Raw genomic sequence first — 288,358 nt, 5'->3', positions numbered from 1 at the left:
GCGGACTGTGTTCTCTCTAACTCTGCACTCCCTTTTCCCTGGTGTACAATTAATCTAGTTAATGGCCACATCTCTTTGAGGAAAAATGTGGGAATATCTACTTTATATTCTTACTCTGACATTACAGGACATTTCCTCAATGGTATTTAGCATCCCCTTGAACCAAAAGGCTCTGGGTCTGAAAACTGGGTCAAGTCTGGAACCTGGGTGAGGAACTCTACTTTTCCCACTGAAGTAGTTAACATTATTCTTATGCTAACCTGCAGGTTGCTTGTCTGTTTATTATACAAGTCAGGCAATCCCCTTGTTCACTGTCCATATATTTCACTCCTAGGAATAGTATGGCATATTTGCCATTTCCAGAGATCCCTGAGGGTCAATGTCCCCTCACTGTCATCCTAGCCTTGGGGCCTGTCCATCATGGTATTTATGTCTACCTCATCTCTGACAGTTAAATGTCTATACCTGGCCTTTGCCATTCTGGAAGCCAGTCATCCTCACTAACATTAGAGTTCAGTTCCATAGCAGTATCTCTTATCATCAACCCTGGACTATAGAGGACAGTCCCACTGAGCTTCTTGATGATGCTGGTGCCCCACCTCACCCTCTACTAACACATCCCTCACCATCTTAGTGAAGGAAGTAATCACTAACCCTCAAAGAGATCAGTCAGCTGTGGGTGTCTAGTATTGCATATTAAATCTATTCTAACATGTTCAACTCTCTGGGCCTTTTGTCCCATCCTTAATTCTCTGTCAAAATATTGGACATCTTCTCCATCTTACTGGCTATAAGTCATCATTGTTTTCAATCTTCAAGGAACCATTCTAGAAAAGAATTAGAACCTGTTCCAGGTGTCCATGCCAGTATGTTAAATCCTGAGTTATAGAAGAGTTCCCCTATATCAATAAACTCCCTCCCCATTCAGCATTATATTCTGTTCTTCTTACTCTAGCACATTTGAGATTCATTTCCCATGTATGTTCTCCTGTTCCTGCAGATGCATCTAAGTTAGATCCAGCAGGGTTTTTTGTTTGTTTGTTTGTTTGTTTGTGAATAATCCCTTTTATCTCAAGGCATTTCAAGTACAGAGTTATTGCATGAGCCAGGGCATCCCCTCTCCACCTATACTCTATCCCAATCCACCACAGGTAACACTATTAATATTGTGATATTATAGGTCATCAAGAATTCTTGCTAGTACCCTCATACTCAGTAATGGTTTCCTTCCCTCAAACTGGCAGGTTAGTGATCTAATCCCAGTTCTGCTTCCTAATACCCCATTTCCATCTAATGCTAGGTTCTTCCAGAAGTTAACCCTGAGCAAATGTTCTGACTGCATCTAATTTATGTAGGAGATGATCCCTAGAAATGAAAATTTGGGGAACAAAAACTAAGACAGACATCTCTGCATGATGAATATTCTTGAGTCTAGGTGGCCTGGGCCTGATTGTCTCTGCTAAGCCAATTTTGACTTGAGGACTGGGAGTAGTGCTGTATTATTATCCAATAAAAGCAGACTACACACATGCTCAGGACACCAGCAAGGTAGGGACACACAAAAATGTTCATCTTCAATAAATCCATCCAGAAAAATCTAAAGAAAAAATCATTTCACTTCCAGTGATCACGTAACTTTTATGTTTTATGATTTGCCAGCTATTTTTAATTTTAAATAATGGAGTATATAAAGCTTTTCAGTGCTTTTCAGTGCTAAGATCTAAATACACCTTAAGAGCTACCCTCTGATGGCACACTCTGCCTACTCATTGAAGACAGTATGTCAGATCCTACCCTACTGGGTTCCTGAATAAGCTTCTTCTTAACAATTTTAACACCAACTGTGAGTCAGTTCTTCAAATGAACTTCAATAAGATCTCTTCTGAACATCATGACAGCTCCTCCTAGTCTGCTCCTGAGTGCTGATTCTAGGTTCTTGTCCAATATGCATGCCCTCCTCCTTCCAGAGACACTTTCCTCTTGCCTGACTTTATTTATTTCCCCAAAATGGAAATTCCTGTTTCCTAACTTACTTTTGGTGAGGGAAACTCATTACCAGAAAAAGAAAAAGAGAGAAAATATACATATTTCCCAAAGAAAATGTCAGTCAAAAGAATTGTCACATAATTTATTACCTTTCTTTGTCCTGCTCCCAATTTAAAAATCACTTCTAGAGGAAACCACACTTAAGACTAATAATAATAATTTCAGTTAATTACACAATTTGTTGCTAACTATCTATATTTCACCACTGAAAAAATAAATAGGTGACATAATTATTAAGCACTTTCTATATACCAGGCACCATACTGAGTGTTAGAAATATCATTGTTAGAAATACTATTTTTATCCCCATTTTAGTGATGAAGAAACTGAGGCTTAGGAGATTGGAAACGGGATCTGTCCGACGGGAATACTTGATCTTAACCACTATGCTGAATTCCATAGATTAAATAAATATTTGTTGAATGAAGTATGTGAGGAACAAGATAAAATAAGAAGCAAAAAAAAGTTGGAGGGGTTCTCTAGAGTGGCTTGCACACATTCCATTCTCCACTTTGGAAAACTGTATTGTAACTTCCAAAAGAACTGCTAAATTATTCCTTCTTGCCACCTCAACCTCAAGTACTGCTTGTGAACCTAGGGCTATAAACAAATGTGTATAAAGAACATGCACACATTTCACACTTGTAACAAATTCCAGTTGAGTAAGTAAAACTCAGATTGACTCTAAGAAATAGACCTGAAGCCATCATTGCCTTGTTTGACCAGTTTCTTTGCTCTCTCAGTTGAAGACAATGCACCTTCAGGCCTTACCTCTGAGCCCAAAGTCCCTGCCTCTTAGACTAAACATGCTGATTGCCAACCAAAACAAACATCTTCACTGACTACCAATTTCTGCCTGGGTAATTTTCATTAAAAACAAAAACAAAAACACTACAAAGCATGCTCTGTCCCCAAAGGAATTCTTTCCTACTCTGCTATTTCTTCATGTCAAAGAAAGAATCTGGTATGTGAAAATAGCTAGTTGTACTCTGACTCAAGTATTTCACAGGGATATCTGCATGGCTAAATTTAGGAAGAAGAAAAATATTGAAATTAGTACAAAAACCAAAAGTTAAAATCCTGCTTCAACTCTATACTGATCAGTCTTTCAGAAAACTACTAGAGAACAAGCATGCTGTCACTCTCCAGTCATGTGAATCTGACACTACTAACAGATACAAAACTCCACGCCTGATCTCATTTCTTGCCTGGCTTTGCTTTTAACGTCACATCCACACTGAAGATTTAAGCTGCTTCCCCAGCTCATAACAAGCTCTTTTCAAAGATAGGTCTCCCATCTTCCTGTTGCTGTATTAATGAGGAGCATGAGTTTCAAATCAAACTTCAAAAGAACAATTTTCTTGGAATATTATCTGTAGTGGGTTTCTAATACAACCTTCCTCATGGGTTTAATATCTCTATAGAAAGTAGTTAATCTAGTGAGGAGAAAATCTAGAGTCCTGGAAAAAGGAGGTCAAGGGAGCCTAAATTGGAGGTAGATTTGATATTTCCCTTGTGCTAGGTAGTGGGGGGAGGGAGAACTGAATCCTGGTCATGTTAATATACATATGGGTCTGATTCCAAAGGCAGAAGTTTAAACTCACTCACCTTTGGAAAACTAAGCTAGCGTCTTCAGACTTAGGTTCCCTGACATATGAGGATATGACCTGTTCAGTATGATCCCACATAACTCATGCAACATGAACCCAATGTAAATACTCCAAAACCACAACTGATTGGAATTCTCAGGGAAGGAGATGTTCTAGGTCATTGGATTTTTTGGTCAAGTCAAAACTGAATAGAAAAATCCTTCCTATTTCAACCCTCAGGATCAAAAATGTTTATAAACGCATTAGTCTATTTTCATTATTTATTAAATACAGAAGGGGAATGTAATTCAATCTCTATTTCATTATTCAGATATTTACGGTTCCTAAGGTCATACTTCTGGGGATCAGTTACCTTGGTACTCTATGAAGTCACAGGTTAAGAAATAGAGGGAGAGCTGCTCTGACATTAGGTTATAGTCTACAAGAGTTTAGTATAACATCATCACTAATGAACAATTATCGTCCTTTTATGTATTTCTTATAAAATTACAGGGTTAAAAACTTTTGATGATTCTGAATAGTTAACAATTTGAATGTTTACACTAGTTTCTGTATAGCTTTACCTGTGGGGAAAGATGATCATCCATCTTGATCTGAGAAAGAGCCCATTTCTAACCGGCTACATAGTTCACAGAGACTCATAAAACTTAATGAAAAATAAAGTGACACAATATAAGTTGAGAGGTGCCTGGGTGGCTCAATTGGTTAGGCCTGCCGCTCCCCATGCTTGTGCTCTTTCTCTCTATCAAATAAATAGTCTTTTTTTTTTTGAAGATTTTATTTATTTATTTGACAGAGAGAGAGACAGTGAGAGAGGGAACACAAGCAGGGGGGAGTGGGAAAGGGAGGAGGGAGAAGCAGGCTTCCCGCCGAGCAGGGAGCCCGATGCGGGGCTCGATCCCAGGACCCTGGGATCATGACCCGAGCCGAAGGCAGATGCTTATCGACTGAACCACCCAGGCACCCCTAAAAAACTAAAGTCTTTTTAAAAAGTTGAAAGCAAAGGAAACATACCTCCAGCCCTAAGTTGCTCTTGCTACTGTTGGGGTGATTGTTTTGTTGTTGTTTCGGCCACTTTTATTCAGTGAGAGTACCCTTTAAATTCAAATTCCATCAAAAGTTTTTTCTGCTTTACTTCAAGAGGAATAGTCCTTTCAGTAATCTCAGGACAAAGTTTTTGTACTCAAATCCTCCTGAGCTGTGCAGCCCTGGAGTAACGAAAAACAAATCGGGCCAAGGTCATACTCACCAAGACCAAGAATGAGCAGTAAGACTAACCACAGCAATGGTTCCTTCGAGTGCCAGCAGGCACAGAAAGGACTTACACCAGCAGTTTCTTATGCCCCTGTTCTCCAAAGGTTGTGTTTTTCCTGGCAAGAGAGGAGGAGAAGAGGTGCATTTCCTAACTTGTCCATGGCCTTAAGCTTTCTGAGTAAGAAGAGCACTGGTGAAAACACAGGATCTCTCTCCTTTCCATAAGCTTCCTATTTGCAAGAAAGCCATGTTTATGGCTTCTCATGTTTGCTAACAAATATCTTCACCATCAGCAATTCTAACTTGACCTAACCCTCATTGATCCATAGTGCCATGAAGAAGGGCTGGGGGGAAATGAAGGGGCATAAAAAAACTTCAGAAGGAAGGAAGGGAGGGAGAAAATGGGCACTAGGCAAAGAGAAGCCTGCCATACACAATCAAATAATTGATTCATGTCAACAATTTTAACTTAAGCTCATTTATCTGCCTTTCCTACCTATTTTTAGCAGGCTTTGCCAAGTATAAGACCAAAAAGAAACCGTGTTTCCATTTGATTCTTCCCATATGCTACCCATAAAGTCTCTAAAAGTAATACCTGCCTTATTGTCTGTATGATATTAACATATGCATGTAACAATCTTCCATTTAGGAGTAAGATGAACGGTAAGTAAATTTCATTTTCGACTTAAGACTCTAACCTGTTTCAATGTGGACCCACCAAGACCTAAACTTTCAGCAGGTCAACAAAACGATCCTTCCGTCTAAAAGTTGAAAGTCATTTTGATTTCTGTATCTCATCTAAGTAGTCAACTACTTAAGACTTTATAGACAGAACCTTGGAAATACAGGGAACAAAGAGATGAAGCCAAGAGAGGACTGTAGAGTTTTCGACATGCTGTGTATACTAAGAGTGATACTTAAACCACTAAGATTTCCATCCCACTGATACTAATTTACCTCAGATTGTTCCATGGTGCTACTCATCAAAGCCAGCCAATATACCCCAAGACAAGCCAAAGGGGGAAATGACCTCCACATCAGTTGTCAAGAGTGGTAAATAGAATGAATAAACACACAGTTGCTGATGTGTTAATTTCATAATTAGAAAAATATTGTTAAATATCAGACACCAGACATAAGTTTGTAGAGTATTTGTTAAATATTGTCCTAAACCTTATGTATCACAGTCCAAAAAATTATGGTCAAATCAATAAAGTTTATATGTAAATGTGACAAGGTAAAACAACTTCAGGAACAATAAGACAGAAGATGGTTAATTAGTCCAATATAAAATGCAATCATTCAAGCCAACGATTACTATGCCTATGGTTTAGGATCCTCAGAAATTTGTTGGGAAAATCAATAAGAAATGATACCATAATCTGCCCCATTTTTCTTCATTTCTTTCATTGATTTTAGTCCCAAAATGAGAGACTAAAACCAAATCTGGGCTTTGATTTCCTCTAGTGCAAGACCATTTCCGGGTATATGTGGAAAGAAGGGTAAAGATTTGAAATAGTATGAACAAGAAACTAGAAAATGATATTTACTTACTATTCATCTTACTCCTGAATGGAAGACTATTACATGCATATGTTGGTGATGAATTGGATGCTAAGGGTGAGGTTGAGGAAGACACACAGAACCTTAACTTTGGAAAGTGGTAGATAAGGAATGAAAAGAGAAACACTGGTGGAAGAGAGGGTGGTGAGGATTAAACATCTCTGTGTCCAATACAGCAGTGGTTCTTATGTGGCCATTTCTCACAGCCTCCTCCAGTGCATACCAGTGATTTAAAATCAAAGGTCAAGTGAGGTAAAGCATTTCCATAGGGACTCAAAGATTTTTCTGATGACCTGGTTTAATCCAGGGAAAAAGGAAGGATATTTTTTTATATCCTCCCTAAATATTTTTTCTCACACTGTGGTTCTGATGAGCACAGAGCAGCAGAGAATTTGAGTCCATATTATTTAACCTAATTCTGAAAATCCAGTCATCCATGTTAGACAACCATCCAAGTACCAGGAAGTTTGGCAATTGTGGCCAATTTTCCAAAAATACACCAATATGCATCCTACCCAACATTCTCTCTCACAGTGTCATGCTTATACTTCTACACCAAGAAGTGGGATCTATGCTCCCTCACTCTGAACCTGGCAGACCTATAACTGCTTCAACCAATTGATTATTTTGGAAGGGATACTGAATTCCCAGGCTTGGTCAGGCAAGATATTAAGATCTCATCTGTCTCCCTCTCCCTTCCTCCCTCCCTTCCTCCTACCCTAACCATCCGCCTCCCCCAATACATACCTTGGATGCTCAGAGCCAACATTTAAGAAGTCTGGCCATCCTGAAGGCAGCACAATCTAAAAATCACATGGAGAGACTACGTAGACAGAGAGATGTCTGAGGAGAGAGACCCCACTATTCCAGCTCCAACCTATCAGAGTACTTAATCCTCATAACCTGACATGAGTAAAGAAGCCTTCAAGAGGTCCTTGGCCCTAGTCATAATCTTACCACAATGGCTTGAAAGACTCAAGCCAAAATTACCTGGCTCCACCACTCCCAAATTACCACAGACGACATCTGAGATTTTTAAAAACAATAATTTTTATTGTTTTAGACAACCAAAGTTTGGGGTGATGTGTTATGTAGAAATAGATAACTGATATTGCAATCTTTCATTAAAAGCTGAGAACTCAACCAGGATGTACCCTTGAATGGATGGGTGCCTCACTTACCTGCACAGGTGAGAAAATCTATGATAAAGCCTCAGAACTGGATGATTAACATTTTCATTTATTTGTTTTTGTTGCTGTTATTTGCTAACATTCACTTACTATTTCCTCTGTACCAAGCATTGTTACTCCAAAAACCCACCAAAAAATTTACTATTTTATTGCCATTTTATATTTAAGGAAACTAAAGTAACTGTTAAGATTCAAAAAACTATCCATTTAGGGAGCATCTTCCAGTGGTTCAGTCTATTTCCAGGCCCATGCTTCAAACCATCATGTTCTACTGCCTTTGGTACTTTTCATGATTGAGCTCAATTATAAACTTTTGGGGATTACGACAAAGCTGAAGTAACACCATAAAAATACAAACTTGGTTAAGACTACTGAAAACTATCACCCTAATAACGTTGCTTTGTGCTTTGTGTACCCAAGGAAAGCCATCTCTAATGCTCTAATCTTATAGACCTCTCCTAACAATCTAATTAGTGAATGTAAAATGTTAATATACAATAAATCTAAGCAGATTAATATATAATCAGAACAAGTACCTGCTTCATAGCTAAGGTCATTAGGCCCATTAAGAAGCCTATGTGCAAATTGGGATCAGAAGCCATATGACAATTGTGTTAAATTTCATTCTAAAACAAGGTAACAAATACTGAGCACTCAAGAAATGCTAACATTAACATAAACAATGTTATTCTACCTAAAACAAAGGAAATGGAAGAAGAATCAACAAACAAAAATATTTGATTTTTGTCTCAATCTACAGAAAGCACTATATTTAAATCAACCACTTTAGAATAAAAGTGCTGGCAGGAATTCAACATAGCTCACTTTGTCTCCTGAGACATCATTACAGTGTGTTTTCTTGAAAATTAAAAAAAAAAATCACACTTAAACACATTCCCTCTTATAAACTGTTAAGAAGTATCCCTGTATTACTATTTCATGATGATGATTACTATTTCATGGTCTCAGCATGTGTGTGACTAGTTGTGGATGGGACTGGAGTGACTAAATACAGTAACTAGTTGTGGGTGGGACTGCAGTGACTAAATGCAATAAGAAATGCTTGAAGCATAATTTCCTTGAAGATAAATTTTAAATTACATTTCCCCAAGACTCAGTAATATTGCATGCAACACTACTAGTTGAGTCCTGGAATCATCTTTTAAAGATACAACAGTGGAATCAAATTCCTGGCTATATAACCCTAGGCAATGCCAACAGAGAAAAACAGACAGGGTCATTCCCAGCAATGGTGGGATTTGAGAAAAACCAAGCAAGAAGAAAGAACTAGACAGATATTTACTATAGTTCATGCCTACCACCTTGGAAAAATGATGAAAATTACAAACAGAACAGGATTCCTAATAATGTTACCCCTGAAATGGCTCTTTGAAATACCATGACCCTTGGGGTGTGGTCATGCATCTCTCCCAATTAAAACTAACACTTCTGTGGGAAAATTTTCCCAAATATATGCTTCTCAGTCCTTCATAGCCCTCCTTAAAGCCCTCACCCCAGTTCTACATCTCGCTCTTCTCCCTTGTCCCCACCTCACTGGCAGTTTCTGCCTGTAACTTATTTCCAAATTTCCTCTTCTATATCTTTACATGGTCACCTAAAATTCATGTGGAAATGAAGCATGGTGTAAACATTAACATAAAAATACGCCTGGAACATAGTTGAATGCACTTCAAATTCAACATATCTAAAATAAATCCTGTGTATTCTCTTTCTCATTCTCTATCCCCAAAATATACCTCTTGACTATCCTGTTACTATTAATGATACCACTCTTCTCCTAGTCTCTCAAACTAGAAAAATATAAGTAAAAATTTCCTTCCATTCCTATGAGGAACAAAAACAAAGTAAAACTTGTATCATTAACTTTTCCTTCAAACTTCCGCTTCCATCTGCCCTTTGCTTTCCATTATCAGCCCCATCGCACTGGTTCATTTATCTTCTCATACCTGAACTATCACAGGCACCACCTAAGTTGCTATCTAAGGTGGTCTCCCAACCATCAGCCTTTCCACATCCTAATCAACTCTGCAAACACTATAAGAGACTTACCTTCCTCAATCACTTTATATACCTTGTCCCTCCCCTATTCTAAAACTTTTTAATGGGTCTGTGTTGCCTCCAAATTGAAGTCCAAATTCCTGAACTTGGCATATGAGTCTCCGTCTGCCTTCCACTGAGCCTTTCATTCATCAAGTGTTGGAGAAGGTTGGGCAAACCGGAATCCTCACACACTACTGGTAGGAATGTAAAATTATATAACCAGTTAGGAAAATAGTTTGGTGGTTTTTTAAAAAGTTGAACATCCTCATAATATAATGATCTGGCCATTCCATTCCTAATTACTTATCCCCCCAAAAATGAAAGCACAGGATCAAACAAAGATTTGTAAGTCAACATTTATAGTAGCCTTACTTGTAATGGCCAAAAACTGAAAGCAATCCAAATGCCCAACAAAAGGTCAATGGAAAAACAAATGGCGCTATATCCATCCGATGAAATACTGCTCAGCAATAAAAATAATGAACTACAGATATATACTACATAGAATAAGCTCAGAATCATTAACCAGAGTGATAGAAGCCAGACAAAAACACTTCTATAAAGTTCTTAAAAATGCATAGTAATGTAAACTAACAGAAAACATATCAGTGGTTGCCTAAGAATCCAGAGGTAGGAAGTTAGGAGGACTGGAAGGAAGAAATTACAAAGGGGCTCTAAGAAACTTTGACAGAAATGGGTATGTTCATTATCTTGATTGTGGTGGTTTCACAGTTGTGTGCTTATGCTTAAAACTCATCAAATTATATATGTTAAGTATTCACTGTGTATTATGTATCAATTATAGCTCAAAAAACCTGTTTAAAAAAAAACTTTATCTCTGACAACTCACCTTCCGAAACACATCAACTGAGTCAAATTGGTCAACTAATTAATACAAGAATGCATTGTGAAGCTTCACATACCTGTATTTTACCTGCTACCATCCTTCCACCTGAAATACCCTACTATTTGTCCTTTAAAACACAGCTGACATCACATCTCCTCCATTGAGACTTCCCAGACCACTCCAGGTTGTAGATTTCTTCTTTTCCTGAATTTGCAACTTTCTAATATACTGCAGCTATCATTTGTCAAGCCTAAATATAGCAGAGTCAAACCTAAATTTGAGTCCTAATTCTCTTGTTTATACCTCTGTGATCCCAGTAATTTACTTAATCGCTCTATGCCTGTTTCTTCATCTCTTAAACATTTATAATAGTAGCACTGTTTGATAAAGTAACAGAATATAAATTGGTTGGCCTAATACCTAGCACATAGTAAGTACCCAAGCTTTGTTGTCTTAGATTTACTATATATTTCTTTATAATGTTTCTTATATGAAATGTTTATAGAAGGGATGGTAGAGTCCTCTGGTCTTCCTGATGGTGCCTGCCAGAAATAATTCCATCTAAGTCCTTTGTGCAATAGACAATAATTAATTGGTTTGATTTTCCTTTTCCTGATCATACCCTTTTCTCCAATATGGAGGGAGAGGAAGGCAGGAAAGGGGAGACCAGGAAGTTTTGGATTTAAAATACTATTACCTTGAGTATTCCAAATATTATGGTTTTTCTGCTACAGTAAGCTTAAACTGAGTCCAGACATGATCTTTAAAAAACAAAATGTACTTAGTCATACTCCTAGAATTTGACTTTACTTAACTCCAAATAACAAAATAATCACTGCCAAGCATTTAATATCTATATGATGAGGTGCAAGGAACTTTGTACTAAGCTCAGGGTCACAATTATAAAAAGTGGCTAAGACACAATTTGGAGCAATGCCTGCTGATTATGTCATGATACTTCTAACAATTTCATCATTGTTTTTGCTTACATCAGTTGTGTTTTGAATAACAAAATTCAGATTATAGCCTTCTAATAGCCAATTGTTCATTTATATTAATTGACTCAGATAATGCTACATCTTCATACAGGGTACTTTCTTCTGGTAAGTGGATCTCAAGATGCTTTGGCTTCTTAAAATATTTATTGTTCAGTAGATTTGGTAAAATTTTCCCTTCAATGGGAATTTTTCTTTGGAGAAAGTGAGAGAATACTAAGAGCTGCCATTTTATGATTTCCGTTTGAAACTCAGAGTAACTAGTTTAGTAGCACTGACAATGCCCCTCATTGTTCACCTAATTCAATATCAGAACTATCTGACTCTTGGGGCGCCTGGGTAGCTCAGTCACTTAAGCGTCTGCTTTTGGCTCTGGTTATGATCTTTACTTGGATAGATTCTCTAGTTCTCAACATGATCTCAGGATCCTGGAATCGAGCCCCACATTGGACTCCCTGCTGAGCGGGGAGTCTGCTTCTCCCTCTCCTTCTGCCCTGCTTGTGTTCTGTCTCTCTGTCTCTCTCTCAAATAAATAAAATCTTTAAAAAAAAAAAGAACTATCTGACTTTTCTTCCAATGGAGCCATTTATATTTAATTAAGAGAGATGGCCACCTCCTTTTAAGCAATAGGAAGGTAGATAAAGTAGACAATATCACTGATAGATACCTAATCAATGTTTCAGAAGGTTATGTCTCAGGCAAAGCTTCATCTTTAGAAAATCCAGTACTAGGTGAAATCCAGAATATCAAGGCCACTTTAACTACAAAATACAGTTACAAGTAGAAATGCCAATGTGCATAAACTATATATTGGTAATCTCATCATAAGTTGGACCAATCACAGATGATCTTTTCTAAACACTGTTTAAATAATCAGCATGTAATCCTCTGAAAAGCAATCATTGATGTTTTTAGCTAAGCTGCACTTTAGCAATTAATTCAGAGGCTTATCACATATTTGACCAATGCCATTTGTAACATTACTCCCATATTGTTATGATTTGTAATAATAATAACACTGATCAAGCACTAATTATGAAACAAGTACTATTCCAAACACTCTGCATGAGTTAGCTCCTTTTATATTTACAAGTCTATGAGATAGGTACCAATTATGGGAGATAAGTCATAAAAGTTAAAATAAGTAGGGGTATCAATATCATTATTAGTACTGTTAACAATATGCTCAAATATTGACTTAGATCTCACAATAAAATTTAAATTGAATTTCAAACAATTGCCTCATTTGCCACTCAAGAATCTATCCAAGTAAAAGTTCCCACCATGTCCCAAGATGTAGACGCTTAGTGTTTGGGGCAAAATAGGAAACGACTTTCATGAGTTCAAAACATAGCTTCCTTCTTAAGAATGCACATAATTCAAACTTTGCAGCAGTCAAGATGTATATATCCCTTGCACTATGTAAATATGAGTACGGTTTTACTATTAGAAAATATAATAAGAAACAAGGGCACCTAACCCTAGAAACCTTTAGAACAGCCCACAAATAAGAATAAAGTTTGGACTACTATGACTTTTTGTATGTTCTAAAGGATATTTTTACTTCAAATACTTTTAAGATCATATTAGCTTTATAAAACTCTATTTTCTCCACCCCCAAATCTTCCTTTCCCCACTCTAAACCAATCAACTCAAGGTCTTTAGGGACTGCCAATTTGGAACATACTCTGGCCTTGACAATTGGCAGCTGGGATCAATCAGTTCATAAAATCCAACTTGTCAGCTAAAACCAGTCATATTTTTTAAGCAAAACAATCTGTTAAACAGCTTAGGTCGTAAATCCATGAAAAACATTTGCAAAAACACATTTTGTGCTTGCTCTTCCTAAGTTCTGAGGCTACAGATGTTACAGAAACCGCCATTCTGGAAACTCTCCCAACCATCTATTATACTTCCCTGAAAATTTGAAGGTATCTTCTGGACTCCACAGCTAGCAGCAGACTAGCTTCTGATAGCCATGAGTGGGGAATAGATATCCTCAATGTGGAAGGACTCCTTGCTTCATCTTGGACAGTTACATAGTAGTTTCTATCTGATGTGCAATTGATCCAGTTTATCATAAGCCAATGTCATCACTGTGCAGTTAGGCTGGCTTCCAGTACTGGCTCTGTCCTAAGAGGAAAAATTTATTGTATAGATTTCAAAGCAATTGCAGAGCTTATAAAAAGCTAAGTGATCTTAGGCAAGGCACATCTTCTCAAGCTTCAATATCCCTCTCAGTAAAATAAGAGGGCTGGAGTAACCAAACTCTAAATTTCTTTCCAATTCTATAATTCCATGACTGTACTTCTTACCATCACTTTTACTTAGCAGGAAGCCAAAGATACTCCCTCGCTACTGCCAGCTCTTTCAGATCTGGGATCACAGTGGGTCGGTCCCCACAGAAAAACATGCCACAAATAATGATAGCTTAAATGATTATTTTTTCAGGCTTTATTTCTCAACAAAGTGTAGGCAGGTTTCAAAAGAGATAAAGATTATCAGTACCTCTCAATGCCCTAACATCTTAACATTTCCTACCATTACTATTTAAGTGGCCAATACACATCAGGCAAATGATTGCTCTCCTTGGCCTTACTCCAGGTAAAAATCAATCACTGATGATGCCTCTTCCCCCAGTCAAGCTAAGACCACTCTCAGAATCCTCAATTCAGTTTGCCAGAGAGCCACCACCAATTATTCAGAATTGGCATGAGTGAAGAGTACTTTTAAAATTGTGACCTACACACTAATTAGTACCAATCTAAACCCAAAGGCTGTCTATACATCTCTAACTGGATATGTCTGGAAACATACACTCATTTTCTTCCAACAAAGCATCTTTTCTCTCTACATTCCTATTTTTATAAATGGCAAAACCTGTAACCTAATCTTCCAAATGAGGTACTATTTGCCTAATCCTTACATCTAAGCAACCAAGTCCTGTAAATTTTTCTTCCTAGGTAGTAATTTTCACATTTATTCTCTCCATTCCACACTTTCCTGGCCCAAAACCTTATCATTTTTCTTCAAACATATTGTGATCAGCTATTTAAGTTACCTTGTCAATGGTCTTGCAAATACCATTATTTCCCTATCTTAAACATTTAATAAATCCTAATGCATATGAGCACAACAGCCTCAGGTTATCCAATCAACTTACATGGCAGCTCAGGCTTTCATAAGCATGTAAAATGTACATAGCCTTTTATGACCCACCGTTGGAAGTCAGATGGTATCACCTCTACTATACTCTACTGGACAAAGCAGTCACAAGCCCACCCAGATTCAAGGGACAATGGAAGGAATGTCAAAGAATTTATAACCATGTTTTAAAACCATGGTACCCACCTCTTTTTTTCTTATATTATGATCTAGAAAAACTGAACTAGAAGTTCCCCAATTATGCCATTGAACATGCTGTTTTCCAAGCATGGAATACTGTGATGGTTGATTTTATGTGTCGGTTTGATTGGGCCACAAGATGCCCAGGCAGCTGGTTAAACATTATTTGTGGATGTGTCTATGAAGGTGTTTCCAGAAAAGATTAACATTTTAATGAGTAGACTGAGTAAATCAGATGGCCCTTCCCACTGTGGGTGGGCATCGTTGACTCCACTGAGAGCCTAAATAGAACAAAAAGGTAAAGGAAGGTTGAATTAATTCTGCCTGACAACTGAGCTAGGACACTGCTTCTCCTGCCCTTGGCACTCTTGGTTCTCAGGCTTTCAGACCCAGACTGGAACCTTTACTCTCAGTTCTTCAACTCTCAGGCCTTCTAACTATACCACTGGCTTTCCTGGGTCTCCAGTTTGCAGATGGTAGATTGTAGGACTTCTCAGCCACCAAAATCATGTAAACCAATATAATAAATCTCTTCATATGCATCTCCTACTGATTCTATCTCTCTGGAGAACCACACAATCTCCCCCCACTCCCTGGAAAACCCCTAACTCATTCCCCTGGTATCACCAAAATATTACTTCCACTGTGAGAGTTGCACTGACAACAAGCATCAAGTGACGGAGAACTCCCTCCATGCCCCAGTAAGATCTCACCTTCTAGACCAGTGCTTCTCAAAGAAAGAGATGACCCAGGATCTTAATAAGATTCAGACTGACTCAGTAGGTGTAGGATGGAGCCAGAGATTCTGTATTTCTTACAAGTTCCCAGGTGATATCCATGTTGCTATACCAACCACACTTTGAATGGCCAGAGGCCCTTCAAAGAGCCTACTCAAATTGCCGGCTCAGGGTAGAGTGCTCCATCCTAGGAGATGACTGTGGTACAGGGGCAGGCTACAAAGCATGCATCCAGGAGAGATGCCAGAGTGGAATGGGAAAACTTACCATAGGCACATACAAGTAGGCAGATTGTTAAGAGGCAGGCAAGAGGAAAATTTAGGGTACAAGTCAAAGGAGGGAAGCAGAGAGCAGGTTAACCTCAGAGCTAATGAAAGGGGAATATATAAAAGGCTTTTATTGATGAGAGATGGGGGGGAGCTATTAGAGCACAAGGCTAAAATTAACATTTTCCAAAATATTTGTCTACCCCTCCATTGAGGCCACTGTCTGTACACTGGGTTTTTAAAATTTGCATATCTATATCTAACTATACTTACCATTAGTTTCCTGAAAACATGAACTATTTCTATGTATTAGAGAATGGTATTTAAGAGCATACACGCGCTTTCTGGGTCCATAACCTAATTCTACCGCCTGGAGGTTAGGAGGTTTTTGTGTTTGTTTTGTTTTTTGCTTTAGTTTCCTTAAGCATAAAATAAGGGATAATAATAAAATAATAATGATGATGTCTACATAGGAATATTGAGACGATTAAAAGAGAATATGTGTCAAAGTGTTTCTCCTAGAACACAGTCAGCCTTAGGCCAGTATTTGATATTATTACAGAGAGGAAGTATGATGTCTCAAGAGTGTGGGATGAGAATCAAACCACCAGATCAAATATCTCTCTCCTATTTACTAGCTGTGTGACCCTGGACATGCTTCTCAACTCCTCTAAGCCTCAGTTATTTCAACTATAAACTGAGATGCTAATAATGCCTCCTTTAGGATTATTAAGAGAATTAGGATTACCCATCCCTGATATGGGCAATACACTTTCAGTGAACACTAGTTAGGACTGTTAGCAGCAGCAGCTGCATAACACACAATCTGGCACATAGTGGGCTTTCCATAAATATTTGTTGAATGACTAAATAAATGTAGAAATGTTGATCTCAGCAGTTTCACTTTCCTTCAAGAGTTTAAAATATTGTCATGTACTTAAGGAAAAACTTTTCTTATGACTTATATAAGTGTAAGGGGAAATAGAGACCCCAGGTCCCCTCTATCTTCATTTTCATCTTTTGTTATATATTAAGCTTCCATGTTGTTTCACTTACAAAATTCTTTCCACCCACTAAAGAATAAAAATTATACCATATTTTCCATAACTATGTCTTCTCCTACAAAGCACAAGAGAATAGCACAGCATACAATGTCTGGTTGCACACATGCTAATGAGTGTAAATATCCAAACAACAATAAAAATTAAATGAAGGCAGCTATATCATCACACCATTCCTCATTCACCTACTGCCCAAGAATCTAAGAATGGTGTTGGCTGGGAAAAAAATGTGACTCTGACCAGCCTGTCAGAATTAGCACAGTGCTACTGGAACAGCAAAAGAATTAATAAGAATAACAGGCCTAGTTCCAATACACGCGGTGGAAAACTTGCTGACAGAAAGATACAGGATAGGATTCATCTCAGCATTCCACTGAACACTTAAAGTAAAAACCACAACTCAGCTGTACCCCAAAGAATCTGAGAATTTGGAAGACTTTTGATTACCCCATTTTACAATAAGTGTCTGGACTAGAACCTAAGAGGGGTCACATCCTCTCCAAACTAGCGAGAAATGTGTTTCAGGTGGTGTGAGGATGTCTTCCTTTATCTCATATTTATGTTGTTAGACATGGGATAAATTCAAACACATTCTGTTTCATAAGTTCAAATGATCTTTCTTCTGTCTTCTATTGAATTTGGGAGTGTTACAAAATTTCAAATTCCAAGAGGGAAATTTTCTACAATTTCATTCACATGCAATTCAATTCTCTTCCTTCAGAGAATTAGCACCAGGCAGACACTCTAGACACTCCCTCAAGAGAGGTTATGCCCATTCCCATGGGTACATATTGCAGACATTTCCATCTTAACAAAGATCCTCCCTACTGTTTTTTTTGTTTGTTTGTTTGTTTTGTTTTGTTTTTTTACCTCCACGGGTTCAGATATACAGTGTTCTTTATATAGTAATGAACTGTATGGCCTATGCAGCTAGGGATAACAGAAATCAAATGATGGGACCAGCCATATTCTGCAGATTACTGAGCAAGAGAAAATAATAATCACAAATAAATTTTAGTCTTATTTTCCCAAGTGATGACACTGAAAAAATAAAAAACCATCCACCCCACTCAGTAGTAGTTGAGGTTCACTATTTATACACACCAATAGATAGGGATATGTGGGTAACATTAAGAATTGGTAGTTGATAAGGGGCTGTGGAATATCTCACTTCTGCCTTTCACCAGCCACCCCTTACCAAAAAGCCCTCAAAGACTATGATGAAGGCCAAGAAACCTTTATTAATAACAGGCACTTTGGTCCCCAAATCCCATTATAGAATTCCGGTGAGATGGCCCACACCTCATTGGAGAACCCAACGTCCTAGGAGGATCCAAGTAACCAACCTTCAACACAAAGCACAGACCCTAATCTCAAATCTATCCATCCCGAGTAAAGGCCTTCCTTTGTGAAGAATAAAAAGCCAAGAGAAAGAAATGTCTGAGAATGTTTTCCTAATATCTAGGGTAGGCTTTTCTATATAGTACACTCTAGACCTTTCTCTGGACTGAGGAAAGGGAAAAAATGCCAAGGAAGATGCTTCCAGGCCTCTGTTACCTAGACCCATGGGATGCCATTATGTCCTCATTTTACAGATGAAAAGAGAAAGCACCCTTTCCTGACACGGGCTGCCATTTTGGTCATTCCAGAGCCACACTCCCACCTCTTCAATGTAGAATGTGGTAGGTTTGCAACTGAGGTAATCCTTGAGATGAGGACAGAAAAAGGCTTTAAGCTCCCTCAGAAGTCAGAAGGGCTGACAAAATCTATCTAATCAATTATGCCCAACTTAATATGGGGAAGAAGGAACAAGTTATTTTATATACCAATAAAAACCTAATACCAGCTGCTAAAAATCATAGAGTTTGAATGAAAGATGTTCCTGATACAAGTACGTTGTGCATTTGATATGAAAGCAAGAAGAAAAACTAGAACCACTACCAAATTAATAAATAGATGTGGGTAAAAAGTAGAAATTTATGTAGTACTCATATAGCTATTTATAAATTCTTATTCAGTGAATAGCCAGATAAGATCAATTTTCTCTCTTTTTAACTAAATTATTTTGGAGTTAAGGAATCAAAACCATAATTATTCAATTATTTTTTTTCCTTCTTGACATACAATGCTAAATTAAGATTTAATACCTGGGTTCTAAATGAGCCAAAAGATAAGTAACAAGGGCATAAACACTGTAGTAAACACCTCCTTCCTATCCCAATCTTGCCACAGATACTACTAGTTCAACCACAGCCTGGGTCTGAAGATAGACTCATTTTCCACAAATTCCTGTAGAGCTGAGAGGGCTCTTCTGAATCAGACGCATATCCCTGCAGACACAAAATGGAGCTACAGAGGAAATGTTGGGAATAGAAGAGAATATGTAACCTGGGTCCTCACCCAGTGAGTGGTGTCTTCCTCGGAATAAAATAAATGTTTCACAGGACAAAATACCCTCCAAAGTTTCTCACTTATTACTATATTCCCCGTAGCCCCAAATTATCTTTTTATGAAACTCATTCCTATTATGAGCAATTAATGGAATACTTCTCCTTATATATAATGTCTCTCTCCCTCATTGGGTAAATGGAAATGTTGCAAATGGCTTATGAAGGTGATCAGTATTACTCACCCATATAGTGTACTGGAGAGATTTTAGCTTCATGTTTTGTTGACACCATTGTCAACACTCTGTTATAATCCTCATAACAACCATCTCAGTGTATAGTGGTAGTACCACAATGAGTTTCTCCAGAAATTTTCATTAATATTCATCAATCGGAGAAAATATTTAATGATGGAAGTGCTTTATTTCCATTTTAATGTGCGTTATAGGATCCAGAAACTGGTCACTTAGGCCTCCTCCATGGCAGAGAACTCTCTAACTATAAATTCTATGAAAAACAGCAACTAATATTTATGGAGCTCTTTCTATGTGCCATTCCTGTTAGAGAGACTTTGTACACATTCTCTCACTGAATCCACACAAAAATCCAGTGAATTAGATGCCATTATGTCCTCATTTTACAGATGAAAAACCTTAGAAAGATCTGAATTTAAGCCAAAGCACAATGACTACAGCTTGAGCATTTAACCATTATTTTATCCTGCATTCATGATAACTTGAAGTCTGAAAAAAAAAAGCAAAAGACATTGATTATGTAGGCTGCTCATGTCCCTTGCAATCCAGTTCTCTTGGCTGCCTAATATGAAGTATTGTAAAATTGATTTTTTGCCCTCCTAGCTCTTTTTCAGGGGGATGAGGGACATACAACCTTAGCCGTGAGGGGCAGGTCGCACAACCTTGGAGATTCCATCCACCTGACCAGCAAAAGAAAGATATTTTGTACAGACTCATTTCTTCTCTCGGTATGACAACAATTTAAATTTCTCCTTTAAAGCCCAGTTGCATGGTTCATCTGTTCCAACTGGCTCTTCTCCTGATTCATGGTGGCTACAAGAGGGAGGTGAGAAAATCCACTTGCTGGGGAAAAACCGGCAATGTTGTATTAATTAAATTTGCATCACTGTTGTAAATATGCCCAGGGGCCAGGGTGATGAGTGCATTTTATAAATCAAATAAATGAATAATAACTTCTAGAGGTTGCTAAATGTAAAATGTTTGAAGAACAGAAACCAAATAAATCTAAACTGCGGCTGAGGGATACCCTTGATAATTAAAACATACACTGAAAACATTAACCTGATTCATAATCTGAATTAAACTCCATTTCTAAATGGCTTTCCATCTTTGTGGAATTTTTTATTACAACAGAAGGTAACCACATGAAAGTCATCCTTAATGAACTCAACATTTTTTAACTTTCTGAAATAAAAAGACAAAAAAAGAGAGAAACAAAAACTGCCATATTTATAATGATTCCCCTGCATGTACAACATCTCAAATGCTAGGCCTTCGCTCTTACCTTCAGGGACTGGCTTTAAAATTCAGAAATTCTTCTGTGAAAAGGAAAGAAAAAAAGAGAGGAAGGAAAGAAGATCAGAAGAGACAAAGGAAAGTAATGGAGTAAAGAAAGAAATGGAAAAAAAATGAAAGGGAGGATTTCAAATATCTGTGAGAACAGACACATTGGAATTAATATATTAAAATGCAAGGTTAAAGGTCACCTAGGCAAGAATGAATTGTTTATATTTATGATTCAAGATACCAAGATATCAAGATACCAATCACTTATGATTCAAGATACCAAGAAATACAGCATCAATTAAAATTGGGGCAAGTGAAACTGAAATTTTTTTTTAATTTTATTTTATTATGTTATCACCATATATTACATCATTAGTTTTTGATGTAGTGTTCCATGATTCATTGTTTGCATATAACACCCAGTGCTCCATTCAATACATGCCCTCTTTAATACCCATCACCAGGCTAACCCATCCCCCCACCCCCTTACCCTCTAGAACCTTCAGTTTGTTTCTCAGAGTCCATAGTCTCTCATGGTTCTTCTCCCCCTTCTGTTTCCCCCCTTCATTTTTCCCTTCCTACTATCTTCTTTTTTTTTCTAACATATAATGTATTATTTGTTTCAGAGGTACAGATCTGTGATTCAACAGTCTTGCACAATTCACAGCACTCACCATAGCACATAACCTACCCAATGTCTATCACCCAGCCACCCCATCCCTCCCACCCCCCACCACTCCAGCAACCCTCAGTTTGTTTCCTGAGATTAAGAATTCCTCATATCAGTGAGATAACATGAAACTTGTCTTTCTCTGACTTATTTTGCTGAGCGTAATACCCTCTAGTTCTATCCACATCATTGCAAATGGCAAGATTTCGTTCTTTTTGATGGCTGCATAATATTCTTGTGTGTGTGTGTGTGTGTGTGTGTGTGTGTGTGTGTGTGTGTGTGTAATGGCTGCATTATATTTTAATGGCTGCATTATATTTTAATGGCTGTATAATATTCCATTGTATGTGTGTATGATACAATGGAATATTGTATATTGATATACCACATCTTCTTTATCCATTCTTCTGTTGATGGACATCTTGGCTCTTTCCATAGGTGAAACTGAAATTTACTGTAAACATTTCAGCATATTATTTTCATTTCCAACTTTTAGTTTGACTTGTTTTTAACATCAGTTTCTATAGTATAAATATTAATCAGCCCAGTAGTATTCTGTTAGACACTGTGGGCTTGCCAGAGCTTAGTTATATTTGTTTTAAAGAAATAAGCTCTATTTGTTTTCAAACTAACAGAAAGCCTTTTAATTGAACAGAAGGTCTGAAATTGAGGATAATTTGCCCTGAATTTATACAGAAGGTCTGAAATTGAGGATAATTTGCCCTGAATTTATACTCCTTGAAATCCCTGGGAAATCTAAGAACAAAAAGTATATCTTCTTTTTCATACTGATCTGAAACAAATTACAATAAGGAAAAAAAAGGGAAAGGAAAAGAAGAAATGAATAATCTAAAGACACACACAGCCTTTTAGGGCAAACAAATAGCATTCCACAATCACTGTCTTTGATCTTAGTAGCTTTGCCTTTTCACTGTAGTGTGGCATAGAGATAGTATCATTCTATGTGGGTGCCATTACATGAAAAATTTAAGGAAACATTGATGCAAGGACTTACAAGTTTTGTTGGGTGTATTAGTGCCTCAAACTTAATCATACTGTGAATCCCCCTAAATTTCTTAAAAATTTACTTAGATTTTTAAAATACTTATTCTCTATTATAACTCAATTATGTGTGCATCTCCTTTTTAGTCATAGTGTGATTAAATCCTTACAGAAACGTTTGTCACTCGGCCTGATTTAATATTAGTAAAAATGCATTATTAAGCATTTGGGAAAATATAGTATTTTAGTTGATGAATGTCAATCATTCTGAAATCATTTTCCTAATTAAAAATGCCTATCTCTCTTGGCTAAAAGAGGCCTTTCTTAAATCATATGTGCTGGGATAACAGCTGGGGAATAAGGTCTCAGCCTCCTTTGCGTACCATAATATGGCCAGCTGACACAAATGTGTCCCATGAACAAAGGCTCATGACATCTGCTATTCTGGCACCAATCATGAAGGCACCACACCCACCTTCTTCCACATAATTGTCAGCATGCCATTAAACTCTAACTTCTACATTACTGTTAGAAAGGTTCCCACAGCACCTCCCTACAGCACAGAGCACTAATATTAGAGACAGGACTTCCATAGAGTATTGCAGATTTACTGGAATTCTATAAGAACATTCCATAAAAAATAAATACAACTCCAAAAACAGAATATTTTTAGTTTTCATGATGAGAACTATAAAATTCAGGAAAAAAATATTCCTTAAAAATTTTGAATTATTTTGGCACAGCCACATTATCTAAGAATTATAACAGAAAACAGAAAACAGAATCACTGATTTTTACATAAATGCAAAACACATATTTCAGTTTCTACTACTCACTATTAATAGATTTTTTTCTCTTAAGAAAATAATTTAGTAGGGTGTTGTTTAGGAATACATTTGTACATGAAAGAAGACTGTAACAATATCCAGAGTGATCAATCATTGATAAACCTTTAAAACTCATGCTGAGCCAAGTGACCACTAGAGAATTTGATGTGTGTTTACCTGTAACTAGTTTTTATTGAACATACCAAGGCCACAGATTCACAAATGATGCCCACTAAATGAGAGTAAATACAGAGACCAGAAAACCTTTCTCACTGAAAATTCACAAATTTGTTCAGACAGATCTGGGAAATTATAACATAAATAAACTAAATGCATGTGACTGATAATAGACTCTGGCTTATGTGTATGAGATTTGTGGTTTTGCCATGCAGATGACTACAATGAAATCTTTTTACTCTGTAATTTTTTATCTCATCTATTTAGTACTCAGGTTGCTCCCCTAAAACCTCTCAGCCTTAGCCTAAGGTTTGATTTTCAAATCTAGCAGTAAGTTAGTATGAGCCAAGCCCAAATGTATCTCAAATAATAGACCAACATTTCATTGGGTTTCCTTTGATGTTGTATTGCACTCTGCAGGTCTTCTGGCAGAATGGATGAGGCTATTGATAGAAGGTATCCAGTCAAAGACATGTGTTTACAATCATGGCCTTCAAAATAAAGAGAGGATACATAACCATATCCCTGGGGGTATGGAAATTACACCATTAGAGAAGCATGGCCAGAGGCCAATGGTCTGTACTGGTATACCTAATGAACAGTGTATTTCCATCTCCAAATGTGCATTCTATTTATAATAACATAAAGCTATTTTTTTAGATGAACAGAAAAATCAGACTTACCTGGCACAGCCACATAACCAAAAGCTTGAGAATATTAAACTGATAGAGCATATAGTGTCTGGCACAAGGAAAAGCATGCTTAGATGAGGGCATGCTGGGAAAAGGTGCTTGCATATACCACAAGCAAAATTACACCCTGCTGTGTAGGAGAGAGCACACAGCACAGGATTTGGAAGATGAGGTCTCTACACCACACTTTGAATTGTTACCAACTAGCAGCTTCAGAATCAATAAGCAAACTCTTCCAATGACCTGGATAATAGGCAATTTCCAAGTTTCAAGGGCAGAGTGGTAGTGTAAATTCTATGATGTCAAGGCCAGTGAAAGAAGGGTGGACTCCACTTTAGACTCTGAGCTTATAATATTTGGAAGAAACTTAAGGGCTGCCACATGTCCTGGCTCTTGCTCAAATTCCCTTGCCTGCACTGAATCAGGAGAGAGGGATATGAAAACTCTTCACCACAGGGGTTACTAGCCCAACACCTGATCAATAGGTGCCAATGTTGGTATCCACTGGTGTGTCTTTTCTACTTGTGAAACAGGATGAAGAATGTAAAAGTGACCATACAGGAGACAAACACAAAAATCTGGCAAGTCACCTCAGCTGCACTGAAACACGGATATTTGCCATATGCTACTCATTATACCAGAAAGAGAATGAGAAAATGGTATGAGGAGCAACCCTATAGTCCAGGAAGAAAAGGGGAAGAAGTAATGGGCAATGTAGGAGAAATAGCTATTTCACAGTGAAAACTGCCTGTTGTAGCTCAGTGCATATTTACAACTTTTCAAGGTATCACCTAACAAGCCCATCAAAAGTATATTGTCCTTAATTTCATGGTAAAATCGTTATTTATAATTCTTGTCAATGTAAAGCAGGCTCATACGAATCAACAGAAGAATGCCATAGGCCTTCGGTCATAATTGCTAATGAATTCCTTCTCATCTTTATTAATCTATCCATTCCTAAAAGCTGCCTTGGTTATGAACCAACATCTAACTTCACATTTTGTCAGGGACATGGGAGTTTAAATAGAGACCAAAAAAGAAAACTAAAATTTTAAGAAATGAAATAGAAGGTAAATATAGCTTCTAGCCACTTAGTAAATTAGTATAAAATGTTAAGATTCAGAGGCTTAACACCATATTTTAATGTTATGAAGCAAACTAGTATCTTAATATAGCATACACAAGAATAATAAAAACAAAATGATTTTCTATACTTTCTCAAAAGGGCTTTGGGATTTCCAAAAAGTATAGATAATGGCAATACATTCAAAGGTACTTAACCTTGGTAATAAAGATGACTTCCTTACCTTAAGATTTATAAGGCACTGGAATGTTGCCAGGAAGAGCTGTGAAGCCTCCACTGATACACAATTTCATCAATAGGGTACAACTCATGAGTCCAAGATTGTCTAGATAACAACATACCCTGGGCCAAAAGGAGATAGATACCAGGTATAAAAATGACTTCAAGCTCTAAAATTCTACCAGTGTAAAGTGATAATAGTGTCATTCGCATCACAGTTGTTTTACTTCTCTTAGTCCCTCAAAGGTTAAAGAATTATGGGATTACAGTGTCTTAAACCCAAATCTTCAAAGATCCTTCTAGTCTCCCCTCATTTTAATGATATGCAATGCTACCTTATGCAATATGTAACTGAAATAATAAGAAGTTGTGAGCAGAGAAATCTATTTACTCCCAACTCTTACATTCCAAGTTAAACTGATGGGCAGATTTTAAGCCATCTTACATTTAAATTTAGTTTGACCCTGTCCCCATACTTTCACATTTGATCTGTTCAGATATTACTGCTGCACAAGACAGGGGGACAGCATCACACAGTTGTATTCCTTACCTGAATAGGTTTATTAATGTGCTTAAAAAACATTTTGAGGGGAAAAAAGAAAAAAAAACCTTTTGCTTATTTACCATTAAAAAAACCATATTGATTCAAATTGTTGAAAAATGGAATGAAGCAGCTTCTTACTTTTGCTCAGTCATGGAAATAGGTGTTTCTACTTGAAAACAGGGTTGCTGGGCTGTTGGGGGTGGGAGGGATGGGGTGGCTGGGTGACAGACATTGGGGAGGGTATGTGCTATGGTGAGTGCTGTGAATTGTGCAAGACTTGAATCACAGACCTGTACCTCTGAAACAAATAATACATTATATGTTTAAAAAAAAAAAAAGAAGACGATAGTAGGAAGGGAAAAACAAAAGGGGGGAATTCAGAGGGGGAGACAAACCATGAGAGGCTATGGACTCTGAAAAACAAACTGAGGGTTCTAGAGGGGAGGGGGGTGGGGGGATGGGTTAGCCTGGTGATGGGCATTAAAGAGGGCATGTACTGAATGGAGCCCTGGGTGTTACACGCAAACAATGAATCGTGGATCACTACATCAAAAACTAATGATGTAATGTATGGTGATTAACATAATGTAAATAAATAAATAAATAAATAAATAAATAAATAAATAACAGGGTCTTAGTGAGTATCTGACCTGTTGTTTGGAAGGTAGGTGAGTGAGAATTACCTTCTGGTGATTAGTAGTTGACCAACCTGAGATATTAAACAGAAGATCTATGTTGCTGCCTTTTCAATCAGCAGAGGTCATCTGTTTTATAAGGGTCTGTTAAAAACAGAGTAGGATCCAATGCGAGGACTCTAATAAAGCCTGGCAGTGAAAAAACAGGGTCTTCCTGGTCACTAGTCAGTGTGAATCCATTTTATGTACACAAGCCCTCAGCAACAGCAGAGGGCTGCTCAAGCATGGACACAAATGAAATGAGTACCTATTCTTGGATCTCAAAGATGCACCCCAGCTCTCCCTGGGACAGCATCAGGAATGTTCATCTTTGCATAGTGAAGGTTTTGGAAATTATGTTCCTAAATCGCACTCTTTTTTTAAAAAAAGCAAGAGTCAACTAAAGAAAACTAAAATATGTGAGGCATTTTATTAAGGGATATTGAAATACCCTAAGTTTCCATTATATTAAAGACTATTCCAAGATTTCTCCAATATCCTGGCCCTTGGCACTTTGCAGATTCATAGGATTTGGGTGAAATGGTGAAAAATGAAAAAGAAAAGGGATAAGAGTGTGATCTCCAAGTTAGTGGACAAGAATGGAGCTTCTTTATGGTCATTTCAATCTATCAAATTTTAGGAAATTTGGGAACTTTAGAAAAAGTTAGAAGCTTTAGAGAAACTCTGGAAAATGTTATTCCAAAACTGAAAAAAAATAGAAGGATATAGAGAAAACAAACATAACAGATACCCACTTCCACCAAACCACATACATGCACATTTCACCACCCTACACTAACATGGCACCTTATCATAAAACTTACAATGCTACACTGAACTGTGCTTAAACAGATGAGCTTCTCAGGCAAGAGCCATTTCTTTTTCTTTTTGATATATCCAGAGCCCACTTCAGACTTTAGCATAATGCCTGACAAACCACCTCAGTGACACTGGTTAAAAAGAACAATCTCCCTCCATATCTTTTCATTTAGCCAAAAGACAATAGGTTTAGGCTAAGAAAAATAGCATTGAAACAACCTAAGTGTCCTCAATAGATGAATGGATAAGGAAGGTATGGCATATATCTATAGTGGAATATTACACAGCCACAAAAAAGGATGAGATCTTGCCATTTGCAACAATATGGATGGATCTAGAGGGAATTATGTTAAAAGAAATGTCAGACTAAGAAAGACAAATACCATATTATTTTACTCATATGTAGAATCTAAAAAAAAAAAAAAAGGAATGGCAGATGGGCAAAATGGGAGAAGGGGAATGGGAAATACAGGCTTCCAGTTATTGAATGACTAAGTCATAGGGAAAAAAGGCACAGCATAAGGAATACAGTCAATGATATTGTAACAGTGTTGTATAGTGACAGATGGTAGCTACACCTGTGAGCATAGTATAAGGAGCATAGCATAACCTATAGAGAAGCTGAATCACTATGTTGTACACTGGAAACTAATATAATATTGTACTCAAATTAAAAAATATATCGTTGAATGTCACAATGCATGAGAGAAATAAAACCACATCATCAAATGCATGATTAATACACATCTTCTTAGGGGAGTTCATGGTAAAACTTCTACAGAAAATTCTATTGTTTTTTGTATTTCTAATTCAGTGTCTAGATTTTGTTTCCTACAAAAGCATAAATCAGTAAGAGAAGATTAACTAGAAATTTGGTCAGTTGCACTCATAGTTAACCTATGACATATTTACTTTTCACAGGAAGAGCAGTGACCTCAGGAAAGAGTGCTTAGACCTTAGCAGAATGGAAATTGGCCTAGCCAAACTTCATAGGAATAATCAAATCTTGGTTCACAAAACCTATCCTGACTAAAACCTTCCATCTTCACTTTACAGTTTTCCTGTATGTCTTTGGAGTAACCTGACACTAAGTGCTTACCATGTGGCAGGCATTTGTTCTGAGCAGTTTACAACATTCATATATTTAGTCCTCACAAGTGAGAAAACTAAGGTACAGAGAAATAAACAGTCTTGTGCAAAGTTATATCATTAGTAAGGGGCAGATCTGGGACTTGGTCCCAGTCAAGCTGGCTCCATAACCAAGATCTTAATCATCATACTATACAAGGCAGCCCCTTCACTTTTGGTTTGGTGTGCCAGTTAATTCAGGATGTAAACTCAGCCAGGTCAAAGTTCAAACTCCCCCTCAAGGCCATGCTTCTTTGTTGTGGGTTCTCTCCTCACTTCTCCTCTTCCCTGGGATGATATCTGGGTATGAAGGGAACACTATATAACATCCTTGCAGTAAAAGAATGGATTTTAATTTTCTAGATCTGTGTTGCCCTCAACAGTATCATCTCAGCCTGCTTGGTCTTTGAGTGTTGGCTTCTTATCCCTCTGTTTTCCTCCTGATATAACTAGGTTACCCATTTCCTTAGGATGAGTGCTAGCATCATAATGTCATTCTTGCCATGGCCTCCAATTGTGATGTCTACCATACTCTGCGTCCTCCAAACTTGAATCTAGGTCTCTTTCAGTCCATCAGAACTCAAACTTTTTTGACTTCCACTAGAACATATGTGAACCTCTGAATATCCTATTTGCCATTTTGGCCACAGAAAATTGTATTTCAGTTCCTTCAGCTGCCTAAGCCCATCATACTGCCATTTCTGTTATACTTTGCCAATCCATGTGGCATCAGGCCTTCTAGAGACTTCCTCTCCCCAGCATTCCATGAAAGAAGTGTTTAACTATTCCCTCTGCTTTAGAATTCAAATACATGTTTGCTGACCCCTGTCCATCCTCTTAGGTTGTAACACCGAGAGGGGAGGGCTGACTATTAGGGTGAGGGGAGTGCCAGGGCCTACAAGTCTTTACAACCCACCTCTCTTGTTCTCCTCCCCTTTCCAGAATTCTTTTCCCCAGTTCAAGAAGGGGTCTTTCCTTATTCCTGAATAGTAGAAAAATGCCCTTGTATCATTTCCTGTGTCTTCCTCACCATGAGTTTACAGTATTCCAATCCTTGTTTTTCAGCTTTGGCTTCTCTTCTCTCAAACATTTTGGCCTTTTCAAATGAAATATTTGGTTTCTCAATGTTTTTTCACTGGAATTGGCCTCAAAAACCTATTTCAGAAGCCAAAAGCTGAAAACTGACTCCTTTGTCCTTGTATGGGTATTTCCTTCCCTCTAAAGCCCTGGATGTCTAGGTCTCAATAGGCAGAAGATGCATTAAGAAATACCAGGAATGACCCAGCCACCCCATCCCTCCCACCCCCTACCGCTCCAGCAACCCATGGGGTGGCTGGGTGATAGACATTAGGGAGGGTATGTGCTATGGTGAGTACTGTGAATTGTGTAAGACTGTTGAATCACAGACCTGTACCTCTGAAACAAATAATACATTATATGTTAAAAAAAAAAGAAAAAGAAAAAGAAGAAGATATCAGGAGGGGAAGAGTGAAAGGGGGGAAATCAGAGGGGGAGATGAACCATGAGAGACTATGGACTCTGAAAAACAAACTGAGAGTTCTAGAGGGGAGGGGGGTAGAGGGATGGGTTAGCCTGGTGATGGGTATTAAAGAAGGCACGTACTGAATGGAGCACTGGGTGTTATATGCAAACAATGAATCATGGAACACTACATCAAAAAACTAATGATGTAATGTATGGTGATTAACATAACATAATAATAATTTTAAAAAAACAAAAAAAAACCCCAACCAACCAAAAAAAAAAAAAAAACCCAAAAACCTAATGATGTAATATATGGTGATTAATATAACATAATAATAAATAAATAAATGAATGAATGAATGAATGAATGAATAAATAAATAAATAAATAAAAGAGAAATACCAGGAATGAGAAATAGTTCATGTAATCATCTTAGTCAGTGAAGGACACTTTTGTTGGACAGAGATCTTACACCAAGCCATTTAATATGCTTTGACTAACATAAAGATGAATTTTTTTTTAAATCAGAATGAAATGCTATAAATGTGAACTTGTTAGACATTTCCGACCATGAAAAACATTAGGAATTATGGAAGTCTGTCTGTTTATTTATTTATTTTTATTAATATTTTTTAGTTTTTTTATTTATTTATTTGACAGAGACAGAGAGAGACACAGCAAGAGAGGGAACACAAGCAGGGGGAGTGGGAGAGGGAGAAGCAGGGTTCTCACTGAGCAGAGAGCCCAATGGGGGGCTCTATCCCAGTACCCTGGGATCATGACCTGAGCCGAAGGCAGATGCCTAATGACTGAGCCACCCAGGCGCCCCTGTTGTGTCCATTCTTAACCCCACTTCTGTTCATTTTTTCCACTGCAGTTATGGTAAAATTCCTCAAACTCAGTCCTTATAACCTCATTCTATGGACTAACATTATCTAGGGGCTTCCCATTACTTCTAGAAGATGTGCAAAATCCTTAACATGACCCATAAGGCCATGCAGAATTTAGTCACTAATTATCTCTCCACTTTGGTCTTCTGTAGTGCTCCTCTTCCCTCTCCATGATAGAGAGGTTTCTTTCAGGGCCTTGGGGGCTTATACTCACAAACTGCCTTCCCATTTCTGGGCTTTTATTTCCTACTTGGAAAGCTAACTGCCCACTGCTCCCTGCTTCCGGTAGGGTAACTCTCATCCTCAGGGAAAAATCCTAATGATGCTGTTTATTCAGTGCCATTCCTCTGACATAGTGCACCATCCGTGATAGCAGTGTTCTTATCTATTTTATTTACTACCATATATTCAGCACTAGCACGGCCCTTGGTACACAGCAGCTATGTGATAAATATCTGTTGAATGGATAAATGAATCAGTATTAAATATTCAGATTCCTAAATCTTAGCAGATGATTCCTGTTTAAATCCAAGTTCACTAAATCCTCTCTATTCAGTGATTTTGTATCAAGAAAAAGACTTCTCCAGTTAGAGAAACACAAATACTATATGATTTAACTCATATGTGGAATTTGAGAAACAAAACAAAAGAACAAAGGGAAAAAGAGAGGGAGAGAAAGAGGCAAACCAAGAAACAGACTCTTAAGTAAAGAGAACAAATTGATAGTTGCCAGAGGTGAAATGGGTCCAGGATGCGTGAAATAGGTGATGGGGATTAAAGAGTACACTTACTGTGATGAGCACTGAGTAATATATAGAATTGTTGAATCATTATATTGTATTATTATATTGTATTATATTGTATGCTTGAAACTAGTATAACACTATGTTAACTCTACTGGAGTACTAACCCTCTCCCACTCCCCCTGCTTGTGTTCCCTCTCTCGCTGTGTCTCTCTCTGTCAAATAAATAAATAAATATTAAAAAAAAAAAAAAAGAATGGTTACAACAAGGGACCCCTGGCTGGCTCAGTTGGTAGCACACAACTCTTGATCTTTGGGGTCGTGTTTCAATCCCCAAATTGAATGTAGAGTTTACTTAAAAAAAAAAAAGAATGGGTACAACAAAAATAACTTTATGGGGATGATGTGGAAGTTACTAGATAATGGTGACTTGGACTTGGGTAGTGGTAGTAGAAATGGAGAGAAGTGGGGTTATTTGAAGTATGTCTTCTAGTAGAATGATATCATGTGGTAATAGATTAGGTATGAGGGGTAAAAGATAAGGAAAAGACTTAAAAAATCAGTGAGGGCAGCAACCAGGACCTTAGTATTCATTACTGCATTCCTGATATCTATCACAGTTCCTGACACATTGAAGACACACAGTAGAGACTTGTTGAGTGAATAGGTGTGCAAACGGATTGAGGTGCTGTACATTTACTAACCTGCGGAACACTGGAGAAGAAGCAGATTTAGAGGTTAATACCATGAATTCAGTTTTCACAGTTTGAGATGCTATCTCATTCAGGAGAAAGGACTATAGGCACTGAATATAAGGGTCTGTAACTCAAGAGAGATCTGGCCCAGAGATATTCATTTGGGCATTGGTGGCATATGAAAGGTAATGGAAGCAGGAATAGAGAAGATCACTTAGGAAAAACGTAGAATGAGAAGAGAAGAGGACCCAGAAACCCAGCCCTGAGTGTCACTAACATTTAAAACTCAGGTAGAAAAATCTCCTGTTTCCAGCAAATTTTTCTGATAGTGATTTAGTGTGTCATACTGAGCACATCAAAAACTTAAAATTGAAGAATACTTTTGCATGAATAAACATTTACTGAAAGTCTTTCTTTTCTCACATAATCTCCTAGGTGCTAGAGATACAGACCTAAGGCATATATTCACTGCCCTTGAAGAGCTTAGTGACGCAACTAGCCATGTAATTGTGTTCTGAATTGCTCTACATTCTATGATACCTAAGAGGAAGTGGCCAAGATTAAGCATTTTCTGCGTTCATCATAAAGAGTGCTCTTGGCACAGCTACGGAAAAATAAAGTGATATTTCTGTACATCTCAGTCATAGTTTATACATTTTAAATCGCTGTTCAGGTAATGACTAATTAAATCATTATATGCTCTTTTAGAGATACAGAGAAGGAGACATACTAGAGTGATACAGAAAGAGGATTGGACAAAAAATGAGAGACCAGATCTGCAAAAGCAATTTCCTGAATGAGTCGCTTAAACAATGAATTGCTTTGTGTGAAATGCCTCACAAATCTCTCCCCCTCTGAGAAAAGTTAGCATGAGTCAGACATGATGTACTCAGAGCAAGTCTCTGGGAATCATACAACTACTCCCTATTTGAGAAGAAACTAATTGAGGCTTCTGGGTCCACAAAACTGATTCCTAAAAAAGTATAGTGTTTAGGCTTAGGAAGAGAAACTTACCCCAAGCTCTTAAGTGAATTGCCCTTCTAGACTATGATTTCCAAAAAGGTAATAATAAAATATATGTGTATGTATGTATATACAGGCATTTGTAGACATATGCCTATATAGATATATACCCTTTCCCATTATATCTCATGTGATCCTGGACACACCACTGTTTGTGAGTTATCCAAAGTTCTGCATGCTGGGCTAAGTCCTAACAGTGGCTGTGGCCAGGGGTCATTTAGGAGAGATTAAGCATCCCCCATAATCTCCATCAGTCCATCCCAAACAAACATACAACTTAAGTAAAAATAAATGTGCTTGCTCTGTCAACGCAGTGCCAAGATAAGCCCCAGAAGCCCCTCCTCCAACCAAATTTTGATCCCTGGTCTCTTCGCATTTAGAAATTCTAGGGCTGCCGCTAGGCACTAAGATAACGAGATGGAGTCATGGAGAGATGAAATAATTTGCTCATATCAGGAAGATAGTAAATGATACAGCTAGTCCTCAAACCCCTATCTGTTAATTCCAAAGTCATTTCTCTATTTCCTGTTGCCATCCAAACCACTTGTTAAACAAGTCTAAACAGTAGGAATGAAAATTTGGGAGAATAAAGGTAGAGAAAACATTTTTATCTGAAACTCTTCTAACTCTAATGATTTTATGCTTTGTTTACCACTATATACTTAGCTCCTAGCACAGTACTAAATGATCAACACTCAGCATGTAGTTGGTTGAACAAAAATGAGTTAAATAACTAATCAATGAGGTGATAATCATTCTCAATGATAGGATCTACACTGTTAGTGAGTACATTTTAAAGTTGGTTCTACAGAATGTCTGGCATTTTAGGTTAAGTTTAAATTATATTACAACAATTGGTTAAGTTACACAGATTTTGTTAGAATTTGTTCTACTCAAAACACCCTTAACTGCAGTGTTCCATGGCTTTGGAGTAATCAGACATGTCACTTTCCTAGAACAGTATAACATTTGTTCCAGCTGATGTATAAAAGTGGTATCTTCTTTTAAAAAAAATAGATGAGGGAAAAACAATCACCCAGAAAAGTATAGTTATCCATTTTTTCAAAAGATATAGCAAACCACAGATAAATATCAAATAATGCTATGTGTTTTGAAACTCCATAGTCATTAAAAGTTATCTAAGTCTAGTCATGTGAAATTACCATGTATTTTATAAAAAATAAGATATATTTTTACTGTCTTACAAGATCTTTACCCTTAGAAGTTACCCAGAAGAAATTTAGCTTGATGATGCCCAATCTCCTAGAAGGCTCTAAATCCTAAAATAAAGTTGTTTTTCATATGGGGTACAAAACAACAACAGAAAAAAAGTATTTTTGATTGCTTTAAAAATGAAAAATGTGTACTTTCCACACTCACATAACTCAAAACCAAGTAAATATTTTTTTCCAAACATTTCCTCAAAAAATTGCTAAAGTGGGGCGCCTGGGTGGCTCAGTCGTTAAGCATCTGCCTTCAGCTCAGGTCATGATCCCAGGGTCCTGGGATCGGGCCCCGCATCGGGCTCCCTGCTCATCAGGAAGCCTGCTTCTCCCTCTCCCACTCCCCCTGCCTGTGTTTCCTCTCTTGCTGTGTCTCTCTGTCAAATAAATAAATAAAAAATCTTTAAAAAAAATTGTTAAAGTGAGACTATACATCAATCATGAGTTCAATCATTTTTCAATTATATCTAAATAAATATCCAGATAACAGTTTCTATAACCTTATCTTCACAATGCAGTTTTCTTCCAAGGAATGCAAGGAGATATCACAACATCATTCATTCATCCATTTATTTTCACTAAATCATATCAAAGTCCATTATATAAAACTTAAAAATAACAAAAGCAAATATTTATTTTAAAATAAATGTCCCAAACTCAGTTTCCATTTGTCAAATTCAAAGCAACAGTTGACTGATGTCAAAGCAATAAAAATCACCCATAAATCATAACTAATCACTATTATAATATTATTTTTTAAATCTGGATTCATGTCTCTTTTTTTCTACTACTATCCAAACCAGAAAAGAACCCTGTTTAGGTTTTCATTTTTTTCTTCATTTGCTGGCCATAACCTTTCTTCACTCTAATTTTCTTTTTCCTTTTTGGACATCCTGCACCTCCTAGTATGTCATTTAAACTATCCATTCCATCATCCACTACACAATAACACCAACAATCAGAAAATTCTTCTAAAATAGTAATCATTACATTTTAGATACTTTTGAATACTTTTGATTCCCCATATAAGGCAAATCCTTTCCTGCATGCTGATTTCTTTTAGGAAAAGAAAAGAAAAATTATTACCTCACACAAATTAAAGATTTCTGTGTTTCCAGAGGAAATGTTGCATGTATACTCTTAAGCTTTTCTCAGCATATGAGGACTTTTAACAATAATTTGCCATGCTATACCATCCATGATGTATCATCATGTATTACATAGTAGTCACTTTGGAGGAAGAGCTGTAAAGTGGTTGTCCCACAAAAAGAAAACAGATCTCTAGTACAGACAGACAACATATTAAAGTTTCAAGAGCTTTGCCAGATGGAGGTTAATCTGCCCTCTGGGTATGACTGCCTACTCAGTACCAACTACAGACGGCCCTTTCAATTCAACAATCAAAGACATGAAGACAGTAAACTCAAATACCTCTTTGAAGTTTCCAATCTCCAAGCCTACATGCTATATAGGAGTATTCTTAATATTTTGAGGTAGGAAACCATAAACTAAAATAACAACTTACTCTTTCCTAGGCAAATTGTTCATGTCCTCATGATACCACAAAACAGTATAGCTTAGGCCTTGTAATTGACATTTTTAGGTAATAAGAATGCAAAATGGGTAACAATTATTCTCTAACTCAAAATATTCAAAGCCTTTTTTTGGGTACTCATAACTCCAAACCACTAGAGCTATAAAGCACATTCAAAGGGCTGATATCCAAGATTGATAAAGAACTTCTCAAATTCAACACCCAAAAAACAAATAAATCAAAAAATGGGCAGAAGACATAAAAAGATACTTCTCCAAAGAAGACACAAATGACTTACAGACACATGAAAAAATATTCATCATCATTAGCCATCAGGGAAATTCAAATCAAAACCACATTGAGATACCACCTTACACCAGTTAGAATGGCAAAAATTGACAAGGCAAGAAACAACAAATGCTGGAGAGGTTGTGGAGGAAGGGGAACCCTCTTACACTGTTGGTGGGAATGCAAGGTGGTACAGCCACTTTGGAAACCAGTGTGGAGGTTCCTCAAAAAATTAAAAATAGAGCTACCTTATGACCCAGCAATTGCACTACTGGGTATTTACCCCACAGACTCAGATGTAGTGAAAAGAAGGTCCATATGCACCCCAATGTTCATAGCAGCAATGTCTTGCAATAGCCAAACTGTGGAAAAAGCCAGGATGCTCTTCAACAGATAAATGGATAAAGAAGATGTGGTCCATATATACAATGGAATATGACTCAGCCATCAGAAAGGATGAATACCCAACTTTTACATCAACATGGATGGGACTGGAGGAGATGATGCTAAGTGAAATAAGTCAAGCAGAGAAAGTCAATTATCATATGGTTTCATTTATTTGTGGAACATAAGGAATAGCGTGGAGGACATTAGGAGAAGGAAGGGAAAAATGAAGGGGGGGAAATCGGAGGGAGAGATGAACCATGAGAGACTATGGACTCTGAGAAACAAACTGAGGGTTTTAGAGGGGAGGGGGTGGGAGGATGGGTTGGCCCAGTGGTGGGTATTAAGGAGGGCACATATTGCATGGTGCACTAGGTGTTATACACATGAAAACAATGATTCATGGAACACTACATCAAAAACTAACGATGTACTGTATGGTGACTAACATGACATAATAAAATAAAATGTTTTAAAAAGCAGCACATTCTTGGAATTATCAATCTCTATCAACCCCAATTTAAGTAATATTTTTTCAAGTAAAAGTAGTTTAAAATTATGTGTCTGTGTAAGACTAGTAGGAAATGTTTCTATTTTGTTATTTTTTTAATTTATTTTAAATTTGGTTGCAGATGTTGCCATGAATGTTACCAAACATTTTATCCTCTGTGCTCTCATGTCCCTAATCACTTCTTTTGAAAATTTGTTGTAACTTCCTAATATCAGAATTTTTTATATTTCACTCAAAAGTCAAGAAAGTCAGCACTAATATAAAGAATGCACTCAGCAAATCTATTATTCTCATTAAGAAGATGTTTCTTTTGGCCATGATTTTCTCTGCACTCCACCCTAATATTCTTCTGTTCAATGTCTGTCAAATAAGAACCAACCTTAGGATTCTGTAAACTCTGGCTGCTCCATATGGCTTTTCCCATTCCTCCAGGACTCACAAGAGGGATGATTTGCCTGATGGTCTTCTGGCCCAGCCACTAAATAATAATCTCACACTTAGAGAATTTCCAAGAAAAGTATGGTATTTAGCACATAAATGGATAATGTGAGATGTTAAAAGTTTGTGTATAATTAATCACAGCTCTTGCCATAGGGCTTCTACCCAACTTGTGAGATAGACATAGAGTATGAAGGAAATAAAAGATGACTCACCCAAATATATGACTTCTGATATGCTTAGTTCTCTCATCATGTTCCCCCAGATTGTGACCTTGGAGCCATTTGCTTGCCACCTGAAGAGAGAGAGAGGCAATGTTTGTATCTTAAAAGCACCATAACCAACAGTCGATGGAGGGACCATGGACAATGGGCTTTCCCCAGAAAGATAAATGAACAGAGTGGAAGCTGGAAGATTTACACCAAAACTATTCCCTACTTGGGAATGGAATGAAAGTCCTTGTAGAGAAATATGGGGTGAGAGATATGTTCTCTCCCCTTTACAGAAGAGTAGGATAAACAGTAAGAAAATATTTTAATTTTCTCCAGTAACCTGGTTGAAATTTGATACCAACATCAAATTCATAATTAATTTTCTTCAGTGCATTTTGTTTCCCAAAAAGCCAGTCTGCTCTATGTATAAATTTTCACCCAATGTAGCTTTTACACAGTGTGAAACATAACTAGACACTGACATCTATTATATATCTTAGCATCTCCAACACAGTGGGAAAAAAAAAACACATTTTCTACCATAGGTATGCAGTTATTTTTCAAAATGGAAAAGTGACCTGGTTTCTGACATGTTGAGAAAATAATAAAGAACAAAATGAGATTGATTAGAAATCCAGTGAAAGGACCTGGTTATAGATATTAATTCTTGACCTTATTTCTAGATGCCTAACCCTTAAAGACTGGCTCCCATATAACATGGACTTGAAAGATTTGAACATCATGTCTGCTTTCAAACTATTATCTCTGCTACATCCACATCACATATAACCTCAAATGTTAAAATCTCCAAGGGGGATTAAAATCATAAAGATGAAATCATACTGTTGTACAAAGTGTTCTACACCGTAACCTTGAGAAAAATGATTTTCCTGGGTTTTAACGTCCCTGATTATTAAAAAAAAAAAAAAAATTACCTCCAAGGTCACTCCAATTTAAAATTCTGTAATTCTAAAATTGCTTCATATAGCTAAATTTTATCATAGTACCTGCCTTGAATACAGAAAATAGCAGGAATATTAATCAACTTTTTTAAAATAATTTCTTATTGTTATGTTAATCACCCTACATTACATCATTAGTTTTTGATATTACTATAGTCTTTTTTTTTCCCATCTTGATTTTTTTATTGTTATGTTAATCCCCATATATTACATAATTTGTTTTGGTGTAGTGTTCCATGATTCATTGTTTGTGCATAACACCCAGTGCTCCATGCAGAATGTGCCCTCCTCAATACCCATCACCACGCTAACCCATCCCCCCACCCTCCTCCCCTCCAGAAACCTCAGTTTGTTTTTCAGAGTCCATCATCTCTCCTGGTTCGTCTCCCCCTCTGACTTACTCCCCTTCATTCTTCCTCTCCTGCTATCTTCTTCTTTTTCTTTTTTCTTAAAATATGTTGCGTTATTTGTTTCAGAAGTATAGATCTGTGATTCAACAGTCTTACACAATTCACAGCGCTCACCGTAGCACATATCTTCCCCAATGTCCATCACCCAGCCACCCCATCCCTCCCACCCCCGACCACTCCAGCAACCCTCAGTTTGTTCCTGAGATTAAGAATTCCTCATATCAGTGAGGTTATATGATACATGTCTTTCTCTGATTGACTTATTTCACTCAGCATAACACCCTCCAGTTCCAACCACGTCATTGCAAATGGCAAGATCTCATTCCTTTTGATGGCTGCATAATATTCCATTGTGTATATATACCACTTCTTCTTTATCCATTCATCTGTCGATAGACATCTTGGCTCTTTCCACAGTTTGGCTATTGTGGACATTGCTGCTATAAACATTGGGGTGCACGTACCCCTTCGGGTCCCTACATTTGTATCTTTGGGGTAAATACCCAGTAGTGCAATTGCTGGATCGAATGGTATCTCTAATTTCAACTGTTTGAGGAACCTCCATACTGTTTTCCAGAGGGGTTGCACCACCTTGCATTCCCACCAACAGTGTAGGAGGGTTCCCCTTTCTCCACATCCCCGCCAACATCTGTCGTTCCCTGACTTGTTAATTTTAGCCATTCTGACGGGTGTGAGGTGGTATCTCATTGAGGTTTTGATTTGGATTTCCCTGATGCCGAGTGATGTTGAGCACTTTTTCACGTGCCTGTTGGCCATTTGGCTGTCTTCTTTGGAAAAATGTCTGTTCATGTCTTCTCCCCATTTCTTGATTGGATTATTTGTTCTTTGGGTGTTGAGTTTGATAAGTTCTTTATAGATTTTGGATACTAGCCCTTTATCTGATATGTCATTTGCAAATATTTTCTCCCATTCTGTCGGTTGTCTTTTGGTTTTGTGGACTGTTTCTTTTGCTGTGCAAAAGCTTTTTATCTTGATGAAATCCCAATAGTTCATTTTTGCCCTGGCTTCCTGTGCCTTTGGTGATGTTTCTAGGAAGAAGTTGCTGTGGCTGAGGTCGAAGAGGTTGCTGCCTGTGTTCTCCTTTAGGATTTGGATGGACTCCTGTCTCACGTTTAGGTCTTTCAACCATTTGGAGTCTATTTTTGTGTGTGGTGTAAGGAAATGGTCCAGTTTCATTCTTCTGCATGTGGCTGTCCAATTTTCCCAACACCATTTGTTGAAGACACTGTCTTTTTTCCATTGGACATTCTTTCCTGCTTTGTCAAAGATAAGTTGACCATAGAGTTGAGGGTCCATTTCTGGGCTCTCGATTCTGTTCCATTGATCTATGTGTCTGTTTTTGTGCCAGTACCATACTGTCTTGATGATGACAGCTTTGTAATAGAGCTGGAAGTCCGGAATTGTGATGCCGCCAGCTTTGCTTTTCTTTTTCAATATTCCTCTGGCTATTCGGGGTCTCTTCTGGTTCCATACAAATTTTAGCATTATTTGTTCCATTTCTTTGAAAAAAGTGGATGGTATTTTGATGGGGATTGTATTGAATGTGTAGATTGCTCTAGGTAGCATTGACATCTTCACAATGTTGGTTCTTCCAATCCATGAGCATGGAACGTTTTTCCATTTCTTTGTGTCTTTTTCAATTTCTTTCCTGAGTATTTTATAGTTTTCTGAGTACAGATCCTTTGCCTCTGGTTAAATTTATTCCTAGGTATCTTATGGTGTTGGGTGCAGTTGTGAATGGGATCGACTCCTTGATTTCTCTCTCTTCTGTCTTGTTGTTGGTGTATAGGAATGCCACTGATTTCTGGGCATTGATTTTATAGCCTGCTACTTGACTGAATTCCTGTATGAGTTCTAGCAGTTTTGGGGTGGAGTCTTTTAGGTTTTCCACATACAGTATCATATCATCTGCAAAGAGTGAGAGTTTGACTTCTTCTTTGCCGATTTGGATGCCTTTGATTTCTTTTTGTTGTCTGATTGCTGTGGCTAGGACTTCTAATACTATGTTGAATAGCAGTGGTGAGAGTGGACATCCCTGCCGCATTCCTGACCTTAGGGGAAAAGCTCTCAGCTTTTCCCCATTGAGAATGATATTCGCTGTAGGTTTTTCATAGATGGCTTTTATGATATTGAGGTATGTACCCTCTATCCCTATACTCTGAAGAGTTTTGATCAAGAAAGGATGCTGTACTTTGTCAAATGCTTTGAGCAGGAGACAATGTGGACCATTGTGTTTCATTTTATTCACAGAATATCATTGTTTAGTTGATAAAGGTACACACAACACACAGAGTTCTTGGACTTCTGATTCCTTAGGTGATCTCATTTAGTCCCATGCCTTTAAATGTTGGCTATATGTGAAGAGACTTCTCCCTTGAACCCAAGACTCATCCCATTTTCTACTTGACATCTCCTGTGATATCTAATAAGCATCTGAAGTATAATATGCATGTCCAAAACCAAATTTTTACTTTCCTTCCCCAGCACCACAAATATCCTAATATGGATGTTTTCTTCATCCCAATAAATCACAAGTCTGTTCTTTGAATTAGCATCTTCCCTTAAATGGTGAAATTATTCCTGACACTCCTCTTACTCTTACACGCCACATCCAAATCAATTCTTTCAGCTCTGCCTTTGAGATATATACAAAATCTGACCACTTCTTACCATCTTCACAGCTACTACCATGGGCCAGTGTAGTGTCTCTTCTCCTACATTATTAAACAGCCTCCTACTGGTTTATCTACTTCTACCCTTGATTCCCCTGAAGACTTTTCTCCACACAGCAGCCAGGGGACTCTTTTTATCCTGCAAGATGGATCACATGACTCCTGCTCAGAACTTTCCAATGGCTTCCACTCTCAGTTAATAACCAATTCTTGCCTATAAGGCTTTAATTCATTTTGTTTGGCCTCCTGCTTTTCTTTGACTTCATCATCTTCCAATCTCTTCTTACTGTACTCCAGCCAGATGGCCCATACCCAGATTAATTTTTCTTTATAACAATTATCATAATGTGACATATTATATATTACTTTTGGCTTTTGTAATCCCTGTAAGCTGGAATGTACTCTTCAGAGTCAGAGATTTTGCCCATTTTATGTATGGCTATATCCTCATAGATAAGAATATTCTCCAGAAATAGTAAATCATCAATATGTCTTGTAAAATAAATAAATAAAATTACTTCTATTTCACAAAGTATTGTGTTATGCACATCTTTTGAGAAATTTAAAAGGACAAAAAATAGGGAAAATTGTGCAGCAGCTAAGATATAAATGCTTAACATATTTGTTATATAAAGAGTTCCTAAAAACCAATAAAATAAACACAGAGACCAAAATAATACCTAAGATACTGTATTCACAAACACTTGCTCCCCATGTTTTACACACTTCTATGGACTTTTCAACTGCTGAACTTTCTGTCAGGAATATCCTTTCTCCCTTCTTACCTTGCAATATCTCAACCATCCTTCTAAATCTAGATTAAATAATATTGCTTTTGTGATATTCTGAACAAAAGAAACAAGTGATAAGTGTATATGAACATGCTTGAACTTCCTAGTAATAAAAATGTAGAATAAAATGACAAATAATTTTCACTCATTAAATTAAAACTCGATTAAAATATGATGTTGATAATATGTGCTACAGTGAGTGCTATGAATTGTATAAGATTGATGAATCACAGATCTGTACCTCTGAAACAAATAATACATTGTATGTTAAAGAAAAAAAAAGATAGTAGAAAGGGAAAAAATGAAGGGGGGAAATCGGAGGGGGAGGCGAACCATGAGAGACTATGGACTCTGAGAAACAAACTGAGGGTTCTAGAGCAGAGGGGTGGGTGGGGAGATGGGTTAGCCTGGTGATGGGTATTAAAGAGAGCACATATTTCATGGAGCACTGGGTGTTATAAGCAAACAATGAATCATGGAACGCTACATCAAAAACAAATGATGTAATGTATGGTGATTAACATAACATAATAAAAAAAGAAATAAATATGAAAATAGTATGCATCTATAAAATATTATGGTCTGTATAAAAATAGATTATTCTGATAGCTAAAATATGCTCATGAAGATAATGTAAAATGAAAACAAAATGTTAACAGTATATTAAACAGGAAACAAATCTCCTCCTGGACCCAGATTCTATCTGGAGTTTGTAAATTATGCTGTCACTATCTTTGAATCCATGGCCTTGTAAGCCCCACCCATTGTCGTTCCTACACAAAGTCTTGCTTTTACTGCAATAGGCCCCAATAGCATTATAGCCTAACAAAGCTAGGGCAGCACAGCTGTGTCCTTCTCTAAAGGTAGATGACCTCAGCAGATACATCATGATGATCATCAGTGTATGATGGTAGACATCCATCCTGAAGAAAGATGTGTCCATATTTAATACCCTGGAATCTCAAGTAATAAAAACCACTATTATTAGAGGTAGCATAGCATGTAGGGGAAAGCATGTCCCAAAAGATTACTGTAGATGATACCCAACGTTTGGTTAAAAGCCAGAAAATTTTAGACTCAGTACACCAATCAAATTCCTATTGGTCTTAAGACCTGTCAGTGGAGAATGATGAAAAAGGAATAATGAAAACCAATCTGCAGTTATTGACTCTGAAGCTCCCACAGTCAAAAGATGATCAGGAAATTGAGTAGATATGAACCATCTTTTAGTTTCACATACTTTATACAATATTTCTGAATCATGTGGTAGAAGTTGTAGGAAATCAAGCTGTTCTACAGTTCTGCTCTTTATTAAACCCTTCTGCCCTTTGCTTTGGAAAACGCACTTTGAGTTATAGTTCCTGAAATGCTGAGGGGCCAAGGGGCCAGAGGACACCACATTAATTACAGTGTATTATTATTAAATGCATTATTTCAGAACCACATCTGTAGACAGATATGTTTACACTGGGAAGACATGCCCAAACCTGTTCTGCCTGATTCCTTTATAGCCTGTGGAGTCTCTTTCTCTTAATGTAAATAAGCTGAAAAAAATCAATCATACCCTTTCTGAAAAGGAAAGTGTTAGCAGTTCTTTACTGAGGGACAAAATCATGGAGCAATATACTTTTTCAAGATGTAGAAAGATCAGTTGGAAGAGTAAATGTGAAGTGATAGCCAAGAAATTTTTGAAAAAGAATAATATTTTTTAAAAATTTGCTCTACCATAAATAAGAACTACAGTAATGTACATTAAAACAGCATGATATTGGGTACAGAAACAGAAAACTAGAGCAATAAAACAAAACTGACAGCCTACAAACAGAAATCTATGTACTTAGTGTGTATGCATATGATGTATGATAGATAGAGATATATAGATACAGATATAAATGTTCAGATAGGGTAATATTTGAAATCAGAGGCAAAAGTAGTCAATAAATGGCAGGTGGTAACTGCATATATATTTAGAAGAAATAAAGTTTTAGAGTCTCACATTACAATATGGACAACTATGATTTCCAGAAAGATTAAAGAGAAACATTTTAAACTGTGTAAGCAAAGACTTAACGAGACCTCTCTAATTTTCTTCTTATACTTTTGACAGTTTAAAAATATATATTATCTCATATCAGTGAAGCAGAATAGGGAGTCCTGAAATGCACCCACATCTCTATCTATGGTCAATTATTTTTGAGCAGTGCCAAAGCAATTCAAAGAGATGAATCTTTTCAATAAATGGTACTGGCACATCTATCTGTATACAAAAAATGCACTCAATCACAGCACACACAAAGTACAAAAATTAACTTGAAGTAGAATATAATCTAAGTGTAATGAAAATTATAAAACTTAAGATAAGAGAAATCTTAGTGACTTTGAGTTAATCAAAGATTTCTCATATAGGACCAAAAAAGCACAAATTGTGTAAGATTGATAAATTGGGCTATACCAAAATTAAGTTTTATAGACACTATTAAGATACTGTTAAGAAAATGAAAAAGCAGCCATACTCTGGGAGAAAGTATGTGCAAAGCATACATTTGACAAAAGACCTTTAAGTATAAAATATAAAAATCTTTTATAATGCAATAATATGAATACAAACAACACTATTTTTTAATAAGCAATAGATTTAAATAGGTAATGTCCCAAAGAAAATATACACATGACAAATAAACCATGAAAAGACACTCAACATCATTAGTCATTCAGGAAATGTAAATAAAACCACAATTAAATACCACTACATACACATTAGAATGGTTAAAATTCAAACTGACAGAACATATTTTGGCAAGGGCATGGAAAACCTGGAACTCAAACTGCTGGTGGAGATGCAGATTATACAACCATTTTGGAAAGCCATTTAGTAGTGTCTTGTACACTTAACATTTGACACAGAAACTCTACTTTTACATATTTATTCAAGGGACAGGAGAATATAAGTCCACATGAAGATTTGAATTTGAATCATCATCGGTGATTTGTTCATAACCAACTGGGAACAATTCAAATATCAATCTTTGGATAAACAAATTGTAGTATGCCCATATCATGGAATATTAATCAGCAATAAAAAAGGAAACATCTACTGATATACTCATTGACGTGGGAATCTCAAAACACTATATTAAGTGAAATAAGCCAGACATAAAGACCACATAGTGTATGTTCATTTATATGAAACTTTAGAAAAGTTAAAACTATAGCATTAAAAAAAAGATCAGTGGTTGCCAAGAACTAAGGGCAGAGGGAGGCAATTAATTGCAAAGAGGGATGAAAGACTTTTGGGGGTTATATAAATGTCCTATATCATGATTAGAGTGCTGATTACATAATGTACACATGTCAAAACTCATTAAAACTTTATAACTGATTATAATGTAAATCATATCTTAAAGGTGATTTTTAAAATATTGTAGAATAGAAAATTTGAAATAGTCATTATGTGCTTATTACATATTGTTTACATAGAAACCTCAAGAGAATCTATCAAGAAGGTATTTTAAAAATGTCAACTGTTGTTGACAATTCCACAAGATTATCTGACAAAAATATAAAACCTTATACTGTAACCCATATGGAAGTAAAATATAACAAGGGAATTCATGTGAAAAGCCTTTCAAAGAAAACACAGACAAATATCTTCATAAATTTAAGGCTAGAATTTATCTGACAAAAAAATTCATAAATTAAATATTGATTTCTTTCATCAAACCAAAATTTAAAATTCCTATGACAAAAGATACTAGTTATCTAATGCTCCTTAACAAATTATCCCCAAAACTTTGCAGGTTAAGCCATAAACATTTATTATCTCACATAATTTCTCAGCATTAGGAATCTAGGATGGCTTAGCTCTGCAATGCTGGCTCAGGATTTCTCATAAGTTTGCAGTCTAGGTGTCAGCCAGACTGTGGTCTCTGAAGACGACTTGGGACTACTTCCAAGTTCATTCACCTTGATGTTTGGCAAAAGGCTTCAGTTCCGGACTACTCATAACATGATTTCCACCAGGACAAGTAAAACATGCATGCATGAGATAGAGTGGAAGAACCCAAGATGGAAGTCACAGTTGTTTTTTGACCTACTCTCAGAAGTGGTCATTTTTCCCATGGTCTATTTGTAAGAAATGAACCAGTAAGTCCAGCCCACACCTAAGGAGAAGAGATTACATAAGGTTTGGAATACCAGGAGGTAGTGATCATTGGGAGTCCCCTCAGAGGCTGCCTACAAAAGACACCATTAAAAAATTAAAATAGAAAACATTGACAAGGAGAAAATACTTGCAATACATGTAGCAAACAAAGTAACTGTAGCCAGGACACATAAAGAAATCTAAGAAAACAAAAAGAAAAGGCAAAAACAAACAACAACAAAAAAAACACAAAACAACAACAAAAAACCCAAAGGCAAAATAAGCAAATTTAACTAGAAGGGCCTAAATATACTGGCAAATATTTATCTGGAAAAGTCTTTGACCTTATAATAAACAGAAATAATGTGAAATAAAACATGTATTATTTTGTACCTATTATATTAGCAAAAACTTAAAAGCCTATCAATACTTGGCAAGGATTGGGGCCATAAAGTGTCTCACATATTTAGATAGGAGTGCAAAATTACTTTGGAAAGCAATCTTGCAATTTCTAGTAGAGTTGACAACAGAAATACCCTATGGCCTTGGCAATTCTAATCAGATACATACCCTAGAGAAACTGCTACACATAAGTCCCAGATAACAGTCTTCTCCAGACAAGTAGAGAATGTTCACTGCAGCTTTGTTTGCTTTTACAAAATTCTAGGAACATCCTAAATATTCATCAAAAGAGGAATGGATAAATAAATTATAGAAATGAATACAATATAACCAATAAAATGAATGAGTGAAACCTAAGTATATTCACATAACACAAATCACAAAAACAATACTGAGTCAAAAAGAAAACTGTGGAATAATATGTGAAGCATATTCACATGCACACAAATATTTCCAATATACACAAAGCACAATTATACTACTTACAGATGCATAAAAATAGTAAAAGTATAAAAACATGAGTTATAAGGATAAATTAATAACTTAATGACAATAGTTGGGGAAAAAAACAAAAGGGCATTATTTTAATAATACAATTGGGAAAAAAAAACAATGTTAATTCCAGATGGCAATATATTGTTCTTGTAATTTTCTGTATTTATTAAATTTATCATGCAGTATGTTACTTGAGTACCTGAGCACCTGACAACCTAAATATGAGTAAGACATACTCCTTGTCCTAAAGGAACTTTCACCCTCATATCAGTGAGCTCTTATTACATAAGGAACCACATTAAAATTCAATGAATTTAGGGGTGCCTAGGTGGCTCAGTCAGTTAAGTGTCTGACTTAAGCTCAGGTCATGATCCCAGGGTCCTGGGATTGAGCCCCACGTCATTGGGCTCCCCACTCAGCAAGGAGTCTCCTTGTGCCTCTGATCCTCCCCCCGCTCATGTTCACTCTTACGCGCATGTGCTCTCTCTCAAATAAATAAAATCTTTAAAAAAAAAGATCTCAGTGACTTTAAAGAATGATCACTTACTCTCCTGCACCTGAGCTCGGCTGAAAAGCTGCAGATTAAAGCTGTACTTCTGGACACAATCTACTGTGCTCCACAGTGATCTCAGGGGTAGCCTAAGCATGTCCTGTTCATGGTGATGACAGAGATCGTAAAAAAAAAAAAAAAAAAACAGAAACCCACGAAGGTATCTTGAAGCCTAGGCTTGTAACTGCCATGTAGTAACTCTATCAGATTTTGTTGGACAAAGCAAGTCTCATGACCAAGACCAGCTTCAAAGAGTGGGAAAGATGCACCAGCACCCTGATTTCTGTATCAATTATTTCACTGCACTTCCACCTATTCCTTCTCTTTTTGGTCTTAAACTTCCTACTGGTCTTAAACTTCTTATTAACATATTTCTTCCTAAAGTAGAATTGAAAGATCTTTCCGCATTAAAGGTTAGGCTTCTAAAAGTTATAAAAAGATTCTTCAGATGGTAGTTAATAATGAATGTAGCTCAAAAATAGCCACTTTTTTCCTAATTAGATATTTCCAGAGGAAAATATATAAAAATAGCCATATCTCCTTTCATCTTATTCAGCTTTAAATGAAGCAAAATTAATTTTTTTAATTCCATTGTTTCTTTTAAAATATCATGCCAATATAAAATAAACATAGTAAGGAACAAATAAATACCACTCCACTAATTCTTGTTCTTAAAATGTTTAAGGTAAACAAACAAGAAAAAAGTCTATAACAAAGAAAATAACACTATTACCTTACATTTGTTAGTATGGCTTGTCAGGAGGGCAGTTATTAATTTATTGCCATTTTACAGATGAGGGCTTGGGACACAAAGAAATTAAAGGAAATTTTTAATGAATTAAATTTTTTTAAAAATTTATGTAGAAACACACCAGGTCGTGGGTCAGGATGATTTGGCTTCTCGCCTAGGACTCTTTCTATAATATCAAGCTATGACAATAGATGAATATGCATTTTTCCCCTGAGTTCAAGATAATAGTAAAAGATGATAGCTATCTGTCTAACAAGGCATGACTGAAGAGACCACAGTTCATTCCTCACATCTTACTAGCCCCACTTCTCAGGCTATAATTTTCCAAAAGCCTTAGCTTAAGAAGAATTATTTTAATTTTTATATACTTTTTTCTACTTTTTAATTTTTTATTTTTAAATTTATTTTTACCAAAAATTGACATTTCGCCCATGCCAATCTCTGATTTTTACTTAATCATCTTACCTCCATAGATAGAAATTCACATTATCACCTTCTGCTTTTCTCCTGAGCAATGCTTTTTCTGTTTTCTGGGAACATCCATGATTTTTTAGTATAGTCTACAGTACTATGATTTCTAATAACTCAGGAGAAAGAAAACAAAAACACCAGTTGTAGTCAACTAATGAAGTAGATCATTTTAAAGAAACTTCTTCTAATCTTTCCTTATAGTTGAAATTTTCAGTCCTGTAATGGTTAATTTTTTTTATTTTTTTATTACGTTAGTCACCATATATTACATCATTAGTTTTTGATGTAGTGTTCCATGATTCATTGTTTGTGCATAACACCCAGTGCTCCACGCAGAATGTGCCCTCTTTAATACCCATCACCAGGCTAACCCATCCCACCACCCCCCTCCCCCCTAGAACCCTCAGTTTGTTTTTCAGAGTCCATCATCTCTCATGGTTCATCTCCCCCTCCGATTTCCCCCACTTCATTCTTCCCCTCATGCTATCTTCTTCTTTTTTCTTTTTTTTTAACATATGTTGCATTGTTTCAGAAGTACAGATCTGTGATTCAACAGTCTTGCACAATTCACAGCGCTCACCATAGCACATACCCTCCCCAATGTCTATCACCCAGCCACCCCATCCCTCCCACCCCCCAACACTCCAGCAACCCCCAGTTTGTTTCCTGAGATTAAGAATTCCTCATATCAGTGAGGTCATATGATACATGTCTTTCTCTGATTGACTTATTTCATGCAGCATAACACCCTCCAGTTCCATCCACGTCGTTGCAAATGGCAAGATCTCATTCCTTTTGATGGCTGCATAATATTCCATTGTGTATATATACCACTTCTTCTTTACCCATTCATCTGTCGATGGACATCTTGGCTCTTTCCACAGTTTGGCTATTGTGGACATTGCTGCTATAAACATTGGGGTGCACGTACCCCTTTGGATCCCTACATTTGCATCTTTGTGGTAAATACCCAGTAGTGCAATTGCTGGATCGTATGGTAGCTCTATTTTCAACTGTCTGAGGAACCTCCATACTGTTTTCCAGAGTGGTTGCACCATCTTGCATTCCCACCAACAGTGTAGGAGGGTTCCCCTTTCTCCACATCCCCGCCAACATCTGTCGTTTCCTGACTTGTTAATTTTAGCCATTCTGACGGGTGTGAGGTGGGATCCCATTGAGGTTTTCATTTGGATTTCCCTGATGCCGAGCGATGTTGAGCACTTTTTCATGTGTCTGTTGGCCATTTGAATGTCTTCTTTGGAAAAATGTCTGTTCATGTCTTCTGCCCATTCCTTGATTGGATTATTTGTTCTTTGGGTGTTGAGTGTGATAAGTTCTTTATAGATTTTGGATACTAGCCCTTTATCTGATATGTCATTTGCAAATATTTTCTCCCATTCTGTTGGTTGTCTTTTGGTTTTGTGGACTGTTTCTTTTGCTGTGCAAAAGCTTTTTATCTTGATGAAGTCCCAATAGTTCATTTTTGCCCTTGCTTCTTTGCCTTTAGCGAAGTTTCTAGGAAGAAGTTGCTGTGGCTGAGGTCGAAGAGGTTGCTACCTGTGTTCTCCTTTATAATTTTGATGGACTCCTGTCTCACGTTTAGGTCTTTCAACCATTTGGAGTCTATTTTTGTGTGTGGTGTAAGGAAATGGTCCAGTTTCATTCTTCTGCATGTGACTGTCCAATTTTCCCAACACCATTTGTTGAAGACACTGTCTTTTTTCCATTGGACATTCTTTCCTACTTTGTCGAAGAGGAGTTGACCATAGAGTTGAGGGTCCATTTCTGGGCTCTCTATTCTGTTCCATTGATCTATGTGTCTGTTTTTGTGCCAGTACCGTACTGTCTTGATGATGACAGCTTTGTAATAGAGCTGGAAGTCCGGAATTGTGATGCCGCCAGCTTTGCCTTTCTTTTTCAATATTCCTCTGTCTATTCGGGGTCTCTTCTGGTTCCATACAAATTTTAGGATTATTTGTTCCATTTCTTTGAAAAAAGTGGATGGTATTTTGATGGGGATTGCATTGAATGTGTAGATGGCTCTAGGTAGCATTGACATCTTCACAATATTTGTTCTTCCAATCCATGAGCATGGAACGTTTTTCCATTTCTTTGTGTCTTCTTCAATTTCTTTCCTGAGTATTTTATAGTTTTCTGAGTACAGATCCTTTGCCTCTGGTTAAATTTATCCCTAGGTATCTTACAGTTTTGGGTGCAATTGTAAATGGGATCGACTCCTTGATTTCTCTCTCTTCTGTCTTGTTGTTGGTGTATAGGAATGCCACTGATTTCTGGGCATTGATTTTATATCCTGCCACTTTACTGAATTCCTGTATGAGTTCTAGCAGTTTTGGGTTGGAGTCTTTTGGGTTTTCCACATACAGTATCATATCATCTGCAAAGAGTGAGAGTTTGACTTCCTCTTTGCTGATTTGGATGCCTTTTATTTCTTTTTATTTTCTGATTGCTGTGGCTAGGACTTCTAATACTATGTTGAATAGCAGTCGTGATAGTGGACATCCCTGCTGCGTGCCTGACCTTAGGGGAAAAGCTCTCAGCTTTTCCCCATTGAGAATGATATTCGCTGTAGGTTTTTCATAGATGGCTTTTATGATATTGAGGTATGTACCCTCTATCCCTATACTCTGAAGAGTTTTGATCAAGAAAGGATGCTGTACTTTGTCAAATGCTTTTTCTGCATCTATTGAGAGGATCACATGACTCTTGTTTTTTCTTTGGTTAACATATTGTATCACGTTGATTGATTTGTGGATGTTGAACCAACATTGCAGCCCAGGGATAAATCCCACTTGGTCATGGTGAATAATCCTTTTCATGTACTGTTGGATCCTATTGGCTAGTATTTTGGTGAGAATTTTTGCATCCATGTTCATCAAGGATATTGGTCTGTAATTCTCCTTTTTGATGGGGTCTTTGTCTGGTTTTGGGATCAAAGTAATGGTGGCCTCATAAAATGAGTTTGGAAGTTTTCCTTCCATTTCTATTTTTTGGAACAGTTTCAGGAGAATAGGTATTCATTCTTCTTTAAATGTCTGATAGAATTCCCCTGGGAAGCCATCTGGCCCTGGGCTTTTGTTTGTTGGGAGATTTTTGATGACTGCTTCAATTTCCTTAGTGGTTATAGGTCTGTTCAGGTTTTCTATTTCTTCCTGGTTCAATTTTGGTAGTTGATACATCTCTAGGAATGCATCCATTTCTTCTAGGTTATCTAATTTGCTGGCATAGAGGTGCTCATAATATGTTTTATAATTGTTTGTATTCTTTGGTGTTGGTTGTGATCTCTCCTCTTTCATTAATGATTTTGTTGATTTGGGTTATTTTTCTTTTCTTTTTGATAAGTCGGGCCAGGGATTTATCAATCTTGTTAATTCTTTCAAAGAACCAGCTCCTAGTTTCGTTGATCTGTCCTACTGTTCTTTTGGTTTCTATTTCATTGATTTCTGCTCTGATCTTTATTATTTCTCTTCTCCTGCTGTGTTTAGGCTTTATTTGCTGTTCTTTCTCCAGCTCCTTTAGGTGTAGGGTTAGGTTGTGTATTTGAGACCTTTCTTGTTTCTTGAGAAAGGCTTGTATTGCTATATACTTTCCTCTCAGGACTGCCTTTGCTGTATCCCAAAGATTTTGAACAGTTGTGTTTTCATTTTCATTGGTTTCCATGAATTTTTTTAATTCTTCTTTAATTTCCCCGTTGACCCATCATTCTTTAGTAGGATTTTCTTTAGCCTCCATGTATTTGAGTTCTTCCCGACTTTCCTCTTGTGATTGAGTTCTAGTTTCAAAGCACTGTGGTCTGAAAATATGCAGGGAATGATCCCAATCTTTTGGTACCGGTTGAGACCTGATTTGTGACCCAGGATCAATTCTGGAGAATGTTCCATGGGCACTAGAGAAGAATGTGTACTCCGTTGCTTTGGGATGGAATGTTCTGAATATGTCTGTGAAGTCCATTTGGTCCAGTGTGTTATTTAAAGTCTTTATTTCCTTGTTAATCTTTTGCTTAGATGATCTGTCCATTTCAGTCAGGGGGGTGTTAAAGTCCCCCACTATTATTGTATTGTTGTCAATGTGTTTCTTTGCTTTTGTTATTAATTGCCTTATATAATTGGTTGCTCCCACGTTAGGGGCATAGATATTTACAATTGTTAGATCTTCTTGGTGGATAGACCCTTTAAGTAGGATATAGTGTCCTTCTTCATCTCTTATTACAGTCTTTGTTTTAAAATCTAATTTGTCTGATATAAGGATTGCCACCCCAGCTTTCTTTTGGTGTCCATTAGCATGGTAAATGGTTTTCCACCCCCTCATTTTCAATCTGGGGGTGTCTTTGGGTCTAAAATGAGTCTCTTGCAGACAGCATATTGATGGGTCTTGTTTTTTCATCCGATCGATAGCCTGTGTCTTTTGATTGGGGCATTTAGCCCACTTACATTCAGGGTAACTATTGAAAGATATGAATTTAGTGCCATTGTATTGCCTGTAAGGTGACTGTTAGTGTATATTGTCTGTGTTCCTTTCTGATCAATGCTGCTTTTAGGCTCTCTCTTTGCTTAGAGGACCCCTTTCAATATTTCTTGTAGGGCTGGTTTCGTGTTTGCAAATTCCTTTAGTTTTTGTTTGTCCTGGAAGCTTTTTATCTCTCCTTCTATTTTCAATGACAGCCTCGCTGGATTAGTATTCTTGGCTGCATATTTTTCTCGTTCAGTGCTCTGAAGATATCATGCCAGTCCTTTCTGGCCTGCCAGGTCTCTGTGGATAGGTCTGTTGCCAATCTAATATTTCTACCATTGTAGGTTACATATCTCTTCTCCTGAGCTGCTTTCAGGATTTTCTCTCTCTCTGACACTCGTAAGTTTTACTATTAGATGTCGGGGTGTCGACCTATTTTTAGTGATTTTGAGAGGGGTTCTCTGTGCCTCCTGGATTTTGATACCTGTTTCCTTCCTCACATTAGGGAAGTTCTCTGCTATAATTTGTTCCAATATACCTTCTGCCCCTCTCTCTCTTTCTTCTTCTTCTGGGATCCCAATTATTCTAAATGTTGTTTCGTCTTATCGTATCGCTTATCTCTCGAATTCTGCCCTCGTGATCCTGTAGTTGTTTCTCTTTCTTTTTCTCAGCCTCTTTATTTTCCATCATTTGGTCTTCTATATTGCTGATTCTCTCTTCTGCCTCCTTTATCCTAGCAGTTAGTGTCCCCATTTTTTATTGCACCTCATCAATAACCTTTTTGATTTCGACTTGGTTAGATTTTAGTTCTTTTATTTCTCCAGCAAGGGTTTCTCTAATAACTTCCACGCTTTTTTCAAGCCCAGCTAGTATCTTTAAAGTCATGATTCTGAACTCTAGGTCCGACATCGTACTAATGTCCGTATTGAGTAGGTCCCTGGCTGACGGTACTACCTCTTGTTCTTTTTGCTGAGGTGACTTTTTTCGTCTTGTCATTTTGTCCAGAGGAGAAAAGAAGAATGAGAGAACAAAATGCTAACAGGTTAACAACGTCCCCAGCAAATATACTCTATACAAATCAGAAAAGACCTGAAACCAGGGGAAAAGAAAGGGAAAGAAAGAAAAAAGAAAGAGAAAAAAACAAAAAAGAAAAAGATAAAAACAAAAACAGAACAATACAAAAAAAACAGAATATGATCAAATATGATCAGGCTAGTGCATAGATCAGTGCCACACACTAGATTTTGGGCGTATTTTGGTCTGTTAGAAAAAAGTGTCTTCTAAAATTTTAAAGGAAGAAAGACTTATTATACGTACAAAATAAGGGTTGATACAATGAAGGGATGGAAGATGACTGTAAAGATGAAAATTGTAAAAGATTTTATAAAAGGAATTGATAAGATAAGAAGTTGTTTGAAAAAAGAAAGAAGATTTAAAAAAAAAGGAAAAAAAAGGGAGAGAATGTGATCAGGCAGGAGACTAGAACAAAGCCATACACTAGTGATTTCGGGTATATTTTGATCTGTTAGAAGAAACTGTATCTCAAAATTTTAAAGAGAGAACAACTTATATATATATATGCCAAAAAGAAGGGTAACTACTATGAAGGGATAAAATATGACTCTAAAAATGAAAAATAAAAAATGTTTTTAAAAAAAAGGGATTGATAAGATGTTGGTTGAAAAAGGGAAAAAGAAAAATTAAAAAAAAAAAACAGTTAAAAAAATTAACTTTGAAAAACTAATGAATCATGGTAAAACAAAAGCCATGAATTCTATGTGCAGTATTCCCCTAGAGCTGGAGTTCTCCCATTCTCCTTGATCAGTAAACTTGGTCTTGGCTTGCTGGCTGTTCGTGCAGATCTTCTGGGGGAGGGGCCTGTTGCTGTGGTTTCCAAATGTCTTTGCCGGAGGCGGAATTGCCCCGCCCTTGTCAGTCAGGGCTAAGCAAGCTGCTTGGGTTTGCTCTCAGGAGCTTTTGTTCCCTGCAAGCTCTCGGTACAGCTTTAGAGGAGCAGGGTGAAAATGGTGGCCTCCCAATCTCCACCCAGAGGAGCTGAGAACTCGGGGCCCCGCTCCTCAGTGCGCCCCCAGAGAGAAGCAGTCACTCCCGTCTCCCTGGTCTCTAGCCACACTCCGTGCGCACCCGGACTATGACCAAGAGTTTCTATCTCTGGCACCCGACCCCGTGTGGAGTCTCCAAACCCATCAGATCCCTGCGGTGCGCTCCCACGCCGCTCCTCCCCAGGGAGGAAGGGGAGTATCCCCAGCTCTGCCACTTGTTGGGTCCCTCCTGGAAGAGCAGTGGCACGACTGGGCTGCGGATCACAGTTTATGGCAATCCTGAGCTGAGAGCCTGCGCCTCGGCTCCATCTCTGCAGCTGGCTTCTGCGCTCCAATACCTGGGAGCTCTCCTGCACTCAGGCACCCCCGGTTTTCTGTGACCCCGAGGGTCCTGAGACCACACTATCCCGAGAGGTTTCCACCGCCCCGCTTAGCCACTGGAGCGACGTCCCTCAGCGGAGCCAATTTCTTAAAAGTTCCGATTTTGTGATCCGCGGCTCTATCACTTGCCAGAAGCGGCCAACGGAGGCCCCCTCCCCCGCCATCTATCCTCCCGAATATCGCCTCGGATTCACTTCTCCGCAAGTCCTACCTTCCAGTAAGTGGTCGCTTCTCTGTTCAGAGAGTTGTTGCTACTCTCTTCTTCGATCTCCTGTTGAGTTCGTAGGTGTTCAGAATGGTTTGATCCCTATTCAGCTGAATTCCTGAGACCAGACCCTGTAATGGTTAATTTTATGTGTCAACTTCACAAGACCATAGGGTACCCAGATATTTGGTTAAACATTCTGCATGTGTCTATGAGGGTATTTCTAGATGAGATTAACATGTGAATTTGTAGACTGAGAAAAGCAGATTGCCCTCCCCAATGTGGGTAGGCCTCATCTAATCCACTGAAGGCCTGAATAGCACAGTTCTCAGGCCTTCAGACTTGACTGGAACTTTATCATAGGCTTTCCTGGGTCTGGACTACTCAGCCTCCATAATCATGTGAGTCAATTCTATATATAGAATAAAGAGTTAGCTCACTATACACACACACACACATATACACACACATAGATATGGATAGAGATAGATATACACATACATATGCATATACATATAGATTTCTCCTGTTGGCAGGGCGTCTGGTTGGCTCAGTTGGTTAAGTGCCTGCCTTCAGCTCAGGTCATGATCCCAGGGTCCTGGGATCGAGCCCCATATCAGGCTCCCTGCTCAGCAGGGAGTCTGCCCCTCCCTCTCCATCTACCTCTCCCCCAGCTCATGCTCTCTCTCTAAAATAAATAAATAAAATCTTAAAAAAAAAAAAGATTTCTCCTTTTGCCTCTGTTTATCTGGAGAACCCTGACTCTACAAGTACCAAAACAAAATCCTAAAAAATTCCATAGCTGACTTCTTTTGGAACCAATCAGCCAATATTCTGGGCTACTAATGTACTTACATAAGAATCTTGGTATTTAAATAAATGGCAAGATGGCATGAAGCCAATTAAATAACAGCTCGGTACCTAATATAGAATGATGGGATATTACAACTAAAAGGGAGTTTAGAGGTTATCTAAACTCAAACTTTTCCCTGCACACATAAGGAAAAAAATTGTAAGAGGTTAAATGACTTGCCTTAGCCAAAGATAGTTAAAGACAAAAGTAGAAATGAAACATAGGTCTCCAGATTGTCATTATCCAATCTTCTCTGTACTGCATTACATTGTTGTCTTTATAGTTGTGATTATAGTTTGACTTGAGGTCTCTGAACTTTCTCTGTGGTCTCTCATTATGAACATATGAACACTGGTTGGAATAAAGTTTAACCGTATATCCCACCAAACAGCAGTCAGCCAGCAGCACATACCTACTAATCACTGATACTGACTTAATTACATTCACAAGGCAAAAGCTTTCCAATATAAAATTATGGTGATTATAAGTAAAGAACAGAATATATTTTACTGCCTCTACATTTACCTAATCTTGAAACATTTTTCCAAATATCTAGTGGACAAAGTCCTTCTTGCTGAGAAAATTTCACAGTATCATAAGAGAAAATATTAAGAAATTTTATCAACTCCACAATTCATAGTAAGCAGCAAAGACCTAGGATGGGTGACTAAGAGCCATGTACACAGGACAAACTCCCTGAAAGACAAAATAAGCAGAAACTGAAAAATATCAAGGAAACTCTTCATACACTAGCCACCAAAGGAGATTTAATCAATGCTACTTATAAAGGGCGTTTGGATCTGAGGACAGAACCCAGATTATCTAACACCAACTGGATGTTGTCCACCTTAAAATCTAGGTTCAAATATGATATCATCTACCTAGAATTTCCAGGATTTAAGCTATTCAAGATGATCAGATCTCCTGAGTTTAGATATCAACAATTTTAAAAATATGATCCCTCTCCAACAACTTCTGGATGCACTGTCTTGATTTCCATTTCATTAAATGGTTTAAGAAATAAATGCACACACACATATACACATTTACACAGTTATAGTTCATTATAGTCATTGGAATTATATCATCAGCACACACTGAATTGTACTTCATTTATTACCATTATGAGTTGTCATTTAAAAATCCTTTTAGAACAATTCCTTTGTTTGCATGTTTCTGAAGTCTAGTGTCAGTCAAAAGAGAAAAGATCCCCACATAACTTCTCCAATGTCTTTATAAAGTAGTATTTTTTTTTCTCCTGTAAATTTGTATTCATCATATGGTTTTTGTATAAAAGCACTGGCAATGACAAGTGATCAAAGAGAAATGGAACTTTTTGCTGGAGAAGTAGAATTAATGTCTCTTTCTCTCTCTCTCCTAACTCTGTAATGTTCCAATCCCCTCCTAGGAATGCCAGGAATGAAACAGAGCTCGGTTAGGTTTCTATGGCTATTTCTTTTATTTTTTTTAAGATTTTATTTATTTTTTTGAGAGAGAGAATGAGATAGAGAGAGAGAACATGAGAGGGGGAGGGTCCGATGCGGGACTCAATCCCGGGACTCCAGGATCATGACCTGAGCCGAAGGCAGTCGCTTAACCAACTGAGCCGCCCAGGCGCCCCTGGATTTTTCTTTTAGTAACTGAACCCAAACCTACCTGAATCGCAGCAACCATAAATGAGTTAAACTAAAAGAATTTGCTGAAGAAGTCAATTTTCTGACAGTTCTAAATATAAGTATTACTGATCCCAGAAAAAGCCTTCATACTGCCTAGTCTTCAACCTCAACTTCATAGTCTAGAAGGGAACATGAATACAAAGTACTGGTAGAAAACAGTTGATCCAATATAGTTTACAACATATTCTGAGCAAGTGAGTGTGGCTGGGAAGCATACTAAGCTCTGGGATCAGTTACATCCAGAATTGTGTAAGACTGCTGAATCACAGACCTGTACCTCTGAAACAAATAATACATTGTATGTTAAAAAAAAGAAGAAGAAGAAGAAGAAGAAGAAGAAGAAGATGGCAGGAAGGGAAAAATAAAGGGGGTGAAATCAGAGGGGGAGATGAACCATGAGAGACTATGGACTCTGAGAAACAAACTGAGGGTTCTAGAGGGGAGCGGGGTGGGGGGATGGGTTAGCCTGGTGATGGGTATTAAAGAGGGCATGTACTGAATGGAGCACTGGGTGTTATACACAAACAATGAATCATGGAACACTACATCAAAAACTAATGATGTAATGTATGGTGATTAACATAACATAATGAAATAAAATTTTTAAAAAATTACATCCAGAAGTGAAAAAAGGTCACAAATAATATCTAAGTGGGATAACCCACTGATGAGCTATAAGAGAACTAACTGTACTGATAGTAATGTAGAGACAACTTGTTTGTTCCAGTTTAATAATCCTTGTATAGAAAACCCAGCAGCAAAGGGAAACAAACATGTTGGGTACAACAAGAACCATTCCATAAAAATGATTCCAACATTTTTTTAATCTATCTTTAGTGTCCTATACTCATGCTATTCAACATATTTCCCCCAACTTCAGATTATCATTCACCAAATGCCCTTCAGATCACATGTAACCATCCCATTTAGACTGGCTGAGTAAAGTCATCCTTTATGTGTATTAGGCAATTCCTTCTTATAAAACATGTTGATTTCTTTTTTTTTTGTCTCATATTTAAATTCTTCAGGTTAGATTTTAGTTGGGAAATATCAGTTAAACTGCTGTATTTATTTATTTTGACACTCAAAAATTATTTTACTTGCTACAGAGCAGAAGTATAATTTAAACATCTGCTGCTGAAACACCCATCTTTGATACAAGGCATACCCATTGGCAAAGAAATAAGTATTCCCAAAAATAAATACATAATGCATACTCTAAACACATTTGTACCACACATTGAAAAATGAAAGGAACAGATTTCCTTTTGGATCATAGATAAATGTTATCATTTCCCTGGAAAACAAGCCTCAACCAATTTGTCAAAATTATTGCACTCAAAGTAGGAAGTCTTTTTTTTTTCAATCTACTGAATTTAAGATATTTGGACTTCATAAAACAGAGGGGATTTAAAAGGCTTTTGTGTGCATATTGTCATTCTGAAAACAAGAACTATAAGCACCTGCTTTTAAGTTGCTCCCTATATGCTCCCAAACCAGTGAGATCTAAACCAGGAGAGCTCAATTTGTGTCTTCTATCTCATTCATAAATTTCTAGGGCTTCAACCAAAATTGAATGCAGTTTACATATGTAATATTTATAATGAGTTAAGTTTCATGTTCAACCCACACCCTCAAAAATGTTAAAGTTGTGAAGGCATTATGAAATTATAATACAGGCAAATTCTGGCAGCTCTGTAACCTCCTTCCCGGTGGAATTCTTAAGTTAACAAAGCTAAGAGTCATTGGTCTTTACCATGTTAAAGATAACCAGATCCAAGCCCTAAAGTCTACCACTTCATCTATAGTTCTGTTATTCATCTTTGAAAATCAGCAAGTGATAAAAATTCCTTTCTTAACACTTAATAAACAGCAAGCATATATTCTCTTGATTTCTCATTTTTAAAAATTGACATGAAAGCACATGTAGAATAGGAAATCTTGCATTCCATTTAAAAGGACTCTTTTCTACACATTATCCTGGAAAGTCTTTACATCGAAGTGATTTCACAGATGTGTCTGAATAAATAAAAGAAATTTTCAGTTGTCTAAAAAAAATTTCTCTCTAGTCAATGAACCAGAAACAATGATTGCTTGAAGAAACATATACTTTTTTAGTTTAGTTAACTATTCCACTGAGCTCTGATCTAGAATCAAAATCTTAGTGTCTTTTCTTCCTGTCATATATTGTAGAGACAAAAATACTCATAAAAGCACTCTGTTTTTCTCTATGAAAGTACTAGAGTCATATGGGGTCCATAGTCACATTTAAACACACACTTTTTATCTAAATATTTATTGTCATTTTAACTTTTATGTTAATCCATAGATTTATACATTTGCTTGTTATTATTGGCTTATATGTTTAGATTTCATATGGGTATCACATGACATTTTTTATTTACTATAAATTAGAAACATCCAGTACTCTCTACAACAATCAATGTGTTTTTTACATGGAATTCTCCATCTCTGCTATCAAACCAAGTCAAGTGAATAGGTATCAGCTTGAGAATCAGCCTTAGCCGTCCCATATTCCTCTCCCCTATTTTCTTGATGCTCATAGTTCTACTCTTCTTGTTTTTTTCTCCAATTATACTGTGACACCTAGTCTTTCATCCTGCTGTATGGGTCTTGGTCACTGCCAAATAACTTAAAGATATCTTTTTTGTCTATCTTCTCCTCACTCCTGAGTGATTTTAATTTCTCCTTTCACCCTTTTTGTTGGCCCACCTCATCTTTGTTCCTTCATTTCCAAATTGAAGATATCTTGTTATTTCATACGATTTTAGACAATCCTGATGTGTAATAGTTATTTTCATTCTTATAGAGATGGGCCTATTTTTAGCAAGTTGCAAAAAGATGAAACAAATTTTAGGGGCACCTGGGTGGCTCAGTCAGTTAAGTGTCTGCCTTCAGCTCAGGTCATGATCCCAGGGGCCTGGGATCAAGCCCCTCGTCAGGCTCCCTACTCAGGGGCAGTCTCCTTCTCCTTCTCCCTTTGCCCCTCGACCCCTCCCCACTTGTGTTCTCTCTCTCTCTCTCTCTAAAATAAAGAAATAAAATCTTTTTTAAAAATTAAATTTTTAGGTTCAACAAGCTCTCTATACACACATGTGGCTTTTTCCAAGCCTAAAATTAGTTGAGCTATAATTGCCTACATTTCATATATAAACATATGGAAATGGTAAATAAAAATTTTTAATTATTTTCCTAAAATAACCTTTCTTACATGATTCAGCCTAAAAGAGCTGAAAAAAAAAAAAAATCTAGGATTACTCAGGACTTCAGAAAAAAAATTTACAGGACAGATTTCTGGCTTCATGGCAGCTATTAGCAAATTTCCTCAACTCTTATTAATCATTTCCCCAAAATGCAGCTCTCAGTCTGACATTCTATGAGACAATGCCCAGTTTAAAATCTTAAACCCAAGGTTTATGTCAATCTTCACTGCTATTTTTGAACACATGGACTTATTTAACTTCAATAATGTGGTAATTACTACCTAATCATAAAACAGCTAATTTAGAACTATTTATATGATTGTTTTCATCAATTTAGAATTTAAGACCCAATGATACTAGTTTATTTAATGCTCTTCTTAAGGCTTTTATTTCCATGTTTGGTTTTTTTTATTGCTACCTAAAAGCAAACATTTTATACCACCATTTTTTGTTTTCTTGACTTTTAATCATTCTTTATTCTAAACCATACCCATGAGACACAAAGTTGCTTAAGCATTTTACATAAATTTACCCAAAAGATTCAGTTTTTTCTATTCTCTATTCTGGCACATCCTAGTATACATTCAACCTACTTTATTCGAGGGATCCAGCCATCCCTGGAAGCAGTAAGTAGTTTGCCATACATAGCAACCAGACCCGCCCACCACATAGTCTAACTATAATCTGTTCTGATGGCAGCTAGGGCCATTTCAGGGAACTTGGACACTTGTGAAGCATGGATCTCCCCCACCCCACCCCCACCCCACTGATACACACAGAAGACTCCCTTAAGGATTCTTGCCAAAATAAGCAACATGAGAATTCACTACCCTAAGGTCAGAGCAAAAATCCCAAGAAGAATCCAGACAGGAATGAACTATGGGTCTAACTGGGTCAAGATTGAAACCCACAGCAAGGTCCAGAAATGGTCCAGGTTCTGGGTTTGTGGCTACAAGAACACTTCAATAATTATCTTTTGCCATATACAAGACCTATGGCTTCCAAACATGGCTGATCATTAGAACTGCCCAGGGAGGTATTTTAAAGTGCAGAAGCCTGGGCTTTAGCTTCAGAGGTCCCAATTCTGAGGTGGGCCCAGAAATACCACCTTCTACCACTGTTTATCCTAATTAAAACAACTATCTTCATAACAGAATTAACTTAAAGAAAAAATTCAATCCCTTAGAATTGCCCTAAAACAGTAGTGTATTAGCATAGCTTCCAACAATAATAAAAATGGCAAAAGAGATCCTATACCCATATCTCCCTGTTGGTAGACTATCACACACTTGCATGTGCTAGGTGTCAACTAAGTTCTTCTAAGTGGAGGACAGTATAATATCATTTGCTATTTAAATCCTGGCATACATGTCACCTGTTACTTTATAGCTTATGCCACATTACTTAGACAAAAGCAAGACATGTGAAATTATTATTAAATTTACAGATCCTGAAGTTATTATAAAACTTTGAGACATTAAGTATGATATTACAGTTTAGTCCAGCCTTATGAACATTTGGCAAGAACAGAAAAGAACTAATAAATCATCTACATATGAAGTGAAAAATATTCTTAATACTATTCTACTGCTAATGGAGAAAAGAAAGAGTCAAACAGGTTCTTTAGCAACAGATAAATCTTAAAAAGTGAAATCCTCTTCAAAATACCTAACAAAGTTTATATTTTTTATTTTTTTTAAAGATTTTATTTATTTATTTGACAGAGACAGCGAGAGCAGGAACACAAGCAGGGGGAGTGGGAGAGGGAGAAGCAGGCTTCCCATGGAGCAGGGAGCCTGATGTGGGACTCGATCCCAGGACCCTGAGACCATGACCTGAGCCGAAGGCAGACGCTTAACGACTGAGCCACCCAGGCGCCCAAAGTTTATATTTTTAAAAAATGAGCTGTTCATTGAGCAACTATTCATTGTATTGACTTAAATTTGGCCATACTTGGATGTCAGAAGTCCTCAATATTTGGATAAGATTAAATTTTAAAAAACACATCAATACTGAAGTTCAAACAAACATTTTTATCTCCTTTGAAGTTCTCCTTCAGAAGTCCTCTCAAGAGGCATAAACTTGTTTCAGTAATACAACTTAAATGAGTTTTGTAACTCATGTGGAATGACCTTCTGAGTCAATAGAAATTTAAACATTATTACTTTAAAGTCACTCCTTGAAAATCTTACAGTCATAGAATTATAGAGATAAAATATATCTTTGTATGTTCGAGTCACATTCTCATATTACAGTTGAAAAAAGAAAGCCTGAAGAAGATAACTTCCTTAATAATGCAAAGCTAGTTATACTTACAAAATGAGGACAATTACCTAGAACTAGTTACTAGATCCAGAAATAAGCTGCAGTCTTACCTGAAACTCTTTAAGATCTCCTATTTCTGCACTGAAAATATTTATTAGAGAAAACAATCCATATATGAAATGAAATTCAATTCAGATAAAAATGCCTATCCACAAAAGGAGAGAAAGGATATTAGTTTGAGCTCCTCAATACTCATGAAGTTAAATTCCTAAAGACTTTAAGCTCCTTGTGGAATTATTCTAATTCCTCCATGAAATGTGAACATAAGGTTGTTACTAACTCTGTGATTAATACCCCAAATGTAAACACAGTGACTCAATAAAATATTGTCAAATATATCCAAGGCAAAATAGCAATTTATATAAACTCTTCATTAAAACCTACCCAAATAGTCCCTGGTGGAGGGTAGATGTTTTAAAAAGACTGAATTTAACCCCATGTCCAAAAACAACATTCTTATTTTGAGTATAATAAGTAAGTACTCTGCATGGCCTATACAGTCACAAGTTTGCTGAACCAACAGTTATACTTGATTTTGAAAAAAGAAATAATAAGATCATCTCATTATTCCACAAATCTGCAGAAGAATATTTAACAGTTCCCAATTACATAAGGCACAAAATGCTCATCCTAGCATTTAAAGCCTTTCCCAATTTGAGTCACTGGAAAGTGATATACTCCAAAATAAATTTAAAATTTATTGTAGTCGGTGCATCAACTGACATTGGTCAAAGTTTGAGCCTAAACATCTGGAGACCAGACCTGACTCTGAAGTGGTACAACCAGGATACTATTGCACTCAAACCACCAATGTCCTGCGACATTCTTTTATCCTACTTTTTCCTTATACCTCTCTACCACAGACATGCAAACACCACCACCACAACCACAGCCACCACCAGTACCACCACTGCCATCACCACCACAAGTGATACAGAATGAATAAACCCTACCTTTTGATAGGAACATCTGACATTATACCTCTGGAGTCACGGGGATATTTTTACTGCAAATGGAAAATGAACCTTAACAGCACCACCCTTCAGATTCCATGGCTGTGTCACTCCAGAAGAAAACCTTGCCATATATTTCACTATCCTGCAGCCCTTTGTGGAGATTCTACAAACCTGAGCCATCAAATTAACCTAACAAAAGCCAATTGTTCTAAACCTTGATATAAATCAAAGCAAGCTATTCCTTTCTTTTACATTTTTGTACTTTGTCTCTAACTTCTTACTAGATCTTCTTTATCTCCACAATTCCTTCCACTCTCCCCTCTAGTCAGTCACATATCTTCTCTAGGAAGGAGCTCTAATCATACATACAGAACCACATCCACACATTGTCACCAATGTTCCTGAATGTCCCAAAATAACTTACGTATAATGAAAATAGGTCAGACTTGTAAAAGGATACTACAAAATGAAAATAGCATGGTTCATCTCCCTCTCTGATTTCTCCCCCTTTGGACTTCCCTCCCCTCCTCTATGGTCCTCGGTGCTATTGTTTTATGTTCCAAATATGAGTGAAACCATATGATAATTGTCTTCCTCTGTTTGACTTACTTCACTTAACATAATCCCCTCCAGTTCCATCCATGTCGATGCAAATGGTGGGTATTCATCATTTCTAATGGCTGAATAATATTCCATTGTGTCTATGTACCACATCTTCTTTATCCATTCATCTGTTGAAGGGCATCTCGGCTCCTTCCACAGTTTATCTTTTCAAGGAACTAGCTCTTACTTTCATTTATTTTCTCTTTGGATTTTCAATAGACAGAGTAAGACACATTTCTAAAGTTCTGAATTAATATCTTCTAGATATAATAGTCCATAGTTGAAATTTCTAGAAATATTCTGGTGCTCAGAATATATATATTATATAATAACAAATTTTTGGGTCTAGGAAAGCTTACTATTTCATAGAAGGATGATTCATTTGTATTAGAAAATTATAGAGCATGAAATGATTTTTACTAATGTAAATTCAAGAATAAAACAAACTAAACTCTATCATCTAGCACCTAATTATATTTATTAGTCCACAAAAAAGTTAGTTTATGTCCCTGTCAGAAAATTATATCTTGTAGAGTAGATGGTGATGAGTAACACAAAATTTTAACAATTCTAAGAAGTAATGCACAAATTATCTTCCTGTGTTATACAAATTTTAAAAATTTTTTGGCAAGAGAATTCAGCAACAGAGTAAATATGATCACATAATGTCACAAACAGTACTTCACAAGTGGTCTCAAACTTACTTCAGAACCTGGTTCAGTGCAGGTACACCAACAATATTTGTTGAATAAATGAAATGTGGAGTCCAAAAAAAAAAAAGGAATCTTGCAAACTCAGAAAATTACCTAATCTTGCACACACAGAAATAATTCTCCAATAACCTACACCAGATCAGGAAAACCCCTAACCTAATCCCAGGAATTCCTTAAAAGAAAAAAAATCACAAAATCAAAATAAAACTAAAGGGTTATTTCTAGCATAGCCTAAATTTTCTTATAGGTCACAAGAGTTACAGATTTGGAGGAAGATAGTTTATTCTGAGTAGAGAGGATGAGATATCTCCTTCAGAGAAAAATATGAAGGAGCTGGCTGTCAGCACAGACATTTCTAAATTAACTTATTAGATAAAATATTTACTTCTCTTTATTTTCTTCTTTCACTCACAGCTACTTTACTGTCTTTTCAGTCATTAAAAGAAAACAAAATGGAGGAAAGGCAGAATTCTGGTCTTGTATCTAGAAGGAAATCCAGCTATCACATTCAATCATAGAACTAGGCTAAGCTAAGAAGCTGAATCTAAACCAAAACGTTCCCTTACCTCACTTTACAATACTCAGCATGCAAAGGTGGTTGGTTTACAACTAAGCTACCTCAGCAATACACAATTAGTATTCACAAATTCACAAATAATATTCACTATACATTGAGTTACTTTACAAATGTTTAACTATACCCACATCTATAGAGTATCTATTAAACATTACTTATTAAAATTGCCATGCCCTGCAGTGAAACCTATACCAAAGGATCAGATAAGTAACAGATAAAATAAATGAGTCCTTTTCTCAGAGTTCAGCATGAATAAAACAATATTCTGCACTTTTTGTGTGTCAATACAGACAACAGTAAGAAAATGTTTCTTCTAATAGCTTTGGGGGAGGGAAGTAGGTGTATGGTTGTGAGAGGGATAGAATGGGAAATCTGTATTTTTTTAAATCATAAAACCAAGTAGAAATGATTCCCTAAAATGGTTCAAAGTTTCGTTGGTTGATGATCTTGAACTTTTTTAAATGGAGTTTGTTTTTCAAAGCATCTCCAGGTTCACAGAAAAATTCAGTGGAAAATAGAGTTTCCATGTAACCCTTGCCTCCATATACACACAAATCCTGCCCCCACTATCAACATCCCACAACAGAGTGCATATTTGTCACAAGTCATTATCCAAAGTCCAGAGTTTACATTAGGATTAACCTAGGTTTTGTACATTCTATGGGTTTTCACAAATGTATAATGACATCTATCCACCATTATAGTATCATACAGAATAGTTTCACTTCCCTAAAAATCTCCTGTGCTCTGCCTGCTCATCTCTCCCTGTTCCCCAATATCTAGAAAGCCCTGATCCTTTCACTGTCTCCATGGTTTTGCCTTTTCCAGAATGTCATAAAGGTGGAATCATACGATGTACAGTATTTTCAAATTGGCTTCTTTCACTTAGTAATATGTATTTGAGGTTCTGCCACATCTTTTTTGGCTTGATAGCTCATTTCCTTTTAGTATTAATTAGTATTCCATTCTCTAGATGTACCATAGTTTATTTATCTATTCACCTGCAAAAGACATCTTGATTGCTTCCAAGTTTTTGGCAATAATGAATAAAGCTATGATAAACATCTGTGTGCAGGTTTTGGTGTATATACAATTTTCAAATGACTGGATAATCCCAAGGAGCATGATTGCTGGACTGTATGGTAAGAGTATGTTTACTTTTGTAAGAAACTATCAAACTGTTTCCAAAGTAGCTGTACTATTTTGCACTCTCACCAACAAAGAATGAGAACGCCTATTGCTCCACATCCTGACCAGCATTTGGTGTTATGAATGCCCTGGATTTCAGCCATTATGATTGGTATCTCATTGTTGTTTTAATTTTCATTTCCCTGATGACATATGATATGGAGCATCATTTCATATGCTTATTTGTCATCTTTATGTCTTCTTTGTTAAGGTATTTGTTCAGAACTCTTGACCATTTTTTAATAGCATTGTCTGCATAGATGTTTATGAGAGATGTTGGTCTGTTGTTTTTATGGAATTTTTTGTCTGGTTTTGGTATTAGGGTGATGCTGGAAAGCATTTTCTCAGGCTTCTAAATTTTAAACATTTTCTTCTGAACATGTCTTCTGAATATCTATCTTCTGCAACTTTTTAAGCAAAACTATGGAAGACTTCTTCCAAGAAAGAATATATATTTTTCATATTTATATATGTTATATGTTTGTATATTTTCATTATATATTATATATTTATATTATATACTATATGTTTATATATTGTGTTTTCATATATTTATATATTATATATATTTATGTATATAAAACAAACCGTAACTATATGCAGTTTATAAGAAACTCACTTCAGATTTAAAAACACACATAGACTGAGAGGAATGGGTTGGAAACAGTAAGCAAAAGAGAACAGGGGTACTCTTTTCTTCCCTGGCTGCTTGAAGCTTGGCCGCTATCAGTAACTATCCAAACCAGGAAGTTCGTGACCAACTGACTACTTCAGCAGAAACAGATGGTCATTGATGTCCTTCACCCTGGGAAGGCAACAGTACCTAAGACAGAAATTCGGGAAAAACTAGCCAAAACATACAAGACCACACCAGATATCATATTTATATTTGGATTCAGAATCCATTTTGGTGGTGGCAAGACAACTGGCTTTGGCATAATTTATGATTCCTTGGAATATGCAAAGAAAAATGAACTCAAACACAGACTCACAAGACATGGCCTATATGAGAAGAAAAAGACATCAAGAAAACAGTAAAAGGAACGCAAGAACAGAATGAAGAAAGTCAGGGGGACTGCAAAAGCCAATGTTGGTGCTGGCAAAATGTGAGCTGGAGATTGGACAAGAGAAGGAGTAAAGATGCGGCAGTGGCTTTATCTGTGGTGATTGTGCAGATTTTTCATGAGAGGATTAATAAACTAAGAATGTTGAAAAAAAGAGAGAGCAGGGGTAGCTATATTTATATCAAACAAAAGAGACTAAATCAATATGGTCACAACAGACAAAGAAGGATATTATATAACGATAAAATGGTCAATTCATTAAGATGATATAACAACTGCAGATACATCTGCACCCAATATCAAAGCACCTAAAACATTAAATGGTAAATATTTTTAATATTAAAAATAAAGCAAATATATAAATATTGTGGCAATGGCATCTTGGTGTGGCAATGGTATGGGTGTATGTGTATGTCCAACCTCATCAAATCATATACATTAAATATGTGCAGATTTTTTTGTGAATACAATGATACCTCAATAAAGCCACTTTTAAAAAAAGAAAACAAATGAGCAACAAAATGGGGACAAATCAAAAAACAGTGTTTAACTGTAGACAACAAACTGATGGTTACCAGAGGGGAGGTGAATGGGGGAGGATGGGTGAAATAAGTGAAGGGAATTAAGAGTATACCTACCATGATGAACACTGAGTATTATATAAAATTGCTGAATCACTGCACTGTACACCTGAAACTAATATAACACTGTATGTTAACTATACTGGAATTAAAATTTTTTAAATTAAAAAATAAGTTAAATGCCAATAGAAATAAAAGAAATATATCCAACACTCAATAAAGTAAAAATTCACAATGGTTGACATCCAATAAAAAATTAGTAGGCATGCCAAAATGCAGGACAATACAACCCATAATAGGAGAAAAAACAATCAACAGAAAACAAACCACTACTAATAAAGATACTGGAATTAGCAGACAATAACATTAAATAGTTACAACTTCATCCCATGTGTTCAAAAAGTTCAGTGGGGGGTGCCTGGGTAGCTCAGTTGATTAAGCATCTGCCTTAGGCTTAAGTCATGATCTCAAGGTCCTGGGATTGAGCCCCATGTCAGGTTCCCTGCTCAGTGGGAGTCTGCTTCTCCTCTGCCTCTCCCCCAGCTCACGCTCTCTCTCTCTCTCTCTCAAATAAATAAATGAAATCTTAAAAAAAAGTTCAGTGGAGACATGGAAGTTATTTTTTAAGACAATGCAAATTGAGCTTTTAGAGATGCCAACCACAGAGTCTGAGATGAAAATACACTGAATGAGGTTAATTAAATATTAGATTTTGCCAAAGGAAAAAAAATAGTGAACTTCAAGACTTAGCAACAAAACTATGCAAACAAAACACAAGGGAAAAAAATCAAGTAAATAAATAAAACACAACATCAGGGAGCTGTGGGACAGCTTCAAGTAGCTTAATAGAAGTATACCTAGAGTCTCTATAAAGGCAGAGGACAGAAGACATATTTAAAGAAAGAATGGTTGATTTTTTCTAAATTTGAAGGAAAACAAACAAGCAAACTTGGCTTTGGAGCTGCAAATACATAATAGTCTTGCTCTAAGAGCTCACAGTCTAATAAGAGAAATGCACATTTAGAATAACCTCAATAAAACTGATATCTGTAATAAGTATAAGCAAGGAGGTAAGATTTCACAAAGAAGGTTACTGCTAAGTAGGAATTTTAAAGATAAACTGAAATTTGGCAGGAAAAGAAGTCATGGAGATAAGAGAATGGCCAAAGAGAGGACACTCCAATCAAAATAGGGGTATCAGCAAAAGCACTGAAATGAAAAGCTGCAAAGTGTCCAAGGAAGGGCAAGTTCAGCACTGTTGGAACATGGATAGTAAATATGGACAGTCATATGGAGACGGGCAATGGATTGGAGTTAATCACTAGAGTAAAGATGAAGACTATGATGACTTCTGCATTCTCTGCTAAGGTGCTTATCCTGAAAGCCATGGGAAGCTATTTCCAGGTTTTAATAGGAAGGGTGGCATGGTTAATAAGATTTGCATTTTGAAAGGTTAGTATAAGCCACACATGGAGGTAGCGGGACAAGACAGAAGCTGCTACAAATGGTCAAAACTAGAGACAATGAATGTTTGGAACTAAGGCTGGACAATGGAGTGATAGAAGAAAGGTGATGTTTCAGGACAGGTCCCTGTTGATATTCAGGAGTTAAAATCAGTAAGCATGGATTATTTGTTAATTGTGGGAGATAAAGAAGGAATCAAGAGAGACTTCCAAATGCCACATATGTACTACTTAGAAACATAAACTGCAGACCTTCTGTTTGTCTTCTAGGCTGAAGTTTCGTCCATTTTTTCCCTAATTGCCACTCCATCTGCTTTCTGCCTTCCAGATATGTGTTAAAATATTTTATTTGTTCAAGAAACACCTATCCACTCTTCTCATTGTGTTTATTTCATTATCATTACCCAATTCTCATTTTAACATTTGCATGGGAGGGAGATGTGTTCAAATGAATGGACTTCATCTGCCATCTTGAACTGATACACTTCATAGCAGGTAGTCAGGGAAAGTTAAATTGTGCCTAATCCAGGACTGAGCCGTGGTGAAGCCCATTTATTTAACGATGGAAAAATTATGTCTATTGCTTGGCAGATATTTAAGGGTGTATTTTATTCTTGGTTTTAAATTTCAGTAGTATAATCATCATGAGTATTACTGGTCAGATTAAGTACGAACATCTAGAAGTGGAATATTTCGTCCACATTTATTTTCTACCATTTATTTTGGTTTTATTTCTCTTCATTTAAGCAAGAACAGCAGCCTGTTCATTTCCACTTCAGTCCAATATCAATGTCCACTTCAGAACACATCTCCCTTCCTCACAACAAAGCCTTTGCTGAGCTCAGGGATCATGGCTAGTGACCACGTGGAATGGAAAGGACAAGAGAAGCAGCCAAAGGGACAAGAAACAGCTGGAAACCATTGAAGAAATATATAGAAATAAAAGCATGCAGAATAAAAGAATATGAGTAATGCTTAATATCCAGTGTCACAAAATATTTTGGAAGTTCTAAGTTGTCTTTTCCTGAGTAACAGCCTTAAATATCTATGTCCACTGTCTACTTTAAATCTTTCCTGGAGTGAGGACGTGTCATGCCTGATATGAACTAAGTCAATACAGAATAGCAGTCACCAGCAAAGACTAAAATCTTACTGTGCGAAGGACAAATGAAGGTTTCCTTTAACAACAGAATGGCTCTGACTTGATATTTTGTTGATTTAGTGCTTTGACTTTTGACATCCAGTTTGAGAACTCTAGTGCAGACCAGTTGGAAACCATAAGATCCATGAGTTCAGGGATTCTTGAAGGTCAATTGCTCTTCAAATTCCCCACTATTTTATGAAATTGCCTCTCCAATTTCTTTGTACCTCCAACAACAACAGAACTGTATTGGCCAAGACAGAGTAACTTCCTGTCAGATACCACCAAATGAAAATAATGGCACCACTAATATTCACATAGGAAAATATGAATTTTGCCTTCACGGAGAATATTACTGTTCCAAGCACATCAGAAACCACGTCTTGTTCCTAATCCTTACTACCAACCACCCTGAGTATCCTGCTGGCATCACAAGGCTTCCATCAATATACTAGTGGAACACAACATGTCAGGTTGGCCAAGAAGATAATGTTTTTCCACCAGATTTTCAGAGCCCCCACCTTAATGAGAAAAGAAAGGATGCTTCAAGATTCTAATATAACTTTGACTTGATTCAGTGACTCCTGAAGGAGAAAAAGGACTTCTGTGGATAGGATGAGAGTTTTGTACTGTAATTATTTTGACTGAAAGGAAAATAGCACCTGCTGAATTTGTTTCCACCCTCCAGTCATTATACCAAAATGTTTTTTTATTCATCCATGAAAAAAAAATATACCTCTCACAACCAAAATAACTGTAGAGAAAACAAATCCATATGCATGTGTGTGGCCTCTGTGAAAGGAATGTTGAGATTTTAAGGCTGTTGACTAAGACCTGTCTGTTAGCCAAGCCACCACCATCCCAACAGGTATAATTAGTGATAAGGATGCTTTGTCCATGATTCTCTAACTAATCATGTCAACTCATAGTCATTATAAAGATTCCAGAGTCTTTCTCTAAAAGAAATATAGCATTTCTCTATCTCTGGTGTTTGGGCATGAATGACAGATTTTAATACTTAATGAGTATCTACTATGTTCCCAAAAACTATGCATGCTGTTTTGTATGTTATTTCATTCAAATACTATGGCAGTCCTATGAGGTAAGTGGTATTATTTCCATTTAACAAAGATGCAAAACTACACTCAGATTTGATAACTTACCAAGTCCAGCAGCTAACAAATGGCGGAGCTGGGATTTGAACTTAGGTTGATTAATTATCTATACATGATCAAAATGCCTCCTCTGGGCTATAATACACATAGTTCATTTATTTTCTAGTTGTTTTCCCCTGTTTTCACTCGCAGATCCTTGTATGTTTCTTAATAATTCTTACCTAATTTCTTATTTCATATATTTGTTGGTTCCAATGTTTATTGTCCATATCATCTGCCAGACTGTAAGCTATTCAATGGCTGAAACCATGTCTGTCTTTTTCATCTTTGTATCCAAAGCACCTGACACAGAGCAGTCAGAACTCTGTAAATACTTGCTGAAATTAAAGAATAAGTAGATATTCCCCTTGGTGAAACTACCAATCTACTCACACTAATCTACTCATACCTTCCCTGATTGTGCCATGCTCATTTTGCCTCTGCAGTTTGGCTCTCATCACTGCACAGTCTTGGAAGAAAACCTCAAGTCTTCTCTCCCGCATCCAACCTTTACTGAACTACCAACACATAGCAAAAGGCCTCTCTCATTCTAAGAATCATTCCTGTCCATGGTGAAATGCTGAGTCTCCTCTGTCTCTGGATTCACATAACTTATTTTCTATTCCATTCATCTAATGCTGCTTTGTAAACTCATTTTTGGGTGTGTAATTTATCTTATGAGTGCGTGGGGGTTCACATCTAAGTTAAAAGATACATAAGTAAAAGTACTCTGTTATAATTCTTTATCTCCTCCCCCCGCCAAAAAATAGCACTTTTTATGTAGAAAATAGGTCCTTAAATATATGTTGAATGAATAAATCAATGAACACTTACAAAGCAGGAAAAGGCCCTGATAGAAAAATTTTAAATGAGCAGTAAATATTATCTGTGGTAAAATAGGCTGTGGGTATGAAATACAGTCAGAGCACTTTAATATCAGAGAGACTGGTTATTTAACTTCAGCCTTTCCTTTTACCTAGAGAAAGTAGAAATATATGAGAAGAAAATATACTAAATGAGAACAAGTGGTACCTTTGTTCCTTTCTAATGGTGGAATTTACACTCTTCCCACAGACCCCATGCTCCTTGAAAGAGGAGAAGAATGCTGCTGATGAATAGAAGACACACCCTATGTTCTTTCTCTCTTCCTCCTTCCCCTCAAGCTTTCCATGTCTGGCTACAAAATAAAGATATAGAACAGAAGCAAAAAGAAACTACCAATGGGATTTCCAGACCACTCTAGCTGTTACTGCACAAAGGACACACAAATAAATCATTATTTCACCATTTTCATCTGCCTGCAGACAAAATTCAACATCTCTAACCTGTCTTAATTTAGGCTGCCAATAAACAAAAAATGAGCTACAAAATTGGACCTCAGAAAAAGAAACTTGTGTTATTTCAAACCAAATGAAGCTTGAAATGTTTAGTTTGGTAAGTATCTATTCATACAGTTGTCTATGGCTGAATATTCCATAAAGTAATAAACAGCCACTGAAATAGTTCTGTATTCAGAGATGTCTCCTTCAGCAGTCTGTGATTTAGCCCCTTAGGTAAGTTCAGGTTTGACATGGTTTAGAAAGATCAGGTCCTTAGGCTCTTGTCGCAGCTGAAGTCTTCCCATTGTCCCAGCAGCTAGAGAGGAACTGGTCCTCCAGCACCCACGTCCATCCATACAGCTGAGCTTGTGTTGCTGACTTCCACTAAGAAAACAGAGTGAGGGGCCCCCAAGACTCACAGACATAATATAAATTTTAAAAAATAATAATACATGCATGATTCCAACTGTCCACACATTCTCAGTTAGGTTGCACCTATGTTATATTACTTAGCATGTGGTTTCAATTGTAACAACAATGCACATTTGTTCAAGAGTATGCTGGCTGTTAACTTGACTTCTCACTGTGTTTAAATATGCCATGGCCTGTGACTCCCTTTTAGGGGTCAAGTGTCTGGCATGTGCCTGCTATGTTATGGTCAGTATAATCTTATAGATTATCCAAGCTGCAGAACCAGAATCTTTGATGTCAAAGGCCTCTGTATATGTAATAGGTACATAATGTATATATACTGAACAAAAAGAAAGGCATAAAGTAGAAAAAAAGACAACCCACGGGCATGAAACAGCCATTCCCTTGCTGTTTCTGGACTGACAACAGTCTTAAGGCTTTGCTCCCTCTTCAAAATATAGAAGCCAAGCTGACCACCTTTAACTGTTGTTCACTTGAAGACCTCTTGCCTTAACACTAAAGGATTATATTACACTTTGGAATTTCACAGCAGAATTTGATACCACTTGGTATTTATCGAAATATTTGTGTTCACAGCTTTCAGTATTTCAACGTCCATGATTTATGGTTCCCTCACCTTCACATTTTTAGCTATAGCCTCTTTAAGGATACATAAAAAGCTAAAAGGAATTCATTGAAACTACCCCAAAGGGCATCCCTTTATTTTCAGCTATTAAGGATTTTTAAGATGAGACAGAGCATTGTGATGTGATTTCCCTAAATAACAAGGCCTAGAAATCATATCAGAATTTTTGTTATTCTTCTGAAAAATAAAAAAAAAACTAATGATAGTTTCTGGCATTTCAGGAATCATTTTCTGGAACAGTGCTTCCCTTTCACTGTATCTTGTTCTCCGCATTTACTTCCACTATGTATAAAGGTAAATGCAATCAAGCCAAGGGTGCAATCTTCAAGTCAAAAGATCTGAATGCAAATTCCAGCTCTGTAACTCACTAGCCATGAGAGCTAATTCAACTCATTAAAACCTTTCATGGTTTGGCTTCCTCAAATATTAAATAACTAATAACTCCTCCTCATGGAGTAAGTCTGAAGATGAAATCAGACAGAGAATGGAATAGTAAACAAAAAAATATGTTTGTTAAATCATGGACCAAAGATTCAAAAAGACCAAAGTCAGAGAAAATTAGTTTCTTGTGGCTAACAGATGAAAGAAGAAAAGAGCAACAAGATAAAAAATGCTAAGAAAGGAGAAAACTTGAGAACACTAACCACAAGCACCACCACCATTTATATTTAGAGGTGCCCCTATTTTGCACCAGTACAAAGCATGACTTCCAGGCCAACTTCACCCCCTCACTCCAAGGCACGAGAACCATGCTACAGCCACTGAGCTGCTGCACTGTGCTGCCATTCCTCAAACTTCATGGCATCAGAAGAGGCAGTTCGCCGGCTGTTCACCATTGGCCAATGATCTCTTTTGAAATTTAATCCCAAATCAAAATCTGTCCAACGAAAGCTTCAAATAACAAAGGACACATTAAATGTTCACTCACAACACTTTCTCACTCCTCCCCAAGTGTTCTCAGTCCCCAAATGGCATTCTCTCTTGGTGATACACTTCCTCAAGTTATGCATTTGAGTATTACAACACAGCAGTACTAACCCAGAGGAATCTGAACCTAAATCCTATCTACTCTTCCTTTTTATCCCACCAAGCTAATTCATCAAGAAATCTAGATTTATTTAGGAGAGAGTTTCCTCTGAGTTTCTACCAATTAAATTGTTTGCATTTTGTAATTTAATTAGTACCTTGGATACTGAACAGATTGCCCTCTCTCAAAAGATTAAAGGATGATGGCATTTATCTTTGTGTTCTCAGGGCCTATGACCCTGACAGGGGTCACATTTTGCAGGAAAAATAAGCAATTATGACTTGTGGGACAATGGCAAAGTAAGAGAGTCCTGAGCTTAGCTCATCCTATGGACACACTGAGATAACAGACACATCAATGCAACTAACTCAGAAAATGACCTGAAGACTGGCAGAAAAAACTTTCCACAATTAATCTAGGGAGGGGGCCACCTTGTAAAGGGTAGGAAGGGCAAAGACACAGTTGGGAAACTTTAAACCACCAATGAGACTAATTACAAATAGGAGGGATACCATAAGCACAGAGAAGCAAAAGGATCAGATCCTACACCAGGTACCCAGGCACAGGGGATCTGCACTGGGAAGATGAGTCCCTACAACATCCAACTTTGAAAACCAGTAGGGCTTAACTTCACAAGTTTTTACAGTCAGTGGGGCTTAATTCTGGGTACCTTAAAAGTCAGTGGGCTTAGCTCCCTGAGAGCCAGAAAGTGATAAAGAATGAGTCCCTAACCCTTAAAGAGCCATCATAACAAATAACCCTGTGGAGATAGAGCATAGAAGCAGCATTTTGAAAAGCACCTGGGGAATAAGTAAAGGAGATTGATTTACTAATTTCAGAACTCATGCTGGAGGGGCAGGGATCTTTAAGAAACTTCTCCAAGAGCAAAGGAGTTGGTGGGTGCCATTTCTCCCCCAACCCCCACCCAAGCCTAAATAGCCAGACACTTGTAGGAACAAGTACAAACACTCTCCACTTACCATGTTAACTCTGCTCATCCATGCCATCCCCCACTCTGTTCTCCTGCAAATCCACCCCATCCAACCCATCCCACTCAGCAGGCGTATCTTCCAAAGTGGCTCCTACCATGCAAACAGCCGCAGCAAAAACCGGTGCCACTCCAAAGTGACTCTTGCCCTGGAGAGAGGTGGGGATAACCACACACACCAGTTTGACCACAGTCCCAGCAGCAAAACCTTATAGCTGGCAGCAGAGAGAGAATGCCATGCCAATCAGTGCAGCTACATCCCCAGCAGATGGACTGGGGCAGGCACCTGGTCTGACTGCTGGGCATCCACCAATGAAAGCCTCTCAGGAAATAAGGCAGAGAGAGCAACCTGCAGGTCGATGCACTTCAGCACCAACAGAAGGACTAGACACAGATATCTGGCCTAATTGTGGGCCTCACCCACCTACAAAAGCCTCTCAGAGGAAAAGGCAGGGAGAACAGAGAAAATGCCCCACCACAGCCATGGACCAATGGGCTGAGGGCACACATCTTGTCTGACTATTGATACTATCCAACTACAAGCCCACAGTGGCCCTAGATTGGCCACTTAATAGCACAGGAACCAAACCCTACTCAGTGCATACACAACAGGCAAAGTGGGCCACTGCAACTGACTAGACTGAAGGCAAACAGGGCTCAACCACAACAGTAGGGCACATGTGACCCACATAGGAGACACTCCTAAAGCTCCTGCTTCTGGTCAACAGAGAATATTATGCTACAGGGCACCACACAACCAGTTTTCAAAAGGCCACACTTTCAGGACCCAAAGACTTACCTAACTTTCCCAATACATAGAAAAAACACAGAGAGTTAGACAAAAGGAAGAGACAAAGGAGTATGTCCCAAATGAAAGAATAGGACAAAACCACAGCAAGAGAGCTAAATGAAAAAAAGATAAGCAGGGTGCCTGGATGGCTCAGTTGTTAAGCATCTGCCTTCGGCTCAGGTCATGATTCCAGGGTCCTGGGATGGAGCCCCGCATCAGGCTCCCTGCTCTGCGGAGAGCCTGCTTTTCCCTCTCCCACTCCCCCTGCTTGTGTTCCCTCTTTTGCTGTCTCTCTCTCTGTCAAATAAATAAAATCTTTAAAAAAAAAAGATAAGCAATATGCCTGATAAAGAATTCAAAGTAAGGATCATAAAGACACTCACTGAAATTGAGTAAAGAGTAGAGGATTTCAGTGAGACTTTCAACAAAGGGGGGGGATTATATATATATATATAAAAACAGGGATGAAGAACTCAATAACTAAAATTTAAAAATACACTAAAATCAACAGCAGATTAGAGGAGAAAGAAGAACAAATAAGCAACCTGGAAAACAGGAAAAGAAAAAAGAATAATAAAATGAGAATAGGTTAAGTGAACTCAGTGACATCACCAAGCATAATACAATTCACATTATAGGGATCCCAGAAGGTAAACAAAGAGAGAGGTGGCAAATAATTTATTTGAAGGAATAAGAGCAGAAAATTCCCTAATCTGGGGAAGAAAACTGAGGGTTTTAGAGGGGAGGGGGGTGGGGGGATGGGTTAGCCAGGTGATGGTACTGCATGGAGCCCTAGGTGTTATACGAAAACAATGAATTGTGGATCACTACATCAAAAACCAATGATGGGGTGCCTGGGTGGCTCAGTCGTGAAGTGTCTGCCTTCTGCTCAGGTCATGATCCCAGAGTTCTGGGATCGAGCCCCCTATTGGGCTCCCTGCTTGGTGGGAAGCTGCTTCTCCCTCTCCCACTCTCCCTGCTTGTGTTCCCTTTCTTGCTATGTCTCACTGTCAAATAAATAAAAAATCCTTAAAAAAAATTCTTAAAAAAGAATGATGTATTGTATGGTGACTAACAAAACATAATAAAATTAAATTAAGTTAAAAAAAAAGAAAGAAATTTAGAAACAAAAAAAAAAGAAAAGAAAAGAAAACAGACATCCAGATTCAGGAAGCAGAGAGAGCCCTTAGAAAAATTAACCCAAGGAGGTCCACATCAAGACACATAATAATTAAAATGGGACAAAGTAGTGATAAAGAGAGAATTTTAAAAGCAGCATGAGAAAACAGTCACATAGAGGGGAATTCCTATAAGGCTACCAGCTGATTTTTCAGCAGAAACACTGTAGGCCAGAAAGGAGTGACACGATATAGTCAAAGTACTGAAAGGAAAAATCTTACAATCAAAAATACCCAGAAAATTTATCACTCAGAATATAAGGAGAAAGAAAGAGTTTCCCAGACAAATAAAAGTTAAAGGAGATCATCACCACTAAACCAGTTTTACAAGAAACATTAAAGGAAATTCTTTGGGTAGAAAGAAAAGACCTTATAAAACCAGTATAGAGGTTAAAGCACAAAAGTAACAAAATGAATTATATCTATAAAAAATCACTCAAGGGATTCACAACATAAAAGGATGTAATGACATCATATACATAAAATGTGGGCAAAGGGGGAGTAAAAATGTAGTGCTTTTAGAGCGGGTTCAAACTCAAGTAACCATAAACTTAATATAGATTGCCATATGTATATAAGATGTTATATACGAACCTAATGGTAACCACAAACCAAAAACCTATAATGGATATACAAAAAATAAAGAGAAAGGAATACAAACATTAGCACAAGAGAAAGCCATCAAACCACAAAGAGCAAGAGAAGAAGAATGAAATAGAGAAGAATTACAAAAACAACTGCAAACCAAGTAACAAAATGGCAATAAGTACATACCTGTCATCAATTTCTTTGAATGTAAATGGACTAAATACTCCAGTCAAAAGACATCGAGTGACTGAATGGATTAAAAAAAGCAAGACCCATCTATATGATGCCTATCAGAGACTCCTTCAAACCTAAAGACCTAGGCAGATTGAAAATGAAGGGATGGAAAAACGCTTACTCTGCAAATGGAAGCAAAAAGAAAGCTGTATAGCAATACATATAACAGACAAAATAGACTTCAAAACAAAGACTGCCACAGAGACAAAAAAAGGAAACTTACATAATGATAAAGGGAACAATCCAACAAGAGGATATAACAACTATAAATATTTATGTATCCAACCTGGGAGCACCTAAATATATAAGGCAACTATTAACAAACATAAAGGAAGAAATTGAGAGTGATACAGTAATAGTATGGGACATTAGCACCCAACTTAATGTCAATGGACCGATCTTCCTCAGGGCACCCAGGTAGCTCAGTTGGTTAAGCATCTGCCTTCTGCTCAGGTCACGATCCCAGGGTCCTGGGATTGATCCCCACGTCAGGCTCCCAGCTCAGTGGGGAGCCTGCTTCTCCCTCTCCCTCTGCCTGCCGCTCTGCCTACTTGTGCTCTCTCTCTCTCTGTCAAATAAATAAAATCTTTTTTTAATTTTATTATATTATATTAGTTACCATACATCATTAGTTTTTGATGTGGTGATCCATAATCCATTGTTTTCGTATAACACCCAGTGCTCCATGCAGTACGTGCCCTCCTTAATACCCATCATCAGGCCAACCCATCCCCCCTCCCCCCTCCCCTCTAAAACCCTGTTTGTTTCTCAGAGTCCATAGTCTCTCATGGTTCATCTCTCCCTCCGATTTCCCCCCACTTCGTTTTTCCCTTCCTTCTCCTAATGTCCTCCATGCTATTCCTTATGTTCTACAAATAAGTGAAACCATATGATAATTGACTTTCTCTGCTTGACTTATTTCACGTAGCATAATCTCCTCCAGTCCCATCCATGTTGATGTAAAAGTTGGGTATTCATCCTTTCTGATGGCTGAGTAATATTCCATTGTATATATGGACCACATCTTCTTTATCCATTCATCTGTTGAAGGGCATCTCAGCTCTTTCCACAGTTTGGCTATTGCAGACATTGCTGCTATGAACATTGGGGTGCATACGGCCTTTCTTTTCACTACATCTGTGTCGTTGGGGTAAATACCCAGGAGTGCAATTGCTGGGTCACAGGGTAGCTTTATTTTTAATTTTTTGAGGAACCTCCACACTGTTTCCTAAGTGGCTGTACCAACTTGCATTCCCACCAACAGTGTAAGAGGGTTCCCCTTTCTCCACAACCTCTCCAGCATTTGTTGTTTCTTTCCCTGTCCATTTTTGCCATTCTAACTGGTGTAAGGTGGTATCTCAGTGTGGTTTTGATTTGAATTTCCCTGATGGCTAACGATGATGAATATTTTTTCATGTGTCTGTTAGCCATTTGTATGTCTTCTTCAGAGAAGTGTCTTTTCATGTCTATTTTTTGACTTGCTTATTTGTTTTTTGGGTGTTTAGTTTGAGAAGTTCTTTATATATCTTGGATACCAGCCCTTTATCTGTAGTGTCATTTGCAAATATCCTCTCCCATTCTGTGGGTTGCCTCTTTGTTTTGTTGACTGTTTCCTTTGCTGCACAGAAGGTTTTTATCTTGATGAAGTCCCAAAAGTTCATTTTTGCTTTTGTTTCACTAGCTTTTGGAGATGTATCTTGAAAGAAGTTGCTGTGGCTGATGTCAAAGAGGTTACTGCCTATATTCTCCTCTAGGATTTTGATGGATTCCTGTCTCACATTGAGGTCTTTCAGCCATTTTGAGTTTATCTTTGTGTATGGTGTTAGAGAATGGTTGAGTTTCATTCTTCTGCATGTGCCTGTCCAATTTTCCCAGTACCATTTATTGAAGAGACTGTCTTTTTTCCATTATAAATAAATAAAATCTTTTTAAAAAACAGACAGATCTTCCAGATGGAAAAGCAACAAGGAAACAGTGGTTTTGAATGACATATTGGAACAGATGTACCTAACATATATTCAGAACATTCCATCCAAAACCAGTGGAATACACATTCTTTTCAAGTGCACATGAAACATCCTCCAGAACAGATCACATGTTAGGCCACAAAACAAGTTTCAATAAATACAAAAGATTAGAATCATATCATGCATCTTTTTTGGTGACAATGGCATAAAACTAGAAATTGATCACAAAAAAGAAATCTGGAAAGAACACAAATATATAGAAGGTAAATAACATGCTACTAAATAATGAATGGGTTAACCAAGAAATCAAAGAGGAAATCAAAAAATACATGAAGACAAATGAAAATGAAAACACAATGGCCAAAAATCTTTGGGATGCAGTAACAGCTGTTCTAAGAGGAAAGATTATGCCAATACAGGCCTACTTCAAGAAATAAGAAAAAGGTCAAATAAACAACCTAACCTTATACCTAGAGCAGCTAGAAAAAGAACAAAGCCCAAAGCCAGTAGAGGGAAGGAAATACTAAACATTAAAGCAGAAATAAATTAAATAGAAACTAAACAAACAATAGAACAAATCAATGAAACCAGGATCTAGTTCTTCGAAAAGATCAGCAACATTGATAAACCTTTAAATGGACTAATCAAAAGAGAGAGAGAGGACTCAAAAATCAGAAATGAAGGAAGAGAAATAACAATTGACACCATAGAAATACAAAGGATTATAAGATTATATTATGAAAATACACGCCATCAAATTGGACAACCTAGAAAAAAATGAATACATTCTTAGAAACATATAACCTTCCAAAACTGAATCAGGAAAAAATTGAAAATTTAAACAGATTAAAAGCAATGAAATTGAATCAGCAGTAATAAAAAAAAAAAAAAGACCTCCAACAAACAAAAGTCCAGGGCCAGATGGCTTCACAGGCAAATTCTACCAAACATTCAAAGAAGAGTTAATACCTATTTTCTCAAACTATTCCAAAAAATAGAAAAGGAAGGGAAACTTCCAAACTCATTCTTTGAGGCCAGCATCATCCTGATACCCAACCAAATAAAGACACTAAAAAAAGAAAACTATAGGCCAGTATCTCTGAACATAAATGCAAAATTCCTCAACAAAATAGTAGAAACCAAACCCAACAATACATTTTAAAAAATCATTCACCATGATCAAGAGGGATTTATTCCAGGGATGCAAGGATGGTTCAATATATGCAAAAAAATCAACATGATATATCACATAACAAGAGAAAGGATAAAAATTGTATGATCATCTCAATAAATTTAAAAAAACATTTAATGAAGTACAACATCTACTTATAATAAAAACTCAACAAAGTAGGTTTAGATGGAACATACCTCAACATACTATGGGCCATATATGAAAAACCCACACCTAACATCATACTCAATGGTGAAAAACTTGAGAGCTTTCCCTCTAAGATCATGAATAAGCCAAGGATGTCCACTCTCACCACTTTTATTCAACATAGTACTAGAAGTCCTAGACACAGCAATCAGAAAAAAGAAATAAAAAGCATCCAAAATGGTAAGGAAGAAGTCAAACTTTCACTATGTGCAGATGACATGATACCATACACAGAAAATTCTAAATACTCCACCAAAAAAAAAAATATTAGAACTGACGAATGAATTCAATAAAGTCAAGGATACAGAATAAGTATACAGAAATCTGTTGCATTTATATACACTAATAATGAAGTAGCAGAAAGAAAAATTAAGAAAATCTCACAACTGCACCCCAAAAAAATACCCCAGAATTAACCATGGAGGTGAAAGACCTATACTCTGAAAACTATAAAATGCTGATGTAAGAAATTGAAGATGACACAAACAAATGGAAAGATACTCCATGCTCACAGATTGGAAGAACCAATATTGTTAAAATGTCCCTATTACCCAAAGCAATCTAGACACTTAATCTCTATCAAAATACCGTTAACATTGGTCAAAGAACTAGAATAATACTAAAATTTGTATGGAACCACAAAAGACCCCAAATTGCCAAAGTGATCTTGAGAAAGAAGAACAAAGCTGAAGGTATTACAATCCCAAATTTCAAGATATACTACAAAGCTGTAGAAGTCAAACAGTATGGTACTGGCACAAAAACAGATACATATATTGGTACAACAGAATAGAAGCCCCTGAAATAAACCCACACTTGTATGATCAGTTAATCTATAACAAAGGAGGCAAGAATACACAATGGGGAAAAGACAGTGTCTTCAATAAGTGGTTCTGGGAAAACTGGACAGTAATATGCAAAAGAATGAAACTGGACCACTTTTTTATACCATACACAAACAATAAACTCAAAATGGACTAAAGACCTAATGTGAGACCTGAAACCACAAAACTCCTAGAAAAAAAAAAATAGCAGTAATTTCTTTGACATCAACCCCAGAAACATTTTGCTAGATGCATCTCCTAAGGTAAGGGAAACAAAAGTAAAATGAAATTATTGGAGATACACCAAAATAAAAAGCTTCTACACAGCAAAGAAAAGCATCAACAAAACAAAAGGGCAACCTACTCAATGGGAGATGTTTGCAAATGACATATCTGATAAGAGGTTAATATCTGAAATTTATAAAAACTAATACTATTCAACACTAAAGAAACAAAAAATCCAATTTACAAATAGGCAGAGAATATAAAAATATAACATTTTTCCAAAGAAGACAACCAAATGGCCAGCAGACACAAGAAAAGATGCTCAACACCACTAACCATTAGGGAAATGCAAATTAAAACCAAAATGAGATATCACCTTACACATGCCAGAATGGCTAAAATCAAAACTACAAAAAATAACAAGTGTTAGTGAGGATGTGGAGAAAAAGGAAACCTTGTGCACTGTTGATAGGAATAAAAGCTGGTGTGGCCACCATGGAAAACAGTATGGAGGTTCCTCAAAAACTTAAAAATACAACTATCATATAATTCAGTAATTCCACTATTGGTATTTACCCAAAGAAAATAAAAACACTAATTCAAAAAGATACATACACCCCTCTGTTTGTTGCAGCATTATTTACAATAGCCAAGATATGGAAGCAACCAAGTGCCCATTGATACATGAATGGATAAAGAAAAAGTGATGTATATATATACAATGAAATATTACTCAGCCACAAAAAGAATGCGATCTAGCCATTTGTAACAACATGGGTGGACCTACTGGGTATAATGCTAAGTGAAATAAATCCGTCAGAGAAAGACAAATACCATATGATTTCACTCATGTGTAGACTTTAAGAATCGAAACAAATGAACAAACCAAATAAAAAAAGGACAAACTGAAAAACAGACTCTTAAATCCAGAGAACAAGCTAGTGGTTGCCAGAGGGGAGGTAAGTAGGGAATGGATGAAATAGATAAAGGGGATTAGGAATACACTTATCTTGATGAGCACTAAGAAATGTATAAAATTGTTGAATCATTATATTGTACACCTGAAATAAATATAATACTGTAGGTTAATTATACTTCAATAACAAAAAAAAAAAAATAGCAGTTAGGCTGGGGGCCTTGTTTCCAACCATGGCCTTCTCACCATAAATAGACTCAAAAGGTCTCATAAGCATGCATCGCTGCAGCTATTAAATCCAAAACCACACATCCAGTTCACACCTATCTCCTAGGCTCTAGAAAAAGGTATCCAACTCAATATTCTTATTTGGATGTCCCACAGGTATTTCAAATTCATCATGCTTAAAACCAAATTTACCATTTCTATCCCTCACTTCTTGACCCCCAAACTTTCTTTGCTTCTTCTCCTGAATTTCCAGTTTGAAGAAGAGACCTCAAATCCAGAATCATTAGATGTTATATTGTGGTTTATAATAAGAAATCTATATTTGGTCTTTGTCTAGTGTTACTGGTAAAGGGCTCCTAAAATCCTTGGAACTTCCTAAGAGATGAGAGCAACAAAGGATGTTAATGATGTGATTTTTGGACCACACCTAAGGATGGCTGGTTGCCAGGACAACCGACCATGTGATTAGAGAGGAAATTTCAGTCCCACCCCTCTAACCTTTGGGTAGGGTAGAGGGTCTAGAGTTTGAATTAAATGCCAATAGCCAATGATTTAATCAATCATACCCATGTAATGAAACCTCCATAAAAACCGAATAGGATGCAGTTTAGAGAGCTTCCAGGTTGTTGAACATGTGGAGATTTGGGGAGAGTGGTGCACTTGCAATGAACATGGAAGCTCTGTACACTTTTCCCATACCTTGCTCTATGCATCTCCTCCAACTGGCTATTTCTGAGATGTATCCTTTCATCATAAATCAGTAACCTAGTAAGTAAAATATTTCTCTGAGTTTTGGGAGCTGCTCTAGCAAATTAATCAAACCCAGGGAGAGTGTGTGGGATCCTCCAATCAAAAGCCCATCAGAAGCACAGGTATCATCCTAGACTTAAGACTGGTGTCTAAACATTTCTGCAAAGAAGACATCCAAATGGCCAACAGACACATGAAAAAGTGCTCAACATCACTCGGCATCAGGGAAATACAAATCAAAACCTCGATGAGATACCATCTCACACTAGTCAGAATGGCTAAAATTAACAAATCAGGAAATGACAGATGTTGGCAAGGATGCAGAGAAAGGAGAACCCTCTTACGCTACCAGTGGGAAGGCAAGCTGGTGCAGCCACTCTGGAAAACATTACGGAGGTTCCTCAGAAAGTTGAAAATGGTGCTACCCTATGACTCAGCAATTGCACTACTGGGTATTTACCCCAAAGATACAAATGTAGTGATCCGAAGGTGCAGGTGCACCCCAATGTTTATAGCAGCAATGTCCACAACAGCCAAACTATGGAAAGAGCCACGATGTCCATCAACAGATGAATGGATAAAGAAGATATGGTATATATACATACAATGAAATATTATGCAGCCATCAAAAAATGAAATCTTCCCATTTGCAACGATATGGATGGAACTAGAGGGTATTAGGCTAAGCAAAATAAGTCAATCGGAGAAAGACAATTATCATATGATCTCACTAATACGTGGAATTTGAAAAACAAGACAGAGGATCATGAGGGAAGGGAGGGAAAAATGAAACAAGATGAAACCAGAGAAGGAAACAAACCAAGACTCTTAATCTCAGGAAACAAACTGAGGGTTGCTAAAGTGGAGGGGGGTGGGAAGGATGGGGTGGCTGGGTGATGGACATTGGGGAGGGTATGTGCTATTGTGAGCACTGTGAATTGTGTAAAACTGATGAATCACAGACTTGTACCCCTGAAACAAATAATATATTATGTTAATTAAAAAAATAAGAAAAAAACTTAAAAAGATTGGTGTCTAAAGTAAAGTGGGGAAGGGAACAGTCTTGTAGGACTGAACACTCAATCTGTGGAATCGGATATTATCTCTGGGTTGACAGTGTCAGAACTGAGTTGAATTGTAGAAAACCCAAACATTGGAATTAGTACTGGAATTATGTAAGAATTATTTTTTTATTCTTCCCTTGCTCTCTTCTAATGAGTAACTGTTTCCTATCAAGTCTACATCTAAATTATTAAGACTATTTCTTCTTCTCCAGCAGTTTTGCCAATGCCTTGCCTCAGGATTTCATCATCACTTATTTGAACTATTACAGTTTTCCGGCCAAAGCTCTGACTTGCCACTGAAGCCAGAATATCATTCTAAAACATAAATCAGATCATTTGATCTTTCTAAGCCTAACTCCAAACATAACTGCAACCTGACGCCATGTCAGAATCTGTGGAATGGAGTTTAAGCAGGTATCAGAGAAAAAAATATAGTATTACTGGGGTGCCTGGGTGGCTCAGTTGGTTGAAGGTCTGACTTGATTTCAACACAGGTTATAATCTCAGGGTCTGGGACTCAGGCCCTGCAACAGGCCCTGTGCTCAGCACACAGAGTCTGCTTGTTGCTCTCCCTCTGCTCCTCTCCCTCTCGTATATGCACGCTCTCTCTCTCAAATAAATAAATAAAATCTTTTAAAAAAACTTATAGCATTATATACCAAATTCAATAAAAAAGGAAAAACTTAAAATTAATTAAACACCCAACTCAATATGCTTGTTTTAAAAAAAAACAATAATGGGGCGCCTGGGTGGCTCAGTCAGTTAAACAACCCATGCTTGATTTCAGCTCAGGTCATGATCTAAGGGTCATGAGATGGAGCCCAGAGTCGGATTCCCCACTGGGCGTGGAGCCTGCTTATGATTCTCTCTCCCTCTCCCCCTCCTCTACCACTCACACGAGCTCTTTCTCTCTTTCTCTCTCTCTCAAAAAATTTAAATAAAATAAATAAAATAAATAAAAAACAATTACAAAGTAAACCAAAATAAGGCAGAAGAAAGCAATTAATAATAAAAGTAGAAATTAAGGAGTTAAAAACTGAGAATGACTATAACCAAATAACAAATCCAAAATCTGATTTTTTAGAAAGTATCAACAAAATAGACAAAACACTACCTAACCTAATTAAGAAAAGAGAGAAACCATAAACACAACAAATTAGAAATACTACAGAGAAGGAAATAACAACCAAAAAGAGGAAAATTTTAAATTATAAGGGATCAGGTTGCATGACTCTGTGTAAATAAATTTAAAAACCTAAATGAAATCAATGATTTTTAAGAAAACTATAACTAAGCAAAAGTTACCCCTGTAGAGACAGATAATTTAATTATACCTAATGCCAGGAAAGAAATATACAAAGTAGTTCAGAGATTCCCCCCAAAAAAGCATTAGACCCAAATAGTTTCATTTCTACCAAATCTTTAAAAAATAGATAATTCTAATGCTATTTAATTGCTTCTAGAATATAAAAAAGGAAAATTTCAAACTTTCTCTTGTGATGAAATTATAATATTCCTCTCTAAATTTGATGATATTTAGAAAAAGACAAAAAAGAAAACCACAAACTACTTTCACTTATGAAAAGATATAAAAATCTTTTTTAATTTTATGTTATGTTAATCAGCAAACACTATATATCATTAGTTTTTGATGTAGTGTTCCATGATTCTTTGTTTGCGTATAACACTCAATGCTCCATTCAATAACTACGCTCTTTAATACCCATCACCAGATTAACCCGTCCCCCCACCCCCTTCCCCTGTAGAACCGTCAGTTTGTTTCTCAGAGTCCATAGTCTCTCATGGTTCATCTCCCCCTCCGATTTCCACCCCTTCATTTTTCCCTTCCTCCTACCATCTTTCTTTCTTTTTTTTTTTAACATTATAATGTATTATTTGTATCAGAGATACAGGTCTGTGATTCATCAGTCTTACACAATTCACAGCGCTCACCGTAGCCTATACCCTGCCCAATGTCTATCACCCAGCCACGCCATCCCTCCCACCCCCCACCAATCCACCAACCCTCAGTTTGTTTCCTGAGATTAGGAATGCTTCATATCAGTAAGATCATAGATACTTGTCTTTCTCTGATTGACTTATTTCACTTAGCATAATACCCTCCAGTTCAATCCACGCCATTGCAAATGGCAAGATTTCATTTTTTTATGGCTACATAATATTCCTTGTATATATATATGACATCTTCTTTATCCATTCATCTGTCAATGGACATCTTGGTTCTTTCCATAGTTGGGCTATTGTGGACATTGCTGATATAAACATTGGGGTGCACATACTCCTACGGATCACTACATTTGTATCTTTGGGGAAAATATGCAGCACTGCAATTCCTGGGTCATAGAGTAGCTCTATTTCCAACTTTTTGAGGAACCTCCATACTGTTTTCCAGAGTGGCTGCACCAGCTTGCATTCCAACCAACAGTATAGGAGGATTCCCCTTTCACCACATCCTCGCCAACATCTGTTATTTCCTGACTTGTTAATTTTAGCCATTTTGACTGGTGTGAGGTGGTATCTCATTGAAGTTTTAATTTGGATTTCCCTGATGCCCAGCGATTTTGAGCACTTTTTCATGTGTCTGTTGGCCATTTGGATGTCTTCTTTGGAAAAATGTCTGTTCATGTCTTCTGCCCGTTACTTGATTGGATCATTTGTTCTTTGGGTGTTGAGTTTGAAGTTCCTTATAGATTTTGGATACTAGACCTTTATCTAATATGTCATTTGAAAATATCTTCTCCCATTCTGTCAGTTGTCTTTTGCTTTTGTGGACTGTTTCTTTTGCTGGGCAAAAGCGTTTTATCTTGATGAAATCCCAATAGTTCATTTTTGCCCTTGCTTCCCTTGCCTTTGGCGTTGTTTCTAGGAAGAAGTTGCTGTGGCTGAGGTCGAAAAGGTTGCTGCCTGTGTTTTCCTTTAGGATTTTGATGGACTCCTGTCTCACATTTAGGTGGTTCATCCATTTGGAGTCTATTTTTGTATGTGGTATAAGGAAATGGTCCAGTTTCATTCTTCCGCATGTGGCTACCCAATTTGCCCAACACCAATTTGTTGAAGAGACTGTCTTTTTTCCATTGGACATTCTTTCCTCCTTCGTCGAAGATTAGTTGACCATAGAGTTGAGGGTCCATTTCTGGGCTCTCTATTCTCTTCCATTGAACTATGTGTCTGTTTTTGTGCCAGTACCACACTGTCTTGATGATGACAGCTTTGTAATAGAGCTGGAAGTCTGGAATTGTGATGCTACCAGCTTTGCTTTTCTTTTTCAACATTCCTCTGGCTATTCAGGGTCTTTTCTGGTTCCATACAAATTTTAGGATTATTTGTTCCATTTCTTTGAAAAAAGTGGATGGTATTTTGACAGGGATTGCATTAAATGTGTAGATTGCTCTAGACAGCATAGACATTTTCACAATATTTGTTCTTCCAATCCATGAGCATGGAAAGTTTTTCCATTTCTTTGTGTCCTCAATTTCTTTCATGAGTATTTTATAGTTTTCTGAGTTGAGATTCTTTGCCTCTTTGGTTAGATAAATTCCTAGATATCTTATGGTTTTGGGTGCAATTGCAAATGGGATCGACTCCTTAATTTCTCTTTCTTCTGTCTTGTTGTTGGTGTATGGGAATGCCACTGATTTCTGTGCATTGATTTTTATATCCTGCCACTTTACTGAATTCCTGTATGAGTTCTAGCAGTTTTGGGGTGGAATCTCTTGGGTTTTCCACATAAAGCATCATATCATCTGCAAAGAGAGTTTGATTTCTTCTTTGCCAATTCGGATGCCTTTTATTTCTTTTTGTTATCTGATGGCTGTGGCTAGGACTTCCAGTATTATGTTGAATAGCAGTGGTGATAGTAGATATCCCTGCCATGTTCCTGACCTTAGGAGGAAAGCTCTCAGTTTTTCCCCATTGAGAATGATATTCACTGTGGGTTTTCCATAGATGGCTTTTATGATATTGAGGTATGTACCCTCTATCCCTACACTTTGAAGAGTTTTAATCAAGAAAGGATGCTGTACTTTGTCAAAAGCTGTTTCTGCATCTATTGAGAGGATCATATGGTTCTTCATCTTTCTTTTATTAATGTATTGTATCACACTGATTGATTTGCAGAGGTTGAACCAACCTTGCAGCCCAGGAATAAATCCCACTTGGTTGTGGTGAATAATCCTTTTAATGTACTGCTGGATCCTACTGGCTAGTATTTTGGTGAGAATTTTTGCATCCATGTTCATCAGGGATATTGGTCTGTAATTCTCCTTTTTGACAGGGTCTTTGTCTGATTTGGGGTCAAGGCAATACTGGCCTCATAAATTGAGTTTGGAAGTTTCCCTTCCATTTCTAATTTTTGGAAAAGTTTCAGAAGAATGGGTATTACTTTTTCTTTAAATGTTCGACAGAATTCCCCTGGGAAGTCATCTGGCCCTGGGCTCTCATTTGTTGGGAGTTTTTTGATAACTGCTTCAATTCCCTTAGTGGTTATGTGTCTGTTCAGGTTTTCTATTTCTTCCTGGTTCAGTTTTGGTAGTTGATACATATCTAGGAATGCATCCATTTCTTCCAGATTATCTAATTTGCTGCCATATGGTTGCTCATAATATGTTCTTATAATTGTTTGTATTTCTTTGCTGTTGGTTGTGATCTCTCCTCTTTCATTCATGATTGTATTTATTTGGGTCATTTCCTTTTTTTTCCCATTTTTTTTTTTGATAATTCTGGCTAGGCGTTAATCAATCTTATTAATTCTTTCAAAGAACCAGCTCCTAGTTTCGTTGATCTGTTCTACTGTTCTTTTGGTTTCTATTTCATTGATTTCTGCTCTGATCTTTATTATTTCTCTTCTCCTGCTGTGTTTAGGCTTTATTTGCTGTTCTTTCTCCAGCTCCTTTAGGTGTAGGGTTAGGTTATGTATTTGAGACCTTTCTTGTTTCTTGAGAAAAGCTCATATTGCTATATACTTTCCTCTTAAGACCGCCTTTGCTGCATCCCAAAGATTTTGAACAGTTGTGTTTTCATTATCATTGGTTTCCATGCATTTTTAAAATTCTTCTTTAATTTCCTGATTGACTCATTCATTCTTTAGTAGGATGCTCTTTAGTCTCCATGTATTTGAGTTCTTTCTTTCCTCTTGTGATTGAGTTCAGTTTCAAAGCATTGTGGTCCAAAAATATGCAGGGAATGATCCCAATCTTTTGGTACCAGTTGAGACATGATTTGTGATCCAGGATGTGACCTATTCTGGAGAATGTTCCATGGGCACTAGAGAAGAATGTGTATTCCGTTGCTTTGGAATGGAATGTTCTGAATATAACTGTGAAGTCCATTTGGTCCAGTGTGTCATTTAAACTCTTTATTTCCTTGTTGATCTTTTGCTTAGATGATCTGTCCATTTCAGTCAGGGGGGTGTTAAAGTCCCCCACTATTACTGTATTGTTGTCAATGTGTTTCTTTGCTTTTGTTATTAAATGGCTTATATAATTGCCTGCTTCCATGTTAGGGGGATAGATATTTACAATTGTTAGGTCTTCTTGTTGGATAGACCCTTTAAGTAGGATATAGCATCCTTCCTCATCTCTTATTATAGTCTTTGGTTTAAAATCTAATTTGTCTGAGATAAGGATTGTCACCCCAGCTTTCTTTGGATGTCCATTAGCATGGTAAATTGTTTTCCACCCCCTCACTTTAAATGTGGAGGGGTCTTTGGGTCTAAAATGAGTCTTTGCAGACAGCATATTGATGGGTCTTGTTTTTTCATCCAATCGATAGCCTGTGTCTTTTGATTGGGGCATTTAGCCCACTTACATTCAGGGTAACTATTGAAAGATAGGAATTTAGTGCCATTGTATTGCCTGTAAGGTGACTGTTACTGTATATTGTCTGTGTTCCTTTCTGGCTTTGTTACTTTCAGGCTCTCTCTGCTTAAAGGACCCCTTTCAATATTTCGTGGAGGGCTGGTTTTGTGTTTGCAAATTCCTTTAGTTTTTTTTGTCCTGGAAGCTTTTTATCTCTCCTTCTATTTTCAATGACAGCCTAGCTGGATATACTATTCTTGGCTGCATATTTTTCTCATTTAGTGCCCTAAAGATATCAAGCCAGTCCTTTCTGGCCTGCCAGGTCTGTGGATAGGTCTGCTGCCAATCTAATGTTTCTACCATTGGAGGTTACAGACCTCTTGTCCCAAGCTGCTTTCAGGATTTTCTCTTTGTCTCTGATACTTGTAAGTTTTACTATTAGATGTCGGGGTGTTGACCTATTTTTATTGATTTTGAGGGGGGGTTCTCTGTGCCTCCTGGATTTTGATGCCTGTTTCCTTCCCCAAATTAGGGAAGTTCTCTGCTATAATTTGCTCCAATATACCTTCTGCCCCTCTCTCTTTCTTCTTCTGGGATCCCAATTATTCTAATATTATTTCATCTTATGGTATCACTTATCTCTCGAAATCTGCCCTTCTGCTCCTGTAGTTGCTTATCTTTTTCTCAGCTTCTTTATTCTCCATCATTTGGTGAAGTGAATATATCACTAATTCTCTCTTCTACCTCATTTATTCTAGCAGTTAGAGCCTCCATTTTTTATTGCACCTCATTAATAGCTTTTTTGATTTCGATTTGGTTAGATTTTAGTTCTTTTATTTCTCAGAAAGGGTTTCTCTAGTATCTTCCATGCTTTTTTCAAGCCCAGCTAGTATCTTCATAATCGTCATTCTGAACTCTAGTTCCGACATCATACTAATGTCCGTATTGATTAGGTCCCAGGCAGTTGGTAATGCCTCTTGTTTTGTTTTTGTTTTTGTTTTTGTTTTTTTTGAGGTTTGTTTTTCCATCTTGTCATTTTGTCCAGAGGAGAATAGATGAATGAGAGAACAAAATGTTAACAGGGTAACGACGACCCCAGAAAAATACACACTAAACAAATCAGAAGAGACCTGAAACTGGGGGGAAAGAAAGAAAAAATAATTAAAAAGGTAAAGATAAAAAAAACAGAATATGATCAAATATGATCAGGCTGGTGAATGGATCAGTGCCACACACTAGATTTTGGGTGTATTTTTGTCTGTTAGAAGAAACTGCATCCCAAAATTTTAATGAAATAAACTTATATATGTAGAAAAATAAGGGTAAATACGTTGAAGGGATGGAATATGAGTGTAAAGATGAAAATTATAAAAGATTTTATAAAAGGAATTGATAAAAAGTTGGTTGAAAAAAGAAAGAAGAGAAATTAAAAAAAAAAAAAGGGAGAGAATGTGATCAGGCAGGAGACTAGAACAAAGCCATACACTAGAGCTTTAGGGTATTTTTTGGTCTGTTAGAAGAAGCTGTATCCCAAAATTTTAAAGAGAGAATATATATATATATATATATATATATATATATATATATATATATGTATATATATATATATATATATATATACCAAAAATAAGGTTAACTACAATGAAAGGATAGAATATGACTCTAAAAATGAAAAATAAAAAAGATTTTTAAAAAGGGGATTGATAAGATGTTGGTTAAAAAAGGGAAAAAGAAAAATTAAAAAAAAATAGAAAAAGAAAAAAATTTTAAAAATTAAATTTGAAAGACTAAAGAATCATGGGGGAAAAAGCTATGAATTCAATGTGCTGTGTTCCCCTAGTGCTGGAGTTCTGCCATTCTCATTAATGGGTAAATTTGATATTGGCTGGCTGTTCTTACTGATCTTCTGGGGGAGTGGCCTGTTGCTGTGGTTCTCAAATGTCTTTGCTGGAGGCAGAATTGCCTTGCCTTTGCCGGGGGTGGGCTAAGTAATCCCCTTGGGTTTGCTCTTGGTAGCTTTTGTTCCCTGCAAGCTTTCGGTACAGCTTTGGAGGATAAGACTGAAAATGGTGGGCTCCCAATCTCTGCCCCAGAGGAGCCGAGAGCTCGGGTCCCCACTCCTCAGTGAGCCCCCAGAAAAAAGCAGTCAATCACTCCCATCTCCCTGTATCTGGCTGCACTCCATGCTCACCCAGCCTATGACCAAGCGTTTCTGTCTCTGGCACACGACCCCATTTGGATTCTCCAAACCCAGCAGATTACTGCAGTGAGCTCCTCTACTGCTCCTCCTGGGAGAGGAAGGGGAGTCTCCCCGAATCTGCCGCTATTTGGGTCCCTGCTGGAAAAGTAGTGGCCTGACTGTGCCGCGAATCATGGTTTATGGCAACCCTGAGCTGAGAGCCCACTCCTCAGCTCCATCTCTGTAGCCGGCTTCCCTGCTCCGATACCTGGGAGCTCTGCTGCACTCAGGCACCCCTGGTCTTTCTGTGACCCTGAGGATCCTGAGACCACACTTTCCCAGCGAGGGTTCCACCCCCACCTTAGCCACTGGAGCTATGTTCCTCAGTGGAGCAGACTTCTAAAAGTTCCAATTTTGTGCTCCACTGTTCTATCACTTGCCGGTAGCGAGGCTCACTCCCCCTGCAGTCTATCTTCCCGTATATCATCTTGGATTCACTTCTCCACCCATCCTACCTTCCAGAAAGTGGTCACTTTTCTGTTCAGAGAGTTGCTGCTATTCTTTTCTTCAATCTCCTGTTGAGTTCATAGGTGTTCAGAATGGTTTGATACCTACCTAGCTGAATTCCTGGGACCAGATGAAATGTAGGTCTCCCACTCCTCCACCATCTTGCTCCTTTCAAAGGTATAAAAATCTTAAACAGAATATTAACAAATATAAAAGATGGCCATGTGAGGTTTATTCTGGAATGCAAAAATAGTTCAATATTAGGAAATCATTAATATAATCTATCCCATTAATAGAGGTAAGCATAAAAGTCATTTGATTGTCTTCATAGATTTAGTAAAGGCATTGACAAAATCAAGGGCCCATTCATTTTTTTTTTTTTAACAAAAAATTCACTAGGGATGCCTGGGTGGGGCAGGCGGTTAAGCCTCTGGCTGTTGGTTTCAGCTAAGGTCGTGATCTCAGGGTCATGAGATCAAACCCTTGCATTGGGCTTCATGCTCAGCATGAAGTCCGCTTAAGATTCTCTCTCCTCTCCCTCTGCCCCTTCCCCCATGCTCGCTCTCTCTCTCTCAAATAAATAAATCTTTTTAGTAAAAAATCTATAAATTATGATTTAACAGACACTGCCTCCACACAAAATCTAGAATCTTACTTAGTAAGAAAATACTAGATGCTATTCCACTAAGATAGAGACTAATACCAATGCTAGTATCTCTGCTAATGCTTAATGTTGTGATGGAGATATTATCCATTAGCTATTAGATACCTATTAGCTATTGGATAAGAGAAAACATTTAGAAGTATTTGAATTGGAAAGAAGTAACCCAAACGAAGCAACAAAATTTACTACAAAAAATAAGAAAAAATAGTAAATTAGCTAACTCTAAAACCAAGAGCTTTCATATCTATAAACAAAAAAAAATGACTAGAAGATAGAATGTCAACAAAAGAAAAGGAAGCTCAGACTGTATCTGAGGAAAACCAGAAGATGCTGCAGAAATACTCAAAAGTTCCCTTCAACAAATAGAAAGCCATATCTGGTTTTGGATAGGATGATTCAATATCATAAAGATGTCCTCTATAAGCTAATTTATAAATTGAATACAATCCAGATTTTTATTTAAATGTCATCAGGTATTTCTCTGATGGAAAATTCATTTTTAAAAATTAGCAAGAAAAGCTAGTTAAATATTAGAAAAGAAGAGCAATGAGGAAAAGCAAGCACTAACAGACTTTTTAAAAATACTATTAAGCTTCTTGGGGTGCCTGGGTAGCTCAGTTGGTTAAGTGTCTACCTTCAGCTCAGGTCATGATCCCCAGGGTCCAGGGACTGGCCCTGTGTTGGGCTCCCTGCTCAGCGAGGAGTCTGCTTCTCCCTCCCCCTGCTCATGCTCTCTCTCTCTCTCTCAAATAAATAAATAAAATCTTTTTTAAAAGAAATACTATTAAACTTCTATAAGTAATACAGTTTGATACTGGCCCAAAGTTAGACAAGCTAATGGAATAAAATATAAAAAAACAGAAAAAGATCAAATTACATATAGACATTTAGTTTATAGTAAAGGTAGCATTTCCTATCAGTGGGTGTATCAGTCAAGATCCAATCAGGTGACAAACCACACAGTTATTGGAACAAGGAAATTTTAATATAAAGAATCATTAAATAAAGAATAAATAAGACAAGGGTATGAGAAGTTCAACATAGGAAATACAGTCAATAATACTATAATAACTCTGTAGGGTGACAAATAATAATTACATGTATCATGGTGAGCACCACAGAATGTACAGAACTATTGAATTACTATGTTGTACACCTAAAACTAATACATTATATGTCAACTATACTTCAATTAAAAAAAATGTTTATCTAGCATCATCACCATAATTTTTGAGGTAACCTATAACTTAGCAGATTGAATTAATCTTTCTTATTCATTAAGGCTTATGTAATTTAAATATGACACCCAAGAAATACTTTTATTTTTAAATTCTCTAACGTTTTATATCTTAAAAAATTAAAAGATATTTGGATTTTTCTAAGAAAAAAAATGAAAAAAAGAAGTAACATTTTAGGGGCACCTGAATGGCTCAGTCAGTTAAGCATCTGCCTTAGGCTCAGGTCATGATCCCAGGGTCCTGGGATCGAGCCACACATTGGGCTCCCCGCACAACAGGGAGCCTGCTTCTCCCTCTCCCTTTGCCCACCACCTTATGCTCTCTCTCTCTCTCTCTCAAATAAACAAAATCGTTTAAAAAAAAGAATATTTTAAAACTTATTTGAAAAATTATTAACTATAACAAGAAACTGGGAGTACAAGAGATTAACTAGTAAGAAGTAAAGAGAACTCTATGGAATACAGGAGTAGCAGAAATAAGGAGTGGTCACTACCTCTAGTGCCAAGATAAGAGTACCTAAGAAAGAGCCAACTTTCACACATCACACTCACACACACACACACACCAGGCTGAGATCCAGACCTTGATGGAAAGGACACAGCCATACAACAGTGGATGAAAGATAAATTGCTCTGCTGACACACAAGCAAGACTCACTGAAATCCTCCCTCCGGGGCACTGAGGAGAGTCATCCTCAGAAAGGTTCCATGCTGCATAACTGCTGTAAAAACTACAAAAGGGAGTTCCAGAGGAAGTTTCTAACCACTGGATACTAGTGACCCCTGGTCAGTACAGGAGCTGGCTGCTAGAGAGCTGTCTGTTCTACAGGATCCAAGCATCCAAGTCCTCTCCAAACCACTTTCTCATCCAGTGTCCTTCCAGCACCTTCTTCTAACAAAACTTAACATCACACCAGCTGGCTAAGGAGAAAATTTTACAGTGCCAATCTCAATTATTACAGAGCAGCCAGTGAAGGATGTGGACTGGGAGCTGAGCAGCAATAAACTGTCGCAGTTTATGGGAAACATAGAGTTTTTATAAATGGTGTTAGGGTAAAACTGCACCTTTTTCTTGAATCATATACCAAGTAAATGCCAAATGAATCAAGGATTTAAATGTAAAAAAAAAAATGAAGCTATGCAAATATTATAAGGAAACAAAGGTCAATACCTCTAACCTGGGAGTAGGGAAACATCCTGTGATCTAAATCCAGAGGAAATAAAAGAAAGGATTACTAAGTATAATTCCATAAAAGAATTTTAATTGCATACAAAAAAAAACAAAAGTAAAATAAGAAAATAATAAATGACAAGGAGAGAAAGTATCTGTTACATATCAAAGGCAATGAACTGCTATAACTGATCTATAAAGAGCTGTTAAAATAGAGTAGGAAAAAGTCAATAACCAAAACAAGCCAGAAATATGAAGAGACAGGGGCTCTTGAGTAGCTTAGTTGGTTTATCGGTTAATTGTAGGACTCTTGGTTTCGGCTCAGGTCATGATCACGGGGTCATGAAATCGAGCCCCAGGTTGGGCTCTATACTCAGCATGGAATTTGCTTGTCCCTATCCCTCCCCTCCGCCCCCCTACCCCTCACTCACACTCTTTCTCTCAAATAAGTAAAATCTTCAAAAAAAAAAAAAAAGTGGGGGGGCCCTGGGTGGCTCAGTCGTTAAGTGTCTGCCTTCGGCTCAGGTCATGATCCCAGGGTCCTGGGATCGAGCCCCACATAGGCTCCCTGCTCGGCGGGAAGCCTGCCTCTCCCTCTCCCACTCCCCCTGCCCGTGTTCCCTCTCTCGCTGTCTCTCTCTCTGTCAAATAAATAAGTAAAATCCTCAAAAAAAAAAAGGAAAAAAGAAATATGGAGACAGTTTATAGTAAAAAAAGTTCAAAGACTTTTAACCATTTGAAAGGATGTTCAATCCTTTGCACTGCATAATGCATTGCATAAAGGCAAATTAATTATACTAACTAAAATATCACATATGCTGTACATGTATATACATACTAAGTATATTTGGTGTGTATATATAGTATAATATATAAATAAATATATATTTATATATGTATATACTACATACAGTATTTGTATTTAAGTATTTATACAGTAAATATATACATACACATATATATATGTATATAAATACATATACTTGCCTCTATGGCCTCTAAATACCATATCCCACTAAAAGAATCAGGGCTCTTTGAAGAAATGACTGATTCCAGATCTGGCTCAGCAAATGCAGAAAATGAGCCTGGAACATCTTATCATTCCAGAAGCAAAGAAGCTATCAAAGAATACTGGGATCACGTCAAAAGTCTCAGGAACTAACCTGCATGAGCTCCAACAGTACAAACTTAAGACAATATTTTCAAATGGACAAAATATATTTCAATTAACAGGTTCAAAATACACCTCCATGGAGCTGCTCCCACCCCCGCAAAAAAAATGTTTATCTTTGCAAGATTTTAGGGAACCACCATTTTGAAAACCAGTATTTAAATGGAAAGAGTCAAAGTTTTTTTGATGCCCGTTTACAATGGCCTCTACATTAGGGGAATGATGGTCAATGAGGGAAAGTTCTTTACAGAAGTTTTCTGCAGCTAATAATGAAAAGAATATCACCATTTTGCAAACTGTAATGAAATAATGAACCTAGACAACAATCAATGGTTGGTAACTCACAGAAAGAAATGCCAAGATATTATGTACCTCCTGGGAAGTAGGAAACACCATGTAAGAAGTAATACCAACAACAACAACATAAAATTCAAACCTGAATATGACCGGTTCTCTAAATCTATCAATTTACTGAAAACACAAAGGAGAGAGAATGTGTTGAACAGCCCACGGAGATGCAAAAAAAAGCGGAAAAGAAGAGAGAATCTACTGACTGAAAGAGACTTAAGAAACATAATTAGAGGCACCTTGGGTGGTTCAGTCAGTTCAGCGTCTGCCTTTGGCTCAGGTCATATCCTGGGGTCCTGGGATCGAGCCTCCCTCTCCCTCTGTCCCTCCCCAAGCCCCCCCCACTGTTCGTGATCTGTCTCACACACTCTCTCTCTCTAAAATAAATAAAATTTAAAAAAAAACATAATTAAATGATCACAATGTATGACTTTACATATATAAAAATATATGTATACATATATTTTTTGTATATACAAATATATACATATATATAAAAAATATATAATTGAGAAAATATGAATAGTGATTGGGCATTTGATCATATTAAGGAATTTTTTCTTAAGTGTAATAATTGTGACTGTGTTCTATGAAGAATCTGCCTTTTTGAGATACATAATGAAATATTTAGATATAAATATTTACAGATATGACGTTTGCTTCAAATGTTTCTGAGGTGTGACAGGGGTGTTAGTGGTTGGACACAGATGAGACAGGAATGACCGTGTGTTGAAGATTATGGAAATCAGGAGATGTATACCTCAGCTCATTTTTTTTCTTTTCTTTCATATATGTTTTTAAATGTCCATAATAAAGTTTTCATAAAACATAATGAATGGTAATAGTCATAATCAGATGTGATCCAATAGACTAAATAAGAGATAGGTGAACACACAATTATATAGTAAGAAAGTCAGGATTGGGGCGCAGTTAGTTAAGTGTCTGCCTTCAGTTCAGGTCATGATCTCAGGGTCCTGTGATCAAACCCTGCATCAGGCTCCCTGCTAAGCAAGGAATCTGCTTCTCCCTCTCATTCCTCCTCTGTGTTCTCTCTCTCTCTCTCTCTCTCTCTCTCTCAAATAAATAAATAAAATCTTTAAAAATAAAGTCATGATTAGAACAGGTCTTAACTCCCAGTCAAATGTTATCATCACTGTAGCAGCCACTCATGCCCACCTCCAAAACCATTGATATGTAGTGGAACAAAAGCCTATATAAATTTCATTCTCTAAAACAAAACAAAACAAAAAAAACACTACCTTTCACAAAATATACAGCATGGTACCTAAACAAAAAAATTATATTCCCAAGACAGATTTTACTTGTTCGGAGGGACCTAAACCAAATCACCAAACAAATCTTGGACTACAAATTGTAACCCTTTGGGGGTAAAAAAAAAAAAATGGCGTTAGGCAACATGAAGAAAAACAAACTCTGTTCTTAAATAAACCTCACAGACAGAACCTGGATGAGGATTTGACTGTAGTCATATATCCAGAAACATAAAAGAACTTTCCACCTCCACCATACCATGCTCCAAGAAACCAAATATAAAGCGATATCATTCTTTAATGATAGAAATAAATCTAGTTACTGAAGACAATGCTTTCATGTATAAAATGTACTACTGGCAATAAAAGAGGTCTCTAAGCTCACAGTGTGACACTTCAGAGGGAGCACTTGGTGGGTGAGTCAGAGCTGTAGACTCAGGTTTTGCTTTCCAAGAGATGCCCTTCAGAGTTTCCATGCTGAGCTTTCCATCCAGAATCTAGAACATGTTGTTCTGTCCCAGACTTTCAAAGGCCCACTGCATCCTAGAGGAAAGGAAGTTCTGAAATTAGGTAACATTTCAAATCTAATAGTTCTTTTGTTCTGCTATAAATCTATTAGACTAGAGAGGTTGCAAAAGAAATGTAGATGACCAGACAGCCTCTCTCAAAGACTATGGATTCATATTTCAGTATGACATCTTCAAGTACCTTGTAAATTTAGTTCTATTATTAATAATAATAATGTTCAACACATATCTACCAAGGCAGTAGCTCTCTGAAAATACTAATAAATTTGTCTTAAATAAAGCTACCTTTAGAAATTTTGTGGAAATTTCCACCTATACTAAAAATAAATTCAGACCTTATTGTGTTGGATTGAATTAGATCAAGAATTTAGGATTTTGCTGCAGCTTACATTAGATCACTCAATGGGCTCAACTTTCCATAACCTCTCTCGTGCTCATTTTCCCTTTTGGATTTAAAACATTTCGATCATGTCTACTGGTAAAGCAGAACATATGAGAGGGGGAGGAGACTAGGGAAGAAACCTTTTCACATTTTATACTTAATTTTGTTTATTACCATACAAAGGTCTTTGTAACATTGTGGGTTTCTAATTTCCTAAAAGACTGAGAAGTCTCTGGGCATTTACTGGCATAACTCTAAATGACTCATCTTAGCTCTTTTTCACCTCCCTTTCTTTCCTGTTTCTTCTGCCCCTAATATCGCAACACCTAGAAGTGGCTGAGTAAGCTAAGCTTTAATTAATTAATGCCAAAGTTAATTATAGTTAACCATAATACATCAACTGGATAGAATATCACATAACATTAAAAGACTATTGCAAATTGCTGTACCAGGGAAAAGACGGGATAAACTAAGTAAAAAAAAAAGCAAAGTACAAAATAATATGTAAGACCTATTTTTAAACTTATTCCTAGAAAAATATAGAAAGACAGTTATCTAAATGCTAATTCTGCATGACAATGAATGAATTATTCCTTGTCTTCTAAATATAAAATGCACTTATTCATTAATAGAAAAAATATATATATTGATAGTTTGATAAAAAAAGAACACTGTCTTATTTAAGATTTATAACTAGAATCATTAAAATAAAGCATAGATCATTTTAAAGGGGTAGGGGGCTCACAGAATATTAACACAAATGCAGATGTGAAAGTATATAAGCAACTTCATAAGAGTATTGTCACAGGAATTAGCATACTATAATGAGGAACTTTTGGAATTCATAAGTAATGCCCTCCTATAGGATGTCGACTCTATCTCCAGTCTGATTATTAAAGCATAACGCTGAGCTAATCTAGAATATCTGAATTCCAAATATTTGACACTGGAATTAATCTTGAACTCACTCTGGATCAATGCCTTTTAAATGCTTGGCTGAAAGACATAATTTTTATGAAGGATCGCATGAGAGTATGCAGACTATACATTCCTCTGATATAACCTTTCCTTGGATTAAGCCAGAAAAATCAGAAAACTTCATAACTGGAGAACATTATGTGATCCATTCTTTCAACTCCATTTACTCCTACACTCAACCTCTCCCCTCTGTCCCGTTAGAATTGTGTTTACCGAATTGCTTTTGAATTAAATGTACCAAAGCCATCAGCCTAAAATGAAAGACAGTGTTTCTAATAAGTATATATGGCATCATGCACAAGGACTTACCAAAGAACTTTATCTGAGTCTTAGTATCAGAAATTATGTTTTTCCTCAACAACTAGTTCCTTTTTTCCTTGTGGGCCCTGAATCCTCCCATTTCCCCTGTCCCTGGTGAAAAGTACATGGAGATTTGTGGCCAGTAATTTGTTTCACAGCCTCACTCCCAGCTCTATATACATTCTTGACCTTGTTTTCCCATTACCTCATATTCCTTGTTTATTTTTAATTATTTTCTTGTGCCATATTATTTGATTCCTTTCAAGTTACCTTTGGAAAAAGGTAGCATATGATTGGTTCTTTAATTAATCAAAATGAAAAATAATTAAAATTTCTACTTCTAAGAATTTAATATGCAGTCACCTTTCAGCAGACAAGAGCCCCTGACATACAGAAACTGTCTAATTAATGTCAGTTGTTATCATCATTATGTAATTGCACTGTAATGTCATAGAAGTGTTCATAAGCCAAATAAATGCACACATATGTGCAAACACAAGCAAACAAATAAATATTTAATGCAATAACCTGGACTATCCTCTCATCACAGTATTTCTGATGCCTAAAACATTGCCTGGACAATGTAGGCAATCCATAAATATTTTGTTAATAACTGAGTTACTTAACAGTGAATTCCTGTTATTATATTTATGTTAGCACATATTTTTGAATATACATGCTGAGGAAAAGCTTGGTATAGTGAAAATAATATGTACTTTTTAGACAGTTTGTGTCCTACACAAATGGTGATAATTAATGGATACCAACACCAGATAAGAAAAATATTTTATTTTCTTATTTGTTGAATCATTTGCAAAAGCATATGCAAAATCATATGCAAAAGCATATGCTGTTGAATCATTTGCAAAAGCATATGCAAAAGCATATTTGCAGTATGCTTTTCTCATTAGAATTTTCTGGTTTTATGAAGATCAAATGAAACAGTCTAATAGAGCCCGGTACTTAAAAAAAAAAAAAAAGTTCAACAAATGCTAAGCTGCTTACTTTTCCTCTTCCCTCTGACAATACGCATTCCTATAGCAGTATCACAGATGTGTGTGTGTGTGAGACAGAGACAGAGAGAGGGAGGGAGGGAGGGAGGGAGAGAGTCAAAACCTTAATTCACTCAAAAGACTTTACTACCAAAGGACTGCCTGCATTTTCATCTACAACTCTCTTTACCAACCACGGATGGTCCTTCTCTTCTTCCCTTAGCTACCATCCTGACTGTCTGATTTTAAAAAGAGGTAGGGAGGGAAGAGAGGTAGGGTAGATGGAAAAGAAGAAGGAAGGAACAAATTAAGAAAGGAAGGAAGAGAAGGAAGGAGGAAGGGGGAGAGGGACAGAGGAAGGAAGGAGAGCAGAGGAAAGAATCTGGTTGTCTCACTAGAAAAGAGGATTGCACATAATAACTATTAGATATGAACAGAATATCCATTCAGAGCATTGTACAATGTTAAAATACAGGTCACCATTCTTTCTTAGAAATCATTGATTTCAAGATTGCTAAACTTGAGTAAATAGCAACTCTTTAGATATACATTGTGCTTTTAGGGACATACTAAGTGGAAAATAAGGCAGATGGACTCCCTCAGAAAAAAAGCTTTAAGAAATCACCAGCTCCATGGCTAATAAAATAGATAACCTGCCTACAGACATCTAGTGTGCAAGAAGCTAAATAATATGACTACCAATCATTCCCAGATGACTCCTGAACCCGTGCATTCATTCTTTTATGTGTGGTGCACTTCATGATGCAGACTTCACAGTGGTGAAGTCTTTTTCACATCTGACACCAAGTTTTTCAATCTGTGATGAAGTCTGCTTTTTTCTCTCCATTCATTTCTCCCCCTCCACTTTATGGGAGAATAAAAAAGGAAGTATTGACCTCTAAGACTTTTGTTCAAGGCAATCTTCCCTTGAACTTCTCTATTTGTTTCATTTTTTTGTCTTATCAAATACCACCTCAGCCAGATCCCCAGGTCTCTGTCCCTGATATAGGCAGCATGTTGTGGGAAATGCTTGCTTTAGTATTTGTAGGCACTGTGCTGGGATGAGGTATCAGATGACAGGCTTTCATCTGGATATAATTTATTTATTATATCAGTACTTTATATTAAAGAAAGTGCACCAGTGTGAAAATTGAAGGGAAAACATATTTTGGCTAAGGGGTAACCTGGAAATTATTAAAGTTAAAGCTTATGGTCAAAGGGTGCCAGCTTCATGTTATTAGAATAATATGTTAATGTTTAAGTCATGTAACCTCTATGGGTCTTTGAAACACCTGCAATGGAAATGGTTTCACACTATGATAATGACAACAAATAGACTGAAGCTCACTGCTTTACTTCTGAGTCTACTCATGTGACCGAACTTTATGAGCCAATAAAACATATCCTAACATAAATATAATAAAGATTCAGCAAAATACCACCCTAAGTCAATTTTCTTCACAACTCTGCTTTCTTTTTTCACTGCTACTCCCACCTCAAGCTCCACCCTCTCCAACTCTTCCCCTCCTTCTCTTCTCTTTTACTTAGGTTTCATTTGATGCAGCTGCTGCTGGGCAACTAGTGAATGAGGCTGCCCCTGGGATAAACTAGAAAGCATGTTAGCTGCCCTATAACATATTTTCTGTTATTAAATAAAGATGACACCATGGACTAGATTCTGCCCTTTGCCAAACAGTATTGCAAAAGATGTATATCACCCCTCATTAAACAGTAAGTATTTATGTCCACTTATTTCACTTGTATTTTTAGCATTAGTGTCTAAACATATGTGTGCACACACACATGCACACATACATATGATTCTCAAGATATGAATTTCTCCCAGGTATCCCAGAAGTCATATAATGCCAAGAAGTCCTCTCAAGACAGGCCTAAGGGCCACTTTCATTTATAATTGGTGAAACTACCTCAAATGACATTCTGAGAGGTGAGGTACATCAGATTACAGTAATTTGCATTTATTATTTCTTAAATACAAATGTCAAATCTCTGGAATTTTTTATGCATACACAAAGTAAAGCTTGTTGGAGGAAGCTTCAAACTGGAAATTCCCAAGGACCAAAGAAAGTGAAATCTATATTCAATGTATCCCTGCCCTCAATAAGTCAGCAAATTGATTATCAAAGAGCCAAGTTACAGAATGAATAGTATCTCCCAAAGTTCATATGTTAAAGCGTTAACCCCCAGTGTGACTCTATTTGAAGATAGGGCCTTTAAGGAAGTGATTAAGGCTAGTTAAATGAGGTCATAAGGGTGGAGATCTAATCTCATAGGACAGATGTCCTTACTAAAAGAGGAAGAGAGATCAGAGATCTTTCTCTCTCTCTCTACATCCACACAAAGGAAAGGCCATGTGAAAAGGCAGCTGTCTGCAAGGCAGGAAGAAAGGCCTCACTAGAAACCAACCCTCATGGCACCTTGACATTAGACTTCTATCCTCCAGAACTATGAGAAAATAAATTTCCATTGTTTAAGCCACCCAGTCTGTGATATTTTGTTATGGGAGCCCCAGCAGACTAATACAAACCAGAAGTCTCTTTTCTTCCCAAAATACAAGTGATAATTGTAGACACAGAAAGGATCTTAAGATCAGTGAGACCCGCTTGTTAAAAATAATATTCACTGGGGACATCCTAAAGGACCTCCATTAAGAACATTCTTCTAGAAAATAGTCTATATATTATCATTGAGACAAGTCAAATCAACAGAGGTGTATATTTAGACATCATCATTTTGGTCCCTTTAGACTCATGGCATTAATTTCTACCGAGGGATAGGGTTAAGAAATCACTATGAAAATTGTTTAACATATCTACTGTACACTTTTGAGAATATGGCCTTCTACACATCATTATGATATCCTAAAGGATAAGGTTCTCTCAAGTTTCAGTAACAAAATAATTTGTTTCACCTGAAACAACTATTTTCATTTTCCAGTGGCTGTGACTCCTATAATGATCGTGTTTGCCTCACCAAACTTGAGGTCTAGTTCTACAGGTTATATAGATTCTCAAAGTTTGACTTTTCGTGTGTGAACCAGTTTTCCTTATCTATTCTCCCCTTCTTGCATAGATTTCCTCAAATATTTATTTTGTGTTTTATTCATTTTGCATGCCATTTCAAATTCTTTGTAGAATGAGGAGGGAAGTAAGTGCGTGCTTAAGTATATTTCATCTCATACAACTTTTTATTTTAAGGTGGAAAACAGACCCAGAATACTTTAGTGATGTGCTCCAGGTCATACAGAGTGTGGTGCAGATAAGATTAGAATCCTCTCACTCACTCTAGGGTTCCTTCTCTTCCATCATAAAATTTCTTCTTCTAACAGTGAAGGAGGAAGAAAATTCATTCAAAAGGAAAAATATCTCCCTTGGTACATGTGGCTCTGTTTTCCCAACAGGGTTAAGACAAGCCTTAACTGTGCTATGCCAAATGTCCCCACACTGAAGAATGGTCAGCCATTTCTGGTCTCTGCCCACTAAGGCCATCAGAGCCCTCAGTCATTATATTAAAATAAAAAGTCTCCTTATATTTCCCAAAGCCCATTCCCACCACATTTTTCTCATTTGTTTTTGTTTTTGTTATTGTTTCAAAAGAGAAACAAAAGAAGCAGAAAATACTTCCCCAATCTAATGAAAAATTAAGTCTGTAGGGGCCGGGAGGATCAGAGTTTAAAATATATGCATTTTACACCTGAAACTAATATAACCTTGTATGTTAATTATACTTCAATTAAAAAAAGATTTAAACAGAGCTGCTTTGTTCTGATTATGATATAATGTATAATATACATGATTATGTATATTCACTGTAAAAATTACAAAGTGTTAAAAGTAATGAATGACAAAGTAAAAATAACTATAATCTGAAAAAATAAAATAAAATATAGGCATTTCACACCTGACACTAAAATTTCTCTCAGGAAGGCATTATAAGTAAAGTGTTGGCAAAAATGACCCTAATAATTTCCTTCACGCTCTCGGGTTGACCCTTCCCACACTCGCCTTGGCCTTGGCCATGTGAATAGTTTTGGCCAGTGAGACATTTGCAAGTGTAACACAAGCAGAGACTTGAAAAGCCACTTGCACACTGTGATTTTTGGAACTCTGAGACAATCATATGAAGCAGCTTAGGCTTGCTGCGTATAGAATGAGAGACTGAATTGAGCATATTCAAGCTGCTCCAGCTCGAATGCCATTCAACCTACAAAACCAACCAATCTACCTACTCTTGACATATGAATGAGGCCATCCCAGGCATTTGGCACCACCAACTTCCATGTGACCACAGATACATGAGAGAGTCCAGTAGAAGTCAATCAAGCCAGACCCGACTTAAAAGAGCCCAGCTGACCCACTGAATAGTGAACTGAATAAAACAGTTTTTCTTTTAAGGCACTCAATTTGGGGGTAAATTATTAAGCAGCAAAAACTAACCTTACAGAATGGAACTGACTTTGTTTAGGAAAATAAGTTGAAAACATCTAGGTTTGGGGACAACCCATAAATTAAACTACTTTGGCACAAGCAAGAGCTCAAAGTTAGAGGTTATCATGAGATTATAAACAGTTCTCTGTTCCCACAAAAACTGCAGAAATCTTGGAAAGTGGGAAATAAAAGGAAAACCAAAGTTTCAGCCAATCTTATCTAGTTCTTAAGAGGCAGTGAGTCTCTGGCTGACATCTTGGAGGAATAGAGATAGAGACAGATAAGGATATGGGTAAAGACAAAGAGATATACAGACAGCATTAGATATAAATATATAAATATATATAGAAAGGGATATCTCTAATTTGCTACAGTCAACAACATATTATTAAAAACCTCACATAGACTATCTATAAACAAGGCAACTCTTAGCAAATTCATTAGTCAGAATGAGTTCTTTATGCCAACTTGAGTGAGGCTTGTGTCCAATGTTGTTCTGCTGCTTTAAGAATACACCTTCAAACTAACACATGAGCCATGTTTATGAGACTTCTTCCAGGTGTGACTATTAACCCTATACTTATTTGGGCATATCTTTGACGTCATCTTCATTTTTTTTTGTTAGTCTCTAGGCCTTTCCTGACAAATTGCTCAGTCAGTATTCTTATCCTTCCCTTCTTTACATCTCTAACTTTGACTAGCATCTTACCCCCAGCCCACCACAAGAGCCCTCTCCCCCATTATACTCTGAACTGCTCTCCCGGGCAGCTCTACTTAGAAACAAGCCAGCTCCTGATCATCTATTCTTAAATCATCTATCTTTAAAGCATGAGACTAAATATTGGTCCCTACTACAACCTCCAACATCCAGTGTGCAATTAATATACATTAGTGAACTTCAAATACCTATCACCTCTTATTCAAAAGCAGTAATAACCACTACCATCAATCACATTTAAATATCTAAACTATTAGAATGGACAATATACACTACTACCCAAGCAAGAAGTCAAGTTTATTTTTATCCATGTTATGCTCATAAATGTTGACTGTAACTATACATACAGGCTGTGGCAGACTGTATTTTCCAGACATGTCTTATACATTTTTCTAGAAACTTACCACTCCCCATCAAAATAGAGTCTAGTTCTCCTACCCTTGAATTAGGGAAGGTTTGTGACTTACTTGCAACCAACAAAATGTTGTGGAAGTGATGCTGCATAACCTCTGAGGTGAGGTCAATAAGTGAGTGAGTGACTCACCACAGAAGCAGTCCAACTGCCCTGAGGTTATCATGCTGTGACAAAGCCCAAACCAGTCTATGCAAAGAAACTACACCTAAGAGACTCCTGAAGCTCATTATCCAGAGAATAATGACACTATTAACCCTGATAAAGCATGCTTTCAACTAGAATCTGCACTGACAAAGACAGGATCCAATCTCTATGGAGAGGGAAACATCAAAATTACCTAGATTGAAGCACTAGAGTGTGTCCTAAACTGAAGGGCAAATATGATACTGAGGCAAAAGAGCAGTGATACAGACCAGGTACCTACAGTGCCTAAGAGCTCACCCTATTCAGATAAAAATGCCAAGCTTTGGAAAGCAGAAATAATTCTAGGTTCTACCTACAGAGATGAAAGATTTCACACCACAGTTTCTGTATTTTGGTCCAGAGTGCTTCAGGCATTGAGTAGTAATGGGCTTTTAAGCTGAAGGTCTTCAGATGTTGTGACTGAGCAGCAATAATAAAGGTGTGAGTGACAGCAAAAGAGCATGGAGGAAAAAGAGAAGCAGATTAGGGTGGCAGAAGTCAAGAGCAGCTGAGCCTCTCTGGACACAGCCAAGTCAAAAGGAGTTAGTTGTACATAATTCAAATGAAGAATTCTAAGCAAGAAAAGCATGTAAATATAAAGATAGATATAAGAATGTGTGGCAAGAGCCCAAGTGGAAAAGCAGAGGCACACAAAAATAATGAGGGGTGAGGATAACCAAGTATTACATAGGAATGAGGAACGCATATTATAGGAATGAGTGACCAAGTATTATAGGAATGAGACCATGGTATCAAAAACTTTGAATATCAACTGAGGAGTTTAGATTTTATCCAACAATCAGGGAGTTGCAGAAGTTTCCTAGATCCACCATGGGCGGGGGGGCGGCAAGAGGGTGAAGAGAATCTGAGCAGGCAATATTCTAGGCCCCTTTCTTCCACTCTAACTTCAATGACTGTAATTTCAACTGTTTTACAATTACTCTTCTAAGTAATCTTTCATTTGAAAGATATCTTTTAAAATGCTGGAAGAATTACGATAATAGACAAAGCCTTTTCACTGTACACCATTGATTAGGAAAGTAATGTGATAAAAGCCTTGTTTAAGGATTGTTTCTCGGCTTTGTTCATGATATAAGTGAGAAAGTAAATATAAGAAAAAAATTAAAATGAAGAGCATGAGAAAACAAGATGGAAAGGAAAAGAGAAAACACTTTTTAAAATTAAGAATAGCTTGACTAATTCTTGACTAATAGCTTGACTAAGAGCCCAACCCCTATTTCCTTTGTTATCCCCTGCAATCTTGGACCTTCCCAGGCTTTTTTGGTCTCTATTTGGCCTTTTAATCCAGTCCTTGATTTTCCTTTGCTCTGTTTCTTTCTGGCCTTCCATGCAACCTTTTATTTCTCAGGTCCTAGGCACCCACCCATGATCACAGTGCTGCTTTTGACTGGCACTATAATTCTTTGTTATTTTCAGTTGGCTTTACATTACACATTTAAGTCTCGCCTGTCCAAAGTAATAACCTCTTCTAAAAATATTTTATTTTTGGTGCTTAGCCTTCTCAAAGTTCCTTACAGACATTATCTCATCTATTTCTCTTGAAAGTAGGTACTCTGATGACAGAGGGGCCCCAAAAGGTAATTGTGCAGATTTGGGGGTATACGTGTGCCTGGGACCTCAAAGGTGTCAATCCTGTCTATCTGGGATGAAAGATGGATGTTCTCAATTATCATTAGTGCCAAAAGCTCTTTCATTCAAAGAGAGGGAAAAAGTTCCATCACCAGCAGGGGAAAGTAAAGATCTTATGTTTAAAAAAAAAGCATTACTGTCCACCAAAGAAAAGAAGCACAATATATGTCACCATGTTTCTTTTAAATTCCAAATTTTTACTTCTTCTAGAACTTAGAGGATTTTATCTCTAGGGGTATTATTGTATTCTTATGCATTCCTAAAAAATACATACAGAGTCAGCTTGCTCTTACTCAAAAGTCTGTAAGATCCTTTTATTCACAAACACACACCAACACACACCATTTCCCCATACCACATACCAATTTGTTTAACCATCTTCTATGTAATGAGTAAAGCAGACATTCTGGAGAGGAGACTCTTTAATTTATGCAACTGGAATTGCCTCACCCAACCCAGTATGAGAAAGTGAGAATAGCAGAGATAAAAAGGAATCTTTGGGTGTCTCCCTTTCTTCCACACTCCTTACTATACTGTTAGTGATGTTTCACTGAATTTTAGCCACTGTGACTTTAGGACCCTAGAAACGTATGAATGCATAACATGGGAAAACATTAACATTTTATTAACTTAGAAGATTCCAGCCTAAATATATTTTTTCTCTCTGCTGAACATATGTTTAAAAGATTATGGGGAAAAAAATTTCTAACTTGAGCCTTCAGTTCCAATAAAGAATGACTCACTTGTGTATTTTCATAAGACATAAAGATTATTTCACTTCAACTATGCTCAGCTTCTAAACCTTTACATGCCCCTGAGTAGGTACATGCAATTAATACTGTAACCCAAAATAAAAAGGAGATACTAAAACTAAAATGAGGCAGAAAATTTTTAAGAAGAAGAAAGAAGTCCACTGAAAGTGCTGTCTTGCCTTAGACCAAAATAAAGACTAAAAGACCTTCCAAGGACAATTTATAAGAGTCAAATATCCCAAAGGACTGTGCCTCTTGCAAGGAGTAGGGTCCATTTATCACTTAGATCTAGAAGTCCATGGTAACAAGCAGTGGCTTCTGGACCTTTCTTCCAATACAAGCTTTTGCTTTCTTTGATAACAACAGTCCTTTATCCTTGACAAAACAAAAACTGTCCACTGATTAACCGTGGCTTATTAAACACTTACTTCTTAATGCATAGAAAGAAACTGCTCCTCTCTGAAGAGTAAATCTTATTGAAAAGCCCCAAGCCATGGATTTGTTTAAACTGCTGATCAGTTTCCTAATGTACTTTCAAAAGAAACTACAGTGAACACCATGATAGTAACACAACAGCAACCTTGATAAACTCCCTCTTCTCCTCCATACCCCAAAGAACACCTGCAACAGGTCCATCAGGGACATTATATATAGACCCCAGAAATTGCTCTGACTATATAATTGTATTCTTACTTAAATGTCCTGATATTCTCATGGCTAAACATATGTATAGGAGCCTTGCACAACAGATGATCATTTTGACCAAAACAATAATATTTACCTAAAATCTTTCCACCTAACCATAACAATCACAATGTTTTATTTAAATGTTAGTTCAAGGTTAAGAGCTAAGAAGCTAGTGAGGAAAATGTCCTTTTTCCTTTTTTTTAATTTTTTATTTACTTTCAATTTAGTTAACATACACTGCATTATTAGTTTCAGGGGTAGAATTTAGTGATTCATCAGTTGCATATAACACTCAGTGCTCATTACATCAAGTGCCCTTCTTAATGCCCATCACTCAATTACCCCAGGCCCCCAAACTTACGCATCTACTACTCTCCCTTTCCTGCTACAACATTCTATTTGATACCAATACCCACCAATGGTTTACCTACATATTTATAAATTAAAGGGAAAATGTAGACTGAAGTGCCACAAAGTGAAGAAAAATTGCTGGCTATGAAATCTTGGCACTGAGAATGAATTTCATCCCTGAAATCACTTCTGGGACAGATAAGGGGCATCAGACATGGTAGCTCTTATGTCTGTTGCATCAAACCTAGACTCTTACTAAGGTTTTCAGCTTAACTAATTCATTCAGAAATCTTGAATCATGTCATTAGCTACCTGCTTACCATCACTTTTCCCCTAAATATGAAAACTAGGATGATAGCTATAATTATTCCACATCGGTGGGATGTTCCAGCCAGATGTTTGTAGACATTATTCAAAGAGCCCAGATTCATGCCATCAATAAAAATTAATGAAAGAAAATCCTATTTCCATTAACCTTAAAAATATGTATAAATATGACATTCATAGGGCATGCTAAACTTTAGGGGCTCTCAAGATCTCCTCTCTTCAATGCCAGAATCAAGAGAAACAATGGAGCCTTTCAAATACATGAAGTTGAGGATGGAACTTTTAGATAGAGCAATAAAGCAATTATAAATAGAATTGATCTGGAAGAAAGGCTTTCTTCTCTTTGAACTCTTATCTCTGTTCTAAAGTTCTCTCTTGGCTTTATCTCAGGCAGTTGGTACTGTGAAACAAGCCTAGGGAAGACTGCCACTTAGAGGGCTTAGAGGGAGCCCCTTGGATAGCCAAACAGAAACAAAGTAGGTCCTAGGAGGGGCAAAGAATCTAACAGCCTGATGACTGCTATGCTAGTCCTGGCTTTATGCTAATAGGTAAAAAGGCATCCTGAGACTCTCTTAGAGCACAGCCCACTTCACCAAAGACACCAGGCAGTGATTTGGGTCCCTATCCCTCTTTAGTAATGGAATGTTTATTGTTCTGGAATGCCCTTTAACAGATAGAGTTATAATTGCAAATGTAGTTGGAGATATAGCTATAGATATATCTGTAAAAGCTCTCGTTTTATTTGCCTGATTGACACTCTCTTTCCCCTCTACAAAGGATAATGACCAGTGTTCACCACTAACTGAAGGGTTGAAGCTAATATATCCCTCTAGGAAGCCTGAATACGTCTGCTCTCACCTATTAAGTCATATACATACCAAAGTCTGTTCTCCAACCTATATATATCTTGTGCAATAACTTTTACTAAACACAATCTAAACAATAAAAATGACTGCAAAAAGAGAAGATGTTTTGATACAAATTAAGTCTAATGACTTGAAAAGTCTAAGTAAAGGTAAATCAATTTAAAACATCATTGAATTAGGGGCACCTGGGTGGCTCGCTCAGTTAAGCAGCTGCCTTCCTTCAGCTCAGGTCATGATCCCAGGGTCGTGGGATCGAGCCCCACGTTGGGCTCCCTGCTCAGCGGGAGGCCTGCTTCTTCCTCTCCCACTCCCTCTGCTTGTGTTCCCTCTCTCACTGTGTTTCTCTCTGTCAAATAAATAAATAAAATATTTATAAAAGAGTTTAAAAAACATCATTGAATTAAACTGACACAAAACAACTATGAAATACTGGTGGAAAATTCATGAAAATGCAAGGAATCTTATACTCAGATTGTATAAACTGTATAAATTTTTTCTCTGCTTTAAGAAAACAAAATTACAAATCTAGATTATGTTTTACTGGTATTCTCTATGCATGAAAGATAAAATAGATTCTTTTTTTAAGATTTTATTTATTTAATATTTTTTTAAGATTTTTTTTATTTGACAGAGAGAGACACAGCGAGAGAGGGAACACAAGCAGGAGGAGTGGGAGAGGGAGAAGCAGGCCTCCCGCGGAGCAGGGAGCCCGATGCAGGGCTCGATCCCAGGGCCCTGGGATCATGACCTGAGCTGAAGGTAGACACTTAACGACTGAGCCACCCAGGTGCCCCTAAGATTTTATTTATAACAGAGAAAGCACAAGCAGGGGAAGTGGCAGGCAGAGGGAGGAGCTGGTTCCCCACAGAACAAGGGGAGCCTGATGTGGGATTAGATCCCAGGACCCCGCGATCATGACCTGAGCCGAAGGCAGTTGCTAAACCAACTGAGCCACCCAGGTGCCCAATAAAATAGATTCTAAACAGAAGACTCACACTCAAAGAAAAGGTTTTGTCTCTATCAAAATATTGGCAAATAAAATAACATTAAGTGAACATGTTTAATATAGATATAAATTATTTTTAACATTTTATCATTTTCTACTTGACTTTTATTTTTATTAATAAACTACTGCAGAAAAGAAGGCTTTACAGTCTCCCTAAATCTACACATCTCTCTATATATATTTATAGATATATCTCTGGGACCTCCACTGAGGTAAGGATGGCACAATAAACAGCTGTAACAAGATTTGCCTTTAGCTACATGTAGCAGACATGGAGATGTGCTACGTAGATCCCTCAAGAAAAAACTCAGTGCCCAGGGGCAAAAAATGATGTTGGCCGACAGCCTTCAACAGTTAGCTCTTCAGGGTCTGCCTCAGCTTTAGAACAAAGGCCACATTCTTCTCAAGGTGGCTCCAAGCTAATAACTGATTAAGAGCGTGGTATAAGGGCCTAGACATTTCAGCTAGACGTAGAACTACTCCAGATGATGACTTTTGTGATAGGGCTCCACAAAGGGCTGGCAGAAACTTTAATAAGTCTATATCACAGTCTGATTTGCCCTTCCCAATCCCATTTCCTTGCTTTTCCTTTCATAGGTGTTAGACCCAAATAAACCTTTTGTACTCCTAACTCCATTTCAAAATATACTTCCTGGAACACCAAACAGGCACACTATATAACGGCACAACTGACATAGAACATTCCACACATATACATATTGGCTTATTTCATGCCAGGTAATTTTCACCACTTACTGAACCCATCACTGGAAGAAGGCACTAAGTGACAATGAGCACATGACAATAAAGAACAAAGTAACTGTCCACAAAAGCAGTTTGGTTCTAGCAAATATGTTTTGGATGCCTACCTCAATAGATTTCCAAGGGTCCAGAGCTAATATTCAAACTATTGAATATTGTATACCATGTTCTGCCAGAAGATTTGCAGGAAACCAGCCAGATTTTCTATCCAAGTACAAAGGATCAATTTCATATACTCCATGAAAATGACCTTCAACAATTTCTTCCAAATTGAGCTGAGACATGCTGGTAGTTATAGCTTGAACTTACTGAAGTTCTGATTAGTACTTAATACGACAAGTTTAGCCAAACTCTGCCAGCCAATCTGATACGTATTTAAGCTATTGTGTGATAATAAATGGTACATGGTAGCTGCTCCATAGTACTCTCCTCTCTTTCTCTGTCAATTCTGGATATTAATGATTCAATACAAGTTTAAATATATGCATCACGACCTCCAGAACAGAAAGAAGTAAGACTCAATAATGGGAAAGAGGGTGCTTCAGCACTGCCAATGATTAAGTCAGACATGGTTATTAAGAAGAAAAGACAGTATACACATTCTGATTTACTTTGCTCTCTCTCCTGGGCCTCTTCACACCTTGGCCAAGAAAGCACCAAAAAGCAGAGCTCAACAATTTATGTAGCACTATGGAATTGACAGAAGGCAGGTATGATATATTAGTATAGTATAGGGCCTCTAGATTGAAGAGAATCTGGCTTCTTCAGTACAAAGAACAGCTTGGACTGCCAAAGAAATTAAATTTGAAGCTTAAAGAATGTACATGTAAACTATACACCAAAGATACTAAACTCCTTAAGTGGTAAATCTCCTACTCTGTGAGAACTTGGGTGCATGGATTATGCCCAAGAGATGGCTTTTGGAAATGTCCTTTGGAACCAGATAATCAGTTATTTCCACTCAAACATTTTACTTTAAAACCTCAAGCTGAGATTAAAATTTAAAACAAAAATTGAGACAAGGACTTCCTACTGTTAGAGTAATCACTAAAAGGAAGATATTTAAGAAATTGGATAAGGGTGTTTCATGATTTATGATTTTACTTGGTAAATGTATGACATTTTTAAAGTCCTAAAACAAATGGTCCTCTGCACATAATTTGAGTCAGTCATTGTAAAATCTATTTAAAAGAAACTAAAATCAGGTAGAGCCTAATATTTACAGCAAAGCTAAAACACAAGAGCAATAATTTGGAGGAGTACCCCAGACTCTGCCAGGACAATTAATAACAAAGTCCTTCCAACTTCTGCTTACTGCCTAATTCCAAAGCCATATCCATATTTTTAGGTATTCATTATAATAGCACCCCAAATTCAGCACCAAAATCTACATTAGTTATCTATTACTGTGTACAAATTACTCCACTATGTAGCAGCTAAAACAATATACATTTATTATTTCATACTCTCTATGCAGGAGCAGCTTAGCTGGGTGGATCTGGCTCAGGGTCTCTCATGAGGTTGCACTCCAGATGTTGGCTGGGGATGCAACAATCTGAAGGTTTAACTGAGGCTGGACGGCTCATTCATGAGACACAAGAGGCTTCAGTTCCATATTGGTTCTCAGAAATAGGCCTCAGTTCCTCCCTACAAGAAACCTCTCCATCAGGTTTCTTGAGTGTCTTCACAACACAGCAATTTACTGGTCTCCCCACAGGGAGTAATCTCAGAAAAAGGGAAGCAAGAAGGAAGTCTTTTAGTCTTCAAAATTAATACACCATCAATTCCATTATATGCATTAAAAGTGGATCACTAATGCCAGTTAACCTACTCAATGGGGAGTGGGGGGAATTAAGCTTTACCTACTGAAGGGAGACATATCAAATAGTTTGTGAACATACTTTAAAACCACTCCGTGGAAGTATTAGGTTCAAAACAACAACTTACAGATCATTATTTAGTGATTTCATCCTTATCTTAACCAAGGGCCAATACCAGATATAAAGATAATTCAGCAAATAAGAGCTCTGCCAAACCAGGTGCAAGTTCATCATACTCTTACTCAAAACCACAATACACAATAAGATATTACTATACCCCAATTTAAAATGACTAATTTTTTTTTGAGAGAGAGAGGGCATGAGTGAGGGCAGGGATGGGGAGGGACAGAGAGAGAAAGAGAATCTTAAGCAGGCTCCCTGCTCAGCATGGAGCCCAATGTGGGGCTTCATCTCACAACCCTGAGATCATGACCTGAGCTGAAATCAAGAGTCAGATGCTTAACTGACTGAGCCACCCAGGCACCCCAAACGACTAAAATTTTTTAAATGAAATGTTGAGAATATCAAATGCTGGAAAGGATGAGGAGCAAAGGTAACTCTCATATATTGCCTCTTGGAATGCAAAATATTACAGCCACTTATAAAAACAGTCTATCAAGTTTCTTATAAAGTTAAACATGCATTACCATACGACCAGCAATGATACTCCTAGGTACTTACCCAAGTGAAAAGAAAAGTTATGTTCACACAAAAACTTGTATAAGGGTTGTATTAGCCAGGGTTCTCCAGAGATACAGAACCAATAGAATTTATGTATATAATAGGAAGAGATTTATTATAAGGAACTGGTTCACACAATTATAGAAGCTAGCCGGGTTGGAGAGCCGGGAGAGATGATGTTCCAGTTTGAGTCCAGAGGTCATCTAATGTAGAACTAGGACAAAATGATGTTGCAGATGAAATCCAAAGGTACACTGCTGGAGAATTTTGTCTTGGTAGGGGTAGGGAGTATGCGTAGCATGCCAGCCTTTTTGTTTTATTCAAGGCTTCAAGTGTTTAGATGAGGCCCATCTATATTATGGAGAATTACCTGCTTTACTCAAAATCTACCAATTTTAGATGTTTATCTCATCCAAAACGACCCTCACAGAAACACCCAAAATAATGTCTGACCAAATATCTGGGCACTCTGTGGCCCAGTCAAGTTACACCTAAAATTAACCACCACATTGGTATTTATAGCAACCTATTCATAATCCCCAAAATCTAAAACAATGCAAATATCCACAGAATAAATAAACTGTGGTACATCTATATAATGAAATACCATTCACCAATATAAATGGATTCACCATATGCAATATGAATGAAGCTCAAATGCATTATGCTAAGTTAAAGAAGCCAACTCAAAACTCCATATACTATGTGATTGATTTATAGGACATTCTGGAAAAGGCAAGACTATAGGGACAAAAAGAATGAAAGAGCTGCCAACAAAGGAGAACAAGAGAATTTGTGGAGGTGATGCAACAGTTCTGTACTTGATTACAGTGATGCTTACCATGACTGTTTGTCAAAACTCACATAACTGTACACTCACTAAAAGGATGAATTTTACTATATATAAACTATACCTAAAATAAATGAAAAATCTAATCAGTTACTTTCCTACTTACAAGGAATGGTGTCATGTACTTTCTAAAAACCCGTATCCAAAGCTATGGTAAATGGCAGCTATGGACATATACTAAACATCAACCAATTATTATCCATTCTTGTCTCCACATCTCACCAAAATGGCCTCTTCCCAACCACTAATGTGAGAATCCTCATTGGTTACGTGAAGTGTCAGCAAACATCTTAGGCCCCTGCTTAGCTGACATAAAGTCCTAGCCTATCATGTCTAATCAGTTCTCAATTAAGGAAATAAAAAAAGAGTATACACCACAGCAACCAAAGAGTCAAAAACTTCATTCACCTTTCAAAGAAAGGGAAAGATTTGCCTCCAAAATGGCTACTCCTGGCTTCTGAAAATTAACCACAGCTGTTGATGAAAACTAGTCCAACTCCACAGGAAAGCCACAAAATTGGCAACCTAAAAACAGCAATATGTCTCCCTGAACAACTTTTAATCATGATCCCTCAAGCACTCAAGGCCAAAACTAACATACCATCCACCCTCAGCTAAAACCTCATCATGGTTTACATACACCACTTTGGCATCTTCCAGAGGCAGTGGCCACACTTTTCCCTAATAAACCAATAAACCACTAAGCAGTTCACATTGAGGGATAGAATCTAATAATCTAAAACTCAAAAATGCCAATGGAAAGGGAAAAATATATCCACACAAATAACTTGTAAGTAATTATACATCAGCAAAGAAAAATGAAGTTGCCAGCAATTGTTTTAGCCCGAGAGAGTGTGGCTGGAAACTTGGATATAGATGGTGGTGTGAAATAAAGAAAGATGACAGTTCTCTTTGCCATGACAGCCTTCTCTCCAGCTTCCTCACTAAGATTTTTAAACTAAAGCTTGGTGTCAGATTTCCTTGTCAATCCATCTCAGGAATTACCTCCTAAGACCAGATGACCTACCCATATTGGGGTTTCAAATCTTGTAGAGACTTGATGACCCTCGTCATTCTTGTCTCTCCTAGTATTTCATTGGGGTTTGGCACAGATATTTTAAAAATATGTTTCTGATTGTTGATACAAGAGTTTTTTTTCTAGTAGTCATATCTAAATATTAACCTATTGCCTCTCATTTGAGCTGATTCATAAAATGTCTTCATTCTGTCACTAGTTTCTTCAGGTTTTCTCTGGCCTGTACCTCTGTGCTGCCTAAATAAAAGAACCTAGTTATTTAGACGTCATAGAGTCACAGTCATACAGTCCTTAGAGAAACCGTATCACTGCCTTAACACAAACAAATATGCTTCTTCAATCAGTATAACATTCCAACTTTTATACAAACAAGCATTTTAATACTCCTTAACATGTTTTCAAAAATAGTGTCTCAAAGAGACATACTATGGAAATACCTTCTACCCCATATTTTTAATCAATTTTATTGACATTAATTTACATACTATAAAATTCACCAATTTTAAGCGTACAATTCAATATTTTGACAAAAGTATATAATCATGTAATAGCCACCAAAATCAAGATACAGAACATTTCCATAACCTCAAAAATATCCTCTTATGTCTTTTTGCACTCAGACCCCCTTCCATAGGCTAGCAACCCCAATCTTCTTTATGTCACTGTAGTTTTGCCCTTTTAAAATGTCATATAAATAAAATCACACATTGCCTAGTCTTCTGTATCTCTTCTTTCACATAGCAGAATGTTTTCTGATATTAATGTTGTGTGTATCATTGATTTTGTTTCATTTTATTGTTGAGTTGTATTCCACTGTATGGATATGCCATGATTTGCATGTCCATTCACCAGTTGATATGGAGATTAATTTCAGTTTAGAGCTATTCTACATAAAGAAGCTATAAATGTTCACAAAAGAGTTTTTGCATTGACATATATTTTCACTTCTCAGTAAATATCTAGGAAAGGAATTAGGTCATGATAACTACAGCCATTTTAAATTTCTACTGGGTAGATAATGGCATTTAATTTTGTTCTCGTATTTCTTTTTTTTTAAGATTTTCTTTATTTATTTGACAGAGAGAGAGACAGCGAGAGCAGGAACACAAGCAGGGGGAGTGGGAGAGGGAGAAACAGGCTTCCTGCTGAGCAGGGAGCCCGATGCGGGGCTCGATCCCAGGACCCTGGGATCATGACCTGAGCCGAAGGCAGACACTTAACGACTAAGCCACCCAGGTGCCCTGTTCTCATATTTCTCTTATAACAAATTATGTTGAGCAAATTTCCGTTGCTTACTTGCCACTGATAATAGCTTTTTGGTAAAATGTCTGTCCAGATGTTTGACCATTCGTTCATCAAAGTTTTTGTCTTCTTGAATTGCAAAAGATTTTATGTATTATGTTTCAAGTCCTTTCTTTGATATATATTATATATATATACATATTATATATACAATATATATTGAATATTCTCTCCCAATTCTATGGCTTCCACTTTTGTCTTCTAAATAAGCAGCTTTTTGTTTTAATGAAGTATAATTTACCAGTTTTCTTTTCTTTTTTTTTAAGATTTTATTTATTTATTTGACAGGAGAGAGACAGTGAGAGAGGGAACACAAGCAGGGAGAGTATGAAAGGGAGAAGCAGGCTTCCTGCAGAGCAGAGAGCCTGATGTGGGGCTCTATCCCAGGACCCTGGGATCATGCCCCGAGCCAAAGGCAGACGCTTAATGACGGAGCCACCCAGGCGCCCCTAATTTACCAGTTTTCTTTTATGTTTCTTGTATTTTGCTCCCTCTCAAAAAAAGTCTTTGCCTAATACCAGGTCAACAAAGACTTTCTCTTGTATTTTCTTCTAGAAAGCTTATGATTTATTTCTTATATTTAGATCTGTGATCCAGTTTGAATACAAATTTTTATATAATTTGAGGTAAGGGTCATATAAAGGTCATGCCAAAGTTTGGGGTTTTTTTTACAAATACATATCAAATCATTAACTGCACCATTTGGTGGATAGAATATCCTTTCTCCCTTTAAATCACCTTGGCATTTTTGTTGGGAAACCAACTGGTCATATATATGTGGGTCTATTTCTGAACTCTATAGTCTCTTTCTGGACTCTATATTCTGTTCCATTTACCCACAGATCTGTCCTTACATCAATAACACAGTTTTAATTACTACAGCTTTATAGTCAGTCTTTAAATTAGGAAGTATAAGTCCTCTAACTTTGATCTTCTTTTCCATATTGTTTTAGTTACTCAAGATCCTTTGCATTTCCATATATATTGTAGAATCAGGTTGCCAGATTCTGTATTAAAGAAAATAACCTCCTAGAATTTTTATTGGGACTGTACCAAATAATAGATCAATTTGAGAAAAAAATGACACATTATATTATCTTCTGATACATGAGCAGAGTATATATCACTTATGTGTTCTGTAACTGGCCTCAGTAATATTTTTCAGTCTTTGGTATATAGACATTGCACATATATTTATATATTAACTCCTAATTATTTCAGGCTTTTATTGTATCATGCTATTGTGAATGGTGCTATTGTTTAATTTCTAACTGTTCATTGCTAATATAGAAATACAACTGATTTTTTATACTGACATTTTAACATGATCTTTTGGGACACATTAATTCTAGAAATTTCTTTATAAATTCCATATGTGTTCTCCATAGACAACCAAATTTTCTCCAAAGAAAGACAATTTATTCCTTTCCAACACATATGCCACTTATTTTCAGTAACAATGTGGATCTTCAGTAACAATGGGTTACCTTAGAGAAAATACACTTGCTTGTTCCTAATCTTAAAGAAATTCATTTGGCCTTTCAAAATCATGTATGAAACTAGCTATAATTTTTTGTAGATGACCTTTATCAAGTTGATGACGTTTCCTTCTATTCTTACTTTGTTTAGAGTTCTTTTTGTGAATGGATGGGTAGTTAAGTTTTGCCAAATACTTTTTCAGCAGTTATTAAGACCATATTTTTTACTCTGTTAATATGAATCGTATTTATTGATTCACCATGATAAACCACAATTGCTTTCTTGGAATAAAACCCTTTTAGTCATGATGTAGTATGTTTTTTATATTTTGTTGAATTTGCTAAAAATTGTAATGGATTTTTACATCTATCTTCATAAAGCACATTCGTCCATCATTTTATTTTCTTGTGATTTCTTGGTCTGGTATTGTTACCAGAGTAATACCGCCTTCATAAAATAAATTGGGAAGTCCCTTCATTTCTTTTGCTGGAAGACTTTCTATAGATTAGGTCTTATATGTTCCTTGGAGGCTTAATAGAATTCACCAGAGAAGCCACCTGAGTCTGGTATTTTCTTTGAAGGGAGATTTGACTACAAATTCATATATATATATATATATATATATATATATATATATATATGTTATCTATTTTTTTCTTGAGTAAATTTAGTAGTTTATTTCTTTCAAGAAATTTGCCTATTTATCTCTAAATTGTGGAATGGATGGCATAAAGTTAGTTGTTCATAGTATCACCTTATTATCTATTTAATGTCTGTAATATTAGTAAGGATTCTTCTTCTTACATTCCTGATATTGGTAATCTGTGTCTTTTTTTTTTAACTAATAATTCTGACTAGAGGATTATCAATTTTATTAACATTTCCCCAAAAAAGCATTTGGTTTTCTTCTTTTTAAGATTTTATTTATTTGAGAGAGAGAGAGAGAGAGAGCAAGAGCAGAGGGAGAAGCAGAATCCCCACTGAGCAAGGAGCCCAATGCAGTACTAGATCCCAGGACCCTGGGATCATGAGCTGAGCTGAAGACAGATGCTCAACTGACTGAGCCACCCAGATGCCCTGCATTTGGGTTTTTTTAACATTCCCTAGAGTTTGTTTCATATTTGAACTTTGTTCTTTTTATAATTATTTCACTCCTTACTTTGTGTTTAATTTGTTCTTATTTTTCCACTTTTTTTGAGATACAAGTTTAGATCATTGATTTTGAGGACCTCTTTTTTCTAATAAAAGTATTTAAAACTTAAATTTCCCTCTAAGCAATGCTTCCCACAAATTGCGGCAAGTTGTAATATTAATTCATTTCAAAACATTTGCTAATACATTGCCTTTCTTTCTGAGCTCATGAGTTATTTAGCTCTGTTAGTTGATTAATAAATACTTGGAGATATTCCAGATATCTTTCTGATATTCATTTCTAGTTTAATTGTTACAGTGAGAAAACATACTTAAAACTTACTGAGGGGTGCCTGGGTGGCTCAGTCATTAAGCGTTTGCCTTAGGCTCAGGTCATGATCCCAGGGTTCTGGGATAGAGCCCCATGTCCAGCTCCCTGCTCAGCAGGAAGCCTGCTTATCCCTCTTCCACTCCCCCCTGCTTGTGTTCCCTCTCTCACTGTGTCTCTCTCTCTCAAATAAATAAAAATCTTAAAAAAAACACTTATTGAGACTCCCTTTATAGTGTAAAATGTGATCTATTATCTCCATAATGTTTTATGTATATTGAAGAGAATTTGTATTCTGTTGTCATTTGGTGGGACTTTTATAATGTCAGTTTGGTAAAGTTGATTATTAGTATTTTTCAATTTTTCTATATACTTACTGATTTTCTGTCTACTTTTCTATACATTAATGAAAGAGAATCAACATTTAATTATAATTATGTATTTATCTATTCTCTTTTTTAATCACTTATTTATCTTTTTTTCATGTATTTCAGCCTTTATAATATGGTACATAAACATTTATTCTGAATTGTATTATCCCTTGATCAGTTTATCCTTTTGTTATTACAGAATATTCTACATTATCTCTGGTAATATTCCTTGCTCTGAGTCTATGTTAATATAAATAGGACTACTCCACTGTTTCCTTTTATTTTTAATATATCTGTGTCTTTATGTCTAAAGTGGGTTTCTTGTAGATAGCAAATAGTTGAGTATTGCTTTCTTAATCCATTTTGATCATCTCTGTCCTTTAATTGTAGTGTTTAGACCATTTACCTTTAATGTAATTATTAATATGGTTGAATTAAAACCTACCATCTTGTTACTTGTTTTCTATGTGTCTTATTGTTAGCTTTTCTTCTTTTCCTGCTTTATTTTAAATAAAATTAGTGGTTCTTTAAGATTCCTTTTTTTTTTTTTACTTATAGCTAATTAGCTCTACCTCTTCAAATTGTTATTGCTATTTTTAGTTGTTGCTCTAGGCTTTAAAATATACTTTTTGCTATCACAGTCTACACTTAAATAATATTAGAATTGTTTAAATAACAAATTCCATTTAAAAGTGTAAGAATCTTATAATAGTATGCTTCCATATTCTTTAGATCTTTTCTTTTTGCTATTTTTGTCACACATTTTATTTCTAGAGAAGTTATAAATCCCCTAATACATTGTTATCACTTTTGCTTTAAACAATAAACTATCTTTTAAAGAGATTTAAAAAGAAGAAAACATATTTTCTATAAACTTACTTTTTATCCATTTTGGAGCTCACCATTCCTTTACGTAGAGCCAAGTTTCCATCTGATGTAATTTGCTTTCTGCCTAGAAAACTCCTCTTAACACTTCTATAGTTCAGGTCTACTGAAAAAAAGAATTCTCTCAGCTTTTCTTTCTCCATAAAAGTCTTTATTGCACTTTCATATTTGAAAAATATTTTTAACTAAGTATAGAATTTTAGCTTCTAAAAGAATTTGGCTTCTTTTAGGAGAAGAAGTTGTTACTTTAACAACAACAAACTCAAAAGACAGGTATGATTAATTAGCCAAGAATGAAGATAAAATGGAATTCTTTTAAAAAGACATTTTATTCAAAGTAAAGCAGAAAAAGAGAAAAATGAATAAGATATCCATAGCAAACATATAACAAGATGGTAGATTTCAACCCAATCATACTGATAATTACATTAAATGGTCTAAACATTACTATTAAATGGCAGAGATTATCAGATTGAATTTTAAAAAGCAAAATCCAATTATATGTTATCCATAAGAAACTCATTTTGAATATAAAGATACAGATATAGCCTTAGAAATGGATGGTAAAAGATAAACCAGACAAGAACTGTTCTATTTAGTACTTTAAATCTATTGCTCCATTGTATTCTAGCTTGTATAGTTTTTATTGAGCTGTCTCCATCATTTTTATCTTTGTCCTTCTGTATATACGTGCCTTTTTCTCTGGGTGCTTTCAAGATTTTCCATTTATGACTAGCTTTTTATCAATTTAATTATAATGTGGCTTGATGTGGCTTTATGTTTCTTTTGTTTAGGATTTGTAAGTCTTCAATCTGTGAGTTTATATTTTTCATCAAATTAAGAAATTTTAGGCCATTTTTCTTAAAATGTTCTTTGTGGTTCCCATCCCTCTTCTCTTTCTGGGACTTCAATTATACACATGTGAAACTCTCAGGTGTTTTCCACAACTCACTGAAGCTCTGTACATTTTATCTCTCTGGTCTTAATTTTGGATCATTTCTATGGTTATATATGCAAACTCACTGATCTTTATTCTGAAGGGCAGATAATTGAATTTATTTAGTAAAGAAATTACTGAGTAGGAAAGTAACTCAGAGAAGGCATTTCTGTAAATGATTAACGTAACCTGAATATGCAGCATGCTTTATGAAAGAGTGACTCAAGAAAGACTCAAGAGATCAAAACAGAAATCTAGATAAAAACAGATCAAAGACTAAACTGGGATTGTGGCAGAGAAAACTGAAAGAAATCAAAGTATGAAGTAGATATTTTAAAGGGAAATGTATATAGTTTAGTAGAGTATATAAAGATACTAAAAAGAGGAATAACTCAAGATAAAGTCATTTCAAATTTAAATGACCAGGAAAATGATGGTATCAATTAGGAGATATACAGTTTAGGTAAGGAGAGTGATGAAATTAATTTTAGGTTAATTTAGATTATACAAGTGTAATAAGCATCCTGGAAGAAACCGGATATAAATAACTGAAGCTCAAGTGAAAAGTCAACCCTAGAGATATTTATATATTTAGTGACAATTAGCATAGTTGAACAAAAAAATACTGATCAATTCTCTATACAAAAAATCTACACTGAGAAAAAGCACAGTAAGCTAGGGGACTAGATCTTTATAAATAAGCTTAGGAAGAGAAGGAAAGAGAAAAGTTTAAAAAGCAACAGAAATGAAAGAATAGTTCAAGAAATAAAAGGGAATGCAGAATAGCTTAAAGTCATAAAAGCTGATAGAAACATTATTAGGGGATGAGACCCAGAGTTTCAATATTATAAACTTCTGCAGAAACTTCAAGAAAAAATAAAAACCGAAAAAATGACATCTTAATGATACTCAAGAGGGACAGTCAAATTAACAGTAGAAATGTTTACTCATCAAACAGGAAGCAATCAGGCTGGAAGAAATTTACTTACAGGACTCAAAAGTGCCCCACCATTCTCTGACAACCAAGTGTAGAAGAGTAACAATTTCTAACCAGATACAGAGAACTTCAAGTATGCGGACCTTTCCTATATTAGGAAAAGGGGTAACAGCAAAGTGCCATAAAAGGTATGCTTTAAATTTTTAGAGTGGTTTAACATTCACATTTCCACAAAACAAGTCTACCTTAAAACATCATCACTGAGTATAATAAACAAAACATCTGACCCTAATCTCAGCTTGGGTTTCCACAAAAAGTTTATAAAATAAGTTTAAAAAGACATAAAAGTAAAGTTACAATTATAACAGAACTACAAACAGTCCCTAAATTTTAAAATAAAAATAACAGGGTATCCAAAAAGTAGAATTCACATTTGTCCTTCAATCGTTTGTAAATGCATTTCAAATAAATCTAACTCCATAACTCTGTTCAGATCTCTCTATGGTCTATTAAATCAAGAATGTTGAGTAACAGGAAGTAAAGTGAGTTCTTTCATAACTAGTATCCACAATGTCACACCTCATACAGTTTTCTTCAACCATCCTCCCTTTATTATTATTGGTAAACCCACACTCTAAGAATATCTGCATTTTAAGAATCTGAAAAATGTATCCCCAAATCATTTGTTCAGGAGTTTGGGGAATATTCTCTTTTAAAACTCATGCACAATAATTGAGTTAACTCGTGCCCCAATTTTTTTAAAGGCAGATATTTTTAGTGATAAGCTGTTAATGAATGTCACAAATATCTGAAATTAATAGAACTGTTTTCACCACTGGAATCTATTGTGTGTTTACCTGGGAACAATGACAAAACTCAAAAAACTTTATAATCCTGCATGAAATTGATTCGTTAGACAAAAGCCAGACAGCCTTAATGTGGCCAATCCAAAGAAATAGAAAAACCATTTTCAGTGCCTACTCGGTTTTTTGTCCTGGCTACTCCTATAAACACCGCCATATTTCATAATATATGGTATAATTTAAATATTAAAAATTCAAGAGAATTGAAACTTATTAGAAATAATGAAGTTTAAGAAGATTGCTAGATACAAGATCAGAAAACAATAATTAATTTGCTTCCTAACAGCAACAAACAATGCAAACATTTAGTACCAAAATAGCTAATATATCAGAATTGGTTGGGTCTGAAAGAAACAGAGAACAAAATTATAGTAACTTAAACAAATTAAGGTTAATTTTTCTCACATGTCAAAAAATCTGAAGGTAAGCACTCACATGATTCAGCTACTCTACAATGTCAGCGAGTACCTGAGGGCTTTTTTCCATCCATCTGACTGCCATGTTTTTATACCTATGTTTTGTCATTTCTTATTCACAGAATAGGTGAAGTATCTCTAAGCACCATGACTTCATACTTGCACCACAAACAGGAAGAACAGGGAAAGGATATTACCAGTAACATACCTTTTTCCAGAAAAAAAATCTTCCTAATAACCACTCCATTGGACTTAAGTGCCATTGGCCAGAACTAGGTCATATGTTTACCTCAAGCTGCAGGATTAAGAATTGCTACTAGATTAGCCAATACACAAAGCCTGCCACAGACTCTTCAAAACTCATCAAAAATATATAAGTTAACTAGAAATAAAATTTAATAAAATACATGCAAAAATGTAATGGAGAAAATAATAATTTATTCAAAGACATAAAAGAAGACTTAAATACATGAAGATATATATTTAGGAATAGAAAGAATCAGTAAAGGTAGCAATTATCCCCTATTAAATTATCATAAATTTTACCAACTTTAGTTATACCTGGTCACCTGTAGAGATAGCTGTAAAGAGAAAAGGGTAGAAAATGTGTCTTTGTATCCAAAATATTTCATTTATTTAAAAAGAGATTATTAAAAAGATTTATTTTCATTCATTTATTTCATTTATTTAAAAAAAATTGTTGAATCACACTATATTGTACACCTTTTAAACATACAGCATTAAGTGAGAAATAAATTCGTATTGTGTTAAACCATGTGATTTAGGAGTACTTTGTTAATTCAGCATAACTGGTTTATCTAATATAGATAAAAAGACATAAGCAGTGTGGGTAAGTAAATTATGAACTGAAATTAAAATGTAGAAGAATGTATAGCCCAACTTTTATATGAAATAAAATAAATATGTATATTTATTCCATGTATAAAATGGAAAAAGTAATAACCACACTGTACATTAAACTTTACCCAAATATTATCATTTTATCAGTTAATCAAATCTTTATTAAAAGGAATTTTCTGCTATGCAGTTCTTAACCCTGAAAAGTTATGAATTGGTAAAAAAAAAAAAAAGCAACATGTAATCACCACATGAAGTTAGACTGCATTCATGACTAATAAGCCAAGGACATAAGATCTTATTGGAAGCAATATGGCCACAGAGAGCAGGACCCAAGGCAGAAAACTGGAGTTCAAAGTTCACCTTTGCTCAGGGTGGGATGAAGAACAGCAGCAGTAGCTGTTAGCAATAGTATGTGCACAGATTTCGAGAAACTGAGTGCTTGCTATATGCCATCAATGTTTTACCACTCCAAAAGAACTTACACTAATCATTTCTTTACCCTTCCATTTGTTTCCTCCGACCCTCCCCCATAAAAAAAAAAAATTAGGATCTTTTGGTTCTTACATTAAACAGCTTTGGCAAGACCACAGCCACATCTAAGGGAGATTGCGGAGTCAGCACCCAGAGGTCCTTGATCAGTATCTCTGCCTCTAGCTTTCTAGTAAAGTTCATTTGTCCTCAATCCACCCACTGACTCAGAACCTTAAGTGGGTGGTTTTTATGTGAGTTATGAGACTCATTTTAGACCTAAAGATACCTGCATATTGAAAGTGACAGGGTGGAAAAACATTTATGACCCAAATGGATGGCAAAAGAATGCTGGAATAACAATATTTATATTGGACAAACTAGACTTTTTTGTTCTTGTATTGTTTTTATCCCACTTTGGTATCAGGGTAATACTGGGCTCATAGAATGATTTTGAATATGTTTCCTTAATTCCATTATTTGTAAGATTTTGAAAAAGACTATCAATTTTTTTAAGGGTTGGTAGAATTTATCAATGAAACCTGTAGTCTTGGGTTTTTCTGTGCTGGGAGATTTCTGATTCCTAATTCAACTTTCATTCTTGTTATTGGTCTAAGAAGATTCCTATTTCTTGGATTTAAGATTCATGATTCAATCTTGGTAACTTGGGCATTTTTAGGAGTTATCTAGGGTTTTTTTCAAAGTTATCTCATTTGTTAGTATACAAATGTTTATAGTAATGTTATCACACTTATGTATTTCTGTGGTATCTGTTTTATTGATTTCCACTTCTCATTTTTGAGTCTTCTTAAGAAAAAAATCTTACAAATGTAGTTAAAGCATTGCTAATTTTCTTTATTTTTTTGGAAAAACTGGTCATTACTTTCAATGTTATGTTATTGTTTATTCTGCTATTTTATTTCTGATTTTTCTTTGTTATTTCCTTCCCCTACTAAATTTCAGATAAGTTTCTTCTTTTTCTAGTTCCTTATACTACAATGCTAAGTTGTTTGTTTGAACTTTTTTCTTAACATAAGCATTTATAGCATAAAAATTAAAAACAGAATTACCATATAATCTAGTAATTCCACTACTATTTACACATAAAAAAAACACTAATTCAAAAAGATATATGCACTCCTATGTTTACTGCAGCATTATTTACAATAGCCAAGATATGGAAGCAACCCAAGTGTTCATCAATAGCTGAATGGATAAAGAAGAAGTGGAGATATATATATATGGATAGATAGATAGATAGATGATAGATAGATAGATATAGATAGATATACACACAATGGAATATCACTCAGTCATAAAAAATGAAATCTTGCCTTTTGTAACAACATGGAGGGATCTAGAGGGTATACTGCTAAGTGCAATAAGTCAGTCAGAGAAAGACAAATACCATATGATTTCACTTATATGTGAAATTAAAGAAACAAAACAAATGAACAAAGGAAAAAAGAGACAAACAAAAAACCAGACTCGGATTAAGAGTACATCTACCAGGGTGCCTGGGTGGCTCAGTCATTAAGCATCTGCCTTCAGCTCAGGTCATGATCCCAGGGTCCTGGGATCAAGCCCCGCATCGGGCTCCCTGTTCAGTGGGAAGCCTGCTTCTCCCTCTCCCACTCCCCCTGCTTGTGTTCCAGCTCTCGCTATCTCTCTCTGTGAAATAAATAAAATGCTTTTTAAAAAAAAAAGTACATTTACCTTGATGAGCACTGAGCAGCATACAGAATTGTTGAATCACTATATTGCACACCTGAAATTAATATAACAATGTATGCTAATTATACTGGAATTAAAAAATAAATTAATTTTAAAAATCCATCTTGCTCACGTCTTTAAGCTTTAGGTGATATAGTTGACTAGAGAAGCTGGTAAGAAGAATAAACTTAGTTGAAAAAAACCTATGAAACAAAATAAGTAAAGCAAATGCAAAAACCAGTATAGAATCAGATCACAAGTCACCATTCCTCCCATCTAATACAATAATGAAAAAAGATGTATACATATTGTAGGTGAGGGTGCAGAGGATGGACATTCTCACATACTCTGAGAGCATTCCTGGTTTAATCACTCTGGAATCAATTTCATTTTATGTATCAAAATTGTAAATACTCATCACATTTTCACCCAGAAATTCTACTTACATTAGTTTATCTTAAGGAAATTTAAAACGCAGATTCATTGCAAAATAATTTATACCAAGGAAAAATCTATACCTAAACTAGACAACAAGATGACATATTAAGTAAATCATAAAATATCCATATACTACAATTCTTGAAACGACTAAAAATATGTAATAAGAGACTATTGAAGAATGAGAATATGTCCATGATATTTTTATTAAGAAGTCAGGTTATAAACAATATAGCTGGTATGAGCTCAGTTTTGTAAAACACACATATATACATATACATTCATACCCAAACACTTAGACACACATTCATAAAGACTAAATATACATTTTTGCAAAAGTCACCTAGCTCTGGATCACAGGCACCTTAGCAGTTTTTTTGGGCTCATCCTTGAGTAGGACATACCAAAGTTCCCAAGGAACATGCTAGAAGAGTTCTTTGTCACTAGTTTTTATTTTGCTGAGTGAAGTACTCCAGCTGAGGGGAAGAACCCCAGTACTAAGGGCAATAAAGGGATACCCCATAGGGGAGTTTACAGGTGTGGCTTGTGGAGAAAGAAAAGGGGATAAAAAGATAGCAAGAGAAACAAGGGAGACAGGAAAAAATTATTTTAGGAAGTTTTGCATTGTGGTATGCAATTGAACTGCTCTTCTATCATCTCAAGAATTTCAATAAATGCTTCAGCATTTGACAATACTTTTAGAGTTGGCTTTGTGTTAGGGCTTGAGGAAAATGTTGCTTATTTGGATTTGCTGGTTTGTTTAGATGGAAATTTTTGGAGATGCAATAAAATTCTGAGCCTGGCCTCTGGAGGAATATTTTTATTTCATATAGAAGACCAGGCCAGTCCCACATAGCAAGGAAAAGCTGTGGGCATCAACTCAAAAAGGAAAAGGAAAGGGTCAGGTATAAATATCACTAAGCAAAATACTCATCTTATTATCCAAGCCATGGTGGATCAGACAGTGAAAACTCACACAAAAGGTGACAGAAAGCAGACACTCAAACAGGAAAGGCAGTTGGCACTTGATATAGCTAACAACAGATGTCAAGAACAAAGTTACTGAGAGACTCAGGTTCAACATAAGAAATTCAACTCACTTCAGTACTAATCAGCAGCCCATCTGGAGGATACAGAATGCATGACAGAAACCAAATATCCTAGGGTGAAATTTTTAAAAGAAAACCAAATCATTTGGATGCCAGGGTGCCAAAAATAGAAGGCAACATATATTTAACCTTAGCCAATTAGTTATTTTTACAGCTCTTATTAAGATCCTCTGACTTATGTAAGTATTGTACCTAGAATGTAAACTAGTCCTAAATGTGCTTACCTCTCGGGAGGAGCAAGATGGTGGAGGAGTAAGAGACCTAAATTTCGTCTGGTCCCAGAAATTCAGCTAGATAGGGATCAAACCATTCTGAACACCTACGAACTCAACAGGAGAGCGAAGAAAAGAAGAGCAGCAACTCTCTGAACAGAAAAACGATCACTTTCTGGAAGGTCGGATGTGCAGAGAAGTGAATCCGAGGCGATATTTGGGAAGATAGACAGTGGGGGGAGGGGGACCTCCACCAGCCACTACTGGCAAGTGATAGAGCAGCAGAGCACAAAATCTGAAATTTTAGAAGTCCGCTCCACTGAGGGACATCACTACAGAGGCTAAGCCGGGGGTGGAACCCTCATTGGGACAGTGTGGTCTCAGGACCCTCAGGGTCACAGAAAGACTGGGGGGTACCTGAGTGCAGCAGAGCTCCCAGGTAACGGAGCAGAGAAGCCAGCTCCAGAGACAAAGCCGACACGCGGGCTCTCAGCTCAGGGTTGCCATAAACCGTGATTCACAGCACAGTTGGGCCACCGCTCTTCCAGAAGGGACCCAACAAGCGGCAGATCTGGGGAGACTCCCCTGCCACCCCTGGGAGGAGAAGCATGGGTGCGCAACACAGGAATCTGCTGGGTTTGGAGACTCCAAACGGGGTTGTGTGCCAGAGATAGAAACACTCGGTCACAGGCTGGGTGAGCATGGAGTGCGACCGGAGACCGGGGAGACGGGAGTAATTGACTGCTTTTCTCTGGGGGCTCACTGAGCGGGGGGGCTGAATTCTCGGCCCTTCCGGGGTGGAGATTGGGAGCCCGTCATTTTCACTCTTGTCCTCTAAACCTATACAGAAAGCTTGCAGGGAACAAAAGCTCCCGAGAGCAAACCGGAGCAGATTGCTTAGCCCAGACTGGCAAGGGCGGGGCAATTCCACCTCCGGCAAAGACATTTGAGAACCATGTCAACAGGCCCCACCCCCAGAGGATCAGCAAGAACAGCCAGCCGAGACCAAGTTTACTGATCAGTGAGAATGGAAAAATGCCAGCACTGGGGGAATACAGCACATAGAATTCATGGCTTTATTCCCATAATTCTTTAGTCTTTCAAAGTTAATTTTTTTTAACTTTTTCTTTTTTTTTTAATTTTTCTTTTTCCCTTTTCAACCAACATCTATATGTATATATATATATATGTTGTTCTCTCTTGAAATTTGGGATACATTTTCTTCTAATAGACCAAAATATACCCTAAATCTCTAGTGTATGGCTTTGTTCACATTCTTTCCTTTTTTTTTAATCCTCTTCTTTCTTTTTTCAACCAACTTCTTATCAATTCCTTTTATAAAACCTTTTATAATTTACATCTTTACATTCATATCCCATCCCTTCATCATATTTACCCTTATTTTTCTACATATATAAGTTTTTCTTTCTTTAAAATTTTGGGAGGCACTTTCTTCTGACAGACCAAAATACGCCCAAAATCTAGTGTATGGCACTGATCTATGCACCAGCCTGATCATATTTGATCATATTCTGTTTTTTTATTTGTTTGTTTTTATCTTTATCTTTTTCTTTTTTTTCCTCTTTTTTTTTGTTCTTTCCCTTTCTTTTCCCCTGGTTTCAGATTTCTTCTTGATTTGTTTAGTGTATATTTTTCTGGGGTCATTGTTACCCTCTTAGCATTTTGTTCTCTCATTCACCTATTCTCCTCTGGACAAAATGACAAGACGGGAAAAAATCACCTCAAAAAATAAAGGGGGGGCAGTACCACTGCAAGGGACCTAATCAATACGGACATTAGTAAGAACTCAGAACAAGAGTACAGAATGACGATTATAAACATACTAGCTAGGCTTGAAAAAAGCATGGAAGATATTAGAGAAACCCTTTCTGGAGAAATAAAAGAACTAAAATCTAACCAAGTCGAAATCAAAAAGGCTATTAATGAGGTGCAAAAAAAAAAAAAAATGGAGGCTCTAACTGCCAGGATAAATGAGGCAGAAGAGAGAATTAGTGATATAGAAGACCAAATGATGGAATACAAAGAAGCTAAGAAAAAGGAAGATAAACAACTACTGGATCATGAGGGCAGGTTTCAAGAGATAAGTGATACCATAAGATGAAACAATATTAGAATAACTGGAATCCCAGAAGAAGAAAAAAGAGAGAGGGGCAGAAGGTATATTGGAGCAAATAATAGCAGAGAACTTCCCTAATTTGGGGAAGGAAACAGGCATCAAAATCCAGGAGGCACAGAAAACCCCTCTCAAAATCAATAAAAATAGGTCAACACCCCAACATCGAATAGTAAAACTTATGAGTCTCGGAGATAAAGAGAAAATCCTGAAAGCAGCTCGGGAGAAGAGATATGTAACCTACAATGGTGGAAACATTAGATTGGCAACAGACCTATCCACAGATACTTGGTAGGCCAGAAAGGACTGGCATGATATATTCAGAGCATGAAATGAGAAAAATATGCAGCCAAGAATACTATATCCAGCTAGGCTGTCATGAAAATAGAAGGAGAGATAAAAAGCTTCCAGGACAGGGGTGCCTGCGTGGCTCAGTCGGGTAAGCATCTACCTTCTGCTCAGGTCAGGATCCCAGGGTCCTGGGATCGAGCCCTACATCAGGCTCCCTGCTCAGTGGGGAGCCTGCTACTCACTCTCCCTCTGCTTGCAGCTCTCTCTGCTGTGCGCTCTCTCTCTTTCTCTCTATCTGTGTCAAATAAATAAATAAATTCTAGAAAGAAAAAAAAAGTCTTCCAGGAAAAACAAAACCTAAAGAAATTTGCAAACACAAAACCAGCCCTACAAGAAATATTGAAAGGGGTCCTCTAAGCAAAGAGACAGCCTAAAAGCAACATAAACCAGAAAGGAACACAGACAATATACAGTAACAGTCACCTTACAGGCAATACAATGGCACTAAATTCATATCATTTAATAGTTACCAAGAATGTAAATGGGCTAAATGCCCCAATCAAAAGACACAGGGTATCAGACTGGATAAAAAAACAAGACCCATCAATATGCTGTCTGCAAGAGACTCATTTTAGACCCAAAGACACCCCCAGGTTGAAAGTGAGGGGGTGGAAAAATATTTACCATGCTAGTGGACACCAAAAGAAAGCTGGGGTGGCAATCCTTATATCAGACAAACTAGATTTTAAAACAAAGACTATAATAAGAGAAGAGGAAGGACACTGTATCATACTTAAAGGGTCTATCCAACAAGAAGATCTAACAATTGTAAATATCTATGCCCCTAACATGGGAGCAGTCATTTATAGAAGCCAATTAATAACAAAAGGAAAGAAACACATCGACAACAATACAATAATAGTGGGGGACTTTAACACCCCCCTGACTGAAATGGACAGATCATCTAAGCAAAAGATCAACAAGGAAATAAAGACTTTAAATGACACATTGGACCAAATGGACTTCACAGATATATTCAGAACATTCCATGTCAAAGAAACAGAATATACTTTCTTCTCTAGTGCCCATGGAACATTCTCCAGAATAGATCACATCCTAGGTCACAAATCAGGTCTCAACTGGTACCAAAAGACTGGGATCATTCCCTGCATATTTTCAGACCACAATGCTTTGAAACTAAAACTCAATCATGAGAGGAAAGTTGGAAAGAACTCAAATACATGGAGACTAAAGAGCTTCCTACTAAATAATGAATGGGTCAATCAGGAAATTAAAGATTTAAATAATTCATGGAAACAAATGAAAATGAAACACAACTGTTCAGAATCTTTGGGATGCAGCAAAGGCGGTCCTAAGAGGAAAGTATATAGCAATACGAGGCTTTCTCAAGAAACAAGAAAGTCTCAAATATACGATCTAACCCTACACCTAAAGGAGCTGGAGAAAGAACAGCAAATAAAGCCTAAACACAGCAGGAGAAGAGAAATAATAAAGATCAGAGCAGAAATCAATGAAATAGAAACCAAAAGAACAGTAGAACAGATCAACAAAACTAGGAGCTGGTTCTTTTGAAAGAATTAACAGGACTGATAAAAACCTGGCCAGACTTATCAAAAAGAAAAGAGAAAGGACCCAAATCAACAAAATCATGAATGAAAGAGGAGAGATCACAACCAACACCAAAAAAATACAAACAATTATAAGAACATATATTGAGCAAGTATATGCCAGCAAATTAGATAATCTGGAAGAAATGGATGCATTCCTAGAGATGTATAAACTACCAAAACTGAACCGGGAAGAAACAGAAAAACTGAACAGACCTATAACCACTAAGGAAATTGAAGCAGTCATCAAAAATCTCCCCACAAACAAGAGCCCAGGGCCAGATGGCTTCCCAGGGGAATTCTACCAACATTTAAAGAAGAATTAGTACCTATTCTTCTGAAACTATTCCAAAAAATACAAATGGAAGGAAAACTTCCAAACTCGTTTTATTTGGCCAGCATTACGTTGATCCCCAAACCAGACAAAGACCCCATCAAAAAGGAGAATTACAGACCAATATCCTTGAAGAACATGGATGCCAAAATTCTCACCGAAATACTAGCCAATAGGATCCAACAGTACATTAAAAGGATTATTCACCACGACCAAGTGGGATTTATCCCTGGGCTGCAAGGTTAGTTCTACATCCGCAAATCAATCAATGTGATACAATACATTAATAAAAGAAAGAACAAGAACCATATGATTCTCTCAACAGATGCAGAAACAGCTTTTGACAAAGTACAGCATCTTTTCTTGATCAAAACTCTTCAGAGCATAGGGATAGAGGGTACATACCTCAATATCATAAAAGCCATCTATGAAAAACCCACAGAGAATATCATTCTCAATGGGGAAAAACTGAGAGCTTTCCCCCTAAGGTCAGGAACGCGGCAGGGATGTCCACTTTCACCACTGCTATTCAACATAGTATTAGAAGTCCTAGCCACATCAATCAGACAACAAAAGAAATAAAAGGCATCCAAATCGGCAAAGAGGAAGTCAAACTCTAACTCTTTGCAGATGATATGATACTTTATGTGGAAAACCCAAAAGACTCCACCCCAAAACTGCTAGAACTCATACAGGAATTCAGTAAAGTGGCAGGATATAAAATCAATGCACAGAAATCAGTGGCATTCCTATACACCAGCAACAAGACAGAAGAAAGAGAAATTAAGGAGTCGATCCCATTTAAAATTGCACCCAAAACCATAAGATACCTAGGAATAAATCTAACCAAAGAGGCAAAGAATCTGTACTCAGAAAACTATAAAATACTCATGAAGGAAATCAAAGAGGACACAAAGAAATGGAAAAACTTTCCATGCTCATGGATTGGAAGAACAAATATTGTGAAGATGTCTATGCTACCTAGAGCAATCTACACATTTAATGCAATCCCTATCAAAATACCATCAACTTTTTCAAAGAAATGGAGCAAATAATCCCAAAATTTGTACAGAACCAGAAAAAACCCTGAATAGCCAGAGGAATGTTGAAAAAGAAAAGCAAAGCTGGTGGCATCACAATTCCAGACTTCCAGCTCTATTACAAAGCTGTAATCATCAAGACAGTATGGTACTGGCACAAAAACAGACACATAGATCGGTGGAACAGAATAGAGAGCCCAGAAATGGACCCTCAACTCTATGGTCAACTCATCTTCAACAAAGCAGGAAAGAATGTCCAATGGAAAAAAGACAGTCTCTTCAACAAATGGTGTTGGGAAAATTGGACAGCCACATGCAGAAGAATGAAACTGGACCATTTCCTTACATTACACACAAAAATAGACCCAAATGGTTGAAAGACCTAAACCTGAGACAGGAGTCCATCCAAATCCTAAAGGAGAACACAGGCAGCAACCTCTTCAACCTCAGCCGCAGCAACTTCCTCCTAGAAACATCACCAAAGGCAAGGGAAGCAAGGGCAAAAACGAACTATTGGGACTTCATCAAGACACAAAGCTTTTGCACAGCAAAAGAAACAGTCAACAAAACCAAAAGACAACCAACAGAATGGGAGAAGATATTTGCAAATGACATATTAGATAAAGGGCTAGTATCCAAAATCTATAAAGAACTTATCAAACTCAACACCCAAAGAACAAATGATCCAATCAAGAAATGGGCAGAAGACATGAACAGACATTTTTCCAAAGAAAACATCCAAATGGCCAACAGACACGTGAAAAAGTACTCAACATCACTCGGCATCAGGGAAATCCAAATCAAAACCTCAGTGAGATACCACCTCACACCAGTCAGAATGGCTAAAAGTAACGTCAGGAAATGACAGATGTTGGCAGGGATGCAGAGAAAGGGGAACCCTCCTACACTGTTTGTGGGAATGCAATCTGGTGTAGCCACTCTGGAAAACAGTATGGAGGTTCCACAAAAAGTTGAAAATTGAGCTACCCTATGACCCAGCAATTGCACTGCTGGGTATTTACCCCAAAGATACAAACGTAGGGATCCGAAGGGGTATGTGCACCCCGATGTTTATAGCAGCAACGTCCACAATAGCCAAACTATGGAAAGAGCCAAGATGTCCATCGACAGATGAATGAAGAAGATGTGGTATATATAAATGTATATATATATATATGTGTATATATACAAGGGAATATTATGCAGCCATCAAAAAGAATGAAATCTTGCCATTTGCAACGACATGGATGGAACTGGAGGGTATTATGCTGAGCAAAATAAATCAATAAGAGAAAGACATGTATCATATGATCTCACTGATATGAGGAATTCTTAATCTCAGGAAACAAACTGGGGGTTGCTAGAGTGGTGGGGGGTGGGAGGGATGGGGTGGCTGGGTGATAGACACGGGGGAGGGTATGTGCTATGGTGAGCACTGTGAATTGTGTAAGACTGTTGAATCATAGACCTGTACCTCTGAAACAAATAATACATTATATGTTAAAAAAAAAAAGATAGTTGGAAGGGAAAAAATGATGGGGGGGATGTCGGAGGGGGAGACGAACCATGAGAGACTATGGACTCTGAGAAACAAACTGAGGGTTCTAGAGTGGAGGGGGGTCAGGGGGTGGGTTAGCCTGGTGATGGGTATTAAAGAGGGCACGTACTGAATGGAGCACTGGGTGTTATACCCAAACAATGGATCATGGAACACTACATCAAAAACTAATGATGTAATGTATGGTGATTAACATAAGATAATAAAAATAATAAAATAAAAAAATAAAAGAAAAAAAATTAACATAACATAATAAAAATAATAAAATAAAATAATAAAATAATAAAAAATAAAATAAAATAATAAAATAATAAAATAAAAAATAAAAAAATAATAAAATAATAAAATAAAAAATAATAAAAAAAATAATGATGTATGTTGATTAACATAATAAAAAAAGTATACCAAAAAACATGGAAGAAAGAAAAACACTACCATGTTGTGTTGACATTAATTCAAAATGTATTTATGACCCCCATTCCACAACTTCAGTTTGAGCTCTTATTTCTTGGGAAACCTAGAGCTGAGAAAATGCACCTAAATCTACTATGAAGACCTTCCAATTCTATGCCATGTAACCTGTGCACCGAAAGAGAATAAAGAAGCTCAGAGGTCTCAGATTTCCCATATTTGAGTAACAGTATGTTTTTGTATGTGATACTCTAATAAAATATAAAGTTCTATATTCTGTGGCTAAAATCAGCAACACAAGAAACAACAGATGCTGGCAATGATGTGGAGAAAGGGGAACCCTCTTGCACTCTTGGTGGGAATGCAAACTGGTGCAGCAACTCTGGAAAACAGTATGAAGGCTCTTCAAAATTTAAAAATAGAACTACCCTACAATCCAGCAATTGCACTACTATGTATTTACCCAAAGAATATAAAAATACTAATTCAAGGGGATAAGTGCACCTTGATGCTTATAGCAGCATTACCTACAACAGCCAAATTATAGAAACAGCACAAGTGTCTATCGACTGATAGATGGATAAAGAAGAGGTGGTATATATACACAATGAAATATTACTCAGCCATAAAAAGAATGAAATCTTGCCATTTGCAGTGACATGGACGTAGCTGGCAGGGTATTATACAAAGCAAATAAGTCAGTCAAAGAAAGATAAATACCATGTGATTTCACTCAGATGTGGAATTTAAGAAATAAAACAAATGAGCAAAGGGGAAAAATAGAGAGAGAGAAAGAGAGAGGAAAATCAAGGAACAGACTTCTTAACTATATATATAACTGATGGTTGATTACCAGAAGGAGGTGGGGGGATGGGTGAAATAGGTGATGGGGAGTAAGGAGTGCACTTGAGATGAGCACAAGGTGGTGTATGGATGTTTTGAATCACTATATTGTACACCTGAAACTGATATTACATTATATGCTAATTTAAAATAAAGCAACACATATTTCAAACAAAAAACTCTATATTCTGCAATGGGATATTGGCTCTGTAAGAAGATGCACTGCTTACAAGTGCAAACTGTACAAGATTATGAGTCAAACCCTCTGAATTCATAGAGATTTTAACTGATAATAAAAAAATGACCATGATAAAGAGGCATGAAAAAGAAACTAAGATGCCAATGACTAATGCCTTAAGAAAGTAATTAACACTTGGCACTAGCCGAAAAGTTCACCATGTTGCTGTGTAGGTACATCTGTGATGTAATTCATTCAATGAAGTAGTACCCCCCCCCTTAGCTGTGAAAGATACATTCCAAGTGGATGCCTGAAATTTAAATAATACCAAACCCCATACATGCTATTTGTTTCATATACATACATGCCTATTATAAAGTTTAATTTATAAATTAGGCGATAGTAAGAGATTAACAACTATAATAATGAAATAGAAAAATTATAATAATATACTATAATAAAAGTTATGTGAATATGGTCTCTTTCTCTCTCAAAATATCTTAATGTACTGTATTCACCCTTCTTGTGATGATGTGTGATGATAAAATGCCTACACAATGAGATGAAATGAGATGGCTGATGTAGGTATTGTGACAAAAGTGTTAGGCTACTACTGATCTTCTGAAAATACATCAGAAGAAGGATCATCTGCTTCCAAACTGTGAATGAACTCAGGTAACTGACACAGTGGCAAGCAAAACCATGGATAAGAAGGGACTACCATATGACCTCCATATTACCCAAAAGAGAGTTTTAGCAAGCCTATGCTGCAACTCACTTGAAGGGTACCCACTCAGACACCAATATCCTCACTAACAGAAAAGCACATCCCTTCCCTCAGAAGCTTCAACAGCACACACTTTATTCAGTCCTGATTCAGATTCCAGAAGAGCAGTGCCATTTATTTGTTCTGAGCTGGACACTTGTAGGAGATGCATGAAACTAGAATCAACCCAAGAAAACAATGAGAGTAGCTATCATTTAGTGAATCTTACCAAATGCCAGGTACTGTACTAATCACTTTCCAGGCTTTAGTCATTTATTCTTCACAAAATACTTTGAGGTGTATATTACTATTCTTATAGACAAGGAAGCTGAAACCCATAGAACTGAAGCTACATATCCAACATCATATAGCTAATAAAAAAAAAAAAGAAACTAGGATTTTAATGAGGTCTGTCTAATGACAAAGACTTCTTTCTATTACAACGCTGTCTGGAATGACAGAGTTGCTCCTAGTTTCCACAGTTTCCAAGAGACTAATTACATTCAATCCCTTCAAGTTGATCCCAACCCTCAAAACCAATGTGCTATATAGTATGATGGCCACCCTGGAACAGAATCCCCTGTGAAATTTCCAGACTTCATCACCAAACACGTTTCACATGCATGGGATGATTTTTATAGCTAACTGACATCTTCTATAATCAGGAGAGAAACTGAATAGGAGAAAAGAAAAAAAGGTGTTGGGGTAGGGGAATAGGTGGGGAAGGGAACTAAGAAAAACAACAAGAGGGCAAGGATGAAAAGGGAAAGGGAGAACCAGAAGCTGAGACAGACACCAGATTATTATTTGAAAGCTGTTACTCTGCTAAATGACTCCAGAGTCTTTGAAAAGTAAGTGTGAAGAAATGAGAGACTTTTGCCAACAGACCCAGTAAAAATAAGCAGCTACAACAGTGTAGCCCATTGTTTTGAACCTTCCTCTAGCCTACTAACTAAATTTAAACATGACAGCCAGTTTAATAAATTCTTTCCACTGCTTTTTTATTTCTGTTTTTTTTTAATACAGGTTGAAATCAGAACTTTCTCTGTTCCTTTTCTCCAACTTTGAAATAAGTCCTAACAAATTTTCTTAGACCCCAGTACCACCAATACTCGAAATGCTTATACACGTCCAGCTATGTTTCTAAGGGTCTTTGGGCTACTTTTTTTTTTCTGGTGATCACTTTATGACCTTATTTTGCCTCGTCATTACTACCTTTACCTTCAGCAAGCTAGATATAAGTAGTTTATCTAGTAGTACTTATGTTTTCTCCAGTAAAATTAAACAACTATGCCATTAACTTTAAAGCCAAGCCTTCAACATCACATTAATTTGATGTAGTTTTACTTCTGATTTCCCAATCACTTTAGTAAACTGTTTCCCTATTCTACTTGGACCAAGTGGTTAGTCATGTCAATACTACTCTGGCTGGCATGCTAGATTTCCTCACCATCCATACTCTGGCATAACCACTGTGTCACATCATACAGCACTAAAGCTGTATTTACCATTCACTAAGTGCCAGGCGCTGGGAGAGCTGCCATTCCACAATCATGGACAAGCTCCATAATCTCTTTTCTCATGTAGCCAGGCTAAAGAATATTCTCTGAAAGAGCTGATACTGGGTATCTTCCACAATACATTCATACTACCTAATCTGAGCTAGGCTCTTAAATTTTTTCTGAAATTCATCCCTTCATTCATACATATCAATATCTGTGCCAAACCTAATTCTAGGTATAGAAATACAAGAATAAATGAATCAGACAAAATCCCCACCATTGTGAAGCTTAAAATTTATGAAAAAAAAAGACAAAATAAAAGTATATAATATCAAATAATGGTAAGTGTTATGAAGAAGCAGGAATCCATCTAAATTTAGTTCTCTAATATATTCCCTTTAGTGGCTCTCTGAATTCGTTTTCATTGTGCTAATATTTGCAATCCTATAAACAATAGCAAAGACTACAGTTTGTCTCACTATATAGTCACTAAATCTCTGTAGACTACCTTTCCTTCAATTTTACAGATAAGAGAGAGGCTAGTAATCATTTATACTCTGGGCTCCTCTACAGCTCAAATTATCTGTACCTTCACCCACTGTCTTAGGGAGAATGTAAAAATAAAGTCAACTGAAGTAAAGTTGCAAGTAAAAATAAACTCAACCCAAGCTGGTTTATACAATAAAGGAAATTTATTGGCTAGTATAACTGAAAACTCTAGAATAATCAGGCTTTGCGTTCATGGCAAAATTTCCAGTTCTTTTGATTTTCTCTATTCTCCCCTTTTGCATGTTTAAGCTTCATCCTCAAGCTGGCTTCCCTCGATTGAAAGACAGCTGCCAACAGCATGCTTCCTCATTCGCATCCTGAGAGCAAGAGTGAGTCACTTTTACAGCATCACAAAAAATCCTAGAAATCCTAAACTCTGGCTAAACTACCACTGAAACAATTACCAGGAAATGCCTTGGTAAGATTGGATTGAATGTGAACCTATCAGTGGAGCAAAATGGAGGTCCAATATTATAATATGGGAGCTAAATATCACTGGAGAGTACATGTAGATCTATATTAGATACAATTTACGTAAAATTTCAGTTAAGTCCAACTCCCAGAATTTGAGTTGTTTGCTCAGGTAGGTTTCCTGTACTTCCAGTAAGCTCCACAGGCAAGGACTATGGAATTTTGCTCTGTTTAATAGACATTTACCATCTATTTTCCACATGACATAATAATAATCAGGGAATTAAAACATAATAACTACTTAATTATACTTAACTCTAATACTATTATATGTACAATTCAATCATCATAGACCTCTGAGAATATTTTACTGACTGTGATCATCACTATGAATACCATCTATCAAGGTCCTTGCAAAGCACAGGAGTGACAATTAATAGTGACTTATAATGATTAAATGTTTGATGTCAGAAGTTTTCATGAACAAGCTTTTTTTTATTTCAAGAACACAGTGAGACACTGTATGCATATATTCCAAAATAAAGCTGATTCCTTCCCCAGGAACAAAGAATATCTCAAGCAAAATGGCCCACTGGGGTCCAGTGCAGAAGAAATACACAAGGTGGGGGGCATTATGTTGCCCGATTTCAAGCTATCTTACAAAGCAGTGATCACCAAGACAGCATGGTACTGGCACAAAAACACACATATAGACCGATGGAACAGAATAGAGCACCCAGATATGGAGCTTCAACTCTATGGTCAAATAATCTTCGACAAAGCAGGAAAAAATATGCAATGGGAAAAAAGACAATCTCTTCAATAAATGGTGCCAGTAAAATTGGACAGCTATATACAGAAGAATGAAACTCGACCATTCTCCTTTCTACCTTTCTTTAATGAATTTTCTTTTCAAATATAACATAGATGTATAAAATTAAAAGCATTGTTCCTATTAGAGGTATTACAAGTATCTAGAAGTAAGTTAGGGGATAATAGTGGTTATATGTTGCTTTTCCCTGCACAAAGCTCAGATTTTGCCATGCAATGCTACCTTTATCCTTGAATGAAGTTATGGTAGGTAAAACTATCTAACACAATCACTTTGGCTCCCCTATATTTGCAGTGTTCAATAGAGTATCTCAAAGGCTAATAATTTTTGGTTTCAATCCCAACACCAAGAGAAGAACCCTAAAAGGGGTGTGATTCTTTCTTGTTCTGGATCAGGGCTTCTCTGGTTCCTATGCTTTAGTGTTTTTTAAATTCTGAATCCACAGCTGTCTGACAAATTTCATTTTTTACTGTTTGCCAGAGACTCTTCCTATTGCAACTAAATAAATTAAACTTTAAAAAGGAAAAAAATTGGATGCAGAATAGTCCTTCTTACTTGGCTAAAATCCCTATATGTGGATAACTGCCTGTGCCATCTTTGCAGCAGACTGCCTATAACTTCAAATTTTGAAGAAACAAGCACAGATCTGGTATTTCATTTCCAGTTAAAATTCTCCCTTACACATAGCCCGAGTTCTCATTGGTGTTAATTTATTTCCAGCTTATGACCTTTACAAGATAGACACTGAGCTACCAGAGAATAATTAGAATTTATTTTTTCATTTTAATTGGAATGAGAATTAGTTTGTTAGGAAAATCACTGACTCTTCATGGTACTATCCCAAATGTCCAACAGCAGTATTAGTAACATATTTTAAGAAAAACAGTGACCAGAAGAAGTAAAATAGAAATCAAAACTGCCATTAAAAAATGGCTAAAAAAAAATTTGTTTCTAGCAAAAGAACATTTAAGAATGTATGATGTTTATCTTAATATAGGTAAATATATATATATATCATGTAGAAAGATTAAAACTTAGAGTAAAAGGTAAATTCAACAGGGTGCCATATTTAGTCCAATGTAAGAAATGCCTTTCAACTACAATTTCCCAAAAAGGGAACTAGTCACAAGGTTAGAAAGTTTTCCACCTCTGGAAATGTTTAAGAGCCGTAAATGACATTTGTATGGAGAACGAGAAACTTCAATTCTCAAATTCTGTATTTCTATGTACCTCAAACTAAAATTTCAGTTACTCTACTTCATACTCAAAGAATAGTGCTATCTATAATCTATCACAACTAAAATGTTTCATGCAGAGGGTAATCATATATAAAATGAAACAAAGGAATCCCTAAATGTTACACCCAAATGTTGTACAGTTTGCCTTTTGATTTCCTTTCTAGAACTGTATTCCTTGGATTCATGCCTTGTATGTTAAATATAACTAATTTTTTCACGTATTATTTACAAAGTAAGTTACCATTTTCAAACAGGAAAAAGTCATCTAGGACAAACCAGTAGCAGATGTACTTCCTTATACTTTGGGTTGGCAAATCCAAGATGGCCTTCTCTCAGAGTAATAGCAACTGTTTTATCGGCTACAGTTTTCGTATTAATCTGAACCAAATTTTTCTATGATTATTTCCATTATGGAAGCTTTTAGTTCTGCATTTACATTATTTAAGAAGAGTGGTAGGCACATGTTTTATGCAGGTTTTCGAAGAAGTGGCTTCCAGATCAGTGGTTGATGATGTAATAAGTCTCTGTATTCCCTGGGCAAGACAGGCACAGTAATAAATTGTTTTATAACAACTGCTTAACTTGTTACAGTGTCATAATATTTTTCATTCCATACCACAAAAGGCCCTGGTGATGTGATCTATGTATAGAATCGATGCTAACTCTATAGACCACATTACTATAGCAAAGGAGAAATGGACTGGCAACCGCAAGCAGTCATACTTAATAATACGTGACTCCTAAACTAACCATTCTGTTTCCTTGCCTTTTCCTACCAATTTTAACATTTTCAAAACTGAAAATATCCCTCACAATCAACTAATCATTAAGAAAGAAACTTTAGCATTGTACCTACACACATACCAAATATGTCCTTTATCACACGCATGGATGGTCAACTTTTAGAAAGAAGTAAATTGAAATAAACTCATTACAAATATGCAAGAAAAAACTGCCTCCATGTTGTCTCTTTGAGGGGTCATATCCACAACTGACTTAGGGAATTTAACTCATTAGCTTAAACAATTAGAAATTAATTGACCTGAGGAGTTGAAGGTAGCCTGAAAGCATGAATATTATGCATCCTATCTTACTTCAAGGACATTCAGATTCAATATTCAATATCCCAGCATGGGGGCAACCAGCCATTTAACAATTATTTATATAATTAAATACAGAAACCAGTATACAGATATCATTCCTTTCCTTTCTCTTTATGTAGTACTGTTACTTGTTACTTGGTCACTTGAAAATATACAAAATGTATGTTTACTAAGAAATCTTTCACTAATTTATCTTTAAGGTTCTTAAAATATGTCTCCTGTTATGTTGCCTATATACCTTAAAACAACTGCTTTCAAAGAACTTGACAAAGAAAAGAATGATAAAGTTGGAAAGTCATTTAGCCTACTAAATGCTTCACTAATTTTCAAGATTGGTAAACTGTGAATAGACTAGAAGACAATGGAATTGAGTGTTTACTGCATTAAAAATAAATGAAAGAGACTTCTTTTCCTCTTCCAGATTTCAAATCCACAACCTTGAAGGAGACAAAATATGAGGAAGAGATTGAACAGATCTTGCTAAGACTATTGGAATTCCAAGCAGCCACTTTGCAACCTGTTCTAAATTGAAAATAAACATCAAAGAACATTATGGAAGGATTCCGTCAGACTGCTTCTGAAGTGCTGTGTTGAGTTCTTAAATACTGCTTAGTATTTAACAATCATGTTCTTCTTAAATACTGAACAATATTTAAGGACATCAATAAACCAGAATATATTCAGAGGTAAGTGGTTAGGTGGAAAGTCATTTGAAACTATGTCAAGAGGAACAGTTGAAAAAAAGAACACTGTTTAGTTTGGAGTAAGAAAAATCAGCAGAACAAGAAAGAGTCATAATAAATATTTTCAATTCTGAAGGCTTTTTGTGGGTAAGAGGGTTTAGAAGTTTTGGTACATTAAGATATAAATTTGGTACAGGGATACAAATTTAGTTCAATAAGAGGAAAAGAGTGAAAATGCAGAAATGTTTGAAGATGAAACTGTGTAACACACATGACTAGGAGGCTTTCTATTGCTGGATCTCTTCTGGTATAAGCTGGATAATTACTTGGCAGAAATGTTACGGAGGGAATTCAAGTAATTGGCTGATGAATACCTGAACTATATGAGTTTCAAAGTACTTTTCCTATATTAAGGTTCTGAATTCTAAAATAGAAATGTTATACTCTCAGTGGTTTCACCATCTTCCCTAAAAGGGGATTTCCACTGCTCCTTTGGAGTAACTATTGCAAGCCTGGAGGAAAAGAGGACTTAACTTAAAGATAGTGAAAGATCATGGAAAAAGAAAAAATGAAAGAGTGAAAGTGTTCCATAAAAATCAGTGTGTGTGTGCACATGGACACATGCGCTTGCATGCACACTCACACACACACACACACACACACAAAATCACTTTCAAGCCTACATTGGAATTAACAAAAGTGTTGAAAGGAAACAAAGAATTAACATACTAAATCTCAAATATAAATATTTTCTTTATAAAACACAAATGTGTGGTTAGCTAACTCAAGACTGCCTTAAGGTAGACATGACCAGACAGATGACTAGACACAGGATAGTGTTACTAAAGCAGACTAAGGGTTTTTCCAAATTTCGTATCAAATGAGTCCTAGAAATGTTCTGTATTGTTTGACCTTTGCTATAATGAAAATAAAGATCGGGGTGCCTGGATCACCCAGCTGGTTAAGCCTTGACTCTTGGTTTCGGCTCTGGTCACGATCTCAGGGTCGTCGTGATCTCAAGGTCCTGAGATGCAGCCCTGCATCGAGTTCCATGCTGGCGTGCAGAGTCTGCTTGGGATTCCCTCTGCCCCTCTCCCAGCGCTTGCTCACTCACTCACCCTCTCTCTCTCTCAAATGAATACATCTTTTAAATAAATGAATGAGTGAATGAATGAATATCAGAAGAAAAACAAGGCTATTTTCACTGAAGAAAGACGTGGCAATTTTAAAACATTCCTTCAAATTACTTCATACTCTCCCATCCACAGGTGGAGTCAATGTTCCTCCTCCCCTCAGATCTGGACTCTGACTGATGGACCAATAGAATACATCAAAAGTAATGCAGTGCAAGTTTCCACACCCAGGCTCTAAAAAAACTGGCAGCTTCCACTTCCTGACTCTTGGGACACTCTCTCTTGGAACTGAGCCCCCATTCTGTGATGAAGTTCAAGTACCCAGTAGAGAGGCCAACATGGAGAGGAATCCAGATGCCTGGTCTTGGGACCCAGCTGAGCTCCCCACCAACTTGAGTCAAAGCCATATATATGAGTCATCTTCGAAATGATCTTCCAGTGCCCCATCATTCCACCCCAACTGACTCTGTGGAGCAAACATATGCCTCCTCAGTGGCCCCTGAAAATATGAAGGCTAAATAAGTAATAGTTGTTCTTTTTTAAGTATCTAAGTTTGGGGTCGGTTGTTATACCATAATAGATAACCCGAATCAAAACCAAAACAGGCACTGGCCACATACATCCTACTTTGAAATTTTCTTCTTTAAGCATCTATTGCTCTCTTATACCTAGAATACTGATTTCCCAACTCTTCTTGTAACTTTGTCTAGATCATCTCTTTTCTGGATTTTAAGTAGATAGAGTGTACTATTGAGCATACTTTTCAAAAGATCTAAATGAATTAATTCTAATTTTTATTTGAGAATTTTACAGTACTCTTTGAGATCATTACAGATATTGGAAAATCAATCACAAAAGTGAATATAGGAATCATCATACCTGGTAGGAGGTGGGTATGGGAGTTTGGGAGCAGAGAATATAATCATGTGCCCCCATCAAAATCATCCAGAGTTCTCCTCCCCCTATTCCAGAATATTTTGAACTAGAAGGGATTCTATATATCACTTAGTCCATTCCATGACATTATATATATAATACAATAAATGAGCAGCAGAAATAGGTCTCAAATATAGGCATCATGACTTTTCCTTATGTGTGTTTTCACAAAATCCTTGAAAATCAAACTAAATAAAAATTAATACAGAGGTAAAATTTATAAAAATTTATTTAGAGCTACAAAAACAGTTCTCAAGAATTTATACATTTCCTATAGTTATTTGCTTTTTGCTGAGCACTACAAATGATAGGAATAGAAAGTACATAGATAGTCTCTGCTTCACAGAAGTTCGTACTGTAAAGTATACATATCTTAAACAATTAGGAAACTATGATGGGCAGGGGCCAGGGGAGGGGGTGTCCAAAGTAAGCGATGAGTCAGAATAGCATTAGATTTGTCAAGAAAGTCCTCAGCCACATGTGGAATACATTAAGGAGACCTTGTCATTAAAGCTACAGGACTTTAGTATGAAACAGGCAGAATCAATAATGTATACACATTTGCTGGGGCTATTGAACAGAATATTTTTACATGCCTTATTGAAGTATTTAGATTTGCTCCAACAAACAAGGAGTCAGTGTAGCAATTTTAGATTTTTCAGCTTCTCCTACTACAATTTATTTCATGAAAACATCACCCCTTGATAAATCCAAGCTTATAAGCAAGCTATTCTCTCTGCATGAAATAATCTTTTTTTTTTTTTTTTTTTTTTGCCCTGACAAACACCTATTCGTCCTTCAATATCCAACTCAAAGACATCTTCTCTGTAAAGGCTTCCTCAACTCCCGGTCCTATCCACCTATCTAGAGACTCTTTTTTATAATACTCTTATAGGATTTGCCATTTTATGCTATAATTCATTTGCTTAATGTTCTCTTCATACTCTCTGGTATATTAACTCCTTAGGGTCATGTACTCTTTCTTACACCCACCACAATGCCTGGCATAGGTCAGACACATAGTAAAATTTATGATTAATACATGTCAAATTAAAGATCAAATCTGTCTTATTTTCGTCAATGCTCAAATTTTCTGCAACATGTAAGGGAAAATTAACCCAATAAAACTACCTTCAAAATACTCAGGATGCTTAAATAATTGTCTCCTTCCTCAAGGGAAATTTACTACTCATTATGAGACTGGCATTTGCCAAATATTCCATGAATCAAGCAATAAAATTATTATATCATTTTTTCTTCATAGGCATAAAATGCCCTGAACCCAAACACTAGAAAATAAACTGTAGTTAATCAATGAATGGAAATTAGCATCTTAAAATAAATCCTAAGTATACTTAGTGTATTCAATTACTTTTCATCCTATCTTGCCATGAAGAGTTGTTATAGTTATTACTGTCATTACCATGCCCTATCTTTACAACTCACTTCCATTTCAATGCCAAATGTACAGAAGATGACTCAAGATTTCCATGGATCCATAAGACTCATTGAGCTTCAGACATATCAGGATCATAGGGGACTCATTCAGAAATCATGCTCAGTGCTAAATCAAGAAACAAAAGTAAAGAACTGCTTTAAATGATGCTTTTAAATAGCACAAAGGGAAAAGTCATGAAACTACACACATATAATGTCTGAGGTAGAATTTCATCTTATGGTGGGCTTTTGAAAACTTAACTAAATTTTTATATAGCTCTAAAAAATTTGTCTTTGGTCAGCTTGTGTCATATTTTAAACTCTGTAAATTTCAAAAGGAAGGAAGGAAGGAAGGAAGGAAGGAAGGAAGGAAGGAAGGAAGGAAGGAAGGAAGGAAGGAAGGAAGGAAGAAAGAAAGAAAGAAAGAAAGAAAGAAAGAAAGAAAGAAAGAAAGAAAGAAAGAAAAGAAAGAAAGAAAGAAAGAAAGAAAGAAAGAAAGAAAGAAAGAAAGAAAGAAAGAAAGAAAGAAAAGAAAGAAAGAAAGAGAAAGAAAGAAAGAGGAAGGAAGGCAGGAAAAAAGAAAGAAAATCCAAACCACACGTCATTAAGAGAAAAAAATCCAGATAGACCACATTTCTCTGGATTGAAACCTGTCTATTAAATTATCATTCCCTGGAATCTGCATTTTCATTTCTCCATGAAATTTGTGAAATAAAAATAATAGTTCCCTCATAAACAATAGAAAAATGACAAAGAATTTATTATTCATTCAATAATTAAATGGATCATTATTGATCATATACTTGAATAATAGATTCTGATTCAAAACTGATTTATGCCCTACCATTTAGTAATGATCAAACAATTACTATTAAATGGGGTAAATGCCACAACAGTAGTAGGCAAATGCACAGAGAGAGCAATTAATTGCCTGGGAAAGTTGGGCAAAACATTAGAGGAAGTGATACATCATCTTGAAGGATTCAAAGCAGTTTAGATAGCAGGAATAGCATGTGCAAAAAAAAAAAAGTGGAAACACAAAAAAGAAGAATTTATTTCAAAAAAAATAATAATAGCTTAATAAAACCAGAGGCTATAGATTAGGGATGGAAGTGGCAGGAAATGGACTGGAAAGGTAAGAAGAGGCCTGATGGCTTAGCATTTTGCACACTGCAAAGAAATTTGAACTCTACCTTTTGGGCAGTAAGAACCCATGAAGGTTTGGACTGTTTGTAAGAAGAGACAATATCATAAGATTTATGTGAAGAAAAATAACTGGGCTCAGCATGAAGAATAGGTTGGAAGGAGTAAAACTAGCCCCAGGAAAAATTAGGTGTACCAGTGCAAAATGAAGATGAAAATGATCAAGTTATAACTAAGACAGAAGATGGACAATAGGGAGTAGATAGTAGAGTCCTAAGACAGAATCCACAGAACTTGGTGACTAGAGGTGAGATAGAGAGGAGCCTACAACTCTAGGATTTCCAACTAAGGAATATATACAGTGGTGACATTATTTAAACCGGGAATTCAAGAGATGGAGCAGGTTTTCGGGAGAAGAGATACAAGTTCAGTTTTATTTGTGTTGAGCTTGATTTCAACCCTTGGCATCCAGGAAATATGGGTCTGAGGCTCAGTCTGGACTGAAATTACAAATTTGGGAGCTAGCACAGATATTAGGACGTGAAATGAAATTGTGTACATAGTGAGAAAGAAGCCAAGGTACACTGAGAATGAAAGACCATAGAACCAGGAGAAAAAATGATCAGTGTACAGGAGTGATGCAGGGGGCAAGGAACAAAACCATCTTTAGCCAAGAAGTATCTGGAAGTGTTTGCTGCAAGTTAAAATAAAAATCTGAGTATTAGGAGAACTTACAGGGTAGACTGATCAGAAGTTTATTTAGAGGAGGAGCTGAGAAGCCTTTATGGTAGGAATACCCTCATCCTCATCCTTAAGAAAGAGACTACAGGTACAAAAAAAAAATTGGTTCAAGAATAATGGATTGGTAATTTTCAACAAAGATGCCAAGACATTTCAAAGGGGGACAAATAGTCTTGTCAATAAATGGTACTAGAACAATTGGATACAAATATGCAAAAGAATAAAGTTGAACTCCTTCTTCACACCATACATAAAAATTAACTCAAAATGTATCATAGACCTAAACATAACTAAAACTATGAAACTCTTAGAAGAAAATATAGAAGTAAATCTTTGTGACCTTGGGTTAGACAAAGCTTTCTTGCATGACACTAAAAACACAGGCAACAAAAGAAAAATTACTTAAGTTGGACATTATAAAAAATTTTTAAACTCTTGTGCTTCGAAAGATACCATGAAGAAAATGAAAAGGCAACCCACAGACAGGAAAAAATATCTGCAAACCATATATATGATAAGAGATTTGCATTTAGACTATATAAAGAGCACTTATTAACTCAATAATAAAAAGACAACCCAGCTAAGAATTGAAGAAAGTTTCTGAATAGATATTTCTCCAAAAAAGATACAAAAATGGCCAACAAACACACAAAAAGATGCTCAACATCATTAGCCATCAGTGAAATGCAAATCAAAACCATAGTGAGATACCACTTCATATCCACTTTAAAAAAGAGAATAGTAAGTGTTGATGAGAATGTGGAGAAAGTGAAACCTTTATACATTGCTAGTGGGATTGTAAAATCATGTAGCTACTTTGTAAAACCATCTGGCTGTTCCTCAAAATGTTAAACAGAGATCTACCATATGACCCAGCAATTCCATCCCTAGGTATATTTCCAAAGGAATTTAAAACATATGTTCCCACAAAAACTTGTACACAATTATAGCAACATTATTCATAATAAACAAAAGGTGAAAACAACCAAAATGTTCATCAACTTATGGATGGATGAATGAAATGTGGTATATCCATACAATGGAATATTATCCAGCAATAAAAAGGGGGGAAGTACTAATTCATGCTACAACATAGATAAACCTTGAGAAGATTATTCTAAATGAAAAAAAGTCACAATGGAATACATACTGTATGATTCCATTTATACGAAATGTCCAAAGCAGGCAAATTACAGATACAAAAAGTAAATTAGTAGTTGCATAGGCTGGGAATTGAGGAAAAATAGGAAGTAATGGCTAATAGGTACAGGGCTTCATTTTGGCATGCTGAAATGATTTAAAATTGATTACGGTAGTGGTTGTACAACTCTGAATATACTGAAAATCACTGAATGGCACATTTCAAATGAAAGAAATGTGTGGTATGTGAATTATATCTCAATAAAGCTGTTGTTTTTTTAAATGATTCAGGATTGTTCCCAGATTCAGTCCCCAAGGACTCACGCCCAGTTTCACAGTGGTTTTCATAAATATTTGAAAGTCTAAATAATCAAATAACACCGATGTCAGCAACTTACATAGGGACCAAAAACAATAATAAGCTGCTTTGGCAACAACAGTTACCAGCATCAAGTCACCAGAGTGTCAATGACACTGGACACTGGGAAACAGCTGGATGAAGCTGTGGTCTCTTTGACAAGCAGCAAGGGTGTTTCTACTCTCCTTCAGCACCTGTAACATAACTGCCTGCTTCTGAGCTTTAGCAGGAAAGGAGAAAAATGGCAGCTTACCACAGGTCATCAAGAATTGTTCAACAGAACATATAGGAAGCACTACTCCCACAATTATTTTGATGAAATTTTAGATGTTCTTGGGTTCCATAAGAGTAGGCAGAAATACTCATTTGTGCCTTTCACTTTGACATTCCTCTAACTCCCACACCAACACACTCTCAGGCCAAATTAGACTGCATTGCCACAGGTTACAAAGAAAGCAAGTAAGAGGAGAATGAGGAGAAACACTTCAGGTTCAGAGATTAAGAATTTACTGTTAAATACAGCAACGCACTTTTAAATGAGTGGTAAACACAAAGCCACCAATTCTGTAGAGTAAATATTGGGTAAGTATATAGAGATAATAATTACAGACAACTTTTCTCAATGAGTTTGGCAGTATCCCACTGTTCAGTCCTCCTACTTAATTCTCATTTTCTGACTGGCCTTACTATATAGGGGATGCCAAATGGGTTCATTTAGTATATGCTCATATGTGACTTGAATTTTCAACTGTCTTTAATTCCTTTAAAACTTGACTCATAGTTACAGGCCACAAAATTAATAGGCTAGATAATAAACAGGAATAAAGATAAATACATACTATTTTTAAAGATATTAGATAAATACTGCATATATAAATTTTGGTTCTCTTTTACTATATCTTCAGGCCTATACTTTATATAAGTGTGTAATACTCATCCATCAGTGTCTGAGAACTTTCCACCTTTCTTTTAATATTTAGCTCGTATTTTTCCTATTCATCATTCTTTTTGTCTATTTTCTATCCCATTTGCAAGTATGGAATATGGGTGCCTTGGTCAATCCAATTTTACAGACTATCACATTAGAACATTGACTTATTTGACATTACCAAAGCTGCTATCCTCTTGAGAAGTTCTGAAAGATCTCTCTCCAGTCAGGTTCAAATACTGTTGGTATTGATTTTAACTTTACTATTAGATACAATGTACTATGAGAGATGCTGATTTTCAAAATGGCTTAGGCAAAGTTTTACACCAAAATATACTTTTAAATTAATTTTGAGTGAAAGGTGGCAAGGAGGACTGAATTGTCATAGATAGGGAATGGAAGAGAGAAGTTAAGAAGATAAAGACATGAGCATTTCTTTGGATAGAAGAAAAGCATAAATAATAGGGTCTGCAAGAATGAATCCTGAAATTGGTCTTATATTATAAATAATCTCAAAAGAGTATGCACAAAGGAATCTCTAAGATTTCCAATGACACTGAACTACTTTGAGTAGCCAAATTTAAACTACATTTAAAAGATGGCAAAAATAAAATAAAATAAAAAATAAAAGATGGCACACTCTGAGATAAAAGTTTCAGTCCCAAGAAAGAACCTGAGAGCAAACCCAATATTTCTCTTTATAAAAAAAGACATCAAAGTTCAATATATAATCAAAGAGGAGCATATGAAATAAAACAGAACACATCATGCTCTCCTGTACAAAAACCAAAGTAAAATGTACTGTGCATGTCTGTTGATGCCATACTTCAAAAAACAGCAACATGGAGAAAGTCCAACTAAAGGTAAGTGAAAGGACTGAAGAGATGAAGAAGCTGATAAAAGACTTGAAAAACTGAATTCCAGTCAGGAAAGAAAACATCTGAAGAGAGATTTGAATTAAATGGGGGTCTCAGGATGAAGGAAATTATCTGGGCAAGAGGAAAGGGTGTAACTTTACTGACTCTTGAAAGAAGAATTACTATACCGTGCTGAGATGAAAGCATTTATTTCTGACATTGTCAGAAACACATTTTAGGCAAATCCTGGCCTGACTTTTCCATGACTCTTCCTTTTCTACCTAATCCACCATGATTTCTCTCTTCCTGAATTCATTACAGTAATTCTCTATACCCATTCATTTGTTCTCAGTATAAATACCTTGCTAGCATTTTATTACTAGATGTTATCTCCCTAATTGTAATGGTAGCCTCCTAAACTGGGGATTCCATGTTTTCTTTGCTGTCCACATATCAATAAGCATAATACTTTATCAACTTGTTAGTATTACCAACAAGTATAGTGAAGTTGAATGTAGATCCATTATAGTGAACACTAAAACCAAGAAGTGTTCCTTTGGCACAGAACTAAGTAATTTGGAAATAAATAAGATAAAATTTTACTTGGTAAGTAATAAACATCACAGAAAATGGTAAAGACCAAAAACACAGTTAATTTCAAGGAAGGTTTAAATCAATTAATGAAGGACAATTTTAAAACTGAAAATTTTATAGATGTTTACAATGTATCTCTACCCTTTAAAAAATGATATCAGAAAAACTCGGTGCCACACTGTCTGACATAGACTAATGGGACTACCCTATACAAGATATATAAAAGGGTAAAAATTAATAATTAGCCTGAGACAAACTCATGATTAAGGCAGTTTGTCATTGTTTCTTGTCTATATCCTTCATCTTTGGTGACTACAATAGCTGTCAGTGCCTTAGCCTGTCTCCAGCTATAGACATCCCACCTGCATCAGCCAACCCTCTGTCATTCTTTTTTCAAGCTTCATGTTCTTGAACTATTCCAATGAATAATTCCAAATAAATGTAGCAAATATCTATTCTTATGAAAACATTACAATAATCCAAAGTGGTTTAAGACCAAAATAACTGTTCTTAGTCTTTCCCAAGAGTATAGTCTTTCTAAGATTAGATGGAGTAATGCTAATAGTGAAAATTTTCAGTTCTATGGTAAAGTTGGAGTAGTACCTCTACTCTTTGAATGGGCAAATAGCACATTTTAATATATACCTCTGTCCATATTAACAATAAACCCAGATAGTGAAGCAAAATGATAAAACTTTAATTCTAACAAAAAACAGTTTAACTCTTTCTTTTGCTTTCCCTCCATTCTTTAATTTTCTTTCACCTCAGTCCCTAAGACACTTAGAAATGCACACATCTTCCTACAAAAACCACCATTTTACTTCTAGGGATTTTATGTGGTTTTGGTTGTTTAACATAACTGTATTCATAATAAGCTGGAGAAAATTATATTTAAATTAGGATTCAGAACATTAAGAACAAAAGAGGAATAATGGGCATCAGCACCACAAATCATTGTCTTACATGTGCATGACAAAAAAAATCCACTGAACAAAACAAAAACATGCCATCCCCATAAACACTGACTCATTACCCTAAAAAAATACAAACAGTGGTAAGTAAGAAGACTATAAATATGAATCCTTATTTTTGTCTCAAAATAATTTGCATAAAACAAAATAAACAAAAGACAATGAATCAAAACAGGCTAAAAAGATGAGGGGATTTCAAACAGTTCTATATTAGAGGACTCAATGAGAGGCATTAAAAAATTAATAATAAATTTGGACACTTCACAGATTTGAGAGTCTGGGCAAGGAAATGGGAGCTATTATAAAAGCATTTTTACTAAGAATTCAACATTTGGAACAAGCCTGGTGGCCAAGTTTGGCGACATGACATTAGTATCATAAAATTGTAGAATACTTGGAAAGCAGTATGTTACACTGGAGATCACTACGTTAGTTTGGCAAACTTGAATATTTTTGTTAGGAAATATTTCCATCGCAACAGCAAATAGGATATTAAAGAGATCAGGTCCAATTTTTAGGATGTTTATGATTAATATATTGCATGACATTTCCTGTGACAGGGAATTGTGAACCATGTCTCTGTGTGCATTGTGTATACATGGATACATGAAATAAAGTACATAAAGTATATTTCTGCTAGCCAAGTGCCCATCTGTATGCACAGCACCAGCTCTGTAGAACTGTACAACAGCGTGAGGAAGGACAAAGCCAAAAGCTCATTAAGCCTAATAGTGGTGATGATCACATCAATTCCTCATATTTACTCACTAAATTTCTTCCAGAAGGATGGTTGGAAGAGAGAGAGAGAAAAAATAGAGAGAAAGGGACAGAAGAAGAGGGGGGCAATAAAATACTGAGGATATTATGTAATCAATCTATTTTTTCAGTTCACATTTATATATACATATATACACATAAAATGTGCATCTGAACAGACCCAGAGACTGAGAGAAAATGTCCAAAAGAGACCCAGCCCAACAACTGTATAATACATTAATTTTCATGTATACATGTCTAAGGTCATGGCAAATTAGGGAGAATGAGAGACACACAGCATTTATTTGGATCACCACTAAGCATGCTAGCTGACATGTTAAGTAGAATAAAAATGACTTTATAAATCCAAATCTTAACAAGTAAAAGTCCTAATATTGTTTAATTGGTTTATTTGGTATTAGTCATTACAAGAGAAACCTTGTTTATCATAAACTAGATATTTAAAATGTCTATTTGAGGCCTCTATATCTATCATATTGGCTTTCCTACTTTTAGAGATTACCACATGGGTTTATGCTTAAACACGGGCTTACTTCCTTAGCACATACACCTTTCCTGCTTGGTAAAGAAATGGGAGTCAGAATGCCAAATCTGTGACTCTAAATTCATTTCCATGGCAACAGAAGATGTTGCCTTTAATAGAGTGTAGTAAGGTAATATGATGAGACAAAAACAGCATAGCAAGGAAGAAAATTTAACCTGGATACAAATCTTTCAACAAGACACCGAGAATAAAGAGGGGAAAAAAGGACTGAACCAGAAAATTGTTTCTCAGTCCTCATTTTCCTGAAACTATCTTTACGGCACCTTGATAGAAAAAAAAAAGAGTTCTAAATTCCACTAACAAAATAACCAAGAATGGCTCCAAAGAATATAAATGAATAAAACTACTATACGAAATGTGAAGAAAATGAAACATCTTTCAGGAAACATAAATATGCTGAATTTTTCATAATCACAATATATAATTTTACCTCTTTAAAGAGATACAAGTTATTATATGTAATAATTTGTCACTTTTGAATGTGAAGAAAGGTGTTATCGAACAAAGGCTCCTCTCTCCAGAAAAAAAAACAGAGATCTGGACAGTACGATAGGCCACTTGGAAATCTGTAAGTCACACATCCTCACAAGGGAGAGAATCCATTAGAACCAGTCAAGATTCTTTGTCCCATTACCTCAAACTTGAACTAAGTATACTAAATCAGTGCACACATTTTAGATATCTTGAGTTTGGGAAATTATGTTTCAATTACTTAAAGAGGCAAATGAATTTTTCCTACTTGGGAAATTTGCTTTGCCTGGTTTACGTCAAAGCTTATTGGCATAATTTAAATGTCACTAAATGTACTCATAGTTCTAATGCATTTTTACCAAATTTCCTCAAATAATTGTATTTATGGAATTTGGCAGGTTGGCACATTTCCCTTTCCAACCCTCTTCGACCTCTATTATGTTGAAAAGATCTGAAATATAAAAACCAAGTACTTCAAGCACACAGTTCCATTAGTTTGGTGCTTGCACTGTATATAAAGGTAGAAGAAATTTTTCCCTTCATGCAACTAAATATCTGACATTATAAGTGTCAGTCCCAGCATTGGACTAGCATACAGAGGTGTCTTTCCTTCATACTTCTTCAGTTCAGGGACATACCTTGCTGGCCAACCTTCTAAACTACAAAATTTATATCTTAGTCAATATTAGCCTCAGATGAAGCAGACCCTGCTCAATACAGAACACTTTGAAATTCCTATGAGAGGTGGGAGAGAATATGGAGGAAAGATTTGTTTTCTAACATTTACTATCACCACGTCTCTGCCAATGACCTTTTCTTTTTTGACGTAAATATTACATACAATGAAATGCTCAGGTCTCAAGTATGCAATTCAAAAATTTTTTTAAATGTATAGACCATCAACCAACACTCAATCAAAATATAGAAGTTGTCCATCAACCCCAGAAAGTTCCCAAGGAACCATTCCAGTCAATCCCCATGCTCCTATAGGCAACCACTGCTCTGATTTCTAACACTGTATATAATTCTGCCCATTAACAAACTCCATGTAAATAAAACCATACAGTTTTTAGTTTTTTGTGTGTCCAGCTTCTTCTGCTCAAAACAACGTCTTTGAGATTCATCCATACAATTTTAGGTAATCACAGTTTGTTCTACTATCTTGGTAGACATTCCACATTTGCTTGGTATTCTGCAGTTGTTGGGGAGGAAGAAAACACCCACAGAGAAGTACATTAAAGAAAGTGGGAGAGGGAGAGAAAAAAGGAAGAGAAGAGAAAAGAGCAGAGACTAACATACTAATGTTAAAGTGGTAAACAGTAAGAGAAAGTTTACAAGAATATGGCAGCATTCAGAGAAATAGAGAAGAATCTAAAATAGGAAAGAATTTTAAGGAATTATCAATGTTGTAATACGCTATAAATAGGTCAAGGAAGGTAAGAACTGAAAAGTATCCATTATATTTTAATCCAGCAGGTACTAGGAACTTGGTATGAGCAATTTCAATGGTCAGATGAAGGTAAAAGCCAATTATTGGTCCATGCAGTAGTAAATGAGACATGACAAAGTTTAGACAACCTTTTCAATAAGCTAGGATATGAAGAAAAAGGAACTGGAACAATAACTAAATGAAAAACCAGGGTAGAGAGGGAAGTTACTAATATGAAAGAATGAGTGTGTACGTGAGAGGTGGGACCTTAAGCTCTGGGATTGATGGAACAAGACCCCAGAAGAGATAGGAGTCTGAGCTAGGAAGAGATAAGGATGGAGAAATGAAGTTGACATTTGTTGATTGTCTGCTAGATTCCAAGCACTTGGGTATATAAATGTATTCCTATTTAATCATCCCCATTAAACTAGTATTATCCCCAATTCGCATATGAAGACACTTCAGACAATAAATAATTCACCCATGGTTCCTCCACTAGGAAATTGCAGGGCCATGTTTCAAATTTTTCCACATATTGCCAAAACACAATGTCTACACTGCACTGCCCCTTTCTCTGAAACAGGTAAAAAGCATCAAGACAGATACATGTAAACATATGACTATAGGTAGAAAGGAGCAGTGGTGAATATGGGGGGTGAACCTCTGATTCAATCACAATTTCCTACGAGAAAACTACTGACAAGGGGTTGACGTAGTGATGGAATGGGCCCTTTAGGGGATTTCTGAAAGCTGGGACAGTATCTCTAGCTTTCCGAGTTCAGACCAGAGGCATGGCCATTTGGAATGCAGCTAAGGAAAGAAAGGGAATTTGTAGTGATCCCAAACCTTATCATTTCAAGTTATTTTCCCCTTGCTTTAAGAAACTAAGATGTAGGGGTGAAAAAGCCAAATAGCATATACTAAAAACCTCAAAAAAATTGAAAATAAGTTGGCTATAGTAAATAGAGAGATAATGTTTGAAGGGAGATTATTGTAGGCAAAGAAAAGTCTAGTCACAATCATGAAATGTTATTTGAGCAACATTCAATAGGTAAATCAAGGACTTGGTTAGGTAACTGAAAGAATCTGAAAGAGCCCCAGGGCTACTTAAGTGTGAACAGCCCAGTGAGAAACAGAATACTCCTCGTGGTTCCCCTCTCTTCTACCAGCAGAAGGAATCTGGATATGGCCCGGGGAGTTAAGTAACTAATCTATTAGAGTTTGGCCTCCACACTTCTATGGCTAGACTGGTACAGACTGAGGGATACACACTGGCACATCCTAAGTGATGGGATGCCTACACAGATTAAGAGAGTATGAGTTATAGGAAGAAGATGAAATATATATACTCAACAATCTCTGTATCTTGGACTTTGGTGCATGAATGTAACTCTGCTTTCATCAAATGACAAACTATGGAAAATACTATAAGTGCATTAGATGCTAGCAAGCTTGGTACTGAAACTGTGGACTCCGGATGTCAGAATGGCTATGGGAAGTCTTGCTTTAAATGGGAAGTCTAATAACCAATTGGATTGCACAAATGCTCTATAGGCAGAAAATACTCTATAAACACCACTAACTCAGTGCTCATTCATAATGACAACCTGGAAGAAAAGGGCCAGATCCCACATGGATAAATGCAGATGCCAAAACCCAATAGGCAGCAAAGTCTGAGCTATGTTAATCTGAAGCTATATTAAAACCTAATACCAACAGGCAAATGATTGGACTAGAATAGTAACAGCCCTAAGATTTTATATACAAGGGGATTAAAAGACTCAATCCAGAATCTTGTAGTGGAGTTAATACAAATAAGCACATTGTACTTAAGTGATAATGTTTACGTGGGTGGCTCTGAGGTTTAATTGGAATTAAGAAGACTTATAGCCTCTTTCTAAACCATTTTTGACACAACCACAGAAATGGAAAAGTATTAGTAAAATACTATTATCTGGTAAATATAATAAGCATCAACTTTTAATCATTAACATCCACTTTCCCTACTGAACAAAGGTTTCAGACCTCAAGTCCCAAATACTTAGTGGCTTCATCACTTTTCTGAGATAGGATCTGGAGGATGCTCACATTATTGAGTACTAAATGGCCCATTGCATAATACGCTTGAAATTCACATTAGAGCTTTAGGAACAATATGGGCCAATCTATGTAAATGGCTAATTGTCAAGCCTCCAGGGAAAGAGACTGCCACTTGGAGCCCCATGAGAATGTCTCAGTGACACCATTAGAAAGAACAATTATTTTGTAATCCCCATGTTTAACAGCAAATATGTTTTTTTCTGTGATGTTGCCTGAAACCTATTAACTGTCAGTGACACCACTAGAATTAATTCATCAGTGGCACTGAATTAAGAAACATCTGTATCCAGTGTTTTGCTAACATCTTGTTACTCCACATGACTCCAGGAACAGTAACTGTTAACAGAAACCTGTATAACATGAAATTCAAAGGCCCACATAATCAATGGTAGTTTCCAGAGCCCAAGTGAGTTAATGCTCCAGGGACTAGCATCAAATCACAGATGCTAACCATGGTGTGGTAGCCAGTCCCCAAGATGACTCCAGTAATCCTCACCTCCTGGTATTCACAGGTGTAGTCTCCTCCCACACACTGTCATAGCTCACCCATGATGCCAGGAGAATACTAGAGAAGTGCATTACTGCCTAGGCTGTCATAAAAAATACTAGGTTTTCAGCCTTGGTGTCTTTTGGATCATTCTCTCTGGGGGAAGCCAACCTCTACGTCATGGAAACATTCAAGCAGTCCTATAGTAAGGCCTCCACAGGAAGGAACTGAGGTCTCCCACCAACAAACATCTTAGATTTATATGCCATGTGAGTGAACCACCTTGAAAGCTTATCCTCTAGCTCCAGTCAAGTTTTTAAATGACAGCATCCTGGGCTGGCATCTCAACTACTACCTCAAGAACTGCCCAGCTAAATGCTCCCAAATTCCTGATCCAGAGAGAAAAAATGTTCACCGTAGTTTTAAGCCACTTGTTTTATGGCAATTTGTTACACAGTAATAGCTACCTAATACAAGTGGGTTTTATCCTTCCCATCTTGATGATTCTACAAGTCTGAGTTAGTGACCCTCTTCTGTGTTCCTTCAAAATCCAGTGTTTATATATGTTGTGCCATTTATCATCCTCTATTATAAATGCTTACTTATCTGCCCCTTCTTTAGATTGCAGGGACCTTGAAGCTAGGCCCTGGGCTTCCACAGGGCAAAGCATTTCAAGTGTACAATAAATGCTTGATGAATGTCTGTTGTCTACAATAAGATGACTGTTGGATTGAGTATGAAAAAAATAATAAACAATATATGGTTCCAAATCACCTACTAGATGCCAAGGAAGATATAAATAAACCAGCAAGAACAAGTAAAAACGAATACTTCAGGCTGGTCACAGTCTTAGGAGCAGTCTCACTACAGCAAAAACCTTTTCAGAGAGCAGTTACAGATGCCAATCCCAGGACAAATTCAATGTGAACTCACTGGGAAAGTGCCTACTACTTAAAAATGGGCTCAAACTAAACTTTAATTGAATGAATACTTAATGAACAAATAAAATAAGTTGATATTTTTAGGTCCACCTCAGACTGCAATATTTGTTGAAGCTTAGCATTATAACATCAAGCCCAATATAAAGAATGTTTACATTTCACATGAACTGAGTTTATTAAAAACAGTAACAACAATTACTCAGAAGGGCAGCTGCCTACTGTAGCAGCAGTATCATTAAGCATTTGTCTTTTGGACCACCACATCCCCAAAGCAGGCATAGTGCCTGGCGCAAAGTAGGTGCACAGTAAAGAATTGTGGAATAACCCAAAGAACCTGGAAGTGTTTTCAGTTTCCTTCACTAAGCTTCTTCCACATGACTGAGATGAAATTATATCCAGGCTTCCAGAACCACCAGGCTAATTCCATGCAGTATAGTATCAGCCACAGGTCTCAGGATTATCACTTTCACATTTCTGATCACAGCCTACTCGAATGTCTAATCTAACAACAACCTGATATCATCCTATCAACACATCTTGATTTGAGAATCTAGGAGATAAATGATTTACAACAGGCAAAAAGAGATTTTTCACACCTCTCAAAAATGACTGTCTTTCCAAAGGGCTACATGAAACCCTCAGGTTCCTCTGCATCTGACTTTAGGCATCCAGAGTGGATGAGTCTGACACTGTAAAGTTCTGTGTCACCTCATTGCCATCCCCTGGCATTTATCCCAAAATCAGACACATCCAAAGCAGGATGTCCATGAAAGGAGACATTTTAAATGATACTTTCATTTTTTTTAAAGATTTTATTTATTTATTTGACAGAGAGAGAGAGAGATAGCAAGAGCAGGAACACAAGCAGGGTGAGTGGGAGAGGGAGAGCAGGCTTCCCGCTGAGCAGGGAGCCTGATGTGGGGCTCGATCCCACGACCCTGGGATCATGACCTGAGACGAAGGCAGATGCTTAACGACTGAGCCACCCAGGCACCCCTCATTTTTTTTTTACTATCTCTGAATCCCCCACTGGGGATACAAACATATAAAACCACATAAGGGATTCTTTTTTACTTTAATTGGAAGACTGCTAAGAACACTTATTCATTTCTCTCTATGGCACCTAGTCTCTCCAGCACTCAAAAAATTCTGTAGAAATATGTTTTTCCATCATTCAGAGCTGCTGTAATGTTGAGAGCCGTAAATACTGAACATGCTCACTTAGTTCCAATATCCATAATAATACTATTGTGCCAAATTCTCATTCTATGTAATGCTCTCAAAATTTCCCCTGAGTATTGTATAAAGTAAAAATCTAGTCTGATACTCTGTTTTAAACATGGGAACTTCCATCTAAGTATTTTAAGGCGCGTTATAACTGAGGCTAAAATGATTTGTTGAAGGCTACTCAACAAATCAGCAGGTCAGGTTCAAATTACCTAGGTCTAAATTCTACTTTTTTTCCATGGACAATTCTCTGGGATTTGTTATATCAGCACTAGAGGAAGTGTATGATGTATACTCACCAGTGAAACATTCACTCTTACCCATTCTTAATAAAGAATGACCACACACTATCTCACCACTTACACCAAAAATAAATCATTCTTTCTTTTTAGCAAAAAGGCAATAGAATTAGTCTACATCTACTAAAGAGCAAATACCTTGTTTCATACAAAACTGACAGGAACATGTTACAATAGAAAATTAGTCTTTTTTAACATGAAACCAGATCTAACTGGACCTGCCTCCTTCCATGCCAAAAGAGTTCCTATTTTTGAGTCCATTATACCCATTAAGTATGACTGTTCAGTCCTCTCAGTTGCCTTGATAAACAACAAAAGGATTTAATTTGAAATTACTATTAATAAAATCTGGAGCCATATTTTAAATATGTGAAATTTTATGTTTTCATATTCCTCATTTCTGAGAAAGGATTCTCTACTTTATTCACTCCATATTACTTTCCCCAATATAATGATTTTTAGCATGCATTATACTTGATCCTTGGAAATGCCAAGTTGTTACTAATCTGGATGGGTAACTCTTCCAGATTCAAATGTCAATTTCAAAACTGATTCTCTAACAAAGAGCATTATAGAGCCAGTTGGTTACAAAGATCTGGATCATCTGGTAAAAGTTGTGTCCAAAAGAACAGATTGCAGCTCTAAATATCTTGGACTAAAAAAAAAAAAAAGTCATCCTGGCCATCCCTGAAATATGAGCTTTCAAATGACCCTATTCAAAAGGAACCAAATCCATGTACTTGATCAAAATGGCAAGACAAATTTGCAACAATAGGTAAGAAAGCCATAGAATAAGATGAATAACGTATTCATAAGGTGAATAACGATATTTCTAAGCACTGTAGTTTCTTGATTTTTCCAACAGTCTCACATTCAGTCAAAAACCTATGTCAATCAATTGTAAAAATAGAGAGCATTTATTCAAATATAAATGAATTTGTCATCTGGCTATTCCCAAGTAGATGGAAGGAAGATGTACTCTATACACACACCTGAGATATAATTCTTATTGACAATAAATACAGCAAAAGTCTTTCTTGGACAGTTTTGAGGGTTTTGTACAAATTCCAACAGAATGTGAAAAATATGTTAGTGTTAATATTGCTTACATCTACAATGTGTCACATCAAATTAGCAATAGCTCATGTGTTTGGTTCCCAAAAGTTCTCAGTATACATTTTTATAATGGTATAAAAACATAATGGCAAAGTTGAAAAGACATAGAAAATGTGATGATATCTTGACAAATTATTGCAACCAATTCTTACAAAGCTATCTAAAGCACCTAGGAATTCAAGAGAAATATACAGTTTTGAACTAGAATGACTCAAGTCACTGAGTCTGTATAGAGTGGTCTATCCAAGCTACAGTGAGTTCGTGAAAGCTAAAACTAAGTTTTCCATCAAAGCACCTTTTTCAAAAATAAATTTATGTGCAACAACAACAAAATGTTTAGGATAGCTTACATCTAACAACAAATGGTCTGTTTTTATATTTGTATCAATTAGTTTTTGCTTGCATACAAAATTACCCCAAATTTAATGCCTGATATAACAAACATTTTTATTTCTTATGATACTGTGGGCTGGCTGAGTAGATCATCTGGTCTACACTAGCATGGCTGGCACTGAATAATCTATGATGGCTTACTCACATGTCTGAGGGTTGGCAGGCTTGTCGGTCTAAGGAGATCAGACCTAGGACAGCTTGTCTCTGGCTCCATGTGGTATTTCATCCTCCAGTAGGAAATTTGGGGTTTCTTTATACAGCAGTCTCAGAGTTCCAAAAGAAAACACCAAGATAAGGTAAGCTCCAACATACAACACTCCTCAAACCTCTGCTTGAATCAAATTTCCCAGTGGTCTGTTAACCAAGGTAAGTCATATTATCAAGCCTAGATTCAACGATAGAGAAATTAGATACCATCTCTGATATCTGTGACTTGTTTTTTCAACTAACTACAATATCTTCAACTTGATATCAATAGCCTTGTTTAGGATTTGATATACAGGGAAATTTTTTTTATTCCAATGTTAAGGTTGCTTCTCCACTTCTGAATTGATGCTGTAATCTTTTTTTCTTGTTCTATAGTCTTCATTTCTTTTCATTCTCTCCCAACCTTCCTCAGAGTATAGATGCACTTAAGGAAATAAAGAAAGCAGCTAACTGGGTAATGGGAAATATCAAGAATAATGAGAGAAAACACAGCACCATCATGCATCTCTCTATTTATATCTCAAATCAAAAGAAAAAATGATCTAGAAGTTTCTGATTTGCTTTACGTCCTATGGATATGACCTAAGTACAGGTCTGATATTCAGGGGAAAAAAATTCATACCAGTAGTCGCAATTAACAAAACAAATTTGGGATCCAGGGTGGGCAACTGATTTTTATCTCAAATAATGAAAAGTGGGTTTTTTATTAGTATTACAAAAAACATACATATTTAATATGGAAAACTAAGGTAATCCAATTTTTTTAAAATATACTATTTAAAGGCAGTCATTCAAGAGCTAATGCCAAACATAATGCAGATTGTTCTGCTAACGTTATTAGAGTAATGAAAACCTAGTTTTCAGAAAGAACATCTAATATAATGGCAGCCATTTTGTTTAACACAATCTGATCAAGAACACTTCATCATAGGTAAGTGACAAGAAAGCATTTCATTGCCATCTTAAATAACCACTGACATCAGTGGTAGGAAATGTCTTTCATCACCATTTCAGATTTCTTGAAATAGCAGGAAACGTGGTTTTGTTATTGTAGTGTTAATGCAGTTAGGGTGTGTAATATAAAAGTAAAACCAGAGCTTAAGATTTAATGACAATCACCATCAGTTTTTAAGACAAACTATATGCATTTGATCAAACAGACTTGTAAGGTATCTTTTTCTTGTCAGTGAAACCATTTCTATTCCATCATAGAATTAATTATTCCAACCTAATGATAAAGGCAGTCAGCAGAATTTAAAATAAAACTGCGTGTAAATAAGAATAATCCATACATTTTTCCACTGGTATCTTAAGATATCACATTTCATACATTCGCCTTTAAACCACTCCTAAACTTTTTCTTTTATTTGGTCAATACATAACAGAATCTTCATGAAAATCTTTTACCTTAAAAACTCAAAATGCAAAATAACATATAATTTTGTGATATTTCATTTAATTCAATAATTGTTTCCATATTTTTTGGCTCTTTCTGGCTAGCGTCAAACTGTTTTGATTATTAGCTGGTGAAAATGAGGAAACTTTTTTCGCCTGTACACTGCTGTTCAGCTTTCACTTAATAGCAGTTATTTCCTCTGATATCATGGCTTGCAAGCACTGCTTAACCATTTAAATCATGTGCTTCAGATTTCCGACTTTACTGCAAAGTAATCCTATGTGGAAGCCTATCTCTACTTCCAGAAATTTTACCATTGGCAGCTACAGTATCCTTCAGAACTTAAAAAGAGAGAAAAAAAAGACCACCATGATTGCAAAAAAATACTATAGTGCTCTCATTCTCTTTAAAACATGAAAATCTATGGACAAAGGAGTGAATGGTATATTGTAGTTATGCTTCTTAAATTATGGCAGGGTAAAACAATATTTGCCAGTCTTAAAAAAATCCCTTACCCAAAGAATCAAGTTGAATATGACCAGAAATATTTTATACTTTTGTTTTCTTATTAATTTATATTTGGTTTTGTTCAAAAAGTTTAGAGTACAGCACGTGGCTGGCTCAGTTAGTGGAGCCCATGACTCTTGATCTTGGGGTCATGAGTTCAAGCCCCAGGGCATAGAGACTACTTAATAAAAAAAAACTTTTTTTTAAGTTTAGAGTAATAAGCACAGAAAATTTTATGCTATCTCAGGTAGCCTTCAAACGCCTTTGGTGAGGCTAATCAGAGTTGGGAATTTTTTCAAACTTCTACAAAAGCAAGACCCAGACTATAGCTTAAAAAGGTTCTCAATGCCAAAAAAAGGAAAATGGCAAAAAAAAAAAAAAAATACCTCAAATCTCATTGGGATCTAAATTTGACTCTCAACTGTCCTGTGACAATAGTGCCTTTGAATGTACCTACTCCCAGCAATTAACCTTTCACTCCCTGTCTTCCTTCCCTTCCCGCAAAAGCTCATCACATTTAAAATCAATTTTAAATGAAGGCTCAAAGGAAATTATTCCCACAATCCTAGCTTCCTGATTAAGTCTTCCGTCTCACAAATATACACACACTTTACTGAGGGTTGAGGTCACTATAGCTCAACTCTTAGAAAACTCCATTCCTATCATCCAAAACTGATGGCAAGAAGGCATGGCTGGACAATTTGTGCCTGCTCTGGCCTTAATCTGAAGGGACAATATTCATGCTCATGGTTGCTTGCTTCCAAATTGATCTCCACTTTTTTGACAAATCATTACTCCTGTTTTTTTGTTGTTTTTTTTTTCCTCAAAGCAAATCTAGAATTCTGGAGTCCGTACTACCACCACCTGAACTGTAGAGCCTCCTTTGAATGGGAATGTCCCAAGGTTAGTGTAGTCAGCAAAGGCAAATGGAAGTAAAAAATCTGTTCACAAATCTAAACAGTTTGTGAGGAGTCACAAATATTAGCACAAATTCCATGAAGCATCCACCTTGGGGGCATATTACATCAAGAGAAACCAAGGAAAAAGGCTTTTCCTCTTCAGGAAAATTAAAGGTTCTTATTCTTACTCTAACACTAACCACCGCCTACCTGCACAGTTTCTAGGTGTCAATGTATAATGTCGGTTGGATATATGTGGCATGTTTTAATTCCATTTTGAGCAGTGTGAATGAATTCCACTGTTATCTTCTTATCACAAAGAAATATGGTAAAACGGAATCATAAAAATTTTCCTCCCTTTCCACCTATTTCCAGTACAAAGGGAAAATAAATTATCCTTATGGGGAAAGAAATAATGAGAAAGAAAAAATTTCTTGGATACGTAAAGAATAAAGAACACACTAAGGCACTGAATGACCCTTAAAAAACACTTGTCTGAAAGTAAAATCCATGAAGTCTGAGAAAAACCAAGCTCTAATTGTTATTCAAACATGGAACTGTTAAAATAATTTTTAAGTGAGGGTATCTTCATTCTTTCCTAATGTTTATGAGTACTCGAAAGGGAAGTTAAATATTGTGATTTTTCAATTTTGTTTTGCTAGTGTTTTGATCCAGAGTTCAATTTACTAAACTTCCCCTAAAAAGTATGTGTTGTCCCCACTTTCTTCAGCATAATTTGGTGTGTGTGAGGAACTGGAAGGGATTATAAGAAAACCACAAGGCATAGTTCTCTTCTGGCTATTATTATTATTTGGCACCAGAACTTGAGCCTGAAAGGTTTATTTCCGTAAAGTTCAAAACACATCTTGTGTGCACTATGTAATTATCATATTATATATTTTTTACCTCCTTGAGGGAAATTTGCTCTTCTAGTTTGGTTCCCAGATGGCATAATTCCATGGGTTGTGTGTGTGTGTGTGTGTGTGTGTGTGTGTATTTATAAATACATCTTAAAGCATACATGTGATAGATGTCACAGTCCTCCAAACCAGCCCTCAGCTGGCTCTAAAGTGCTAAGTCAAAAGTCCTATTGCTTGGCCCTCAGCAGTTTTGGTATTCATGTCCAAACTTCTGTCTTTAATATTCATATAATCTTCAGCCAGTTTCTTGCAGCTTGCCTTGCTGGGCCACATGGCAATGCTACCACCTAGTGGAGCTTGATTATCCCTTGGTGAACAGATTGCAATCTAACCCTATGAAGAAAGTCCCCACTTGTGGGTGGGTAAGTAGCCTTCTTTCAAGAACCTTCTTCCCAAAAATATGCCTTCCTATAGCAACTGCCAACCTTTGATCTGTTCAGAAATCCCAATATTAGATTCACTTTTGGGAAAGCTAGCCTTTGAAGAATGTATCATTGCTTCCAACAGAATGTGATCTTAAATGTATGTAATAGCTAGGAGGGAAAATTGTAATTCTTATTTTTTCAAATTAACAGATTTTTTAATCTAATTACCAACTAAGAAGTAATTTCAATGTCGAAGTATAGTATGCTCAGAATATAACCTGAAGAACATGTACCAAAATATTAGCAGTGATTACCTCTGAAGGATACAGATGAAAGTAAAGGGAGCAAGCTGTAATGTTTTCTTGGTTTTTCAGATTTTCTGCACTGAGCAAGTACTTTTGAAATTAAACAAATAAATGTTAACCTTTATTTGTAAACCAGCCATGCAGAATGAATGTATGTAACCAAGTTTTCAAACCGGTCAAGAGCAATATCCTTTTATTATAGACAAGGCAGCCAAGGCTCACAGAATTTAAGTGACTTACCTGAATTAACAATAATGCTTAATTTTATGTGTCAACTTGACTGAGCCATGGGATGCCCAACAGCTAGCTAAACATTATTTCTGAATGTGTCCATGAGGGTGTTTCTAGAAAAGATCAGCATTTGAATCAGTGATCTATGTAAAGCAGATGCCCGATTGCAAAGTTGGTGGTCACCATCCAACCCAGAGGGCCTCGATAGAACAAAAAGGCAGAGGAGGGTTGGTTTTGCTTTCTGCCTGACTGTTTAAGCTGGGACACGGATCTTCTCCTGCCCTCAGTGCTCCTGGTTCTCAGGCTTTCACCCCAGATTGGAACCAACACCATCAGCTCTCTAGTTCTCAGGCCTTCAAATGACACTCCCCAGCTTCCCTGAGTCTCCAGATTGCAGATAGCAGATCATGGGGCTTAGCCTTCACAATGATCTAAGCTCATGAGCAAATATCCTATAAGACATATCTTCCTAGATACAGACATACACTGCTGGTTCTGTTTCTCTGGAGAATTCTAATACAGTAACACAACTAGTCACTGGCGGAATCCCAGCTTCTCAGCTTCAGTTCCAGTACTTATGCCACTATATCATGACCCCTTTCCGCCATCTCCCCTCTGGTTGGATTTCTTATATAACCTCTTTCCAGTGCTCATCTCACACTTATTGTAATTTTTCCTATGAACAAAAATTTAGTCATGTATTCTTGCATGAAAGTGGAACAGTAAGACTAGTGGCAATGAATGTCACGTAAGTGACAGGAACAGAGTACAATCTCATTGTGCATAAAATAATGTGCAGCATCCAATTATCTGAATTGATCAAAACACTTCTGATAAGCTAATAACACTGGAATACTGACAAATGTTTTCAGACTTTCTGATTAAAATATTCGCAAGGATAACATATAAGATAAAATGTCAAAACTCTAACAAAAGCCTAAAATCTTTTTGAAATAGTGAATAAGCAATAACACCCTAACACTGACTTGGTAAAACCCATGAGATGTTCTCTTCTGTTTCTCACACCACCCCTCCCTGGCCTACTTGCAAATAAGCAGGATATAACAGAAAAATTCTACTGTCCAAGTAAATATACTAATTATTTCTAATCATTTTAAGTTTAAAAGAACAGTCTAATCCAGCTTTTATCAGTACTCCTTGTTATCATTTGTTAAGGTGCTACATTCTAGGTGCTTTGTAAATGTCAGTAATTCTTACAATAAACCCACAAGGTAGGTGGCGTTACCATTTGCTTTACTGATAAAGAAAATGAGGTTCCAAGAGCTATTTGCCCAGTAATTTCACACAGAGACTACCAGTTCTGCCCTCAAGAAGATTAAATATTTATGTCTAGAGGTGCATTTAAGTACTTTGTGTGCTAGGTGCTAACAAGTTATATCAGGATCTTGTTTACAATTATCCAGGTCACAAACCATTTCAGCAGTTGACCAAGCTGCCTGTTTGACAAGCATCTTCCTTTGCAGACAAAAGTATAGACATGAAATTAATTAACTGTTCCTTCTTAAAGAGGCCAAGTCAATTCAAGGATGAAGCAGAAAGTCTGTATGAGAGACTCCTCAGAAAAATAAAACACTATATCTAGTTCTTTCATAGAATTTCCTGAGGGGGAGGTAAACTGCCCAGTTTCCCAGAACATCAAAATTTTAGTTGAAAATGAGCTAATCTTTCAATCAGCTCCATTGGGCTCCTTGGCAAGAGCCTGGACAGTCACAGTCTGTTGTGAGACTGTGAGATTTTCTTCCTCAGTGCTATTGTTTTGGCACCTTTCACAAGTAATAAATCCTTTAAAGCCTAACAAGTAATTGTACAGATTGAAACTAAAGCTGCTATAGTTGCAAAGCTTTTAATATGTCACAGGAGTAAACCATCACGTTCACTGTTCTGAAATGTCCTTCAGTACTACAGGGTTATTTTTTTACCACCTGCTATATATCTGGCACTGTGTTAGTAACTACAAGGAATACACACACACATGCATATCCAAAACAGCAATTCCTGTCACAAGAAATTTAATGTAACAATGAAGAGGCAAAATGTTTACAAGCAACAATCTTAATTTCTTAGTGAAACTTCCCTAGCATATCAACAAGAACAGATTCATAGTTGGGACCTTCCAAAATTGTCAAATCCAAATATGAAGTTGTAGACTCTTGTATGGGTCCCATTAGAAAACAGAATTCTCCCCCAGATGGTTCAAATGAAAATGTGCTAATGAAGGGCCCAACAACAAAGGTGTGGGAAGACCTGAGCTAACAAACAAGGGATGATGAGGAATCCAGAGACCCAATCATGGGAAGGCATTACCACTCCTAAGGCTGAAGGGGCAAGAGGAGAAAATAATGTTAAAGGAGCCCAGTAAGAGCTAAACCTCTGGATGGGTCTACCCAAGGGGAGCTGAGCTGAATCGTGGAGGAGCATATCTACTATAGGAGAAACTGCTATGTGGAAGCAGGAAGAGCTGTGGCTCTTTTCCTCTACGCATCCATGTCTTCCCAAAGCCTCCTCTGGCTGAACCCAAATGGAAATCAGCTAGAAAGGGGAACCCAGGTAATGCTGTTCACAATCAGCAGTCAACTGTCAGCCATGAAGTAAGGGAGGGGAAGTAGAACAAATACAGAATATTTACATATATGCCAATGAATTTTTATCATTATAAATACTAATAAGTAGTAAACACAATGGATTTATAATACCAAACACTGGTCTCAGTGTTCTACATATATTGAATAATTTAATCTTCACAATGACCTTTTGAGTTAGAACTGGTATTAACCCATTTACAGATGAAAAAACTGAGGCACAGGGAGGTTAAGTATCTTGCCCAAGGTAACAAAACTAGCAAGTGGTAAAGCTCAGATTGGAACCTAAGTGATCTTGTTTCAAAGCTCATGGCCTTAAACATTATGTTCCACTGCCTATCCTAAGCCTAAAAACTCTCTCTCCATGACAGCACCCCAGAGCAGTGTCTTTGGATATGAAATCAACAAAGTAAAATCAAATTTGATGCCTCAGGATTTCACCAAATATTTCTGTTAATGAACATGAAGAATAAGTGTTTGGGATGTCCACTTCTTTACCATACATGGGAAAAAAATTAGGTATCATTTTAATTTTACCTTTAATTCCCATAGATGCAGGAATTCTTGGAGGAGTAGTGGGAAAATAATCAGCAAACACTCTATTGCAAAGGAGAAAACCAGTGGCGGAAAGGAAAAAGACATGATTTAAAGCCCAAAGAGAGAAGTTATTTTAACAAAGAGCAACTACTGCCATTGCTTTGCCTCTCCAGATTTGAACCTGGAGAAATGTTGATGTTCTCAAACTAGTAAAACTGTAAAGCTCCTCAGAGACATTTCTTCTTGGAGGCAGAAGAAAACTGATTAGCCATTTAACCTGAGGTAGGTACGCAACTTGAGTTTAAAAGAAAGCAGGCATAAAGAACGACTTATTCAAACAAGTCTGCAATAGTCACCAGATTGTTGCTGCAACTCATCACATCCTTCCTGAAAAATATGGAAGAAATGCTAAGCTTTCCCTGGCCCATAATAAATCACTCAGGAGCTGCCACTCCCAGGCTAAATCTTCCGGTCTGCTCCCTACCTCTCCCTTTTTTTCCTTCATATTTTTCCTCTCATATTTCTCATCTCTGTTAAAAGGAATGAGAAGAGAATGGGAGTAAAAGTAGACCATTTTCCTGCTTCTGCTTAAAATTTCTGCATCAGAAATCATAGTTGACAACTGTCCACCATGAGGGCATATCATTCTGACTTTGTACTTAAAGAGAGTAGGTGATCTGCTCACTTAAAAAGATGCAAGTTTTAAGATGGATCAAAAGATTCGTCCAGAGTTTCTCTCCCACTATCCTGTACCAAGTCATCAAATTTCTTGAAGATTTATTTTTTTGAACTATCAGTAAAAATATCAGCTTATGTGCTGAACACATTTCAAAGCACATTAGACATGTTACCTATTTGATCTTCATAACAAACCTATGGTTTATCCAACTTGCTTATCTCTATTCATGTCAACCACCATTGTTTATGGGGATTAATAAGGTAGGGCCTCTGACAATCTGAAGACTAAATGAGGCAAAGAGTACAGTATGGAAAGGAGAAAAAAAGGAGTAAATTTACAAGGGAGAAACATGACAAACACTACTTAAACCAGGTTAGAAAGGTTAACATCAAGAGTGATGAGACATGTTAATAGTGTGTACTCCTGATGTTCTGAAAATGGCACTTTATCTCTGTGATTTTCCTCCCCAAAACTCATAAACCCAGTTTAATTATGAGAGAAATATCAGACAAATCCCAAGAGAGGGATAGTCTACAAAATCCCTGACCAGTACTCCTCAAAACTGTCAAGGTCATCAAAAACAAGGAAAGTCTATCACAGCCAAGAGAAATTAAGATGTGATGACTAAATGTACTGTGGTATCCTAGAAGAGAAATAGGACATTTAGGTAAAATATAATAAAATCAGAATAATTTTAATATAGTTAATAATATATCAGTATTGCTTTATTAATTGCAACAAATTGCAGTACTGTACTAATATGTTAATAATAGGGGAAAGTAGGTATGGAATATATGGGAACTCTCTGTACTATCTTCACAATTTTTCTATAAATCTAAAACTGTTCTAAAAAATAAAGTTTATTATAAAAATGAAATGAGATAATATAAAAAATTTTTTAAACCACGGTATATTCTTAGGGTGATGATGTTAGTAATGATTAGAGCTGCATTTTGGTAATAATTTGGCAGTAACTGGAAGGTGGATTAGTGCAGTATTCACAAAGGATTTTCCTTGGCTCAAATTTGTACCACAATAGTCACAATTTCATTTTCTTGGAAAACACAAGTTTTCAGATACATAACTTCTGAAAGTAGTTCTAGTTATCATCATCTAGATCCCAGAAATTATTCAATAGTTCATGAATCATTCTGCAAGTGATTTCTTCTAGTACTCACCATGTGGTGGATACTGTCCTAAGTACTGGGAACATAAAGGCTCACATAGTTGACCTGCACTCCCAACCCCAAGGAGGGAACCCATAAAGGAGGAAAGTAAAAGAAACTAGTGTTTATTGAGGTTCTATGGTATAACAAGAACTTTACCTACACTGCCTCATGTAATCCTCATGATTTCGAAAACTTCTAGGAAATCTTTCATTATTGCCCAAGAATGCATCCAGTTCTTATCCCTTTTCTGGCACTTACCACACAGCAGAGCAATAGCCAACATACTGTCCATACCCACAACTAGACTGTCAGGTCCTTGAGGACAAAGACCTGTTCATTGTTGTGGTTCAAGCATAGTAAAGGATAATACTTGCCTATAATTGGTGAAGTGGGTGAAGGAGATTTAGTTGAGCCTCCAAAAGCTTCCACCAATAAATCTCATCACCCTTACTTATGATGCAGCTAAAGAAGCAGTAGAAACTCTTAAGAAGATTCCAGATCATATTGGTGAAAGATAATTTAATATGTCACTCTGTGCTCTACAGAAAGAATCTTTCCTGCTGAACAACTAATGGAGCAACATCTCACTGCTTTTCTAGACCAGCTCTGTTCCACTATAATGGAAGTCATCTAAGACACACTGGGTCATATTTGGAAGACTGCTTGATATGTACCTGTTCTTTGCTTTTTTTTTTTTTTTTCACCTTGACTGTTAATACTTGCTGGGAACTCTATGCAATAGGTCAGAAATAAGAAGTGTAATATTTTTCTGCAATTCAAATTACTCCCTACTTCATTTGGCAGCAGAAAAGTTAAACCCACTGATGAGGTTAAACTCAGTTAATTTGGGTACTTTCTCAGTCAAATCAGAATAAACTCAATTTCCCTTCCCTCATTTAAGTTCTAGTTGGCTTAGTGTCATGGCATCAGGGAAAGGCACCTGCTCCTCTGTCCATGTTGACCCCTGTTGATATGCACCTCATATGCACCTGACTCATGGAAGGCACCAGATCTCCATGCTAGCCTCTGCTGAGGACATGTATCTATCTGTGCTGCTTTCCAGTGGTGGTCCTTGTTACAAAAGCAAGGCCACTCCACAAATGCCTGCCATCAGGTACACATCCACACCACTCTTGGCTATACCGGAAAAGATTTGGATACTCCTCACACTACATATGAGTAGAAGGAGATTCTCTCTAAGAGCATTCTCCAAGCAACCCTGTGTTGTCTCCAGCTACTCTGCTGCTCCATGGATAAGGATTGCAACACCCCTGAAAAACCAGGAAGAGAGTAGGACACATAGCCTCTCTGAGTTCACCCAGTCCTGGGCCAAAACTGCTACTGGGTCAGGTGTAGGGAAAAGCACAGGGCCCCTTGCCAGAGACCTCCAAAAGTGTCTGATGCCTTTCTTCTCCAATTCTTTCTCCATAGCCCAAGGAATCTTTATCAAGTCTGGGAAAGAAGAAGCATTCCCTTACATTATCATGAATTCTTTCCAGCAGTCCAATCCTTTCTTTTAACTACTGTTTCTACCAGGAGTTTTAAACTCAGAAGCTGGGATCAACTAGTTTGTTTTCAATTGTTCTTCCAGGCCTTCTTTCTCTGAAACAGTGAGCTCAGGCTGCCTGAAATGGAGATAAAGGTTTTGCAGAAAAAACTTTTAAAAAGGAATTACTAAAAATGAAAGCACAGTTGTTAATGTCAAAATTTTCCCTATGATATAATTTGAACCAAGCTGAATTTCTATATTTGAGGTACTGAGACCTGGGCCACAAAAGTGTAGAATGCAGATAGAAAAATTGAGCTGTCTCAAGCTGAACAGACTATGAATACTTGCTTTCAGAGTGACTTGACAAACTTCTCCACAACCATTTCACAATAATTTTGGGGCTATCCTAAGAAATGACCAGAGCAACCACTTGAAAAGACCTATGTAGTTTTCTTTGGCTAAGCCCTTAAGTATACAATAACCAAGACAAGAAGAGAGGACAAACTTCATGTTTAGCAATGAGAGACTTTTGTAATGAACATCATAACTTTATCATGGGCTTTATAACTCCAAACCACGGCAAGTATCCAGAGGCCACTATGTGGACAGAGGTTTCCAATTCCTCCCTACCCCACCCCCTGCCACCATGAAATCGCTCTCATACTCCATCCTGAAGAAAAGCACAGAAAAGGGATACAAAACTAAAGGGCCACGAATTTAACACAAAAGACACTGAGCCATCAAAAAGACATCTGATGAAGGGTTAGTATCCAAAATATATAAAGAACTTATAAAACTCAACACTCAAAAAACAAATAATCCAATTAAAAATGGGCAGAAAACATGGACATTTTTCCAAAGAAGACATACAGATGGCCAACAGACACAGAAAAGATGCTCAATATCATTCATTATCAGGGAAATGAAAGTCAAAACCATAATGAGATATCACCTCACATCTTTCAAAATGGCTACAATCAACAACACAAGAAACAACAGGTGTTGATGAAAATGTAGAGAAGGGAACCCCCTTGCACTGTTGGTGGGAATGCAAACTGGTGCAATCATTCTGGAAAACAGTATGGAGGTTCCTCAAAAACTTAAAAATAGAACTACCTTACAATCCAGTAATTGCACTACTAGGTATTTACCCAAAGAATACAAAAACACTAGTTCAAAGGAATACATGCACCCCATTGTTTATAGCAGCATTATCTACAATAGCCAAACTACGGAAACAGCTCAAGTGTCCACCAACTGATGAATGAATAAAGAAGATGTGGGGTATATACATATCGGATATTACTCAGCCATAAAAAAGAATGAAATCTTGCCATTTGCAATCAAACTAGAGAGTATTATGCTATGCAAAGTTAGTCAGAAAAAGATAAATACCAGATAATTTCACTCACGTGGAATTTAAGAAACAAAACAAGTGAGCATAGGAAAAAGAGAGAGAAGCAAACCAAAAAACAGACTCTTAACTATAGAAAACAAATCGATGGTTACCAGAGGGGAGGTGAATGAGGGGATGGGTGAAATAGGTGATGGGGATTAAGGAGTGAACTTGTGATGAGCACCAGATGCTGTATGAAAGTGTTGAATCGCTATATTATACAGAAGAAATTAACATTACACTGTAAATTAACTGGAATTTAAATAAAAACATTTTAAAGAGACTAAACTAAAAGAGTGTAAAAGATTATAAATTGCATAGCACAATTTATTTTTTCTTAACTACCCAGTGAGACTGTCAGCATAGAAAAAAAAAAAAGATGCTCAATTTTCCTTGCACTTCCAAGTGTAATGAGAGCGACTGCTGCTCTGTTAGCCAATCCTCCAAAATCAGTCTTTCCAACAGTAGTCTACAGAAAATGGAATGAGGCAAGACAGTACTCACTGCTCCCAGGTAGCAAATTACAATATTCCAAATCAAATGTCACAAAATTTTGTACCCTGCTTACTACTTTGGCTGAGTTGTGGATACTGAGGTGATTAAAGAAAAAGGAAAACATATGGAAGGAAGAAAGGAAGGAAGGAGGAAGGAAAGAAAAGGAGAAGGGGAAGAACAACAAAAATGACGTGTTATACATAGTAACTCTATGGTAAAATCATTTCCTCAATAAGTCATGAGTGAAATGAAAGCCAATGACAGTGCCAGATTGTTCAAATAAGTAATTCTTCAAAAAGCTCTTCAGTGTATCCCCACTGAATTCAGAGCAACAACAACAACAACAACAACAACAACAACATTTAGGTTTTCTTATCTTTACCTACCCTCCTGGTTTGAGTCTCTTCTCCAAAAGAACTTGATAACTCTTCATGCACCAAGTATAAAATTATCAATTTATGAAATGTTATAAAATGCTGCTTTTTAAAAATGAATGAAATGAAGAAAGGAAGAAAAGAAGCATAAAGCAACCTAAAGGCTTTGAACATCCACACATCAATGATTTTTATTAATGTCTCCACAGAACTTACAGGTAAGTTCTAAAACCCATATCCATTTATCAACTGATTTTCTGTGCTATTGCTTACAGATGAAAAAGATACAATCCTCTCAGCAGAGTTGTAACCCATTTACCAGACTACACTGTAAATGAGCCTTCTTTCCTCCCAAGCTCCCCAGAAAGGGTGTAATAGCAACTCCAGTCACCATAATTGTTCCACAAATGCCTTCAAGGAGATCTGAGAAGACCCAAAAGCCCACAAAGCTTATTGACTTATATATAGAATGCACAAAGGAATTTTATTTTCAATTCCAGTGTCTTAATTTTTTTATTATTTTCCCCAGCACAAAGCAGTCTTTGTGCCTGTGGATCTCCCTAAATGTTTATGTCCCAAAGGACACAGGGGTGTGAAAAATGTGACTCATGTTCTTGATAAATTCGTATTATAAGACATGGCCTTGAAAAGGAAAAGCAAATGAAATCCTTCTTTCCTCTAAATTTTCTTTCATGTCAAAGGTTAGTCTTGCTTATTCAACAACTTAGACCTCAGCACTTGAAAAATAATGAGTCTATCCAAGTGGTATCAACAGCTAAGATTTTAGAAACATGAACAGAAAGTCTTTAGAAAAATAACTGAGGGTTAGCAGTTAGAGAAGAGTTCATAGTTTTAGTAGTCCAGAAATAAATTATTGCAAAATGAATAACTGATACATGTTCATCTGCTAACTTCTCCATAACCCACCAGGAAAATTAAGAATGAGAACATTTGACATTAACTGCCTGACTCACTTTTAGAACACACTAAAATCTTGAGTATTCATCCTGTAAAATAAAACTGTCAAAAATGTAACAATCAAAAAATAAACTCTCTTTTCTAGGGAAAGTATAATAATTAGACCTATATTTAAGCCAACAACAAATCTTAACCACAGATTACTCACTGAATACGACAGAAATTTTTGTAAAAAAAATTATTTGTTCTTTCTCCCCCACCATTTGCTGGTTAATGAGAGCAAACCTCTGACAGGCCACCAAAGAATTTAGCTTTAAATAGCAGATAAGATAGTTGCACAGTGGTCATACCGCACTGTGTTCTGAAAAGGACTGGGACTTCTCTTTGTGTTTAGTTTACAAATGGAACCATTATGAAGTTGTGAGTGAAAATAAGGTCACAAAATTTACCTGCCAAAATGCCCTTACTTCAGCTGTCTGTTAACATATACTGTCTTGTCTACTCTGTAAATTCTTAGTCTGTATTAAGGTAAAAATAATAGCTAACATGTACTGTGCGCTAACTATGTGCCAGATACTGTTTAAAGCATTGACAAAAATTAACTCAAACAGTATTCATAACACTTTTTGCATTCCTTAGAAGATGAACTAAAACCAATTGGGAATATAAGAAAATGAAAACAGTCTGATTTGTCTGGATGGCTAGATCATGAACTAATTTTTTCTTTCATTTTTATTACCATTAACATCGCTGCTGCTGTTATTTTCACATAGTAAATACAAATGTAAAGTCTTGGGGTTTTTTTTAAGATTTTATTTATTTATTTGAGAGAAACACAGCGAGAGAGAGAACACGAGCAGGGGGAGTGGGAGAGGGAGAAGCAGGCTTCCCGCAGAGAGCCCGATGCGGGGCTCAATTCCAGAACCCTGGGATCACAACCTGCCCTGAAGGCAAATGCTTGACGACTGAGCCACCCAGGTGCCCCAAATGTAAAGTTTTTTTTAAGCCTCTTCCAAACATTATTTCCACCCTGGAAAATGGAGATAATAATAGTGCCTTCCTCATAGGGCTGCTGTATCAGTTTTACACACCGCAAAAATCTTTCCAAAATACCACTAGTATTCATACAACATTCAACTGCTTGCTGGATCTAATCAAACTTCTTAGCTGGTCATGCAAGTCGCTCTTTATCTCACTTCTCTGTACAACCTTTCATTCCAGTCAGGCCTAGGTTCACACCTAAATCATTTTCCATCCGTGTATCTTAACTCACCTTCCCTTCCCACCTCCTTACAAATATACTCATCACCCCTCTGCTAATCATGCCTCCTCCAACCTTCATCTTCCAAGTCACATTTCCCTATTTCCTTAAAGTCTTCCCCATCCTACATGGATCTGACATGTACAGAGTACCAACAGTGTACTTCGCACTTTTTAATATGTTTTTTAATTCTTTCAACGATTCTAGAGATAGTTAATAGTATCCCTATTAGATACGTAAGGATTAGAGAACTTGTGATTTATTCAGGGTGGTGGAGTCAGGGTTTGCACTGTTATGTGGATCCATCCTGCACTTAAGAGCTTGTACCAGAGGGGTGCGTAGGTGGCTCAGTCATTAAGCGGCTGCCTTCAGCTCAAGTCTTGATCCTGGGGTCCTGGGATGGAGCCCCACATTGGGCTCCCTGCTCAGCGGGGAGCCTGCTTCTCTCTCCCTCTCCCACTCCCGCTGCTTGTATTCCCTTTCTAGCTGCCTCTGTCAAATAAATAAATAAAATCTTTAAAAAAAAAAAAAAGAGCTTGTACCACAGGGCATCTGGATGGCTCAGTTGGTTAAGCATCTGACTTGATTGCGGCTCAAGTCATGATCTCAGGGTTGTGAGATAGAGCGGTGTCTCGGGTTCTGCGATAGGCGGAGGAGGCTGCTTGGGATTCTCTCTCGCCCTCTCCCTCTGCCCCTCCAACCTCCTCTCTCTCCAAATTAAAAAAAAAGAATTTGTGCGACACAAGTCCTTAAGTTTATATTGTCTTGTAATATTCTCTAATTGCTTAATATGTCAAATTCATATGATTCCCTAAGTTCCTTAAGGTCCACGTCTCATGCAGTTCACGCTGTAAGTGCTTAGTTAATACTGCTGACTTGAATTAACAGACAAGGAAAGCCTCAAAAGTGATATGAAGGGGCCCCTAGGAGGCGAAGTTGGTTAGGTGTTGGATTCTTGGTTCCAGCTCACATCCTAATCTCAGGGTCTTGAGACATCCGGCTCCGAGCTGGGTTTTCTCCCTCCCTCTCCCTCTGCCCCTCCCTGCACTCACTCTCCCTCCCTCTCCCTAGAATAAATCAATAAATCTTTTTTTTTTAAAGTGATATGATGGGATGCCTGGGTGGCTCAGTTAGTTAAGCATCTGCCTTTCGCTCGGGTCATGATCCCAGGGTCCTGGGATCAAGCCCCGCATAGGGCTCCCTACTCGGCAGGAAGCCTGCTTCTCCCTCTCCCACACCTCCTTTCTCACTGTCTCTCTGTCAAATAAATAAATAAATAAATAAATAACAATCTTAAAAAAAAAAGTGGTATGAAATTCCCATAAAAGAGGTACTACTCTTCAAATAGTAAATCCCAAAATTCCCTAAAAGGACTACAAACTACCAGATGCTTCAAACAACCTGGTAGAAGCTTCAGGAAAGTACCATCAGAGAAACACTCAATAGGTATTTGAAGATGATGATGAGAAACTCTCGAGGAAACTGGACCTTTGACAGACTCGAGTAGAAGTGTCAGAGGAAAATCAGAGTTGCCCTGCAAAATGTTAAGCACCCAAACATTTAACTTCCAAAGATTTTATGTCTTAAGAAGTGGGAAAGATAAATAGGGTGTTTCCTTCTATCACTTTCATGTTTCAAGGCATTTCCTTTTTTTCTTTTTGACCCTAGAGGTTCATGTCAGCTGAAGCAGATTCAGAAGACAACTAAATTGGATTGTTTCACTACCACTAAGTAAATTCTGACATAATTCTTTATCCTCTATCCAGAGGCCTGGATCCAAATGGAAAGGAGGGAGAGCAATGCCTGAACATGTCTCAGCAACTACTCACCCAGCTCTTACTCTGGTATCACCAGGGAATATCCAGCCAAATAGCCTGAGTTGCTGTCTTGTATCCCTCCCACACTGTGTAACAGAACTTCAGGCCCTGAAGAGGTGCCCTGGGAGGGAGCTAATGCCGATAAACCCACAGCCAAAGAGCTATCTGGGGAAAGCAAAACTTTGATAGCTTTGGGTTTCAACCTTAGCCTATGGCTAATCGCCATACCTCTAAAAGAAAATTCCTACCCAACATCTTTTCAAGCAGTCTTCTTAGTAATTTTTAAATACTGACTATTTCCATCACTATGGTCCTTAAGTGCTTCTTAATAATTAGTCCTTTGGAAACAGTGAACAAACCAGCAGTTAAAATCCCCTAGCTCCTCATCGCAGTCCTGCTCAGTGATGTGTATGAGTCTCTTTGTGAATTTTATTCAGGGCATGTGGCAGCTGGAGCACAATCAACCCCATCCTTCAACAGCCTCATTTGCCTGGTTTTCAGGGGTCAGAGACAACACTCCAGCTGCCAGTTCCATGCCCAATGACAGGGTGAAGGATCTTTTCCACAGAAAGGCAATGTTAATAAACAGCCCAAATCACTAACTTCTTATTCTTTTTACTCTCCTTCCCTCCCCTGTGCCAAGGGACCCCCCTCAGCTTTGTAACGCCTTCTGTCACCAACACAATTAAGCCCACTACCACGCACCCCCAACCACCTGATTTGTAGAGAATACTAATGTAACAAGACTTGGGCCAGCAAAGGAAAGAAGGAAATATCTTACTGTGAAAATCTGTTCACTAAACCACTCATCCTTTTAAGAACTTATTTATATACTCCTAAAAAAATTAGAAAGCATTATTACCTCCTCAAACTTCTAGGCACATTTACATGTATCAGCCAAGAATGTATTTTCTTTGGGTTTTAAGGACTTACTAGACTATCATGTGAAACATCACCAAAATATGAATATATATGTATTTTATATTAGGTATAATATTGTATATAAATATATAAGCACAAATATTTAGAAATACATAGAGCTGTACATTATTTATATTTTGAATTTTATTATTTATATTTATATATCTATGTATGAATAAATATATATGTATTTTAATGTATAGATATTATATAAAATATGTTAACATGAATATACATTAACAAAAATATTTCAAGTAACATATAGAAAATTTACCTTATGGGTAAATATGAATATTTCCTAAAATATATATACCCTAAACAAGACCTTGTGAGAGTCATTCAGGTCCACAGTGAAATTTCTTTCACTTCTTATTTTATCTTTTTATGTTTATGTTATGAATGGGGAGGGGCTGACAACTACAGAATCACCACTTCTAATGAAGCCTGGCTATGCTATCAGGTCAAGTAAAAACATCAACAGTTCTACAACCTTGAGGTGTCCTCATTATTTAAAAAGGAAATAAATAGGGGGAAAAAAAGAACACTCTCATTTTCTAGAAGAAGATAAAGGCATTATAAATAAAAGTTTTACTCCTAAACATCAACTAAAATAACTATTTTTATGGACTTCATAGATCAATATAATGATTCCAAAGTCAAGACTAAAAGTGGAGAGAACAGAAACCTTTAAATAAAGCTACAACAATGATAATATGTATTCCCAAATACACAGATAATTTAAATAAATATAACATATATACCATAATAATATAACACAGATAACCAATAAATAATATAGTCTCAATCCTTGGAAAAAGGTTGTTCATCAGTTTCAAAAATGTGTATGTACATATCTAAGTCATAAAGAATTTATATCAAGGAAAATATAAATGTACAGTTCTTATTCACTCATTTTTTATTTATCTACTTCCCACTCAACAAATTTCTGAAAAGCATCTGAGGCAGAATTCCTTTCTAAACTACCAAAGATTTTACTAGTCAAAGGGTGTGGGCAGCAGTGGAAGTAGTGTTAATATGGCTGCTGCTTTTCCTGTCCTCCCCCAGACCAGGCTCTTTTACACCGGGTCAACACTGTCCTCCCACATTCCCTTGATTCAAAGAAAAATAAATAAATAAACATTTTACTATCTGGCAGTACATCTGACTTTTTAAAAGCCATTCAATCAAACATTAAAAGTAAATAATTGTACAGTTTATGTATACAATTTTCATTGTTTATGGCAATTACGAAGGAAGAAAGGCAAAGAAAGAGGAAATATTTTCTTCTGGCATTTCAAAGCAGCTTCTGACATAACAAGTTATTGCATTTTAAAAATATAAACTGCCTCAATAAATTCTATTCCCCTCAGGAACTGCCAAAATTGTACTCTACAAACACTAAAAAAGAAGAACAATAATATTTCTGCCAAATCCAAAAATGGTATCTAACAGTGAAAGAGTTAAGAAAATGAAAGAGCTTTGTAATAGATTTCCTTTTCATTCTAAATATGTTTAAAACATTTTAGCAGCTCAGATGGATACATTTAGCACCTTATACCTTGAAATAAATTATTAATTTCACTTTAAAAGTTTACTATCAATGCCATAACCCTTTTCCCAAACATTTTTTACCACAAAATTGTTTCATCACATACATATTAACATCTTGTCAGATACTAATATTCTCAGAGCATAGCTTAGAAATCAGTTGTACAGAACTTAATAATCTGTTATCCAATGGTATGGATACCAGAAGTACATACAAGTGCTAAAGAGGGCAAGATAGGTATTTATAGATAGAGAATGCCCCCTAAATACTACACTCAGTAGTCCTGACTCCCACTTTCCCCCTCCATCCAGTCTTATTCAGGTTCCATACCTTTTAGATAATTCCTTTCTATTTTCCTAATTTTAGTTCTCAAAATAGTTCATGATTATTTGAATCAATCTTATTCAGATTTTTATTTACAATTTTTAAAAAAGCCAAATATAACTAACCAAGCCACATTAAGCCTGTGTAATTATATAAATATAGTATTGAAATGGCAAAAATATATGAATTAAAAGATATTCCCCTTTTCAAGAACACTGCAGTTTTAACTAAAGTCAATATGATAGAGAAAGGCTATAGAGTATATATAAAATAATTCTGAAAGAATACACAAAAACTGATAATAATTGTTGCCTCTAATAATTTTTTCACTGTGTATTCTTTTGTAGTGTTAAAATTTTTCATCATTTATATATCGCTTTTGCAAAAAATAAAAATTTTAAAACAATAAAATAAATTTTAAAACAATAAAAATTTAAAATCCACATGGCAAACATAACATGCTGGGATTTGCCATCTACCTCACACATAAGAATTTCATATTTAGTGAAAAGTTAAGACTAAATATGAAAATTGTTTAAATCTTATAATTAACAAGAAATATTAGGATCTCCAGAGAAAAAACAAATAGCTATCCAAAACAAAAAATAAAGCTGATGCTGATGGGTTATATCTGACTCTTGATTCAACATTAGTATTCAAATAAATATCTAAATACTTAAAATTATTGAATCCACAGTCAGAGGCTATTAAAATAGCATTTCAGAATGTAAAAGACTTGGAAGAAGGAACACTAAACTTTCTAAGCAGTGACACCATGACACAAACAGAAAATCCTTAGGAAAAGAGAAAATGATTCAGACTTAAAAACTTTTTTTTATTTGAATACTGTTGATACACAATGTTACATTAGTTTCAGATGTACAACTCGGTGATTTGACAAGTTTATACATTACTATGTTCACCACAAGTGTAGCTATCATCTGTTCCATTACAATGGTATTACAATATCACTGACTGTATTCCGTATACTGTGCCTTTTATTCCATTGACTTATTCATTCCATAAATGGAAGGCTGTATTTCCCTCTCCCATTCACCCATTTTGCCCAACATTGTTTTCCATAGTGGCTGTACCAATTTACATTCCCACCAACAGTGCACAAGGGTTCCTTTTTCTCCACATCCTCACCAACATGCTGTTTGTCTTTTTTATTTTAACTATTCTAAAACTGGTATAAGGTGATATCTCATTGTGGCTTTTACATTTCCCTGATGATTAGCGATCTTGAGATCTTTCCATGTGTCTGCTGGCCATCTGTATGTCTGGAAAAACATCTTTACAGGTCCTCATCCCATTTTTTAATTGGATTGTTTGGCTTTTTGGTGTTCAGTTGTGTAAGTTCTTTATATATTTTGGATATTAACCCCTTATCAGATACATCATTTGCAAATATCTTCTCCCATTCAGGATGTTGTCTTTTTGTTTTGTTGCTTTCCTTTACTGTGCAAAAGCTTTTTATTTTGGTGTAGACCCAACAGTTGATATTTGCTTGTTTCTCCTGCCTTAAGACATATCTAGAAAAATGCTACGATGGTCAATGTTAGAGAAATTACTGCCTGTGTTCTCTTCTAGAATTTTTATGGTTTCAGGTCTGACATTCAAGTCTTTAACCCATTTTGAGTTTTTGTGGGGGTTAGAACATGGTCATTTTATTCTCTTACATATAGCTCTCCAGCTTTCCCAGCACCATTTATGGGGGGAAAAAATACTGTCTTTTCCCCATTGTAAATTCTTGCCTCCTTTGTCATACCATATAATTTTGTCATAACCATATGATTATGGGTTTATTTCTGAGTTTTCTATTCTGTTCCATTGATCTATGTGTCTATTTTTGTGCCAGTATTATACTGCTTTGAGTATTACAGCTTTGTAGTATATTTTGAAATCTAGTATTGTGATACCTCCAGCTTTGTTCCTTCTCAAATTGCTTTGGCTATTCAGGGTCTTCTGTGGGTCCATACAAATTTTGTATTCTTTACTCTACTTCTGTGAAAAATGCTATTGATATTTTAATAGGGATTGCATTGAATCTGTAGATTGCTTTGGATAGTATGGACATTATCAATTCTTCCAATCCATGAACACGGAATATCCTTCCATTTGTTTATGTCATTTCAATTTCTTCCATTAGTGTTTTATAACTTTCCAGAGTACAGGTCTTTCACCTTTTTGGTTAAGTTTATTCCTAGGTATTTCATTCTTTCTGGTGCAATTGTTAATGGTGCTGTTTTTAGGGAAATATGGTTATATAAGAACTGAAAAATAATACATAAGAAGAAAAACCTTATATATTAAGATATTCATTACAGTTTTATTTTAAAATAGGAAAAATAATAGAGGAATTATTCAAAGTTATAGAACATCTTCTCAATTGAATTTTCATTAATTTTCATCATAAAACCTATGGGAAAAAATGAAAATTATTTTTATCTAATGAAATTATAATGTAAAACTGCATATATTCCATCATCAAAATATGTTTCTGTGGGATATTTGTGGTAATTCATTACTGCAGCTCCAAATCATAGAGAGAAAAAAAGCTAAAGGCCAAGACTCCTAATGTTCAATCACACACACTCACACACACACACACACACACACACACACACACACACACACACACACACACCCCTCTCCCACCTCTTTAGGGTTGGCATGAGAATGGACACACGTATCTGCCACATGAAAAACACTTCCCAAAATATTATCCCCTTCCTCAACCTTGAGGAAATCCCCCCCAAATAACCCATATCTGTCCAGGATTAGAGCCCTTCTACCTATCTCAACATAAGCCAAGCTTCTACCTCCTCCCTTTTTTGAAGCATATTTCTAAGCTTTATACTCTTCACTGGACCTAAAACCCTGAGACACAAAACATTTTGACACCCTCTCTGCTAGTTAAGGAATAATGTCAGGAAGAAAAAGGAGAAGTCAGGAAAAGCTGCAAGGTTAGTTGAGGGAAATATAAGTCATTTGTTCCATCATCCAACAAAAAATTTACTTTATGCACAGTATGTACTGGCATAGAGAACACAGCAGTAAACAAAATAAACACAGTTGCCATTCTCATTTGGGTAATTAACAATGAGTTTTATTTGGACACACTGAATTTGAGTTATTGCCAGGATAACCTAATGGATAAGCTTGTAGACAGATAGAAACATAGTTTTCAAAAAAGTACAGGCAAGAGTCCACAGGGTTAGATGCTAAGCAGAAGAAACTGAATAAAGAAGATTTAAAGGGGTTGAGTAATTGAGTGTTTCACTGAGAATACAACCCACACTTGGTAGACTGGGCAATAAGCAAGATGTCAATTCCACAAATTTTGGAGACCTCAGAGATGGAAGTCTACTTGTAATGAATGATGATGTCTAGAGGACAGTCACACCAGATCAGGATTAAGGTGGAGTGAATACAGGAGTTGGAGACCTCAAGGACAGCCAGGCCCACTAAGCTGAAGAAGTGGAATAGGACTGTTTTCATTAGCCAAAGATTTTTCAACATATGAGCAATTTAAATCAACACAACAGAGCTTGAGATAAATTTCAATAATATCTCCAAAAATGATTCTGAAAGAGAAGGAAAGCTTAAAAGAGGGTGACATGCCTTAAGAGACCTGAGAAGGGAAAATTTCCATGAAAACAAATAATAAAATGGCCTGGAGATGAGCTGAAAGACAAGGTTAAATTTATAACTGTATATGTTTTTATACATACATATACATTTTTAAGTATATGACTCACAGAAAATACATTTTAGGAAAAAAAACAGTAAGAAAAATGTTTAAAAAAATATATACAGCCTCAAAGATCACTGGGAAACTTGGAAAGAAAAAAATGGAGGTGAGGAAGACAGAAAAGAGCTAATAACCATTTCCACTTTGGCTCAAATGATGTCAAAATGTTTTACTAAACTAATAAATAACATCAAGATATAAATACTTTGTAGCCACTAGTGACCTAATATTCCCTTCTCTCATTCATACTGTAACCATAAACAATAAACTACACATTTGGAGACCATGAAATAATCAAAATAAAAGTAGCCTTTGGGGAGTAACATTGGATAATACTGTTTCATCTAGAAAAAATGCAGTAATGAATGAGAATAAGCCACTCCAAAGAATAAAGAACTCCAAATTTCCTATAGTGATAGAGAAAATGTTTGGTTAATGTCACCATGGTACTTAGAGTAGCATAATTGGGCAGGGGGTGCTTTTCAATAAATCTGATGTTTTTAATAGTATTTCAACATTCCTTCCCTGGCATCAGTTTTTAAAATTAGGAAATTCCAAAGTCAGTCAGAGAGAATTTAATCATTATGTAATTTATTAACTTGGGGGGCAGGTAGTTTAGTCTTTCATTTCAAAACTTACCTTCTTTTTGTTTTAAAAGCTGCAATGGACTGAATCTAGTGAAGTTTTCCATATTTTTATGAGGACAAAAATGCTATTAAGACCTATAAACAAAATGTATTTTTATTAAAAATGACTAATGCTTAGTGAAAAGTTCAAAGGCTGGAAAAGAAGCACTAAAAAGAGTTTTTAAAAGCAATAGTTCAGCTCACTCAGTTACTGGAAAAGTCATTTTCATACATAACCTTCAGGGCTATGCAGCAGCTGGAAAAGCTGCTTATTTTATTATATAGTTAATACACGCCATGCACTTTTCTTGAAAGAGTCGAAATATGTTACCTTTAAATAATGCAAACAACTCCTTAAGAGCAAAGAAGATATACTATAGATTTAAGACACAATGCATACCATAATAAAATAATCACTGATTGGCCCCTGTATCCAAAAATATAAATAAATCAAAGGCTACAAAAAATGTTGTTAAAATTGAATAAATTTGAATATAGAATCTATATTAAACTGATATTACTGAGTTTAAGTTAAATTTTTTTTCAGTTTAACAATGTTTTAAACTTAGGTAAGAGAACGTCCTTGTTCCCTAAAGACTCATGCTGAAATATCTGGGGTTAAAATGTCTGCAACTTACTTTCATATGCATTTATTAAGTATGTGTGTATGCACAAAGAGATAAAGCACATGTTCCAAAAAATGAAAAACTGATACATCTAAATGTGGTGTTATGTACACTTACTGCACTTATTCCAATTTTTCTGTAGGTTTTTAGTTTTTATAAATAAAAAGCTGGAGGGGACAAGCTATCTCAGTACAACATTTTTAGGAAATAGAATCTCTACAGAGAGACAGGAAAATATCATTACAAAAGCAAATTTACTTAGCATCTAACTACACATGGTACACTGTACTAGGTATTCTGACAAAAAACTAACATCATGTCTGGCGAATTCTACAAATTTTTTTTTTAAGATTTTATTTTTTTAAGAAATCTCTACACCTGGGGCTCAAACTCATAACCCTGAGATCAAGAGTTGCATGCTCTACCAACTCAGCTAGCCAGGTGCCCCCAAATATTTAAAGAAGAGTTAACACCTATTCTGAAACTATTCCAAAAAATAGAAAAGGAAGGAAAACTTCCAAATTCATTCTATGAGGCCAGCATTACCCTGATACCAAAACCAGATAAAGACTCCACTAAAAAAAGAGAACTATAGGCCAATATCTCTGATGAACATGGATGTAAAAATTAACCATCAAGTACTAGCAAACCAAATCCAATAATACATTTTAAAAAATTATTCACTATGATCAAGTGGGATTTATTCTTGGGTTGCAAGGGTGGTTCAATCTTCATGAATCAATGTGATACATCACATTAATAAAAGAAAGGATAAGAACTGTATGATCATTTCAATAGATGCAGGAAAAGCATCTGGCAAAGTACAATATCCATTCATGGTAAAAAACCTTCAACAAAGTGGGTTTAGAGGGAACATACCCAAACATAATAAAGTTCATATATGAAAAACCTACAGCTAATACCATCCTTAATGGGGAAAAACTGAAAGCTTTCCAATTATCTGTAAGGAAGAAGACAGGAATGTCCACTCTCACTACTTTAAGATAGTACTGGTAGTCCTAGCCTCAGACAACAAAAAGAAATAAAAGGCATCCAAATTGACAAGGAAAAAGTCAAACTCTCACTATTTACTGATGACATGATACTCTGTATAGAAAACCCAAAAGACTCCATCAAAAAACTGCCAGAACTGATAAACGAATTCAGAAAAGTTGCAGGATACAAAAATCAATATAAAGAAATCTGTTGCATTTTTCTACACCAATAATGAAGCAGAAGAAAGAGAAATCAAGGAATAAATCTCATTTACAATTGCACCAAAAACAGTAAGATATCTAGGAATAAACCTAACCAAAGAGGTGAAAGATCTGTACTCTGCAAACTATAAAACACTAATTGAAGAAACTGAAGAAGACACAAAGAAATGGAAAGGCATTCCATGATCATAGATTCAAAGAACAAATATTGTTAAAATGTCTATACTACCCAATGCAATCTACACACTTAATACAATCCTTATCAAATTACCAACCACATTTTTCACAGAGCTAGAACAAACAATCCTAAAATTTGTATGAAACCACAAAAAAAGGGGCACCTGGGTGGCTCAGTTGGTTGGGTGACCGCCTTCAGCTCAGGTCATGATCCTGGAGTCCTGGGATCGAGTCACGCATCAGGATCCCTGCTCAGGAGGGAGTCTGCTTCTCCCTCTGACCCTCCCCCCTCTCATGTGCACTCTCTCTCTCTCTCTCATTCTCACTCTCTCAAATAAATAAATAAATAAAATCTTTAAAAAGAAAGAAAGAAAGAAAGAAAGAAAGAAAGAAAGAAAGAAAGAAAGAAAGAAAGAAACCACAAAAAAAGGCAGAATAGCCAAAGCAATCTTGAAAAAGAAAAGCAAAGTTGGAGGCATCACAATTCCAGATTTCAAGTTATATTACAAAGCTGTACTAATCAACACAGTATGGTACTGGCACAAAAATAGACACAGGGAATAGGCATAGGGAAACAGACACAGGGAAATGTAAATCAAAATCATAGCTTTTTTGAATAATTTTAAGATACCACTTCATAGCCACTAGGATGACTAAAATCAAAAAGAGACATTAACAGGTGTTAATGAAGTTATTTATACTGCCAATCCCATCTGCAGGTCAGCTTACTATTAAAGCTCTGTACTTGATTAAAATTATAAAATAGATATGAATCAGGCATTTTTAGGGAAATATATTTTGAAATTTATTGCTGTGTCATATCTACAGCAAACTCACAAGAGAGAAAAAAGTATCTACAGAGAACTGGCTGAAGAAAATGCCATGAATCCATTATTCTTGCCTATGTCAAGACCTTACCTAAAACCAACGGAATCAGAAATTTGGGGGTTGGGCTTAGTGTCTGTGTTTTTCAAAAGCATGCAAAGTGGTTCTAATTTGTCTTCAGGTTTTAGAAATACTGCATTCTAAAATTTACTCTTGAATTAAACAAGACCATCATAAAACAAAGTATCCAAATGCATTAAATTAGACTCTTCCATAGACATACACACCACAGAATTTATTCTCTTAAATAGTTATTTGAATTAATGTCAGGCTACATTGATGGATTTTATTTAAACCCTCAAAAAGTTTCTCACTCTATTTATCATAAATATGATGCTAAAGGGGCACCTGGATAGCTCAGTTGATTGAGCATCTGACTCTTGGTTTCTGCTCAGGTCATGGGTCATGCAACTGACCCCCACATCGGGCTCCACGCTCAGTGGGGAGTCAACTTGATGATTCTTTCTCCCTCTGCCCCTCCCTCTGCTCACACGTAAACTCACTCTCTCTCTCTCTCCAATAAATAAATAAATAAATAAATAAATAAATAATAAAATACAATGCTAAAGACATTTGTTTTTACCCTATCTCATAGTGCCCTCTCTGTGAAGTCTCATGAGAGATGTTTTACTCTGATCTCACTATCAAAAAATAAATAAACTCTCCTGAACTACTTTTATATCATGAATACTGTGAATTGTGTAACTGATCCTATTCTCTACTTTGGCTGGCTACTGTACAGCTTGAAACGAAAATATGGTTTGGAACCTAGTAAAAGTACAGGACCTCCCAGCATAAGCTCCATGTACTAATCTTACACTTGACCTTACCTTATTTTTCCATCAAGCATCATGGCAATGACTAAATCTGTTCCAGTACCCCCAGGTGCTATAAAATATCAGTTTTATGTTCACCATGATACAAGAAATGTTGGGAAGTCTGCTTTAGGGTGTTAATGATTCATAATGGTCTGTGGTAAATTGTGGGAAAATACTTCTCTCTTAGTTTATAAGAAAATGGGATCTTAGTTCTGCTGATATCTATGTTTCACAGAGTTTTCTACAAAACTACTCTCTTTTTATATGTCATCCCTCTCCACCTACTCTTTATTTTATGCAGATATGAAATATTGGCCCAGAAGAAAAATCAAATTGGAAGAAACCACTCAAAAATTAGGATTTCCATTTATTCAAATAATCAAAAAGATGTTTACCAAGAGCCTTCTTGGTGTCTTTGTGAATAAAGTTCTATTAATTCTTTTGAATCAGCTCAAAAGGCATGTCTAGAGCCCAGTCAGATTTGGGTTGGGATCCATGCTACCCTAGCTTCCACGTGTTATATACTCAGGCACAATGGATGGATAGATAGATAGATCAATCTCATTTACTCCTTACAACAACCCACTATTCAGAAGGCATTAACATCCCATTTCACACATGAGGAAACTATTTCAGAGAAGAAGCCAAGTCTTATTAATTTGAAAATAATTTTAAAAAAATTGAAAATAATTCAGTGGGTATGTTCTGACTTTAAATCACATACTCTTTGAATCTGAGATGCTCTGAGGTTTTTCAGTCATGACTTTAACCCCACTGCACACCACTGGCACTCTAACATGTCCAGCACACAATTCCCAAATTTTATGCACCAACAAGGACTGTCACTTTGATTCATTTCTAAGATTTTTCAGTGCACTGAAAATATAGAATTTACGGTTTCATTATCTTAAGACTATAAATTCCCAACACCACACCACCAACACAAAATCAAAAAGTCAAATTCCGGACCATCAAGTAAACTCTTTCAGAAAGGACTTTATTCCCTTTGTATGTTCTGTTTCCCTGGAGAATCCCAAAATAGCATCCAACAAGATGAGCAATTAATCTGTGAAAGACTTGATATTTAGTTATTTTAATAGTGTTCAGGTTCTTAGAGAAGGGTGGATACCATTACTACTGTTCAAACCTTAAGAGTCCTCACATAAACACATTACCTCGGTAGAAAGTTAGTAAAGACTTCTAGTGCTACAACAACACTAGATTTATATACAATGATCACCCAGTACTAACATGAACAAGAAGACCATATCCTGTAGCAGTGGGGAAGGTGGGTAGATTAAGTATTTAGTTTTTACCTAATAAAGAAGCAGATTCATTCTGGATCATGTTTAAAATATATAAAATTAATGGTATACCACCAAAATAGGATATCTACTTTCTTGTGTTAAGTAGAATACCCTTGAGAAAAAACTAGTAGGTGAAATTTACTGACTAAAGTAACAGTTGTTCAAGAATCTAATCTGAAAAGGCTACATGCTCTATGATTACAACTATATGACACTCTGAAAAAAGGCAAAACTATGGAGACAGTAAAAAGATGAGAAGCTGCCAAGGGTTCTGGGGAAGGGAGAAAAGGATGAACAGGTAGAGCATGGGATTTTTAGGGCAGTGCAACTACTCTGTATCATATTGTAACGGTGGATCCATGTCATTAACATTTGTTAAAACCTACACAATGTACTACACAAAGAATGAACCCTAGTGTAAATTGAAGTTAAAAATAATGTATCGAGGGGTGCCTGGGTGGCTCAGTCGGTTAAGCGTCTGCCTTCGGCTCGGGTCATGATCCCAAGGTCCTGGGATAGAGCCCCGCGTCGGGGTCCCTGCTCGGCAGGAAGCCTGCTTCTCCCTTTCCCACTGCCCCTGCTTGTGTTCCCTCTCTCACTGTGTTTCTCTCTAACAAATAAATAAAATCTTTAAAAAAATAAATAAATAAAATAATGTATCGATATTGGTCCATCAGTTGTTACAAATATACCACACTAAAGCAAGCTGCTAATAATAGAGGAAATTGGACAGGGATGGGGATGGTGAGGGGGTATATAGGAAATCTCTGTACTTTCTACTCACCTAAAACTGTTCTAAATAAATAAAGTCTAGTAATTAAAAAAATAAAAATAAAAATAAATAACAGTTGGAGAAGATTTTGGTAGGACCGGGGTTTTTAGTAAGTGGCAGAACATTTTCATCTTGGTAGCATATAACAGCATATATTTGGCTACTGACTTGGGTTTCCTTATTTTTATCAGCTATACAGTTGGCTTTTAACTATTGTGACTATTGTGGCAGAAGCAGGTCCCTGGAGGCCTCAGGTGCTGCCACATGGATTCCCACTGCGGCCCATGGTGCCTTGTCCATACTGAATGGCTGTTCAGCAAGCCAGTACTGTAGGGATGAGAGACTTCAGTCAAAGAGGCCATAGACCAGTGGTGGAGACTCAGAGAATGGGATGTTGCAGCTTGATTATGAACTACACAAGCATGGCTTGAATATGTTAGAGTGAGATAAAAACTTCTTAGAAATTTCCATATCCCCTTTGGGCGTATATTTGCTGCTTTTAACTGCAAGAGTTCCAATTCAAAACAGTAGTGAGTTCCAGCTTTACACTGTTAGAAACTTGTTATAAAAGCAAGTATCTGGGGGCACCTGGATGGCTCAGTCAACTAAGCGTCTGCCTTCAACTCAGATCATGATCTCAGAGTCCTGGGATTGGCCCTGCATTGGGTAACCTGCTCAGCAGAGAGTCCACTTCTCCCTCTCCTCTGCTCCCAGCTCCCCACACGTGCTCACTCTCTATCTCTCTCAAATAAACAATCTTTAAAAAAAATAAAAAAATAAAAGCAAGTCTCTGTCCCAGATATCCAACCAACACCAACATGGGCCTGACCAGTAGACCCTCCCTAAAAAACAGTTCACAGCCCTAAACAATTCCACAAGACTGAAAATACCTCCTTTCGGGCACCTTAGAAGCTCTGTCACTAGACAGAGACTACCCAAGATTTCACCACAGAATATCAGGAACATGGGGCTCAAAGGGGATATGGAAATAAAAAGGTTTTGAGAGTATATTAACAGGTTTGCACTGAGGTGGGGAAAAAATACCTCAGGTGAGACTTGGTAATTAAAATTAGGGCTGCAACATTGCAATTTTTAAACTTAGCAAGAAAACAAAAAAAAAAAGTCTCTACAGCCACTTCCTGAGGGTGAGAAATTATGCATAGGTATTTCCTTCCTACAGACATAGTTAATTCATGTTGCCAAAATTAATCTCTTGATAAAGGTTTCTTTCAATCAAGTTTAAACTCATTGGTCACAGATGCTGGATGTCTGGCTCCTCTGGCAACCAGATGAAAGTGAAACAAGATTTTCTCTTTCTTCCTTTCACTCTTCCGTTTTTCAGTTACTATGCCAGATATCTTCACTTTGCACCCCAATTAATGGGCTCCTGTGGCCTCTGGCTTCTGGCTAGTTCAGTCATCTGGAAGCAACAGCAGGAGACTGGAGAAAGGAAAGAGAGTGACACTGGACTATATACTCCCCAGGTTCTCTCACTGCTGTGGTTTGAAGATCCTCTCACACAACTCTCTTCCTTTCAGGGTTCCAATTAATCTCTCATTTCCCCCTTCAGGTCTAGGGGTGGTAAAAGCCTTCCAATTACCAGCCCCAGGGGTGTACACTATTTCCTGTGTCTTCTCAGCACCCACAACCTTATTAAATTCCCCTCAAATTATCTAAAGTAGAAGTGTGCCATCTATTTCCTACAGGGCCCCTGGCTAATGAAGATACCATTGAGTTTCTGGCATGGACCTTCAGAAACACTAATACAAGGTTTTAGGAAAAATAAGTTGGCCTGGGACAGCTGTTTTCAGGACGTAAGATCCACTTCAGTGAGGAATCAGTGGTGTGATTCTGTTAGATGGTCTGTAGGCCCTTTAGAATCTTTTTTAAAAACCAGGTTTATCAGAGATTTGATTCAGAATCAATAAAACCTCTGAGACTTTGAAGAAACTTCATCAATATCAGTTCAAAAACAGTATAGGCTATAACTGGACAGAAAAACAACGCTACTCAAGATATCAAGAACCTTCTAGCTGAAACTGAGAATAAAAATTGTGAGGTCAAACAAAACTTCAGTTTCTTTGAATTTTAGTTCAAAACTCCAAAAGAATTTCATATTTAACCTTAATTCCCTTGGACTCTTCACTTGAAAAGAGGTGAATCTTTGAACATCCATTTTTCCCCCAAGAGATTTATAATGGGAAAATATTCATCTTCAAATTTAGGGCATTTATTTTTACATTTCATTTTAGGCACAATCTAATATAGTTTCATTTTTTTATAATTTGATTTCATTTTATAATTTCTAAGCTATGTTGGCAATATGGGCATCATAGTTTTTATGGGAAATGGGTGGCAAATTTCTGTCTTGTATACAGAGGAATTTTAGAGTCCACTTAAATAATGTGCAGTTTTGACCCATTTCAGAGCCTGCAAGGAACAAAATCTATGTTGCCACCAATAGCTCAAAGAGGATCCAAAAGAAGCAATGAGTTGCACTGAGGGACCCGTCTCAGGAAAGTGTAGCAGGAAATGCTCTTGATACAGTACTCATCACGGCTCCCATGGAGCAGACATAACCCAATAAGGTCAGTTTGGGGTGTCTCTAGGGGACTTTTGGGGGAAAATTCCTCATTATAAGGGACTGTTCAGTGCACTGCAGGATATTTAGCATCCTTGCCCCCCACCCCCAACTACCCCACTACACACCATCAGTATTCCATAATCATTGTTACAACAAAAACTTCACTAGGGGAAGATTATCCTGGTTAGAACCACTGGGGTAAAAGAAGAAGAATTTCTAAAAGTAACTCCTTTCCTACTCTTGAGGTTTCCTTCCACTGTGAAGGGAGCCCCATTAAAGTAACATTCTTGGGCTCTTGCCAAAACTCTACTCCCTCCTCCCCAAGAGAGGCACACAGACTTACTGATTGCAAATTTAAGAAAAATATAATGGCATGTTCAACCCTTTCCCCTTCCCTTTCTCTTTGAAACAATCTGACTGCAGCAAGCAAACATTCCGTGTTACCTCCACAGGCTGAAGGTTGTATAGGGCAGGTCTGACCCTGTGGGGCAGTGCCTGCCTAGTTCTGTGCTGTTTGGGACTGGGTAGGGAAGACTGCCTAGCTCTGGAGCCTGTTTTGAGGAAGTTCACTGTCCCTACAGCTAAACCACAACCACCAACATCAGCTTTATGAAAAATAAAGGTGGTGCTTTGATCTCCCATCCTTCCTATATCATTTCTCAGTTCATTCAAAACATTAGAAGAAATGAGGATTATTTACCTAATCTTCTCAAACCCAAATACCTACCATACTTCTGCCTGTCTACTAAAATTTTCCACTACTCTAAATTTCTTTCCCCATCACACACATCCTTCTTCAACAAAACTTTTCACCATCTAAATCAAGCCCACATTTTTGAAAAATCTAGTCTCACCCTCTCCTCGTCATATGCAAAATCTATGGTAGCTAAGAAAATGCAGACGCTTAGAAAAAGTTTGGTATTAAAAGCTTAGGAAAGCATAACAACAGCAAGTGCCATCTAGGAAGACCTTAATTCACAACCATTTTTCCCTAAATATCTAATTTTTTTTCTGTCCCTGAAATTCCTGAATAAGGCTGACCTTCTTCTAAAGAATCTTCAATAAAATAGTTTTATCACTAATATTGATCTTTAGAAACCATACAGATTAAAAACTCACTGTTAAAGTTTACTATCTCTCATTCTTTTATTAGCAGTACTTTCATTACCAAAAATATTTTCCACAAAGATATCCCAATTCAAGTCTTTTGAGCTACTCAATTGTTCAGCTATTTGGGGTTTTGAAGAAAAATAACAGACAGCGTTTTCTCAGCCACTTTTTCCTCTTAATCGCTAAGCATGTATACTTTAATAGAAATTTAATCCAGCTTCTTCTGGTTGTTTCCATTTAAATCATTAAAATGTTATTTTTTAAAAGTCATTTGTTGTCCAAAAGACTTTTTAAATTAGTTTCTTTGCTTAAAAATCCAAATTGGCCATAAGAACATGAGCTCTGATGCCAAAAAGATCAGGTTTGGAACAAAAGTGTGAGCCCCAAGTTGGAAATCAGTTTTAAATGCAGGCTATGACATAAAGGGACCATGTGGACTCCTCCCCCAACTCACTGAGACTTCTGTGGAAGCAAACATTACAGCTGAGGTTACCAAAAGGTCTTCAAAATAAATCCTACGATCAGTAATCAGTCAGAGCTTCTGAAAATTCTAATTTATAGCCTTAATTGTCTCATGTTTGTGCTACTCTCATGTGACTTCTCCTTTACATTATTCAAGGGGGAAATGCTTTCGACTAACATTTAACTCAAAAATAATGAAATGCATTCTCCTTTTTTTTTTTTTAATGTTTAACTCTTTTCATCTTCCTTCGAAATTAAGGAAATCCCTTCAATTAGAGGAGAAAGTAACGTCATTATTGGAGCTCATTTTACCTCTTGCTATCCACTAGAAAACTCTTTATACTCCCCAGAAGTACCATTACCACTGGTGGTAGATTTTTGTACACTTCTGTTGCTGCATCATAAACACAGAGAAAGCAAATACTTCCAAATATAGTGAGGTACCAAATTGCCATGTTAACAGTGAGGGAGGTAAAAGAAACTGGAAAGAGTTGTCTGCTTTGTTTATTGATTAAAAGAAAAATTAAAGTTTAACTTCCTTTCTGCACAAGTTTTTCAGTCTTCCTGATAAGAATGGACTTAAACTTTACTAACTTCATTACTGACTTTGTGCACTAGAAAGATACATCATTTGCACTTGCCTACTTCTCCTTCAAAACAAGCAATCTGAAAATATATTTCTATGAGCTATAAAGATTAACAAAACAAAAGCAACAATTTTCAAAGACATTAAAGGGTATTTTCTTGTTCATGTCTTAACATACAGGCAATTGGAAGAGATGGCTCAAAGAAATAATAGATGGAGAAGGAAGTACACAAGTTGAGACTAAAGATACAGTTTATCTAAGGGACATATTGCCAGTTTTCAGGATGCTGGTTTTTGGGGAAGGCATCCAAGAATAAATCTAATTTTACACTCTGATTAGCACTTAACAAATCTAGTTCTGGCTTCACAATTTAAACTATGATGTCAAAATGTCTTTGAGTATGTTTAAATGACTTTTATGCATACCTATCTACCTACTTCCTGAGGTACTAATATCCCAAATGTCATCAAACAATTCTGTATCACTTTGTATCAGTCCATGAAATCAATGCATTAAACTGCCAACCTTATAAACCATTATTTATCAAATGATAATTTATGTATCAATTATTCACTAGAGGTTAATTTGTAATGATATCTTAATGAATTATGGTCAGTGGTGGCACCAAATATGAAAGATGAATGACTTGCCTAATTAAAAATTGAATAGTAGCTTCACTTTGAAATTTTCATAATTCATTATTCTTAAGTTTTTAAGCAGGACAAAGTTACCCTTATTTATTGCTGTAATTTAAATTATCTTTTGTTACTTCCCTTTAATTCTCTAAGATTCTATAATAATAAATGACACAAGATATAGGAAGGAAATTATTAATAATAACAAAAAGTAATAATTTTCAGGGATTCTCAAGTATTCATTAAGTTGTTTGCATAGCCCAATGCTGACATTATTCAATAAAAAAACAGTAAGCTTTTTCTTCTTTTACATGAGCCACTTTTAAAGGTAGGCAGAGTACATTAAGGAGCTTACTTCGTAAATCTGCTATAAAGCGAATAATCTGACAACTCCAAACAAGGATCATTGTATATTCTAAAAAATAAGTCACATAAAAAAGAATTAAACTACAAATCACTCATGCAAAGGTTAATAAATTTTCAAAGTTTATATTTTAATATGATGGCCTATAATTTGAAAGGTATCATTTTAACCTGAGAAGTTCTGGAATGTTTTAAACATTGGAATTTTAGAGAGGGTGAATATAACTACATTTATAACACATCCTCACAAACTAAGTAAAAGGAAACAAAACCACTAGTAAAGAGTCTGACACATCATAGGAAGTCTCAGCTATTCAATTTACTATAAAGCATAAATAACATTACTTACTTGCCTCACTTAAGTTAATGTTTTCTTGACAGTAAAATCTATTATTTTTTAGGATTCTCTGTTCCTTTTAGACTTCATCCCTTTGCCTCATGAAAGCACCCAGAAAATAATGATTATTATTTTCCCACTTGCATTTTTGTTCTTTTCTTACCAATACTTGTTTTCTCACAACCAAACTACACAGAAATTTCACATTGTATTTGTAGGGTACTCAATAAATCCCACTGAACATTTGGCATAGCTCACCCCAACCTATCTTTAATAAGGCAGTAATCCCTTTCCTCAGAGGTGCTGCATCATTCTGACAATCATGGCACTGGTGTAATTTCCTTTGCCAACATGACAAAACAGAGAACATTCTACAATGCCTCACGAGCACCAGCCCAGTGAGACCATGAGCTCAGCTCTCTCATGACAGAACACCATTGTGAGAAAATAAAAAGGTCCATGTAATAATTTTTAGGTTTTACAGATGCTCTATAAATTTTAATACTAACAATCTAATTCAGAAGAAAATAAAAATTAATCCAAGAAAACAATTACCTTTTCCTATTAGGCTCTTCATTTCACAACAGGCTACTCTAGAAAAGCTTCTTGACTTATTCTCCAAATCAGGATAGAAGTGACATCCACTGACAGGTCCAAGCAAAATCCCTATTTCCAAGAAGCCAAGTAAAAGAGATATAAAGAGAATTCACTTTTTTTCTTTTTTTTTTTTTGCTGGATGCAACTACGACAAGAAAGGCTGGTTACAGCAACACTAAACTTGGCTCAATTGTGCAATGGTCTCAGTTTGGGACAGAACTGAATTTATAATGTATGACAGAAGCACAGTTGTAATGTACAATTATATAATTTACTTGAACAGTTGCTTTCCATATGGGAAGTAACAGATTGCCCAGTTGCATTTTGGCTAAGACTAAACCTACCATTATTCAGGGTAAAACAATTTTGTTGAAATTTGGAAATCCTGCAGAAAGCATCTCTAAGTCTCTCTGATGACTCCTGACATTGTTTCTTTTTTCACAGGAATAGTATACAGCTGTATCCTCCTTTCTAAATGCTCCTGACCCACATTTAGCACATAGTATTTTCTGGAAAACATAACCTAATATGCCCAACAGATTTTACAGATGAGATAACCGCTCAAGCCATTCATCCAAATTTCCATGATGAAATCAAAAATAAATTCAGAGATGAAGGATAAAAAAATCTTTCTGTGCATTTTCTTTTCTAAACATTTAATATTGTAAGGAAAACATACTTTGAAAGAAATGGGTCTTTTTCTCTCTCATTTTATATCCCAGTTGAATACCAAAGTAGAACTCCTACATACTTAATAATATTCCCCCTGGTTAAGTTATACTCCAAGAAAAGTATTTTATGGGCTGTGGAACATTCTTATTCCTGACCTTAACATTTTAAAACAGGTTGATGGATAAGCAATGCATTTTCTATACTGGTGCATAAATGATCTGGATCCCAGAATTTATCTTCAAAGTTTGAAAACTTACATTGTCCAGTAAAAATATGTCATTATCACCCTTTGAAAGGGTCTTGAAATTGCAACTATCTATGGCCAAATATTATTTTCTGAAATATGTCCCCCTGTGCATGAATTTATGAGTCCCATGACTGAACAAAGGGAAATTATCCAAGGCAAAGTTGTCCAAATAGGCAATTATCCAACACACTAGAGCCAAAACAATCCCCTGGAGGTAACTGCACAGGTTCAAGTGCAGCTGTGTGGGAAGTAGGAACACCAATCGGCTCTCAGAAGAGTTTGGGTGTCTCCAGGAAGAACAAACTGGGAAGACTGTTTCTGTGTCCTAGGCTATTGGTTTATATATATATATATATATATATATATATATATTTTTTTTTTTTTTAAGTGGAGAGGAGGCTTAAAGCATTTGCATACCTATAGTATATCTACCTCTAAACACCTATGTTACACTGTAGTATTTCTACCTCTAAATAATTACTTTGCATTATATTATATAATGTTACAATTATACTATGACATAATAAACCTTTTTGCAGCTCTGGAGTAGTCAAACAGCAAACCAAATGGTGGAAACCTAAGACTGGAAAACACAATGCAACAGTATCAGACACTTTCAAGTAGTGCTTGCAAAGAATAACAGTCTTTCATGTGCAAACTAGCTGCACATATTCAATTTCATTTGATCCTCTGGATAACCCAGGAGGTTCGCAGGGAAGTTCTTATGATCCTTTTACAGATAAGGAATTTAAAGCTCAGAAAGTCTGGGATATATTCAAAGGCACCCACCTAGTAAGTGAAGAGTACGGATTCAAAACATGTTTTTTGAGAACCAGCACTCTCTCCACACAGGACCGTTAGGGCAAGCTCTGTATTTGAGAGTATAGAGCCCCTGTCCTACCATCTCCACTACCACTACTTCTAACCTACTGATAAGTGAGCTCTGTACTCTACTAAGTCTTCTTTTATGATGAAAGCATCCCTGGAATTTTTAACATTTTAAGTCAATACAATTTAATATGAATTACCTATTTTTATCAGATTTTTTTAAATTCTCAGAATAAGACACAGAACTAGCAATGTCTACAAAATAAAAAAAGCAAAGAAACTGGGTAGATTAAAAAATACAGAAAAGTCAAGGATGTCAAAATTGAAAATATTCACTAAGGTTGACCCATTTTAAAATTATACAATGGGAAGCACCTAACTATATTCCACTTTCCAGATGTCTTTGAAATCCAAATGTGATTTAGAAGAAAATTTTTATAGAATAAGAGAAATTAGCTATTTATGCCTATGTTGCCATACAGTTTGAGTCCATCAATTAACCAGAGCAATGCATTTAACAGCTATTTAACAAATTCTACTGGGTGTCAGATACCAAGATAAATTCTGGGATTAAAAGTACAAATAAGACAGTATCTCTGCATTCAAGAAACCTGTAGTGAAGCAAGGTAGACAAAGAACACCTGACACTACATCCTTTGTAGAAATTTGATTTGTTGAATGACAAAAAACTAATTAATCTGACACTGTCAGTTATCTCTCCTTGAAACTCTCTCTTCCCTTTGCTTACATGACACCAAGTGGGGTGCTTTCCCATAACCTGTCAACTTTCCCTCAGATGCCTTTGTGAGTTCCCTGTTGTTCTGCTCACATCATAAATGCCAGTGTTCCTAAGTAATGTCAATTTGCTCTCTTCTCCCACTATACAGCCTCTCCCTGGGCTCCCTCATACTCATAGGCTGATGACCTCCAATCAAGGTTTCCAGCTCATTTCCCTCTCCTGAAACCAGTCCTATAAATTCAGCTGCTCACCAGATAGCTTCACAAAAATGTTTCAGCTATCTCACTTCGAAAATGGCTCTGCTTTCTGGATTCCTTTCCCCAATGATTGGCAACATCAGCCAATTTGGACCTCAAACTCATATATTAGGTTTTTTGGTCCCAAACATTCATTCACTCTATACATTTAATCAGTTAAAAGTCACCCACTCACTTATTCTTTCAGTCATGTGTTAAGTCTCTATTTATTACCATGTAATGTGCCAGACCCTAGGGTGCCATGCTGACCTAGTCACTGCTCCTACAGAACTCACAGTCTAATCCATGACACAAATACACAAGTAAATACAATATATTATTACAAATGCCATGACGACATACATACAGGGTGCCATAGGACCTACCCAGACTTAAGGTGGGGATGTGGAAACAGAAAGGCTTTCTAGGGGCTCGGTTAAGCATCTGCCTTCGCTCAGGTCATGATCCCCAGGTCCTGGGACTAAGGCCCATTTGGGCTCCCTGCTCAGCTTCTCCCTCTCCCTTTGCCCCTCTCCACCTGCCCCCCCACCCACCCCACTTGTGTTCTCTCATGCACTCCCTCGCTAATAAATAAAAGCTTTAAAAAAAGAAAAGGCTTTCTAAAGGAAGTGATATCTAAGATGAAATCTAGAAAATGAATAAGAGTTACACAAATTGAAGTAGGAAGAAGAGAGCATGTACCAAATCATGAAATCAAGAGAATATGAGTGAAAAATGAATGGAAAGAACTTTAGTATGTCTAGTGCTGAGAATAAAAAAGGTTAAGTGGTTAGCGGAGAGTTTAGAGAAGTAGAACCTTAGAAGCCATGCTTAAAAGTTTGCCAGAAGAGCAACTAGAAGTTCTTGGGGGATTTTAGCCACATGAATAATAATATGTGCATTGGAGTAGATTTACAAAAGGAAAGATTAAGGCATGGAGATGAAATAGAAGGCTCTTGCATTTATCCAGATGACAGCTAAATGTCAACTTGAACTAGGAAAATAGCAACAGGAATAAAGAAATGTTAGCAGATCAGAGAAATATCGAGAAGGTGGAACAAACAGGATCCAATTATCTTTAGATATGGGACATAAAGGAGAAAGATGAGTCAAGGATCATTTTCAAGTTTCTCCTTTGAATAACCAGATGATGCCATTTAATGAGACTGGAAACAACAAAGGATAAGCAAACTTGTGGGGGGAGATAAGATGTGTTGTTTTGAAATACCAATATGATAGCCAAATGAAAATATCTAATAGGCAATTGTATATATTGGTTTGGAGTTCAAAACTGACTGTTGAGAAGGAATCAACCACTTGGAAATCATCAGCATACAGGGGGTATTTTAAGTCACGGGAAGAGATGGTCTAGTAAAAGAACTATAGAATGAAAAGAGAAGGCTGTAGGAGAGAGAGACTCCTCAGGGAAAGAATCCTGCCAAGATGAGTAAGAACAGCCAGAAAAGTAAAAGGACACTTTTACCTAAAATATCGGGAGGTCAAAGGAAGAAAGTGTGTCAGGATCTAAAGTGTCAAATACAAGAAAGAGGTCAAATAACGTAAGGATAGAGCCATGTCTCTATAGTGACTCTGGAGAGAGGAGTTTCAGCCAAGCCAAGGAACCAGTGGAGTGAAGGAAGAGAACTAATCCCCTAAAATGATGTCACAACTGAAAGTAGAACACAATGAGCCAGAAATGTGAGTCTGAAAGAATACTATCCTCAAGCAAGAATTATATCCAATGTTTTAATTTGTTCTAGACTGACACATACTGTATTAGATACCAAGCATGACAGCGGTCATAATGCAAAGTAAAACAATTCTTCCTCTCAAAAATCTATTTAAACAAACTTGTAGTTGCCAGAGGGGATGAAGGTGGGGAGATAGGCACGATGGGTGAAGGAGATTAAGAGGTGCAAACTTCCAGTTGTGGAATGAATGAGTCATGGGGATGAAACATAGCAAATATAATCAGTAATATTGTCATAATTTTGTATGGTGACCCATGGTAAATCACAGTGAGCATTTCACAATGTATAGGATTAAAAAATAAATTACAAAGAGATAAAGAGGCCAGTGCTGGTGCTAACATTCAGGCCCTTCTATCTTTCTATTTCACTACTCTTGGCACATTGGCTTGTTGCAAAATGGATTCTACAGCTTTGCTCTAGTCCCTCATTCAGGGCAGGGAGAAAAAAGAGAGGAGCATCAGCAGCTATATCTGTCCTCTCAATTATGAAAACAACAAGCTTTCCCTAAAGATCCTGCAGCTGACTTCCCTTAGGTCTCAAGGACCCTAAGGGGATCACATGGCCACAATTAGCTAGGAGGGAATCTGGGAGTAGGGGGAAGGAATACCATAATTAACTTAGACCTGTGGTTCTCCCTCAACCCCAAGGGAATGTTTTAATATGTGTGAAGACATTTTGATCATCAAAATGATGAAGAGAAGCCAGTGGCATGACTGGCATCTCATGCCTAGAGGCCAGAGATGCTAAAAACACTGAAATGTGGAAAACAATCCCCTACAGTGGAGATCTGTACTGTTCGAAAACACCAAAACACCTCCATAAAGAAACACTGGCTTAGACCATTTGTGACCAGCCACTGGAGTGGGCACATTGCTACTACACTACAAACAAAATCTGTGTTCTCTTGGCAAAGAACCTAGAGGGGAACAGTAGGAGAGTGAGATGAATATTGGGAGAGAAGTTTGTACCATGTCATGTAGTTAATGAGAAGCCATAGGAGGGTTTTTAGTTGACAAGTAACATGATCAGATCTTAGATTTATCTGGTAGCAGTACTGAGGATGAAATGGAGACATATGAACCAGTATAAGAGAAATCAGTTAAAGCAACCCAGGCCAAGTTGACAATGGACTGAACTACACTTGGAGCAGTGAGAATGGAGAAGACGGAGATTTATATCAGTGATGTTAACAAAGAAAAATCAGCTTGGAGTCTTTGTTACCACATATGACCTTAGTTCAGACCTGCTTCTCCCACCCAATAGCTATATGACCTTAAATAATTTACAGAATTCTCAACTCAAACTTCTTCTTGACTTTAAAATAATAGTTCTTCATTCACAAAATTGTTAGGAGAATTCAATGAATTAATGAGTTAAATGCCTATCATAGCATTAGACCAGTTCTTTTTATCATCATCATCAAAGGAATGAGGGGAAAATCAGTCCCCAGGTTTCTGTGTTTGTTATCTGGAGATAAGTATTTACTTGTGCAGAGAAAATAGAAATGAAAAGTTCTGGACATGTGAAGTGCCAGCACATAATAGGCCCTCAATAAAAATGCACTGAGAAACAAATGCACTTATAAAAAACAAAATAAAAAAACAAACAAACAAAAAATACAGACTCTTAAATATACAGAACAAGCCGCCAGAGGGGAGGACGGGGAGGGGATGGGTGAAGCACGTAAAGGGGATTGAGAGTATGCTTACAGTTTAAAAAAAAACGAAAATGAATACACTTATCAGGATGAGCACAGAGTAATGTGCAGAATTGTTGAATCATTACATTGTACAGCTGAAACTCATACAACCCTGTATGTTAATGGTAATTCAAGAAATGAAAGAAAATTTTTTTTAAATGCACTAGACATTAAGGAGGGCACGTGATGTAATGAGCACTGCGTATTATATAAGACTGCTGAATCACAGACCTTTTTTCACCTCTGAAACCAACAGCATATTATATGTTAATTAATTGAATTTAAAAAAACAGATGTTAAAAAATAATAAAATAAAATAAAATGCACTAAATAAATGAATGCCTAAAATTAAAATGTCTGTGGGAAAACTGAAAGATTTCTGCCTATACGTATCAGGAACTTAGGATCTGGAAAACATAGATCTGGCCGTCACTAGTGTATAGGTAATTTTTGAAAACATGCATGACTGACTATAATCAAGTGACGTGTGTACTACGGAGGATAGAAAGGAGCAAAAGCAGAATAAGAAATAGCAACATTTTTTCAAACCAAGCAGAAAAGGAAACAAAAAAACAGTCTAGGATAGATTATCACTTCCCATTTGCCATACTTCCTGTTTGACAAAGAAAACTTATTTGTAACTTATGATCTTTATATCAACTCACAAGACTTTTGTGGACATTATCATACCCTTCATAAAACAGTATGTGCCAAGATTCTAAGGGGAAAAAAGAACATAACCTGTATGAGGAAGTTTCTCTTTTCTGCCCCTTTTATTGGAATTTTCATGAAAATATTTCTGAGTGAAGAAGCTCTAAGGGGATATGTCAGATACTTAAATATAATTGACACATATGATGGGTGAGGGAGGAAGGAGAGTATTTCTCCTACGATCAAAAATTAGAAAGGGAGAATGTGATTAAAAAACAAACATATATTTGGTCTTTGCCCACATTTCCTTCAACGGAGCTCCTAAAACCTCTATAATTTCCTGAATGACAAGGTTGATAGGAGCATCTTTTGTTCTAATATTTGGTCTTCATCCCTGGTTCCTGATACAGAGCTCCTATGTCCCTGGGAACTTCCTGGGTGATAGGAGCAACTTTTCTTCAACTGAGGCCGCTCTTGGTGGGCCCCTAGATAGCTTCAGGATGGGTCTGGTCACCAGAAAGACCAAGGCAAGATTAGAGTACTGGAATCTTCAGCCCCACCCCTTCACATCTAGAGAAGGGAGAGGGGCTAGAGATTGAGTTCATTGCCAACACCCAGTAATTTATTTAATCAACCAATAAAACCTCCATAAAAACTCCTAATGATAAGGTTCAGAAAGCTTCTGGGTTAGTGAACACATCAAGGTGCTAGGAGGGTGACATGCAATCTCCACGTGCCCCTCCCCTATATCTTGCCCTATGCACTTTTCCATTTGGCTGTTCCTGAATTTTATCTTTTATAAGAAATCAGTAACATAAGTAAAGTTCACTGAGTTCCATGAGTCATTCTAGTAAATCATCTAATCTGAGGAGGGAGTCATAGGAAGCCTCAATATATAGCTGGCTGGTCAGAAGTATAGGGGGCAACCTGGGACTGTGTGACTGGCATTTGAAATGGGGCAGTCTTGTGCAACTGAGCCCTTAAACTATGAGGTCTGTGCTAACTGAACTGACTTATAGTACAACCAGTTGATGTCAGAGAATGGGAGAAACAGTTGTTACTCAAAACTGTTGTGAGGTAAAAAAGGTTTAGAAGAGATTGATGAATGCAAATGCCAAGTATGAAAGTTTCAAGGGCTTTAGGATATTTTCTATTCACATGGCTAATCTATTATTAATCCCCAATATCCAAATGTTCTTCAAGTGTTATATTCACAAATAGGCTTCCTTTCACTCATTTTTTTTTCAATCTTAACAGTATAAATAATAAAGAGAAAATGCAGTCTATTTCCTAGCCCTTGGTCTGCTGAACAGACTTTCAGTATGCTGAAGGGGCAAATACCTTCCACAAAGTGACAGAGTGAGAGTAAGCCTAAAAAATAATTAAATAATAAAAATTTGTACCAGTTTTCCTCAGGAAAACTTATACAAGACTGAATAAGCCTCATTATTATTTCCTTTTCTTCCCAATGTGCACCAAACTTATGTTTAAAGTAGGCTCTGCTTATCAGTAAGGTTAATAGGGAAAAACTGCACAGCTGAAGCATGGCTCCAGGCAGCAGAGTTTTTGAGAACAATTCTTTTTGTGGAGAAGCTGACAAGAAATCTCCAAAGATGCAATACAGTGTTCTGGAACAAAGAACAATGGATTATGTAACCTAGATCCAAACATCTCTCTTCAAACACATGTACAGAAACCCAACAGTATAATAAATAAAGGGATTGTGCTGGCCTCAGGGTAAAAGTTACTATTAACCTTCACTGCCCCTTTTAATCTTAACTTCCCTTCTCACATTATTATGATATAATTTTTTGTGGCGTTTCTCTACATATGGTTTATTTATATTTACAATATATTGCAGAATTTTTTCCATTTAATCCTGTATCAATATTCTAGAATAGCCTCTTTTTCTTCCAATTTCTTCTCATAACCCACTTAGCATCATAAAGTAAAAATCGTACCTTTGTATGGGAGAGCCCCCAGATGAATCACACTTTTATTCCATGTTTGACAGATATGGCATTCATTATATCTACTCTTTAAGCAACCATGTTTAGTACTGAATTCAGATAATACACATGTACTTTGCCCCTAATGTATAAAACCTAAACTCGCATAGCCAGAGGCTATTTATCCTAAGAGTCTTCTCAGCCTAAACTGAATTAATACTCTTCCATTTCTTTTTATCCAGTGTGAAGCCTGGGTACTATGGTTCTAAATTCCTAATTGCTATAAAACAATTTTCCTTCCTCGAGCTAAGCCTGGTAATATGGCTCTAACAGATGACCTCTATAATGTAATTTGTAATACATAAGGCCCCAGTCTGAGAATAATTTTACATGTTTTAATCAAACCTAATAGAAACCACAATAGCATCTCTACCTTTGCCAAGGAAGTAAAAAGGCAATAATAATATATACTGTATTACATAATAATATGGCTAACATTATGATTATAATACAACATAATATACATTACATTATATATTATATGTTATATATATTAGTATGCCTAAGCTTAATGTTTCTAAAATAAACCTTTCCTTCTAGTTATTCTTCTATTTTCATATATGCCCAGCAAGTAATCATTGTTCAAGATTTCAAACTCAAAATTATTTCCCCTTAATTTTAAAGAAGTTGACAAATTTGGATTCTGCTGGGTTTGTTATGGGGAGGGTGTACTTTGACATGGGGGGAAGGGGAACGATAGGCTTCCCTTTTCAATGCTTGCTTCATCAAAAAATAATCTCAAAATCTTCTTAGAAACTCTTTAGTTCATTTAAATAATCAACTCAAACCTAAAACCAGGTATCTTTATGTTTTAAACTATAAAAAAAGCTTACTGAAGCTGTTCTTAAATAATTGCCACTACAAGTGGCTAGTCATTCATTCATTCTAGACCCGTTTCTTCACATAGATTAAGGTCATGGTAGGAACTAAAGTTACCTTGGTAAAAAAAAAATTAATTCAAAGATTAGAAAATACCAACTACAGATATATATGCCAGTCATAGCTAAAGAGAATAAAGTTGCAGATACCTTAAAGAGAGAAAATGAAAATACACCCACATTTTCCAAAAATATAATAATAATAAACTTCCCACATGTAAAGGAAACTGTCTTCTGTATACAGGTGGGAAAAAAACAATACTCACAGGCACGTGTTCCTACACTTGTGGGAGCATTTTCCGTGGTTATGATTTTTTAATCCCAACTAAGCCACCCTTCCCTATCATGTATTTATGACTTGGCTGGAAGATTAGAGAATACAGTTTGTGATGGTTATGGACATTTTCTCTGGTAAGGCTCCTCATATTAGTTCTCAAATATATTTCAAATATATGGAACTAGGGGGTCAGTCCGCCCATAGTTTCCTAATTCCAATTCCATTTATGAATGAGGCACTAATTCACAAATGGAGCACAGTATGCACAACGCAATAAAGTCTCTGAGTACTTAATGGTGGCTGCATTATTTTAAAAAGCTCCCCAAAATACAGGCATAACTGAAAAAGAGGAAGCCTGATGCACCCAGGAGAGGTGTAAAGGAGACAGTTGTGGCAGTAAAAAGGGCCAGGAGAAACATCTGAGAAAACGGAAGAAGAAGGTGAAGAGTGCAGTCAAGTTACAGCCATTAAGTACTTGAAGAATTGGGAAGACACTCAAAGTAAAGTATGAAGTATAAAAATTGGGGCAGGGAATTGTATATACAATATGGCTCCGATTTGGGGATACAATTGTGTATTTCCTTGAAGAAAACCAAATATTGAGGGGGTTTTTTTCCTTAAGCTTTTTTAAATTTTTTTCATTCTACTTTTCTATCTTTAACACGAACTGAACCTTGTAAGATTGAAAAAGTACACGCTACAGTCGCGTTTCGTGAAAATGTGGCATTCTTTTCCATTTAATTAATATAACATGGCGCTCAAGTTCCCACCCTTCAGTGAAGTTAGGAAGTAAACCTGTCGATCAAGGTTACTCCCTTTCTTCCGATTGTAAAACACAGTTTCTGGGTAGAACAGTAACTTCCAGGTAGTCTCAGCCTCTTTGGGGCAATGGATTGTTAAAGGTTTCTCTCCCCTCCTGCTCTCCAAAATGGAGCCTGAGGAGCTCAGGAAGCTACGCCTCGCCCGCTCGCTACCTCCAGGCCTCGGTCTCTGTCCTCCGGAGGCCACCGAAGATGTGCGGCCTCACCTGGCATCTGGGCCCCACGAGAGGCCCCACGAGAGGCCCCACGCTGCGACGCGCGACCGCCGGGGTGTCGTCCACCCAGTCTGGACTCGCCTGGCTCTCCCAGGGTACCGCGCATCTCAGCCCCGCAGCGCCGACTCCGCCAGCGGCCTGCGCAGACCCCAGCCTTCCCTGCGTCTCCTGCCCTCTTGAGGCGCTGGCATGGCTCGCGCCTACACAGCGCTGCCCTGGTCCCTGAGCCTAGGCACGCACAGTCTGCGCAGCCGTCACTCCCTTTGAGGTGCAATGAGGTGCTTCTTGGTTCCCATGGCCACCCTCAGGTTTCCTGGGAGTGAGAGCCAAGCTTCCCCTGCTTTTTATCACGCCCTCCCACCGCGGAATAAATTCCGACACGCATGTCTGACCATTTGCTTCGTCAGCCCCCGCCTGATTTTGTGTTTACTTGGCCTGACTTAGACTTCCCTTCCATCCATCTTACTCTTCCCAAGGCAGCAATTCTCCCCTACTCAACAACCGTAATGGTGAAATGGCTGCAGGGAAACATTAATTTGGGGGGGGGGGGGGAGGGTTGAAAAAACAAGAGTTTTATATGTACAGGATTCTTCATCACATAGTTTCTACTTCTATAATCTTTTCCCCAAAATATTATTTTTAAAATGTAATTATGGGAGTCCTAGAGTCATTCTGAAAGTCACGGACAGCCAGGTAATTCTCAGTAACTGCCAACAAGATAACCTTTTCTGGGAATATGTTCCATTTTGAATTCCAAAAGAGCACATTGCCAATCCTGCTTAGGCCAAGAGAGTGTGATGAGACCTGGATGCACCCTATGGTATATATGAAGGGTTTAGCCTGCCAGATATATTGGTATTCAATAATGTTAGCTGTGATTACCATGCTGCAGAAAGGAAGCAGAAACAGATTTGATCAGAGTGCCACAGTACGGAAAGAACTGATCCTTAAAGTAGTGAGCCCCATATCTATAGAGGCCCATAAAAAGCTAAACTGGCCACTAGTTCACTGCCAATTTCATATGCTCTCTTAATCCAGGAAACAAACAGCGCACAACACACACTCACTGTATCTCAACTTTCCATATAGGAAACTCTAATACTGATACTGGGGGGAAGACTTGCCACCACTATTTAAAATGTTCTGCTTTTGGGTGCCTGGGTGGCTCAGTTGGTTAAGCGACTGCCTTCGGCTCGGGTCATGATCCTGGAGTCTCAGGATCAAGTCCCGCATCAGGCTCCCTGCTCAGCAGGGAGTCTGCCTCTCTCTCTGACCCTCTTCCCTCTCATGCTCTCTCTCTACCATTCTCTCTCTCTCTCAATAAATAAATAAAAATCTTTAAAATAAAATAAAATAAAATGTTCTGCTTTTCAGTGAAAGGATGAACCAGACACAAAAAGATGATTTCAACCCAAGGTATAGTAAAATGCTATATGACAACATTTGGCTATTTTTAGAAAATGTCACTCTAGAATATATAGAGAGAGAATATGTATATATATATGTATATATATATATATATACACACACACATACACACACACACACACACACACAATTGGAGATAGAGTCCTGCAGCCTATTAGACTGATTACTGAGAGAAGGAAAGAGAGAAAGAGAGGGAGGAAGGAAGGGAAGGAATTAAAGAATCTTACCAACATAAAATCTGAATTGAGGAGATGAAGGGAATGTGGAGAGGATGGGGCTGGTGAACCGGTTTGGAAGGTGAGGTTGGTTAGGCAACATAAGGAAATCAATTTGAACAAATAACTTTTGATATATTATCTTCCAGAAAGGAGCAATAATAGAAACTTTCTTTTTATTTTTTAAATATATTTTAGATATAATATTAATATCTTATATTTTCAATATACTACTAAGAGTCTTTCTTTTTATTGAATTAGTTTATTTATTTTTTGGAAGAAAGAAAGGACCCAGCATCTGGTTGTTGAAGACTGTACAAAACCATTCTTTATTTAAACCAAATCTCTTTAATAAGGCCAGAACAAACTCAAACTTAATGATGTGTGGATTTTTTTTTCTAAACAGCCTACTACAAGATGACAAACATACAAAAGAAAAAATTTGGTAAATCATTTGCAACTTTATCAAATTAAAACCAGCAACTACCATTTCAAATGCTCTTGGGTTTTTATGTTGTGAATGGAAATCATAGTTTAAGTTGTTAACAAAGATGCTGCTTGATGCACTACTCAGTAGGAAGTCCTTCAGGAAGGTTACTTTGAAGGGCAAAGCAATACTGCTCACCGGTTTTGTTAACTTAATCCCAGGCTTAGCAATGGAGTGGGAAAAATCAACTGAAAGAAGAGCTTTCTCTTCAGCACAGTATTTAAAAGAAGTAAAAATAAGGATGCCATTGAAGCTATTTTAGGTAAATTCTAAAGTACCTACTAAAGGCCCAGGTCAGGTTGGGGGGGGTGGGGGGAATGCATTATATAATGGCTAACATGCTTTAAAATAACTACAATATAAATTCATATTTCATAAATATTGGTTTATGCCATGTGGTAACTCAAGTTAACACTCACAACTACGACTGTAACATAAAATATTTCCAGACGGGAAAAACAATGAGAAATCTCAAGACCAGAACACTGTCTTACACTAAAAGGAAGGTGGATCAAAACATAACCATTTTCATATTTTAAAAGCTCCTAAAACTTGGATTTTCCTGTAACCAAAAAAGGTAACCTCCTGATCAACTCATACACAGTCTTGTATCCATTTCTATGCACCTCTCTCACTCTTCATATTTGATTTCACTTTTTGGGATGCCAGCAAAAATCTTCACTGAAGTCAAAAATACCCTTCACAACAGAATTTCTTTTCCAAACAGTGCAATTTGAAAACTTGAAGAGTCACAGTGCCCTCTAGTGACCCATTGATAAGACTGACTTTTATTTCAATTTCAGAGAACAAAAAGTTTAATGAGTCTTACACATTTCCAGGGAGGTTTTTTTTTCCCCCACACATATTTATAAATGCCAGTTTCTATTTCTAATGGGGGAAATTATAAGTTACAATCAATTAGCCACACAGCACACTAGAGAATGACTCCCTTTTTTATCCAGTGCTCCCACAGTTACACTGTTATCTGGAGGGGAAAAAAGGCTTAATTCCAATTAATCCTGCAAAACAAGATACATTATATATACAAATGTAAGATTCTTAATCTAGAATTGTAACAAGGACAGGTTTGTGGGGCTATACTATAGTCCCGAATCTGTCAGTGCCTGACAATGAGACCAGTGTCAAGGAATTTCTCTGGAATTTCTCAGTCTCACCGGAACCTCATTTTTCTTCCTCTGTAAATGAAAAAAGGTGGATGAGGATGCAGGAAAATGGATTCTGAACACTTCTAGTGGGAGCATTGACTCTACAGCCTTTCTGGAGGGAAAGATGGCAATAACTCTCTAACAAATTTCCTAAGTACATTGGCAATAACTTTCAAAAACCAGGAGTTTCTAAATGTACATCACCTTAGTGCCAGAATAATGGCCAATATTGAACTGCTACTCTGTCCCACATACTGTTTTAAGTGCTCTAAATATATTTGCTCATTTAATCCTCACAAAAATTCTACAAAGTTGTACTAATAATTAACCCCATTTTACGTATCAGGGAACTGAGACACTAAAATTTGCCTGAGTTTACAAAATCAATAATTGGATACAAACCCAGGCTGTACGGTTCAGAGTCCATGCTGCTACTATACTATAATTCCAGAACTTCATCTTCTGGGAATTTATCCTAAGAAAATAATCAAGGATATACACAAAGAATTTTCAATCAGGGTGTTAATCTCAGCATCATTCATAATAGGAAAAAAATGGAAAGTAATTAAATATATTAAGTGAAAATAGCAGGTTAGAGACATACAAACATTCATATATGTATGGTGTGCTCCCATTTTTTTAAAGAAATATATATTTAAGAGGAAGGAAGAAAAATTGCAAATGTATAAATAATAATTATGTTGTGAGCATAGCATAATGTATAGAGAAATTGAATCATTCTGTTGTACACCTGACACTAATATAACATTGTATATCAATGATACTAAAATTTTAAAATTATAATAATAATAATGTGTAGAGAGTAAGTGGTGAGAGGAGGGATAATGATTTTCTTCTCTTTTTATGTCCATTTTCCAAATTTTCTATAAATAATTCTAAAAATATTTTATATTTTTAAGAAATGAAGGAAGGTTGACTTTATTTTTTTATTTTTGCAAAATTTTAAAGTTGGATAGTCTTGGCTTTTAAACTTTTGCTTTTGACCACTACCTTTCCATGCTTGCACTTGCTATTTTATTTTATTTTAATTCCAGTATAGTTAACATAGAGGGTTATATTAGTTTCAGATGTATAATATAGTGATTCAACAGTTCCATACATCGGCCAGTGCTCATTGCAACAAGTGCACTCCTGAGGTGCCTGGCTGGCTCAGTCAGTAGAGCATGGGACTCTTGGTCTCAGGGCGGTGAGTTCAAGCCCCACGTGGTGTGGAACCTACTTAAAAAAAACAAAAAACAAGTGCATTCTTTAATCTCCATCACCTATTTCACCCCTCAGGGAAATGCAAATCAAAACTATAGTGAGATACCACCTCACACCTCTCAGAACGGCTAAAATCACACAACATAGGAAACAACAGGTGTTGGCAAAGATGTGGAGGAAAAAGGAACTCTCTTGCACTGTTGGTGGGAATGCAAAATAGTGCAGCCACTGTGGAAAACAGAACAGAGATTCCTCAAAAAGTTAAAAAACGAACTACCCTATAATCCAGTAATCATTCTACTGGGTATTAACCAAAAAAATACAAAAACATTAATTCAAGGGATACATGCACCCATATGTTTATTGCAGCATTGTTTACAATAGCCAAATTATGGATGGAGCCCAAGTGCCCATTGTTAGATGAATGGCTAAAGAAGATGCAATGTACACACACACACACACACACACACACACACACACACACACACAGGAATATTATTCAGCCATAAAAAGGAATGAAATCTTGCCATTTGCAATTATGTGGATGGAGCTAGAGAGTATAATGCTAAGCAAAATAAGTCAATCAAACACAAATACCATATGATTTCACTCATATGTGGAATTTAAGAAGCAAAACAAATGATCAAGAAAAAAAAAAGAGAAAGATAAGCCAAGAAACAGACTCTTAACTGTTGAGAACAAACTGATGGTTTACCAGAGGGGAAGTTGGGGGGGAATGGGTAAAAATATTTTATTTTTAATGGGAAATTCAGGCCAAATGTGCTCTAAGGTACTTCCTACCTCTAAGTATTTATGATTTGGAAATAATAAATGGAGAATAGTCATGGAATTTTAGAACTCAGGGAGAGAAAAACACTTACCACCCCTCTAGAAGTTCCCATATCTGCTTGATTCTCAGAATCACCTGGGCTAAACAAAGACAAACTTCTTGCCTCCCTCTATTTCCAGTCCAGATCACCTGAGGATGAGGTCCAGGTGATTCTTATGAGCTGACAGTGTGGGAAACCACTAATTTACTCCCATTGCATCATTTCAGTCTTCTGACTGGCACCTAAAACAGCACTCTTGCAGACCAGAGCCTTCATATACTGTTGGTTATTAAAAGCAATCCAATTGTTATTGACAAATTTCAATTTCAGGTTAAATTTTTTTAATTTTCTTGAGGAAAAATGCATCTTAAACAATAAATTTACTAATAAAAAAATTTTAGGCATAAAATAATGAAAGTCACACCTACCAACAATGAGCAGAGAGAATGTATTCTTACCTATATTAATTTGCAAATGGCTTGTTCACATTTCTCAACTACATACTTATTTAAAGGAACCAAAATTTCTTAGAGTTCACAGGACACAGAATCAGACCCAAACAGAAAGAACAGATATTATAGGCAGTGGGTTGGGGAGGGTGGAGTTAATGCAACAAAAATGTTTTGTTTTAAGCAAAAGATTGTCCAAAGCCTTCTCAATAATCCTAATTGCACAGAGTAAGGAAAAGCCACTCTGGACACAGTGCAAACATTTGTAAATAAAGAGAGAAGGAAAGGCCCTTGCAAAATCTTCCTTGAAGTTCCACAATTTAAATGTTTGTCACCTTTTCTGAAGCCATTGGACATATTCTTAGAGCAGCAAGTTTTATTTGCAGTATAGTAACCTAACTGGTCTCAAACTGATGGTATAAAAAGAGATAGAGTTACAGTAACTCACATGAGATGCTCATCAGAGACTATTTTATCCAAGCCACAGACCTAGTTGCCTGGTGTGCCCATGTCATTTTGTGCACGAAGACATCTGCCAGGTGCACCCCAGCAGGAAACAGGGGGCTGACTACTGATCACAGGTAAATAAATATGGAAGGTAAAATGGTTCATCTCTCATTCCTGCAATTCAAAAAGAAAGAACTCCAGACATACCCATCTCAACAAAAAACATACATACACATGCTCACAAAACATTTAAAAATATAAACCAAGACCAATGTTGAATTGAAAAACTGTGAAAATAGCTCGGTAATAGTGAATATCAAGGTGACATGAATTGTGGATAGCATGTGCTGTTGCTTTGATTGCTTGGATGAGTCATCAGATAACACTCTCCCCCAAGCCTTAACTGTAAACTGCTTCAATTCCCTTACCTGAGCTTTTGCTCTTCTCTCTTAGAGTTCTGGAAAATGTTCTGCTCAAGGAAGCAAGTACACACATAGCCCAGATGAACTATAATTAAGGTGGCAAGAAACCAAGGAAAAGAGAAGGCAGTATTAGTTCAATTGTTTCCTTTGCACAGGGAGCAGATGGACTCCAAGGTCTAATAACCTTTTTGTACCTCAGCTAAGGCTGACAATACATCATTATACTCAGATGGAAGCAAGAAGAAGGTGCTTAGCAACTTGGACTTGGAATGTCTGAGCTTTTGTCAATTTACGTCATAATCTTAATATTAAACAGGCTTGCTCTCATTTGCCAGTCATCACCTCATTTTATGTTTTTCAAAAACACAAGAAGATTAAACAGTCTTTCCTGAAAGTACTTTAGCCCCTTAGATATAGAACAGTAGTAGTATTTAAGAGTCTCCCCTTATAAATGTATACATAAAACTGCCATGAGCCTTGATGGAAATTATATAAGTTGGGGGGTCTTCCATGGGTAACATTTTCATTAGCCACAGTATGCACATAACCCAGGCTCTTTTTGGAATTTGGATACCAAGGACTATTCCTTGGACTCCATTATGTTTGTGTGCTTTGTGTATATAAGAATTTATTAGAACTTCTCTTTCTATTTAGTTTTATCTTTTCCTTCTTTAATGTCTGTTTGTCTACATTATAAAATATAGACAATTATATATAATATTTTTAATGAAAATAAAATAAGAGCAGATGTACTGTAAAACAATTAGTGGAGACAAAGAAGAAATAAAAAGAAAGTCATTTTAGGCAGGCCATACGAGGCTTCTCTCCTGAGTGGATGATGTCATATTCCTGCTTCAAAAACAAAGAGGGGTTTAATTGTTTTATCCTTATATTTCACAGCCATTCTAAATCTGCTCAAATATCATTAGACCTTTTCAAGATTGATGTTGAATTTTGGGTTGTGTGCTCAAATATTTTAGATGTCTAGATCATGATATGTGATCAATTAATAGCTGATGAAGATAATAAAGAAAGAATGAAGAAAGAAAGGAGACCTGAAAATGAATCAAAATCACTGGACCATCAGCAGACCAACCACATCCCCTTCTCACAGGGAGAGAATTCTATTAGTAACATATGATCAAGGGAATGGCAATCACCATTTCTCTCCAATATCCTACTGTGGTGTCTAATTATGTCAATATAGGAGGGAGACAGAGCTTGTTAATCTTCCATTTTACTCTATGATAAAGAAGAGAAATATTGGGAAAAATTAATTCCTGTCAGGAAACCTAGAAATATTGGTTGGAGATGTCAATAATATACCCAAGTCCTCAGATCCCAGATAAAGAGTTTCACATATAATTCATATTCTCCTGGCTTTCTCACTGGAGATGCCAATGAAAAAGAAGGAAGAGATAATTATATAAACAATAAATCTGAGTCATCACTGAACTCTTGCAAATCTTTTTGACAACAACAATAAAAAAGGGAATAAAAAATGCTTCCAGCAGAATTATCCTTAATTATGATGAAAAATATATAACTGAGTATGTTATTCTGAATAACCATCCTCCCTAGCAGGGACATTTGGAGTTTGGAATAACTTCAAGGAGGAGAGAATTAGGAGATTCTCTGGACCACATAGTTCCCATCAACTCAGGGGAGAGAGGAAGGTCCCAGTACAAACTTGACTTGGAAGAGAAGAATTTTCCCAACATTACACTGAAGAATGTTGGTCTAATATAATATCTTCTCCATTCTTCTGCCGGTGCATACTCTCCTACCATATGACAACCTCCAGTGAGAAAAGTTGTGAGGGTCTATCTCATCGTTATCTTCGTCCTATCCTTTGGTATGGAACCATATACTTGGAAGATTCAAGTTAAGTAAATGTTATAAAGGGTCATAAAATAGTGTGGAGAAGAATAATGTAATAAGAGCAGATGTACTGTAAAACAATTAGTGGAGACAAAGAAGAAACAAAAAGAAAGTCATTTTAGGCAGACGATACAAGGCTTCTCTCTTGAGTGGATAATGTCATATTCCTGCTTCAAAAACAAAGAGGTGTTTATTGTTTTATGCTTATATTTCACAGCCATTCTAAATCTGCTCAAATATCATTAGACATTTTCAAGATTGATGTTGAACTTCTGCAAGATCTAATATTTTAGAATTCTTGATGTAAAGGAATAAAAGTAGCCAAAGATCCTTCTTGGAGCTAGACAACTGACTTCCTGTGGAGGCTTGAGAAAGTATTTTAACTTTTCCAGATCAAGGCCATGGCTTTCTCATTGGTAAAATAGAGCTAAGTATCTTCCTATACTTTCCTCATAAATTGTTTTGAAATTCAAAAAAACCACTGGGAAGTGTTGAAATTTTGTTACTTTTTTTTTTCCTCCAAAGATGAAAAGTGATCATCCCTCCAATGAAGGAAAGACATGAAATCTACAGGATTAAGTCATTTTAGATGCTTAAATGTAGAGCATTCTTAAACAAAAACCCTCAAACCTTCAGCCCTGGATAACCTCTTACAATTGAGCCACTGTTTAATACATTCTTATAATGCCAAGGTTTTAGAAAAGAGGGTAAAAATACCTTCTTTGGGCAATTTGTGCGCAAATGAAACAGCTTATTAAAGATTCCCTCAATGAGAATGTGTAAACACTGGTCTTGGCCACAAAGAAACAATTTCCTGGGGCAAACTTCATGGTCTGATTTCCCAGAAATACCCTGGAAAATGAACAGAAGGAAACGCCTTATACTGCTTTGTCTGTAGCCACAAAATATACACATAGGGTCCCACCCAGCTGGAATTTAACCCTGTGCCCCCCAAAAAGAACAAAAATAATAACAAAAGTCCCATAATGAAGCCATTGTACATGCAAAAATAATACCTACACTCCCTATGCACGAAGGCCAATATAATTATGGGCCAAGAAACTGAGTTCCTTCAGAGTGGAAATGTGAACAGGTGCCCTGTGATATTTTTAGGCAAGAACCATTCAAGGTTATCTCCTCTCCCCTCAGCTCTACTTAGTTTAAATCCATCAGAGGTAGGAGTAGTAGGATAGTACTTGCTAATTTATTCAATTTAGAATGGACTAATGAGATTGTCATTAGTGAGTCATTTGTCATTGTCATTGTCATTAATGAGTGAACATCCACAAGAATATGTCTATCAAGTATTACTTAAAAAAAAAAAACTGTCATTATTGTAACTGTCGATCTAACAGAAGAGGGTTTAGAACAATTCACTCAAGGAATAGTCTATTCTTGTATGGTTGACTGTATCTCTACCACCACCTTATGTCTAAAATCAGGCTATCAGTGTCCTTCTATCCAGGTCCCATCCCATCAAACCAGCTTACTGCCAAGACTACCCACTTCTGTTAGCAGATTGGAAACTACAGACTCAACATAGACTTCTCTCTCTCCTTATTCTCAATTGATCAACGTTCCTTTTAAATATTAGTTTAGAAATGCCTCTCCCTTTCCTCTGCCACTACCATGGTTCCAGTCTTTGGCGTTTCTCTCCAATTGCTTCAACCTTGCCTTTCCACACTAGTTCTCAACACTGGTTGCACTTTCGAATTACCTCAAAATATTTGAAAAACAACCTAAATCTTTTACACAAATATCCTTAGACAGTAAGATCTTTTTGTTTGCCTCCTTCACTCAAAAAAAAGAACTTTTAGTATAAAGACATGTGAAATTGGGCGCCTGGGTGGCTCAGTCGGTTAAGCGACTGCCTTCGGCTCAGGTCATGATCCTGGAGTCGCGGGATCGAGTCCCGCATCGGGCTCCCTGCTCGGCGGGGAGTCTGCTTCTCCTCTGACCCTCCCCCCTCTCATGTGCTCTCTCTCTCTCTCTCAAATAAATAAATAAAATCTTAAAAAAAAAAAAGACATGTGAAATTTATCTTATTACTTTTAAATGAGAGTACTTTATAGTAATATTTATGTTCATATTATCAAAGGACACCTAAGTATTTCTGGTCCCTGAGTAAATGCCTGGGACATTTATTTTGTACAAGAAGTTTTTCTTCATGCAAAATTACCCACAGGTTACAGATTGTTATAACTGAGTTAAAAATAGTTATTGCCATTAAAAGATGTAATTGAAAGAGCACAGGACTAGGGGATTTGAATTTTAGTTCTGATTCTTAGTTATCTATGATGCTAAGCATAAGTTCCTTTTTTAAAAAAATTCGAAGAGTAATACTGTCCCTACATACCTCAAAAAATTATTGTCAAGAGTAAATGGAATAATATATATGAAAAAGTATGAACAACCACAAATCCCAAATGCCCTCCTCTTGCATTTATGCATTTTATTCCTAAATAGGCTATAATCCCTTAGATTAACCTCAGTTTGTTATAAGTAAGTATTGCAAATTAAGCAATATTCTAAAAAGAAGAAAATATATTTTTCAAGAGAGTATTGTCTCTGTTATCACTTATGCTTACTGTATACCAGAGGTAGCCTTCTATTTAAAGAAACTATAAGCCAGAGTATGTAGGACTCTTCTCAGGCTGCCAACACTTCCTCCTTCATCGGTAATCACTCCCTCTATCCTTGGCAAGCCCTCCCTAAATCTGCAAACAATTCCCACACCCTGATTTCAAAGACAAGAAAAAGCAGGCCAACCAACAGGTAAATTGCCAGTCACGCCTTGCTTTCACATTGGTTTATCAGTTATCTTCTCAACTCCCCTGCTGGGGAAAACACAGGAGAAACTACAGCTGAGGGTAAGGGTACTCACATCTGCTAAGAGTGTATCCTCATGTGTTTGCCTGTGAGAAACAAGAGTGTGTCTAAATGTAAATTCAGATGATGGAATTGAGTGAGTGCAAGGGAGGGTAGAGAGCCAAGACTAGTTTCAGTCCAAAGCCATACCATAGACACTCAGACAGATTAAATCTGCCTTGGATCCTAGGTACCCCCTTGAAGATTAATGTAGATTACCACCTGATTCAGGAGCCATAAGAATAGTTCAAGGGACTTGAAGGGATTTCTAATCCTATCCAAATACACCAGATATATCCTCCTTAAGTTCCAGTCTTAGCCAAAAAAAGTAAACAAACAAACAATCACCACAAATCCTTTTTATAAAACAGTATCCACCTGTATCAAACCTCTTTATCCTAGATATGTAGAAACATGGCAAGTTTTAACAATAATCCAATACATGATTCTGGATAAAAATTTAGAGAATTCCTCAATTAAACTGTATTTAAATGTAATATTCATTTATTTTCTTACCCAGATGATTACTGATTATGTTGAAGGTATTGCACTAAATTTTCACTTGGCAAAATTCATCTTTTTTTAATCAAAAAGTTTACAATATAGTATTATTTCTCGACCATTTGGAGTTGTTGAATCTTTTGAGAATCTGGTTAAAGATACAGCTGCTCTTACCAGAAATACACCAATACATGTAAAATTTGCATCAGTTTTAACCTAAAGTCTACCTAATGCTTATCAGGAACAGTTAATGTTCAAGAAAAAATAAGAATGAAGGTAATACAAAGTAGCAAAATATTAAGGCAATAAGATCCACTATAAGAGCTTAGAACAAGGAGCATTTATTTGGGTGTAGAATTCTTAGGTAAAGCTTCATGATGGAGGACACTTTGAGGTTTGATCTTGAAGGATGAGTAGGACTTTGCCAGACAGAGGTGGAGCATTCAAGGCTACAGGAATGGCAAAAGCAAAAGTAGAGAATCACATTAATATGTGAATGTTAGGCAAGTCCAAACAAGAAAAATGTTAAAATCTCACTAGAAAGTTTGGATTTCATCCTATAAGTAAAACCAAGTCATTGATGTTTTTTAAGCAAGAGAGAGAGATAATCAGAATGGTGCATTAGAAAAATTATCCTCGTGGGGCCCCTGGGTGGCTCAGTCAGTTAAGCATCTGCCTTCGGCTCAGGTCATGATCCCAGGGTCCTGGGATTGAGTCCTGCATCGGGCTCCCTGCTCCGCAGGAAGCCTGTTTCTCCCTCTCCCACTCCCCCCTGCTTGTGTTCCCTCTCTCACTGTCTCTCTCTCTCTCTGTCAAGTAAATAAATAAAATCTTAAAAAAAAGAAAGAAAGAAAGAAAAATTATCCTCGTGACATTAAAGTATGAATTGGTGAGGATAAGTATTAAAGATAGAAGATGGTATAAGCAAGAAGTAATGAGTCAGGAGCAATTAGGCTCATATAACAACATTTTAGAGGTAGAACCAAACAAAATTGGCCCTTCATTAAAATGTGGACAGTGTAGGAGGAGAAGGGATTAGATGTGATTACGAAGGTATCTCTTTTAAAATGTTAGGAAATACAGCAAATGAAGCACATTTTGAGTGAAAGATCAGTTTATTTAGGGCAGATTGAGTTTAAGCTACTAATTATTCCTGAAAATGGATTTTACTTATGAATCTGTATCCATCAGAATACTAATAGTACTAATAACTATAATATTAAAAGAAAACAGGGATGCCTGGGTGGCTCAGTCGTTAAGCATCTGCCTTCGGCTCAGGTCATGATCCCAGGGTCCTGGGATCAAGCCCCACATCGGGCTTCCTGCTCAGCGGGAAGCCTGCTTCTCCCTCTCCCACTCCCCTTGCTTGTGTTCCCTCTCTCGCTCTGTCTCTCTCTGTCAAATAAATAAATGAAATCTTTATAAAAAAAAAAAACAGACTAAACAAAATCTTGAGACTCTATCAGGAAATTGAACAATCCTCCAAGAGAATTTTCAACCTTTATTCAAACAAGCAGGAATTCAGTGACCAGTTTGCAACTCATATCACATTTCCAAGTCCCAGCCTCTTCAATTTTATACTTTGCAACTTTTATACTCTGCACAAACTAATCTACAGTTTATAAAAACAGAAGGTGTGCCAATATTCAGCAACAAGCAGAAATAAGAAATGTTGCCAACCTCATCAAAAACACTGATTTCTTCCCAAGAGAAAGAATCTCACCAAATGAGTGGGGCAACAGTTACTTGACAACACCAGGCAGCAGAACGTTGATCAAAACCAGCTTCTTGCCTCCGTAACAGCCCTCTCAGAATAATAGATTAAGAGCTAAATGGGACCCAAGAATCATCTAATGCAACCTTTCTTGAGTAAGGAAAAACAAAACAAAACAAAACAAAACAAAAAACTAATGCTCAGGGATATTAAGGAACTCACTTTGGCAATAAACAACAGAACTGGAACTAGAACTTTTGTCTCCTGACTCCCATTTCAGGTGTGCTTCCCTCAGCCCCATATTTTCAAATGTTTCTTTGAGTCATGAATTAACCCAGTGGACTTGGAGTTAACCTACGTCCCACAGAGCAGAACTTGGGAGAACATTGAGCTGCCATACTGATGGATTATTGGGGTTGCTTCCAGCTGTTTAGACAGAACCATTCAAGCATCTGGCTGAGCTGAGGGAATGAGTGGCTACACACATGTGTGCTTACTGAGGGAAAGGTTAGAAAGGGGAAATAGCTTCTTCATAGGTGCCCGCCACTCTCCTTTTCTGCATTTCTTTCCCAACAGTGCCTGCTAAGAGACCTGATATCAAAGGACTCCCATGTCCTCTGCCCTCCAGCCTGCCCTTCTCTCTCACTGAGCCTTATGCCCCCAAATTATCTATCCCTATTCTTTCCTTGAGAGATTGCTAGTACTTAAAAATTGCTACTCTAAGGAATAGAGAAGCAATGTAATGAAAATGGTGTTTGAACTTCAGAGTTTGGGAAGCTATAATGAAAAGGCCCCTTCCCGTAAGTGTAGACTCTTACAGGAGCAGAAACCAAATGCATTATCAACAATGGCTGGAAAATCAGACTCTGGGAGCAGGACCCAAGAATCTGTTCAACAAACTGCACAGGGGATTCTAATGTTCAGCAAGGTTAGAAAATCTCCAATATAATCTTTACGCAAATTGTTTTCCCTGAGATTACATTTTTGGATGTCCATTTCAATAGCTAATCTAAAGCTCTTAAATAGGAAAAAGACAACACAAAACTGCTGGAGATTGAATATGACAAAGCAAGTACTGGAACTAGAAGGTTTCGGAGATTTCATCTAGCATCCTGTTTCCCATGCAGAAGAATGCCTCATGAGCTGCAGAAGTTTCCCAATGTTGCACTTTCATGGAAAGAGAGATTAAATATACTTGTTTATTTTTCCCACCTTTCTTCTTTAGATTGCAGACAAAGAGTAAAATTCAACAACAAAAACAACAACAACAAAAAAAGATATCAATTTCAACTTAATTCCTGAAGGAGAAAAAAGAAACTAAATGTAGACAAAATTTGATAACCAATTTACCCTCCATATGCTAAATCCTTAACATGTTCTCTGCTTAGGTGCCAAACAAGGATTTATGTGCCCAAAAATATTCAACTCACTTTACACTTTACATTAAGAAAAAATAGCAGGCTTCTCATTCAGTGAGACTCTGCTCCATGACTATATATAAATGGAATAGAATAACAAATCATTAGGACATGTATGAGACGGGGGTAAAGGCATGAATAACTACAGTTAGTATATTTCATGTGTCAGTCTACTATCTCAACATTTATAGAGCCCACAGGAGGAAATTTTTTTGAGATTTCTTTTCAGTTAAAACCAGCTGGTAAAATTTATAGCTTTTCCGGGTCACAGAAAACTATGGCCCTTGTAAAGGAAGGGTATTGGGCTTCAAGTAAGTAGAGAGTAAATGATATTACCAAGAAATATTATTATTCAACTTATTTTATACTGGCTCTATATCACAGTCTAACTTCAATGTTTCCCCCCAGAACCTTCTAAAACAGAAAAAGAAATCATATCGAAATATTAGATTAGTCTTACAGAATGAATATCTCAAAGGAGGCATAGTTTTCTGCATTAGATAAAGTTTCTTTTGGATAAAGTCAAGTTGTACCTGCACACAAATGTTCCTTAACAAAACACTACACTTACTAAGATAAAACTTAGTCAGCAAGCTCTGTTATATCTTGCTCTATATCAACACTGACTATTGTCTATTATATGGAATGTTTTTTCCATACAGTAGACACCAGGAAAATATAGAGAAAATTGAGCTAATTTGGGATTACTTATCAAGTGACACATTCAGGAAACCATAGAAAAGGTTTCAGGATATTTGGGGTGCACTGAAATAAAATACTTATTGTGATGGGATAAAGATTCTTACAGCAGAGACGATTCTGTTAGACTGGCAATACTCTGTGTCTTAACCTGACCGGTTGCTTTGTAAAAATCAGTGAACTATATTCTTTGTACACTTTCTATACATTTGTTATATTTCACAGTTAAAAAAATAGTTAAACAAAAGAGAACATATCTCAACCACTCATTAATCTCTGCTGTCTACCGAGAATACATTAAAATTACATTAAAATGATTTTTTAAGTTCCAGGATAATATAGAAAAGAAAGATGTCAACTAAATTTTGGAAGGTGGAAAGTGTATGGACTTAAAAGAACTGACTTAGAAGACAAGAGGAAAACTAAATTCCTACACAAACAAGACACGAACCTTGAAAAGGCTCAAGAGTTGGGTCTCACAAGTACCACTGAAGCTCAGGTACTTGTGGGACTGAAAATAGAAGGGTTGGTTATCAGTCTGTATACAAAGCAGTTAAGTACCTAATGCCCTCCATCACCCCAGTAAAAGACTAGAAAAGCCGAATGTTGGAAACTGGATTCGGAGTCATTGGGAACAGCTGAAGGCAGGGATGCCATACTGAGTGAAATTTATATACTAAATAGGGAGACCCTTGAGCTCATCCCCCGCTACCACGGCACCCTGACTCTTGGAGCTCCGGTAGTGACCCTAATAACCCCTAGGTAAGAAAGTAAAGGATTTCTACCTGGGAAAACTGAATACATATAAAGAAAAGATCTACGTACTCAAGTTGAGTATGAACAATGAAGCAGCACAATCCCCACCCAAATAACCTACACAGAAGCTTGTCAATCAACACACCCCACAGGCCTGTGTGCACGCACATGCGCGCGCGCGCACACACACACACACACACACACACACACACAGAGATTTCAGTGAATTCTTAAATCCTTCTTTCTTAACTATGAACAGGCAAAACTTTACCAGATATCTAAAGAGTAATCTTTGACATGAATGATAGTGACAAAAATAAATAAAAAAGAAACATGAAGGTCAAAGAAACAGTCAATACAAAGAACAAAATAAAACTTTTAAACATGGAAATTAATACCCTTAAAGAGATAAGGGAAGATATTAAACTCATAATGTGAAAATAGAATGTAATAAAAAAGAAACATTGAAAAAGAAACAAGTTCCTGAAAACTTTAAAGGATTATTGCAGAAATTAAATGTAAATTTTAGATTAAAAAGTGCTAAGTAACTGGGATCAATGACAAGTTTTCTGACACTCGGGATAAAAAGAGAAGATCCTAAAAGGCTTCAAAGAGATAAACATATTGCAGACAAAAGAATGGGAATTAAAAAGGTTGTCAATCTTCTCAGTAGCAATACTGGACTCTGGGGGAAATGACACAATAAAAATTCTGAGAGAAATTCATCTCCAACTTAGAATTCTGTAACTATACAAATTTAAAGTCAAATGGGAGCATAGAATAAAGATATTTTCAGTCCTATGAGTTCTCAAGAAAAAATATTTTCTCATGTATTTATTTTCAGGAAGCTACTGCAAGGTGTGTTCCACCAAAACTGGGGAATAAACCAAGAAAAAGGTAGGTAAGAGGTCCACAAAAACACAGGAGAGTAAAGAAGTGTACTTATAGACTATTAGTTAACAGAAATCCCAGGACAATAACCAAAACAAAGACAGCAACTAGTCTACATTGAAACAGGAGGAAGGAAAGTTTTAGAAAGGATATCCCTCAGAAAAATATTAAAGTGATAAGATTACCTGATGTGTCTGAACATACAGAGAGAGGAAATTCAAATTTCTGACATAAAGTTTAAGGATAATTAGTGACAGATACAAAGAAAACAAAGGAAAGCAAAAAGGAGGAAAAGAAAGGGAAAGTATTACACTGGAGAACTTGGGCTTCTAACCAAGATGAATTAACAGGAGCTGAACTTATTCTACTACCTGAAACAAACAAACAAAAGACAATATATGTGAAACAATGGTTTTCAAGAACTGGACAGTAGGCAACAAAAGATGGTGATCTATGGGAGAATGTTCCATCCAATAGCATATTACATATTCTTTTCAAGTGCACACAAAACTCGCCCTACTATAAGCCATGAAAGAAAAAGGCTCAACAAAAAAAGAAAAATACTCTATAGTATCACTTAGATGTGGAATCTAAAAACATCATACTTATGGAATCAGAGACTAGAATGGTGGTTACCAGGAGCTTGCAGTGTGGGGTAAAAGGGGAACCTTGTTCAAAGAGTACAAACTCCAGTTTTAAAATGAACAAATTCTGGGGATCTAATGTACAGCATTGTGATTATAGTTAACAGTACTGTATTATATACTTAAAAATTGTTAGAGAGCATATCTTAAATGTCTTCACCACACACACCAAAAAAAATGGAAATTATGTGACATAATGTAGGTGTTAGCTAACATTAGGGTGGTAATCATTTTGCAATATATAAGCATATCAACTCAACACATTGTACACCTTAAACTTAGTGTTCTATGTAAATTGTATCTCAATAAATTGAGGTGGGGGAATCTCGGTGGCAAATAAGCATTACCAAGTTCATGCAAGATTAGGAAATTGCAAATTAAAACAATGAGATTCCACTACACACCTATTAGAATGGACAAAATCCAAAACTGACAGCACCATGTGTGGGTAAGGATATGGAGCAACAGGAATGCTCATCCATGCAGGTGGGAATGCAAAATGTGACAGCCACTTTGGAAGACAATTTGGCAGTTTCTTAGGAAACTAAACATACTCTTACCATATGATCCAACAATTATGCTCCTTGTTATCTACTCAGATGAGTTGAAAACTCATGTCCACACAAAAACCTGCACAAGGATGTTTATAGAAACTTTATTCGTAATTGTCAAAACTTGGAAGCCACCAAAATGACCTTCTATTGAATGTGAATATATAAATAAACTGGTAAATCCAGACAATGTAATACTGTTCAGTACTAAAATGACATGAACTATCAAACCACAAGAAGAAATGTAGGAAACTCAAATACGTATTACTAAGTGAAAGAAGGCAAATATGATTAAATAAGAATAAATCTAATCAAAAGTGCAAAAGACCTCTACGCTAACAACTATACAACATTGTTGTGAGAAACTAAAGATTTAAATAAATGGAGGGAGATATTTTGTTGATGGCTCACAAAACTCAATATTGTTAAGGCATCAGTTCCTCCCAAATTGATGTACAGATTTTTAAAATCCAAGGAAAAATCCCAGCAGGGTTTTTCTAGAAATTGATAAGCTGATTCTAAAATTCACTGTAAATGCAAAGGATAGCCATACAATTTTGAAAAAGAGTAAAGTTTAAAGATTAATACTTCCTGACTTCAAGACTCATGATACAACTATTTAGCCTCCCAGAACCTTCAGTAGAACAAGACCAGACCCTTGGGGATAGCAGGGAGGCCCAGGGGGCTGGAGCAGTGGTTGCCTGCCCCTCCCTCCTGCCCCCACCCCTGTGATGCCTACCCCCATCCTGGGTTGGGCCGTGTCTAATAGTCTTTACATACTACCAAGCATAGCCAACAAAGACCTGAAGCTGGAAGTGTTCAGTAAGCCTCTAGCAGACTCAGACGTAGCTGGAGAATTACACACCTAAGATCCCAGATACCATGACTGGCTACTCCCTGAACCGAGCTGGCTTTGGGGCCTCGAATCCAAGCATAATTTGGCTCATCTCTCTAGATGCCCAGAAATTCATCTCAGATATTTCCAGTGATGTCCTGTGGCACTGCAAAATGAAGGGCACAGCCTCTGGCAGAGAAAGGACCACAAGTACCCTCTAACCATGGAGGACTTGGCCTCTTGTTGTTGAGGACTTGCCCTCAACAAATATGACATCAATGTAAAGAAACCACAGCTGCACCTGAGCCAACCCATCTAAATGTATTTGTCTATCTCTGTGTCTCCATACCAGTGTTTTTCATAAACTTCACTGTGACAAGTAAAAAAGAAAAAAGAAACTACAGTAAAGACAATGTGATACTAGAGTCACTATACATAAATAGATCAGTGGAATGCAATGGAGAGCTAGAAATAGACCCACAAAGCTGATCTTACATAAAGATGCAAAGGGAATTCAGTGAAAAAAAGAAAGTCTTTTCAACAAATAGGGCTGGGAAAATTGGAAATCCACATGCACACACACATGCAAAAAGAACTTTGACTTAGACCTCACACCATACACAGAGATTAATTCAAAATGGATCATAAGCCTAAATATAAAACCTAAAATTATAAAACTTCTGGAAGAAAACTCAGGAGAAAATCCCTGTGACCTTGAATTAGGCGAAGAGTTCTTAGACGCAATACCATAAACGCAATCTACAAAGAAAAAATAACATAGACTTCAACAAAATTTTAAGCTTTTGATTTTTGAAAGCTTTTCAAAAGTTAAGAGAATGAAGAAAAGCCACAAACTGGGAGAAAATATTTGTAAATCAAAGATCTGATAAATGACTTGTGTCCAAATATATCAAGAACTTAAAGCTCAACAATAAGAAAATTTTTTAAAACTCAATTTTAAAAATGAGCAAAGGGGGCTGCCTGGGTGACTCTGTCAGTTAAGTGTCTGACTCTTGATTTCAGCTCAGGTCTTGATCTCAGGGTCATGAGTTCAAGCCTTGCATTGGGCTCCACGCTGGGCATGAGCCTACTTAAAAATAAATTAATTAAAATTTAAAAAAATTAAAATGAGCAAAGGATTTGAACATATACTTCACTCAAGAAGATATACAGATGGCAAATAAGAACATGAGAGATGCTTAATATCATTAGTTGTTGGGGCAACACTAATTAAAATCACAAGGTGTTACAACTACATACCTGTTAGAACGGCTAAAATTAAAAAGACAAAGACTGATAGTAGTAAGTGTTGGAGAAGATGTGGAAGAATTGGAACTCTCATACATTGATAATATGAACGTAAAATGATACAACCACTTTGGAAAATGGTTTGGCAGTTTCTTAAAAAGACAAACATCTGCCTGCCATATGATACAACCATTCCACCCCTAGGTACTTAACCAAGAGAAATGAAACATATGTCCATACAAAGATTTGTACATGAATGTTCATAATATTTTTATTTGTCAAAACAAAAAACTAGGAATGATCCAAACATCTAGTAACAGGTGAATGGATAAATAAATGGTAGCACATCCATATAATGGAATAAGTTCAGCAATAAAAATAAACTATTGTTATTTGCAACAACATGAATGAATCTCAAAATAATTGTAAAATCTCAAAATAAGTGAAAGAGGCTAAACAAAAAAAGGCTAGTGTTCCATGATTTGATTATATAAAATTCTTAAAAATGAAAACTAATCTATACAACAAAAGGCATATCAGTGTTTGCCTATCAGGTGATGGGGAATACAGAAAGATTCCAAAGGGACACAGGAAATTTTGAGGGTGATGGGTATGTCCATTATCTTGATTATGGTGATGGTTTCACAGGTGTAAATGTATGTAAAATCTTGTCAAATTTTCCACTTTAAATGTGTACTTGTATTGTGTATCTTACCTTAACGAAAGTTTTTAAAAGCCATAAATCAAATGAAATAAAATCACAGATGTGAATAATATTCACATAATCATAATAAGGTAAGCACCAAGTATTAGTTTAACCAAAATTGTGGCATACTTTTCTGAGAGGCTGAAGACTAGGTTATTTAATTTGCATTTTGGGGGGATTTCTAGTAAGGTTTTGCATCTCTTTACATACTCATTGGTCATTTGAGATTTTTCCTTCTGTGAATTGCTTATTTGTGCATTGTGCCCATTTTAGTTTGGTTTTCCTGTGTTATCCTTGTTGATTTGCAGAAGTTCCTTTTATATTCTAAGTATTAATCTCTTTTTTGGTTATACATGCTGCAAAAGTCTTCTCTCAGTCTGTCTCTGTCAGTTGACTTTGTCTAATGCCTTCCCCTTCCTTGCAGTCTACCCAACTTTCCCGGTCCAAAACACTGGGCAAGTCACAACTTCAATTGACTTTATGTGTTAGCTATTTTAATCTTATCACTCACTGCTCTCCTGGAATTTAATATTCTGAAGGTAATATCTTAACACAAAATACACATACAAATATCTTAATACAAAATATCTTAAAGGGCCATCAGATCCTATAATATTGAGTGTTTATCAGTGAGTTTGCCTAGAGAATAAGTTTGTCCCAGCCAGCGGAGTTTATATATAACTTCAGAAAATAGCAGGCTATGCAAAGTGATGACAAGAGAAATACTCTGTTTTCTTAAACTTAGTGTACTCCCCAAAACTTCCCCATATCCACTTATTTATTTATGAGGCAGTCAAGTGCAACGGTAAACCTTTCAAATGACAGACATGATTTCAAATCCCAGAACCTCCATTTTCTATGTATAATGGTGTTGGTAAGATCTCCCTCATGGGACCTTTCAAGGATGAATTATGATAGTGTATGTAAGGGCTTACCTAGCAAGTACCTGGCCCATAGCTAGTACCCAGTAAATAGTAGCCATGATTATCACCTAGTGCCCTTCCCTAGCCCATTCTCCCTTGAACCTGGCAAAAACCCTTCTACTTATCTTTTAAAGCTCAGTTCAAAAGACATCTCTTCCATAAAACTATCCCTAAATCAGTGCAAGCCAACTCTAGCACATCACTGTTTAAACCACACTTTCACCCCAAAATATTAATCACTCCCTTTTCTGTGGTCTCAAGTGCATCATTCGACTTGTACGTAAGTATCTGAGGATACTGTGATGAGCTCCGTACGTGACTTTTTACTATAATAAAGTGTGAACTCCCTGAAGTCAGGAATAATTACCTAGGTCACCTATTCTTAACACAATGAAGGGTTTTTTTCTTAAACACAGCAAGCAAATAGGCTAAACACATTATATAGACACAAATGAGAAAGGGACCAAAGAAAAAAGAAATAATTTTGACCTATCATCAAAATAATTATCTTTTAAAATCAAAAAAGGAGGGGGACCCTTGGGTGGCTCAGTCAGTTAAGCTTCTGCCTTCTGCTCAGGTCAAGATCCTGGGGCTGGGTTAGAGTCCCGCATCTGGCTCCTTGCTCAGCAGGGAATTTGTTTCTCCCACTCCCTCTGCCCCGTCCCCACCTCATGCTTGCTCACTCCCTCTCTCTTTCTCACTGACAAATAAATACATAAAATCTTTAAAAAAAATCACCTAAGAAGGAAGAAGAAAAAAGAGGGGAAGGAGGAAAGAAGGACGGTGGGGTGGGGGAGGAGTGACGGAGAAAAAAGAAGCCTATAAAAAATTTGGAATACTATGATATCCTACAATATTATCCCTTTGCAAAGTTCAACTACACACCCCACATGAAGTTCATCAGTAGAGTTTATTTATGTTGCTTTATTTATTTATTTATTTAGAGAAAGAGTGAGCAAGAGAGCACAAGCCAGGAGTAGAGGCAGGCAGAGGGAGAAGCAGTCTCCCCGCGGAGCAGGGAGCCCAATGTAGGGCTCCATCCCAGGGCCCCGGGATCATGACCTGAGCCGAAGGCAGTCGCTTAACCGACTGGGCCACCCAAGCGCCCCTAAATTGCTATATTTAAATCAATATATATCTATCATGAATTAAAGGCAAAATGCCAGTCACCTTTCATTTTTAATTTTATGTAAAATTACAATTTTAATTTTATGTAAAAGTTAGAATCAGTTTTCTCAACAAGTCATTGTGAAAGCCCACATGGTGAGAAACTTTACTTACATGTGGAAACTTTCACTTCTGGGTGAAAATTAAGTGCTTAATTAAAATAAACTTTTATGGACCTCCTGTCTGTAACACTTGTCTTTCTGAAGAGGGTGTCATATGTTGTAACACCCACAGTGTGAAAGCCAATTCCCTGGCCTAAAAATATTTCTATTCTGTTTCAATGATGAAGGAATAAAGAAAAGAACATATGTATGATTCAACATTTAAATAAAATATGGTTTAATCGTTAAATAAGAGGTTTTTATTTTGCTTTAAATTTTCACTTCTGAAGTAAAATAAGACATGTTACATTAATATCCACATACCTGAATAATGTTTACCTTACTTCCTGGTGGTAAATTCATTTTTAAAAGTTAAAATTTAAGGGGCACCTGGGTGGCTCAGTCGTTAAACATCTGCCTTTGGCTCAGGTCATGGGCCCAAGGTCCTGGGATCGAGCTCCCTGCTCAGCGGGGAGACTGCTTCTCCCTCTCCCACTCCCCCTGCTTGTGTTCCCTCTGTCGCTGTGTCTCTGTCAAATAAATAAATAAAAACTCTTAAAAAAATAAAAAAAATAAAAGTTGAAGGTTAAAATTTAAATTAAAAATGAGTACCTATTACTTTATACATAATTCTTGTCTTTCGAATATGTCCTGGTTATCTATTTGGACCCAAAAAAAAAAATCACTCCAAATTGAAATGGCTTAAAATAGCAATCATTTTATTATTTCCCATGGTTTCTATGGGCCAAGAATTTAGGGAAGGCTCATCTGGGTGGTTCTGGCTTGGGTCCTCTTGTGTACTGCATCTGTGATATGATGCCTTAGAAAGTTTTGAGGTCTTACATAGAATAGCCCTATCTTCTATCCCTTAGAACTTTGTCTTAAAGTCCCCACCCCACCCAGTTTTTTGAGAGAGAGAGAGAGAAAGCAGGGGGTAGGGGGAGGAGGGGCAGAAGGAAAGGGAGAGAGAGAACCTTAAACAGGCTCCACACCCAGCATGGAGCCCAACGCAGGGCTACATCTCACCACCCTGAAATCATGACCTGAGCCAAAATCAAGAGTTGGACACTTAACTGACTGAGCTACCCAGGCGCCCCCTAAAGCCCTTTTTAAATTGGAGAACAATTTGCTCTCTGAAAAGACTGCTCTGAATCCTTTGTATTTTCTATGAATTCCATTCAAAACTAAATAATCTTCTCATTAGTTCATCAGTCCGTTTTCATTTTAATATAGGCAGCAAGAAGAAGCCAGATCATTGAGTTCATTAGGCACATAGTCTATGTTCCACATTCACATAGGCAAGAGTTTCACTAAACTTGCTGCCAGTACATAACAAAGGGTTCCCTTTTCTCCAACTTCCAATTATGTTTTCCTCACTTTGCTTTAAGCCCTCACAGACACACTTCTTGAAGCCCCTTAGGCTTCTGCTAACACTTTCCTCGAGTTCCTTCCTGCTTTCAGTAACATCCTCCCTAGGTGCTTCAGGATTTCACTGAACAGTCTCTTCCTAAAGCATTCTGTCCACATCAGGTTTTTGTCATGTCAGCACTCCATGTCGCATCAAATTCTGCTCCAATTATCTATTGCCGCATGATAAATCACCCAAAATGTAGTTGCCTAAGACAACAACAATCATTTTTTTTTATTTTTCATGATAATAGGTCAGGAATTCAGAATGGGCTCAGCTCATGGTTCTGGTACAATCACTCACTTGCACACAGTACACGGTAGCTGGACTGGAACAAGTACGAACTGGAGCAACTGAGATAGCTGGACATAAATTGCTATCCGTGCAGATTCAATGTTTGTCTCTGCTCTCTCCATGTAGCTAATTTGGGCTTCCTCACAGCACACCTGTATTGGGGCGGGGGCGGTCAGCTACATGATCTGATTTCCTTCAGAACAATCATCCCAGGAAAACCAAATAGAAGATTAGAGTGTGTTCTTAGCTAATTATCATGCAAAGTCACCTCAGCTACATTCTGTTAGTGAAGCAAGCGCAATCCCACCCAAATTCAAGGCAAGGGAGAGAATTAGACTCTTTATGGGTGAGTGCATGAGGCTTGGAAGTTATTTTGCAACGATTTTTCAAAAATACAATCTGCTACATAATAATACTTTTAGGCTTTGTTCCATATGGTTTCTTTGTCTAGCTATTTTCAAGCAAGAAGGAAAACAAACCATTAGCCATTGAAACAGGATCCCAGTTAGGGCTAGAAGGAAGGGAAGTCATTTAACCCTTGGTAACCAGTGTTTTGGCGGCCGGTGCGGGGGGAGGGGGGGCAGTGTTTATTTTTAACCATGACATCAAAATTGTGGATCCATAATCCTGATTGCTATATGAAATTAAGTTTTCAATGTATACTTTAAAAGGAAAGCTTCTTTTTTCTTGAAAATGTCTATATATAAATTTGTTTTGTTATTTTTCGCCTGTGAAATGCTAGAATATATTGCCTTTGCACACCTTAATTCCTCTACAGTGAATAGTATAAAATATCAAACATTTATTTCTTCATTCATTTTTTATACATGTAGCACCATTCATAAGGTTTTCTTTTAAATAACTTTATCAATTCACCAAATAACAGCAAAAGCCATATCTGGTTGGTGGTATTAAAACTCATTTTTACCTTTTTCAAAACATTTTTTACAGTGACCAAATTGTCCAAGTGAAAATTATTTTTTTATTGGAAAGGAATCAAAATTTTTTTCAATTTAACTTTATCCCTTCACATGGTATATTAACATGCTGGAAACTTAAGAAAGATTATATTTTCAGTGATTCCAACACCTCCAAATGTCAGTACATACTGCCATAAACACATAATTAGGAGAAAGACAAATACATAAAAATAAAGTGTAATAAGTAATTTAATATATCTAATGCCATATATACACATGTACATAACTCACTCCTGCTTTAAAGAGTTAATAAAATGATATCATATCCCCTTAGAAAGAATGACCCGTCCATCACACAAATGATTTCTGATTCTGTAGCAATTTGGGAATGCAGGCCTTCTTGACCCATTCCTACTATTCGTACAATGCCCCATGTGCCTTTACAACTGAGGAAAAGACATAATCAGACAGTGTGAATTCCCTTCTCTCTGTATCTGAGTAAAGTGACTTTTGCTTAAATTGAATGAACATACTCTGGATTTTTTGGGGGCAGCCCAATTCCAAAGGTTGTGTCCCATAAGTGTGTTTATATGTCTTAATTTTTGATGGAGAAAATGTAGGTCTTCCAAGCTAACACATCTAGCAAGTCTATGCCAATACATAAATATTAGTCCAGGTGAAAATATAACTTGGCAGCAGTGCAATGGAGAGTGCATGGATTTTGAAGTCAGAAAGACCAGGGTTCAAATCTGTACTGGCTTGCATATTATCTCTGAAATCTTTAGCAAATTCCTTCTCTCCAAGCCTTTGTGACCTTGATTGTAGTGATGGTTTCACAGGTGTTTGGGTATGCTCAAACCCACCGAATTACATGCATTAAATACGTGCAGTTATTTGATTATTGATCACTCCCCAAAAAGCTGTTTGAAAAATAGTATATGGTATAATATCCCTACCTCATAAAGTAGATTTGGGGGGTATATGCAAGAATATAAAGTGCATGCCACATGAGTAGTTCTGAAAGCTATTTTTTGGTAGTAAAATTTAGCTTTATTTACTTGGATTCTTGCAAGGTTCTAAGAAATGCCAAGAGAAAAGAGAAGGAAATGGAAGTATAACTGGACTACAGAGTCTTTCCTTAAAATAATTTTACTTTCCTTCAAAAGCAATCGATATTTCCCTGAGAAACAGAGGCTAAGGGGGCATTTTCACCTTAGCTCAAGGAGAACAAGAGCTGGATTCCAATTCCAATCTTCCTATGTTGACTGCTCGGGGTTCATACCCACACTAATGCAAACACATGAAAACAATTAAACAGCTAAATTCCAGCCTGGCTTCTCAATACTATGGCTTACTTAGCTCTTAGCAGGGGATACTGCTGTGGCAAAAAAAACCTGGTTTACCACAGAGTGATTTCTGCAGAGAATGCAAAATCATATCAGCAGGTTTGTTACAAATCATTTCTTGGCAGTAGAATAAAGCTTGAATATTCAGTTGGCAGTGTGTACGTATACCTCCTATATGACCATGTCCACCCTAGAAGATTAAAGTGGAAGATTAAAAATAGCCTAGATAATTTGGGTAAGAAGAACAATAATAAAACCTGCTGTTTATTCATGGAGAAAAACGGTGATGGTTCTAATATCTGAAGTACATGAACACAAATAGTTTGAACACTCAGTTCTCATTTATATTTACAGATAATTTTATCATTATATTTACAGGGAATTATCCATCTTCCCACTTTCTTTTATCTGTTTTGACACACTCAATATTATACAGAATTGGCAGAATCAAGATCTTCTAAAGACATTAGTCTCCACCACCAGTCTCAGACTTTCACATTTAAATCCAGCTAAAAATATAAGTGGAATTATTTTAATTTCTGTAAACCGAGATAGAATGCTTTTTAAAAGATGTAACAGTTGAGGGGTGTCTGTGTGGCTCAGCTGATGAAACGACCGACTCTTGATCTCAGCTCAGGTCATGATCTCAGCGTCCTGGGATCAAGCCCTTCTTTGGGCTCCACACTCAGTAGGAAGTCGGCTTGAGATTCTCTCCCTCTGCCCCTCCACCTCTCTCTCTCCCCTTGAGTATAAATAAATAAACCTTTTTTAAAAAAAGATGCAACACATGGATGGAACTGGAGGGTATTATGCTGAACGAAATAAGTCAATCAGAGAAAGACATGTATCATATGACCTCACTGATATGAGGAATTCTTAATCTCAGGAAACAAACTGAGGGTTGCTAGAGTGGTGGGGGGTGGGAGGGATGGGGTGGCTGGGTGATAGACATTGGGGAGGGTATGTGCTATGGTGAGCGCTGTGAAGTGTCCAAGACTGTTGAATCACAGATCTGTACTTCTGAAGCAAATAATACATTTTATGTTAAAAAAAAAAAAGAAGAAGAAGAAGATAGCAGGAGGGGAAGAATGAAGGGGGGGAAATTGGAGGGGGAGACAAACCATGACAGACTATAGACTCTGAAAAACAAACAGAGGGTTCTAGAGGGGAGGGGGTGGAAGGATGGGTTAATCTGGTGATGGGTATTAAAGAGGGCACGTTCTGCATGGAGCACTGGGTGTTATATGCAAACAATGAATCATGGAACACTTACATCAAAAACTAATGATGTAATGTATGGTGATTAACATAACATAATAAAAAAGAAAAAAAGATGCAACAGTTCGAAGATCTCTAGATAATCAAGATGGCAACTCATTTTTAATCATATAAAAATTATGTATTTCACATCTAGCTATCATGGAGCAATTGAGACATTACTTTGAAGTTAAAATTTAAGTCTGCAGAAATGATATGATAATATATCCTAAAGTTTTATATCATATGTGTGATTTTTCATTCATTATAAAAGTATCTATGTGATGTAAGCAAAGCTTTTGTCTCCAGGTTATGAAAATAATTACTTAATAAAAATAGAAATAGAAGGAATAAAATATTATGAATGTTTAGAAAATCAATAGGGACATATCCCAAAACTTTCATATTAAAAAATATTGGAAGAGTCTTTCCACTGGAACTCTCAGATTTATGAGAGTTCAGCATATTCAAAACCATAATTTTATAATTCTATATTTTTCATGTCATGATACTTTTAAGTAAGTTACTTTCCAGATGATTATATCCTTCCCTAAAATAAGACACATGGGCGCCTGGGTGGCTCAGATGGTTAAGCATCTGCCTTCGGCTCAGGTCATGATCCCGGGGTCCTGGGATCAAGTCCCGCATCGGGCTCCCTGCTCCTTGGAAGCCTGCGTCTCCCTCTGCTCCTCTCTCTCTCTCTCTCTCTCTCTCTGTCTCTCATGAATAAACAAATAAAATCTTTAAAAAAAATAAGACACATAATTTCCTATATTAGAGGTGGCATTTGCTAAGGAAAGGAGAATGAATAAATAAGTGAATGAATTCCACAATATCTATAAACACCAGAATCTTAAAAATGGAAATGAAGAAAAAGTAATTTAGTCTCTCCAAGTTAGTAACCTAAAAATCAGTCTTTGCTTATGAAACAGTAACACAGAATCCTTTTCTAGGAACTTTATATAAATCATTTTTTTTTTTCTTGTGAGTAGAGTCTTGCTTCCTTCCTCTATTTTATAAATCACCAATCCATTAACTTCTTAAGCTTACCCAAGACTTTTGTATGAAAAGATGGGCTCTCTTTTTGGTATTCTTTCATGGTAAAATATATAAGATACAATTTGCCATTTATTAAGGGACATTAATTACATGTGCAATGTTATGCAAACATCACAACTGTTTGATAGGCCCTCTTTGCCCAGAGGAATGTAAGGGGAGCCCAGATTTTTTCAGAAATAGTTCTGCAGAAATCAGCACTGAATGTTATTTTTCCTTCATTTTCAAGACTCTCAAAGCCCTGCTATCTGGGTTAATGACTTACCTAACCACATGTTCATAGAGTATGAGACATTATACCTTCCAAACATACAAAAGGTCACTCCCAATTTCAATTAAAAAGTGATTTCAAGAGTCTGGGGTATTGGGAGACCTAAAGCCTATATGAGTCAGAAATCAGAATAATCATCCCTAACAACCCCTCTTTCTCTATAGAAAGAAAATGATGATGAAGATATAGAAAATAGACTATTCCTTTTTCTCAAAAAAAAAAAAAAAAACAGTAACACTTTTTTTGTTAGAAAACAAGGATTATGGTGATCATCTATTCAGGCAAGAAAGGTGGTTAGATCATCTCATTTTTGCAAGAGAATTGCAAACTTAACTTCTGCTCTTTTTTTTTTTTTCCAGTTGATTTCTAAGTATATAGATCTGTTCTTAAGAATACAGAACACTGGGCGTCTGGGTGGCTCAGTTGGTTAAGTGCCTGCCTTCGGCTCAGGTTATGATTCTGGAGTCCCAGGATTGAGTCCCATATTGGGCTCCTTGCTCAGTGGGGAGTCTGCTTCTCCCTCTGACCCTACCCCCTCTCGTGTACTCTCTCTCTCTCTCTCTCTCAAGTAAATAAATAAAATCTTTAAAAAAAGAACACAGAACACATGAACTTAGATTTCTTGCCAGAAAATGCAGCTTCATGTTGGCTACTAACCAATTTTTATCAAAAGTCTAGTTGCAAAAAAATAGCATTCCTGAAAGGACACACAATCCATTCATTCCATGAAAAGTTTAAATTTTATTCCCGTGTATCAAGACAATATTTGAGATACCAAACCAAGGTTCCCATCATCGTACAGCCAGTTTTCCAGTGTATCAAGACAATATTTGAGATACCAAACCAAGGTTCCCATCATCGTACAGCCAGTTTTCCAGCACTCTGCCTTCAACACTGAGGCAATGGCAATAGCTATCCATATAAACTGTCCCTGGGCTAGAGGAGATACACAAAGAAAACAGTCAAATTCTTGACTTTCAAGTTCGTAAGTGGACTTCTGTATATCTATGGCACAATCCTGCCTCTCAATTGCACTGGTAAGGTACATGAAAGTAAAAGAGTTTTGAATTCTTTTAAAAGATTAGTTTCCTTTAAAATATCAAAATTAAGAACCTAGTATCTATACCATGAATTCGTTAATGAAGGAAGCATGTTTGAAAACAGACAATCAGATTTTTGGCCCCCAAAGCGATAAAAATTCAGTGAGAATGAGGAAGAAAAAGATCAGAGAGTATACGGCCACGTGTGAGAGGCTAGTGGGCACGTGAGAAAGGATTCCAGTCCTCTGTTCCCAAATCGCGTGTTCGGCTGGAGCAGTACTGTGAAGGAGGCGGCTGTCTCTGCTGTGGAGGATCGTTGGCTCTTTGGGGCTACTGCCTCTAGGAGCTTACGGCCAAGCATCTGATGTTGGGCCTGGGGCTGCTATTGGTCAGTAGGCAGGTTAGGAAGGAGAGCTAAAAGTAGGGGGAAGAAGAGCACGTATGACCTGGAAACTGCTGCCATTTTGGCATCTGTCTACACTGCCTCTAACCAAAGGCAACTTTCCAAGTATAATGACTGCTGCTTTAATTTCTGCCTCCCAAATCTCCTACAGCTTCACTTATGGTCCCCTCTAATCTAGAAGCTTACAGGGAAACATAGTTCACAGCATGAGCAAATTTACAATAGAATGATCTAGTACAAAAGATTAGACTACTGAGAGACAAAGTGAGAGTTAGAGGATGGTTTAAGCGAGGATACATAGAAAGGAAGGAAGAAGGCATTGCAGACCAAGCCACAGAATGACCAAAGACACAAAGGTGGAATAAACATGACATGGAGAGGAGTCCAGAACATGGAGGAGAGCAGGAGGTCACAGGTGCTAGGTTAGTTAAGGAAGCCATGTGATGGAGGGCACAAATGCCAATTCAAGCTTACAGATATGGGCACCTGGGTGGTGCAGTTGATTAAGCGTCTGACTCTTGGTTTCTGCTCAGGTTGTGATCTCAGTGTTGTGAGATCGAGCCCTGCATTGGGCTCTGCATGTGGCCCAGAGTCGGCTTGAGTTTCTCTCTCTCTCTCTCCCCCTTTGGCCCTCCCCCCTAAAATAAATAAATAAATCCTTCCAAACAAAGTTTACAGATAGAGTAAGTTCTCGAGGAAATTACTAATGTTGGAAGTTAGGGGAATAAGCTTAGCCTGTGTAATTATTTAAAGTGGAAAGAGGCTCAGAGGGGTCACGTAGATGATTGCTCATTATGAGATCATGAAAATATGGACAAGGGTAAGTGACAATGTGACAGAGAAGAAAGAAAAAATCTAAAGACATATTAATTGACAAATCAACAGAACTTAACACCAACCAAAAGGCAAAACTTCCAGGGGAAGAAACATTGGATAACAGGTTAATAAAAGAATGCTTTCATTGATTTATTTTACTGACATGATCTGGAACTATGATTTGGAACTATGACAACTGAGTTAAGATTTATGCACTAGAACCCTTCACCACCAACTCTACTGAAATATATAAAGCAACTGAGATCAAGTAGCTTCCCCAGTTGTCTAGACTGGCCCGTTGCTCAGGATGGTGTTTGTTATAATCAACCGTAACTACCTTAGTTCAGCTTCCCATGGACCATTTTATTTTCTGGTGTGGAAAGAAATGAAGATCATCCATATAAGAACAGAGGCTATTTATTCAGAGTTTGCTGTGCCAAGGGGGTCAGTCGTCATCTCTTGTGTTTGGCAAAGATGCAGAATGAGGCAGGGAGTGGGAAACCTTACAGTTAGAAAAAAAAAAGGAAAGGCATCAGGCATGCTCTGATTGGAATTTGTTGGCATAGGAAGATGGAGGTGAACTACCTAGAAGAAGAGCATATTATGTGATTGGTTTAGGGACATACTTGGCTTTCTCTGATTGGTCCTGATTTGGAAGTAGTGGCAAAAATAAGAAAGTTGGTGGTTATTGACCAGCCCTGACAATTATGGGCCAGTTGCTGCAGAGGTATGGTTTGGCTTCCTGGGCTTCTGAGTCAGAGTTCTATTGTCACATATGATCTGATCATTGTTCATTTACATAATTAGCACTCTCACTGAGAATAAAACTGGATGATAGTTCACTGCTTTTCATTAATTCAGTACCATCACAGATTTATGTATCTATGGGTTTCATTGCCCAAACTATATAATTGTGTTTAAGTACATGAAAAACACTGATTATCATGGAAGTCTTCCAAGAGGAAGAAGAAAGGAAGTTATTGTGCTGCAAGAGGAGTGTACTTCTCACTACATCTATAATAATGGTATACTCTTCCTAAAACACAACTCTCATCATGTCATAACTCAATTCAGAAGTTTTTAATGGCTTCCTGTTTTTAGCCTCCTTTGCATAGTATCAAATTTCAATATTCATTCATTTCTCAAATAGTTATTATGTACCTACAACATATTAGGCATTGTGTTGAATGTTGGGGACATAGTATCTGCCTGAATAAAAAAGCTAATGATTAATAAGTAATGTTATAAATACCAATACAGGACATTGTGAGAACACAGAGCAGGAATGTTAAAAGCAAACTGAGGGTTGATGCGGGGGTGGGGGGTGGGCTAAATGGGTGATGGGCATTAAGGAGGTCACTTGTGATGAGCACTGGGTGTTGTATGTAAGTGATGAGTCACTGAATTCTACTCCAAAAACCGATACTACACTATATGTTAATTGAATTGAATTTAAATAAAAATTTGGAAGAGCACCTACAAAAAAAAAAATGCATATAGGATACCTCCTAGCCCTCCACCCAGTGGCAGAAGGCAACCCAAGCCCAGGCTGTCCCAGCCTTCCACACAGCAGCAGGAGACTGCTGGTGTGTTCTGGCCCTCTCCACCCTGGGACAGAGTAACCCAGATGTGATGTCTCTTGACCTTCCACCAGGGGCAGAAGACAGCCTCGGGAGGCACTCTCTTCCTGTAAAAGCAGAAACTAAGCAGGAAGCACAGTGGCACTGTTTGACCAAAGAACAGGCCAGGTGAAATGTTCTCCATCCTGCAGGTCCGGTATCCCCCATTCACCACCTTAGTGACACTGGAAGGTCCAGGGAAACACTTTCTGTCCCCATTAAGTGCCATGAGTCGGGACCAAATGGGAGCCCAAGCAGTAGGAAGAACAAAGCAGACCAGAAGGCATTGAAAGCATTCTGAAAACTAAAATGTCATTGGATTTGTACAGCCATGTCCACAATAGCCAAACCGTGGAAGGAGCTAAGATGTCCTTCAACAGTTGAATGGATAAAGAAGATGTGGTTCATATATACAATGGAATATTACTCAGCTATCAGAAAGGATGAATACTTACCAATTACATTGATGTGGATGGAACTGGAGAGTATTATGCTGGGCTCAATAAGTCAATCAGAGAAAGACAATTACATGGTTTCACTCATATGTGGTGAAATATAAGAAACAGAGCAGAGAATCATAGAGGAAGGGAGGGAAAACTGAATGGGAAGTCATCAGAGAGGGAAAAAAAAACGTGAGACTCTTAACTATAGGAAACAAACTGAGGGTTGTGGAAAGGCAAACGGGTGGGGGGATGGGGTAACTGGGTGATGGCCATTAAGGAGGGCATGTGATGTGATGAGCACTGGGTGTTATACACAACTGATGAATTATTGAACACTACATCTGAAACGAATCATGTACTAATTGAATTTAAATTAAAATTAATAAATAAAATAAAATAAAATGTCATCGAAACTACATTAAACATAAGTAAGCCAGAATTGGGGCGCCTGTGTGGTTCAGTCAGTTAAGCAACTGACTCTTGATTTTGGCTCAGATCATGATCTCAGGGTTGTGACAGTGAGCCCCACGTCTGGCTCCACACTCAGCAGGGGAGTTTGCTTGAGATTCTCTGTCCCACTTCCACTGCCCCTCCCCCTGTGCTCTGTCTGTCTGTCTTTCAAATATATAAATAAATAAATAAATAAATAAATAAATAAATAAATAAAATCTTTAAAAAAATTAAGTAAGCCAGAACCTACACCCTAAAACTGAAATAGGGTGACTGCAGCTAAAAGAGAAGATTTAAATAGAATCAAAAATCTTCTAACATAATATCCAAAACTTCCAGGATACAATAAAAAAGCATTCATCATTGCAGAAAACAGGAAAATCACAACTTGAATAAGAAAGGATAATTGTCTGCCACCAAAACTGAGATGAATGAGAAGTTGGAATTATCTAAGAAGGATTTAAAAGCAGCCATATAAGAAAAATGCTTGAATGGGCAATTACAAAATCTCTAAAAACAAATGAAAACTAGAAAAATCTCAACAAGGGGTGCCTGGGTGGCTCAGTCATTACGCGTCTGCCTTCCGCTCAGGTCATGATCCCAGGGTCCTGGGATCGAATCCCGCGTTGGGCTCCCTGCTCAGCAGGAGGCCTGCTTCTCCCTCTCCCTCTTCCTCTCCCCCTCCTTGTGTTCCTTCTCTCACTGCGTCTCTCTCTGTCAAATAAATAAATAAAATCTTTAAAAGAAAAAAAAAGAAAAATCTCAATGAGATAGAACTTATTTTTTTAAAAAAAGAACAAAACAGAAATTCTAGAGGTGAAAAATTCAATAACCAAAAAAAAAAAAAAAAAAAAAAACACCCACCTTACTGGATGGGCTCAATAGTACATGAAGATGATAGAACAGAGTCAGTGAACTTGAGGACAGATCAGAATTTACTTAATCTGAACGAGAGAAAAAAATAGTTTAAAAGAAAATGAACAGAGCCTCAGAGATCTTTGAGACATTAACAGAAAGTCTAACATTTGTATCATTGTAGTCCCAGAAGGAGAGGAGAAAGAATGTGGGGCTAAAGACAGTGTTCAAAGAAAAAAATAGCTGAAAACTTCTTAAATTTGGCAAAAAGACAGAAACATACAGATTAAAAAAGCTGAACAAACCCCAAATAATGTAAGTGCAAGTAAATCCATGCCAAGATACATCATAATTAAACTTCTGCAAACTAAAGACAAAGAAAAAAAATCTTAAAGCAACAAGAGAGAAAGAACATATTACCATATGCCTATAGGGGAACACCAGTGCTAATGACAGCAGGTTTTTCATCTGAAACCATGGGGGGCAGAAGGAAGTGCACAACAGTTCCAAGTGTTGAAATAAAGAACTGTCAACAGCAAATTCTATATCTGGGAAACTATCCTTCAGAAATGAAGAGGAAATAAAGACATTCATAGGGGAAAAAAGTAAGAGAATTTGTTACTAGCAGACCTGCCATTAAAGAATGGCTTAAAAAAACTCTCCAAAAAGGATATAACAGAAGAAGTTTTGGAATTTCAGAAGGGAAATAAAATCAGAATGGATATAATCTGGGTAAATATAATAGACTATCCTATTCGTGGATTTTTGTAATCATTTGATGGTGAAAGCAAAAACTATGACACCATCTGATGTGGTACTCAATATATGGAGAGGAAATACTTAATTGTATTTAAGGGACGCCTGGGTGGCTCAGTTGGTTAAGCGTCTGCCTTCAGCTCAGGTCATGATCCCAGGGTCCTGGGATCGAGCCCCACATCGGGCTCCCTGCTCAGCAGGAAGCCTGCTTCTCCCTCTCCCACTCCCCCTGCTTGTGTTCCCTCTCTCACTGTCTCTCTCTCTCTGTGTCAAATAAATAAATAAAATCTTTAAAAAAAAAAAAGACAATTGTATTTAAAAAGTGGGGAAGTAAAGAGACCTACATGGAAATAAGGCTTCAGTACTACTTTTAAAGTAGTAATACAGTGACATATAGTAGGTTGTGGTTAGTTATGTATTTTACTATAATAGCTAGAGCAATCACTACAAAAACTATCCAAAGTAAAATACTCAAAGGCACATTTAATAAGTTAAAAATGGAATTCTAAAATATGTTCAAGTAATCCAAAGAAGGCATACTGGTCAGGCCCCATCCAGTCCTCTGACTTACTGGAAAAAACATGAGCAAGCTGGTCAAAATCATCTTAGCTGGGTGCAGCCAAACTGTACTCATGTGACAAATAATTTTTTAAATGCTGTTTATTTAAGAAAAAGACTTTTTTTTAGAGCAGTTTTAGATTTATAATGAAATTGAAGGGAAGGTACAGAGATTTCCCATTTGCCCCCCACCCTCACACATGCACAACCTCCCCCATTATCAACATCCCCCACCAGAGTGGTAGATTCTTTTTAACAAGTATGACTTTACATTGACACATTATAATTACCCAAAGTCCACAGTTTACCTTAGACTTCACTCTTGGGATTGTACATTCTATGAGTTTGGACAAATATATAATAATATGTATCCATTATTATAATATCATACAGAGGGGCGCCTGGGTGTCTCAGTTGTTAAGTGTCTGCCTTCGGCTCAGGTCATGATCCCAGGGTCCTGGGATTGAGCCCCACATCGGGCTCCCTGCTCAATGGGAAGCCTCCTTCTCCCTCTCCCACTTCCCCTGCTTGCGTTCCCTCTCTCGCTGTGTCTCTCTCTGTCAGATAAATAAATAAAATCTTTAATAATAACAATAATAATAATAATATCATACAGAGTATTCTCAGTGCCCTAAAAATCCTTTGTGCTCTGCTTTTTCATCTTTCCCCCAGCACACATACACCCCTGGCAGCAAATAACCTTCTCGTCTCCCTGGTTTTGCCTTCTCTAGAATGACATAGAATTGGAATCATACAATATATAACCTTTTCATACTGGCTTCTTTCACTTAGTAATATGCATTTAAGTTTCCTCCATGTCTTTTTGTAACGATAGCTCATTTCTTTTTAGCTCTGAATAATATTCCATTGTCTGGATATACTAGAGTTTATCCATTTACCAACTGGAAGACATCTTGATTGCTCCCAAGTTTTGACAATTATGAATAAATCTGCCAGAAACATCCCTGTTCAGGTTTTGTGTAGACATAAGTTTTCAACTCCTTTGAGTTGAAATACCAAGGGAAGATGATTGCTGGGTCTTATGGTAAGAGTTATGTTTAGTTTTGTAAGAAACTGCCAAACTGTTTTCCAAAGTGATTGCAGCATTTTGCATTACCATCTGCAATGAATGAGCGTTCCTGTTGCTCCACATCCTTGTCAGCATTTGGCATTCTCATTGTTCTGGATTTTGGTCATTCTAATAGGTGTGCAGTGCTATTTCATTGTTGTTCCAATTTTCATTTTCCTGATGACACAGAATGGGGGAGCATCTTTTCATATGCTTATTTGCCAACTGTATATCCTCTTTGGTGAGGAATCTGCTTAGGTCTTTGATGCATTTTTTAATGGGTTGTTTATTTTCTTACTGTTGAACTTTAAGAGTTCTTTGTATATTTTAAATAGTGGTCCCTTATCCGATGTGACTTTTGCAACTATTTTTTCCTGGTCTGTGGCTTATCTTCTAATTCTCTTGTTATTGTCTCTCACAGAGCAGAAGTTTTTTATTTTAATGAGGTCCAGCTTATCGATTCTTTCTTTCATAGATAACATCTTGGTGTTGTATAACAAATGCTGTTTTAAGCTACTACAGCTTTTGAGTTATTTGTTATGCACAGTAGTTAACTGGTATTCACCTCAAAAGCCCTGACTAAAAAAGAATACCTAAAATGATCAACTTCATTGCTGTGAAAAACATGCTTTTTCTATTTTGCTTATCTAATTACCTAAGCCTAAAATCTAGGAGTTATCCTACTGTCTTCCCAATCCTTCATTTACTTAATTCTTTAGGCAAAAGAGAGCCTCTGAAAGATTTTAAGCAGGGAGAAATATGACCAGATTTCTACTTTAAGAAGATCTGTACCAGCAGTTCTCAAAAGCTGGCACAAGAACCTCTAGGGTCCCCAAGACCACTTTAGAAGGTTTGCAAGGTCAAAAATATTTTTATACTATTACTATTCACTCTCATTCTTTTATGAGAATACAGTGGAGATTTACAGAGACTACATGACATGGGCATCCCAGCAGATTGAAAGTAGAAATAGATATATGAGTCCATCTGTCTTCTATTAAATCAAACATTACAGACTTGCAAAAAAAATTTAAATGCTACTCTTCTCACTAAATTTTATTTAGTTTTGTAAAATATATTTTTAATAAAAATATCATGTTAACATGAAATGAGATTTTTCATCTTTAAATTTTTAACTTAATTTTTAAATTTCTCAGTGTTAATTTCTAATATGGTAAATATTACTATCACCCACATAAACAAAAGCTTTTTCAGGTCCTTAATAATTTTTGAGAGTGTAAAGGAGTCTTAGAGACAAAAAAAAATTGCAAACTATTTATCTAGACCAAGGAAATATGGCAATTTCAAAAAATACCAGATTATAGACAAGAAGATAAATAAGAAGCTAGGTTGAATACTTTCAAAGTGAAAGGTATGTTAACATAAATAATAGTAATGTGGATGGGTGGGAAGAGATGAATAAAAGAGATAATAAGAAGATAAAATCAAATGGGCCATTTCTAGCTTAGAAAATTATCCACTTGAAAAACTACAACTTACTCTTAAAGCCAAGGTCTTCTCCTCTGTGAAGCCTTTACTGATGCACCCAAGTTTGGTGTCACCCATGACCTGAAATGTAACTCCATTCATATGCCTGTCCTACCAACTACAATCATTCGTCTAATATGCCTGTACCCTCATGCAGCAAAGGCAGTCCTAAGAGGGAAGTATATTTCAATACAGGCCTACCTCCACCTCAAGAGGTAAGAAAAGTCTCAAATACACAACCTAAACTTACACCTTAAGAAGCTAGAAGAGGAACAACAAATAAGGCCTAAAGTCAGCAGAAGAAGGGAAACAATAAAAATTAGAGCATAAATAAATAATATAAAAACAAAAACAAAAAACAAAAAAACAGTAGAACAGATCAACGAAACTAAGAACTGGTTATTTGAAAGAACTAATAAAACTGATAACCCCTAGCCAGACTTATCAAAAAGAAAAGAGAAAGGATCTAAATAAACAAATCATGAATGAAAGAGGAAAGGTCACAACCAATACCACAGAAATACAAATGATTATAAGGGAATATTATGAAAAATTATATGCCAACAAACTGGGCCATCTGGAAGAAATGGATAAATTCCTAGAAACATACAAACTACCAAAACCGAAAAAGGAAGGAATAGAAAATTTGAATAGACCCATAACCAGCAACAAAATTGAATCAGTAATCAAAAATCTCCCAACGAACAAAAGTCCAGGGCCAGATGGCTTCCCAGAGGAATTCCACAGTCAAAGAAGAGTTAACACCTATTCTTCTCGAACTGTTCCAAAAAAAAGAAATGGAAGGAAAACTTCCAAATTCCTTCTACGAGGCCAGAATTACCTTGCTTCCAAAACCAGATAAAGACCCCATTAAAAATGAGAATTATATCCCTGATGGACATGGATGCAAAAATTCTCAACAGAACTAGCAAATTGAATCCAACAGTACATTAAAAGAATTACTCACCACAAACAAGTGGGATTTAGTCCTGGACTGCAGGAATGATTCAATATTTGCAAATCAATCAACGTGATATACCACATTAATAAAAGAAAGGATAAGAACCATATGATCTGGGGCACCTGGGTCGCTCAGTCATTAAGCGTCTGCCTTCGGCTCAGGTCATGATCCCAGGGTCCTGAGATTGAGCCCCACATCGGGCTTCCTGCCTGCTTCTCCCTCTCCCACTCCCCCTGCTTGTGTTCCCTCTCTTGCTATCTCTCTCTCTGTCAAATAAATAAATAAAATCTTGAAAAAAAAAAACCATAGGATCCACTCAAACCCTCAACAAAGTAGATATAGATGGACTATATCTCAACATCGTAAGAATCAACATATGACAAATCCACAGCTAGTATCATCCTCAATGGAGAAAAACTGAGAGATTTTCCTTCATGGCCAGGAACAAGACCACTTGGGGTGGGATGTCCACTCTCACCATTACTATCTAACATAGTACTGGAAGTCTTAGCCTCAGCAATCACACAACCAAAAGAAATAAAAGGCATCCAAATTGGCAAGGAAGAAGTTAAACTTTTAACTATTTGCAGACGATACGATACTCTGTGTATAGAAAACCTGAAATACTCCATCAAAAAATTGCTAGAACTAATACATGAATTCAGTAAAGTTGCAGTATATAAAATCAATGTACAGAAATCTGTTGCATTTCTCTACACCAATAATGAAGCAGCAAAAAAATAAATCAAGGATTGATCCCATTTACAACTGACCACAAACAATAAGATACCTAGAAATAAACCTAACTAAAGAGGTAAAAGATCTCTGCTCTGAAAACTATAGAACACTAATGAAAGAAATTGAAGAGGGCACAAAGAAACGGGAAGACATTCCACACTCATTTATTGAAAAAAACAAACATTGTTAAAATGCCTATACTACGCAAAGCAATCTATACATTTAATGCAATCCCTATCAAATTACCATCAGCATTTTTCACAGAACTAGAACAACTCTAAAATTTGTATGGAGCCCCAAAAGACCCCAAATAGCCAAAGCAATCCTGAAAAAGAAAAGCAAAGTGGAAGGCATCACAATACCAGACTTCAAACTGTATTACACAGCTGTAATCATCAAGACAGTATGATACTGGCACAAAAAACAGACACATAGATCAATGGAACAGAATAGAGAACCCAGAAATGGACCCACAACTATATGGTCAACTAATCTTTGACAAAGCAGGAAAGAATATCCAATAGAAAAAAGTCTCTTCAACAAATGGTGTTGGGAAAACTGGACAGTCACATGCAGAAGAATGAAACTGGACCGTTTTCTTACATCATACACAAAAATAAACTCAAAAGAATGAAAGACCTAAATGTAAGACAGGAAACCATCAAAATCCTAGAGAAGAAAACAGGCAGCAACCGCTTTGACCTCAGGCGTAGCAACGTCTTTCTACACACATCTCCGGAGGCAAGGGAAACAAAAGCAAAACTTCACTATTGGGACCTCATCAAGATAAAAAGCTTCTGTGATCAAAAACTAATGATGTAATGTATGGTGATTAACATAACATAATTTAAAAAAAAAAGCTTCTGCACTGCCAAGGAAACAACCAACAAAACTAAAAGGCAACCTTCAGAATGGGAGAAGATATTTGCAAATGTTTTATCAGATAAAGGGCTAGTATCAAAAATCTATAAAGGATTCATCAAAATCAACACCCAAAAAATAAATAATCCAGTTAAGAAACGGGCAGAAGACATGAACAGACATTTCTCCAAAGATATATGAATGGCTAACAGACATAGGAAAAAAATACTCAGCATCACTCACCATCAGGGAAATACAAATCAAAAACCACAATGAGATACCACCTCACACCAGTCAGAATGGCTAAAATTAGCAACTCAGGAAACAACAGATGTTGGTGAGGATTCAGAGAAAGGGTAACTGTCTTACATTGTTGGTGGGAAAGCAAATTGGTGCAGCTACTCTGGAAAACAGTAAGGAAGTTCCTCAAAAAGTTGAAAATAGAACTACCCTATGACCCAGCAATTGCACTACTAGGTATTTACCCAAAGGATACAAAAATACAGATTCAAAGAGTACATGCACCCCAGTGTGTTTATAGCAGCATTATCAACAATAGCCAAACTATGGAAAGAGCCCAAGTGCCCATCGACTTATGAATGGGGAAAGAAGATTATATATATAAGAAGATATATATAATGGAATATTACTCAGCCACCAAAAAGAATGAAATCTTGCCATTTGCAATGAAGTGGCTGAAACTAGAGGGTATTATGCTAAGCGAAATAAGTCAGAAAAAGACAAATACCATATGATTTCACTCATACATGGAGTTTAGGAAACAGAACAGATGAACGTGTGGGTAGGGGGAAAAAAGAAAGAAGGTAAGAGGGGAAGGCAAAGCATGAGAGCCTCTTAACGATAGAGAACAAACTAAGGGTTGCCGGAGGGGAGGTGGGCTGGGGAGAGGGGGAGGATGGGCTAGATGGCTGATGGGTTAAGGAGGGCACTTATTGTGATGAGCACTGGGTGTTGTATGGAAGTGATGAATCACTAATTCTACTCCTGAAACCAATATTATACTATATGTTAACTAACTAGAATTTAAATAAAAATTTGGAAGAAAAACATTTGAATATGTTATTTGAATATATTTGAAAATATAGCTTCCACACCATCAGAAGGTAAAAAGGAATTAATTTGTAGATTTTATTACTTTTAAAAATATAATAATAATAATAATAATAATATGCCCATACCCTCTACTGGACTTCAGTTTCCTGAAGTTGAGGACAATATCTTGAGTAAGTTCTCTGCCTACATAGTGCCTACCATATATAATACGCTTTCAATAGATGTCAGATGAACACGTAATAGGTAGAAAAATTACTGGTTTACCCTCACCCTTTCTGCTCACGAAAAGGATCTTGGTGTGCTAACTTTCCTGCTACTTTGGTCCATCGAGATGAGTTCAATTTTTCCAGAAATTCCTAGATTTGGGGCACCTGGGTGGCTCAGTTGGTTAAGCGACTGCCTTCGGCTCAGGTCATGATCCTGGAGTCCCGGGATCAAGTCCCCACATCAGGCTCCCTGCTCAGCAGGGAGTCTGTTTCTCCTTCTGACCCTACCCCCTCTTGTGCTCTCTCTCTCTCACTCTCTCTCTTTCAGATAAATAAATAAATAAATTAATTAAATAAAATCTTAAAAAAAAAAAGAAATTCCTAGATTTTGAGAAAGAAAGGGACAAAAATAGTAAGAGACAGAGCCAGGTTTGAGAGAGAGAGACATGAGAGAAGAGGGAGGGAGACAAGAGCTTCTAGAAGTGTTACTAAGGGTTACAAACTCGTCTTTCATTTCATATTCTTAAGGAGGCAGAATTACTTTTTAATTACTTTCGGTTGCTAGACTGTTTCTTTAGTGTGGTACTGTGCCAAGACTGGGCCATATGGGGCCTAAGAATTTATTTGGATTATAAATGAAGCATGCATGCATGAACTAAGTTAATGTGAGGCATTTTTCGCTAACAGACTTTATGTTTCATAATATTTTGTGTGCATTTTGGTTAAGCAAGTCCAGGGGCTTTGGTTTCAGCCTAAGTTGTTGCCTCTGCTGGGATTCAGACACGTCTGGGCACGTCTGATGAGGTAGTAGCAGCCCGCAGGTGTCTATACAAATTGATCTGCCTAGGAGGGCGGAGTAGCTGTAGGGAGTAGGGCTTTTCAAGGCACACTATGGGAGACACCTGGGACTTAAAGGGAACAACATGGTGGCTATCCCATTCAAGACTCGTAGACTCACATTTCAGCTCTTAGGAGAGAGAGGTACTACAGGCAAAAAAGGAAAAAAAAAAAAACTGTTTTCCCAAAGGAACTTAGGAGACGCTGCCTAAAACCCTCTTTGTGTGCCCGCTGACAAAATATTTTCTTTGTGGAACGCAGCTTGTACCTGGGCCAGAGTCTGTTGCGGGCCATGCAACTCTACTTGGTCTCTCTAGTTCGCAGCTTGGGGAGTGACAGCGGACAGCAACCGCTCTGAGGTAGTTTCTCATACAGGGAACATCACTGAGCAGAATGGCGTTACTAAGAGCATAGGAGATACCCGCTAAAGATACCTAAAAATATAGTTGGCGGGGAGTTTTCAGGAGGCTAAGGCTCTCACAAGTCAGTAAAATTTGAGTTGTTACAGTTAATGTGACTTCATTTGTGCGCCCTGATTTCTAACACAAATGATGACACAAGCCTAGCTAGCACCAGGCTTTGTGGAAGCCATGTTAAAATACAAATCATGACTGCACCTATAAGTGGGTCTCTCAGTTTATTCAGTGAATAAACCTTACTTCATTTCAAAAAGAATTTGAGGCAGCTGACAACTAATTTAACAAGTTGCTCCCTGAAGCGATTCAGTTGAAAGAAACAATGTTTCCCTGAAAGCTAAGACGTCATGATCAAAAGCCTATTTGTTAAGCATTTACTCGCAGGTAGCGAGCGTGGCGCTAAGTCTTGTCAAGAAAGCTTCACAAACATGACCGTGCTCTTCGGAATTCTGCAGTCTGAAGTAGGTTGAGAGTTCATTTTAGGAATGGAATGATGAGATTAGAAGTTTCTATTTATAACAAATGAGAAAAAGAAAAAACTAGCAGTCTGGAAGAGAAGCGGGTGTGCCCTGAGTGATGTATAAGACACATGTTTTTTGTTTCCTCTTACAACAAGACCCTACAGAAACCTTCTTTTCCCTTTACATCATCTATTACCACCATTTTGCATTTTCATAGCATATGCACCTAAAGTACTCACAAATCTCCTCTCCAAAGATGTTATAAGGTAGAGGATAAGTGCTATTTTGTTGATAGTGTATCTGTGATAATACTTCAAAGAATAGTTTACTCCCCCACACATGGCTTCGGGTTTCACTGATAACTGAATGAGAATGTCCCAGAGGTGAGATGACCCGCAAAGAACTGTATTATAATCTTTAAATAAAGAACAGAAGAGCCTCCAGGAGTCTAAAAATATGAAATATCATGGTTCTTTTTCTGTTTTTCCTTCCCTACGAGTCATTTTTAACTTTCTCCCAAGGAACAATTCTTTTTCATTTCTAAAAAAACCAACATAAGAAAAATCTAAAAAGCTATTGGTTTTACCTTTTCTTTAGAATTCCAGCAACCCTTATAAAAGATTTATCTTGACTCTAATGCCAGCAAAGGGAATCTGAAATTTAATCTGCTTCTGGTAGTAAATTAAATAAAGATTTTTAGACACCGATCAAATCTCATACTACTGCACAGATGTTGCAGTGAAAAAGTCAAAACCTGTTATAGTTTCCAATTAGTAAACTACTCCTTTCCATCGCTGGGCTTGCAGATAAACACAGGTACTGTGATAAATGTGGAGATACAGAGGTTTAGGCCATGGTCAGACATTACACAGGTGTCCTTCATAAATGTCAGAGACAGAATCAACTATTCCTTAGAGACTGGAGTTTTCAGGGCTAAAGCTCTAGACACATTCATCACAGAAGCCGGCAAGATGCCATTGCCCCAAAGCAGAGCCAAGCCAAGCGTGCTTAGTTACATTAAAATCTTGCAGCACATCTAGTAATTAGAGGCCCTAAAATGGAAACCCAAGCATTAGTGTAGAAAAGTCATCATGGGAAGTAAAATCACAGACATTCAGTTTCTACTTGTGAAGCTTATGATAGAATTGCAGTCATTTTCTGTGGACTTTCTACAGCAAAAGGAAATCAAATTATTCCAGGAGGAAAATATGCTGCGGTTTTCTTTTCCGAGGAAAACACAATTTGCTCTCTCCTATTATGTTTGACTGAGGTCAGAATCGACATTGTTGCCAGTACGTCTGCTATTAAAAGTCTTGAATAAGCCTCTAAATAATGACATGTTAAAATACTGAGCAGAAACAGAAAAACCCAAAGGTTTTCTTTTTGAGGATAATATGAATCATTCATTTATTTCAGTAGCTTGAGACATTTATTTATAAACACACTTAGAAGAATTAGTGATACTATACATGAGTCATTTAAAACCTCATCTTCTTTCATTAGAAAGTCCAGCCTTTAACCTTGCTCAGTCTGAGCAAATGTTTCATGATTTGAGTGTTTATTCTGTATTTTAATGCTAAGTCTACAACTTAGCTTCATTCTAAATGTTATTGGACCTAAATTTTTAGTTTCCCCTAAAGCAGTTAGGAATTTCTCATTAAAAAACATTTATCAAGAACAGCCAATAGAATTCAGGAAGTTTATACTAACCCAAGCATAAAATTCTTAGAGAATTCTAAGACAGTATTAGTGACAGTTTAAACAGTTATAACAAAGACATTCGACACAGAGTGGTTCACACAAAAGGAATTTTATTTCTCTTCTACAATACAGTTTAGATACAGATGGCTAGTCCACAAAACCAGCCGGGACCCAGATTCCTTGTATCTTTTTATTCTGCATCCCCTAAAGTGTTGTCATGCACCATATGGTCAAAATTGAGTTATCAGCAACTGGGTGTTCCAGCCAGCAAGAGTGGGGAAATATACAAAGTAAAGGGCAAACAACCTCTTTCTAAAGAAAGTAACACACAAGTTGCCCACATCACTTTTGCTCACATCCTTTTTTTTTTTTTTCTTAAGATAGAGAGAGAGAGAGCAGGGGGAGGGACAGAAGGAGAGAATCCCAAGCAGACCCCCCACCCATCATGGATCCCAACTCAGGGCTCAATCCCAGAACCACAAGATCACAACCCCACCCGAAAACAAGAGTCGGATGCCCAACCAAATGAGTCGCCTGGGTGCCCCACTTTTGCTCACATTCTCCTGGCAAAAACGTATCTGCAGGGCAACAATTGGCTATAAAGAAGCTGAAAAATATAGTATTCAGCTGGAAGATTTTGTGCCTAGCTAAAATTCAGAGGTTCTTGGGGCGCCTGGGTGGCTCAGTCATTACGCGTCTGCCTTCTGCTCTTACACATCTGCCTTCTGCTCAGGTCATGGTCCCAGGGTCCTGGGGTCGAGCCCCACATCGGGCTCCCTGCTCGGCGGGAAGCCTGCTTCTCCCTCTCCCACTCCCCCTGTTTGTGTTCCCTCTCTCGCTGTGTCTCTCTCTGTCAAATAAATAAAATCTTAAAAAAATAATAAATAAATAAAATAAAATTCAGAGGTTCTCTTACTAAAAGAAAAAGAGGGGCGCCTGGGTGGCTCGGTCCTTAAGCGTCTGCCTTCGGCTCAGGTCATGATCCCAGCGTCCTGAGATAGGGCCTCGCATAGGGCTCCCTGCTCAGCGGGGAGCCTGCTTCTCCCTCTCCCGCTGCCTGCTGCTCCCCTTGCTTGTGGTCTCTTTCTGTCAAATAAATAAATAAAATATTTAAAAATAAATAAATAAAAATAAATAAAAGGAAAAAGAGAATGGATACTGGGGGGCAATTGCAGTCTCTGCCACAGACAGTATATCCTGAGGTGTGTTAAAGAAACACTAGTTCCATAAGATGTCAACATTTTGCCAAAAAGTAAGTTCTTTATATCTGGACTTATCAGAGCCTTTAATATACGAACATTTAAACTCTATGAGGGAAGAATAGCTTTGCTACATTTCTCAAATCCATGTATTTGACCATGGATCCCATTTTTCAAAGGTCAACTCTTAGAGCCAATGCACTGTGGAACACATTTTGGGAACCACTACTCTAGAATGCTACATTTAAATTTATTAACTCTGGTTACATATCAAAATTTATCTAAGTGAAAAATGAAAACATTGTCATATATTCACATGCTATATACTTTAAAGGGATTGAATATACCTAAAGACTGCATATTTTAATTCTTACAGTGAACTCATTAAGATTAGTTTGTGAAACCATCTTGCTTTTTCCTTAAAAAGTGGGAAAAGGGAATTTTTTTTATGTAAGGCAAAAAAAAAAAATGTATATAACAGGCATCCTACATAATGGAGTCTCCCAAGGGTTAATGGTCTAGCCCAGGTTAAGTTAGTAAGCCTCTAAGATCAGGTTCATAGGGCCCCAAGTCAAACAGTTTAACAAATGGAATATCAGTTACACAGTGTGTTAAGGTGCCCAGATCACTGTCCTTTAACACGCAAAGCTACAGGGTAGGGTCCAGGTATTAGAGCCCTTGGAACACCTTGCATACACATTGCTGGGGTATAGGATGAGGCAGTGGAAACTAAAGAGCATTACCTTTGGTACATAGGCAAAGAAAACAGCCTGACACTAATTCACAGTTCAGATTGTGAAAAGAACTTTGGAACCCACCGGACCTGTGTTCCAGTTCTGGCTCCAGCACTTCCCAGCTATTTGGCTGCAAACAAGCTAACATGAGCCTGTTTCCTCATCTATAATATGAAGACTACACTATCTACTTCATAAAGTTTTTGTGAGCATGAAATGGGAAGTAGTATATAACATACCTAGCACAGTGACTGCCACATAATAGAGGTCCTAAAATGTTCGTTTTCTTCCATTCTTACCACTCTTCCCCAGCGCAATGGTTAAAATCATGGGTGATGAAGACATACATAGCTAAATTTCAGTCCTTGCTCTGCCACTTCATAGCTGTGTGACCTTGAGCCAGTTTTTTAATCCTTCTAAGTCTCTGTTTCCTCATCTATAAACTGAGTATGTAATAGTACTTACTTCATGGGCTTAAGGATGAAATGTAATATTAAGAAATTAGTACAGTGACTGGTACACATTGCACTTCATCGAAACTAAGACTTCATCAATTTTAAGATGCATCCTGATTTTATAGATGTTTAAATATGGAAGAAAAATATGTGCATCTTAGAATTGATAAAATATGGTAGTAAGGACTTAATGAATTTTAGTTGTTGTTATCACATATAATTTATTATTAGGGAGATTTATGTGGAGTCCTGGGGTAGAGTCTACAGAGATTGGAAAGATCAACAACTTTGCGTCCTAGATGAAATCAAGAGAGTTAGCATTATGACCACAATATAGTGTGATTAATGTAATAATAAAGCTATATCTGTGGTGGGGAGATACTACAGAAAAAGCTACGATAAACTTGAGGATTTGGGTTTAGGATTATGGGGACGGGAAGATGGAGAGGAAAACTTCACAAAGAATTGATTCATAAACAGGGTTTTCAAGAATAAAGTGTTTTACAGCTAAAAAGGACATCCCAGACAGAGGAGAAAGCAAGCGAAAAATCACCAATGTTGGAGGAACACAAGATAGCTCAGCATTACTGGAATGTAAATTGCTTTCATCTTGGATGAGAGAATTCACAGGAATCCACATGGCCAGCAAAGATAAGCCCTCTTCATTCCCTGAAGGGGCGGCTTCTAAGTAGAAGAATTTAAATCCATTCAGAGAAGAAACAAAATAAATGTACCTAATCGCCTAACCCTATAGGTTAATACAAAAGAGATGAATGAAATCTCTCGGGCAATAAGAAAAATAGACTTGGAGATACGATTTCCTAAAGAAAACTATGTCCTAATCAAAGAACAAAAGATGACAAATTTGAGTGTCCTTCATGTTTCTAAGAGACTAGTCCCAAACAAATCTATTAGCAAATAGATCGTTCCTTAAAAAAACAAAAACACTATGTTAAGCACATTGTACTTCCACTCTAAATTTTAAAATTTTCTATGCTACCAGTACAACAATCCCATCATTTTGGTCTTAAAGCCCATTGAGTTTCATTTCAGTTCTTGTGCTAAATCAGTTTCTAAATACCAACTGGATTTTGTACATATTCTGAGTATTACATCTTTTACAAATGTGTAGAAAATACACTCTGACCACCAAATCATTTGGAATCAGTAGACAGTCCATCTTTGATCCAAAAATTCCCCTCAGAAAGGTCAAGGTAAGAAGAGCATACTATTCTTATATTAAAAAAACTAATAATGCTCATTCAGGGTATTTCATGGGTAAGACATGGAACCAGTCTCCTCAAGTTTCTGCTTCACTCGAAGTATTACACCTCCAGTCTTTCATATATAACCATTTCTGACCACTTTGCATATATAATGGGAATTCTAAATGACTAAGCAGAAAATGGAAAAATACCTTACACATCTTGAACAAATGTTTAGCTTTTGAACACCTTGTCTGGCACTGTATGAAAGAGGGTAGGGGCGCCTGGGTGGCTCAGTCAGTTAAGCGTCTGCCTTGGCTTCAGGTCATGATCCCAGGGTCCTGGGATCAAGCCCCGCATCGGGCTCCCTGCTCAGCAGGAAGCCTGCTTCTCCCTCTCCCTCTGCCCCTCCCCTTGCTCGTGCTTGCTCTCGTTCTCTCTCTCTGTCTCTCTCAAATAAATGAATACCATTTAAAAAAAAAAGAAAAAGAAAAATGTTATACTGAGATTCTCCCTGAGATAATACCCACGGCCACATCTAGGTATACAGAGTATGGGCTACAATATGGCTGGGCTCCAGCAATGAGCACAGCAAACATAAAACCCTGCTGTCAGGAAGCATAGGCAGACTAAGTCCAACAATAAAAAGGAAAAGCACGAAGCCATGGGAATAAACCCCAAACTCAAGGATTTATTCTCCACCCAAAGGTAGATTCTGCCTGTGGAGACAGCATTTGAGAGGCCACCACAGGAGTCGCCTGACCCCAAGGTACTGAAGCCAATGGTTTCACACAACCAGTGTCAGGGTTTGCTTGTACCAGTCTCTTCCTCTCACCCTCCTTCCCAGCCTCCAAATATACACACCCTCCTTCCCAGCCTCCAAATATACACACCCTCCTTCCCAGCCTCCAAATATACACATCCAAATAAAACCCTATTTTAAACTGCTCTTGACTGTCAAAATCTTAGCTGGGATTGTGTGACCAGGCACTGTGGAAAACAGTGAGACTCAGGGGGATCAGAAAGGAAGAACAGGATGCTCATAATAAGGAGGAACATGTGCCCAAGGCCTGCTAATAATGCTCAAGTGCTTTCCACTCTAGACCCCCCTTTGCTAGGGTTCAAGGGCTTTCTCAAAATAGTCCTTCTCCATTTAAAAAGCAGCATCTCCCCTTTGGTTCCCTAATCCCCAGTCACTGGTTGAGGTTTCTCTGCTTTAGTTCTATTTCTTTTTTGGCTATGAAAGAAATTTCTTCAAATTCCCAACCCCCTCCTCTGTTATGCTTAGGTTCCATAGCAATCAGTTGGGGGCAACATTTAATGATTTACAGCTTTGAGGCTTTTTTACAGACTATTTTCAGATAGACAGGGAGATTTTCATGTCACAGAATTGAGCTGTTACAGAAATAGAACAAGGGAAAGAATTTCACACCTTTCATTACACCCTTGCAGCTTTTGCTCCCTGTGCTTGGGGAAAGGGGCTGGTCTCCTTAGGGTCCCTCTCCTCAGGGTCCTGAAAGCTCTGAATCCGAGGCCAAGGCAGACTAAAGAGGCAAAAAGTGGGAGGACGGGGTGGTAGAAAATGTGCACAAAGGAAGTAAACAGTTAATAAGCAGAGAAGAGCAGCAACGGAGCAGGGTGGGTGAAGTGCAATGAAGAGGACTTTGCTAGAATAGCTCTTGGATTTGTGATCTACAGATAGACATTCCATTTAAAAAAAAAATTCCTGGGAAAAAATTATCTTCCTTATCATAAATGTCCTTTTTTTCGTTCCTGATGCCCTTACAATAAAATCCCTCTCACAATCTGAGCCTGCATCTCAATCTTGCTCTCAGTGGCTGATAAAATAATTCCAGCTAAGTTTTTAACCTGATAGTCAAGAGCAGTTTAAGTTGGGGAAATACTGAATTAAGCAAACTTAAAATGTATTTGTACTTCCAAAATTCCTCTATCTTGTAGTGAAAGGGATAGAGTAGAGGTGAATATATTGCAGTGTCTCCTAGAATCATTTTTCCATAGGACTCTTTTTCTAAGCACTTTCATCTCCTCATAAAAGATAAAAATTTATAAGAAAATATTGGGTTCCCTGCTAAAGGACAATATTTTGGTCTCAGGACCCCTTTGCACTCTTAAAAATTATCAAAGACCCCAAGGATTTTTTTTTTAAAGATTTTATTTATCTACCTGACAGATAGAGACACAGTGAGAGAGGGAACACAAGCAGGGGGAGTGGGAGAGGGAGAAGCAGGCTTCCCGCCGAGCAGGGAGCCCGATGCGGGGCTCGATCCCAGGACCCTGGGACCATGACTGGAGTAGAAGGCAGACGCTTAACGACTGAGCCACCCAGGCATCCCCAAAGAGCTTTTGTTTACTGATATTTGCCATCCTGGAAATTAAAACTTAGAAAATTTAAAATTTGATTAATTCACTTTAAAATATAATAATAAACTTGTTACATGTTAATATAAATAACATTTTTTATTTTTAAAAGATCTATATTTTCCAAAACAAAAATATTTTGTGAGGAGATTGGCATTTAGATTTTTACAAATCCCTATAATGTCCAGATTAATAGGAGACAAGATTCTCACATGTGCTTCTGCACTCCATCTATAGTGATAAGTCTGGAAAACTTTCCTATACACTCATGAAAGAATAAGAGAGAAAAAGGCCAATGTCATCTTAGTGTCATTATAAAAATAATTTAGACCTAGAGGACTCCCTGAAAGGGTCTGAAAATTCCCCAGAGGATCCCATACTTTGAAAACTGCTGACCTAGGGCATGAATGGCCTGTGGAAAGAGGAATGGGAGGAAGGAAAGAATAAACCATTTATGAGTGTCTACCACATGCCAAGAAACAGGCTAGGAATTTTCATTAATGTTAATTCACTTTATCTAGTAACCATTTAAGGAGGTAGTCATTATTTCCTTTGTCTATGCAGGTGAAGAAACAGACTCAGAAGGACTGTGTAATTTACCAAGGTCAAACAACTCGTAAGAGGCAATACTAGTTTGAGGCTGATTTATGGACGCCAAGGTATCTTAAAGAAGCAGTTTTCAATGTTGTGTCACTGCACTAATTTTCTATTGCTGCGTAACAAATTACCACAAATTTAGCAGCTTAAAACAACATCCATTTATTCTCACAGTTATGTAAGTCAGAAGTCCTAGAGGTACCCAAATGGGTTCTCTGCTCTGAGTCTCACCTTCAAGCTATTAGCATGGCTGACTTCTCATCTAGAGATTCTGAGGAAGAATGTGCTTCCAAGCTAATTGAGGCCCTTGGCCAAATTCAATTCCTCACAGGTGTAGGACCAAGATCCTCATTTTCTCGCTGGCTGCTGCCAGGGATCGCTTTCAGCTCCTAGAAGTTATTCTCAGGTCCAAGGCACTTGTCTCTCTCCATCTTCAAACCAGCAATGAGGAATCTCCCTCGCATGTTTAAAAACTTTGGCATCCATGGGGCACCTGGGTGGCTCAGTCGGTTAAGGGTCTGATTTCTTGATTTCGGCTCAGGTCATGATCTCAGGGTTGTGAGATGGAGCCCCGAGTCAGGCTCCTCACTGGACGTGGATTCTGCTTAAGATTCTCTCTCTCTCCCTCTCCCTCTGCCCCTCTCCTCCAACTTTGGCATCTACCTGATTCTTTTTCCATTTCTCAACTTTCCCAGAGCCGAAATATATGTGCTAACCTCAGTTTGCTCTCTGTTCCAAGATGAATGCCTCCATCTTGGGTCAGTAGCCCATTCCTGGCCCAGAGTCAGACTCAGTGTATGTCACAGAGCCCAGCAGACAAAACCTCTCTGTTTCACAGCAACTGAGCTGTTATCTCCCTACACCTTCTGGATTCAAATAGTTAGCCAGGCTTGACTTCTCCCCCTAGACCCTGTGGTTCCATGGCCCCAACTTTAAATGAGGAGAGAGATTAACTTCTACAGGTCACACTGGCAGCCCTCTTTCATCTGCTGTCAAATGTCTTTTCTCCTTTCTCCTTTCATCTTCATAAAGATAAATTCAGACCTTCTTATAGCGCTCTTCTAAAATAGTGCTAAATTTAGAAATCATCTCTATAGAACACTGCTACAAAACAGCTTCATTAAGTGCATAATACATGATTTTAGGATTAAAGGCTTTGGAGTTCTACAAATTCTAGTCAAAACATTGTTAAATATCAAACTAAATTCATATTAATTTTGTTGAGAGAAATTTATAAGAATATTATAAAACCCCCTTAAAGGAGCTGGAAATCAACTCCCTTTCTTCCTTTCCTGCTGGGTTGTTGTAAAATTAATGCCATCCCAAAAGCGTGGCATGCTTTATAAGCACACTTTTTTCTTTTGCTTTATTTTTATTCATGTACATTTTCACTTCTAGATTTCAAAAAGAAAGCATTCAGAGAATAAGGTCACTAATTGTTTCCCACATGTACTCATTGTGATTCAAGTGGAATACTAATTTAATAGCCACTGGGAGTGGAATTAGCTCAAGGATCTGTGAATTGGATTACACCAATGACAGAGTATGTAAAGGACAGGGACAAGGAAAAAGAGAAGCGATGAAGGAGAAAGAGGAAAGGAGAGGGCATAGGAGACAGGAAGAGCCATGAAGAAGAGACACAAACAGAGCATTCACATGCCAAAAATCAACTGATACCAATCAATTAACTGACCAACTAACATTTATTGGATTAGGCATTTTTAGGGTCTTCTGTTTGTGTGTCTGGGGATACACCCAGAGAAATGCAATCGTAAACCCACCACTCAGAGCTTTAAGAAATTCACATATTTAAAAAAAAAAAAATTCACATATTAAGCCATGAGTCCTTGGTCTAAGTCCCGAGGTTTTGGCCTGGGGATCCAAGAGTAAATGCAACAAAAGGAAATTTCAGAATCTCTAGTCAATGTGGAATTGCCTTTTTGGATCTATATTCATGCATAGGTAACAGTATTATTCTAAAGAGTAGAAAATCATACCTTTTTAGGCAAAAAGAATCTGTGGTTTGCCCACATAGCAATGTGATTATAGTTCCTGAGGAATGAAAATCACGCAGGTCAGTACCATCCTTTTTTTTTTTAATTAACTTCTTTTTTATTTTTTTAAAGATTTTTTTATTTATTCATTTGACAGAGAGAGATACAGCAAGAGAGGGAACACAAGCAGGGGGAGTGGGAGAGGGAGAAGCAGGCTTCCCGCGGAGCAGGGAGCCCGATGCGGGGCTCGATCCCAGGACCCTGGGATCATGACCTGAGCCGAGGTAGACGCTCAACCAACTGGGCCACCCAGGCACCCCCTAACCTCCTCTTCTTGTAAGGACACCAGTCATAATAGATTACAGCCCTCCCTAATGACTTCCTTTTACCTTAGTAACCTCTTTGAAGACCTGATCTCCAAATACAGTCACATTTTAAGCTCCTGGGAATTAGGACTCCAACATATGAATCTGGGGGGAGACACAATTCTGCCCACCACAGTGATCTTTTGAGAAACTTTGCTCTGATAAGATAAATTCTTATCTGTGGATATAAGTAATCTTAATCAACTGTTGCTGCCATCTTTAATGCAAATTTTTGCATTAAAAAAACAAAAGCCACCAAGGTTTTCACAAATACAAACTCTGAAAGAAGAAGAGTTTCAAAATAGGCAAAAGAACAAGCAAAACCTAATCTATCCCCTTGAGTTTTATATTCTCTTTGTGACTTTCTCACGTTAATTCTGACCTTACCACCATGCCATCCATGAAGCAAACATGCTTTCTTTTTGTTTGGTTGTCTTAAATTTGCTTAGTTTATTGCCTTTAATGAAAGAGAGTTGCAAAATGTTGAAAAAAAAATGTGGAAATAATATAAGCTCAGATGATCTCTCAAAGAGCCTAACCAATGAATGACTGAAAATACTATTTAAGTCCTACCTCTGGGGGCTCCTGGGTGGCTCAGTTGGTTAAGTGACTACCTTCAGCTCAGGTCATGATCCTGGAGTCCCAGGATCGAGTCCCACATCGGGCTCCCTGCTCAGCAAGGAGTCTGCTTCTCCCTCTGACTCTCCCCCCTCTCATGCGCTCTCTCTCTCTTTCCCTCTCTCTCAAATAAATAAGATCTTTGAAATAAATAAATAAATCCTACCTCTGCCACTCACATAAGACTAAGTTGCCTACTATTCACTTTGAGCCTTAGTTTCTTGATCTGTAGAATAGGAACAGTAATTCCCCTGTGGGGACATTGAAAGGAAACTGCAGGACGGGGGGGGGGGGGGAGGGAGCGGCGGGGGGGGGGGTTGTCAGACAGCTAACATTGGCACACCACTGCCCCCTGGAAGCAATTTTTAGAAATAGGTGGGCAGTGGCCAGGGCAAACCTGAAATGTGGAAGCTGTGAAACAAAAACCATGAGATGACTTCCTTGTAATGCACACTAACTTTTAATGGTTAATCTTTTTGCCTCCTCAGTACTTTTTCTCTCCCACTACTATCAGCAGTCCAAAACAAACAGTGCGGGAAATTTCAGGAGCCATTCAATTACCCCAGAGGAATTGTAGTATATACTCTTTACCTTTATTTTTCCCTCTCCCCTAAAACACAAGGATTTGTGATGACTATCCATGTCTTTGTGTCATTAATGATGACTTTTTCTAGAATTGTGATAAAATACACATAACATAAAAGTTACCAGGGCACCTGGGTGGCTCAGTCGGTTAAGAGTCTGCCTTTGGCTCAGGTCATGATCCCGGGGTCCTGGGATCGAGCCCCAAATGCTACTACCAGGAAAAAAAAAAATCATTTTTTATGTTGATGAACAACTTCCATGAATATCTAACCCAAACATTAGCTATAGTCCTGGTGACTGGTGAGACTCACGTATATTTCGGCACTGACCCTAAGTGCACTGCTTCCCCACCTCCATTCTCTGTTTTTACGCATAGTGACCCAGCTGGCCACTGCCCTACTCCTTCACTGTGCAAAATACTGCCTTCCTAATGAATTCCTAATGAATGTAGCAGACATGACTGATTCTGAAGACAGCAGTGGGGGAAGCCAAGAAAAGTAATCAATGTAAAGTTTTATTTCATACATCCTGTTCTTTTGAAGAAGTCCCTGAGCCATTTCTTCTCCAAGGAAATTTTTACATACCACATCTTCCATCTTCCCTGCTGCTATATAACCTCCTTCTGTCTTCCCTTTCCACCCTCTCTGGCTTACACCTGATCCCAAAATTCCTTTCAATTTCTTATGTAAAAGGGTTCGGCTTTCTCTTTACCCCTTTCTGCTTGTCACAGCTATGCCAAAGGAGCCCCATCTTTCCAAGGGAGCACACCCATCTAAAACAATCACTGTTTTCTCCCAGAGAATTCTGAGTACACCATTTAAATACTAGTTTTTTTCTCTCTACATATATATAAATTTTTAAAACCATAAAAAAAATAGTATCGCACTATCAGGCCTGCTACATTGCTCAATTCTGGGGGCACCATTCACATCCTAGTCTATGTGGGTGGGCCCCCCGGAGGTTGGTGTCTCTGTGTCTCTGTGTCTCTATACAAAGAGTCCCTCAATACTATATTTTTTATTTTGTAACTCCACAGTGCCATGGACATATTTCCCTGTCACGAATTGTGGTTATATATCATTATTTCAATAGCTGTGTAGTGTTCCATACTATATAATGTTCCACCGTCTGTGATTGACACACATGACTGACCCCTTATTTCTTATTATTATGAAAAATGCTATGGGACGCCTGGGTGGCTCGGTCAGTTAAGCGTCCGACTCTTGATTTCGGCTCAGGCCATGATCTCAGGGTTGTGAGGTCAAGCCCCATGTCAGGCTCCACATTGGGCGTGGAGCCTGCTTAAGATTCTCTCTCCCTCTCCCTCTGCCCCACCCCCCTCTAAAAAAAAAAAAGAAAGAAAGAAAAATGCTGTAATTAACTCCTCAAACATGTACCTTTCTGAAGATATCAAATTATATCCTTAGAATAAATTCCTAGATACAGAATAAAAGGTATATACATTTTGCTACATGTTCCAAATGGCCCTCTTAAGAAGTCTTAGTTTTTACTACATGGGAGTTCTTTTTCATACACACAATTTCCAGTCATGAGAATTACTATATTCATTCTCCTTTTTTAACATGACAGGTGAAAAAGGACATCTTAATAAGCTTTTGTTTTCTTTTCTCTGATTACAAGCAAAGTTGAACATCTGTTATATATATTTATTGGCCATTTGCACTTTTCCATTTGTGAATAGCATCTTTATTTTTTGGTCCATTTTCCATACGTGATTTATCTTTTCCTATCAAGTTATAAGAGCCATTTAAAAATTAGCAACATAACTATCTAATTTCTATTCAGAAATTCCCTTTTACCTCAAGGCCCTTCTGCAATTACAACTAGACCATGACAATAAGACATTGCTTCAATAGAGTGATAAACAGGGAGAAGACAAAAAACTCAAATTCTTGACTTGGAGTTCCAAAATAAGCACTTGATATCTGTAATATAGATAAGTTCAAAAGTCAAAACCTTTGACAGAAAAAAAAATTAAGTCCTAGTCCATATCTGTCATATATGTTACCAATATTTTTCCTAGGTTGTAATTTACCTTTCAACCTTTTGGGGTTTTGTTTTGGCTTAGTGTTTGTTTCTTTGTTGCCTTACAGGTCTTTGAATTTATTCTTTGTTTTCTTGATTAGCCTCGAAAAGTTTCCTCAGGCCCCACATCATAAAAATATCCAACAATATTTTCTCCATTTTTCTTTCTTTCTCTCTCTCTCGTTTTTGTTTTTGTTTTTTAAGAGAGGGAGATAGGGGGGTGGGGGGAGGGGCAGAGAGAGAGGGAGAGAGAAAATCTCAAGCAGGCCAGATGCAGACCCTGAAGAGGGGTTTGATCTCACAACCCTGAGTTTATGACCTGAGCCGAAATCAAAAGTCGACCCTTAACTGACTGAGCCACTCAGGTGCCCCAATTTTCTCCATTATTCTTATGGCTTCATTTCTTATAATTAAAACTTTGCTGCATCTGCATTCATTTAAGGGCAGAGACAAAAAGAAGAAATCCAGCTATTTTTTTCCAAATGATCATCAGTTTTCCCAAAATGACTCATTAGTTTATATTTTCCTTAATAAGTTTAATGACAACTTTATCATGAATTAAATTTCTATATATACAAGAGTCTATATCTGAATTCTACTTCATTAATCCATATGGCTACTAATACACCAGTCTATTTTAATTGCTAAAGCTTCAAAATATATTTTTTAAAGATTTTATTTACTTATTTGAGAGAGAGAGAATGAGAGATAGAGAGCACGAGAGGGAAGAGGGTCAGAGGGAGAAGCAGACTCCCCGCTGAGCAGGGAGCCCGATGTGGGACTCGATCCCGGGACTCCAGGATCATGACCCGAGCCGAAGGCAGTCGCTTAACCAACTGAGCCACCCAGGCGCCCTCAAAATATATTTTAGTATGTGATTGATCAAGTATCCCCTCATTAAAATTTATTTTAAAACATTTTCTGGATATTCTAACATTTCTTCTTTCAGATAAAATCTAATTATGTCAGGGTTTACCCAAAATGTGTTTACAACTTTTTATTTATATTTAATGGAATCATACATTATTTTTACACTATTATGTCTTCCTATCCAAAATAATTTGTTAACATATGTAAATTAATAACCCTCCTCTACATAACCAATAACCAGCTAGGAGATGTAAACCAAGAAAAAGCCCATTAACAAGAGCACCAAAGAAGTTAAAATTCTTGAGAAAATTTACCAAGAAATTTGCAAAGCCTATATTAGAAAATCTTTAAAACACTCCTGAAAGACATAGAGTAGAGCTGGATAAATAGAAAGCCATCCCTTGTTCTTGGATAGGAATACTCAACATCTTAAAGATGTCAGTTGTAGGGGCACCTGGGTGGCTCAGTCGTTAAGTGTCTGCCTTCGGCTCAGGTCATGATCCTGGAGTCCCGGGATCGAGACCCACCTCGGGCTCCCTGCTCCATGGGAAGCCTGCTTCTCCCTCTCCCACTCCCCCTGCTTGTGTTCCTTCTCTCGCTGTGTCTCTTTCTGTCAAATAGATAAATAAAATTTAAAAAAAAGATGTCAGTTGTATCTAAGTTGATTTATAAGTCTAATACAATCTCTTGATAAAAATACCAATAAGCCTTTTAATGGAACTAGACTAGACAATTGATACTAAACTTCATGTGGAAAAATAAACATGGAAAAATAGTCAGAAAAACACTAAAAAAGAAAAGCTATGATGGAGGGAGTGGTGACTAACTCCACCAGATATTAAAATACTGTAGAATCTCTAAGTAAAATAATGTAGTATTGGTGTATAAACAGACCTATCAAATTGAGTAGAAATTCAAATAATAAATTTGAGAACATATTAAACTTTAGTATATGATAAAAGTGGCCTCTTAAGTCTCAACAGCAAGAATGGACTTTTTCATCCATGGGACTGGAACAACTGTTTAACCATCTGAAAAAAAAAGTTGAATCCATACCTCGCAGTACACATAGACACACACACACACACACACACACACACACACACACACACACACACACACACACACCCCTCCAAATAGAATAGAGAACTCAATATAAAAAAAAAGCTATCCAAGTACTAGAAGAAAACATGGTTACAGTCTTCATTAACCTGGAGTAGGAATTTTCTAAGCATAACTAAAAACCCAGAAGCAATGTTTAAGAGATTGATAAATTTGACTCCATAAAAAATAGCAACTTCACTGCAAAAAAAAAAAAAAGGCAAAGTAAAACAACTAACAGAAAAAAATATTTGCAACATATATCACAGATAAAAAAGCTAATATCCCTAATATATAAAGAACTCTTAAAAATTGAGGAGATGTTCTGTGTTCAGTGTTCTGTGCTAAGTGCCTGAGGGTCATGAGAGCAAAGCAGAGGGCACTCAACTGACTAGGAGGGGAGGGCTCTTTGGAGCAAGTGATGCCTAAACCAGTATGAGTGAGCCAGAAGAAGGAGAGGAAACGAGGGTCAAGTGATAAGAGCTTGCACTTCATATCAGCAAGATAGAGTCATTATGGTATCTTCCGAAAAGCAGTGGTGCTTCATTCCACAGCAGATAACATCAAGACTAGAATACCTGAAGGCCAGCAGGCCATCACTACTTTATGGCACGAGTTGGCCTCTTTTACTCTCCTTCTCTGGCTTCCATGACTGACTAGCATTCTGCATAAGTGAGTGGATACACTCAATCAGGTTACAGTGATGTCTTGCTCACCTGGGGGCCACTTGGATTTTTACAGTCCGATCATTCTGTGTTAATAGTAAAGTTTCCCTCCCAAACTGTAATCTGATTCCCAAACTCTTGGGAAATACCTCAACACAGAGCCCATCTCAGGGTATAAATGGTCAGGTGCACATTTCAAATACATATATCATTCTTTCTATAATGTGCATAACAGATTGCAGACATCAATGGCTGCCCAATATGAAAACCAGGTAGTAGAATATAGAAACAGTCTAGTAGGGAAATGATGAAGGTCCAGCTAGGACAGTCAGGATGGGGATGGAGAAGAGGGGCCACGGGCACCCGGAATCACAATCCTTCTCCCACATACAGAGAAATTACTTTTCTCATTATAAAGCTGAAGCCTGAAAATATCTTAACCTAGCATTAATATAATCAAGAATATCACATACACAATAGGATGGTTTTATAACTTCATTTTTATTTGCCAGCACAGAATCTGAGCACTGGATTAGTATTTTTCTCCAAAAAAAAAAAAAAAGTGGCATTAGTGATAATATTCATTGAGGTAGAATTTACCTGGTACCATAATTGTACAGACCTCATATCAATCTTGTAATTGCAACATGAAGACATGATCACAAAAGTGACAGACTTAAAATAATGACCAGATTTCTCATTATGAATGAGCTGCAATAAATGAAATTAGTGGGGCGCCTAAGTGGCACAGCTGGTTAAGAGCCTGACTCTTGATTTCAGCTCAGGTTGTGATCTCAGGGTCGTGCAATCAAGCCACGCATCAGGCTCCACACTCAGCATGGAGTCTGCTTGAGATTCTCTCTCCCTCTCCCTCTGCCCGATCCCCAGGCTCTCACTCTCTCTCTCTCTCTCTCTCTCTCTGAAATAAATAAATCTTAAAAAAAAAAGAAATGAAATTAGCCACATCTCCAAAAATGGCACTTAGTACTTATACAGAGAACTAGAAGAGCAATGAGCATTACAGAGAAAATAGAGCTTCTTTATGTTTGGTTTCTGTTAACTGAGCTGTTTTCCAAAAGGAATTTTCTTTCTTTTTTTTCTTACTCATTTCTTTTGCTTGGTTGTAATCTCTCCACATTACATATCCCAATAAACTTTCATTGCTTTATATTTAGACTACTTAAATTAGTTCCTTTAGTTCTTCTTAGGTGAGATTCTTTTTTCCTTACACCTATGCTGTTCCCAACCCACCTCACAACTATGTGTGTGTGTCTGTGTGTGTGTGTGTGTGTGTACATAGGTAAAGGCACTTAACATGTACATAAATATTATATACAATATGTTTTGCAATGCAACTTCAGTTATTACATAATGTAGGTACATCACAAAAAAAACAAGACCTTTTTTTCTATGAATGTTTGTCAAGCAGCTTCGGAAAGTGATATTTGTAAACTTTATGACTTGCCATTGAGTTATAGAATCAAGAGTAAGGTTGAGATTGTAGTAGCATTACCTATAACTTCAACAGCGAAAAACTGTCTCACACACAGGAGATGAGAGTCTGATTAAATCTGCAGAAATTTTCCTTTTAAAAGTGATGTGCATTTTTAAAATTTAGATATCTGGTATTTTATGACTTGCTTGAGAATTGCTTAAACTCCTACACCACACAAGCCTTTAACTTTAAGAGTATTTGCCTCTTACCTAATGCCATCTGGTGTAGATCAGCTTATTATATATAGCATCATCTCCAAAGAATTCTCTGCATTATTTATAAATATTATAATATGGGTTGTAATAAGTTATGAAAAATGCAAACACATCTGGAGATCATTTAACAAAAATCAATAAACCCTTTATGAATTGAATTATTATTCATATGTTAATCTGATTGGCTCACTAAACATTTCCATTGTTTCACTAAACATTGCCAGTTTGCCCAAACATGCCTCAGAAGTCCATCAAAAGACTCAGTGACTACATAAAACACTAATTAAGGTTTTCATAACACTATTCCTTAGAAAGCTATAATCTTCCTGCATTGGTGAATCTTTATTTGGTTAACAGAAATGTGAACATAGAAATTTTGGCAATGGAAATGTGAATACTTGAAACTACAGAGGCAAAAGGAAATACAGTTGTAGAGGGCTCTAACCATGTATCATGTAGGCAGTCCATATAAGAGAAACTGCTCATTAAACATTACTTTGCCCAGTTTTCTAAATCATCACTTCGAACTTTAACACCCCTTTGTCTATGCCAATATAAGCATCAGAGGGTCCTATAAAAGGAGTCCCTTGTACATTTTCAAACCACCAAAACCAGTTACACATATTTATAATCCCAATGGACTTTCCCTTGCAAAATTCCCATTGATTTCAGCAGAACACACCCATTCCCCAGAATACAGTCAACTTTTCTCATCTACTCTAATGAGAGAAAACATTCTATTAATAAAGCAGATGGCAGCCATTACAAATGTCTTATTAAATATTAAGTAGTGGGTGCTTTCTCTGAGCCAAGGAACAGAAATAGGCAATATCCATTATGTACACTGTGCTGGCAAATTTGCTGCTTTATAGACTCCCACCAGAATTGAGTGGTTTGACATCTCATCCTAAAAGACAGGAAGGTCACAGTTTCTGACAGCCTACCTTGCACTAAGTACAGCATTAGATACAATATATGCATTAGTATTTTACAGACAAATAACTGAGGTTCTCATAGGTCACAATAAATTATCTACTAAAGGACATTATTTTAAAAGGTCAACCCTAGCTCTTCCCACTTTACCACACTCTACAGAATCTAACCTGAGGTATAAAACAGAATAATGTGAAGTCATTCTAAATTAACTCACTTATCAGCTCAAGTGTACAGAGAGAACATGGCTCTTTCACTTTGAAGTTAATGTGGTTTTTCTTCATCAGTCCCCAACCTCTGGGTAGTAAGCAGAAAAATTACTAATGTCAAATCTGGTTTAAACCTTAGTGCAATCTAGTGATTTTAACTGTCTCCACAGGTAGCATCTAGTGGTCCCTCTAGAGCTACTCTTCCTCTACCACAGAGCAGCAAGACTCATGTTCTAGATGGCCAGGTGAGTCACACCCCTCCACCCTGCAATGGAGTGCTCCAAATTTGTTCCTTGATATGATAAAGGGGGAAAACATGATTTTGGAAAACCCTTTCTCATTGATAGCCTGGCTTGCAAGACTATGGTCTTGGAGCAAATCTGAATTCAGGAGCTACATTTCTTCCATACCATCTTTTCATCTCCTCCCCACGTAAATGGATTCCTAGACAGCCAGAACTAAGCTTATGTATTCAAAAAAGCAAAAGAGAAAAACATATTAATAAATTTCAAACTAGGTTAGTTTTACCAATTATACAAGCATGGGTGCATGCAGCTAGTCCAATAGAACCCCAGTTTTGTGAAATTATTTTTTAATTGAAAATATAAACTTTTAATTATGAATACATTGTATATAGGCTATGGAAATAGACAATGGATGACAAATTGTTGCAGATTCTTTTTTTTTAAAGATTTTATTTATTTATTTGAGAGAGAGTAAGAACACGAGTAGGGGGAGGGGCAAAGAGAGAGGGAAAGAGAATCTCAAGCAGACTCTGTGCTGAGCGTAGAGCCTGACATGGGGCTCAATCCCAGGATGCTGAGATCATGGCCTGAGCTGAAATCAAGAGTTGGCTGCTTAACAGACTGAGCCATGCAGGCACCTTGCAGAATCTTTTAAAAGGGTTTTCCCCCTTAATGTTCTTTGTTAAAATGTTTAAGTATTAAATTAAGAATCACTTCACAAAAGAAAGGAAACAGATATAGATATATATTCATTATAATTTTCCTTGCACTTCAAGGTAACAGGAATAAATGTTAATATCTTAGTATGTATTTTTCCACACCTACACCCACACTCATACAAGCATATACAGACAGTCAGACATATGAATAGGTATTTTTGTATCATTATATAAATAATCTATATACATTACTCTGCAACTTGCTTTTCTCATTTAAAAGTCATTAAAACCTAATTCTCAAATTGGTTAAAACAAAGTCCCACACAAATAGTAATGGGAACACGTTAAAATTTCATTTGACTCATTTGAGGAAATCAGCAGAATGACAACATTGATTCAATTTGAATACAAGAAAATTGGACTTAAATGAACAGTGAAAAAAGGAATGTTATAAATAAGACTGCTAGATTAAATATAAAATTGGTCATTGTCCTACAGGGAGATAAAATCATAACCTTTGGGGTTATCTCCTTTATTATACAGAAAAAAAAATCATCACACGTTATTAGATTTCTACAAGTTAACCTTTAATTTTACCAAGTTGTAAAGTGCCTAGGGCCCTAATCAACTGTAAACAGTAAATCAAGCCCAGTCTCTCTTCCTCAAGAGAGCTAGATGACCCTCAGACTGGCTTGTTAGAAAATGCTATAGCAGGATATTAATATCATGCAATCATCTTTTTTTACCCTATTTCCAAGTTTTGGAAATTCTTCCTAAACATAACAGATCATGGATATCCCTTTGGATTAATAGATATATACCTCCAATTCATTTTTTAATAACTGTGTAGTCAATCTATAGTACAAATGCTCTGCAAATAATCCAACAATCTCCCTAATGATGGACATACAGCTTTTTTCCCAACATTTTCACCACTAGAAATAATGCTATTTTAATATCTTTGTATATATGTTCTTTGCTACTGATACTTTTATTGCTAAAATAGAGTCCCCAGAGCAGAGGCATCAAGATCAAAGAAAATACATATTTTAATTTAATACCTATTGCCACACTCTTTTATGAGTTTTGGCAGTTTTGGATGTAGTCCTGTGTATATTTTTATCCTAGCTAAGTCAAAATAATCCTAACAAGATTGAAAATGCTAATACCAACAAGCTGTGCCATCCCACAAAAAGATAACAAGTTTCATGCCAAAAACATAATAACAATGACTACTCAAACTGTGAATCAAAAATAATAACAATAATAATAATATAAATATAAAAGTAATATAAACATCTTTATTGGTTCAAAATAAAATGTTAACTTTTTTGTTTCCCTTGATGATCCTAAATCATTATATTTGGTACTATTGATCAAGTTTGCCTTTTATTAGTATATAATAACTACTTTGTGTGGGGCGCCTGGGTGGCTCAGTTGGTTAAGCGTCTGACTCTTGATTTCAGCTCAGGTCACGATCTCAGGGTTGTGAGGTCGAGCCCCGCATCGGGCTCTGTGCTGAGCGTGGAGTCTGCTTGAGATTCTCTCTCTCCCTCTGACACTACCCCCCAACCCCTGCTCATGTGCTCTCTTTCTCTCTCTCTCTAAAAAAATACCATATGCAAAGGTAAAGGAGGGAGAAGCGACATGGTCCTTCCTGATTGCCTCCTACTGGCTTCTCATCTTCTTGCTGTTCCCAACACCACCTCTTCATCCCAGCAGCAGCACCCCCTTCCCATAGCAGGAATTGAATCCAGCTGTCACTTTTCCAGTATTTTCAGAACCAGCCTCAAGCATCCCTCAAAGGCTCCAGGACCAACCAAGCAGTAGCCCCTCCACAGAGGTCTGAGTTTCAGTTCTGCAGAGCTCCTGCAAGTTTCTAAGTTTTAGTAATTCTAATCTTTAATAATTCCAATCCCTTTGTTCTATATTGTACTAAATGCCACTGAATTGTTCACTTTAAAATGACTACTTTGGGGGCACCTGGGTAGTTCAGTCAGTTAAGCATCCAACTCTTGGTCTCAGCTCAGTCTTGATCTCAGGGTTGTGAGTTCAAGCCCAGCATTGGGCTCCATGTTGAGCATGGAGCCTACCTAAAATAGATAGATAGATAGATAGATAGATAGATAGATAGATAGATAGATGACAGATGATAGAAAATAAATAAAAATTTAGAATTTTTTAAATGGCTACTTTTATGTTACGACAATTTCGCTTTAATAAAAACAAACAAATAGCTGGCGTGGCTTCTGTCTCCACACTGGGCCCTGACTGATAAGTGGGCCTTCATTCCACAAACAGCAGCCTTGGAGTTTGCTTTCACAGCCCTAGCCACATAGTCTCTCATCAGCCCTTGTTCTTGTCTGAAGTTCCTTAGTTCCTGCTGTTCAGGAGATGGTTGACTGTCAGAGAAAAGCATTGTCTCGAACTGTGCTGTCCAGTACTGTAGCCAGCAACCACACATGGCTATTTGAATTTAAATTTAATTAAGTAATTGAGTTCCACTGACACTTTTCAAGTGCTCATTACCCACAATGGCTAGTGGCTACAGTAGTGCACAGAACATTTCCATCATCGTGGAAAGTTCTACTGAGCAGTGTTGGTCT

At 36.8% G+C, this 288,358-nt stretch overlaps 1 pseudogene; it reads left to right on the top strand.

Moving 5' to 3' along the window:
- The first annotated feature begins 69,800 nt into the window (after positions 1 to 69,800).
- On the top strand, positions 69,801 to 70,100 carry LOC114208269 (small ribosomal subunit protein eS24 pseudogene; annotated as a pseudogene).
- The last annotated feature ends 218,258 nt before the right edge of the window (positions 70,101 to 288,358 follow it).

This window comes from Eumetopias jubatus, unplaced genomic scaffold, assembly GCF_037043125.1.
Source record: "Eumetopias jubatus isolate StellerSeaLion01/CBP00866 unplaced genomic scaffold, mEumJub1_p1.0 scaffold_2, whole genome shotgun sequence".
In the NCBI taxonomy this organism is placed as follows: domain Eukaryota; kingdom Metazoa; phylum Chordata; class Mammalia; order Carnivora; family Otariidae; genus Eumetopias; species Eumetopias jubatus.
The sequence above is the reverse complement of the archived record's forward strand: the minus strand, read 5'-3'. Positions and strand labels throughout refer to the sequence as shown.